Source organism: Glycine max, chromosome 16 (assembly GCF_000004515.6).
Source record: "Glycine max cultivar Williams 82 chromosome 16, Glycine_max_v4.0, whole genome shotgun sequence".
In the NCBI taxonomy this organism is placed as follows: Eukaryota; Viridiplantae; Streptophyta; class Magnoliopsida; order Fabales; family Fabaceae; genus Glycine; species Glycine max.
In genome coordinates, this window is record NC_038252.2 from 34,418,218 (window position 1) to 34,645,545 (window position 227,328).

General features: G+C 31.4%; 18 protein-coding genes, 1 long non-coding RNA gene, 2 other non-coding genes and 2 pseudogenes across 41 annotated transcripts in view; 7 read left to right on the plus strand and 16 right to left on the minus strand.

Annotated features, from left to right (window-relative positions):
- LOC100806934 (uncharacterized) overlaps positions 1–7,690 on the minus strand; it is an 8,915-nt gene extending 1,225 nt beyond the window's left edge. The window contains exons 1-3 of the mRNA XM_014768537.2: positions 7,548–7,690; positions 4,216–4,284; positions 957–1,035 (exon numbers count right to left, since the gene is read on the minus strand). Of these exons, the coding sequence (XP_014624023.1) occupies positions 957–1,035; positions 4,216–4,284; positions 7,548–7,656 (257 nt within the window). The 5' untranslated portion in view covers positions 7,657–7,690. The remainder of the gene's footprint in view (positions 1–956; positions 1,036–4,215; positions 4,285–7,547) is intronic.
- Positions 7,691–14,786: 7,096 nt separating this feature from the next.
- Positions 14,787–20,185, minus strand: LOC100793843 (short-chain dehydrogenase TIC 32, chloroplastic). The gene is made up of 8 exons (XM_003548126.5): positions 19,798–20,185; positions 18,192–18,423; positions 17,893–17,972; positions 17,388–17,544; positions 16,797–16,875; positions 15,881–15,965; positions 15,500–15,555; positions 14,787–15,186 (listed from the first exon to the last, which is right to left on the minus strand). Exons 1-8 carry the CDS (start codon positions 20,048–20,050, stop codon positions 14,980–14,982), a joined length of 1,149 nt encoding a protein of 382 aa, XP_003548174.2. The 5' UTR covers positions 20,051–20,185; the 3' UTR covers positions 14,787–14,979.
- A 3,576-nt stretch (positions 20,186–23,761) lies between these two features.
- On the minus strand, positions 23,762–40,586 carry LOC100794358 (short-chain dehydrogenase TIC 32, chloroplastic). 3 transcript variants are annotated; one of them, XM_006599498.4, is made up of 8 exons: positions 31,582–31,757; positions 28,632–28,863; positions 28,370–28,449; positions 27,649–27,772; positions 27,070–27,148; positions 25,383–25,467; positions 24,593–24,639; positions 23,762–24,089 (listed from the first exon to the last, which is right to left on the minus strand). In XM_006599498.4, the coding sequence occupies exons 1-8, from the start codon at positions 31,688–31,690 to the stop codon at positions 23,931–23,933; spliced, it is 915 nt and encodes a 304-aa protein (XP_006599561.1). In that variant the 5' UTR covers positions 31,691–31,757; the 3' UTR covers positions 23,762–23,930. The 3 variants fall into 3 exon arrangements, with proteins under 3 accessions (XP_006599561.1, XP_003548175.1, XP_006599559.1); XM_003548127.5 differs by having other exon boundaries at positions 27,649–27,802; XM_006599496.4 differs by lacking the exons at positions 23,762–24,089; positions 24,593–24,639; positions 25,383–25,467; ... (3 more) ...; positions 28,632–28,863; positions 31,582–31,757 and adding exons at positions 34,390–34,725; positions 34,880–34,926; positions 35,587–35,680; ... (3 more) ...; positions 38,566–38,797; positions 40,437–40,586.
- A 4,227-nt stretch (positions 40,587–44,813) lies between these two features.
- On the plus strand, positions 44,814–52,290 carry LOC100808004 (SKP1-like protein 21). 7 transcript variants are annotated; one of them, XR_418899.4, is made up of 10 exons: positions 44,815–45,027; positions 48,419–48,640; positions 48,893–49,084; positions 49,159–49,269; positions 49,409–49,487; positions 50,326–50,426; positions 50,589–50,770; positions 51,260–51,390; positions 51,816–51,921; positions 52,006–52,290. XR_418899.4 is itself a non-coding variant. In XM_014769198.3 (10 exons), exons 2-10 carry the CDS (start codon positions 47,127–47,129, stop codon positions 51,854–51,856), a joined length of 1,095 nt encoding a protein of 364 aa, XP_014624684.1. In that variant the 5' UTR covers positions 44,827–45,027; positions 46,710–47,126; the 3' UTR covers positions 51,857–52,290. The 7 variants fall into 7 exon arrangements, 5 of the variants coding, with proteins under 5 accessions (XP_006599566.1, XP_006599562.1, XP_006599565.1 ...); XR_001385561.3 differs by having other exon boundaries at positions 51,825–51,921; XM_014769198.3 differs by adding an exon at positions 46,710–47,162 and having other exon boundaries at positions 44,827–45,027; positions 51,816–52,290.
- Positions 52,291–53,520: 1,230 nt separating this feature from the next.
- Positions 53,521–54,817, minus strand: LOC100808528 (uncharacterized). The gene has a single exon (XM_003548989.5). The coding sequence runs from the start codon at positions 54,403–54,405 to the stop codon at positions 53,650–53,652; it is 756 nt and encodes a 251-aa protein (XP_003549037.1). The 5' UTR covers positions 54,406–54,817; the 3' UTR covers positions 53,521–53,649.
- A 1,944-nt stretch (positions 54,818–56,761) lies between these two features.
- Positions 56,762–65,818, minus strand: LOC100809067 (uncharacterized). The gene is made up of 10 exons (XM_006599504.4): positions 65,617–65,818; positions 61,808–62,041; positions 61,150–61,286; positions 60,947–60,991; positions 60,810–60,863; positions 60,012–60,116; positions 59,705–59,908; positions 59,151–59,236; positions 57,506–58,497; positions 56,762–57,408 (listed from the first exon to the last, which is right to left on the minus strand). Exons 2-10 carry the CDS (start codon positions 61,998–62,000, stop codon positions 57,152–57,154), a joined length of 2,073 nt encoding a protein of 690 aa, XP_006599567.1. The 5' UTR covers positions 62,001–62,041; positions 65,617–65,818; the 3' UTR covers positions 56,762–57,151.
- Positions 65,819–71,982: 6,164 nt separating this feature from the next.
- Positions 71,983–77,497, minus strand: LOC100809612 (kinesin-like protein KIN-10C). Of its 2 annotated transcripts, none has more exons than XM_003548991.5 (18): positions 77,151–77,497; positions 76,337–76,493; positions 75,990–76,190; positions 75,691–75,871; positions 75,208–75,413; positions 74,874–75,115; positions 74,738–74,783; positions 74,176–74,220; positions 73,913–74,095; positions 73,740–73,796; positions 73,579–73,635; positions 73,318–73,408; positions 72,942–73,231; positions 72,811–72,857; positions 72,667–72,688; positions 72,516–72,584; positions 72,354–72,392; positions 71,983–72,232 (listed from the first exon to the last, which is right to left on the minus strand). In XM_003548991.5, exons 1-18 carry the CDS (start codon positions 77,327–77,329, stop codon positions 72,188–72,190), a joined length of 2,157 nt encoding a protein of 718 aa, XP_003549039.2. In that variant the 5' UTR covers positions 77,330–77,497; the 3' UTR covers positions 71,983–72,187. The 2 variants fall into 2 exon arrangements, with proteins under 2 accessions (XP_003549039.2, XP_025982027.1); XM_026126242.2 differs by having other exon boundaries at positions 73,740–73,798; positions 73,957–74,095; positions 77,151–77,455.
- A 2,348-nt stretch (positions 77,498–79,845) lies between these two features.
- Positions 79,846–81,200, plus strand: LOC102664608 (uncharacterized). The gene is made up of 3 exons (XR_418900.3): positions 79,846–80,006; positions 80,096–80,214; positions 80,713–81,200. It is a non-coding gene; the product is annotated as an uncharacterized lncRNA (long non-coding RNA).
- LOC112999833 (small nucleolar RNA snoR60) lies at positions 80,611–80,684 on the plus strand. Its single transcript, XR_003265051.1, has one exon. It is a non-coding gene; the product is annotated as a small nucleolar RNA snoR60 (small nucleolar RNA).
- Positions 81,201–83,188: 1,988 nt separating the features above from the next.
- LOC100795761 (probable prolyl 4-hydroxylase 12) lies at positions 83,189–87,146 on the minus strand. 2 transcript variants are annotated; one of them, XM_006599505.3, is made up of 7 exons: positions 86,912–87,146; positions 85,790–85,903; positions 85,563–85,620; positions 85,397–85,471; positions 84,086–84,143; positions 83,816–83,991; positions 83,189–83,720 (listed from the first exon to the last, which is right to left on the minus strand). In XM_006599505.3, exons 1-7 carry the CDS (start codon positions 86,977–86,979, stop codon positions 83,367–83,369), a joined length of 903 nt encoding a protein of 300 aa, XP_006599568.1. In that variant the 5' UTR covers positions 86,980–87,146; the 3' UTR covers positions 83,189–83,366. The 2 variants fall into 2 exon arrangements, with proteins under 2 accessions (XP_006599568.1, XP_003548177.2); XM_003548129.4 differs by having other exon boundaries at positions 85,790–85,906; positions 86,912–87,135.
- Positions 87,147–88,697: 1,551 nt separating this feature from the next.
- LOC100796283 (uncharacterized) lies at positions 88,698–94,125 on the minus strand. The gene is made up of 5 exons (XM_003548130.5): positions 92,504–94,125; positions 90,857–90,915; positions 90,469–90,597; positions 90,116–90,251; positions 88,698–89,175 (listed from the first exon to the last, which is right to left on the minus strand). The coding sequence occupies exons 1-5, from the start codon at positions 93,206–93,208 to the stop codon at positions 88,870–88,872; spliced, it is 1,335 nt and encodes a 444-aa protein (XP_003548178.1). The 5' UTR covers positions 93,209–94,125; the 3' UTR covers positions 88,698–88,869.
- A 1,776-nt stretch (positions 94,126–95,901) lies between these two features.
- On the minus strand, positions 95,902–102,404 carry LOC100810148 (uncharacterized). Of its 10 annotated transcripts, XM_014768990.3 has the most exons (12): positions 102,038–102,403; positions 100,801–100,902; positions 100,520–100,651; positions 100,083–100,165; positions 99,588–99,893; positions 98,915–99,003; positions 98,715–98,818; positions 98,525–98,624; positions 98,206–98,281; positions 97,987–98,101; positions 97,267–97,798; positions 95,902–96,762 (listed from the first exon to the last, which is right to left on the minus strand). In XM_014768990.3, exons 1-12 carry the CDS (start codon positions 102,276–102,278, stop codon positions 96,258–96,260), a joined length of 2,385 nt encoding a protein of 794 aa, XP_014624476.1. In that variant the 5' UTR covers positions 102,279–102,403; the 3' UTR covers positions 95,902–96,257. The 10 variants fall into 10 exon arrangements, with proteins under 10 accessions (XP_014624476.1, XP_040866504.1, XP_006599571.1 ...); XM_041010570.1 differs by having other exon boundaries at positions 99,588–100,432; positions 100,801–100,887; positions 102,038–102,404; XM_006599508.4 differs by having other exon boundaries at positions 99,588–100,432; positions 102,038–102,404.
- Positions 102,405–105,914: 3,510 nt separating this feature from the next.
- On the plus strand, positions 105,915–121,398 carry LOC100796817 (cleavage and polyadenylation specificity factor subunit 2). Its single transcript, XM_003548131.5, has 18 exons — positions 105,915–106,144; positions 106,657–106,825; positions 107,017–107,113; positions 108,047–108,173; positions 108,255–108,370; positions 108,599–108,693; positions 108,783–108,934; positions 109,255–109,312; positions 109,386–109,493; positions 112,887–113,136; positions 113,805–113,989; positions 114,655–114,744; positions 115,387–115,485; positions 119,717–119,848; positions 119,933–119,977; positions 120,117–120,284; positions 120,536–120,610; positions 120,737–121,398. Exons 1-18 carry the CDS (start codon positions 105,996–105,998, stop codon positions 120,836–120,838), a joined length of 2,217 nt encoding a protein of 738 aa, XP_003548179.1. The 5' UTR covers positions 105,915–105,995; the 3' UTR covers positions 120,839–121,398.
- Positions 121,399–122,296: 898 nt separating this feature from the next.
- Positions 122,297–127,105, minus strand: LOC100797708 (protein NLP7). Its single transcript, XM_003548133.5, has 5 exons — positions 126,521–127,105; positions 125,215–125,786; positions 124,928–124,975; positions 123,855–124,791; positions 122,297–123,567 (listed from the first exon to the last, which is right to left on the minus strand). The coding sequence occupies exons 1-5, from the start codon at positions 126,759–126,761 to the stop codon at positions 122,402–122,404; spliced, it is 2,964 nt and encodes a 987-aa protein (XP_003548181.1). The 5' UTR covers positions 126,762–127,105; the 3' UTR covers positions 122,297–122,401.
- A 2,204-nt stretch (positions 127,106–129,309) lies between these two features.
- On the plus strand, positions 129,310–149,178 carry LOC100798235 (tripeptidyl-peptidase 2). Of its 2 annotated transcripts, none has more exons than XM_006599515.4 (34): positions 129,310–129,653; positions 130,679–130,757; positions 130,860–130,933; positions 131,721–131,830; positions 131,934–132,014; positions 132,580–132,666; positions 133,029–133,171; positions 133,919–134,069; positions 134,152–134,274; positions 134,455–134,538; positions 134,632–134,819; positions 134,940–135,114; positions 135,218–135,339; positions 135,434–135,513; positions 136,567–136,625; positions 138,221–138,375; positions 140,077–140,255; positions 140,690–140,802; positions 140,870–141,040; positions 141,462–141,590; positions 141,675–141,775; positions 141,852–141,969; positions 142,427–142,506; positions 143,389–143,461; positions 143,951–144,036; positions 144,115–144,166; positions 144,242–144,376; positions 144,562–144,633; positions 145,324–145,416; positions 145,628–145,723; positions 146,347–146,445; positions 147,352–147,444; positions 148,302–148,544; positions 148,776–149,178. In XM_006599515.4, the coding sequence occupies exons 1-34, from the start codon at positions 129,443–129,445 to the stop codon at positions 148,932–148,934; spliced, it is 4,014 nt and encodes a 1,337-aa protein (XP_006599578.1). In that variant the 5' UTR covers positions 129,310–129,442; the 3' UTR covers positions 148,935–149,178. The 2 variants fall into 2 exon arrangements, with proteins under 2 accessions (XP_006599578.1, XP_006599577.1); XM_006599514.4 differs by having other exon boundaries at positions 148,335–148,544.
- Positions 149,179–160,408: 11,230 nt separating this feature from the next.
- LOC100810679 (cytokinin hydroxylase) lies at positions 160,409–164,093 on the minus strand. The gene is made up of 4 exons (XM_014768813.2): positions 163,754–164,093; positions 163,275–163,504; positions 162,109–162,723; positions 160,409–160,968 (listed from the first exon to the last, which is right to left on the minus strand). The coding sequence occupies exons 1-4, from the start codon at positions 164,019–164,021 to the stop codon at positions 160,543–160,545; spliced, it is 1,539 nt and encodes a 512-aa protein (XP_014624299.1). The 5' UTR covers positions 164,022–164,093; the 3' UTR covers positions 160,409–160,542.
- Positions 164,094–184,566: 20,473 nt separating this feature from the next.
- Positions 184,567–184,720, plus strand: MIR393J (microRNA MIR393j). The gene has a single exon (NR_126741.1). It is a non-coding gene; the product is annotated as a microRNA MIR393j (primary transcript).
- Positions 184,721–189,448: 4,728 nt separating this feature from the next.
- LOC112999760 (receptor-like protein EIX2) lies at positions 189,449–192,732 on the minus strand. The gene is made up of 2 exons (XM_026126027.2): positions 192,284–192,732; positions 189,449–190,487 (listed from the first exon to the last, which is right to left on the minus strand). The coding sequence occupies exon 2, from the start codon at positions 190,466–190,468 to the stop codon at positions 189,686–189,688; it is 783 nt and encodes a 260-aa protein (XP_025981812.1). The 5' UTR covers positions 190,469–190,487; positions 192,284–192,732; the 3' UTR covers positions 189,449–189,685.
- On the minus strand, positions 190,762–193,012 carry LOC100811219 (receptor-like protein EIX1). The gene is made up of 3 exons (XM_026126128.1): positions 192,010–193,012; positions 191,042–191,760; positions 190,762–190,785 (listed from the first exon to the last, which is right to left on the minus strand). The coding sequence occupies exons 1-3, from the start codon at positions 193,010–193,012 to the stop codon at positions 190,762–190,764; spliced, it is 1,746 nt and encodes a 581-aa protein (XP_025981913.1).
- A 6,610-nt stretch (positions 193,013–199,622) lies between these two features.
- On the minus strand, positions 199,623–205,575 carry LOC106796549 (receptor-like protein EIX2; annotated as a pseudogene).
- Positions 205,571–207,629, plus strand: LOC106796550 (non-specific lipid transfer protein GPI-anchored 14). Its single transcript, XM_014768890.2, has 3 exons — positions 205,571–205,802; positions 206,953–207,054; positions 207,177–207,629. The coding sequence occupies exons 1-3, from the start codon at positions 205,664–205,666 to the stop codon at positions 207,314–207,316; spliced, it is 381 nt and encodes a 126-aa protein (XP_014624376.1). The 5' UTR covers positions 205,571–205,663; the 3' UTR covers positions 207,317–207,629.
- Positions 207,630–207,930: 301 nt separating this feature from the next.
- Positions 207,931–213,582, minus strand: LOC106796464 (uncharacterized; annotated as a pseudogene).
- Positions 213,583–225,521: 11,939 nt separating this feature from the next.
- Positions 225,522–227,174, minus strand: LOC106796465 (LRR receptor-like serine/threonine-protein kinase GSO1). Its single transcript, XM_014768757.2, has one exon. It carries the CDS (start codon positions 227,172–227,174, stop codon positions 225,522–225,524), a length of 1,653 nt encoding a protein of 550 aa, XP_014624243.2.
- Between the last annotated feature and the right edge of the window lie 154 nt (positions 227,175–227,328).

The following is a 227,328-nucleotide window of genomic DNA, read 5'->3' on the forward strand; positions in this document are numbered from 1 at the left end:
TTGAACAAGAGCTGTTTAGTTTGAGAAAACATTTTCTATTGTCATTTTTAATTACAAAAATGTCACATTAATATCTTTAAATTTGTATCTTTTTTTATATAGTTTCTTATACATTTTTTTTAAAAAAGGAAACAAAGTGAAAATAAAGTGGTATTTTTGTAATTAAAATTAAAACTATTTTTTATGCTGTCTCTAAAATAATTCAAATTTTCTGATGATTGTGATTGCTAGAAGTTTCAAGATTAACTATATGACAAGGAATACGTAGTTTAGGCATCTAGCTCCTAAATCCTAATTTGACTACAAACCCTACTCAAACCAAGGACTTGTAAAACTTGGTAGCTACTATAATAATTGTAAAATTTTGCTAAATAATTGTTTGCAATCATCTAGTAAAAAAGATTGGCAATGTCAATAAGTAATATTTTTTTTTTTTGAAAGGTCAAATGAATTTCATAAATTAAGGAAGAAAATATAACTATTACATGAGTTGTGCTAAAGTTCAGTAATCAAATGTCAAGTACAAGAACCAAGGAACATAAACACTAGTAAAATTAGATTGCTAGAAAAAAGCAAATATATTCAAACTCATATATTGTACTTAATTTATGTTTATTCGCAATGAGTGGTTGTTTCAATTAGGTTTTAACCACTTATCTAGCCTACGCTAAATGGCCTTTACTAATTAAACATAGAAGTAGGTCATGCCATAATTTGGAAATATTTATTTAGAAGTACTAGTTCCTTAATTAAATAATGGAAGCATGATAGAGAAAGCAAAGAACAAATGTAAGATAAGGTATATCGACCTCTTAGTAATTAGCCAAAGGTAAGGTTTAGAAAAATCAACAGTGGTGGTAATGTTTATTATAATGGCCTTATGGTAAAAAAAAAAAGTCTAAAATTATTAACCAACTCATAACAATGAAATAATAAATTACTCGTTGTGGGGCAACCTTGAGACGCCTTGCCAGTTCATTGGCATGCAAAATATTAGCAAGCTTTGATTGTCCATATGCACACCAATTGTTGTAACTGTAAATAAGGAAGCAAATAAATTATGCAAAACAATTAGATTTTGCAGACGTGCTATAGTTCTTAATTGTGTATATGTAAAATAAAGATATTTTAAAAATGATAACCATCATAAAATGGGATCTTTTATGTTAAGTCATCAACAAAATATATTTAACAATAAAGTGGAAGTATATTCGATTTCATGAATAATATGATGTTGGAATTTCTAAGTTCTTAATCTTCTAGCTAGTCTTTTATACACAATATATACCGGAGAATAAAGAGACTCTTCTATTTTTTTATGATGAAATATGGAAAAAGAGCATCGTTTATATAACTTGAAGATGACAACCCTTTTATAAAGTACATAATATTTAATGAAAAGTAACGACTTTTGAACTTTTCTTATTTTTATTTTAGTACATCATAAAAATAAGACTTTTTGTGTCTCCCTGTTACAAAACTCATCATCTAATTAATGACAACAATTTCAGTGATAAAAAAATTCCTTATAAGATCATCTCAAAAGGAACAACTTATAATGTTTGATTAATTATATAAGTCTGGTCATTAAATAAATATCAAACAAAATTCCATTTTGCCTAAAAAAATTCCATTTAGGCCACATCTATCATTATTCAATCATGTAGACGCTAAAAAAAATGTCATCATTACTCTAATAATTTGAACACTATCCTCCATACATACACACATATATATATATATATATATATATATATATATATATATATATATATATATATATATATATATATATATATATATATATATATAGTTTAAACTTAGAAAATTGTTCAGAAACAAGATAGTTTAAAATCCAAAAATTATTAATCAAATTAAAGAAAACTCAAGCAATCATAACAATTTTTTTAATGATTTGATAGAAAATGGATTTGGTTGGTACCATTTGTTTAAAATAAAAGGGAGGTATAAAGATGATAACTAAATCTATGAAGAATGTGATGAAATTTGTGAGTTCCATATCTGTTCCCATAGTTTATATGCATAATTCTCTCTTAGAGAATATGAAATCTCTTCTAATGATTGGATGTTAAAAAAGAAAGCTATTCCTATAACTTAGAGTTAATATATAGCTTTTTTATATTAAGTTTTTATTCTCTTGAGAAATATAATAACTTTTAAACTTTTCCTTTTTTATATAGAAATATTACATCTACAAAATGTTTTCACAATTTATTATAAATAATTTTTCTCTGTTTCTCTATATCTCATTTCATCTCACATTCTCTGTTCTTTTCCTATTTGTCTCCCTTTGTTTATAATATATCTTGTGAATTTTTGTTGTATGAATAATACTATCTTTTTATTGATCCATAGTATAAAAATAGAAATAAGACTCTTCCTATTGAATGGAATATAGTTAATTCTTAATACTTTATAAAAAACTTATAATGCATAATTGGTTATATATATATATATATAAAATTTGTTAGTGCATCAGTAACTAATATCATAAATTCAATAACCCACTCAATTTTTTCTATAAGTTAATTTATGAATATTTATTGTACTTTATCATTTACTTTTTAAATAAAAAATAAAAAAATTATTTCTCTCTCTTATTCCACATGTTTTCTCTCCTCTCTCCTTCTATAAGTTACAAAACTTTCTTTCTCTCTCCATGTTATTGATGGGATCCTCCATCTTTATCTCTTTCTCTCCATATCGGTTGGCATGGTGGTGGGAGAGGAGGTGTTGTAACATGATTTTCTGATGCATGAGAAAAAAAAAACCTTGAAAAAAATTTAATGTCGATCAACACGAGGGAGTGTAGTGCTAAAAAAAATCTATTATTTCATTTTTCTCCAACATTGTTTACTGGCCATGGCCACTCATCTTCTAGGTTACCCGTGATCCAACAAAGAAGCCTTATTAACTTTTTTAAAATAGGAAGTCAATGGTGGACATGTCTTTGATCAACGCATTTTTTAAAATAAAACATTCAATTAGTATAATAACCTTAAAATAAATTAATAAAATAAAAGATATGTTGGATTTTTTGTGTTAAAGATATCTAATACTAAATGCAACATACTTTTATATCCAAGTGCATCAGATCTTATCAATTATTTTTTGTATAGATACTTAATTTGACATTCTAATTATGAGTGATAGACCATTTCATACACATTATATTTATGTAAAACCTTATATTACATATATCTATAAATAATATCATAAACTAAAGTTTGACAATAATATTTATCATTTCAAGAGTTGAACAAAAATATTAGAGCCAAATTGTTAGTAAAAAAATTGAAGTCTCTAGCATAATTGTTCTTTTGATAAATTCTTAGAAGAGGGAGGCTTCATAAACATTTTTTCCATGAAAAAGAATATGGTAGAATAATTTACAATCATAGATATTATATTTGGTATATTTTTTACCTTGACTGGTCATTAATTTTGTCAAAAAGGATTCCTTCATGATATGTGAATCGATAACCAATTGATGAGACATTAACAATTCTTCCTTGTTTCTTACTTTCACTTGTTGTTTTCTTCATAGTATCCAACAACGCATTTGTTAAAAGAAAATGACCTGTGGAATTATGTTGTAGAAAAACTAAAAGATTAAAATTATTTTGACATTTTCTTGGCCTATGTTTTAATCTAAATAATAAAAGAAATATTTGACAATTTATGGAAAATCATTAGTGTAAATACTCTGCACATAATTATATGCAACAATTATTTATAACCTTTTCGCACGACTAAGATACATGCATGTACATGCACATGCGTGCACATACACATGTAAAAAGAAAGGTGTCACATGTGTATGTCTCTTCCTAAGACACACACAAACGGACACACATATGAATATGCGCATTACCTACTAAAGATACATCACATGCGTGTAGGTACAACATGTGTACAAATACACACATATAAAAGATAGGTTTTGCATAATTAAGCAACATACATGAGCATGCATGCATCACTAATAGAAAACACACAAATAGAGATTTTAGGTTTCTATGCTACTTCATGAGATGCACCACCCACACATATGCACACACATACCATGAATAAATATGTTTCACATGTGTATGCTACTACATAAGACACTCAAATCCATGAACAAATGCACACACCACCCAACCAAGACATACTTATAAAAAATTGTTATGGAATTAGATAGTTTCAACATACCTATGTAATTTATGGCAAATTGAAGTTCAATGTTATCCTTGGATAGTGCAAAAGGGGCAGCACAAATTCCTGCATTGTTTCTTTGAATTACAAAAAATAAAAAATTACACAACATTATAATTAAATTGTTTGTGAGAATGGTAGAGATAAGATGTGTGCACTTAAAGAGAGAGAGAGAGATGTACAATTATATTGAACACACATAAAAAATTGACAATGTAGCCCATGCATTCTTACATCAAAATATTCAATGAAAGACCATATGAATTGAACTTTGAAGCAAAATTCCGGATAGATGTCATAGAACTAAGATCTAGCTCCATGACATCAACTTTAGCTGTGGGAACCTCCTTAAGTATTGCTTCCTTAACAGTTTTTGCACCAATCATATCTATCACCCCCATAATCACATGGACATCACGCAAAGCAAGAACACGAGCAGTCTCAGCACCAAGACCACTCGATGCTCATGTCAATCAAATATAAGATGCAAGTTTGTAAAAACAAACGGAAAATTTTATAGAGTTTCATATTTGTTTAAAAGTGTGCAAGTATTAGGATAAAGTATAAGTATTTTTTTTAAGAGTTTGAAAACTTTGGGAATTAAAACAAATTAAAGTATAGTTAAGGTTAGTTATGGTTTCCTCTTTTTGCAATCAAGTAAAATGTAACACTGATGGGACGACTAAGGGCTCTCTTGGGGCAACTTACTATGGAGGAATATTAACAGAGAACTTTGTTGCCATTCTTGGATTCTTTGCTATGAATCTTGGTATCAATAATGTAATTTTGGGGAATTGGTTGATGCAGTGAAGGCCATTGATTTTGCTAATGAAAATGGATGGTTAAACTTGCGGCTAGAATGCAATTTCATGTTGGTCACTAAAGCTTTTCAGAATGATAGAAGATTAGTTCCTAGGAAAAATAGAAAAAAAGTAGAAGAAATGCATAGCTTTTACCAAACATATGAATCTTTTTGTCAGTCATATTTATCGTGAGGGCAATACTTATGAAATTAAGCTAGCCTCACATGGTACAACTTAGAATAGAGTGATCACTTGAGAAGTTTTCAAAGAGATTTTCTTGGAAAAGCACCTTCATGAGGACATTTAGAATCACAAGAAGACTGAGTTCTTGGAACTCAAGCATGGAAACATGATTGTGGCCAACTATTTGGTCAACTTTGATGAACTACCCAAAGTGTGTTAAGTTTGTTAATCACTTGCCACATAAGATCATACAATCCATTAACTACCTGTAGATTCACTAGTTTCTTATACTATAAGAGTGTGGGCCCAATGAAGAAGATGTTTGGTGCTCAAAGTCATTGAAAGTCATTATAACATATTTTTTTAATTTATTATTCAAGTGATTTAATTAAATTATAAGAGAAATTAAATTTAGTTTAAGTACTTGAATGAATTAATTAATAAATTTGGTGATTTGATTTTATGTGTGTATGTGGCTAGTGAGTTTTAATATTTTGGGCTTAAGAGGATGGATTTTAGTTTATATTTGGAGGGACAGGTGTGTATAGTAAAGTTTATGTGTGAAAAAGGAGGAATTACAAGAGTCATAAACTCTTCTTCAACTCTAAAAAATCTTAAACGCAAACACAAAAGTTCTCATTCTATTCTCTTATTTCTCTTCAAGAAAACAAATTCTTTGAAGAATTGAGAACTTGGTTTTCTTGCTCAAAGGAGATCTTTTCCTTCTCTATTTAGTGTTCATTGGTTGTTCCTTTTTGTGATAAACACCCTTCCTTCCTCTTTTATATTCCATTTTCGTTTTTCACTAGGGCACCCACGAAGGTTTCATGGAAAAGACTTAGTTTTTAGTTTTGAATCTGACTTTGGGTTGATTTTGGGTATGGATAATGCCCTTATAGTTTGAATTGTTAGTGGAGTTGAAGAAAACTTCCTCCTTGGATCCAAAGTTCCCTCTTTTCTTCCTTTGTTTCATCTCAAAGCAAGTTCCTTGGGTTTTATAGATACGAAAAACTTTATCCTTTTCAATGCTTCGGTTGTTTTGAATTGGTTTCGAGGTTACTTAAAAATGAATCATGTTGTTAAAAATGGAAGTTTGAGCATTTGAGGTTTTAAGTTTTAAAATTTAGGTTGTTGATCATTTGATGAATATTGATTTTTTGTTGTTTAAGTATTTGGAATTGATGGAAAAAAGTTTGAGTTTGTTTTGGGATGATTTGGAAGCCAAGAAAGACAATTCTACAGAAATTTTGAAATTCTAGAAAATTTGCATCTAGTGACCATTTTCACGTCCAATGTCCAGTGAACATTTTCATGTCCAATTTCCAATGACTATTTTTGCATCCAGCGTCCAATGTCACGACTAATAACCATTTTGAGTCCAGTGATCAGTTTTTGAGTCCAATGATCAGTTTTGATATAAATGTGATTAATGTTTGTTTTCCTTGCATAAATGAACTATTTTGAGATCTTAAGGAATTATGATAATATGATATACGGTTGAGATGATGTTATTTTATTATTAGAGTTAACTTTATGTTGAGATAATGAGATTCACATTCAAATGAGTTTTTAGTGAGTTGTTTGCATGAATGTCTTGCTATACTTATTGAACTATATGTGGTCATGAGTGCGATAAATGAATGAAAGGTGAATCTATGATGCTATAACTTCTTATGGTGTTGAGGTTGGTGAATGAATTTGTGATGACATTTGATATTGATTTGAATGATCATAACATATATGCATTGATGAATGACATTGCATGAGAGTAAGCACGTTGGAGTTGCTAAGAAGACCCTTAACCTAGTGTTAGAGATTGTCATGGTGACTAACGTTGAATAGACCTATAAAATGGATAGGTGAACAAATCCCTAGATAGATTAAGGTCTTTGCAAGTCTTATCTAGATAAGTTACTACCTACGCTTATCTATTTTCAATAAAACCATACTTCTTCTATAGGGTTAATTCAAGTCTTTTCGAATGGTCAGATCATAAAATGTGACTATGTTAAAGGATGCATTAGGGTTAATCATTCAAAAGGTGAAATCTTTCATAAGTAAAGAGTTAGCAAGACATAACATGATAGTTAGACATGTTTATTGATAAGTGTGACTTGAGAATGATGTATTACTTAAGGAGTTGTATTAATACATGACTGTTAAAAAAATGAAGAATTTCTATACCTCTTTTAACATACTAATGTTATATATTTTTTTATATGTTGTTTTCTTTCAAAATGAGATTACCCTTAGGTTAGAATATGGGTTGAATAGGTGACCTATAATATATATATATCACCTTTAGAAAAGAAAAACATTGAGAAAGACAAAGAAAAAAGTGACCTGTAACAATAGCAGTGAGACCACTTCCATCGATTCCATGAGTAACTTCCTTGGCAGTAGAATATGATGAAAACCCAGAAGCTCCTATTCTGCTGAATGGCCACCCCATCGTTTGTTTGTTCTTTTCTTTTCTTTTTCTGTGTTCTTCCAACTCAGTTTTTTTGTCTAGTAATAGACTGCAAGAAATCTAGTATTATATAATCAGTGGCTTATCTGGACCACGTTGAATCTTGATATACAACCCCACATCATTTTGACTTAACACTAGGTTGTTATAGTTTTAATTATTTTTCGTTTGTGAGGATAGTTTTTGATATATACTTATTTTTTAAAATCAATATACATAATTAAGTAATTAAAAATGTTAAATTAAAATAGATTATGTAATTATTAAAATTTTAAAAATTATCATTCTTTGTTGAAAATACTTGATTTAAATCTTAAGTAGTATAATTTAAAAAGATAAAGACATGCACTTATTAAATTTTCTTTTAAAATTATTGAAGCTAAATTTTAATTTCTCCAATCCCCCCGCAAAAAAAAAAGGATCATATTAGCGATTAAGATTTAGCAGGTGGAATGAAATTTCAGAGGTTCCTATCTAGGTCATACAAATTGATAATTCATATCATAATAAAAAATTAATGTGATGAGAAACTTTTGTTTGTTCTATTTCTGTATTTCCCTTCAATATTCCAGTTATTTTGTGAGACACGATATAATGCTTGGGGCAGTGCTGGAGCTTGAAACAAAAAATTGGGAGTCAAAAATAAGATTGGAATGAAAAAAATATTCATAGATTTTTCATTTTATAATCTCATCTAAATTTTTTTAATATTTTTTTAAAAAAATCTTAAAATAACTTATCATGCAATAATTTTTTACTAATTAAGTTATTCAACCCATCATATCAATATCAAGTAAAGATAATTATATTTTTAAAAAGTTAAGTGCGAGAATCTAAGAACTAAGAAGAAAAAAAAAGAATAAATCATCAATTTCATATATAAAGTATTACTTTCTCTTTTAAATAATCACTAAAGTAAACCCTTAAGGATTAGAAATCATACTAAATCATTAAATATTAAATATTCACATATGAACTAAATTAATGAATATTCATCATCATTGATTATATGACTCATTTAATTTTTATTTTTCATTCTCTTATAAAATATCTCTTTCATTATATATGTCCATCAATCTTGACATCACAAAAGGAACCTCAAACCCACACATGCATGATCATGAAAGTTCTTGAGTCACTCATCCATGATCTCACACATCATTAATAATGGACGTACTTAACTCATCCTAATAATTAAGCATTTACTCATCATTCACCAGGACTAACGAACCAACCCCACACAGACCCATGTCCTGTACCTAAACATTAAATCTTTCACCATATCTTCCTTCAAATCAAGATTGGCATTTCTCTTGGTCCAGCAAAACACACCTATACATGAATAATTTTTCAAAAGTTTGGGGAGGTCATGGCTTCGCTGCTCCCCAAGTGGCTCCGCCCATAACTGCTGACATCAAATGTGATAAATTACTTTTAGAGTGCATTTAGATATTGGATTTTAACTAAGGAAATTAATTTATTAAAGAATTTGAATTTTTAATCTAAAATTTATTGTTTGAATGTTTTTTTTTGAAGAATTTAAAAATTTGAAATTTTAAAACAGAATTTTAAATAATTAAAAATTAAAAATTTTAATTTCCTTATGAGAAATTAAAATTCTCTTCTTATATTCTTTTTCAAGAAACACCCTCTGAGCTCGTGTAACATCAATCAGGTGTGAGTGTAGAGAAATACGTATAACTAGCACATCAACCACATGTTCTCTCTTTTTTTCATTCATTTTTTTCACCCTCATAATTTTAATTTTTTTTATCCAAACACAAAATTTTAAAAATAAAACAATTTCAATTGAAATATTTGAAATTCTTAAAATTTAAAATTTCTCGAAATTTAAAATTTCCCCATCCAAACACACTCTTAGGCAAATGCTAAAAAATGTTCTTAAAACATTAGTTAAGAAATTAAAAAGAATTGTTTTTATTGAAAAACACAAAATTGCGTTATTCATAATTTTTTTATATTTTTCCATGATTTTTATAATAAATATTTTTTGTTTTATTTTCTTAACCAATAGACTAAAAACATTGGTTAGCAATACCTTAGATTACTTTTATATGCAAATGTTAATTTTTAATTTTTCATATTACATGACTAACAATAAGTAGCTGTTAATACTCTTTAATTTTATCTTCCCAACCACCTTTTTTTGCTGTAACGTTATTACTTAGCCTATTTGACAATATTTTTTTTTCTGCAAGTCAATTTTAATATCACGTGACTAATAATAAGTGGCTGGTAATGCTCTTTTATCTTCTCAATTACCTTTTTTTTTTTTCGGAAATGAGATTAACTAGCCCACTTCACAATATTTTTTTAATGCAAATATCAAATGGGATCTTACTATTGTCATGGCTAATGGTTCCTATCAAGAGGTTGACACATTTTTTTTCTTTCTAATTTTTTTTTCATGAAATACAATTTTTTATACCATCGCACAAGAGAATCGTATTTCTAGTATGTGATAGAATGTGAATAAATCTGAGTTGGGTCCTAAATTAGTTGATGCTTGTAGGAGGATAATGATCCGTAATCCAACCTTTAAGATATAGGTTTTGGTAAGAGAGGCAAGCTAATGGGATACTTCATGAGTTAGTCAGGGTAATTTCATTTCATTTTTATCTTAGTCACTATACGTTTAATCTAGTTATTCCATATATGTGTTGAACAACTTATTTTAAATGAAATAATATGAGAGTATATTCTAGCAAAAGAAATCATTATCATCCAAATTGATGGTTCTTGTCATAATCAGAATAAAATTAATACTATGATGGAAATCGACTTTTTAGTTCAACATTACAGTTACATGCTTGTAGCAATACCATTATTAATTGATCTGGTTCGAGACAAGAAAGTCCCTTCATTTAACCAACGGCCAACTCCTTTCTACCTTCTCAACAACCCTACTAAATTCGTGTCCTTTTCAATTAATATTTTCAAAAATATTTTAATGTTCACATAAAAAATTCTTTTAGTGCAGAAATCAAGAAAAAGTGAATAATTCATATTTTAAACAATAATTAAACTAAAGTAGAAGATAGTTTGTGAGAAAAATATTATATATAAAAATAAATGATACAATGATTTGTTAGACTTCGTCCTTATTTCTTAACATATGAATAAAACACTATCTGACACATCTTTTTCTCGTCTTTTTTTTATATTTTAAAAGACGAGAAAAATAGTTAAAATATAAGAAGTGCTTAAATTTTTAATATATCAAACTATTTACTTTTAATTAAGTATTTCTTTATTTTTAACTAAAATTGAAATACTCAATTAAGGAATTAAAATACTATTATAAAATTAATATACGTATTATTTTAGTGAATAAGTAAAACTATGTTTTTAATTAATGTTTTTAAAAGTAAAATAATCATTAGACGATGTGTGTGTATGGCAAGGTAATAATAGAATAAAGTTTGAGTTTCTATGCTGCTTCGAATAATTTGGAGATTTTGATACTATTAATTTTTTAATCAATTAAATTACATGTTATCTTTTTATTAATTATTTTTTAAAATTATTCCTTGATTATTATTTTTTAAAATTTTAAAGTAGAAAATATTATTACAAATAACTTTCGAAGTCTGAATCCTAAAATTTTTTTAGTTACTTTTAACAGTTTTTATAAAAAAAATATTGATAGTATCGAAATATTTTAGCATTTAGAGTTTTAAAATTATCTTTAGTCATATTTTATAATTTAAAAAGTATAAATTTTAAAAAATAATCAAGAACTAATTTAAAAAATAAAAATAATAAGTAATGAGAAAATGACATAATTTGATTGGTTAAAAAATCAATAGTATCAAAACTCCTCAAATTATGGGGATCACCATAAATGCTCTTATAAAATTTCTTATTTGTATAAAAATAAGACTTAAATAAATGGTTGCTTTTAAAAAAATGGTTAGTCATTGAAAATATATTATACTTTAAAATTAGTCTTTAAGAGATTAAAACTGCATTATTTTTTCAAATTAGGGACTTAAAAATATATAGTTTAAACTTTCAAGTAAATAATTCAAACTATAGAGGTCAATTAATCACTACTCAAAAGCTCATTCATTCAAATTTTAAAAATTTGTATCAACAGTGTTTTTTTTTGGTACAGTACGAAAATAAGCATATCTATGGTTGTTTAATTAAAAGAGTGAAAAACTTTTTCTCCTTTAGAATAAACACTAATTTATAGTAAATTAGCTTATTTCTCGATACTTGGATATTAAATTTATATTTAAGTTTAATATTTATGCACTGACACTATAAAATAGTTTTATATTTTTATTCAATCACAAATCATCATTAATTATTTTATGATAATTAATTATTTTAAAAGTAGAAAAATTTATCGTATATAATAGATTATGATTAGATGATTGTATATAACTTTTAATACTATCAATTTATTATCTTTTTCTATTCATATTTTATAATTTATAGGAGTAATTTTTATATTATTTGAATTTTTAATATATTTTATTTAGTTTAAATTTTAATAAATGTACGTTTATATATATATATATATATATATATATATATATATATATATATATATATATATCAATAAATATTTAAATATATTTTATACACACTTGTGATGAATTTAATTTTTTTTAAATAATAATACAGAATAATTAATGTTGATTTAAATTATTTTATTGGACAATCATTAAAATGGCACACTAGGGTTATTCAATTCGAATCAAATTGAATCGAACTATGTTGAACTACAAATGCAATTCGCGTGAACCAAACTGAACAGTCAAGTAGTTTACATAAACTGAATCGAACTGTTTTAAAAATGTATTAAACTGGAATGAACCGGTTTAAATTGAACTATTATGAACTGTTTTTAACTGTACCAACTTATTTTCAATGGTTTTTTTATATAGAAAATACTTTTTCTTTTGCTTTTAATTAAAAAATACAACATTATTTTAGTTGGCTTCTCATTTTTACATTGATTTGTGTTTGAATAAATAAGTAATGCTTTTTTTTATATGATTGTGAATTTTCAAATTGCTATGAACAAAATATTAAAGATAAGTTTGAGCATTTTTAAATTTAAGATCAACATATTTGAAAATTGCTTATGGAGGCCACACGAGACAATATTTGCTTTTAAGTGTTGCATCTTATTTAGCCAACTAATTGTCATATTTAGGTTGATTTACATGTGGCTAATATATACTAAAAATATGAAGAAACAAATGTTTGGCACGATTTCATTCTCCTAGCCTGATTGGTGGGATGTTAGGAGCCAGAGGAAGAAGATAATGCCTTGGTTTGAGGTCAAGGTCCCTCCTAGACTAAACTAACTTTTTACTTGAATTTTGTTCTCTGCTTTTTATTCATGCATGCGATATCTTTATATACAATTGGGTTTACACTGCTACAACCCGTAATTAACTTTTTGCAGTACCTTCTAACAGTTTAAATGCCATTGCAATTAACTAACAGCTTGTAACTAACTAATAGCCATGCATGCAGCTTTACACGTAATTCTCTAAGTATTTGGAGTGCGTGATGTTCCTTGGTGGCCTTTCCTCACGTGCTTCTGGTATTAACGAAGTGTCTTCCCCTTTCTCTCTGTTGCTGGTGCTATCATGGGATTCTTGCTTTTCTTCATGTAATGGGAGGGTACAGGGGAATATTGTATGTTGGAGTGGAGCGGGATTTATTTTTCCAACACTGATGAGTATAGGTTAGGGAGTTGGGAGTGCACTGAATTGCTTTTTTTAGCAGTTCAATTTTTTAAAACTGAACTTAAAAGATGGTTCGGTTCAATTTTTATTTAAATGGTTCAATTTTTATTAGTTTATTTTGGTTTAGTTATATTATAGTTCAGTCTGTTTTGACCACCTCTTTGGTGCACATGTATCTTTCATAATAGTAAAATATATATGTGTAAATTGATTTAAATTTTATTTGTGTAAATTAAAAAATATTAAAAAAAAAATTATTAGTTGTGTTCAAGTGAAACATGTAGTGTGAATCAAACTCATGTTTGAATTGAAATTGAGATATTGATGTAAGTTTTTCCCTTCTAAATTAGGGATATTTATATATGAAAGAGATTGATAATAAGTTTTTTTAAAATGGACTATTTGTCCCTCTATTAGAGGGGTTTAGAAATGTTTGTAATTGAATAAATAGTTTGACAAACCAATAGATGATATCAAATTAGAAAATAGAAAATTTTGTATAAGTTATATCCTTTGTGGCCATTTTGTAAAAAGTCATTAGGTATTAATATGTTAGATATGTGTGACTTGATTGGTAAAATAATATCTCTTTTAAAAAAAAATTATATTTTTCTACCATTGCAAAAATAGAAGTTTATTACGAATAAGCAAGATGTTGAGGAATTGTCCATATATAAAATCATAATATTATATTTTAAAATATACATGTAATCAAATATTTTTTACATTTTTACTTCGATCAACAAAAAATTATCATATCAATCAACACGGTTCTTAAACATATTATATAAAATAAAAAAAATTGAATATTTCAATTTATATTATTGTTATATAATATAACTGCTTTAAGATTCTATTGGAAATAGAATGAACTAAAATAAAATATAAATATATTAATTAAATTATTTAAAGGAAATGGATACAAGGATTCATGTATTGAATAAATCTTTCTTTTTTATATATACAAGATAGTACTTATAAGATGCAGGGGTAAATTTGAACATTTTTTTAGTCTTGATGATTTTTTTTTCAGGAAATAAGCATAAAATTCACTAAATAATCAGGGATTAAAAAAGTGTCAAAGATAAAAAAAAACAAAATTCTTGTTTTATTAAATACTCAATCTAAAAAGAAATTCATCAAAGAGTAAACATAAATTCATATATTTATTAAGAATAAAAAAATATATTTAACAGCGATTCACTTTAACTTCAAAAAACTAAACTAATAAGGTAATAATACACAAATATCCTATTATTTTAAACATCCTACCAATATATTTCATTTCTCTTTATCTCTTCCTATCAAATTATAAATCCTATCTTACTTATTTTGTCATGTTTCTAGGTGTTGCATAAAGTATTAGGGTGTCAATTAAACTTTTTCCAAACTAAAATAAGTCTTTCACTGCCTTTAAAAAATAAAAATAGTGTTTCATGTAAGTACATGTACACATAACATATAAATGCCGGAACACCACATTGTAAACTTGAAATCCTAGAAAGATAGGAATTATTTAACTAAAAGTAGTAAAATAATGCAATTTTAACTGTCATAATATCATTGATGTTTCTCATTCTCTAAGTATGCCATCAGCATCGACAATTGGCACCAAGTATTCTACTTTGATCAGATTCATGCTGAAATCCCATAGTTTCTTAGCCAAATCAATGTCCCTTCCTAGTGAGTTTGCTTTGGCAATTTTATTATCTGCAAAATACTCACCACTAATTCCTCTCACTTCTGGGTGCAATGCTACATAACATGTCGTTGCCGCTCCCTGAAGTGAAGTTGAAGATAAAAAAGAATCACTTGTAAAGAGCATGCTTGTTTTTTTTTTTTTTGGAAAGGATAAATTTTATTAAAAGATATATATAAAAATTAAAATAATTATTAAATTATTTTAAAAGAAAAATGCAAAACTTATAGAAAAAATTAGTATTTCCCCAATGATGTTAATTAATTGACAATATAATTAAAAATATCTTTACACTCACATTATATTTTTTTTGAAATTTCCTTTTAGATTAATTAAGTAACAAAACCCCTGACGTGGATATTTGGATTTTGATGCTCAAATTGGTTTAACTTACCTGCTGGACATTTTTAATTACAAGATTCAACAACCTCTTAACTACACCTGGAATTCCTGCATAAACCATACAGAAAAATATCCCATCAAACTAAATTACTTGCATAAAAAGAAAAAAAAAGAAGCTAAAGACAACATGAGTTGATGTAGCAACTAAGCTATAAATTGCAAAAGTTGCCACCAGGTGAACATGTGAAATTGTTTTGCAAGGATGCTTAAAGAGTTAATCCTGCGCAATAAGTCTGAATTCAATATTCAGAACAACCAATCTATTTAATTTAACATAAGCATTGATTATATAGAAAGTGTCCAAAATCTTATGATTTACATAATTCCTAGAAAGACCATATATTTACACCAAATAGTGCAATGTTGTAGTTACCAGTCAATATTCTGTTGTAACGATGAATATTGGTGGCAATGGCTCCTGGATGAAGAGAATTAGCAGTAATATTTACCCCTTCTTCCTGATGATCACCATGCAACATCAAACAAGTAATATTCCATATATTAGAGACAACTGATGTGGCAAACCAGAGGGTGTTTTTTACTCACAAACATAAGAAAAGGAAAGTCACCAAAACAAAGAGAGGAAAAAAGAATGTCTTATGATTGTGGTTGATAAGAGTTACAAGACTAGTTGCTAGAAGGGATACAAAGTTTAAGTATTTCCAGAAACCTTAAAGGTAGGCTCTAAACCCAACTGAGAAGGGAGAAATTTGGTACTGGTAATGACAATTCAGATAATGAAGCGACATATCTTAAACAACTATATAACAATATAAAAGGGACTATATAACAAGAGTGTGTAGTTACAGTATGCAGAAGACAAATACCGTTCAAAAACAAGATTGTTTTCCAAACAATAAAATAAAGTATCAAATCATAGCAAGATGGATCTATTATCACATCAGAAAGGACAAGATATGGAATGATTGTATAAAAAATATTGGTATGACACCTATTAAAAAGAAAATGGCAAAAAATCAGTTAAGCAAGTTTGGATTTGTGTAGAGAACATATAGATACCCTTGGGAAGAATAGATCGCATGAATTATATCCTTATGAAAAGGGATAGAATGAAAACAAGGAGTGCACTGGAGAAAATTATTAAAAAAGAATCCTGGATGAATAATATTAATTCCTAATAATTGGTTTTTAATCAATAGTAGCTATCAATAATTAACCAACTACATGCCACATAATAGTAAAAAAACTATGAATTTACTCTTTCACCAGAGTAACATCTAACTCAGGACTAAGTAGTTAGGATACAAAACAATAAAATGTTAGCATACCTTAAGACGTCTTGCTAGTTCATTCGCATGTAAAATGTTAGCAAGCTTTGATTGTCCATACGCGCAGAATTTCTGATAACTATGCACAAGGAAGCAAAAATAGTGATCGAACTATACAAAACACTTATGCTTTGTAACACTACACAGGAATCATGCTTGTATGCTTAACTTTAAGTGCAACATGGTTTGTGCGAGTAAAATTGTATACTTTATCCAGGTGCATCAAATTTTATCAGCAGGTTTTGTGTATTAGACTTTAATCTGACAAGTGATAGGCCTAGGTAACAGCAATCCTTACATAGTAATGTGACACCTAAATGCCACACATATGGGCAACGAAAAAAATCAATATAAAAAAGGAATGATTGATAATAATATTCATCTTCTCTATAGTTAAGCAAATGTTATAGCTGAATTACCAATGCTAATAAAATTAAAGTCTCTATAATAATTGTTCTTTCATTGACAAATTCCTAGAAGAATAAGCCTTGGTAGATTTTGCAGTCTCTGGATAAATCCCACTTCCATAAAATAGAAAGAAACTGGCAGCATAATGTATCTTAATTTGTATTTGGGTCACTTCTTAATTACCTGGATTCATCGTTAATTTTATCAAAAAGGATTCCTCCACGATAGTTGAGCCATTGATGACCACTAGAGGAGATATTAACAATTCTTCCTTCTTTCTTACTTTCATGCGTTGTTCTCTTTATAGTATCCAACAACAGATTTGTTAAAAGAAAATGACCTGTGGAATTATGTTATATATAAGCAAAACGAAAAAGATCATTTCCTCATCTTCTTAGCCTATGATTTTAAATACACATTAGAAGCGTTATTTGATGTTTTATGTAAACTATTTCTCAATTATATGTGCTGAGGCAGATCATAAGTGTTGAAGGACTACACAAAGATCTCATGTATGAATGATACTTAATTTCTTCCCTGGAGAGAGAGAGAGAGAGAGAGAGGTTTCACATTAGATTTCCTACACTCTGGAAACTTCATTGTTATATGTTTGATTTCCCCCTAAACCTAATATTCTTGAGAGCTCAAAAAAATTCATGCTATGGAACATTTGATAGACACTACATACCCATGTGATTTGTGGCAAATTGCAGTTCAATATTGTCCTCAGAAAGCTTGAAAGGGGTTCCAAATATTCCTGCATTGTTTCTTAAATTGCAACAAATTAAATAAACCAGAAAACATTAGCACTCCATTGTTTCCTTGAATGATCTGAATTAAGATGTATGTGTAGAGAGCGCATTTGTCAAATGTATTAAACACAAATACATGTATAGTTCTCATTTTTCAAAATAGAAAGAATTCTCACTTGATATATATGTTTCCTATATATGAATTTTTTTTACTACATAGTTATTATACTCTTACATGAGAATGTTTAATGGAAGACCAGATGAAATGAACTCTAATGCAAATTTTCTAACAGATATCATTGAACTAAGGTCTAACTCCATAGCATCAACTTTAGCGTTGGGAATCTCTTTAAGTATTGCTTCCATAACAACTTTTGCAGCTACCACATTTCTCACACCCATAATTACATGAACACCACGCATGGCAAGAACACGGGTAGTCTCAGCACCAATACCACTGGATGCCCCTGTTGTTACATTGTCCAACAGCAACCAAAAATACACAATTAAGGTGAAGGTACTTACATATAAAAAATTGTAGATTTCATATAGAATTTCCAGTTTGTTTAGAAGTGTTGAAGTGTTATAAGTTTGTATGAAATTAAAGAAAGGAAAAAGAGAGACCATTTCATGTCATTTGGGAAAAAAGTATTTTTAGTAGATCTAATAAAATTAACTACTCACTTTCATATTTATTCTATCAAATAAAAGGTGAAATTTCATATTCTATTCTATTTCTCTTCTTTTTATCCTTGTTTCTACGCAAACAAATAAAGAGTAAGTTTCGTATAATTTACTTCTGCAACCTAATTAACTTTGTCATCCAATTCTTAATAGTAATAACCCATAACATTTCATATCGAAAGAAGATAACACCTATGGGGGAAAAAGTTTTAAACATAAACCAACCTCATCAAACTTATGTGGTATCATACAACTATAAATAGGTGTTAAATATTAAGCTTCCCTTGAAAAAATACGAGTATGTTCAGGTTTCGAGTTTTAATATTATGTCTTCGAATATAAATTTTAAAACAAAATCCTCCGATATCTATAAGAGTTACATTATTTACCTCTATTTCAAATTATTTTATCTAGATTTTAAAAAAAAAAAAAAAGAAGTTGATTGAAAAGTAAGTTTAAGTTTATAAAAAGATAATAAATTATCATTTTAGTCTCTGAATATATAAATTTGATGATAATTTAATCCCTAAAAAACAAAAAAAATTATTTAATTCTTGAATTTAAAAAACAGTAAGAATTACCTACTATGTCAATTTTAATAACAAATTAGTCTTGAATTTTACAATTTAATTTTAAATTAGATTAAAAAAATATAACTTAATAATAATTGATCAATAAACATGACAGTTTAATGATAAAATCATTTCAAAAACTTATTAATTATAGCATTTTTTAACAGATTTAATGGTTAAATTAAAATTTTCATTTTTTTAAATATTAAATTATTACTTATTTACACATTCAAGAATCATAATGATCCTTTATCTTAAAAAAATTAACTTTTAAACCAAAAAGTAATTTTTAGAACAGAAAACACCACTGTGACCATGTTTCTACCAGCACCATAACAATCGTACGTAAGGCTGCACTTGCAGGCATCATCACCACTATGTTTCAGTTGCAACCATGGTCAAGTACTACAATTACTATTATCATCACCAGTTTCATAATCACTAAATTGTTGGTATCACTATCAAAGTCACCAAAGCTGAATAAATATATAATAAATATTACGTGAAGAGGATAAAAAATAGAGAATTTGTCAAAAAGAAGAAAAAACAATAATTTCAGTTATATTTTGGAAAATAAAAAGTGACCTGTAACAATAGCGGTGAGGCCAGTGCCATCGATTCCTTCAGTAACTTGTTCGGCAGTGGAAGAAGATGAAAAGGAAGAACCCCCATTTCTCCCGCACGGCCACCACATGCCGTTTTGATCCGTCTCTGAATGAAAACGACGACAAAACAAAGTGGAAAACGCAAATAGCCTCTTCTCTTCACTATTGCTCTCTCTCTCTCTCTCAGTATATATATATCTTTGAGGATAATCATTGGTCATACTGATAATCATGTTAATTAAGGTATAAAATTTTACACCTTAACTAAACAAAAATTATTATTATTATATGGTTTTGAAGAGAGTTATTATAAAATTTATTAGTTTTAATTTACTGCTGTATATGACGTGATTAAATAAGAGTGCATGCACAGTGTATGTAATGTAGAAGTATATTATATATAGCCGCCTATTGATGACGACGACGACTTTTTAACTAATTTGTTAGATGAGTTATTAATATTGGAAGAGTTCTTGATAGTATGCAATATTCTTTGTAATTTAAAAAGAGTTAATTCCTCTATTTAATTATTAAAAAAACTCTTATGGTATTAAAAAAAGATTAATTATGATTTTGTTCCTTAAATGTTTTTTTTCTTCAAATTTCTCTTGTCTCTAAATAGTTTTTTTTAGCATTTTTGGTCCTTTTATGATTCATCTTAGTTCTTGTTGTCAAATTAAGTAATAATATAATGATCCGTCACATAGATAATTTAGTAATTTCTTACATTATGAAAGAGTTTAATAGGATAATTATATTTTTTTATAAATTATGTTTTTAGTCATTCATCAACTAGACTGACATGCATCATTAATTGATATGAATAAATGAAAATTTTAAAACAGTTTATTAAAAAATTACATATAATTGTAATTATCAAATTCTCTGATAATATGATAAATCTGACAACGTATAAGATTGTTACATTATCAATGTGATTCCTTGATAATAAGAATTAAAATTGTTAGTAGAGAAAAAATATCTAAAATTTTAGCCATTTAGGTATAATCATTGAGCTGACTTTCCCTTTGACAAGTCAATGTCAGGTAATAAGTTAGGATTATAAATTAAAGAAGGTAATTAACATTATATTAAAAAATTAAATAATATTTATTTTATGTCTTACTACTTTTATTTCTTATATGATACTCTTCCATTTCTTTTTAAGTATTGTTTTAGCTAAAATTAAGATAATCAAGAAAGTTATTGGTTTTTATTTTATTTTAAGAGATTTTGTTCAAATTTCCTATTTTATCCCTTTCAAATGATTTGTTTTCACAAAATTATCCAAATTAACTGTCATAAATTTCTTCTCCCACATTTAAAGTTTGTACTAGCAAGTTCTCTTATTGGAACAAAATGTTTTATGAACAGATACAAGGTATTAGAACTTCTCTCAATGTAACAATTCACATTCTTTTGGTCAATAGGTAATAAATACACCCTTGAATTTTTCAATTATTTATTATCTAATTTTATGAAAAATATATAAAATAATTAAAGGTTAGTTGGGTATAATTGAAAAAAAAGTTAATATTACCCTAAAATCTGAAAATGACAGCTAAAAAGGAATAAACTTTTTTAAAAAATGCGACGGTTAAAAAGAAACGAAGGAAATACTTATTAGGCAACAGAAAGAGTAGAATATGAAAATAAAATAATTAATGACACATATTTTCTTTCTTTCTTTTTTAGAAAATAAAATGGTTATATAAATAAAAAAATCTTATTGGGATCACATAACAAAATTTATGGCAAAATTATTAATTTGGTCACTCTATTTATTTAATTAATTTAGTTTAATGTTTCTATTATTAAAAATTTTAATTTCATCTCTTAATTTTCAAAACTAATGCAATGTTGCTCTTTGTCAACATTGTTAAAATTTCTATTTGAAATGCCTTATCTGACGACTGCGTATTAATTTTTATTGTGTTACATGTACAAGAAGTTAATAGCGTTACTTGCAAATGGATGAAAAGGACAAAATTGCACCAATTTTGAAAAACAAATTATCAAAATAAATTTTTTAGAAAAGAATATTTAGCATCTTAAATTTTAATTTTGTCTCGATTGATCTCTATATTTTATCTCTTTTGTAAATAGACACTATACATTTTAATTTCAATCAATCCTTAAATTTTATCTTTTTGGCACATAGAGACCTAATTTCAGTTTCATCTCAATTAATTGTTAAAATTGACTCCTTTCGTAAACAATATCTTATAATGAATTGGAGTTAAATTACTGACAAAAAAATCTAAAGTTTTTATTTATTTAATCTCATCTGTTTTTTTTTTATAAATCACTTTTTCAAACATTAAAACATAATAAATTTAGAATTAAAAAAATTAGATAAATTTTTTTTATTAATGTTATTATTTCCCCTTTTTAAATATATCTTATAAATCTATATTCTTCATTATATTTAAATATGGAAATATGAGTTGTAACAAAAAAAATGAATGATTAACATTTAAGATAAAAAAACTTGAAATAAAAAATATTAGTAAAAAGATAAGTTTTAAAGATCAATTAAAGTTCAAGTTCAAGGTGACTATTTACAAAAGGTTAAAGTTTAAATAGTAATCATAATAAATTTAAAATTTATGGTGTTTATTTATAAAAGAAGTAAAGTTTAAGGATTAATTGAAACAAAATTAAAGTTTAGGGTATTTATTTGTAAAAGAAGAAAAGTTTAAGGCAATTTAATGTTTTTTACTCAATTGTTTAATAATAGAAGGATAGGAAATTGAACTAATAAAGAGAGAGACTAAATTAATAATTTAGCCTGAATTCATTAAATATGCTAGGTAGGTGTTGAGTTCATCAGAAATTAGTAATTGGCTTTGAATAACGACAGTTATACAATAGTACAATAGTAATTTCTAAGGTTGTGATGCCTTTTAGACACTAGAAACTGGTAAGTATGTATTTGCCATTTATGTTTATGTCCCCCTGATTCATTATGACATCCTTATCTACGTACCTAAACCATTACTCAATGTATTTATGTATGCAATAAACCTGACATTGACTTGTCAAAAGAGAAAGTCAAAGAGAATAAGAAGAAAAAACAAAGGGAGAAGAAGTGAGCAACCTGTAACAATAGCAGAGTGAGGCCAGTTCTATCGGCAGTGGTAGAAGTGAAAAGATAGTAGAAAGAGAGGAAAAATAACTTTCATACAATAAAAAAATATAGTATCATTATATGTACCATAAAACGATAATATAGAAAAAAATCATTATCTTAACATAATTTTTATTAAAGATATTTATATTATTTGCATACTTTCTTTTACTTTCGATACAACTAAAAATAAGTAAAAAAATAATAAATTTTTATTTTATTTTTAAAAACAGCTAATAATTAAAAGCATCTCACTTTTTACTTTTTTTCTTTTTCTTTTTTTTTCCTCTTACTTTCTTCCATATATCATAAACGAAAATGATAGGAAAAGAAAATATAAAATGCAAAAAAAAAAAAACTTTCCTTCTTTAACAATTGTGTACTAGGATAATGAAAATAGATTAGAAATAGGATTTAATTTTGACTTGCTTGGTTTGAGACAAAAAGAACAGAAATTGAAAAGGAAAATATTATGAGATTGTTTTTGGATAGAAAAGAAGAGATCGAAAAATTAGATTAAAAATAAAAATACTATTTTCGACACCTCAACGTTCAATAAAGTTAAGTAAATTACAAAGGATGCCTTCCAGGTGAACAAGGAAAATTGTTTCGATAGAATGCTTAAAAGATATAAGGTCTGTTTGGGTAAATTTCTTTGGAAGTATTTCTAGAAAAAAAATAAGAAAAAAAAAGATGAGATAAGTTTTTCCAATCAATAAAAATAAGTTTTCCATGAATTAATTTTTAAAAACCCATCAATATAGTTTTTCTAAAAGATAAAATGATATCTACAAATTAATTAATAAAAAATTTATTTTAACTAATAGAGAATATCATTTCATTTTTTATCTTTTTATTTTTTTCTTCTAAAAGTGCTTCTAAAGAAGCTTACATCCAAACAGACCCTTAACCGACCACTTCATCATTCTGAATTCATTAATTATTTGAAAGGTCCAACCTATTCAACATACTACTTGGGTATTTTACTCAATCAAATTCAAGCTAAAATCCCAAAGCTTCTTGGCCAAATCAATGTCCCTTCCCTTTGAGATTGTTGGGGCAATATTACAATCTGAAAAATATTTGCCACTGATTTCCCTCACTTGTGGATGCAATGCTACATAGCATGTTGTTGCAGCTCCCTACAGTAAGGATGGGGAAGAAAGCAAATATGGAAAGATCAAGTCAATAACATATGAAGGGAAATTATTTCAAAAACTTTTAAACTATTTTCAGGAAAGTGCTTTTTTAATTAAAAGATGTTTAAAAAAATTATGCGTTTTTTAAATAAATAAAGCAAAAAATGCATTAACATTATTGGTTTTTTAGAAGAAGAAAAATTACATGTATTTGTCATTTTAAAAGTCCAAAACAATATTAATTGCTATTTTGTCAATGATATGAGTTGAACTATAAGTTTAAGTTTGTTTGTCCAACTAAACGAACAATCTTGGACAAGCATGCATTTAATGAATAATCAAACTTAAATTGTTTACGAATAACTCATGTCATTTGTATTGATATCTCTGTTCAAATATCATATTTGTTCTAGTTACCAAACATTTAATTTAATGAATAATCTAACTTAAATAGTTTACGAGAACTCGTGTTATTTGGCTTCAAATATCATAGTTGTTTAACTTACCTGTTGGACATTTTTAAACACAAATCTACCCAGCGTATTAATTATACCTGCATAAATCAAACAGAAACGATCCCCTTAATCAGAAACTATCATTAATCTGCATGGAAACTACTTTAATAATAAAAAAACCAAAAAAAAACTATCATTTTTTGTGTGAAAAAGAGTTTTTCATATTTTTGTATATATGTTACTTTCATAAAAAATGGCATAGCTCTATTTGTCTTAATTAAGGTAATATACGCATCTTAAGAAAAATATTAATGACATAAGGTACGGTGACAAAATGATCATTTTGACAAAAATACCTTTATTAAGATCTAAAGAGACATAAAATATACGCCAGAAGGAGTACAAGGTGAAAACACATCCAAAGCCAAGAGTTGATATTGCAATAAAGAACTTTCAATTGCAAATTAAGGTTGCCTCATGTGAAATTGTTTTTGCAAAGATACTTTAAGGATAATTAAGAACGTACATGCTTGAAGGATTACAAAGTCTGAATTTAATATTCAAAAGTCCCAATCTATTTAACATAACTATTGTTTTCTTTTAAAACACTATATATCCATGCACAAAATATAAGATTTGAACACCTAAAAGGCTAAAACTAAGCAGAGGATGGAATTGGGCTTATTTCATTGTGAAAAATCAACTGAAACTTTTCCAAGAGATTGAATTCAAGGAAAATCAACAAAGAATGCTTTATTCAGTATCCAAAATCCAATCATTTACAAAATTCCTAAACAGACCATAAATTCACACGAATAGAGAAATGTGGTAGAGAAATTACCAGCCAGTACACTAGTGTGACGAAAAATATTGGTGACAATAGCTCCCGGATGAAGAGAATTAGCCGTAATATCTACCCCATCTTGCTGATCAAGATGCAAAACAAACAAATAATTTAACTATAACATATTATCACAAACAACTAATGAGGCAACCATTTTTACTGACAAATTACAAGAGAGAAAAAAAAAGCACCAAAACAAAAGGAGAAAAGACTCTCCTCAGACTAAACAAAATTGTCTTCTGATTGTGATTGTTAAGCATTCTCAGAAATCTGATTGGCTAGCTACAAAACCAACTAAAATCTAGGAGTTAGAAAATTTAGTAACTAACCGTCAAAGACTTTTTTCCCCGAGACTTGTTAACAGTTACCTTCTCAAAATTAAAGATATATATAGTTTCAACTTGTAGATATATATTAGATAATGAAGCAACATATCCTATATAATTGGCGAGAAACGCTATTAAAGAACAAGTAATTAACTATAAGTAAATCCATAAATATTTGGCTAGCTAGCTAGTGAATCGTGATAAAATAATTTAATTCCAATGAATAATATGTAGTGAGTGAGACATTAAAACAAACATAGTGCAATATGAATGATAGTGATCTTTGTAAAATACAAAGACTAACAAACCAATATTTCGAAAAGTAGACTGAACATCAAACCAGAAAGGGTACTGGTTCACAGTAATCCCTTCACTGTTTTAAAGCAATAAAATGATCAAACATTACTAAGATATTATATTGAACACATATATAGTACCATTACATAACCTACATTATTTTGAAACTCATAAGTAATAGACATTAGATGTGTGAGCTTATGAATTAAAGGATGTAAGATCAAATTGAACGAGGTCAATGTGGTTTTGCAGTAGTTTAATCCACTCATATCAGATCAACCCAGATTTTAAGGGGTTTCACAAATCTTTGACTTTTTCTGTATGATGTCATACCAAGGTTAATTAAGGATCAAAATGGTCCAATTCACTTTTAAGATATTGTTTGGATAAAATTTTCAATAAGCAATTCTAAGAAAAAAATAAGATAAATTAAATAATTTTTTCCATAAACTAAAAATAACTTGTGCATAGGTTAAAAAATCATTTTATAATAACTAATATGAGAGGTTTTTATCAATTAGCTTATGTATAAGTAAATTTTAGTTTATAAAAAAAATTATTTTATTTTTATATATTATTTTCTTCTTTTAGAAGTGTTTATGAAGAAATTAAAAGTGACAATATTGAAACAAACATTAAAAAAAACTTAGAAACAGGTCTTAACATAGTCCGGATACATTAAGCCACAATGGAAATAACATATAATATAAAAGGAATTTTTTATTTTTTATCTTAAAAAACTCCGATTCATCAAGAAAAAAAGATTTTAACTAATTCAGATTTTAAATGAAAGATAAATAAAATCTAACAAAAAATTATTTTTATTAAGAATCAAATTCAAATATTATCGTAAAAATTTATTTACTTTTTAAGTAATTAGCCAAAAACTTTAGATGAATTAATGAGTTATAATAATACTAACACATAATGGCTATCAATAACTGGTTTTTAAGCTGCATTATGGTTTAGGGGGGAAAACACTACTAATAACAACCTTTTTCTTCAACAGTATTGTCTTACTCAACACTCATGATATGGTACAATAATAACTGTTAGCATACCTTAAGACGTCTGGCAAGTTCATTGGCATGTAAAATGTTAGCAAGCTTTGATTGTCCATATGCAAGCCAATTGTGGTAGCTACACCAAAAGGAAACAAACTTCATGAATTATACAAAACACTTATCCTTTGCATAGATACTACATGAATCACGTTTGCATGCTTGATTCTAAATGCAACAAGGATTTATAAAACTGCAAAACCTATATTTTAGCTAGGTTCATCACATTTATCAGCATGTTTTTTTTAGATTTTAATCTGACACATTCTATTAGTGATGGGCAACACAAATCCATACATAGTCATGTGACACGTAATGCCAAATCTGGACAAGAAAAATAATTTTCACAAGTTAATATTAACGATAATATTTATCTTATCCATGGTCAAGCAAATATTAGAGCTGAATTGCTAATAGTAAGAAAAATGAAGTCTGTATCATAGATAGTCTTCAATGGATAAATTCCTAGAAGAATAAGGCTTCATAGTTTTTGCTATCTCAATAAATCCCTTTTCCATAAATTGAAAAAATAAAATGCCAGCATAGTTTATGGTAGTTTGTACTTGGGGCACTTCTTACCTTGATGGGTCATTAATTTTATCAAAAGGGATTCCTCCACGAAATGTTAACTGATGAAGTATTGAAGAGATATTAACAATTCTTCCTTGCTTCTTGCTTTCTTGTGTTGTTTTCTTCATAGTATCTAACAACAGATTTGTTAATAGGAAATGACCTGTTGAATTATGTTAAATAAAAACAAGAAGGTCAAATTTGTTTCACATCTTTGCAGCCTGCCTGTGCTTTTATATTTTATGTTCTATATAAACTATCACCCTAGTATATAAGCTGAGACAATTAAACCATAACGATAGAAGGGCAAAACAAGAACTTCATATACCAATAATTTATAATTTCTTTCTAATTATCAATGTGTATGTTGCTACAAACTTTCACTATTTATCCCTTTCTTAACCATCTAAATGAGAAGGAAAAAAACTACATCATACGAAACTTTCATTGTCAATAATATTTCTTTCTTTTCCCTAAGCTAAATACATTTGGTTTGACAAAAGATTTTCATTTTACTTTGTTTTCTGTTTTTTAAATTTAAGTAGAAGAGAAAACAGAAAACAATAAATAAAAAAAGAAATTACTGTTTTCTGTTCAAATTTATAAAAAAAAAACAGAAATAAAGTAAAAACTTAAAACATTTTTTCAAACTATACCTAATACTTATAATTTAAAAAGTTAAAAGAATTTCAAGTAATGGAAGATTAGATAGATCTCAACGTGCACGTACCCATATGATTTGTGGCAAATTGTAGTTCAATGGCGTCTGTAGACAGTGTGAAAGGGGTTCCAAAAACTCCTGCATTGTTTCTTAGAATTGCAACAAATAAAGCAAAACACATTACTACTCTATTGTTTCCTTGAATGATCAAAATTCAAAAGTAAGATGTGGGTATATAGATAGTGTGTAACTGTCAATCTATCACACACACACATTCACATTAATAAATGTATGGAAAATTTTGACGATGTAACCTCTAATGTGCTCTTACATGAGAATGTTTAATGGAAGACCAGATGAAATGAACTCTGATGCAAATTTTCGAACAGATGCCATTGAACTAAGATCTAATTCCATAGCATCAACTTTAGCAGCAGGAATCTCCTTAAGTATTGCTCCTTTAACATCTTTTGCGGCATTCATATTTCTCACACCCATAATTACATGGACTCCACGCATGGCAAGTACACGAGTAGTCTCAGCACCAATACCACTGGTAGCCCCTATTGTTGTGTCATCCAATAGCAACAAAAATATACAAATTAAGGTGAACTATGTAAAAAAATTTAAATTTCATAGAGAGAGTTTATGTTTGTTTAGAAGGTGCGGGCACTAATAATTTCTACTAAACCCAAACTCCTTTGATCCAATATTATAAATCTACTCATATATGTTTCATCTTGAATGACAGAATTATGAACTATTTTGGCTTTATTATATTTTTGGTTTCACTATTTATTTTGTTCAATTTTGTCTTGCTATAAATTAAAAATTCAATCAGATTCCATTATTAGCCTCAAATGTAGTCATTTTTTAAACCTTTCTTTAATATTTTTAAACATTCTAGACTCTCTCACTCACAATATATATTATTTTTTCCTTCTTGAACACATAAATACTCAAAAGAAAAAATACACACTTTAAGCACTCTGGACGTGAACACTGATAAGTGTGTGAATCATTACTTTTCATTAATTTTACATAGCACTTCATCTTAATTATCCCTTAATTGATACTTAGCTTGAGCCTTTTGTTAAGATTTATAATTCTTCTTAGTTCTTAACCCATCGTGAATAAAACTTAGGAATAATGTAGTTTTGGTGGTGTACTTTTACAGAGTTTGATGCATCAACAAGAAAACAAGAATTTTTGGATTGAAGTAGTTCGCTTAGCATATTTGCACACACTTATGGAATCTGTAGGCTGTTGGGGGGACATCTGATGGTAGGTATCTGTAGGCTGTTGGGGGGACATCTGAAGCTTGGAGTACGTTGAACAAATTGTTCCCACTACAAAAGATTTTGGTTAAGCGGGCACCTCAGGCTCAATGCATAGTCATTTGAGCAAGTTTTTGTATGCACATTTCCAAAGTTGGATTAAACATGTAAGCCATTATGCATAAATGATAGTGCAATCTTTCTCAAGCTATTTAAACCTTGTTTTCATTAGGATTAAGGGTACATCGACTTTGGGTTTTGTGAGAGTGGAAAACCACTGTGCCATTGACTTTCTTCATTGTTCTTCAGTCTTCCACTTCCTTTTCTTCTAATTCTCCACTTTTCATGCTTCTCATGCTATGTGAGGCTGGTTTTTCTCATAGTTAAAAATTTGGTGTACTAACAACTCTCACGTAGTTATTTTCACTACTTATTTAATGAATGTTCAATGTTATTTTCGTTTCTTTATTTTTAATATTAGTTTGTGGATTGATCAATCATAGACTTATGTTGTAGTTTTTTTTGTCATTGAAAAATATTTTGAGTTTAAGAATGGTAACTAATAAGTGTTTCTTTTGGGAATAGAGTAATATTTATTAGTCTCCAAATGATTTTTGCTTATATCAAATCACTTAATTACAGTTGTTAAAAGATTAGGAATGAAGTTAAGAAATTTAATTTCTATCATTTAAGGGATAAGGTTAGAAGATCACAGTGAATTGAGATGACATTGGAGTTTATTGGATAGAAAAAACATATTTTATTATTAAGATGTTAATCTAGTATTACCATAATTTCCAACTATTCCAATCGATTATTGTTTACAATCTTAGAACTCTACGTGTTTCATTGTTTGTTTGTGTGAAAATCTGATCTGTTTTATTACATTACTTTATAGTTTATATAGATTTTAAATTTTTGCACTTTCACTTTGGAAATCAATCTATTTATTTTATTTAACTGCTTAGAACTTAATTTATATAAATTATTTAGCTCGTTTATATTAATGATATTCAATTTTATTGTTTAATTATTAGTTATACAATTTGATTTGCTTACCAATCGGTTAATAAACACACATATTCTTCATTTATTTTGTTTTTTTTTTCTCACTCAACATTCACATTTATCTTTTCTTACACCCTGTAATTTTTCTTTTATCATCCTTCATAGTAAATAAGGATAAAGATAGATTAGGTGGTCTGTCGGCGCCTATGGCATGACCTGCACAAGACCAATTAGCTAGGTCTACTTTGTTTATTGAAAATGTCATTTAGGTTGTAAAAGGATTAGGGACTTACGTGGACAATTTTGAAAGAAGAAAAAAATACAAGACAAAAAAGGAAAAAGAAAACGATAAATTGCATGATTAAAAAACTTAATTAAGCCATAATGATAAGATTAAATTTATAAATTAATATATTTTGACACACATATATATAAGGAATTTTTATGTATATTTACTAACTTATTGGTCAGTGTAAAAAATTACGACATTTATTACAAGATAGAGAGAAGAATTTCACCATTTTGCGGCAAACTCAACAAAAAAAAAGGTGAAAGTACTCTAAATGACTTCAAGTCATCGTACGTGAATGCAACTTACTACATACTCCTTCCGTTTTACATAGATAACAAAATAATTATATAAAATTAATTTTATTTTATCATTAATTTATTTATATTTGATTGTTTACAGCTAATACTATAAATAATATAAGAGAAAAATATATAATTAAAATTATATTAAAAAATGAAAATGATAATTATTTCTAGATAAATATTTTTTCTTACACAATAATTAATTATAATGAGAAAAAAATACTAATTACTAGTAAAACCAAACACAATTAGACAATTCAATCATCTCTGAAGTGGTAATTAATCTATGACTTGCTCACTTAATAACTAGTAAATCAACACCAAATGTCTTCATATATATTTAAGTGTGCAACCTGAAACACGAATAACAAAACGAGAATCGAATAATTAAGTCTTACTAACCAGTAACAATAGCAGTGAGGCCAGTGCCATCGATTCCTTCTGTAACTTCATCAGCAGTGGAAGAAGATGAAAATGCAGAACCCCCTTTTCTCCAGAAAGGCCACCACATGCTGTTGTTTTGTTCCGTACGTGCTGTACGCTTTCTATAACGGGAAAATGAAAATATTAAAACAAGAGTTATCCCAATATATAATCTACTATCGTGTAGTAGTATTTATGAACACACCTACCATTTATAAAATAAAATAAAAAATGAACACACATACCAATAGGCATGGTCACATTGAAAGTTATCCCAAATATATATAATATATGCCAATGTTAACAAGTGCTTTAAAGATAGTGCTTAAAATAAAAATATTTTTACTTGAGAGATGAAAAATTATATTATTTTTTATTTTTTATATTTTTTATGATTTATACAATAAATATAAATTTTAATTTCTTAATTAATGTATTAAAATATTAGTTAGAAAGACCCATAATATACAATATATGTAATCTAAAGTAGTATTTATGAACACACCTGTCTTGTAATGGAGCCATACACTTAAAAAGTTTCAGTCATTAAATTACACGAATGGCTCAAGTCTTGCTGCATGTCCTCCACATTATCAAAAACACGTTGAAATATAATTCATAATTACAAGTAATGAGGGCATTATCTCCTCCTAGAAAGATGAGCCATGCTCCTCTTTGCCATATGTGTAAGACAATCAATACATCCATATATATCTAGACATTAATTACACGCTTTATCTTCAAAACTATACAACGTACAGAAGACAATAAATAGTCGCAGAAAACACAAACCTTCCACAGATCCACGCCTTTTAGAGAAAGAAATCTACAAGTTCAATGAACCCTTCACACCTCAAAACCTGAAATTGGTATAAGGAGGAAATAAATTAAACTCGGCCAACCATACGTACCCCTCACTGTATGAAATACTAAAAGGGCTACAACTAGCAATGTTACTGTAGCATTCTAGAATAGATACTAAGACCAAAGCAATGAACATAAACTTCTTTTTTAAAAAATAAAAAGAAAAATTCATTAGTGTTAAATAAATTACACTTAGATATATTTTGTGTCTTAAATTTAACTAATTATTTTTATTACTAAAAAATTTATTTTATTAGTTCCTCAAATTTTTTAAAAACTACACATTTATTCTCTCTTTTATTGTATTAATAATATTATAATTTATGAAAATTTTTCTTTTGTCAAAATTTATTTTTAATTTTATTTTAAAAAAATGATTTCTATGTAGTAATAACAACAATAAAAATGATAAGAGTGATACCGGTGACAGTAACAATTATAAGATGTGATAGTAGTGTTGATAAGGATAATAGGAATATAAGTATTTTTATTTGTTTATTTTGAAAGAAAGATAATATAGGAAGCGAATTTGGTAAACAAATAAAAAAAATATTTATTTGAAGAAATCATTAAAAAATTATACATTGACGACGAACTTTTGTTAAAAGTATGTAATTAATTAGTTTTAATCGTGTGCAATATTGCACACATTCGAAAAGTCAAAATTCCCCTGTATTTGTAAATACAGTGAAGCATACGTGTCAAACGTTTGTTATGTCATCTGGAGCCTTGTTCAAGTTTTGAGGGTTATTGCATTGGCCGTTGGACCTATCTGTTTGGACATTATTATTGCTAAAATTTCTCAAGTTTGTTTGTCTTTTTGCTTGAAGTTATGCTCCCCTTTTTGGTACAAAGAAGAATAAGCATAGGAGTTGGTGTCTACACAATTTGAAAATAAGACTAGGTAGTTTAATGAATAAAAAATATTTTCATTCCATAATAAACATTATATAATAAAAAAAATAAGTTTTAAAATAAGTGTATTTTTTTCATTATAATATTAATAATAGGTTAGTTTCATACAATTATTATTCTTTTCTATTTATTCATTGTAACTGAATATTTAAAACTAATTTAAATATATATTTTATCTTCAAATTTCAAACATGCTCCTAAGTCCAACCAAACAATTTCACTTAACATCTTATCTTTTTAAATCTATATTTTTCAACACATTTACTTCTAACTTAAATTTTTATATTTTTAAAGGAAATTATCAATTATTAAAAATAACAACATATCACAACATAAACTATTTATTATAAATATAAAATATAATTCATATGTTAAAAAAATTATTATAGATTTTAATTACAATATAATTTATATATTTAAAAATATTTATTCATTATAAATTATAATTTTTAGTTGTATAAAATAAATACATATTTTGTACAAATGTACAAGCTAAAATACTAATTATATATGTGAGTCATTCTAAAATCAGAAAAAGACTCCAAAAACCTGAACAAGTTTTATTACATATCATCTTGACATAATTGTTGGATATCACACCTATTTATGTTGTATGTCATCTAACGGCCTTATAATCGTTCCCTCCTTTTGTGAGGGTGTATGTGCACATCGTTGCTCTCACATGTGGAAGAAACGATGCTTGTTGCACTCTAATCACATGCTAGAAGGCTCTATAAATTTTCATCTCTTGAACAATTAATTCATAATGTTATGGTTTCTTAAGTTGACATGTCTCACTCTCAGTAGTTATTGTCAACTCAACCTTTACTTTGTGTATCTCAATTGGCCTGACTAATCAGATAATTCTCACCCTCTCAAGCGCTAATTAATTAAATCTGAAAAGGCATGAGAGTTTATCATAGTCATTTGATAATTAGTCTGTCTACCTAATTACAAACCCTCAAATGCTAAAATTGAAAGTTTTGTGGACTCTTAATTATGGTTGACTTGCCTCACCAATCTGTCCATTATAAATAAAAACACTAAGCTATAGAGAGGCATAGGGCACAAAGGATCGATGGAAATTTATTATTAAAAACTACAAATGTTCACAGTAGTTATTATTTAGTCACTAAGGAAGTATATGCCATCAGCATTCACATCTGCTCATGAATCATGGGCATTGTAGTCAATTATTTTCATGCTGAAATCCCAAAGTTTCTTAGCCAAATCAGTGTCTGTTGCCAGTGAGCTTGCTTTAGCCAGATTACTATCTGAAAAATACTCGCCACTAATCCCCTTCACTTGTGGGTGCAATGCTACATAGCATGTTGTTGCTGCTCCCTAAAATGAGAATGAAGAAGGAGTGCATGGAAGATTACAAGGATCCCAAATTAAATATATTGCATCTTTGGATTACTTTTTAGATTAAACAAATAATAAGTAATAACAATGCCCTTAAATTTATATTCAATAGATCAAACTAGGTTTAAATTACCTGCGGGATACTTTTAAGCAGATAATCTCCAAGCATATTCATTAGATCTGCATGAATTAGACAAAAACATAACCATACAACTCAATTTTGTTATCATTTGCATGGAAAAATATTGACCAAGATAAGTTTATCGACAATATATAAGTTGATGTTGCAATTAACTAAATTATAAAGTATACTCCAAGTGAAAATGAGAAATTGGTTCAATCCAATGAGAAATTGTCTGAATTCAATATTTAAAAGGGCCAACCTATTCAACATATAACCATTTGTCTAATCTGGTTAGTTAAAACACCTAGAATTATGAAAAGGACAATTAAAAGAATATGGTGGATGCAAAATACTTTATTCCCTCCATCCTATGATAAATATCGAGTAAGAAGAAAAATAAATTATAAAATAAGTTTATTTTAGCTTTTTATGTAATATTAATTACTATTTTCATTTATATTTTAAATAATATTTTCTAGACTTTATATTACTGTTGTGTTACATCGATTCCCACAAAGAAGATTAATAACAATGTTATTTTTATAAGGTTACGAAATTTTTTCACCTATATAAGTTTTTTTTAATTGTATAGAAAAATTTAGGACCATACTTATTATACGGCAGGAGTATTTAGTATATATAGTATCACAAATTTTGAGATATAATTCCCAGACAAACCATAAATTCATATGAATGATGCAATATATGGTAATTACCAGTTGGCACTGGGCCACTAAGCTCTGGTTTATAAATATTGGTGATAATAGCTCCTGGATGAAGAGAATTTGCAGTAATATCTATCCCATCTTCCTGAACATGATGTAATGATTAATATTAGATATATCATAGACAACTAATGTGGCAAAATCAAAAGGATCATCGCTATTTACAAACAGAAGGAAAGGAAAGTCATCAGACAGGAAAAGAGAGAGAAAACAATGTGAAAAGTAAACGTGGTGATATGAACATATAGTTTGAGCAGTTCAAGGACATGAAGGAAGGACAAATACTAAAATTCAGGACTAACAAAAAATGGTCATTGATAATCAAACAAATATTTCTGAAAAGCTAGTCAACAATCATCTATTCCAAAGAAAAGCTTAGTTTCAACTAATTAATAGGTTATAAGTAACATTTCCTTCGTAAATATAGTAAGATATAAAAAGCATTATTATAGTATTGTGCAGAAGACAAATACTGATAAAAAAAAATAATTCCAAAAAGTTACATAAATAATATGTTAGCTCATGATAACATACTAGATTCCTTTGAGCACAATTAACATAGTAAGATATAAGAACAAAGTTGGTGCAATGCAAATTTCATATACGCAAGCAATCCTTTTTTACTAACAAATATTAATTATTAATTTGTTAATTTTTATTAACAAGCAAGATCAAATCTGCAACCTTTTTCTTCTTCTTAATCATTCAATCAACCTTATATCTTCTCATATGCAATTAACCTAACAATACCAAACCATAAAAAATAACACTAAACATCAAACTAAAACGTTCATCAGTTCACAGTTTAGCTAGTTATGCCAGATTGATCATTGAAACTATCTAAACAAAAAAAAATATAATTTTGTTTTAAAAGTAAAACAATAAAATATAGGATAAAAAAAGTAGTAAACATATATAGTCACACAGAAAGAATATATAGATAGAATCAGAAATAGGAGCTATCAAAACATTTGTGGAAGCCCAAAAGTCATGAAAAGAATAATGTGCAGGTTCGGAATTTGTTTCTCACTAATCAGTCAAAAGTTTAGAGAAATTAATTGTAGATAACGTTGCCAACTCTTAATGGCATCAATAGCATAACCAACTACAAACATAGCATTATGGTAAAAAAAAGAAGTATTACCCACACTTTCTCATAATAGCATATTAATTATTTTAAAATACAACAAATATTAGCATACTTTAAGAAGTCTTGCAAGTTCGTTGGCATGTAAAATGTTAGCAAGCTTTGATTGCCCATATGCACGCCACTTCTGGTAACTGTACAAAAGAAATAATCAAATATATATTTACATTATATTTTTCATCTCCAGAGACACTATAGGAATCATGTCTGCATATGATTAATTCTAATTTCTACATACGCTATATTGTTCACATAAGTCTACCAGACAATAACTATATCCAAGTGCATCAAATTCTAAATCATATTAGCGGGTTTTTGCATGATACCTTCTACAAGTGACAGACCACAAATGTGTGCAAAGCAAGTTAGTAATGTGACATAGGGACACAAGAAATGAATAAACAAACTTGAGATTGAAAATAATATATGTTTTTGGTTCTTTAATAATTGAACGCATAAAATTGAGCTGAATTCCCAATTGCAATAAAATTGAATCTCCAGAATAATATGTCTTCAGGGTACATTACCTTGATTCGTCATTAATTTTATCAAAAAGGATTCCTTCAGGATATGTATATTGGTGACCATCAGAGGAAACATTAATAATTCTTCCTTCTTTCTTGCTTTCACTTGCAGTTTTCTTCATAGTATCCAACAAAAGATTTGTTAAAAAAAAATGACCTGTGGAAAAAGAATAAGTTCACTTCTTTTTATTCTTCCTTGATTGGAAAAACTTATCAATAAAATTTAAAAAAAAATGAATTAAAGTTTTTATAAGTTAAATTAACCAATGCAACTAACTTTTTTTATAAGTTTTCTCATAGAAGTTGAAGCTCACAACCCGATTTTAACTTATGCAAGAAGTTTGATTTATTTTACCGCTATTTGTTAGCTTCTATAAGTGTTTATCAATAAATTTATCAAAACTATATAGGTATTATGTTTCAATAATAATTATAATCCGATCCCTTTCCCTTTCAAGAGATATATATGCTGCAATAGACCAATACTAACAAGCATCTTTCATCCTTAATTTAGTTCTTTGCTTTAGAAAGAAAAAAATCACATTCCCTACACTCCCAATAAACTTCTTTGTAGCATTGTAGTTTTGCCCCGCGTTCCCCCTTTACACTGGAAAGCTCGTAAAAGATTCCATGTTGCCATATATATATAAGACATTTCTTTCGTACCTAAGTGATTTGTAGCAAATAGTAGTTCGATGTTGTCTTTGGACAGCGTGAAAGGGAATGCGCTTATTCCTGCATTGTTTCTAAACAAACCAGAAAAATATTGTTGCTCATGTATTTCTTTGAATGGTCAAAATTAAGGTATATACATGTGTGAGAGGATGTGTAATAACTAATAAGAGAGTGAATTGTATCATAAGAGAGTCTGAAACAACACAAACTTTATTAATATTATATGAAATTCATGTTAGACTTATTAAATGAGGGTCCTACTCTCAATTTAGAGAGTCTCACGTAAATTGGAATCAATAATAAATAAATGTACTATAAATGATCAGCTGTTAAGTTTTAGGGAATGTATGAAGAATAGAGATCGTAACTATGAGTCTTATTGAAAGGATTATTCATTGGTAGAAATTATTAGATGGTATTAATCCACCAGGCATCTTTTATCTCACCCAATCTTTATATAATATACGATTGCGATTTTTAATTTTAAAATAAATCAACAACATTCAATTATGTGTTATATGAAAATTGGTTTGGATCATAGTAGTTCTGGACTAATAATTTCTTGTTAAACAAGCATATGTAAAAACATTAAACATTAATGTAACCTATAAGTACCTTACTTACATCAAGATGTTCAATGGAAGACCAAATGAAATGAACTCCGATGCAAACTTCCTAACGGATGCCATTGAGCTAAGATCTAACTCCATGGCATCAACTTTGGCTGTGGGAATCTCTTCAAGTATTACCTCTTTGATAGTTTTTGCTGCAATCACATCTCTGGCTGCCATAATCACATGTACACCACGCAAAACAAGAACTCTTGCCGTCTCAGTGCCAATACCATGGGTTGTTCCTGTTATTATGATGTCCACCAACAACAAAAATATGCAATTAAGATTTTAAGAGCACGTATGTGCCTGATATATACTACAAGCATGCAGCACATATCACATTAAACCGTAGCACATTAAAACATAGACACATTCCAAGTATTACTTATAATTTTGTATAGATGAAGTAGTCAAGCAGAATATATGAATTTGGTTATAGAAATATAGAAACTTCTATATAAACTTTAACATTTCAGATTTTCATTGTTCTTCTTCCAATGGCCTAGCCAAGTTTTGTGACGGTTGTTTTGCGGCATTAAATGGGGTCGCAACGTGTACAAGGCCCCATGTTCATATTAAAATAAAATAAAGGGTAACATATATTAGCTTTTTTAAGGAAACAAATATAATTTTTCAAAATAAATGAAAGAGTGATTTGAATTCAAATATTACTTTTTTAGTTTAATTTCTAACTTATCTTATATTCCTTGTTAATTTTTATTTTTCGTTGAATTATCTAGGACCTATATCTAAGGGTAATTAAAAATGGGTGTAGAGTAAGATACAGATTTCAATCTCACCAAATCGGATTGGAATGATGATTCATTCGACTATGATTTATTAACTATACCAACGTATTCAAAAAAAAAAAAAAAACTATACCAACGTATACTCAATTTTTACTATCCGAATCTCATTATTTATCATATTTATAATTTATAATTTTTTATTCTCTTTTCTTTCTATCTCTTCTCACTTGGGATGTATGCACCTATATCTGTAAAATAATCATTATTCATTTTAACATCGTTTTTTATTTGTAAATCCATTTAAACATCTTGAAGCGAAGGAGAGTATAATCGCCATAAATTGTATCACTTTTTTACGTATATTGGGAAATTATAAAATAAAAAAAACTTTTGAGATACTGTTTTTTAAAAGTTTGTTTTCAGAAACTACATTTATTAACTTGTAAAACATACTAAACTTACATATAATTAAGGAAAAATTTTCTTGAAGAAAAGCACAAACTCAACATGCCCTTTGATTAGCTTGTTAGCATTAATGTTTTTTTTTATATATATACAAATAGAAATTGAACAAAAAGAAGTTAAGAATAATCTTTATGCCTGCCATAACAAATGATTTTGAAGAGTGTGCAGGGTTTATAATATATGTGTATATATAAGTTTTTACAATGTAATTTTAAAATACAAAAAAAAAATCTAAAAGTAAAGTATTCCCATAATTAAAAATCATAAAATTAACTCTGGAAAAGTAAAAATTACTAAAATAGGCTTTAACTCTAGATTAACCATAAGGGTGGATTTCTTTTTTGAGAGGATATATCGAAAGGTAGATATGAAATGCAAATACTCTAATTTATTTTAGGCTGTGGGCTACCTACAAACAAGCCATCTTATTAATTTATTGGATTATTTATATATAATGCTATATTTATTTTAGGCTGCAAGAGAAGCATCTATGTTTGTGTGGACAAAATGTTCGACCCAAAAATGAAATATTATTTGTCAAACAACATGCATGAATACTGATAAAAGAAAATAAAAAAAATCAACATGCATGATGGAGAGATAGAGTGGAAACAGGAGAATTCTTTGATTTTTTTTTATTTATGTTTTTGGAAAAAGAAAAACTGACCTGTGACAATTGCAGTGAGGCCACTCCCATCGATTCCTTGAGTAACTTCCTCTGCAGTGGAAGATGATGAAAACCCAGAAGAACCCATGACTAACAGCTCACTCTATCTTTACCTGTCTCTTTGTGCGACCGTGTTTTGTGAGGGTTGGTGAGAAGTGTGGGTTCTACTTAAATGTGTAAGTTGCCGTCTTATTGATTCCAAGAATTCAAATTTGGAACACACCTGATTGGTTCACGTGACGATTTTTTTGTCCTTCTTGGATTATTCATCATTAATATTCAAAGAGTATTAAGATTAGTGTGTCAATCAGTTGCACAATGTTGTTTTAAATATTTAACGAGTTGTCTTGAGTCTTGAATTTTAGATATAAAATTACATTAAATATTCAAAAATACATCTGATTTATAAAAAAAAAATAGGATTAATAACCAATTATGATCTTGTATTTTATACTCTTGTCAATTTTAGTTGTTGTATTATGTAAATGATCATTTACAATTAGATAAATATATCGACAATTTAATCTTACTGTTAAGTGATTTTTATTTATGTTAATGTTTTTTATAATGTAACATCTGAAGAATGACATAACGAATCCAAGTGATAAAAATGATCTTCATCCATAATAATTTGTGGACCACATTATTAATTTTTGTTTTAGGCACACAATAGTACTATGTGTCCTCTACTCCAAATTCTTTTCTCAATTTCTCCTACAACCCTCTTCATCCACACATCACCATGTGCTGGATGTTAAAGATGATTTTCAACAGCAACACTTCTTTTTTTTCCTTGTTTCTTCTCTCTCTCCACCCTCTTCTTTATGACACCATTGACATCCTTCACATTCTATCAAAACTCTTAGGTCGCATTATATTAATTTTTTTGGAATTGATTACATCATATTAACATGTTAATGAAAACCATTAACAATATGAACAATTGCAATCCTTTGTAATTTCATAATTGAAAACCTAAAAGCCCTATTAAGGATTCAAAAATCCTTTGTGGTGACTTGTGATGGTGGGAGAAGAAGAAGCAAAGGTAAAACAAGAAACACAAAACAAAACACATTGTTTGGTTGTTGACGTTTGTCCATGTTGATGGTGACAATTCACAACAAGATGATCTTTCGAAGCACTACCTTAAGTTTTGCTCATAGCCTTTGATGATGGAAAAGAAAAAGAGGGGAAACAAGTGGGAGAGAGAAGTTTTCACCGACATTTTGGTCCAAACAATTATGCACTAATATGGAACGTCCCATGTACACATTGGTTTGGCAGTCCCATGTACACACTGGTTTGGCACATAAGCTGGAATGTATCATGTATAAAGTCAACATTAACAGAAACAAATTAGACTTGAATTAAAATGTATCATATATATATATTTACATAATTGTGGATTAAATTGATAATTTTTATAATATATGGATTAAATTGTTAGCGAGTATAAAATATAAAGATAAAATTGCTCATTTAAAAAAATTATTAAGAATATATATTCTAACATTTTTTTGTCATAATTTTTTATTATTGATTAAATTTTATTAAAAATTATAAAATTATGAATGAGAGTTATTAAATAAAAAGTATGACCTCCATTTTTTTTATAAATTGTAATCAGTAATGAAAACATGTGTATTAAAAAAATGTTAGGAAATCTGTTTCTATCATTTGTCTCCATCGTTTTGTTTAGGCTTAGCTTCGGCAATTTGTTTGGTTTATACATGTCCATGTGCCACGGCCGGCTTTATAACACACGGCCACCTGTCTATGTTTTTTTTTCTTACCGGGTAAAATAGTTTTTTTTATAGTTAAACTAGTATTTCAAAGTCAAAATTAATATATATATATATATATATATATATATATATATATATATATATATATATATATTATCCAAGTATTAGTTTTAAAGTTAAAAAGAAAAAAAATTACACTATCATTACATAAACTATTTTCTTTAATTATAAAATTTTAACACTTTTATCTTACATGTATGATCGTTTATATAATTAAATAATAATGTAAATAAATTATCTATTATTAGTATATTTAAATTAAATTATTTTTTTCTATAAGTTGATTTGGAAGTAGAAAATTCCAAAAAAAATTGGTGTTTTGCATTTGGAGAATGTCCCTTAGTAGACGTACAATCTCAAAAAAAGAAACATCATTGATATTGGCTCATGTTATGTTGACTTGCCCATTTTCATGGAACGGATGGAACAAATGGTATCAGTGGATGATGGGATATCCAAATGGCCCAACACTTCCATCAACATTGTTGCTGGATGTCAGGGAAAAAAGCATTGTGGGCTTGGCTCAATTAATGCAAATTAAGCTCAAGGGTCTGAATTTTCTGGGATTCTAGCTGCAACTATTTTTTGCGGTGGTTGTTACATTTAATAAAATTTAGTAGCAAGTTTCTCATTAGATATAAGATTGTTTGAGTGATTAAAATAAAAAGAAAAAAAATTATAAATTTAATTTCTTTTATTAACAAAAATTAATGATTAATATTTATTAATAAAATAAAATATTGTATATGTATAAGTCGATTGGATGAGGATGGTGTATAGGTTCTGACTTTGATGTGGGATTTGCTTTGGGCACGGGTTTCATATGGAGGTGGAAACATCTTATGGGATATGTTGGGAACTGGGATTAGGGGGTATGCATTGTTCTTATTACACAAAAGCTATTGCTGAGACCATGAAATTTATTTGTGTGTTTTGTAATGGTGCTTGGTACTAATGGTACAAATAAATGAAATTTCTTTTTCCTATAATTTCTTGTAATTATTGTGTGATTCTGAAATAATTATTATTTTAATTTTTTAATATAATATTAATTATTTTTTTATTTTATATCTCTCATAATATTAATAATAGATAATAAAATTTATAAATAAATTAATGATGATGTAAGTTTAATTTTATAAAATTATTATTTTTTTATCTATTTATTTTATAAAACAACCTAGTGTCAATTAGACATTTCACACTAAGAATAATAAGTTTGGCCTAACTCACCGTGCATATTTCAAATAATAATAATAAAAAAGAACCCACCTATATATGCCCTTTTAGATATAAATATAAATCAAAATCTTTATTATATTTTTATATACATAAATATAAAATATAGTAAATAACTCACCCCTAACTTGCCAAACAAACAACCAGCATGCTAACCCATAGCCCCATGTGATTGGGGGATTCACACATGACTTGCATCCTTATTTTTTAAAAATTACATATTGAATGTGTATATTTTACCTCCCCTTAATTTTATATATTTAAATTTCTTGTTCTTAATTCTTTCATGATAATAATTATTAATTTTATTTTTAAATAGATTGTTTTCCTAATTTAGGATCCTAAATCTGTTATTGTCTGGGATGATCTAAATGACTCTACAGAGGAAGTTACTATATAAGTTTTTATATCATAAATAAGAAATCAGAAATAAATAAATTACAGAATAATATGCTATCCCAATTAATTTTTTATAACATGCATAGTACTATTGCTGTAATTAGAAAGAAAAAAATGACTCCTATCTATGTTAAATTAGTTTTTTATCTTTATTAATGCACTTTATTTTTTAAATATTTTATTGCTTTCAATTTATCTTTTATTTTAATATATTTTAATCAATAATAAAAAATGCATTAAAATTATATTGCTAACCTTAATAAAAATTAAAATATAATTTATATATTTGAAGACATTTAATTGTTATAAATTTTTATTATAATTTAATTTATACATTAGCAAAATATATATTTATCATAAATTTTAATTATATAATAATAGAAATTATCCGGCAAAATATTAGTTTAATGGAACATCGTTATTTTGTTACTTTTTATTCATATTTTAAAATTTGTGCTGTTGCGTGTTGTTGGTTGAATTTGGTTGTGTCCAATAACTCACACTTAAGTTTGTATCTATCTGCACAGGATCAGGATTACCTGTAGTCAGCTACATGACTGCAGGGTCCAATACTCATAATCTAACGGCTCAAGTTTTTTTGAACTTATGTTTTATTAACCTAAAAATGTATTAACCTAAAAATGTATGAAAAATAATTAACGGCAAAGATTGTTTCTGCATTTATTTATTTTTGATAAATCACATATATGAGAGAATCTGTTGAAGTCGAATAAAACTATTATAAACGATAAAATTTTCATATTTAATCTATTTTGAGATCTTTAATTAATCTAAAATAATTTCTCATCTATTAATTGATTTATTTGCTGGGTGGTTTATGTATTTTTTTTTTCTCCAACTGAAGCAATCTATCTCCATCTAAACAAGTTTCCCTTTCCTTTCCCTTATCCACTCGTAATAATAGGCTAGGCTAGCTGCACGTGCGATGTCTCGTTCAGTTTGGTAGAGTCACGTGCCTATACCCAACGGCACACGAACCGGAGAAACAAAAACACACGCCGAGAAAACGGAAAGCCCTAACCAGTAATAGTAACAGTAACAATCTCCGTTTTCTTCTTCCATCTTCCTCTTTCTCTTCGTGCATGCCTTTCTCCATTTTCTTCTTCTTCTTCTTCTTCTTCTTCAAGGTACCTCTCTCTCTCTATGTGTGTGTGTGTTCATTTCAGTGTTCTGTTTCAACGTTGAATTTGAACTCTGCTGGCTGCGACCATAATTACGGAGTTGAGTTATCGGATGATAGTTGTTTATAGCTGTGCTTCGAGCTTTATTTGACGAGAATTTGCCATGATTTGAGTTTTATTTATTTATTTTTGGTTTCGTGTTGGTGTTGCCTATGGTAGCTACTAGCTAGAGTTTACTTTCTTCGCACCAGGGTTAGCACGAAACTGTGGTTTGAATTTTCCAGTTAGCTCGTTAGCTTAGTTAGGTTTAGTGGCAGAGTATTCTTGGCAATGAAGTTGCTGAAAATGAATGGTTTGAACTTCGATTTGTGGGAATTAGAGTGCTGAATGTGGCATCGCTAGGTGACTCCTTGCGTGTTTGGTCATTTGATTGGCACGGTGGTTTTGGAATGTATTTCACTGTATTTTTTGTGAAATTTAGTGTGCGTTTGATTTTCTTTTTTGTTTTTGTGTGTTCATTTTCCATTGGTATATTTTCATTTAACACTTAACAGTTTTGGTAACCACTTGAGGGATTTGTAGGTATAAATCTTTTATTAGAATTTGGAAATCAAGGTTGGGATGCGCAGATAGACTTTTCAATTGTAAATCTTTTATAGAAATCTTTTCAATTAACACTAAATGTCAAGACTTTTTAATAAAAACTATATACTTTTGATTCCTTAACCATTGATCTAAAACCAGTTAATGGTTGCAGACTGTTTTGATAATAGTTACAGAAATGGAAAATTGTTTGCATTTTATTATATGGTTTTATGATTTTGTGAAGGAAATGTTTAGAACAAGATTGCATTGTTTTCAGCATTTGGTTCAGAAAATCTTGAAAATAGTATACAAAGTAAAAATGATGTGTCATTTTTGTAATTATTATGGCAAAAATAGACTAATCACACTGTAATTATCAATATTTTCCTTGGGTTTTCTAGCAGTAGTATTCATTGATATATAATAGTGTGTTGGTGAGGTCATAAGATATACCAGTAGTTTTTTCTTTTAAATTTTTTTGGTGTTATTGTTTGCAATAATGGTAGAATTTTAAATACCATTGTGATCTTTATGGAAACGGAATTGAGGAATCTGATGCATGGTATACTCATTAATAGACATTCAACATGCTGATTAGATAGAGTAAACTGTTTCAATTTAAGGTCTGATTAAAATCATGATTAGCTTAATTTCATAGACTAGACTGTGTTTTCTTGATTAATATGCCACATGGATCCCAGGGCAAGGGTTTTTGCTTCACCATTTGTAATGGAGAAACTTAGAAAGGGTTTGTGTTGCTATTGTGGAAAGCAGAGAGCGAAATTTATAGTTATGAGTAAGTTCAAAATAAAAATATTTTCCTTTTGCTTTAATCACCTTGAAAAATAAAGAAATTCAGGTTTCTTCTTCATATTGAGTAAAACTATATAACATTTTGAGATCAAACTTCATTCCTTTACTATATTGACTTTAGAATCCGTTTGCCAAAGGATATGATTGGTAACACTCTGGAATTGCAGTTATTGAATATTGAATAATATTGCATTCTCAATTGTTGATTTATGAATATAGTCAATAAATATTTCTCAATCGTATGTTGTTCACCTCTTTGTTTCTTGATTCTCATGTTTTCATGCATGCAGGAGGTGCAATATATCATTATTTTTGCTGAGCAAAAAAAAAAAAATGCATGCACAAAATTTATCAGTGATAAAGAACTGATAAAAGATTTGCAAATGCTTAACGCTGGGACCTTCTTTGGTTATGTTTAGGCAGAACATCACATGGTTTATTGCAATTGCACCTCCTGCTTTATCTTTCAGTACCGGACTTGTGGAAACACTACTCATAAGAATGTTGTTAGACCTGTTATTAGAATCCAGGCCTAACCCACCTCATGAAGAATATTTGAAGCGTCTACCCTTTTCTTGCAAACCAAGGTTTTTGAAGAAGTGCAAAGTTTCCTTTGTGTTGTAATTTCCTTGTTACTGAACTGGGAAAAATAGTAAACTTGTTACACTCGTGCCAAGGTCCTAGTTACAACCTGTGTCTGTTTTCAAATGTCTGATGCTGCTATGGCAGTTGTGAAACCTGAGGTATGGTATTATTATATTCCATGTATTTTTTTTCCAATCCATTTAGGGTTATTTGTTGCCATGGCCTGGTGCATCTTGCTTTGGCCTTGTGTGTTGGTTCAATGCATAGTACACTATTGTATTTGAAATTGCATTCTCATCTCACAACAGCAGGTCTTAATGAGTAGGTATTAGGCCCTCTAATTTTTATTTTTTCTTCTAATTAGCACTATGTGTATGAACCATGATGCATGCTGAAGTACTTACTCTTTCTTTTTATTTGTAGTTAATTTTTTAGATTGTCTTAAGTCTTAATTAAGTAAAGAGATTCCTCAGCTATAAAGCTTGGTCTCCTAAAATTCTTCTAGTACCTCTCTTTAGATGATCAGAGTTTCATTTAACTGTAATTTTATAATGATATCACCCATTATTATTTTTCTTTCACTTCTCCTGCTCCATGCTGCTCGCTATGTAATTAAAGATTTTTTGTTCTATTCAAAATTATTTTCCTACCTCTAATTTTATGGAGACTGTTTTTTGTAGGAGTCCATAAGGGATTATATTTGTTTAGTCCGTCTTTTTTATGTTTTAGGCCCATATGTAGAACTTATGGGCCATTAATTTTCTCAGACAAACCATAAAGGCCCATTGCCCATAGAGTGAGCAAATGAATTGAGGACACAAGAAGGAAAACTACTTGATGATGAGACTGTGCAATATTGGGAAGAAATTGCTTGTATTAGTTCTTTGAATTTGTAGATAAGATCACCTTAAGAATGTTGGATTTTATTAGTATTAGATATTCTGTTACCTCTCTTTAATACAAATGAATGTTAGTTAGGTCTAGAACCAGAAATTTTATTCAGATGGTGCAACTAAATAATATGATATATCACATAAAGAAACTCATTTCCTTTTCTTCTAAAAGTAAAGATATTTTACTATAGTTTAAATGAAGAGACATTTTTCTTCTCCTGATATAGCTGTTATAGTACTAGTTTCCTCCTCTTTTACCTCATATTATGAAAACTCTCTCCACCCCACAAAAAAAAAGTTAAAATAAAAGAAAAATCTAGCAGAATCTAACAATAAATAGTGTGTTTCGCATACTTTCCTTTATTTGCCCCCAACTACATCACCATCACTGAACTCTACTTCTAGATTATAATGAAGAGATTATCGTGTTGTTCTGAAATTTACAACATGGTAAAGTCAAGTTTATTGTTGTTCCCTGGGTAGCTAGTTTGTTGATTTCACTCTACCTTTGGCATGCTTAGATGAAATCCTACATCTGGCTTCAAACTGTGGATGGTTCTATTCAGCAAGTAGAGGAAGAGGTAGCCATGTTTTGCCCCATGATATGCCAGGAAGTACTTCAAACAGGCATGGGATCTTCCAAAAACTATGCTATATCTCTTCCACAACGTGTCAATCCTGCAATCTTGGGATTGATACTTGACTACTGTCGGTTTCACCAAGTACCAGGACATTCTAACAAGGTCAGGAATAATCCTACCTTCATGTGATTCTTTTTACCTTTTTTTTTACCTTGATTTTAGGAATATATATTTTTCAGGACTGCTCCATTATTTGAAGACTTGGTACTTGTTAATTTTAAAGTATATTTGATAATTTTGAAATACTACTTTATAAAATCTGGGACATCTTTAATTTTTCTTTTATCGGCTGAAATACTGGAGAGATAGCAAAATTAATAGATTAATGAATATTTGATTGTGCTACTATTGTAGGAGCGCAAAACTTTTGATGAGAAGTTTATTCGGATGGATACAAAGAAGTTATGTGAGTTGACATCTGCTGCCGACAGCCTCCAACTGAAGCCTTTGGTTGACCTGACCAGCCGAGCACTTGCTCGGATTATAGAAGGAAAAACTCCTGAGGAGATTCGTGAAACATTTCATTTGCCTGATGATCTCACTGAGGTGTGTGATGATAGCTAAAGTGACCCTTAAAATCTGCAATCACGTTTCTTTATTTACATTTGGATCTTTGACAGGAGGAGAAGCTGGAGCCTCTGAGAAACATAACTGATGATCCACGAATTCGACTTCTAAACAGATTATATGCTAGAAAGAGGAAAGAACTAAAAGAGAGGAAGAAACTGAAGGTACTTTATACTATTTTAATTCCATATTTCCATTAGTATTGTTGGACCTTGCATATTGAATGTTAATATTATTATTATTTATGACAAACTTCTGGTCAGACTGTGTTGTGATTACTCTAAAATGTTTCACGTGATTCAGGATGTTGAGGTTGAGGAGGAACCAAAAGATGAGCGTTCAGTTGAAGATCTTCTATCATTTATTAATGGTGCAGATGGAGGTATGTCATGTCTTTCTGCCTGACATCTCTTCTAAATTTCATCTATCATTGCTTTGGTTTCCGTGTTTCTATTTTATCAGATCTTTCATTTTATTTTGGGAGGGAGCAGGTGCAGATAAACAATGGAATTCTTGTCTTTTTTGTTAAAGAAAAGTAGATCACTTGTATTGCATTTTGTTCATCTCTGCAATACTGCATGTGATTTGTTTCCTCAGCTTTGACTTATATTGGTGCATGCTATATTTATACATCATAAATTATTTAAATCTGATGGTAACTAATTATAGTTTTGAAAGTTGCCATGAATATTGGGTTTTTACTTCTCTACTTCTATTATTATTATTATTGTTATTATTATTATTATTATTCTAGAATATCTAAAATTCATCTGATCATATCATTTATTCTAGCATATGATATGATGAGATAATTTTTAGATTTTCTAACAGACTGCATATTTGAGACAAAGATTGGTTGAGCCAGACCAGGTATGGAACAAAAACCAGGGCTAGACCATGTCTGGGACAGGAGATGGGGCTAGACTGGAAGGATTGTGTATGGGACAAAGACCAGCTACTTGTCTGTTACTTCTGTTATTATTATTATTTTTTTTTTGTTTTGTTATTATTGTTTAGATGCTTGGAGTTACTCTCTTGTTTGTGATAGATTCTAGAGCGATTATGTTGATTTCTTGTCATCGATTATCTCATAAAATTTTCTACATTTATTCAATCATATTGCTTGTAGTAAAGTTTGCTTTAGAGTATAATAATTTGAATGCACCCTATCTTGTTTTTGCTTTACATAGCTTACCTTGTCTAAAAATATGATTTGGCAGATATGAAGGGAACTAGAACAAATAAAAATAAAAAGAAGAATAGGAGAAGGAAAGACCATGCAAAGGATCTTTCTTCAAAAAATGAAAATGAAAATGATAAGGTTAGACTCTGACGCCTATTACAACACTTGTCGAGGATATGTTTATGACTTGTATCCTCATTCTCATTGCTTAGATTACCACTACCTGTTGGTGTCAACATTATTTTTCATTTTGAACAAGAGTATTGTCTCTCTTATTGAATATCCTTTTATATATTTTAGGACTTGAATCCTCTCCCTTCTGCATATCACAATGTCTATTTTGACAATGCCTTGGAGGCCTCTGCAAGTAAACACTCAAGGATGCAAAACCTTCCTGCTATTAGTTTTTCTCCAAAATTTGAATTTATTGATGGAGATGTTGACGATGATTTAGATCCTGCAATGAAAGAGGAGCTTGACAGGTTAGATACATGCTTCTGCTAGTTCTTCAATTGATTAGGAATAAGTTCAAAACTATATATGTCAATATACTTTATATGTCTGTTGTCAAACTAATCTTTAATTAATTAACTAATTTGTTTCTATGATTTCCTTATCTTTATGTTACCAGCATCAGTTGGTTATAGAATATCTTTTTCCTCCTCACAAGTAAATTCCGTGGACCCCAGAATCTTCCTGACTGGTTTAGTGCATTTTTCATTGATTGCATTCCATTAAAATTATTATTAATCAAGAGGATTCTTGCTTAATTGAATTCAGTGTTGAGCGTGGTGCATTTGTCTTATGTAGTAGTTCATTCATTTATTTAATTTTAGTTGACAACTTGTGGAATGGTCATATCAAAATATAACCTATGAAAGAGGATAATCTTGTCAGCTAATTATTGAGTGCTTTATTTTATTGTTTTCTCTTTTATCTTGCATTTGATGACTTTGTTTCTTTTCTTGTAGGGAAGTGGAAGATTTTGCACGAAGGTTAAATTCTGATTGGCCTGAAAGGATGCAAATTTTATCTTTGGGCCAAGACAGAAGACTAGTACCAATTTCTATAAATAGCAATGGTTCAACGCACCTGTATACAGGTATGTTCTTTCTATCTTCTCAATATTCTTTTAGAACCCTACTTGCTGCCTTGTTTTCTATGAGAAGCATCTGAAAATTTTGCTCAGAGTCTGTTAGTTCTAAGATATGATTATGGACTGAGGGCTAGACTAGCAGTGACGGTATTATTGCACATGTTAATTATTTTCAAGGACACGTTATTTCATAGTGCTTGATCATTGGGTCTGCTTTTGGTCCCTGCCCTCCCTCTCGTTTTTATTGTTTTTTATATGTATATCACATACTGGCAAGTTCTGAATTTCAAAATGATTTTAATTGGTTACAGATAATTTAGAAGGGCTGGGTTGAGGGAGGAGTTGCAACTTAGGTTTTAATCATGAATGATGTCTCTATCGTTGAGCATATAATGTATGCTACATATAGGTTTTGATAAAAGGTAGTGCAGCACTGGCAGGTAATTCAATTTCCAAGGTGAGTGGAAGTTAAAGTGATCTGAAAGGATGGCAGCTTAGGGTTTGCTGTTGCCTGAATCTTGGAAATGTGAACACCATGTGAGTAATATTTGTTTGTTCCTTATAACTGATAACCAAAGTGTAGCTTTGTTTTTGAAATTTGAACATTTTGAATTCTGCAAGGGGAGAGGGACAAATAAAAGAGAGACAAAGAAGTGTGAGAAGAAAAGAGTAAAAAAACGAGAATCTTGGAAAGCAATTTGAGTGTAATCGGCTCATCTACCTTGACCTTGTTTGTTTCCTTGTATTTATTCCAGTCTCCATAATTTTTGTCAGGTCTTTGAATTTTTTAAAATTAATTTAATTAATATTTGTGGTGGTTAAGCTATAGATGAGTTGTATTTTACCTTTCAGTTGGCATTGTTAACTTGTTATAATTTTTAATGGAGAAGTAAGCAGTTTTTTTAAGGTGAATCTGGTCGACGGATTGTAAAATTGGCATCCAATAATTTTGTTAAAATGATCTCATAGGACCCCTAGACGAGTTTCATGGCGTAGTTTCACCATAGACTTTTTCTATATTTAGACCCTATTATTTGATAGAATCTTGCAGCAGGTGTTTTATATATAAGACGGGGAACACATTTATTTGCGCACTCATTAGAAATTCAATACTAATGTAACAGGTACGAGATGACGAGAATCATTTGGGAATTACGATCTTTGTCTCATATTTTTATTTTGCGATTGTATGATTTTTCCACGTTAAAATACATTAACAATAAAAAAAAATTGTCAGCAGCTTTTAGCAAAATCTCAATATAGGTAATTATAAATTTAGGTAAGTTGTTTTAAATTAGTATAAAATTAATTTTGAATCATTGAATGTAATTAAGATGCGTGTTTGAATTAATTTTATCATAGACTTACATTAGAACTTGTATGTTTATTATGTCTGAATTTTTAACGTTAAAATAAATGGGCATTGAAGTTGGACAGATTTTGCACTATGTCAACTCTACTAGTATGAAGTTTTTTAACATTAAAACAATTAGGCCATTGCCATGAAGATTTTTTATAAGTAAATTATTTTTATTGACATGTTTTCATTTGATGATAATACGGAATATGAATTTTGAAGTTTGAAGTTTTTGTTTGGTTATTTTCAATTATTTTCCACAACCTTGTTGCCTTAGTTGATGTGAGACCTTAGTAAGCTAAAAATTTAATGGTAGTTGCATTTTCCGGAGTTCAATACACTGGGTTGAGGTCATGACACGGCGTTCATCGGCTGTTGCTGAAAACGTTCAGATTTAGTGAATAAATAGGGTAAATGTTCATTTTGCATTTTTAAAGTGTGAAATAGTAACAAATTTATCCTGAAATTTTTAAATTTAAATTTAGTCTTTAAATATACAAAAAGTGTGACAAATTGATCCTGTAATTAAATTTGTAAAATTATTTTATCATTAAATTGTAATATTTAAAATTATATTGACAATAAGTTATATTTTTTAAGGGTTAATTTAATAATAAGATATAAAATTTATAGACTAATTTATTAGATTTTTTACAGTATTAAAAATTAAATTTGATTTTTTTAATCTTTTAAAGATCAATTTATTACATTCTCCAGCGGTCAAAATAGATATTTACCCTAATAAATAATATACATTCACTATGTAAAATTTATATATGTCTACAGTCATCCAATCAAATACATTTCACTGTAAAAAATTAGAGCTAAAAACAGGTCAATTGTGGTTCAAAACCTTATACGTTAAAATCAAATGCATGACTATTCTATCTAAGCATACAAAACTTCCTTCATCGGTTTTTCTCATTGTACTCAGAGGAGTAATACACCTTTAAAACTTTTGGAAGATACACTGGCAATAGGAATCCAAATAGGTTGAAACACCAGTAAGCCATATTAGCCATTGCAAGTGCTTTCCCAACATGAATCCTCCAAGCAGACCCACTGTGCTCGTCATTCATCTTGTAGACCTCACTCCTAAGCCAATCCACAATCGTGAAAATCCTCCTGGCGTTGTAGAATGCCCCCAGAAAAGCTCTAATAGGAGCCGAGAACCTTTGAGATGATGCCACTCCTTCCATGAAAACTTGGCTGGCCAAGAGAAAAACATGGGGTGCTGCTGCTTTGATCCCTTCCTGGTCACCCTCAAAAACACCCTCTAGAATGTAGGCTATTGGAGTGAAAAGGCCAATGGTGGCACCTATGAGGGCATAAAGTTGGAGGAGCTTGTTTTGGGGGTTGAAAACTTGGGGGTCCCTTGATGGCTGAAGAGAAGGGAAAGCCACCTTGGCTATGAAGTACATGTAAATTAGGGAGAAGAACACAAAGGCAAAGTCTTCAGGGCTGACCAAGCCACTGGCTGAGAGGACAATTACCACAGCCAGGGCATTGAGCTGGTTGAAGGAGAGAAAACCCACTTTATCTTGTGGTGTGGTGGGCTTGTTGAGATTCTTGAGTGATTGTTGGTCATGTTGCTCTTTGAAACCTAGTTCTTGTTCTTTTGGGAGGCTAATGTCACACCCTGTTGGCCCAATACCACCTGACATGTTTGTGAAGCTATTGAGAATTAGTTAATGTCTCTGGATAGGCGTGTAGATTGAATGAAGGACTAATGCATGGGGGTGGATTTGTTTCCCTTTGGGTGTGTTTAGAATGAGATGAACAAAATCATAAGAAAGAGAAAATGAAAAAATTCAGTTTTTTTTATTGTAGAGAAATTGTTGGAATTGAGATTTCCTTTTGTGGTGGCAAATGCATATAAAGAAAGAAAGTAAAAGGAAGATTGGGAAATTTTAATGATGGGTAGGTTTCCCGTTAGAGCGGAAAGATGGGACTTTGGGAATGAAAATGAAAATGTGAGATAGGTACGAGAATGAAGGGCGGAAGGAGGAAGAAAAGTTTAATGAATGGTGAAGGTAGTTGACAAATGGCAAGTTCACATGAGTTTAGGGTAAATGTTGACCGATATTGTTGCGACATCTGTCCTGGTTAATTCTAAGTTTTATTACGAGAAAATATGAACATTATATATTGTATATGTTATATTAATGAACATTTATGAGTTACATTATATTAAAAAAACAATTTATAGATTACCTTAAAATAACAAATATAGATTTAAATTTTTTTACATGAAGTCCTGAAATCATATATCCAATTGTGTTTAAAACCCAACTTGTTTTTAATATATAGACTTTATTTTCTTAAACCAAGTAAAAAAAAGGTGTAATCAAATTTAACAATCACAATCTAAATAAATAAATACTTGAAAAACTATAAAACCTTCAATTTTTCAGTTAACATACAATATGAACCTAAAAATAATAGTAATTTTTAATTATTATTTTATCCTAAAGGTGTGCATCTATACAACTTAGTTCTGAAAATTGAATTCCTAATAAATTAATCACACACATAAAATGTTAATAGTTATATAAAATGTACAATGATGGAAAAACGTCATTGTTTCATGCATTATTACATCTTTTCATGATTGTAATTGTCGAAGATGATCGAATATTTTGGGATTCTTGGAGTTAAAAAATATTCATTTTGTGTACATTTGACATGGTCCCTATGTGAAGGAAGAGACTTCTTATTAAATGCATGTCTTTAATGTGATTCCTATTGAGTAATTTGCATTATTCTTGTGTGGTCCATGATTTTGTTGTGTTGAAGTAGAGTATCATTAAGTGGTAGTAGTAAGGGTTTTTCAACATTTTTCAGGGCTCAAAATAGAGTATTAAAACATAGGTTTGATGGTGAATTCAAATAGGAAGGAACTTACTAAAAAAATGGACAACTCCAAAATTTCTTACTCTTTGTATTCAATCACTTGTAACCTCGTCCCTCAATCTCACTATTTCATTACGTTGATTTCATATCGAAATCATATATAAACCCTCTTATGAAAAACACCATTCGTTTCTTCATGATGTTAAGATTAGAGAGATTTGAGAATTTACTTAAATTAGATACGTTCATTAGAGGGAGTGGGTGGATTTCAGATCAAAACAATATACACACAAACTTTTTGGATGCGGAAAAAGATAAATCTACAAAGAAATTCTTTATGAAAATTATATAAATTGATTTGTCAAAATTCTAGCAAAAATAAGTATTAGGCATTCTCTCATCTAATGTGGTCAACAAGAATATAAACAATCAAATGACTACTACTTCATGCGTTTTCGTCAAAATAGTGTTGTTCCTATATGGTTACACTTCAATCATTGACAAAATGGTTAACCTCTATACTTTTTAGAGACCAATTTATATAAACCCATTCTTTCAAAGACCAAAATGAACCTATCTATTACTATATAGTGTTTACTGTATGGTTACACTTCAACCATTAACAAAATGGTTAACTTCTATGCTTTTTAGAGACCAATTTGTATAAACACACTTTCAAACACCATAATAACCCTAGCTACCTCAACACTTTTAAGAACCAGATTATATGTATAACTCCTTAAATTTAACATCGTACAAAACTAACACTTTTATGTATCACAGCTAAAAATTGCGACCATTGAATTTTGCCACTTATATAATAATGCTTATATCAATCCCAACAAAAAGCCTACATAAAATAGTAAAAATAAACGACACAAATGCTAGGTGGCTTACTGGTTGAGATATCCATCCTAATCCTGGTTTTCAAAATATTCCATCACATTAAAAGACATCATATTTTTAAAGTTCAATTCTTTACACTTTTTACAACAGTTCAAATCTGGTGTTCAGTATTCATGCAATTATCATTTTTCATCTGCGCACAACACTACTTCAAGATCAAAATAAACATTCCATGGAGGAACGGAATAAATGCACTTAGATCTAAGAACCAAACATTCTTTACACGCTGCGTTGAGCAGGAGTGCAAGAAAATGGTAAGGCTAAAAAAATAGGGATTTTTGAATTATCCCAAATAATAGAATTACTACAAGCAAAATTTAGACAATTATGCCAAAAAAGAATGGAAGAAAAAATCTTGCCTAATGATGACAAATGCATCATAAAAAGTCAACCTGTACGGAAATCAAACAAGTTTATTACAAAAAAAAAAGGTAATAATTCAACAAGTAAAAAGAATCTAACTAGCCAAAATCCCATATGAAATCTTTCGGACAACAGGGGCGGAATGTAAAGATTTTCCGGCAAAAACCTACTTTCAACATTCTGACAGAAGACCATCCGGTAAAACTTGGACCTCTGCTAACATAAATTGGCAACAAAGTCAAACTCTGTATATCTGTATAACTAACAACTCCAATTTATTCTTTCACACTAGGTATTTGTCTTCTGTTTTGGAATATACTTTATCTTGGTTCCCTTTTCAGACTTCTTCAACCTGGGTTTGGATTTCGCAACTTTGGAGGTTGCAGGCAATCTTTTATCTGCATTTGCCACAATGTCACATCCATCCATATCAGAAGATTGACATGCTGCTGTTTTCAAATCCTGTATCTCCTCGCACCCAGGAGGTTCCGAGTCGGGGCAAATAACCAATGTCACATGTTCTGATGAGATAGCTTCCTTCCACCCTGCATGAAAATAGTTTTGATTAGGCAAATATTAATTGAAGACCCAGCCAAGCATTTGATCAGACTATCAGCAAAGGCATGAAGTGACAAAGCTTACTTTGTGCAAGGAAAGCTTTTGCAGCCTGGATGTCGAACCAGAAGCTTCCTGGATCTGCTTTATCCTCTGTATGGGAGAAATACTTAGCAAAACCAATATCACCACCGGCAGCAGTACACACCCTTAAAGAACTTGGACCTGACAAGTTTTGACCATTTTCATGAACTGCATCAACTTTTGTCCCGCCACTTTGAACTGGAAGTGGATCTTTAGTTTCAAGCCGGCTAACTGGCCTCCAAAACTTGACTGTTGAGCGATTGTTGTCACCCATGGCAAGATCAGTTTTCATTGGCTTATCCCGAGAAATATTCTGCTTTCCCATATTCTCAACAATGAAGTCCTTTTGAGAAGCCACCATATTACCCTCTGATTGGCTGCAATTGCTAAGATTAACAGATATAGATCCTATTAAGACTTCTTGATTCTTAACTTGGTCTGGTTCCTTCTCTTTTATGGTTTTTAAAACCACCTTGTCAATTTCTGTTTTAGACTTCCGAGTCCATACTTTGCTACCATTAACTATAGAAGATGCCTTTTGATCACAGTGGGTTCCATATTTCTGATTGATTTCAAGTTTTGACACTGGAGAATTCTGCTTTGTATGCAAACCATTGGCTACAGCCCATTGTAATTTTGGCAGCCCCTGTTGTCTGGCAACTGCTTGGCGCTTATGTTTATGTCCATGTGCTGACTGTCTCACAATATCCTGATCAGTGATAGTTTCAGACTCTGAATGAATATCCCCATTTATTTCTTCACTGGTGTCAGGACATTGGAAAGGTACAGGTGAAGCTGCGTTATCTGAAAATGTACTTGGATTATGAGCTTCAAAATTGTATGTATCTAAAGATGCTTCTGCCGGTGATAAAGCCTTTACAGTACTGTCAATATCGCCTTTAATTTCTGCCTCAGCTTGGTGTCTTTGTTCCCTAGCTTTCTGCTCTTTTTGTCTAAGCTTCTTCTGGCGTTTCCTCTCCAAAATCTCAGCTTGTCTATAAAATTAGAAAGGATTATTAAATAATGGGTCCTATTATGCATACTTGACCAGTTTTCAAGAGTATATTTTCAGCTGCATCTCTTGTAATTTTTACTAAACAGAAGTATAAAGATTAACTTTAAAATGTGGTACAGGATTTATTTATAATAGTTCATTAGAAGTTACAGAAATCATATAAAATTCAAATAAAATATAAGAAAAATAAATTGAAAATCATAGCAGAAGCATCCTATGTTCATACATTAATTTAAGCACATTCTAGAAGTACTCATAAAGCCAAAGCAGCAGGAACAGCTAAATAATAGCATTGTGCACGAGTTTACACAGATGAACTAACCAAATTTACTGAAACTATGCATGAGAGTTTAGTGCAGGTTGATTATGTCCTTAGCTTTCCTAAAACACTTATTCCTACTGATTTATCAAGGATTTATATCTATCAAGAGCCTATCAACCCAAATAGCACTAGGTTCTTCTTTGGTTTCTTAGTTGTACAGGTTTATTGTGGGAATGGATCTATTATTTCACAAAACAACAACAAAAATGTTTTGTTCAGACTCCATTTTAAATTCTAAATTCTAAATTTCATTCAAGAAGGATGATTAAAAAAAAAACTAGACTTCTATTGTATTGCTCTCAACCAGGTACCTTTTCTGAGCAGCTTCTTCCTCCTCCACCAATTGCTTTTGGCACCTTAGTGCTTCAGCATCCTTGTCAGCAAGCCATGCCTTCACCTAAAAGAGAAAAAAAAAAACTCATATTTCATCATGACTATGACAGAAAGAACTAATTGGGGAAAGTGAGATTATTGGTTTGTTATAAAATACAGATAGGGCTTGACATAATGTATTTTATGTGCAAGGTATACCATGACCTTCTGTTCCACTGCCACCTCCAAAAATTCAAATATTATGACATGACATGAGTTGGATCTATGAGTCAATTATTAAAATAGAAGACATTTGAATTGCATTGGTTTTCAGCAATCCTTGATGCTGAAAAACACACCATTTGAAACCAATTTTGAAGTTAATGGTTTGGTTTGGTTGGAGAGAAGATGAAAGAATGGAAGAGAATTGAGAAGAAATATTTAAATTAAAGTAGAGAGAAAGAGGTGTGGGACCCACACTAAATTTTGAAAATTTCCCTTCATTTCTCTCCTACTTCTCCACAACCAAACATACCATAAGAAAGACAATTACCAATTTCTGTTCTAGCAAGAAACTTGTGCAAGCAACTAGGTTTTTTGGTTCAAGACCAATTTTTCCAGCCTCTCCATCAAATACATATCTTTGCATTGATTCTGCTGTCCCACATAAACAAGTATTTTCACTAGCATCATCAAGGATACTGAACAACTCCTGGGAAGATATAGGAAAGCAGGAAGGTTTAGATTGAACAATATCCTGCAAACAATTTAGACATATTGCATTAATATACCAAAGATACATATTTAAAACAATTTAACAAGAAAAACTAATTAAAAAGCCAGACCATAAAGCTGCTTACCAAAAGGGCAGCACCAGCCATCAGATAATACTGAGGAAAAGAATAAAATCCTTGGTTTTGAATAAAAGTTGTCAGAGATTTTAAAATTGAAGAAGCTGGAACTTCCTAGAAAGCATTGTCAATGAGGGAAAACAAAATATTTAGATTAATTTATGAAAAATAGGATATACGATAAACAATAAAAGATTAAATAAAGAGAAACCAAAAGGGATGAGCTACATCTCTGCATCTGCATTATACAGTTTTATTTCTTATAAGTCTTGCCTAGGACACATATTTTCCCTTTCAGCCAACATAAGCAGGGGTGTTTTGTTCTTAACTTACTCCCCTACTCTTTAAAAGTTCACTATAGAGGAAACAAGGAGAAAAAATTTATGGAAGTTTACAAGCTATGTGATTACCTAACTAAATACACATCTTTTAAGGGGGTTTGTCAGTACCCCTTTTCATACAAAATTGAGCTGTTTATAGCCCTCTTTGGTATTCTGCTCATGGCTGTTTCAAAGGTTTTGCTATTTTGGTGCAGATAGATTCTAGGTGACTATAGTATATTTATGGCAGAATTTCAAAACTTCAGAGAGCCATAAACCATGAAAAGTCACCCGGCTCATGTCTCAAATTAAAATGAGCAAATGAAGAAGTGCATTGGAGATGTGAGGTTTAATTTCACTGATTCATTCTACTCTCTTCCAATTCACAGCCTAATGTTTCATATTTGGCATATCAACAATATTCAACCAAGGTAAAATAACTTTATGTTCAAATAAATAAATCATATAAAGAGCAACAAGATTTTACCTCCAGCAGCACATTTTCGAATGATACAACTTCCTTTGCCTCTTCTACGGAGAGCTATTCAAAACATGAATAAAATCAACAAATCAAAGCAAGTTGTCTTCTTCATATATGTTAGATTCACAATGACGAAATATTACCTTATCCCAATATGCTCCTAAAAGATCCTTAGTTTTTGTAAAATCCTGCAATATGTAAACAACATATGAAAACTTGAGGATGACAAGGAAAAGAAACAAAGAAGCTGCTATCTAGGTACATCATTTAGAAAATACAAAAGGGTAAATGTGTAAAGTAAGAGAAATAATATGATAGATATAATTGATTGAGATCTAAAGAATACCTTATCAAGCTTTTTCAACCGATGATGTACACGTATATGTCTTCTATAGTTAACGGGGGAGCAAAACTCTCGAGAACATTTGTCACACTTCTGCAACTGAACCTTCAGAGGAGAGAACAAAGGCCACCCAGGAAATTCTGTAAAAAGAATGAGAAGTGATATCAGAATAAGGCCCCGTTTGGATAAATTCTCTAATGCACTCGTAGGAGAAGAAAATATGGAGGTAAAATGCATTGAGCTTCTCTATAAGCTAAAATCAACTTAAGCACCTTAGTTTTTGGAGAAGTTAAATGGAGTTTCTATAAAAGTAGATAGCATAAGTTGATTTTAGCTTTTGCGAGAAGCTTAACTATAAGTGTCTATGGAGAAGTTTATCTAAACAAGACCTAAGTGGCTTTACAACTAAATGCACCTGTAGCACCAAAGTTACATATGATATTTTAGACATATAACTCTCTTAAGCTTGACTAGAACAACACAAAGGCAACAGTGGTCTAAACTAAACTCTAAAGATTTTAAACCTCTTCTTTATTTCTTTTTAATTTTACTGTTTCAGGCATGCTATACATATCACGTGATAAATACATGCTTTAATTAAATTAATCATTATCAGCTAAATGCTTTTGAAAATGAACCTCCAAAAATATGATATTCAGACCTGAAAAAGTATTGCTGACACCTTGCGGATCTAAAGCATGGAGTAATTGAATCCACTGTACAGGGCTTTCACTGGCCCTTGGAAAAGGAATGAAAGGTTCTTTGCCAATTGCCTGTCTGATTAAGGTATCTATTCTGTCTTCGGTTTTCATCACATCTGGAGTGCCAGAGGCTTTGAGTTTTGCAATTGGCATCTGTTCACACAAAAGCTTACCAAGCAATTTTACTAGACTACCTGCACAAAGTATAAAGAAATACATGTAAGTTGAACTAAATGTACTACAGTGTTATTAAATGGCGGCCATGGCGGCGCCATGGCGGATTTTCATGGCGGTTTTTCGAAAAAACGCCACCGAATAGCGGTGGCGTGGCGGGTTTGGGATGGCAGCGCCATGGCGGCCGCCATAACCATGGCGGTCGTGGCGGTTATGGCCCCACACGCGCACCCAGCCGCGTCCCTCCCGCACCCCACACGTGCACCCAGCCGCGACACCCGCAGCCGCACGCGCACGCAGCCGCGACGACCTCCGGCAGCGACGCACCAGCACAAACGGCGGCGACAAGCTCCGGCAGCGACGCACCTGTCACAAACGGCGGCCTGCAGCAAGAAGTTCTCGCGGAGAAGACGAAGCTGTCGCAAAGGGTTTTAGTTTTATTTTTGCTGTTTGACACCCCCTGTTTTCTGTCTGCAGCTTTTTTTTTCCTTTTGCTATTTGACACCCCTTTTTACTTTTAACAGTCCCATTTTTTTTTTCGTATTTGACACCACAATTTTTTTTTTTCTGTTCAGTCCTCTTTTAAATGGCTGAGTTTATTTGAACTCTTTAATGAGTTTATTTGGTGTTGGTACTTGATTATTGTATGAACTCATGAAACTTTTTTAGTTTATTTGAATGCAATCCTTTGTTTTTTTCAATTTCAATGAGTTTATATATATGTTTTTTTTTTTTTTTGGTCCGCCATGACATCCGCCATTTTCCGCTACGCCATCCGCCATATTTTTATGGCGGATTTTTTACTTTCCGCCATGAACCGCCATCCGCCATTAACAACATTGATGTACTATCACAAGGAAAGGTGAAACTTTGCTTATTCAATTTATAATGAACATGTATATGTTGTCAAGACAAGCTTAAAGAGGGGAAAAAATACATATCACTTTTCCCAGATGTTTACCAAAGAAAAGACACAGTCCTGGAAATTGATAGATCAATGCCAGAGTAAAAACATTATTGCACTACCTAAACGTATCCTTGGTTGAAATGTTAAAAACTAGTGTCCAGATCAGACTAAATAGCATGTTCCAAGATACCATGCATAATATCAGATCAGACGATCATGTTGGAAGGACAAGTGACATTGGTAACTTCCACCCATGCCCATTAAAGCCATGCAGCAAATTTCTAATAGGTTTTGTGTGCTGTGCTGTGCAGTGCAGTGCAGCAGACAAGTGCCATATTAGATGTATTTATCTTACATAATTAACTTTCCAAAAATAGATTGAACAACACAAGGGTGTAAGAGAAAATCTCATTTGTAAATAGGAAAAATTCTCCTGAATTGTTTGTAGACAATATCTATGTATGAAATAAGAAAATCTGAAGATCTTCTAATGCCCTTGTTAGGCTTCCTAACTTTGGTGTTGTCCTTGTTCTGATGAGCATTTCATTATCAAACTAGGTGTCATATGTATCATCCCCCTTTACCACCACCACCTCCCCACATTGACCCACCACCTGAGCTCATGCCACTGTTATCACAGCCATCGTTATCAATTATTATCCATCGCAGACGGCAGAACATGGTGGAAGGCCAAAATTTCACCATTGCGCCTTACAGCAGGCCTCCCTTCACAAATTGCTTATGGCAGTCGGCAAAAAATTCGCCACGTCATTCCACCATGGTGACACCATGGCCGCTATTTAACAACACTGAGCATCATTGCTGCTGTTGCTGCTTCTATAAACTCTGTAGCAGAGCAATTCATCGTCATGGTTGTAGCAGCAGGAATCATGGTGGCAGTCATGCAATTTTCACCATTTAAAGTTGATCCCCCCCCCCCCCCCCCCTTTCGTTTGACCAGGTTAGAAACCCTTTTCCCCTCCCACTATGACCATTTGCACAACCCTAAGTCTGAAATCCTGATCAAGTGGGTGTGTTTAATCTCACATCAACTAGAGATAAGGCCCAATTAGTGCTTATAAAGTTTGAGCAATACCCTTCTTACAAGCCAAATTCTGAGGTTAAGCCCTAAGCCCAAATTTTAAGTTATATAAATGAAATCGCAGTATTTAATATTGCATATCACAGCACTATAGCACCATCACAGAGCGCCATGGCATGTTGCTGTTTCTATGATCTCTGTAGCAGAGTGATATGTCGTTGTGGCTGTAGCAGCAAGAATCATGGCAACATTCGTGCAATTTCACAGCCATCTTGGCCGCTACTTTCACAGAAGGCACAAAGCCCTTTGTACCCCTGCAAATGTACCATTTAAAGCTGATCCCCACCACTCATTTAACCAGGCCAGAAACCCTTTTGTTAAAGTTAGGTGATACAGCACACAGAAAAAAAAAAACTAAATTACAGCATACATTTAACCTGAAGAAGCACAAGGTGAATATAGGGCCACAATCACCACATCTGCCCAATTGTTAAAGTTGGGTGATACTGCAATGCCGATTTTAGAATATCTTGAGCTTATTCTCATGTTGCGATAACCAAAACAGGCTAAAATACAACAAAAGAGAAACTGAACAAAAACTTTAGCAATTATTAGTTCTTGAATTTGGACTGAATGGAGAAAGAAAAGGGATTAAGTAAAGTGGATCTCATTTTTCCTTCTCTATACATAAATTCCATGTACCCCCATAACAGCAACAATCATGATTTTAAAAAATGGTCCAGGACTGTGATTTCAGCCACAGGCCCACAACATCAACATTTTTGGGCTTACCACAACTGCAATTGTGGCTGCATAACCGGCATTTAACTGCAATTTTCCAAAGCATAATGACAAAACTGCAACCGCAATTTTAAATCTTGGCAACAATTTAGACATTTATATTAGTGCACCAGTTATCTAACACCGGATTCAATTTAGTTTCACATCAGCAATTGTAGATGCAATGAATGAAACCAAAAACTACATCCCGCAGCCAGAACCAACAACACAACAAGAAGGTCACTTCACTTACAAACAAGCCAATCATTTACAAAGTTCAAAACACACACTGGTCAAGTACTACTCACTTCTACATCATTCCATTTACTCATTTTCAAAAAAATTATCCAACATTATTAAATTTAATTTAATTGTTCAAAACTAAACAAAAAATGCCACCATACCACACAAAAATTAAACAGTGAATCCAATTCCAACCAATCAATATCAACACATCACCACAATCTCTGCTGGTTTTTGTTGTTCCTTTTTCTTTTACTCATCAGAAAAAAAAATAAAAAGGAAATGCAAAATGGACAAAACTCGGATTCTTCTCCCTCTCCATTGATCGATACGACCAATGCCCATAACCTAGAGAACCAGACGACGATTACCCGAACCAAACGCATGCATCCACGATCTTTCACAAACCAGCATTATAAGAAAACATTCAAAACAGAAGAACAAATAAAAAAAACAAATTAGTTCACAATTCCAAGCTTCAAATGCATTCCACACTACCAAAATACTGAAAATTCAAAATTAAATTGAAAAAAAATGAAATAGCAGATAAAACGATTTGAATGGAAGTAAAAATTTGTGAGGGAATTAGAGAATGCTGAGTAGAGTGAAAATGGATCACGTACCGAATAGGAATGAGAAACGAGAGAGAGCTCCGAGAATAACGAGGATCGGCGAAGCGGCGGCGAAGGGGAACACGGAGTGTTTGGCGGGAAGGAAAATCGGCGAGAAAAGGCGAGAAAGCGATCAGCAAAGAAGGTTTAGAGAGAGAGGGAAAGAGACAGAGTATATGAAATTCATGAAACATGAAATTGTTGGAATGAAGGCGTTTGGGAGAGTGAGTTGTAAATTTATATGCCAAGCTGGCTTGGCCAATCTAGGAGAAAATCTCAAAATTTTAATTATAACTTAATTCAACAAATTAAACCCTAACCTCAACAAAACAAATTAAACCCTATTTTTCATTGTAATGACTAATAACGAGTTTTTTTATTGTTTGATTTATAAAAAAAATCACTTAATTAATCTTGTTAGTTAAGCATGTGGATTTTATTTAACCTACTAGGGTTAGTACAATGGTAGAAAGTTTAAATAGTTTTATGATGTTTTAAGTTCAAATCTCCTTGTTAGGACGGTAATTTGTAAAAAAGAAAAAAAAAAGAAATAGAAATTTTGTTTTATCATAAATGCTCGATCATATGAAACAAATTTTACATAAAATGAAAAGAAACTACTTGTTCAAGTTTTTATCCAACATTTTATATATTTTCCCTGACTTGGTCTCTTTGGCTACACATATATAACATACTATTCAACAATTTGGGTGTGGATAAAGGTTTTGTTCTAGAAAGTGTTGGGAATTGGCGATATTGATAATTAAAATGGTAGATCGTATTGTAGATCAGGTACAGGGCTTTAAGGAGTAGTTTGTCTTTCTGTTGTTACCCACAAGGAAAATAGATAAGGTGATTGATTGTTGTATGGTGTAGTGGAGTTTACAGAGAGCTCGTAATGAAAGGATATGGGATGATAAGCTGTGGCGGATCCAAGACCTAAGTCAGTGGGGGTGTAAATTATAAAAAATAAATTCAATAGATTTAATTATATAAATATAAATAAAATAAAATATAAAAATATAAGATTTTATTTATAAATTTGATAAATTTTAAAAAATGAGAGGGTGCAAGTGCACACCCTCAAAAGTAATGTAGGTCCGCCACTAATGATAAGGCTGTTATATATTGAGGAACATGCATGTGCTTAGCAGAGCTAAAGAAATTCTTGCCCAGTGGAAGGTTGCACAAGAAGTGAATCATGAACCATATATCAGCCAATAGAGTCTTAACTTGTACTAACTTGATGTGGATGCCACCTCTACATGGGTTCAAGAAATGCAACATAGATGTATCATTTTAATTATGAGGATAAGAGTTGCATGGAAATAGGGATTTGTATTAGGGATGAGACTAGATCCTTGATACATGCATGCATTAGCATAAAAAATTCTCAGCCTTAAGTTCAAGAAGGTTATCTTTGAGGTGGATTGCCAAATAGTAGCTAATAACATTCGTAATAAGAAAGGCTAATTATTTTGAGTATGAGAGTATTATACTGCAATGTAATAATATTATCATATCTTGTCCAGACTTTATAGTCTACTTTGTAAGAAGGCAAGTCAATCTAATAGCTCATGGTTTAACCACGGTAGTTAGAGACTATGCTAGCCCTCATATTCTAGTTGCCCTCCAAGTTGTATTGCCGAGGAGTTGAGATTGGAAATACTATAAGCCTTTTTACACACACACCCAAAAAAAAAAGATTTTGTTCTAGAAAATATCATTTAAAAATAAAGTCTTCGACACCTAGAACCCATTACTAACAAGGGAGAAGAAAGATTATCTTCGATTCAAGTTGTTATGAATTATAAATGTGAGGAATGTTATATAGAAGGTGGAGTCCTTGAAGAACTTTGTTTAACATGGAAAAATGCATTGATCTTAGGAAGAAATATTAGATTTCTAGCCATGTGTGTCAACTTAAAATTAATTGGGCAGCTCATTCTATGCACTAGCCTTGTTTATAAGCCATGACTTCTCATTATCAAATTTGATTTGGAGGAAGACAAAAATGAAATTACTAGTGAGAAACTTGGAAGTTATTTATGTTAGATAATCAAAATACGATTAAAGACTATCCGTGATAATTCGTTTAGTTATATCTTTTAATAGATATTCAATGTAATTGACCCTTTCATTCTCCATGTATATAAACAATCCATTAATCATGTAATTAGATTAATCTTCTTTTGATTCTCTCATAATATAATATAAGAAGAAATATTTCATTATGGCATAAAAAGAATTAATTGTCTCTCCTTTAGTGGTTGCTTACTCAACATTACAATGCAACCAAGATCTTTGAATGATCCAAATCACCACAGTTGTCCCATTCACAAGAGCAAGTGACCCCTCAGGCCAATGCTTGAGGTTAAAAAGTGCAAGATGCTAATAAGGGTGGTAATGAATTAAATCAATTCGAAAATAATTTAAAACTCGAATTGATAATTAGTTTGTTGAATTTGATCCATAAACTAAATGAGTTGAACTTAAACTAAAAAATCTACTCATTATTTATGAATTTTAATTTATTACAATTTTATAGTTTTAATAGTATCATTATTGAATGTTTGACTTTATTAGTTCTTTTAGTATATCAAATAAAAAAATGGAATAAAAAAACTAAAAAGATGAACTTATAATCATTATTTCATATATCATTTGTAATTATTTGTAATGCAACAATTTGATAATATTTAGAAAATTATTAATATGCAATTATAACTAACATCAATTATATAAAAGAATTACACGTGTTTGGCATAATAATATAAAATTTTATAAAAGATTATATTATATATTTACTATCAGAATAAAAACAAAAATTGCATTATATATATAAACAATTCCCTTTTAAGTTACTAGAAAGAGGGGTGTCTTCCTATAATCCTATCACCCTCATGCATGCAGCAATTGTTTCTAAGATCAGAACCTTCTTCTCTCGCTCTTGGAAGTTGTCGATCAAGCACACTTACAGATTATGATAACTCTGATAATGTTATTTCTGTTTGGCCTGCGTGCCCTTCTGGTATAGCTTGTATTATCCAAGAAGCACGAGATGTTTTTTATGTTAGTCATAGATTATGATAATTCGATAAATTATAATTTATAGCTAATTTATATATTTGTATATTATTTTTAAAATAAATGCAATTAACTATTTTTTATGGAAGTTGTAGAAATTATTCTTTAAATTTTTTACATTCTTAAAAATATAAAAAGATTAATTATTTAAATTGACTATCTTCGATTGAGTAAAATAAAAAAATTAGTTAAATATAATTTCCTAATTGATTTATTCATATATATAATATAAATTTTAATTTCATATGATAAATTTATATATATATATATATATATATAATTTGTGGTTTTAATAAAATATTTTACACAATTTTAATTATTATGCAAGATACAAATAATTAGTGGTACTTACATATTAATAATTTTTAAAAACATTACCAATATATATTACAAATAATTACATATGATAAATAAAATGATAGTTATATATTAATACCTTTAATTAATTTTTTATATAATTTTTCATATCTGATATTGTTATTTTTAAAATTAAAATTTAAAAATATAATAAATGAAAACATAATAACCAATAACTTAAGACACTAAGTCAAATATTCAACAAGGACAATATTAAAACCCATTGACTAAACCCTAATTTTTTTTATAAACTGTGCATTAAAACCCACTCTTTAACAAATGTCACCTAACTAATAGTATAATTCATAAAATAAAATAAAAAATAAACATCTAAAAAATGTTCAAAGTGTCCTAATTTGAGCGAGGAAAGGTGCGTGTAAGGGCAATATTAAAATCGTACCATTGTCTAAAACCCTATAAAAAATATATTTTATCAAATGTGCATTAAAAATCCACTCTATTATAGATGTCATATAATTAATACAACTATTTGTTCTTTAAAGGAGTTTTTAGTTTAAATATATTAACAAAACGGGATCCTAAATTCACTCACAATGTAGCTTACTAATATACATTGTACACCCAATTGTTTTTTAGTTAGAGTATATTAATAAATTATAACCAACAATTATCTTAAAATAGTATAAAATTTATTAAGATACATTGAATTATTTTTTAGTTGAATTTCATTAATAATGTACATAAAAAATTATGGATAAAAAACTCAATCATCTATCTCTTCTAATACCTACCTACCTTGATTTAGGATTATGATAGTGATAGTAATTAGTCATTTAATTTTAAAAATTAAATAAAATTAAATGACTAATTACTACCACTCAATTCTCTTTCATTCCTCTCTCTCTCACTCTTTTCTTTTTACATATTCATCTTCTCCTCGCCACCATCATTGAATAATATGTCATCAGCTCCTGCCACCATTATTTCATCAGGATAAAAATAAACAGTTTTTTTTTTTACAGAAAAAATGAACAGTTAAAACACCAACGTACTGTTTGTAGTTTGTAGGTGTGGGTAATGCTAGTGTGAACTGTGGAGTGAAGGCACTCTTGGGCAGCATTGAAAAGTTAATGGTGGGATCCAAATTTTCATCTCAAAATAATGTGCTTGTGATTACAGCAACAGTTAAGCTGTGATTGTTAAAATTGTATAAAATTGCAAGTAACAAATGCTATTAATATTATCTTTTTGTATGTGCATATAAAAATATTATTAAGCAAGTCAAAAAATCTCAACTGACAAAACTCTTATCAGGTTCATATCACCTCAATATTGTTAATCAATCAACTATTAGAGAAATGGGTAATTCTGTCTTTTACTGATATAAGTAGGGGAATAAATGTAATTTCACAATAAGGGGAAGCATTTTTGTTATGAGATAAATACTTTTTCGTTTCAGAAAATATACCTGTGTGCAATTCCGTGCAATTCCGTTATTCTGTTTTTCTTCCATCTCCTTCTTGCTCATCTTCTCCATTCTTCTTGGTGAGTTTCTTGGTGAGTTTGTGTGTGTGATTCAAGTTTCCATTGCTTGATGTGTGCTAGATTAATGTTCTAGATCCAACATCAACAATTTATTTAAATCCTTCTATGATGTGACTAAGTCTCTAAAACATCTATATCTACTTAGCAAAATTCATCAACATTGGAAGGGTAAGTGAGAAAATTTTAAACAATAACCTTCTCACTAGGACCAAAAATAAATTACCCTCTACTCATTCTAGAAGAAAGTGAAAAGTAAAAGGAAAAACACTTTGAGGAGTTGAGGAAACCTAGCGAACTATGTTAAGTCAACAAAATGACCTCGGAACATAAGTTAAGGCAGTGAGAAACTGGAACCTTTGATTGGAAACAATAGGAAATAACGTGTCAATTGATTTGGAGGATCTAGTAAATTGTGAAGTCCAAACAAAAAATTAGCATCCAATCAACCAATAACAGGCTAATTGGAGGGGGATGTTCCGAATATTGGATGACCCAAAAACCTAATATATAGCAACCCAAAATATAAAATAGATGGATTAAGTCCTCTATGCTAAGCAATACATGCATGAAGTACCGAATAATAATCAAGAAATATTTCATAATAATATGCCAAGAATATCACGAGAGAATAGATTGGTGCATCATCCATGCACACGAGGGCAGCACCACGTCACCACCTAAAAAAGCTCATTAGGAGACTTAAGTACAAATTTTAATTTCTTAAGTATTTGCAAGTGACTTGTTTAACCTCACGTGTATGAGTAGTGATCTATATATCCTAGCATAGAAGACCTAAGTATTTGGAGGTTGCACATTGGTGGGTATATATATTTGGATGCCTATAAGCTATCCTATTGTGGCTTTTTATATGATCAGCATATTTGCAGTGCCTTTGAAAACTTAGACCACATTGATCTTAGTTATAAGACTGACTGTTTCATTTTTGTAGACACTTAGATGATTATATATAAAGCGTTTTGAGATGAAAAAGAAAATTCTCTATTACATCCCTCACATACTAATTTCTACATCACCGACAATGCCAGCAAATGGAAAAAATATAATTAAATAAAGGGTTTTGATGGAGAGAAATACAGGCTTTAGGGCTTGTTTGTACTTTAAAAAAAGTAATTTTAAAAAAATGTTTTATTTTTAAAAGATTATTATATTAATAGAAGCTAAATTGTGTTAGTTACTATTATGAAAAAACATTTTTAAACATAGATAAATCTTTTTTTTAAAAACAAAAATGATATTTATCCCATTACTATGTTTAAGGAATATTTTTATTACCAGGTCTATTTTATGAAAAATTTTCATGCATTTAACATTTTTTACTTGAAACCATAATTTGATTTTTTACTTTTCAAAAAAACAATATGACAAGATTAAGCGCAGAATAAAAAAAACTATATGACAAGATTTTCATATCATTTTCTCAAAATACACGTTTTTTTCTTCTTCATATCATTTTCTACACATCTCATAATATTACACTAGTCAAGGAACATCTCATAATATTACACAAGTCAAGGGCAACTTTGGGTTGCCAATAGAGATATTCTCCATGGATATACATTAATACATAAAAAATATTCCAGAAACTTGTATAAATCCCGCAATGCATTTATAACTAACTGAAAAGCTCTCCGACTTCCTTCTTCATTATTCCTTTAACCTGTGTGAGAATTAAAGCAATCATAGTTACATGTCAATAACTATTGAATTTTTTTACATTTATAATGGGTAATCAAACAAAAATTAGAAAGAACGTGACAATACTACGAGGAGAATTATACCTGCTTTGCCGAAAGCCCAATATCCTTCAAATCATCCAGCTGTTAATGAAAAGTTGGTTCACAATCACAAAATTGTCAGATGTATAAACACATTTAACCGGTAAAAAAAATGACAAAGGAAAAACTGTAGTGGGAAAACTTTTATTAAGAATAGGGACATACACTCTTGAAAGGCTCTGGAGATTCTTCTCGGAGTTCAAGTATGAAGGTAGCTCTCTTCTCCCCGATTCCCTGTAGGAAAAAGTTCAATTAGTTATAACCCAAGGTACACTAGAAAAAAATATCATCTTAACAAAGGAGAAGTATTACTGACCTTCAATTTTTTTAATTCCTCCCTGTTCATATTCAAAAGATAAAAGAACAAAAGATAAACCGGTGAGTTTCTCATAGTAGGTATAAAATGCTGACTCATTTAAAGGCTATAATATATTTTATGACAACCACATGAAATGCTTACTTGTTAGCTGTATTTAAAAACCTGAGGTATTCTTGAACAAGAGAACTCTGCAATTCAAATAAATTGTAAGTTAAAAACAATAAAGGACACACCAAATGTAATCATTTGGCAATATTGTGAATGGATCAGACCTTCATTCCAGAACCTCGCATGCTGAATGTCTCCCAGGGACTTTTGGCATTCATTGCATCCCATCTGTTAATGCTCATGTTTTGTTCAATTGTTGGAGTTTTTGGTTCAACAATATCAAGTGGAATGGGTTCCGTTTTTGGTATCTGCATGCATGATGGGGTTGAAGAATATAGCATTTTAAGACTATTAGAAAGATCCTGCAACTGAGAACTGATAGGTGGTGAATTAATAGCCAATGAATCATCTCTGATTGCCCTTGAATTGTTGTTCTCCTTGTTTATGCTATGGTCTGTAAATGACAAAAAAAAAAAATCAATGTAGCTGTGTATCATCTGATCAGTCAAACAATCACTCGAAAGTCATCAATTGACGAACCTTCCTGAACTATTTTTGCCAATACTTCAGAGTAATTACTAGCATAAGGAGTATGCTCCTTTTGATGATCCTCCTCATCCACCGAAATACCCTACATAAACAAACAAGCAGGAACATAATTAAGTGTCTTCTGTACCTAAGTCAAGGCATTCTTGTAACAACCATGCTAACATTTTAGTACCAAGAAGGTTTTGATAGGTTTTAAAAAATGTCTAACTGAAAAAAGAAAAAAGGAAGATGTGTCAGCATTGATAAAACTACCTGATCTGCTAGGGGATTAAGTTCCACTTCAATGTTAGCATTAAAAGATGAATCATCCTGTATAGAGTGTATTTGTCAGTTTCTTTACTAAAAACTATATCAAGTATCAATTGCAAATATTATTGGCTAAGAGACGGTCCAAATCAAGATCAGGTCATTACATTTTGCACCATCAGATCAAGTTTCACGTTCTCTCTAGCTTTTGAAAATGAGTCATCCTGCATAAAACATTTTGGCAATCTCTTATGAAACAAGATGTCTGGGGAAAAAATTGAAAACATTCTTTTTGTGAAGGTTTTAATCATGCTAGGATTTAAGGTAAATTATTTATTACCTTTTCCACTCCAGAGTTGAGTACAACATGATTTCTGGTCTTCTTTTCCATTCCAGAGTTGAGTACAACATGATTTCTGGTCTTCTTTTCCATTCCAGAGTTGAGTACAACATGATTTCCAGTCTTCTTTTCCATTCCAGAGTTGAGTACGACATCACTTCCAGTTTCCAACAATGAATTGTCCTGCATTAGAGACCAATTGATGCATTGAGCTTCCTAATTTAACAACAGCACAAGAAAATAAAATATGAAAGATGTATTACCAATAAAGACTTTGATGCTTGAGTAACTTGGGCAACAGCAATTTCCTGCCAGAAACAAAATCCATTAATGACAACACTTCACATAGTCCCTACAAATGGATAGTTTTATTTATTTATACAATTTTTTCTCCACTTCAAAAATGTCCTAATTTATCAATAAGAAATAAAATTATAATCTGTACTTTTTGAATGGTCGAACATTGAAATGACAATGACCTTGCCTGTATCAAAACCATTTATGCTTGGATAAACTAAGTTCTAATTTTATTTAGTTCTTAGTTCCTTACAAATAAAAAATTACTAAGGGCACACACACATAGAGAGAGTGATATAGATAAGAGTGATGGGGTGAAAAATATTTTATTATCCCTCTCTCTGTCTGAAATTGACTTCTATGTTTTAGTTCAAATTGAGCTAGACTAGTATTTATCCCTCTCTATCTGCATACTTGTTCTTACAACCCCTCCTCTCCTTTGAGCCAAACAAAAAAAATTGTTCATTCTCATGTGATTAAGAAAAAAATAAAAACAATATAAAATATTTAGAAAAGAAAGTCTAATACCTTCTCAGCTTTAGTAACAGAGTGACTGGCTTCATCAAACAATTTCCTTTATAATAAGAAAAGTCAATATCCACAATTTGATAAAAAATACAAATAACGAAAACTAACAAAATATGTAGAGAAATTCAGTACAAACCTTCCTTTTATTGCAGACTTCTTAGCAACAACAACTTTTTTATCAAGTAATTTAGAAGAAACATGTAATTTCTTTGCTGTTCCTGAAACACTTTTGGGTATCTGGTTCTTATGAGAATTCACCATTTGTTTTGCTGAACTTGCATTTCTCTTGGTGGAATCTAAGAATGCCCGATGAATCCAATGACATGACCGTGATGCCAAGCTAACCATGTAAATAGTGTCTTGGCAAAATGATGGGTTCTAAATTCACGGAAAAAAAGACCAAAATCAAAGTTAAATTACTGACACACAATAAGGAAAGAAAACTTGAACTCAAAACCAGTCATAATTACCAAGCATGAAACCAATAAAATTTTGCTAGTCCCCCTCAACGAATCCTGCAGCATGCGTGTAATTTTGCTTTCCCGGTAGGCAACACGACTTTCATTTGTACTCAAAGCATGACAAACATTCAATAAGGCATAAATTGACTTGTTAATTTTGTTAATCTCAGCAAGGTAGGATCCATCACCACTTTTCTTTCTAGCATCTTCATAACCTGAAAAAATGTTAAAAGTATAACACTGCTAGTCAAATTTTAAATGTAATTAACTTCAGTATATATTGTACTGAAGTAGTTAATTGACTAGAGTCACAGTTACATTACATCTGTGTAACTACTGTATAAGATGAGGTGTAACTTTTTTCTCATTGGGTTGAATAATATTTCACTTCACCTCTGATATTTTCTCTCTCTCAGATTTTTATAAATGTCAACATGAGCCAGAAAAATAAAAAGATTATTTAGCATCTTTCACTTGAGCAATGATTATTACCTGCCAAGTCAACAAAATTCACTTTGCTTACAAGACTTCCATTCTGGGAAAAGACATGGACGATTAATCCCATGTGGCTTCTATGAACATGTTCACATCCTCCTTTTTTGGGAGCTCCCTTCAGTGCAAAACATGCAGAGGAGTACAAATTCTGAAATTCAGCAATGGATTTCACAAGAACCTGCCGACAAAAGCATAATGCAAAGCCCCCATTTTACTTGTCTACTGTCCATATTTGAAATCTCCATTTTCTCTAGTCTAGAAAACTGAGCAGCAGAAATAGTTAAAAAGATTTCTACCTGAGTTAGTCCTTTAAACTGAATTCTGCCATGATCTTCAAAAACCAAAATTGGTGGCTTCTCTGGATTTAATAAATCCATGGCCCGCTCCTGATGATCAACCTCATAGAAAGAAACAGCTATGTTTTTCCCATTTTTCTCAGCCACTGAAAGAAACTCAGCGATAGCAAGCACTGCCAAACCTGGTCTCTCAGCAGAGCCCTTGAACACCCAAGGAGTAATTGTTAGCAAAACAATACAATTTCATAGAAATCACCAATCAAAATTCTTCATAAACACTCCCTCGACCACCAACCAAAAGAAAAAAGAAGAAAAGAAAACTAACATGATGACTAAGTGAGTCAAACCTGAATTGCGTGCGTCTTTCCACTACCCCTAGCACCATGTGCAATAACAGTGCTGTTATGACCATCAAAAGCTGCAGACACAAGAGGCTTCACCTCCCTTGAATATATCAATTCATTATCTTCATCTTCCTTATAGCAATAGTCCACCGAATACCGACTACACAACAAAGATTAAATCAAATGAGTGCCATGATTCCACTTTCATCAAATCAAACCCACAAGAAAATTATTCATAATAGTTTGAAGAAAAAAAAAAGAAAATTCAACTTCCCAGACCTAAGAGACATTAAATTTTCAAGATTGTAAGTCCCGCTTTTAATTTGTTTTATCTACTTCATCTAAAAAATATATTTATTATTATTACTGTTACTGTTCCTTTTACTGTTACTGTTACTGTTACTATTACTATTACTATTCAGCTGTACTCATGAAAACTCTAATTCTCCAAACATTACACAATTAAATAACCACACAGCCTCAAGATTTAGGGGATATATTATTATTCAGCTATGACTCATGAAAACTAATTATCCAAAGTCTAAACATTACACAATTCAAGAACCACAAACCCTCAAGATTCAGAGGATGTATTACTAACCAGGTATGATTAATGAAAATTCTAATTCTCCAAACCTTACACAATTCAATAACCACAAACCCTCAAGACTTAGGGAAAATATTATTATTCAGCTATGACTCATGAAAACTGTAATTATCCAAACATCACACAATTCAGGAACCACAAACCCTCAAAACTCAGAATTCAATCAATTTCTTGAACAAAAGTAAAAAGAAAACACTACAATAACAATACCTGGAAGATTGGTCTCCGAAGGAGATGGTGACATCCTCCAAATTTTCGCGGTTCACCGAAACCCACTCCACCGTTCTGGAAGCGGCAGGTTCGGAATTAGCCTCGGGACCCGCAAACCCGCGGATCCTGGTGACGACCCGAACCTTGCGACTCGCGCGATCGAATCGCTTTGAATCCATAGAAGAGAAAGCGAAAGAATCTAAAATTCACGAGAGAGAAGAAAGAGTGTGTTTTGATTTCGAAGAGAGAGAGAGAGAGCGCAGAGAAATGAAAAGGAGAAGAAGTAGAAGCAGAAGCAGAATAGGAAGTAGCCGTTGGATATTGGAACAAATATTTCAAAAATTTTCTCTCACTATCTCTAACGCTCCAAATATAAGGACTCTTTAGTCTTTTCCATTACTACAACACTTCTCGGGCACGCTATGTAGTAAGTAAGCCATGAATTAAGCTGTGCGTTTTGGTGTGGATATTAAATATGGTGTGTTTTTGTTTTGGTTTTTCGATTTTGTAAAAATTCTATTTTGATTTTTTTATAAAATATTTTCTAATGTTTATAATCACAACTACTTTTTTACAATAATTCACGTGTTTTATCAACCAATAACTAGAATAACCATTTGATTTTTATAAATTAATTTTTAAAAGAATTGTTCAATTCTCATCATTAAAAAAGTTATACACTAAAAAATACACATAATACATCAAATTTATGTGTGTAATGTTAATATAAAGGGTTTATCATCGTAAATTAGTAAAATCATCTCATATAATTAAAGTGAATAAATTTATCATATATAATAATTTATGATTTATTTAAATTATTATTGTAAAATTTACATTATTAACTAACAAAAAGAATTATTATTAGAACAACTTTATATATATATATATATATATATATATATATATATATATATATATATATATATATATATATATATATATATATATATATGGTAAGCTTGTATATATGACACTATCTATATGACACTATCTAATTGAATGAAAGTGTATTTTTTTAACTCTATCAGTATATTCTAATTAAATTCTTATTAATGAATAATATATTTCAACACAGTAGTAAAATATTTTTATTTATTAGTTAATTAATATTTTTATGAAAAAATATCAATATATTTTTTCGTATTAATCAATAATATCTTTAAATTTTTATTTATTTATAATTTATAATTTTTTTGAATAACTTCCTGTAATAAACAGATTCGGGAATATCATCGAGTTTAAAAGCTAGTAATTTAGTAAAACAATTGATTTGATTTTTTTTGGTACATAAAATTTTATAATAAGTGTTATAAGATATTGGATTATACTTTTAGGAAAAATAGGTTATACATTAATATGTAAAAAAAAAAAAATTGAAACCAAAATAATTATTTCATTTCCATCAAAATGTAATAAGCAATTTCAACGATTTCCGTGTTGTCTCTTGAAAATCACACAATTTTAAATTAAATCACAAAATTAAATATTAACACAAATTAACGATGGAAACAGATAAAAAAAAGGACAGCAAAAAAAATAATTTCCTTAGAAACCTAATCTTAATATTTGGCAGGAGAGATTTACATTGTTGAACAATGCTTCAAAATTCTAATAAGTCTTCCCTACAACTATTATTAACTACAAAAACTAGACGTTGACAGTGCAGTAGTTCAATATCCACATGATCCAACTGCATGTCCTTCAGCCACTTAATTGCCTCCAATAGAGCTAATTAAAGCTTCGCTCTCAAGTGTAAGAGGCAAAACATTCCTAAAATTTGATCTAGTTGGTGCCATAAATTTACTTCCTCTCCCAGCAGTTGCATGCATGCTCACAGCCAATTAAAATATATATGCCACTCATTCTCCAAATGCACTTCACATATGCCACACAGCTTTTTTAGTAGTATTAGTTCACCCTTTTGGTCTGAAGATTCATTCTTGTTGGCATGATAAAATGAGTTTATCATGCGCTCAATCTCCTCCCTAATGGATTTAGGTAATAAGAATGCACACATTCAATAGCTCGGGATTGCTATATTTACCTTCTCCAAGGGCCTTTGTTACTCCAAGAATAGACGCAACAACATCACGCTGGGGCATATATAGTGACATTCTTGGTGTAGAAAACTTCCGATTTTGCTAAATTAATAGCTTGGCCTGAGGCACATCCTCATAACGTACGTGTTTCAGAATTTTCCTCATAGCCATACGTTCCCTTTCATCTACTCGAAAAAATAAGAAGCTGTCATATGTGAATAATAAATGACTCACAATAGGGGCACCTTTACAAAATTGCACTCCATGAATATCCCCACTAGCTTTTGCTTTTCTGATGAGTGTTGTGAATCATTTGGCACATAAGATAAATAAATAGGGCGATAAGGGTCATCCTGTCACAATCCCACTCTGGCATGACTAAACTACATTTTATGAGTTACCAGAACTGAGTAGGTAATTGATTTTATATTGTTATTTCATCATAAATATGTATATGATAAGTTTATTCATTTTTATAATAATTATCTTAAAAATATATCGATAATAATTTATAATTTATAATTGATTTACCATATAACTCTTTTTCCATCATAGCAATAATAATTTAAGACTTTTCAGTCTTGTAAGTGTTTTTCTTTTATTTTTATAAGTGAGCCTTTCCGTTCTAATTAAGCCGGTCAAGATAGATTTGGATGAGTTATGGGTTTGGATAGCTACCTGTTACGAACAGAAGTGATAATGCTGGGTTCGAGGCCAGCACCTCTAGAAATAAGGGGGGGAGAAGAACAGAGAAAAGCAGAAAGGAGAGGAACTTTGCTATTTTCATTCATGTCTGATTTGGTTATTTACATAGGTATTTATAGAATTCTTGCTAACAGAATAGGATTGGATTACTTGCAAGAATATTCTGCACTAACAGAATTTAATATTCTGCACTAACAGAATTTGTCGTAGTTGTCTAGCTATCGGGAACAATTCCAAATCAAGCTATATACGATATTGGTGGTGCTGCATATGCTGAAGATGAAATCCCCGAGCTGCCCTCAAGCATAGTCTCGAAGGTAAGCTGGTCTTGTGACTCTCCTATTGGGCTTTTCCTTGATCTGCACCCTTGTATGTTCTGCTTGGACCTCTGCTGATTGTTCTGTTTGCACCCTATCACTACCAAAATCAATTTTCAATTTTTTCTGTTTTTGCTATGATGAAATGGTTATTATCAAGGGCTATAATTTATTTCCCCTAAGACAATAAGCACTGGCTGGATTTGACCTAGACGACACTTTATGGCTGTGTGTAGAATTTTCTAGCTTGATTTACTGTTACCGACATGTGTGTTATTATTGAACATAAAATGCTAAATTTAGAGTTCTTGTTTTAGTTTTTCAACATTGCATTTTACAATTTAATGTTTATTTCAAGTTATATTATTTGGTTTAATTTCCTTGAGTATATGGTCTGTTCATGTGATGATGATTTACACGGATTCCCCTTGAAGATATCATAGATTGTGCAAATCTGAGTTTCTGATGCTCATCAAGTTTACAATATTGTGATTCCAGCTAGCTTTGCACGAAGATGCTTGTGATCAGAAATATGGCAAGACTTTTACAATGTGATCAGGAAATGAACAATCCAACTTTGCATGAAGATAGCTTGCTTGCTATATGTTACTGACGATAGCTCAGAATTGGCAGACATGCAGAAAATACTGTAAAATATCTTCTGAGAAGATTTCAGAGATTCCTTATATTGAGAGTTTATTTACAGCAAGAAGTTGCCTCCCTGGAGCATTCCACATTTTTAATAAATATACATATATACATATATACATATATATATATATATATATATATATATATGATCGTCGATGATAATTACCAACAATATATAGAATTAAACTAAACTGTGAATTATTGTATCCTTTATGTGATCTTTGGGGGTTCTGTGATGGTTTGTACACTGTGTTGGTAATTTGTGTTTCTGGTTTTTTTTTGAGGTTTTGCTAGATAGAACCAAAGGGAGGTTGAACTTTGTTCTAGGTATGTTCTACTGTTTTGGCTGCAACTTTTCACGTCTTGTGATTGTTGTTTAATTAGCCTTTTTCTTACAACAACAAATTAAACTAAACTTAATTTATACTAATCAAAGTACATAGCAGGTCTCAACCACCTACAAGTTATACGAATCCAAGAAAATTTGTAAGTTATAAACAAACTACAAGTTCATTCCTCAGCATGCAATTTCAGTTGCAGATCTGAAGTCAAAAAGAAAATTAAGGACAATCCTAAAGCTTCCAAATCTAATTGGCCCACATTTCTCTCTACTTTGAGCTAACGTTGATGTTGATGTGCATGTGGAGTAACATTTGTCTGTGGAAAAGTTTAATGAAAATAATGTCACTATTTCTCTTTATAAAAATATTTTTAAACATGCATGTTTTAAATATTAGTTCCATCAATTCATTTTTATTAAAAGAGAGATTATCCCATACTGAACTGACCAAATACTCATGTAAATAATGTAAGGAAATGAAAATTAAGAAAATAGTAAACATTATAATGAAGAATCTATTCTAGTTCTAGATTATCCCATGACAAAATTTAATCAATACATTGTGGTTGAGGTGGTTGAGAGGAACATAATGATGAATTTATGGGGCCAGTTTTGGATCTACAAATCTAGCTAGCATTATAATTTATAATGGCACTTTTCTTAATTTACAACTCTTTGTCTGCTAGCTCTCAGTTCCATTTACGTGAAACCTGAGAGGCACATGCATTCACTGCACATATTTCATCTACATTCCTTTTTTAAATAACAATCTTAATTTCTCCCACTAACTATCCACTATAATAATTCATTACTCATTTTTACAAGACTTCAATTACTTCTACAGAAATAAATCATGTGATGGGTTACTCGAATTCCTCTTCAAGACATCAAGATGACACGGAGATCCGACTTTTTGTTTTGGATGCACGTGTTACTAAAATAAATAAAAAACATGATTTTATTAAAAAAAAAACTCAAATTATCATAATTTCATGTTACAATAAATTATATCATATCTTCTATATTTTTGAGAATTAATTTGGTGCTTAATAATTAGTTTCTCATGTTGAAATATAAGACAATATCATTAATTTTAATAGCTCTCTTATATTAATTATAACAAGTCAATTTGAAGGATAAATTGCTCTCATATTTGTAATTAAATTGTATATTCAAGTGTAAGAATTCATCAATATGATAGAATTTAAATTTTGGAAAACAGAAATATTATTGGGAGATAATCATATATTACGAAATCATTAAGACATTTAACAACTTGTCCCACGATTTATTAGGAAATCAACAATATTTGGTAAAAATAAGCTTATAAGCTAATTGAAGCTTATGAGTTATAAGTTATTTTGACCGCCTTATAAGTTATTTTCATCAAACTTATTTTGACCAGCTTGTAAGTTGTTACAAACATTAGATGCATATTTATTTTCTTAGTTATTATTAAACTTGAAATTCTATTTTTTATATTGTTTAATGTTAAATTACTTATTTTAATGAATTAATACATTATTTTTTTTATTTAAAATATTTGGTCACTAAACAAAAGTTGATAAAAAATAAAAATTATAAGGAAAACATAATTTTTATTTTTGTTTTAAGATAATATCATTAATAAAAAAATTAAATATTAAAACTTGATTTTAAACAGTGAGTAAAATCACCAAATTTTTACTATTTTTCATGATACAAAATTATTATCCTACTTTTTAAGATGATAAATTATTGAAATAAATTTAAATATTAGAAAAGAATATGTCCTTTCATCAATCAATCTTACCAAGCATTTTCAATCAAATCATCTAGCTTATAAGCTTTTAATTTTTCACTTCTAGCATATATAGCTTATAAGCTTTTAGCTAACTCATAAGTTTTTAACTAATTTTACCCAACGTAATTTAAATAATTTAAATCATTATGTGTCAACACTCAATACATCACTAAAAGAATATTCAAAAAAATTACATCAAATTGAAATCTAAATCGTGTCAAGTTCTAATTTCCTATACACTATTTCCAGCACCTTTTGATGTGCAGCTCAAAAGAACTTGAGGAAATTTTTAAAAAAAGCAATTGATAATTCCACATGTATTTCTCTAGGGAGAATAATTATATAAACAAAAAGTGTAAAAGTAAAATCAACTTGTGATCAGCATGCATTACAACTTTTCCTACATGTACCATAATAATCAGGAGATCCAATCATGAACACAGGGTTTCGTTGACATTCTCCCACGGCTGCCCAAGCGGGACAACTGTCATCTTCATCAGTGCATTCACCACCATCTAATGTGGCTGAGACTTTACCTCTACTAATTGGTTTTGCATAGAAGTATTTAATTGCAGACCACATATCACCCTCAAGGACAGGGCATCTAGCATGGAAGCTACTCTTGTCAGGAGAAGCACTTGGGTGAAGAGAGAAAAACAGAATTGCATTCCCTTTTACTGGTTGGAGAATATTGCTGCTATTACTACAACTTGACCAGCTGCTACTCCCAGGCTGAAAATATACTTGACAAGATTAAATAGTGTAGATACATCCAGAATGAGGTGGAAAGTAAACAGCAAACAGAAGAAAAACTTAAATGGCCTTACCACTGATTCAGGAAAAAGAATTTGACCCCCTTGAGTAACATCATTTGAGAGATATAAAATAATTGTTGCCATTAAAGGTCCACTTAATTCTAATTGGGTTTTGTTTGTAAAATAATCTAAGTTCCGACCATTCTGCTCAGGCCCATAATGCATGACCTGCAAAGGCTTGCTGTACTCTGGTGGAAAAGATTATCAACAAACAAGACAATTATATACTAGGAGTATGTGACATAAGCTGACTATAATGGCCTGAACTGACCAAATAGATACCTTTAGGAAGGAAAGCCCAAACTGAAAGTCTTTCTTCAATCCTTGCAAGAATATCATCCTAACACAATGTAGAACATCATCATAACAATGTCCACAATACCATGTCAATAATAGTAATAGACTGTTCAGGTCAAGCAGCAAGCTTAAAACAACAAGCAGTTGCAGAACTGTGATGGTTGTACCAATCTCTTATTAATGGAAAAAAAAAACAAGACTAAAAATGACTTCAAGCTTTCTATTTCAGTATAATAGAAACATTGATATGTAAAAGATCATAATTCTTTTAAATCAATAAGGATATTTTTATACACTATTAAACTTATAGTTACAAACTGCAGAACTGTGAGCAGTTAGAACCTTGAAGTATATATGAATAGATACACTCTATGGGACATGTTTTATTTTTCTGCAATTTCAGAATAAACTCTTATAGAAAGAGTGTACAGGATTTTACCCAAAGCCCATGCTGAAGCCTGGCAGTTTACTACAAAGAAAGTAAACTGATATTTATTTTTTATGAAAAAGTAAAATTGATATTATTGATGCGAAACCATAATTTAATATATGTTATAAGTTATGATTGATTGAGTTTTGAACCTTATAAATTATTCAAGGAAAATGACAAGATATGCAAGAACAAGTAGCGTGATAAATATCAGACTTTTGAACACTTGATCAAAAAACCTTTTGGTATTCAATTAAATGAAACTAATTTAGAAAAATATCTAAAAAGTGAATAGCTTTTATTGTGTAAGGGATAGTAGTAGTAGTAAAAATAGTTAGAAACATAAAATTAGGGGCTAAAACCAAAAAAAAATGCTTAGTTCCCTGCATTTTTTGGGTCAAATTCCCCACATCATGAATTTTGAGGATTATTAGGTTGACTGACAAACAAATCAACCTAAGACTTAAGCTATTAATCGCTGCAGGCTTAGGAATATATATACCTAACTTACAAAGGAGAAGCTAAAGCTATTAGGTGAAAAAAACAAGAACAGTTTATATCTCTAGCAGAGTGAAAAGACTAATCTATCATTCACAAACCCTTCACATTGGCCTAGTATTAAGTATCCTGCATAAGGAATATCCAGTAAGCAGGATTTTCACAATTCCAGAAACCCACACATAAATAACATTTCACCATTAGTAAAACTCTGAAAACAACAAACAACATGAGAATCAACTGAAACAAAATCCTTTATATGCAAACATCTCTCAAAGCATAGTTCAAACTATAAAGAACCTATAAACAGAACCTAATTAGCTAAATTCTAGTTTCTCCAAGTAGGTACAGAAAAAGTTCAAACTCACTTCCATATCCAAGGAAGTTTCAACCCCCTCTGAAAGGCCACCGTTCCCTGAGGATTTTTCTTTCACAGCATATGCCTAGGTCAGAAAAAAGGGGGTTAAATTAAAAAAACTAGCCCAAATACTAGAAACCAACATAAAAACCATTGCAAACAGAAACACATCTTACCAAAGAAACAAGGTAGTCACACTCCTTGTCCGACAAAAACCCTTTGTATAGAAAAACCCTACAGCAAGAGGGGTAACAATACATCAGAGTTAGAAAAATAAAAAGCAAGAAAAAACCCGGCTAGTAAATAAGAAAACAAATTAAAAGATAATAATAGAAGACTTGCATATCTTCATCAGTAACACAATCACTAACGATATAAAGGAAAATTCTAGAAAGTACCTGACCTTGGTTGCCAAGAGATTTGGACAACACGTGATGGATTAATTCTGTTGGAAAAATGAATTGAGCGCTCTAACATCTGTAATGCAGTTTCCTGCTTGTTCCTTAATTCCTTCCTACTGCTAATGCAAATTAACAATGAGAACAACAATATAAACATTCTGATTAGTAACTAGTAAACAATCAAATACACAACATCAGTCATGATTCATGAATGATGGGAATTAAATCCACCCCCTGGTTCTTTAGTTTTCAAAAAATTAGTCCTCGAGATCTTATTATGTGAGAACTAATGTGAACAAAAACATAAAGGTCTGGTCAGTTAGGTATGAGAAAATATCTTCTCTCATTTTCAATTTTTACAAATAATGACAGAAACACGACTTTATTTTTACTTTGCTTCTGATTTAAACTATCTTTTGGGTGAACCTGGGCAGAGACTAATCACTCAAGCTTACCACATCTATTCGAGGAACTAATTTCTCTCAAAAGATGTTCTTCCATATACACAAACTTTTGAAATCGAACCCCTGACAACATGCTTAAGGGGCATCAAGCATGGTTATTTTTCAACCATACACCATCATTTTGGTTGATTTAAACTATCTGTATAGTGAACCTTAAACCTTAATAGTCATACTAACGATGAATTCTGATTGTTTGACACTTACACTGACACTTGACAGACCATAGAAATTAAACTATTATAAAACTATTACGATTAAAAATAGGGAGACAAACAAAAACAAGGCCGCATTTTCTTAATTATTCGCAAAAACAAAAAACGTTGCTCAAACCAGTCCTTCTTGCACAAGTTTCAGCAACCGTAGGCATAATTTGCACTGTTTATTAGCCCATGTTACTAACTATTACTAATATCAGGACAAATTGCAATCCAATGAGATTCAACAAAATTTCACTCAATGTCCCTCCTTTTTTTTTCACCTCACTCAAACTTTTATTTATTTATATATCAATATCAACAAAACATCGAATAGCCTTTTCTTCACCCAAATCTCTGATTTCTTATTCACATTAAACTTCAAAGCGTGTAAATTGTGCCAAAATTATAGCAAAAATGGTGAAGAGAGAGAGAGAGAGAGACGAATGGCATTTCGGCAATTTACCTTTCGGTAAGAGAAGTGGCAATTAGGAAGAACACGAACAGGGCGAGAAGAAGGGAGATAGAAGCCATTTGAGATTGGTGAGAATACGAAGAAGCGTTGGAAAACAAAATCGGAGATCAATGCAACAAAAGTTCTGTGAAATTGGAAATTTCGAATTGGCAGTGATGTGATTTGACGCGGCTCATGATTTTGCTTCTCTAAGCAGTTTGCTTTGCTTTTCTTATTCCATCATTCTAGTAAGTTTGCTAAGTACGTTGAATTTTATAATAATATCTTAATTAAAAGTAATATTTAAAAATAAATAAATAAAATACACACAACAATATAAAAAATTATTTTATATTATTATTTATTTATAAATAGTCATATACATGATAAGTTATATAAAAAATAATTCCTGATAAGTTAACTACTTAAAAACTTTTATATTAATAATATATGTCAACTAGATTCTTAAAAAATTGAAAGGATTGTTGAAAGGATTTTATAACTACTTATCACATTTTATTAATTTAACTACGATTGGTCTATGCCCTTGTTTTTTATTAAAAAAATTAACTATAGTCACAATAGAAATAATTAAACACATACTTTAATAAATTTGAATATAATTTTAATATTTATAAATTTTATTTTGATTCTCTACGGGTGTTTTATTTTTTTAAAATATAATTTTGCTCAAGATAATGTAAGACACTAAATATAAGTATATCTCTTCAACTAGAGATGCAAACCTTGTTTATATATGTTATGAAGTTTGATTTTGTCTCTAATTTTTTGAAAGATACAATTCAAGTTGTTATAATAACTTTTTTTTTCTTGTACCGTTCCTTTACTAATCTCTTGTTTACATTTTTTAAGTATTTTTTTCTGTTCATGACATAATTACAAGTTTTAAAAGTGAAAGAAGAAAAACTTGCTACATTTAAAGCAAACCCATGTGCAGATTGTTCGGCCAATTTGGATTGTGTATTGGAGTCCCCACTCAACTAATTTCAGCTATGGCTTCCTGCAGTTCCCAGTTGCTTCTTCTGCACACCATTTTTGCCTTTTAGAATATTCATTCTGGAATATAAAATTATATTGTGGAATGGACTTTCTTTTTGGCTTTCAAAATCATCAATCTAAAAAGGTCAAAAAATATATTTCAAAAATAATGCAAGAAGCAACTTTGGAGGTGCAAGAAACAACAACCCTAATTTTAGTTCTCTTTTGTTTTGGGCCTGTGCCCTTTCCTTTCCAAAAATTAAATAAATAAAGATTTTTTTAAAAAAAGTTATTCATTTTAATTTTAAAAATGCATAATTTGATCTTTATGTTTGATGTTGATTATGTGTTTTTCCCTTAACAATGTTTGTTAGTATTTTAAGTTTCAAAATAATTAATGTAAAATAGTAATAGTTTAAGATCTATGACAGATTTGGATCATGTGGAAGGGACCGAGAAGGGAATGTTTGGGTGTTGAAGGATGAGAGAGATTGCGCAGGAACCGCAATTGCCGCCATTGAAGGAAGAAGAAAGAGCAATGATGTTGTTGTTTCATTCAGTTTTGTTTGGTTGTTCTATTTTTTATTTTTAGATCGTAACGATTAATTATCACTACTTTAAATTAATTAATTCAAAATTTAAAAGTTAACCAAATAATAATATTTTTGACGAAAAAATGAAAATAAAAATACTATAAATAAAACTTTCGAAAACATAGAAAACTAAAATTAAACATTGCAAATTTAATGCATCAAACGAAACAAGTGTAAAGTGTAAAATTTAATGGATTGTTAAGCCATTTTTAAATGTTGGATATTTATTTCATTATAGGAATGAATCCTGGTTCCCATTAACATGTAACAATTTATCCTTCCCCATTTCAAGTTCCATCTGGGTTACAATAAGAATGAACGAATTTTGCTTTTTACAATGTATATATATCCTCAAGTCTGCAAAAACTAGTTATTTAATCATTCTTTCTTGAGCACAGTGTGGCCATGCTCGTCCTTATCAAAATGACGCTCAATCAATGCATCCCAGCTTTCATCCACTGAACTTTTATTAGAAGACTCACCCTGAGATCTTGTTGAGTTCTCATCTCCCTCATCATCAAAAGTGCCATACTCTGATGGCGGTGTATAAGCATGTGGAACATCTAATGTTTTGGCCCTTTGTAATGCAGCTTTATATTCGTCATTGTGTCTAGTTAGCGTTTCCTGACGCTCCATCTTTTGCTTGGCAGGGGGTTCCATGGGTTGATCTTTCTCCAGCATCAACTGCAATTGATGTAAAACACAAGAGAAAGATTAACTTTGGTTCATTAAAAAGCATGCCAAATTAGTGGAATCGGATTCCTTATACTTGAACACTTATCTATGTTTTTCTTACATCAAAGAGTGCCAGTAACATGCTCTTTTCAATATACTTCTGAGTTGAAATCCATGCATGAGTCCCACTAGTTTCGAAATTGCATCTACTTATTTAGTGAGACCAACATGAATTTAATCCAATAGGAGAGTGTGTCAAGAAGAGAATATTTGAGTGCGTTGTTAGCATTTCTCAAGGAGGAAAAACAATTAAAAGATATTTGCTTAATTCTTGCTATTCCACGATAGGGAGATATACCGGAGGTGTACAAATTGTTATTGATATCAAATTACAGATCCGTCACAATTTATAAACATGTCTTCCAATCATTTTCTTAAAGTTTGGGCTAAGGCCTCGATCCAAAAAAATTGACTTGTAAAATGAGGATTGTTTAAGTCTATAATGGACTACATAAGTCATATCTCTAGTAAATGTTAGATCTCAACACCCCTCCTCATGCCTGGGACTAGACATCTGGAGTGTAAACCAATGTGGGTGACCCAATAACAACATCCCCTTTCGCCTAGGAATAAACATCTACAACGTAAAAAAATATGGGTGACCCAATAATAGATCTAAGATAGGCTCTTTTAGAATTTGAGCTTAGGGCGTAACTCAACCTCAACCACCTTGTAAGGTAAGGACTGCCCAAGCCTTATACGGTCTACATTAGTCATATCTCTGGCCAATGTGGAATCTCAACACATTTCCAATTTGAGGGGTATTGGATAAACGGGAACTATAACAGAGCACGATATTGCATTCACAACCACAGTAATTATGGAAATCACAAAAAAAAGAAAGACATAGAATAAAACTTAACTTATCCCAATAAACAATTACACTTACATCCAGAGCTCTTTGGGCTTCTTTCTCTATCCAAATGATGGCATGATCAGATGTGGCATTACAAGAAAGGACTATATGCTCAAACCTTCCATCTACTGGCACTGCTGTCCTCACTACTGGGGGAAACCTTCCCATTCTGCATATAAGACGTTTAAATGTTCAGGCGAGGCCTAAAGAAAAGGTTGTATAGACATCCTTTTTACATGACCATGTTAACATATTTTATTGTGCAAGAAACAAGAGAATAAACACGGTCAGACAATTAAGAAGAAAGTAAAGTAAAAATGAAACTTCCCAAACCACTGTTAGAATTCAGCATAAGGCAAGACTCTGTTTTGTTTTCTTAACCATACCTAAAAGGCTTCCGCTCAACAATGTGATAAAGGCGACCGGGTGCATAGAGTCTCCTGGGATCTCTGAGCATCTTCTCCTCTGGAATACATGTATCCCTCATGCACCTCAAGCACAATAGGCATGGCAAACTGCCAGCCACAGCAAAAAACAAATTATATCAACATGAACACATGAAAATTACACAAATATTGGTTTCACTAATTGTTAGCAACCCTTTTTTACAGTATGCCAATTAATGATTGAGTCTTTCCAAGCATAGAACTTTTTCTAAAGGGGAGGGGGGCAGTAATTCATTTTGAAATTTGAAGTGGGGACAAAGAGGACTGAACATTCCATCCTTGTATTGATAGTAAGAATTCCATAATTTCATAAGTCCTTAAGACATACCAGAAAAGAGACTTGAATATATCTTCCAATGGAGTGGCTGTCCTTGGTAAGAAATCATCCTGATCAAGGTAAAGAGTGGTCAACTTCGAAATAACAGATTCAGTGGCATCAAGTAAAACGAAGCATGAAGAAAGACTAGATTTGTAATGCAGCTTATGCTCAAAGCAACTAGGCTACAATTCTAAACTATCATAATGTATACAGTAAGTTTAAGCAATATACTAATTATAAGAATAAATCAACTACTAATTCATTATGTTCCATATGAAACAGTCTTTATCCAAATATTTGACCTCTATTGAGCAGACTAATACTCATGCAAGATCTCCATAAATTATTTCTTTCTTAGCATTTAAATGTGTCCATTCATCTCTCTGACTGAAAAATTGTTACTATGGATATAATGGTTTTCAATATATAGAGACACTAACAAGCACATAACCTCCCACGTGTGAAGTTAGCTGAATGGACGTTAAACTATGAAATCTGAAGGTGAGTCATCATTCAGAAAACCAGATAATTTTATGTACAGAAATCTGTAGCTCTGACTCTGAGATAAACTGAAAAAAAATTCTCCAAAAGAGAAAAATAAGTGCAAGTTATATACTTTAATTAGAGGTTATTGGATTAGAATGGGACACTGTATTCATTTTTCATCCCTTTAACCTGTTTGTAAGTATCACTATAAGGCATTCATAGATTTCTTACAACTCTGCTGAATCTTTGGTCTATAAAATTTCACTACTCTTTACTGAATTTCTATACACAACGCAAAAAATTCATATAAACATACATCAAAAGAAGCTAATTTAAAGCAAACCTGTTAGGTCAGTTAGTTAGTGTATTATTAATCAGTTAGTTGGGATAGTAAGTCCGAGAAATACAAGGGGTTGTGTTGATGGGCCTGCAAATAGTTACCCCCGTAAAAGGTGGGTTTATGTTAGCAAACCAGTAGCTGCCTGTAAATAGGAAGAGAAGTTGAGGAGAAGAAGCTGTAGTGTGGCTAGAAAAGAAGTGGAAGTAGAGAGAGGCCTAGATCTTTTGAATATCCAGGGAATTCTTTGTAAAGATACACATAATCGATAAAGAAATTTTGTTTTTCTTCCATTTCTAATCTAGTTTCTATCAACTGGTATCAGAGCTCCAATCATGGAGATTTGGGGTAGTGAATAGCTGAAAATGATTTCAAAATTTAATGGAAAGATGAATCCAAGATTTGGGCTGTCCTGGCCCCCACTATTCAACTGCTAGACCAAGTTTTTTGCGAGGAGGACAATGGGTATCAAGGGAATAGTTGTCATTATGATACCACGACCCATGATCTGCAATCAGGGGCAGCAATACAAAAATGGTGCTGCTTTGTTCATGGCAAAAAATGCCTCAGAAAATAGAGCAATAGAGAAGAATAGAGGCATTCACATATTTATGTTTGCCTGTGGGGCTGCCACTGGATGGAGTTTGGTTTATAGAATGGGTAGGATACTTACATTGTAATCTAAAGGCCTAATAATTTTTTATTAGTAACTTGTTCCCAGTTATTTTATACATGCTTTAAGTGTTCAAGATTTGTTAAGGAATTAATCAAGGATTTGCACAGGATTTCAACATTCATCATCAACCAAATAAATAGAAAAATCAATAACTTGCCTGCAGCACAACAGAGTTGATGACATCTGCATATCTGACAGCCAGATTCAGTGACATGCACCTAGCAGGTGCAATGGCGTAACACCTAACCCTCTTCCTATCAATATTTCCTAGTCTATCTCGATTCTGCACCACCACCATTGTCAGCATAGCTGCTACACCAGCTCCAAGGGAATGTCCAACAAAAGTCAGAGTGTAATTTGGATGCTTCGCCACCAACTCCCTCAAAACTTCACATTCCGAATCCAAAACCCATCCAGCAGCTTTCAACAACCCATTGTGAACATAGCCCCCATCATACTTTTTCTTCCCCAATTTATTGTCCAACAGAACCGCATAATCACTCTCCTTTGCCAAATTTAGACCCCTGATGGCAAAAACTATATCTTCATGCTCATGGTCAAGATACAGTATATAGGGTGGCGCCCTACCACGGGTATCTTCGTATGTCTTTTTGAGAAGTAACAAATCAGGGCTAATTCCATAGCCGCCAGGAGGTGCCCAAAGGGGGTGGCGAAGATCGTCTTCATACACAGCTAAAATATAGCGACAAAGGCGTGGTATAGGCTCAAATTCTTCCGCCGTGGCAAAGCCCCAATTCTCACTGTCATGGCCTGCAGTATGAAGACATCTTTTCCAAGCCCAACGAGCACAAGCCAGACAGTACACGCACTCCACAAGAGGAAGGCCACACAGGATTGACATTGTGCCTACAGCCTATGCTGCTAAGCAGTATAGGCCGCAAACCAATATGAGTTTTGCACAAATTTCCTCTCAAGGACAATGACTTTCTTATACAGTAGCAACAAATATGAACACAGAGTGGAAAATTGAAGCTTAAACTTAAAAAGGGGTACAATCTCTTCCTTGTACAACAAGCAGATTATCAATATACAGATTGTAAACAATCATGGATCTAGTGTTGACTTATTGTAGCAGCAGATATACAATTTTGGATAGATGACTGCAAATACCCACAATTAACTAACTAGTAACTACCATAACCACGGTGACCAACAAAGAACCTAGTGGAAATAAACAAAAACTGCAACTTCCTAGCTAGAACAGTTGAATCTTCTAGAAAAAACGGAGGCATATCAAGAGGGGATGGTAGAAATTAGTACACAAAATGGAGAATCCAGTGAACTCACAAAAAATTACATGCACTGGAACTAAAAAAAAACATCAAAATTGTGACTGAAAGGTGATCATTGATCAAGATCACAAATTTTGCATTGGTCAAAGGACCCACACGGAACAAGGAAAGAAAGGGGAAAAAGAAAGACACCCAGTACCGAAATTCAACGGGGATTAAGGATTAATGAAGCCAAAACTCCAAAAAAGACATTTTGATTAATGGGACAGAGTCATAGATTGTAATAGTGTGAAAAAGAGTCCTCAAAAGAGCTTCTGAGGTTTATTACTGGATTGGTACTATAATATTATTGCAGAATTGTGGATGTAACTGTTTCGAAGCAAAGGGCCAGAGTCAGAACTACGAGTCGAAGTCTGATAAAGCACGTGGAGATTGGCTTTTACATTTTGCACCATTGGAGGTGGGTGATGGCACTATGGAAAAGTCACAACCTCGGACCATTGGAGGTGGGTCATAGTGATGTCCTAATAACATTAATCACTATGACCCATAAATAAATTCACATTATAAAATTGTCAAATTTTCCGTTAAAAGAATTTGACCAAGCAATAATTATTTCACTTTATATCCTTATGTAAATACTGTTTTCTTATATGGGAGAAATGACATTTACTTCTTTGGATTTCTTTAAAATATTTTTGAAAAAAATAAGTAATTATTTTTCAAAGATTAACCAAACATATTAAAATTACTAGTATCTTGACACTGTATCTAAATGCACGTTTATTTTATATTTTTTTGAAAAGGAATAATCAATTTTTATAAATTTTCTGATAAAAATAACAATAATAATATATACCAAACTTACATTAAGTATCTCACAAAATAACATCATTATTCTTTAACAAAATAAAATTATATTATTAGAGATTGTAATTCGATATTATTATTCTGATTTAAATAATAATCTATCATTTGATTCATGTATTTGAAATTCAAAAATTATTAAATATTGATTTGGATATGTGATTGTATGTAGAATAAATGAAATGTGAGAGATTTAATTGTCTATCAAATGCTAATAAATGAAATGTATTTATTTAATTAGGGATCAAATTTGGTCGTATTTGACAAAAAACTTCTCTGGTGACAGCATTGGCCTTAAGGATGTAGTAGTCATGTAGATGATAACGAAAGGATTAAATATATTGGAATCTTCTGAACTATATCCAAATTTTATAATTAATTTTTGAAAAAATTTATTTTTCCTTGGATATATGAAATTTCAAAAATTTTGTGAAAAATTCCTAATAGAGAGGGATCGGTGCAACAATTTCATAGGGACCTAGAAACAAAAAGGAATTGTTTGTTCATCAATGTTTTGGTCACAAAAGACGCATGAGAAGCGATTGCAATAAGCGAGTTAGGGATTGAGAGGGATAGGGGCGTTGAGGAAGAAGTGAACGCCAAAGAGTTTTCCGCAGAAGTGGGAGAGGGATTTCTTGTGTTTAGCGAAGTACTTGTGGCAGAGACCTTGATCGTGTTTTATACGCTTTGCAGAACTCGAACTCTTCTTTTGCTAGTGTCTCGTGTTGCTCCCCCTAGGAGTCTCCTCCACCGTGCCAAGTTTTCAAGCCATCACGAAAGGCTTTGTAGTCCCTGCGTTCGTCAATGGCAAGCAAGCGTTCAGGTGTGGGTTTTTTTTCAAGTGGACATTCTTCATGTTTTTTTCTTCCTTTTTTCATATTCAATCATTGTTCATGACAATAATTGAATATGAAAAATTAAGAATTAAAAATTACTCAATTTTATTATTCCATATGGGTTTAATTTGTGGTGCATGTCGAACATGTGTGGTAATGACAATAACAACACCATTAAAGTAAGCAAGAAGAATATGTAACTTTTAAATTAAGAATTAAAAATTACTCCAATTTATTATTCTATATGTTACGAAATTGTCTTGTTATTATGAGACTGATGACTTCAAAAGAATTTTTAATAAGACTAATTAAAATTCATGTTTATTGTTACAAAATATCCACCAAATTTATCAATAATTAATATATATAAAAAAACTTAATTGATCACCTGTAGTTAAAATTTTCTTTTCAACTACATATTATTTTCCTCTTGATTCAAACTTAAGACCTTGCATAAAAAACTTATTTAATTCTATTCAGACCAACAATATATTAATAATTCAGCCACAATTTAAAGAGGGTAATAATCAACCACAAACCAATATCTTTATCCAGTTATTTTTTTAAATAAAAAAAAAAAACTTATTATACTAACACCCTTATTGAAATGCTCCTTATTAAAGAGGGTTTGAGAGAGTAATCATCATGACAATTTATAATCAGCATGCTGCCTATCTTTACTCTAGATGTGCTGCAGACATGGCAACATGTTGAATTACAACTGGTTATTCCTTAACTGAATTTCTTACTAGTATCAATTATACAAGCATGCCTTCACATGAATATGTTGTGATCTCCGAAAGGCAGTTATAAGAAGTTAGTAACTGCCAACATCCCTGCGTCGGTGTCTGGTGCACGTCTTTATTGAAGGACTGCAAAAAGAAAATCAAAGCAAACTCCATCTCTGGCCACTCAACAGCCAATAAGCTTGAAAAAATGTTGAGGGTAGAAAAGGTCAGGTCTTGAACTTCTGTGTGAATTTTTGGGTGATTTTCTCAACCCCTTCTCTACAATCACCAGCAACTCGCTTTGCACCTTCTTTGATACCAATTCCAACTTCAAGAGCATTTTGCTGCAACTCACTGACTGACTTGCCTACCTTTGAGATGGCAGCTTCTCCAAATTCTTCAGCCTGTTTTCCTGTTTTGCATGCCCATTCCCTCAATTTTGATATAAATTGGGAAACCACGTGAATGATTTTGTGAAGGGTATCTCTAGATTTTCCTCTGATATCTGCAGCCATTTGTTTGAGCTTGTCCAATAAGCTCTCTGCCCTGTCAACTGTTCCTTGAACCGAGACCTGCTCTGAGGCATTGAGCCATGTCACTCCAGCCGAGGCCTCCTTGCGGAGGTCATCATCAACTACCACTTTGATTCCATGCCTCTCCCAACGATCTCTAGCCTCCTCTAAGGCTATTGCTTGCTCTCTCACTCGTTTGGCCTCGTCCTCTGCCCAAGCCCTGTCCGAGAATCAACATAACCATTTATTAAGGATGTAATACGCTAACAGCTATTATTTTAGGACTGGACAATATATGTGTCAAAAATGACTTTCTCTTAACTGTTTCATTTAACTATGATAAGCAACAATTGTCAATAAGGCATTAGTCTCACAGAAGGACTAGCTATCTCAGTAGTGCCGACCACGTCAGTATAACAAATTCAAGTAGATCTAGATACAATGTGTAGTACAAATACAATTGGAAGTAGTAAAATAACTGTTGCAAAATAAATGAATGCAATGGCAGAAAGTAACAAATGTATGGTGATCATTCGTCTAATTAACATATCAGTGATAGGAAGTTATGTAATTTGTTCGATTTGGACTAAAATAGAAGGACAGGAAAATATATTTGCCAATGCTTCTCACCCCACATCACATCTGCTTTGGCCAATTCTATGAAACCAAAATTGAAAACTGATCAAACATAATTTTGTTGCCTATAAAAGTTTCATGATTTTACCTGGCCATGGACAGGGCTTTTCTTTCAACCTCTAGCTCATATTGTAAACGGCCAATCTCATTGTTTTCAACTTCTGCTTTTTCCCGAAGCTTGCTAATCCTCTCTTTTTCATGTGCTATTTCTACCTTGTCACTCATTAGGCTTTGTAATTGATCCTCAACCTCATGCCTTAACTTTGAAAAAACCTCCATTTCCGATTCAATAGCAGCTCGCTCCTTAGTCAATGCAAGGTTATCTTCTTCTCTCTCAGCTCTTAACCTTTCCAACTCAAGTCTTGCCTCCTCAGCCATTCTTTCAACAGCACTGATCTTTTCCCTCTCTATGAAAAGCTCCTGCTCAAAACTTGCATTGATATCCTTCTCTACTTGAGCTACTAAAGCACTATGCGCAGCAACAGCATTTTCAGCAATAGATTCTGCTTCAATGCGTGCAAGCTCTTCACTAACTATTTCCGAAGCATCTCCAGTAGCAAGAGCCATAGCTGCTTGGGCTTTTGTTACTGGTTTATCTGGCTGGAACAATCTTGTATAACCTTGAATATCCCAACCCCATGCACAACCCCAAAAATATAAGCATAAGTGAAAACCGAAAACCAAAATCAGACTAGAAATAACTAGGATAAAAGAAACAACAAAGAAATTATTATGAATAGAAATGAAAATTCACTAAGAAGCACATGATTAAATATTTTTTTAGAATTACAAAGAGAATATGGCTTACCAAATGCAAGAGCTATTATTCCCTGCTCCCCAGCAGACAGATCAGCTACTAAGGCAGGGCATGCATTAGGATGTATCTTATCAGTGTCTATAAAACCAGAAAGTTGGTACAGCACCTGCTCATCAGTCATTGGATTTGATAAACACATTCATCAGTTCAATGTGGTTGGAATAAAGAAGATAGCTTAAACATATCAGACAAAGAAACAGGTTGAGCAACCTTGCTGTCAGCTTCCGGAAGCTGTCTTTTCTGCAGGGCCATTTTCCAGCTGACAAGATCTTGACGTGATAAAGGACTGCAGAAATTAATATAGGAGAGAAGGGAGGTCACAATTGTAGCCCACGCCATACAAAGTTAAAAGCACATCTCAAACAGAGGGTAGTGCAACTGTGCACTGAGAAAAATGAGATGAAATATTAAGTCTATTTTTCTATATAAAAAAAGGAGAATTGCAAAAATTTTGAACAACAAATGCACAACTGCAGAGGTTAAAAAAATGTAGCCACAAATTAGATATCCAAATTCAGACAAAACATACCTTTCAGGGGAGAAGTAAAATGGGCTATCATCTCCATCACCAAACAACTGTATATCACGTCTTGAAAGCCTGCTTTCAATAAGTCCAGCTTCTGCCAAGCCTGAAAATCAATATTTGATATTATTTAGACAGAATATGAGTATAGCAACAAGTTGTATTGTTAAAAATTATTATGATGTCCTGTACTGACCTTGAATGGAAGAAAAATCAGGGTCCTCGGGAGTGACATCATCAAATGCAAGCTCAGTAGCATTGTCTATATACATGGCAGGATACACTTTTGAAACTGTGCTCCTAACAAGTTACCAGAAAGGCACACGTAATGCCAAATATTACACATGTAACACATTTTGTTATTCACATATGCAGAAGGTAGAAACAAATTACTACCTTGAAAGAGCACTGCTAGCAGAAACCAACCAGCGAGCATATTCACGACGTGTACATAAATCACTAGGTTGAACATCAGGCTCAATGACCTAAGGATGTAATAATGTCCAAGTGAACAATAGCAACCTTTACTTATGATCAGAATAATATATATTAACAAATATCCACACTAAATCAGAGATATGTTTATGAAGAATATGTTTTCATGTGTATCTTTCAGTAGTTCTTTAATTACATATATCTTGCTTTGCAAATAGTTGACCTGGGAACAAGCATAAGGCTACCAGAAATTATTGATTTTAGTTACTTCAACAGTAAGATAGATTGTTCCTTGTAGAAAATCTTTGGCAATAGGTTAGAGTATAGCTTAGTACAAATCACAGTGAATCAAGATGGCTGAAGTTTAAGCTAGTATGCCCACTGGGAGGGGGGGAGCCTTGGTGCAACAGTGACATTGCTATCTTGTGACCTAGAGGTCATGGGTTCAAATCCTGGAAATAGGCTCTACCCTTCCCAGGAACCTTGTACTCCGGGTCATCTTTTTTTATTGTGAGTAATTAAATAGATTTAAGAAATAACCAGTGTAAATATATACGTAAAAACTAGAATTAAACTATAAATGCACATAGCATTATAGTCACCTTGATACATGAGAATAAGAACAAATAACTACCTTTAAAACTTGCAATGCAGCTAGTGCTTGGCCCTGAGCTTGATCAACAGCTGCAGGAACCAAAATCTTTCCCGGAAGCACTTTTACAGCTGTAGAAACTACTAATGGAGCGGGAATGCCGGGAACAGAGAAAAAGGATCCAGAATTTGAAGATTCAGATTTAACTTCATCAACCTCATAATTATCATTTCTAACCTGCTCATCTACCAATGTATTGGCTGATGTTGAAATAGATGATTTTTCAAACAGGTCATTTCCAGGAATGCTCCGCTCTTCAAAGGAAGGCTCATTTCCCTCAGCGGAGACCTGTGGAATTTTGTTCAGGTCAAGGTTTTCATTCTTTAAAGCTGACAGAATATTCTCTTGACCAGCTTCATTGAAAAACTTAGGATCTGAAATCATGTTATTTAGCTCAGAAATGACCACAACACTAACAATTCCAGTCTCATTATCAGCACCCGAACTAGAATAGGTTTCAGGAAAACCAAAACTTACACTTCCACTTGAACTGGTTATTTCATCATGTTGCTCAGTATTAAGGTGTAGTGGCTTAGCATCATCATAGTTGGGCACGTCTCCTGGATCAACATTGAATAGGTTTTCTTTAAGATTGGGAGTAGATTCCACTGTATCTACATTAGGGTTGCTATCAAAATCTCTAAATCCATAAGCATTAAAAGAATCGACAGTATTTTCAGATTCAAGTGGCACTGGGCTTTCACTAGCAAAAACTAACTTGTTATCAAAAGCTGACACATCCTGTAAATCTTCTTGAACAGATATATGTTTAGTGGCATCGTCAACACCATCGGAGGGGTTTTTGCTATCATATATCAACTGGGATCCTATGTCAGAATCATCAACAATGCTATTGTCACTGTAAAAATTACTAGACTCAGCAGAAGAATAATCCCCAGATATATGTATCTGACCTTCCATTTTACCATTTCCTTGTTCCACCGTGTTGTCAACATTCCCTTGTTCAGTTATTTCATTATTATGGTCATCAGAAGACAAAAGTTCCTCCTGCTGTGAAGTCAAGGGCTTCATGTGTTGCTCAGGTCCTGCATTCAGTGACACATTTTCAATTTTCAATACGGAAATTTTGAGGTTAAACAATACAGAAGACAAAATCAATTTACTAAAAAGCAGGAAATCTGTTACATCCAACTTGGTGATTATCACATGAAACAAGAAAATGAAGATTACTTACTGGAACCAGTTTGTTTGCCAAGAGATAAGGCAGCAAAGGTAAGCCCTGAAAGTAGAAGCACTCCAGCCACTCCTACTCCCACAACTCCTGAAAGCAAGCTACCTTCAAAAGTGTTATTAAGTAACGTGGAATTGCTAAAACTTCAAAAAACACAACATTTTCAGTAATTCACATCCCATTATCTCAATTTCCCAACCATGTTTATTAATACTAGCATGCAATCCAAATCCATTAAGTCAATAACCCAATCAAAATCAAGTTCATTCATCAATGAAAAAGCCTATCAAGTTTATTACGTAGCAACAACCAGACCTAGTTTCAAAGTTTCCACACCAACAACTACCAAATAATATATGAGTTTAATTTCTATATACTATCAATGTAACAAAAAAAATTACACTGTAAATCAAACATAAATTATTGTTAATATGACTTTTAAGTTAATTGTTATAAAAAGTCAATAAATTTACTATACATGGTTGGTTTCTCTGTGATTAAATTCATAATTGGGTGACAATATAAAATCCATAAAAAAAAAACCTTTTATATTGTTAGTTCATACACTATCTACTCTAATAATAATAGCTTCAACCTATGTTGAATGGATATGGATACAAGTATTGGATACGAAACAAAAGTTTAATATTGATAATCTACACTGCCAGCCAACCAAATAGAAAATTAGAAACCATCCTAAATATGGATGAGTAGTTATTACAAAATTCAATAATCTTATCATATAAATGACAATTCATGATCGGAATGACACTGTACAAAACTTTTACAGCATCAGTGTATTCTAATTAAATTATATACTTATAAACTATTCATATTCTATTTATTTTTACATGAATTCTTTAATTTCTTCAATATAGCAAATGCTTATATTAGTTTGCCATCATCGTTATCATCGAACTATCACTTCCACTCGTCTTTGATGTCTTGAAAAAATTAAGCACAATAGTAACAAAATTGAATACAAATGTTATATTTAGGTTATCTCAAGAGATTTTAACATAAAGCCGTCAAGACATGCATATCGGTATTTGAAACATCCATGCATCACGAGCTTGAACAGTACATTTTTTACTTAACAATTCTCAATTGGAATACTAAAGCTATTTCACAATTTTCCTTCTTTATTTGTTGCAAAATTGAATAAAACAGAAATATTAATTGAATTGTGAGAAATTATAATAACTAACCAGTAACTAGAATTTTGGAGAACCGCACTCACCTCCATATGACTCCTTCTTTGGGGCGTTGTTGGGCCGCTGCTCGGCGTCGGTGTCGGACCAGCCCGAGAAGCCGTCGAGTTTGGGCCCGGGCCCGGGCCCGCCGTCTTGCGCGGCGCGTAGAGGGCGAACTCGGTTGAGCTTGAAGTTGCGCATTCGCAGTTGCGGGGTGTGTGGGAATTTAGGGGCGGCTAAGGCCAATCGGAGCTGTAGCGAGGTGGGGGAGCACGTGAGGGAAGCCATTTTTCGTTGCAGAGAGAGAGAGAAATGAAGGGGATAAATGGAGGAGGGTATAACGAGGGTGTTGAAACAGAATAACAACGTTGGATTGGATGTTGTCACTTTTTGATTCTCATCCTTTTGCTCTGCTTTGTGTTGTGTCTTTTACTAGTAAATTAGTAATGAATGTGATGGAAAATTTCATTTCTTTGATTAATTAATTTGTTGAGTTTTTTTTTTTACGTATATCACATGTGTTTTTTATTGGATATAATATAATTATAAAATGAATTTATTATGAATAAGAAAATATTTCTTCTAAATTAAACTGAAATAATTCATGTTAGTTAATGCGTGTACCTTTTAGTATTGATTTTCAAGTTTGGAAAGTAATAATAATGGCTTTGAAAAAGTAAGTGTATTTTTTTAATGAGGGGTTCGTTGTTAATAATAAATGGCTTTGAAAAAGTTAATGGTTTTTTAAGGAGGGGTTTGTTGTTTCGAGTGGCCAATGTATCTGGCCCACTGAAAGTATGGCGAGACAACGGGGAAAAATAATAAAATAGGTGAAATTTCTTAAAAGAAAAGGCTCTATGATAAAATCATAACGGTGGAAAAAATATGTATATTTTATTTTATATCTTTTGCAAAATGCTATTTAAAATTAAAGTGGGGTAAAATTGTTGTAATTTATTTTTTTATTTAATACAGTTAAATTTAAACTAAAAAAATTATTAATTAAGGGACTACTATTGATCCTTCTATTTTTACTTTTGATCCTACCAATCTGTGAAAACTTCATTTTATCCCATTTCAAAAATTCAACTTCATCCTATTAAATTGTGATTTGATTGTACATTATACAATAGAATTGTAATTTTGCTGTGTTTTACGGGTGCGAAGATGAATGCATTATAGAATGGTAATTCCATTATGCATTCTATTCAACAAAATCATAATTTCATATGAAGGATAATTTTGGAATAAAAAAAGGATTAGATTCCTATGAAAGGGCCAATGGCTAATGAAATAAGGTCAATAGTCGTCTCCATTAATTATTAGGCATTTAAATCTTACACTCCCTTATTTGAATCTCAAACCTACCATTGCATTCCAAAATACAATGAAAGTGTATGATTCAAATAAGGGGTGCAAGAAATAAATGCATAATTATTACTCCCTCTAGTCCTATATATTGGTCATATTCTAGAATGAATACTTTGTCTTATTTATAAGTCGCCAACTAATATATTAATAATGATTTTCAAATTCTATCATTTATATCATTTAAATTATCACATGCAAGCTTAACTATATTTCTGCACTCCCATATGTGTATCCTATACCCCCATTTTTGTTTGAAAATATCAAACTATCGTTTTCCAACACTAACACCTTCCTCTTGGTATGAACTACTCTCGGGACGACATCTCCTTCACCTATGACGACAACTTCTTCTCCTACGACTTCACCTTCTTCATGACATCCTCACAAGTCACGACGCCACAAAACGTCCTCCCCCCTCCTCTTTCCTTTACATGTCGTCATTGAAGGTAAAAATGCGATCTAGAACATGGTATTTCATCTCCTAAAACGAAAAATTCTATAATGTTTTCTTTAAAACAATTTCAACCATTATTCTAGAGTCACGATTCTAGAGGCTATATAGTAGCCTTAGAGAATAATCATTCTATAACATAAAATTGTTTTATAATAGGCTTTCCAAAATACCTAAAATGTTTTTTTTTATTTTCAACCATTAATTTTTATTATTATGAAACATATATTTTGGAAACTATTTTTTTACTGTTGTTGAACACTTATTCTAGAAGGCAAAAGCTATTTTTTTTACTGAACACCTATTTCGTAAACTATTTTTTATTATTATGGAACATCTATTTTGAAAAGGTAGAAACTTTTGTACTGTTATAGAATACCTATTTTGAAAATTATTTTTTATTGTTATATAATACCTAATATGAAAAGTTATTTTTTAATGTTATGAAACACCTATTTTACGAGATAAAACTATTTTTTATTGTTGTGAAATACCTATTATGAAAACTATTTTTCTACTATTGTGGAGCATCTATTTTAAAAAAATATAATATGAAAAAGATAGTTTGAAATTCTTAAAAGTTTGGAAGGTACAAAATTTGATATAAAAGATTTTGGATTTAAATTTCCATGCATGACTACTGGACCCATACCAATTTGTGAAAACTTTATTTTATTCCATTTCAAAAATTCAACTTCATCCTATAAAATTGTGATTCAATTGTACACTATACAACATAATTGTGATTTTGTTGTGTTGCACGGGTGCAAAGATTAATGCACTAATCGTGATTCCATTTCGCATTCTATTAAGCAAAATCATAATTTCATATGAAGGGTAATTTTGGAATAAAAAAGGATAAGCTCCCTATGAAAGGGCCAATGGCTAATGAAATGAGGCCAATAGCAATCTCCATTAATTACTATGCAATTAAATCTTACCTCCTTTATTTGAATCTTAAACCTCCCATTGCATTCCAAAATACAATGAAAGTGTATGATTGAAATAAGGGGTGCAAGAAATAAATGCCTAATTATTAGTATTAAATTATCACATGCAAGCTTAACTACATTGTTGCACTCCCATATGTGTATCATGCAACCCCCATTTCGGTTTGAAAATATCAAACCATCGTTTTCCAACACTAACACCTTCCTCTTTGTGTGAACTACTCTCGCGATGACATCTCCTTTACTTGTGACGACAACTTTTTCTCCTATGACTCCATCTTCTTCTCGACATCCTCACGAGTCACGATGCCACAAAATGTCCTCCCCCTTCCTCCTTCCTTTACATATAGTCATTGAAGGTAAAAATACGATTTTGAATATGGTATTTCGTCTCCTGAAACGAAAAATTCCATAATGTTTTCTTTAAAAAAAATTCAACCATTATTGTGGAGACACGATTCTAGAAGCTATATAGTAGCCTTATAGAATAATCATTGTAGAACATAGGTTGTTCTAGAATAGGCTTTCCAAAATACGTAAAATGTTTTTTATTTTTTATTCTCAACCATTATTTTTTATTGTTACGAAACACCTATTATATAAACTTTTTTTTCTTCTGTTGTGGAACACTTATTCTAGAAGGCGAAAGTTATTTTTGTACTGGTATGGAACACCTATTTCATAAATAATTTTTTATTGATATGAAACACCTATTTCGAAACGGTGGGAGCTTTTTTACTGTTGTAGCATACCTATTTTGGAAGTTATTTTTTATTGTTATGTAACAACTAATTTGAAAAGTTGTTTTTTAATGTTATGAAACACCTATTATATAAGCTATTTTTTTTTTTTACAGTTGTGAAACACTTATTCTGGAAGGCGAAAATTATTTTTTTACTGTTATGAAACACCTATTTTGAAAAGGTGTAAGCTATTTTTTATTGTTATAGAATACCTATTCCGAAAGTTATTTTTTATTTTTATGTAACATCTAATATGAAATTTTTTTAATGTTATGAAAAATCTATTATATAAGTTATTTTTTAATGTTATGAAACACTTATTCTAAAAAGATAAAAACTATTTTTTTACTGCTGTCAAACAAAGTTAATAATTTACCCTTATTTTTATGTTAGAAAACCATTTTTATTTTCTTTTCCTCTTGTTCCCTCTAAAACTCCATTGTTACTAGGCAGGAGTGTGCGTGGGGAAGAACAATTTCGAGGCAGCAAAATGGGAACATCGGTGCAGGTAACGCCACTGTGTGGAGTGTACAATGAGAACCCTCTCTCGTATTTGGTTTCCATTGATGGCTTCAACTTCCTCGTCGACTGTGGCTGGAACGACCACTTCGACCCTTCCCTCCTTCAACCCCTCGCCAGGTCTCTGTCTCTGTCTGTCTCTCTCTCTCTCTCTCTCTCGCATTTTAGGACCTACCCTTTTTAGGTAGCAAAAATAAAAATTTGAATTTTTGTATGTGGGTATCTTCGTTTCAAACCCCTCCTCGTTTGAGGCATTGGAACTAGAAAGAAGAAGATTTTTTTGTGGGGTGGGGTTATAATTGTGAATAACAATGGAATTGAGGTTCTAGGCATGTTTCTGGTGAACTTTTTTATGTGCGTATCTTTGTTTCACCCCGCCCTTCTTCATTGCTTCATAACAAAATGTGATTTTCAGCACGGGTATTGATTTCTATGAGGTCTTTTCCTAAACTCCCTGTTTGTTGTTGAGGCAGTAGAACTAGAAAGAAGAAGAAAATTATAAATTTGTTTTTGTGGGGTGGAGTTATAAACTTATAATTGTGAATTTCAATGAAGCTTGTGTTTTAGCCTGTTAGGAATGTTTTGTTTTGTTACCTTTGATTTCATATTGAGGTTGTGTGGCTGGCATGTAGGGTAGCATCAACCATAGATGCTGTTTTGCTTTCACATGCGGATACACTTCATCTTGGTGCCCTTCCATATGCCATGAAGCAGCTTGGACTCTCTGCCCCGGTTTATTCAACGGAGCCTGTCTACAGATTGGGCCTTCTCACTATGTATGACCAGTACCTCTCAAGAAAGGTGAAATTCCATGCTGGTTTATTTGGTTTTGTTGTTAGGAGGAATAAATTTTTGTGATTATTGGTTTATAGGATGTTGGATATCCCATATCCTTATCTGTGTGCTTGCCTTTTATTTGGCTAGATAGAATTTGAAAAAAAAGGGTGTTATATAACTGGATGGTTAGGTTGAGGTATCTTGTTCTTTTGTAGCAAGTGTCGGAGTTCGATCTGTTCACGCTGGATGATATTGATTCTTCTTTCCAGAGTGTAACGAGGCTAACATATTCTCAGAATCATCATTTCTCAGGTAGGCCTTTGAACAATTGTTGTAATGTGATGCATTGAAGTGGTGGTACGCATTTTGTTTAACTCCACTCTGTCACCTCCGTATTCTCTCTTCTTTCGTCCCACCGTTCTCTTTTTATATAATATAGGCTAGTTTCTGAACCATAATCCCATTCAAACCTTTATTTGTTGAAATGAAATTAAAGGCCATTAGGAAATCCAAAGTTCCCTGCAAACTGAAACCCTTTAACTGGGCAGCAGCTCACTTTGAAGTTAGGGGTATTTCTCATAAGGGAGCCAAAAATGATCAATGATGAAGCTGTTGTTAGCGTAATCTTTTATGTTTACCTCCGTATTCTCTTATCGCCTTTCATGGTTATTTGGTAAATAGAAAGGGCCCTGAATAATAACAACTTCACATATTATCAGTGTCTAGTGTCTAGAATATTTTGCATGAGCAATAGAAGATTTTTGTTAACGACTAGAAAAAAATGATTTGAAATTTTAGTTGATTTTTGAATGCACCTCAATTTCAAATATTTTGGAGCTTTGAATTGAAATAAATTTTGAATCCACTAATTGATAGTATGCTGTTTAAAATTTTATTTTCAGAAAATGAATACACATTTTTGTAGTAAAAGTTTACTGATTTACACTATGTGAAGTATTTATCCATATTGCAGAAGTTAGAATATACGGTAATTGATGTTACAAAATTAAAGTATGCATTATCAATTCATAAAATTAAAGTTTTGATGTGAGACAAAAAATTGACAACACTTGTATGAAATAGGGCATCGTCACCCCAACCTCCCATGTAATCTTCTCAACCAATGTTGTTTAATTTTTTAGAGTACCTATCTGATTCTGATATGCCTTCATGTTTCACTACTTAATATCCCCTCATTTTGGTTGTGTTATTTTAATTGGAATTTTAATTTTTAACCACTTTTAGGCAAGGGAGAAGGAATCGTGATTGCACCTCATGTTGCTGGACATCTTTTGGGAGGTACTATTTGGAAAATTACAAAGGATGGCGAGGATGTCATATATGCTGTTGATTTTAATCATAGGAAAGAAAGGTAAATTGCCCATGGCTAAATTTATCTTATATATCTTTAGAGACCAAAAAGGAAACTACTTATCAATCTAATTTTTATTAGGCATTTGAATGGAACTGTTCTAGGTTCTTTTGTGCGTCCAGCTGTTCTAATAACTGATGCTTACAATGCTTTGAACAATCAGCCTTACAGACGTCAAAATGACAAAGAATTTGGAGGTAACCATCTTTTTAATCTTGTAATTGCAGCACCGTCACATAACTAAGATGGGTTTTCTCAGTTTTTGCTTCTTAATAGCTGTTAAGAGAAAACTGAAATATTTTATGCTTAGTACATTCACTGATGAGGCAAGCATATACTTTAATCTTAATCAAGAAATGAAAAATAAACTGTTTAGGATTTATGTGCTTTGGCTATTCTGATCATATATTTTGTTGATTATTTAGATATCTTAAAGAAGACTCTAAGGGAAGGTGGCAATGTATTATTACCTGTTGACACTGTTGGACGAGTGTTGGAACTTATTCTGATGTTGGAATCGGTCAGTACAAGAAATATGTTTATATTCTCGTTCTCCCTTTTTTCCGTACAGTATATGCGTGAGTTAATATCAGATCTTGTTTTTTGCAGTATTGGACTGATGAAAACTTGAACTATCCTATATACTTTCTTACATATGTTGCATCCAGCACAATTGATTATGTGAAGAGTTTCCTTGAGTGGATGAGTGATACCATAGCAAAGTCTTTCGAAAAAACTCGTGAAAATATATTTCTTTTGAAGTAAGTGGTCTCATCCTTAACTTACAGTTGGAGTAAGATATTCATATGCCAATTGTTTATTTATATGTTGTTTTGGTTCTCAGGAATGCTATTAACACCTACTTACTGTTGGCATGTTAAACCTATGATTACTTTAGGTTTCTTGAGATATCTATAGTAAAGGTTTTGTTCAATAATGAGTAAAAATTGAAAAATGAGCTTTCAAAGCCTATCGTTTGTCACGGTTTAAGTTAGCAAACAAATCAATAATATCTTGTTATGATTATGATTGCTAATGTTATCTTGTGTCTAAAACTCGACTGCAATGCTTTTACCTGTAGGTATGTCACCCTTCTTATTAACAAGACTGAGCTTGACAATGCTCCAGATGGTCCAAAGGTTGAATAATTTGTATGCTTATTTTTCATCAGACTAACTTCCTTACTGATTCTGACACATGTACCTTTCATAGGTTGTTCTAGCATCTATGGCAAGTTTGGAAGCAGGCTTTTCTCATGAGATATTTGTTGAGTGGGCCAATGATGTAAAAAATCTCGTCCTTTTTACTGAAAGAGGCCAGGTATATTCTTTAGAAAAATTTCTTTTTCCTTTCTGTCTTTCAGTATTCATGTGAATCAGTATAAATTATAGCACACTTCTCTACGTTAATCTGCTAAGTTATTAATGTCTTCTTTTTTAGTGTTGATGCCACAGTTGCATTTGCATTTCGAGTTTCAATATGAACATTGTTTTAGCTTTTCCTGAGGCACCAAAGATTAAATGAGTGAGGGAATGGATGTGCTTATGTTTGCAGTTGCTAGTTACTGTATTCTTCAATAAAATATTCACCTTTGCATTTATTGATGACCTACTTTGATACTGGTCCTTGTGAATATAACGTAATGTTGTTTATAAGTTGTTTCTAAAGTAATGTGGCATGGGCATTGATTTTTCTGTTGTGAAAATAGCACAGCAAATTCAAACTTTTGGAATGGAGCTTCTTCTGTTGGTTATTGGATAGTGCTCGAGTTTTTTTTTTGGTTAGCAAAGATAAATATATATATTAGACAAGAATCTAAGTACCAGAGGTACCGTGATTACAAGGATAGTGCTCGAGTTTAATTCTTAGTCTTACCTACTTGTAAATTGTAATATACCTTGGCTTGTTCTCTCTCGTCTTTGCTAATATAACATTTGTGACTATTGGAGTATTGTAAAGGACCTGCAGTTATTCTACTGTATGTCTATGCTTCCTCTCCACCACTCCATTTTGGTGATGAGTATGTGGACATATCAACCTATGATTTATGCCAAGTTTAGCTAGAAAAGGGGCAATAGGTCTGAACTCTCCTCCCCAATCAGTTTGAAGACTCTTAATTTTGGCATTAAACTGAAGTTCTACCATAGCTTTGAACTGTTGAAAAATACTAAAAGTTTCAGATTTGCTCTTTTAAGAGATAAATCCAAGTGTATTTAGAGAAAGCATCAACAAATGTTATGTAATACAAGTAGCCATTGGTAGAAATAACATGAGAGGGACCCCAAAGGTCACCAAAAATCAACTCTAAAGGAGCAGAATAGACAGTATTGGACAGAGAAGGAAGTCTATGAGACTTATCTACACAGCAAGATGCACAGAAATCCACAGCATTTTGATTGAAAAGAGGTATATTACATTGCTGTAGTACAAGTTTCATTACATAGAAATTTGGATGGCCAAGTCTAGCATGCCATAGGTTGCTGGACTTGGGTTCCATAGATGCAACAGAAATAGAACAATTAGGAAAAACAGAATTAGAATTGCTAGAATTAGAAACAAAACATGAAGCTGAAGACTTGACTGGGAAGCTTTGAAGCTTTAAAGTGGGAAAGGAGTAGAGTCCATCAGGTCCAATAGAGCCTTGAAGCAGGATCTCATTGGAAACCTGAGATTTAACAACACAAAAATGTGAGTGAAACTCGAAGTAAACTTGATTATTTCTTGCAAATTTACTTACACTTGTGAGATTCTTAGTAATAGAGGGCACATGTAAAAGCTGATCAAGAGATAGAGAAACATTAATTAGAATTATGAGGAGAAATGAGATAAGAAGAACCAATAGACTGAAAGTTCAAACATTGACCATTTCCAATGAAAATTTAGTCTGGACTCAAGACCATCAAAAGGGGCTAGTTGCTGGATATTTTGAGATTCTCCTGTAACATGAAAAGATGTTCCAGAGTCAGGAATCCAATTAGAATTGTTGGACCGAGAATCCGTGTTTGTCAACATAGCACTAGGTTGATGAGAATTGGAGGCTTTATAGCTGTTAGGATTTACCCAAACATTTGAGGGATGAGGACTGGTAGTGTTCTGTTTGGAACTAACATTCAAACCAGAATAATTCTGAGATGATGACTAATAACTCTGAGTTGATTGGTTTGGAGGTGGGGTAAAAGGATCATAAGTGTCAGATTAGGGTTTGGTTAATATTTTTGATTATATCGATAGTGGCAATGAGAAACAGTATGTCCATACTTGAAGCAAACCTGACACTGAAAGTTTGCAAAGTGACCGCTACCGCCACGAGCACCACCGTGCCGGCCACCGCGACTGTGGTCACCTCCACGACCAAAACCACCTCGCAATGCAAAATTTTCTGATTCTGGTTGCTGAAACTTGTTTTGAGCAGGGTATGAATCAGCTCCATACGCATGAGTTAAATTGACAGATGGTGGATCAAACCATTCATCAAACTTGTGAAGTTGAGCTTCGTGAGCTAAGAGAAGTGCCTCAACTTCTGCAATAGGAAGCAGTTTGAATTTGCTTTCAATTACAAAGATGACTGAACTGAACCTCAAGGAAGACCTTCGAGCAAAGCATCCATGTGTTCTTGAGGAGAAATCGGGATTCCAACTGATGCTAATGCATTTGCGATCTCTTGAACCTTGAGAAGAAAGGCATGCATCGATCTATCCTTTAGTGAAACAGATCGCAACTCAGTATGTAGTTGCCGTGCTTGAGCTCGTGTTTGTTTGGTGAAATATTTATGAATGTTGTCCCATTCTTGATACGAGTGGACTCTTCCCAAACAACGCGACAGGATTGACTTCGAGAGCATCGATTGTAGCCATGTGAGAAGGATTTGACCTGTTGCTCCCACGGCTCATCTGTCGGATTCTCATGTCTGACTTCATCGATCAACATCAGAGGGGAACCTTGGCGGAATCATCAGATTCACTACGAAACGTTGAAGCTGGTGTGATTTCATCACTGGTTCAATTTGCTGTCGCCACAGCAAAAAATTTGAATCATCAAGTTTTTCCCCAATCGAATTAGGGAATGCAGAAGAGGAGGGAAAAGGATTATGTGAATCTGCCATTGTTGGATCGAACTTTGATACCATAATAGAAAAGATAGAAGGGAAAAGAAAGGGGAGAAGAATTAGTTTCATTAACCCAATGAATCAATGGTTACAATCCTGTATTTATAGACTAGTTAGTTAAAACAGCCAACTAACTTTAACTGACTGACTAACTCTTAACCAACACTAAACTAACCAAGCTAACCTAACTCAGGTCATAAACTACCCAGGACTGCAGTAGAATAACTGCAGGTCCTTTACAATAATCCAATAGTAACCAAAACATCCCTTTCTTTGTACCCGTTTGGATATATCTTTTCATTATAGCATTTAATGCTGCTAATTTTCAATCGTTTGTCTTTTGTTATTGTTGTGTTTTTTAAATTCTAGCTTAGACTGTTGTATCTTCTCTCCTATTAGCCTTACAGAATATTGTTTCAAATTTATTTTCATAAAAATATGCTCTATGTTTGTGCTAATAATGCTTGATTTCTTTTTTGAGCAATGAGAATGGACAAAAGATCATTGGTCATGTAATATTTTTATCTATGGCGTATTTTCTTTAACTGCTTAAATTTGATGTTTGCTATCATTTGTTTCAACTGATCCTCATGTGTTTGGATACGTAGTTTGCCACACTAGCTCGTATGCTTCAAGCTGATCCACCTCCAAAAGCTGTCAAAGTCGTTGTGTCCAAGCGTGTTGCTTTGGTTGGTGAAGAGCTAATAGCCTATGAAGAAGAGCAAAATCGAATAAAAAAAGAAGCTTTAAAAGCTAGTCTTATGAAGGAGGAAGAATTTAAAACATCTCATGGGGCTGATAATAATACTAGTGATTCAATGGTCATTGATTCTGGCAATAATCATGTACCACCTGAAGGTATGAGTTGTATAAATTTAGTACTGTTTTGTTAAATATAATTAGGTAATCAGAATTATCCATTTCAGATTCGTGTTATAAATACCTTTTCTCCATAACTTTCTCATTTTGAGTTGTGTCATGTATATTTGAAAATTTCTAAAATTATAGAAATGGACATTTTGTCTTCAACTGGTTTTGTGTCTTGAGAAGTACTGGACATTTTGAGTTTTAAAATAAAAGACTACCATTTCAACCACATCAAACAACATTGAACTGTCTTTGGAACATCATTCATCTTTTTATGAACTTTCTAATGTGACATTACTATTTAATATAAATCATGTCCTATTTACCTTAAAACATGATGTTTTTTTTTTTCAAGATATGCATATTCACAGACAAAACCATACCCTTATCTGAGTTTTAAAATAAAAGGCTACCATTTCAACCACATCAAACAACATTGGATTGTCTTTGGAACATTATTCATCTTTTGATGAACTTTCTAATATGACATTACTATTTAATTTGTATTTAATATAAATCATGTCATATTTACCTTAAATAAACAGATCAGGAGTATGGGTTTGTCTGTGGATATGCATATCTTAGAATCTTTTTTCCATGTTTTATTAGTTTTTACAATTTTGATAAAGTTCCTTCACTAATTCGACTTGCACTTGCAGTGTCTGGTCCCAGAGGCGGAGGATACCGGGACATATTTATTGATGGATTTGTTCCCCCTTTGACAAGTGTTGCTCCAATGTTTCCCTGTTATGAGAATACATCAGAGTGGGATGATTTTGGAGAGGTCATAAATCCAGATGATTATGTAATTAAGGATGAAGACATGGACCAGACAGCAATGCATGTAAGTTTCTTTTTCTCCAACCTATCACTAGGTTTCTGTACTTAGTTTGGTAGTTTGGGGGATGGTTTTTGTAGCACGGGTTAGGTAGCAGGGTGCTGTGGTGCTAGCTTTGTTCCTACCAATAACCATAGGAACCAGCTGGCCCCTAAAATACTGTAACTTTAGTACCACTGGTACTCATTATTAATATATATTATCTATGTTTGCTGAGCAAAAAAAAAAATACCTTTCTTTTTTCAAAAAATCTACCTTAGTGTTTATATCAGGTTTGCATTCTGAATTAGAACTTATAAGTTTCAATGGATGCAATATAACGAATTTACTTATTCGAAAGTATGTTCATACTTGCCAAACATAAAGTCAATTATATTAATGGATCACAAAACAGAAAGAAACTTTATAAAGGAAAAGCTATGATACAAGAATATTAAGCTTAGTAACTTGTGGTTTATTTTACATTTGGCTTGGTTACTTCTATGTTTTTAACTCTTCTTTCATTAACATTTGGATGGCATGTAACAGATCCTGCTTCTAAGTGAAATATTTTCTTACATGTCATTTAAGAGTTCTGATTTAGAGGAATGGAGAATTTTGCTGGCATCTATACTTCAACTCTATGTTATTAATAATAATCCTTGATTATCATTTTTCCTATTTTCTATCAGGGAGGTGATATAAATGGAAAACTAGATGAAGGTGCTGCAAGTTTGATACTCGATACAAAGCCATCAAAAGTTGTATCTGACGAAAGGACTGTAAGTAGCAGTATTTATTTATTATATTTTAATGTTTCTGCTTCTTCTGAATAGTAAATTTATATAATTGTGTTTCAGAAATTGATTAGAGGAACCAAGGTTAATTTTTTTATTTGTTACCTTTTCCATTTTTGCACGTTGAATGCCATTAAATTTCATGATTTTACCAAAGATTTTAAATCTATCTTTTCTTGAAATTTTACAAAAGATGATATTATGTCTGTTTTTGCTGCAGTCATAGTAATCCTGCTACTGAATTGTTCCTCAAACCTATTATTTATTCCTTAGATACTTGTATGTGTCTTTGTTCTAAGTTTGTCTCACAGGCATCTTATGTTTTTTTTCCTATAATAAATCAAGCAAAATATAGATGTAATTGGTTAGAGTTGGTACCACTTTCTTGTATGCATTTTGAATTTTATCATGCTCTTCAGCTCTTGTGATTCACCCCTCTTAATTTGGCTGTGAAACGCATCAGATAGGGAGCATTATTGTGGATGTGGAATCTTCTTTTAATTACTGATGTACAGATGCATTTCTTGTGTTTCTAAATATCTAGTGTTCATCAGTCTACTTGTATAAATCTTAAATCTGCTGAATTTACATATCATGGTGTAAGGTGTTGACATTATTTTTGTCCAGGTGCAAGTCAGGTGCTCATTGGTTTACATGGATTTTGAAGGACGTTCAGATGGAAGATCCATTAAAAATATTCTATCTCATGTGGCTCCCTTGAAGCTGGTATGGATCTCATTGGTGCTTTTCAGTTAATTGAAGCACATCATTAAATCTTCTGTTAATTATATTTGGATGTTCATCATTTTTCAAATGGAACAGCTTCAATTAGGTAGTTCATCTTGCCACCTTTTAATACCATGGTATCTTAACAAAGCAATACTTTGACCAGGGCTACAATTGAGTTGTGGCAAGGAATTTGGATATTAGCTGGTTAATGTTATGTTGGATAGGTAAAGGAGCTGGAAAATATATATGTAAATTGTGGGCTTACTTGATGGGTTTTTGTGGGTGGGAAAGCTGAATAAACTCAAGGCTGTTGTAATGTTTGGAAGGGTAGGTATCAAAGGCAATTTCATGGTTTGAGGTTGAACCGTTTTGAGACAAGTGTGAAGAACAATCAAATAAGAGTTTATTTCCAACGTAGCCCAGGTTACATTGATTGCCTTCTAAAAACCTTGAATTTGAGTCTCCCTTTTTGGCCATAGGTGAGTCGTCCAACTCCCTTTGTTACACTTAACCTTCAGAACTTCAATCCATAGCCTTCCCCCCCTTAGATGAAATTTGCCGTTAATATTATTAGTATAAATGTTAAAACTTAAAACCACTTCTTAAATGTCTTTGCTTGTTGGTGGTGTCATTTCATACTTGCCTGTTTCTTTCTCTTGTGTATAAAAACATGGGTGAAACAGAGAAAACAGAGTATATTAGGGGTTCAGATGGCTGTGTTCAACTTCAATCATACTATGGCTGTGTACTGTAGATTAAACAGAAGAGGCTTCTCCTTAAGGCATGATTGTGTATTATCATCCCTTGATCATGGGAAACTCATGGCTGTGTGAGAAAATCACGTAGCTGCTTGAGGTTAGCCACATGGCCATCTGAATGCCACAGAAGCAAACCTCACAGACTGCTGCACGATTTTCTGTGGAAGCATTATAACTATTATGGTTGCATTTTTCTAATACAACAACAACAACAACAACGCCTTATCCCACTAGGTGGGGTCGGCTACATGGATCAACTTCCGCCATAATGTTCTATCAAGTACCATACTTCTATCCAAACCATTAATTTCGAGATCCTTTTTTATAACCTCTCTTATAGTCTTTTTGGGTCTTCCTCTGCCTCGAATTGTTTGTCTTCTCTCCATCTGGTCTACTCTCCTCACTACAGAGTCTACCGGTCTTCTCTCTACATGCCCAAACCACCTAAGTCTATTTTCCACCATCTTCTCTACAATAGGCGCTACTCCAACCCTCTCTCTAATAGCTTCGTTTCTAATTTTATCCTGTCGAGTCTTACCACACATCCACCGCAACATCCTCATCTCCGCTACACCGACTTTATTCTCATGTTGGCTCTTGACCGCCCAACATTCTGTTCCGTACAAAATCGCCGGTCTTACCGCAGTCCGATAAAACTTTCTCTTTAGCTTGATCGGTACCTTTGCATCACATAACACCCCCGATGCTTTTCTCCATTTCATCCATCCTGCTTGAATGCGATGATTCACATCCCCTTCAATTTCCCCATCATCCTGTATTACAGACCCAAGATATTTAAACCGTGTGACTTGAGGGATAATATGGTCTCCTATTTTCACCTCTGAGTTAGAAACCCTCCTTCTTTTGTTGAACTTACATTCCATATACTCCGATTTGCTTCTGCTTAGGCGAAAGCCATGTGTTTCTAGAGCTCGTCTCCAAGTTTCCAACCTCTCATTCAATTCCTCCCTCGACTCTCCAAGGAGGACTATGTCATCTGCAAAAAGCATGCATCTCGGCGCTATCTTTTGGATTTGTTCCGTGAGGACATCCAAAATTAAGGTAAAAAGGTAGGGGCTAAGGGTTGACCCTTGATGTAAACCAATTGTGATGGGAAAATCGTCTGACTCTCCACCCTGTGTCCTAACACTAGTCGATACCCTATCATACATATCTTGGATAGCTCGAATATATGCAACCCTAACCCCTTTCTTCTCTAGAGCTTTCCACAAAATCTCTCTAGGCACTCTATCATACGCTTTCTCCAAGTCAATAAAAATCAAGTGCAAGTCTTGTTGGGCCATGCGATATTGCTCCATCACCCGCCGTAATAAATAAATCGCTTCCATGGTCGACCTTCCCGGCATGAAACCAAATTGATTCTCAGTAACTTGAGTCTCCTTTCTTAATCTCCGTTCGATCACTCTTTCCCATAATTTCATGGTATGACTCATGAGCTTGATTCCCCTATAATTTGCACAATTTTGTATATCCCCCTTGTTCTTATAGATTGGCACTAACGTGCTTCTCCTCCATTCCTCCGGCATGCGTTTTGACCTCATAATTTCGTTAAAGAGTTCGGTGAGCCACTCAAGACCTCTATCTCCAAGAGTTTTCCACACTTCAATAGGTATGTTGTCTGGCCCCACCGCCTTACCATTACTCATTCTTTTCAACGCTTCCTTTACTTCCTGTTTTTGAATCCGACGATAGTACTTATAGTTCCGGTCCTCTTCTCTTGTGTCTAGACTGCTAGAGTCATATCCATATCCATCATTAAATAAGTTGTGGAAATACGCCTTCCACCTTTCCTTGATATCTTTTTCATGCACTAAGACTTTGCCTTCTTCATCCTTAACACACTTTACTTGATCCAAATCTCTAGTCTTCCTCTCTCTACCCTTAGCAAGCCTATATATAGATCTTTCTCCGTCCCTGGTTCCTAGAGCTTGGTATAGTCCGTCAAAAGCTTGGGCTCTTGCCTCACTCACCGCCTTCTTGGTTTCATTTCTAGCTATCTTATACTTATCCCAAGTTTCAGAATTTCTACACCTAGACCACTCCTTGAAACACTCCTTTTTTACTCTAACTTTGCTCTGAACATTTTCATTCCACCACCACGATTCTTTACCCCTAGGTCCAAAACCTCTAGATTCACCCAACGTCTCTTTAGCCACTTTAATAATCTCTTGGGACATCTTGTTCCACATATCATTTGCACTTCCTTGTGATTGTCCACACCAACCCTCCCATATCTTTTGTTGGAAGATTCCTTGTTTCTCACCCTTCAAGTGCCACCATTTGATCCTTGGTGCTACCAGAGGACTTCTTCTCTTTGCCCTATCTCTAATTCTTACATCCATAACCAAAACTCTATGTTGGGTAGTCAAGCTCTCTCCCGGGATAACTTTACAGTTCAAGCAATACTTCCTATCAGACTTCCTGATAAGGAAGAAATCTATCTGAGAACATGTCCCTCCACTTTTGTAAGTGATAAGATGTTCCTCTCTTTTCTTAAACCATGTATTGGCTATAGAAAGATCCAAAGCCTCCGAAAACTCCAAGATGGATTTACCCTCCCCATTCATCTCCCCTAGGCCAAAACCCCCATGCACCCCCTCAAAACCTCTAGCCACGCTACCTACATGTCCATTGAGATCCCCTCCTAGGAAAACTTTCTCTCCTTGGGGTATATCCTGAAGTACCCCTTCTAGATCCTCCCAAAATTTTACCTTAAAGTGTTCTGCTAACCCAACCTGAGGTGCGTACCCACTAATAACATTAAAGGTGTCCTGTCCCACTACCAATTTTAAGACTATGATACGATCTCCTACTCTTCTTACATCCACGACATCCTTCTTCCACTCCTTGTCCACAATAATCCCTACCCCATTTCTTGATCTGATTTTTCCCGTATACCACAGCTTAAATCCCGAGTTGTCTAATTCTTTCGCTTTTTCACCTGTCCACTTAGTTTCTTGTAGGCACATAAAATTGATCTTCCTCCTCACCATAACATCCACTATTTCCATAGATTTTCCAGTAAGTGTGCCTATATTCCATGTACCAAAGCGAATCCTCCTGTCATGAACTAGCTTCTTTACCCACACCCGTTCACGAAAATGTGGGAACCCTTGCTTACTTTTCACTACATCCGGGCGGCGATGCAGCGGCTCTTGCTCTTTTGACACTGTACTCGAGCCATACAGCGCGTTGCTTCCGGGCAACGACCTAGCATTCACATTATTACGTAATTGATCCATGTCATAGAGATTCGACAAAGTTTAACGTTGGCTGTCGAAAGCCTAACACAACCCTCTCCTTTTATCCGGACTTGGGACCGGCTAAGAATAGCAAAGCTACCCTAGGCAGGATTTTGCATTTTTCTAATGGCTTCACAGTATTTAGTGTTGTAACTTTTATGGGCCAGCTGACTCTGATAAATGAATACATAATGATTTTTCCGAAAGGTTTTGGTGCATGGATCAGCTGAAGCTACAGAGCATCTGAAGCAGCACTGCCTGAAGCATGTTTGTCCACATGTTTATGCTCCCCAATTGGAAGAGACAATTGATGTCACCTCTGATTTATGTGCTTACAAGGTACAATGTTGTCAAATTTCATACATTTCTGAAAAGGCTTTGCAAGATGTCAAAATTAATCATGTTATGCTTTTCTGAGTATAGGTTCTACTGTCCGAGAAGCTCATGAGTAATGTACTCTTCAAAAAGGTGAAAAATAGATGTCTGAACGAACTGTTCATTCTATATACTTGCATGTTATTTATCATGTTGAATAGCAACAACCAAACTTATCCCACTAGGGTGGGGAATTCATAATTTTGAATAATGAATATAAATTCAACTGCAGCTAGGAGATTATGAATTAGCTTGGGTTGATGCTGTAGTAGGGAAGACAGAAAATGACCCGCTTTCGCTGCTCCCTGTTTCTGGAGCCGCTCCTCCGCATAAATCTGTTCTTGTTGGTGATTTGAAATTGGCGGATATCAAACAGTTTCTCTCCAGCAAGGGTGTTCAGGTACTTGTTCAGTTATAGTCACCATTCTTCCTTGCTCTGATTGTCTGTTGGTACATGAAGTGATTTCCACTTCATTTCCGAAGTAGACAGCTGATCATTGTACTCCTTAACTGATAATGTTGAAGCTGATGAAAATTGTTGAAAATGCTGTTTTCCATGTGTTCTTTAACCAAAACTTGAGTGAAAAAATTAGTGGAATGCTGAATTTCTACTTTATGAGAATATGTATCATAACATAATTAACTTTATAGGTGGAATTTGCTGGTGGGGCTTTGCGTTGTGGTGAATATGTAACTCTACGGAAAGTTGGGGATGCAAGTCAGAAGGTGAGTGCTTCTTCTGAACATTTGTTAATTTTGCACTTGAAATTGTTTTTTTAATCTAGACAAGACTGATTGTCCAGGTTTTGGATCAACATTCTGATCTATTAAGATGATTTCTTTTTCTAATAGGGTGGTGGTTCTGGTGCTCAACAAATAGTTATTGAGGGTCCTCTGTGTGAAGATTACTATAAAATTCGTGACTATCTGTATTCGCAGTTTTATTTGCTTTAGATTTGGTTGGACAGTGCAATGGCTAAACATGAACTTCTTTCCTTCTCTGCACTGTTTTGTGTGACACATCACACTCTGGACCTGGTTTTCTTATAAGGTAGAGAATGCAAAATTGCCTTGGTAAATACATGCTTATAAGGATTCAAGACTAAATAGTTCCGAGTAGCAGTGCTGGGACAGTTGCAAAATGGGTTAATTTGGGTTGCCATTTGAACAAGATTCACAGGGGCTCTCACTTCGATGTTTTCAATGAAGAATCGTGTTGCATCATTTTTGTGGAGTCTTTGTGCCTCTAATTTATATCAACCACCATAGCTTTTGGTGGATGTGAACTTGAAGTGTGTTTAATCTTTGTAGAATTATAGAAAAGGAAATGTAATTTGTTCTTGTGTAGGCTTCAGATTTTGAAAGGGTATTCATGTGTGTCTGTTGTCATCTATCTCCACATGCAGTTTCCACACTAAAGGTGAAATTAGACTGACATAAAATGAATCTCTGTAGGGATTATCCTTTTTAATTTGGCTAATATAATTGAACAGAACAATCTAGTTTAATCAAAACTGTTATATTATTTTTAATGTCTCTACTTTTGTTCTGAACTTTGGTTTATTTGTTCAACGCCATGCTGTGTGACAAGAAAATATACTTGTACAATGTCTAGTGGCACTGACTGAATATTTTTGCTCCTTTGAATTAGTTTGTAGAAATATATTTTGTTGGACCGAGTCAAAGTTTCCTTAGATACTTGCTCTTCAGCCAAATGCCATGACATCTACTCTTTCTTCAGCCAAATGTCTTTAAATTTAGAGTAAATAGTTTTTACTCTAAATTTAAAGAGCAAACTATCCGTAAATTATTATGTATGATAATTTTATCTAATTAGAATTTTGTTATCTAATTAGAAATTATGTATGATAATTTTGTTAAATTTTTTAATGATTATCTTGAAAGGTTATGGAGGGCGAGCCCTGGTGCAGCGGTAAAGTTGTGCCTTGGTGACTTGTTGGTTATGGGTTCGAATCCGGAAACAGTCTCTTTGCATATGCAAGGGTAAGGCTGCGTACAACATCCCTCCCCCATACCTTCGCATAGCGAAGAGCCTCCGGGCAATGGGGTACGAAGTTTTTTTTTTATCTTGAAAGGTTATGAACTTGTGATTTATTATTGGCTAACTGTAAATTTTTTCATGCATACAATTTACACTTTTTTTTTTATATATAAAAAGAACGGTTGACTTGCTGATCTCCGATTGATGTTGAAAAAATTTAACGGTTAGAATCATGTCCTCAATTTGTTAAAATTGATGCTAAATTACACATCCTGGCTGCAAAATAACTATACCTGCAACGCTATCTCTACATTTTTAAACGTCATAAACAACACAGTTTAATGTTGGATGATAGTAATTGTAAAAACTTGGACTTAAAATCCAAAAGTATGTTTCTTGCATTTTGCACATATATGAAACTTTTTTTCTTTTTTTGATAAAAGGTCATTACTTTATCACAATAAAAAGCTATTACTTATAACTACAAGAATCTAAATAATTGAATACAAGCCAAACTATATACAACCTTTCCAATCTCTTGAGCTCTCACAAGAGCTTCCAAGAATGGGCAGTATATCATGCACCACAAGCCTGATTATGTTGCCGCCTGATGATCTTGAGATGTCCATGCACTCCTGCAGGTCTGCATCACAGGCTATCAAAACCCATTCATGATCATCATCCAGATACTTGTTATGAAATGTTCCCACCTCTAGTTTCAATCTTTTGGCAATTTCCTCTTTCAATTCCACAATACCACAGTCCATAGAGACCTTAAACCTGATGATATCTTCTTTATATGTTGCCTTAATGGTCACACTGTTCACCTCTTTTCTAACTGCAAAAGGTGTCATAGTTTTATTAAGGGTATCCATGTGTTGCATTTGAGGCAAATCAGAACATTGAGGATTCATCTTGTAAGCTTCTGGAACCTGATCCTCCAAAACAGCATCTGCTGAAGGGCATAGATTTCTCAAGTCTTTAGAACTACCAGCAACCTCAAGTAGCTGTCCTCCAAATGGTTCTTGAGGTTCTGTTGTTTCCACAATGTGAAGCATAGGGTATGCAGTTGCACGGTTTGGTGTACTAGTTGAGTGCAGTGTTGTTGACCCCAGTGATCCTCTTAACACAAGACATTGCTCACTGTTGCCTGTTACAAATGTATCTTTTGGAGGTGAGATTTCATTTGGGGGACTACCATGGCATGAAGCATGAGTAGGATTTCCACTGCCACTTGAGCCACTCCCAGTTCTAAACTTGTTTGTGCCTTTAGTGCCAATCTCCTGAATGGACACTCCTTTATCATTAATCACTTTCTCAGGACTTCGTGTCCTTGCTTCAAGTCCAAGGAATTGATCTTCCATCGCAACCTGTCTTTTTGTTTCTGATGCTCCAAAAGCATCAAAATCATTTTCGTTGATCTTAGGTTCTGATGGCCTAATGGTCAAGGTGGTTTGGCGGTGGAACTTGTTTGAAGTGAAAGGGTCAGAAAAGGAACCAGCAGCAATGGGAAGTGAACCAGTACTTAGAGAATTCAAACCAAATGCTCCTTCAGCACCATGGACCGATTCAATAACACACTTGAGCTTGGACAGGGAATGGTTAACCTTTTTTATCTTTCGAGATGGCCAACGTGATATCCCATGCTGCCTACAGATGCGCTTCATTGTAGTAGGGCAAACTGTACAGCAAGAATATATCCAAGAATATCATGTATGAGCTGCTACTAATAAAAACGAAAGCTACTAGTAATAGATAATGACCAATTTTGTGTTTTCTGATGATAAATATATTCTTTATAACCATATGTTTCTCAAAAAGTAGCAAACTTAAATATGATAAGAGCAGCATTGTTGGTAGTTATATATTTTATGAACACTTTATTGTAGTAGAGCAAACTAGCACCTTGGTAGAGATAACAAAAAACATTTCATTTAACTGTAAATCAGAGAATGAAACATAGCATACCACCAAGGCTCTTTGCAGCATCCTTAAGGCTTCCTGTGAAGTAATGTTGCAAAACATTAAGACTAATTGATATCTCAGCTTTTCCACGTTTTCTATCTGAGGGTTTCTTTTTGGTTTTGATCTCTAAGGAAGTGTTCTGATCAATGTGTCCGCCTGCATTATCACCAAGACTCCCTCCATCATTTATACCATCAAAGTATGCCATTATTTTCGGTTCTGATGGCTCCAGTGGCAGCCCCTCCCCCATATTTGGTGAGGTATGTCTAGGTGGTGACTTAGAAGATTGTGTAATTGGAATGGACTCAAATCTCAAATGAACTCTTTCATTTCTTGCGTCTATAATTTCAATTGAAGCATTCCCCTCAAGTTCAACACCAGAAGCAATCTTAAGACTCTGAAAATGTGGCTTCATTGTTGCCAATATGGATCCCAGCAATCTTTTTTGTTCATTAAAGTCAGTGATCCCAGGAGGCAGAAAAAACTCTAGTACATAATCATCATTTCCTGTATGAGAGCTTTGTAAGCATACTGCAAAACAGCTGTTTAAATGAAACATGAGAGCATAATGTACTAAGGGATATTCGGTTTTGCAGAACTGGGTATTGTTTCCACAGAAGCACATGTTGTGGGACAAAAATGCCCTCCCAGCAACTCCTTGACCTTGTTGTAGGTGATGCTCAGCACAGGCCTCATGGAAACCCCATTTATGAGCATCTATTACATAGAATGCTACCTCAGTTATAGACATGCAAACTTGCCCCATGCAACAACCATTAAAACTTGAGCAAATTTTCTTAAGACCGCCACCATGTGCCAAGACACTCCGATGCTTACATGGAACCCATGTTTGTGCCAGAGGCAAACTATGAGTTTCACACACAGCTGTCAGTATCTCCAAAATCTCGGCTAATGCGTACTGACGGTATTCATTACAAATCTGGTTTAAAAGAATTGCCAAGTTATATCTGTGACAATAGAGGGGTACGATAGAAGTCACAGAACAACATATATATCTTATCTTTTGAGAAAATAAACAAGATAGGGATGCATCATGCATGATAGTAGAAAACGACCTGATTGTATGGATGCTCCAAAATTTCTGAACTCCTCAACTTTACTGCCTGCAAGGAAACTGACAGCCGGTAACTCAGGAATGTAAAAAAAATGTTTGCAATCAGATACATTTAACCCGAGTCCAATAATCTCATGGCAGTTACCTTTGTCAAGATCAATCTTTAAGGATATATTAATATTAATAGTAGTACATATGATAATAAATACCTTTTAACCATCACACCGAACTCACCAACATGAGCAAAGCATGCAACTTATAATAAATAGTACGGTAAAGAAATCCAACCTCAAGGGCTTTGCAGATTTTATCAACCTCAGGAGCATAGTTAATCTTCTGTGAAGTCATTATCAGCTCCACTACAGCCACACATGACTGTCCTGCAAGCTCAAACACAGGCAGGGCCAAGGTTCCGCGGACATTGTAATGTTGAGCGTGATTTAGGCGCTGATACTCTTTACTAGAATAAAACTGAACATTGGGAGTCCATTCTGGAATTTTATGCTGAAAAACTCGGCCGGGAAGTCCCAGGATCTCATCATTCTCTCCATCCACAGAGAACATATACATCAGGGAAGCTGTTCTATACTGATGGAGTCCATTACTATGTGGATCAAGAACAAATGGTTGGCCTGAAGTTGTAAGTGCATACCGATTTCCATTCCTCACAGGTGCCCAAACCTGAGCAAGAACATTCTGTTCAGTCAACTCTTTGAAGTGGCGAAGCGCTTGTGTCATTCTTTCCTTGATCAGACAATAACCATCTGGATTTTCTGAAGCTGTCATGGCTACAAGGGGTGGCACAGTTTTTTTGTTGTCATCATTTTCAATTGGATTTTCAGTTGTTGTATTTGTATTACCTGAAAGCAGTAACTTCAGTCAGAACAACTGCAGGTCATAAAAAAACATAAAGCTCATGTTTAGCATCAGATGTCATTGGAATAGACTATGAAAATTTGCACAGTTATGTTTCAGCTCAATATCATATTATATCTAACACTTCTAAGTTTATAAACAACTACAAATGCCACAAATACATCTGATGCAGGCAACAGTCAACATCCCAAGAAAGTAGGAATTATTCACAAAACTATGGCCTCTAAATAAGAGATAGCTTGAAAGAAAATGAAAGGTAAAAAGAAATGAGTACACACAAATGAAGCCTTATAGTTTAACTATTTAATTTATACGATGGAGATAAAAAGAAAATTCATCTTTAAACCAAGGTGGCAGATACATGTCGCGAAGTTCATCCACATTTCATTTGCCTTTTAATCAATATTCCCAACAATATAGAGGTTCAAGAACAGTAAGGAAAATAATTATAAAAAAAGTTAAAATTCCTTCAATTTGAATAAACTATATAAGCTAAGAAATAGATAAACAAACTCCAAATGAACACTATTGAATAATCTAAACCCTGTTAAATTTCACAATCAACAACAGTGGCTGCTATTCAAGTTACAGTCAACTTGAAATCAAGCAAGTCCTAAAAGTTGAAGAAAACTCCAAAATCCAATTCAACATGCAAACTGAAACAAACCAAGACATGCAATAACAAAATTGGAAACTGTGGCAATTAACAAAGAGATACCTGAAGCTGCAATCCTGATTTGCCTCTCATCTTCAGCATCAGAAAAAGCCCAGACAGGAGAAAAAGGTTGTTCAGAGATAGTGGAAAAGAGAAAAGGAGGCATGGGGTTAGAGACCAAAGATATATGATCCAAGGGCCACAGACTTTCCAGGCCAATGCCAAAATCCATGACAAACCCATGTTCCTCCTGTGCCTTTGACTTGAGAAGAAGGTCAGGATTTTCTTCCTTGGATTCTGACATTTTTCACAAGGATGCTTTTTTCTTGGAAATTGGTTTGTACAGAGTGATTAAGTTTGGAACCTTGTAATGATGATGAAGAGAGACTTGAGAACTACTATACAATTGAAAATGATGGTTGAGTAAAATTGCAGAAGGTGGAGAATATCAGAATATGTAACAAAATAAAATTTTTACTATGGATATTATGCCACTTGCTTGTTGAGACTAAAGTTGATTGAATGTTGGATAAATAATGTTATAAAAGGACAACAAAAATTCATTGTTGGGACTAAATGCCAGTTGCCAAAAAATAAAAAGATGGCCACTAGGTACTTCTCTTTATCTTTGATATTATTTTCAACACTTTTTTACTACTTATGCACAGGGAATGAGGGAAAACATGCTGGGGTTAAGAAAATAAAAATGGTGTATTGTATCAGATCTAGATATTTATCAATGTGAGGTTAGTTGAAGGTTACATGTGCCAAATTTATTGTTATTTTTTGTCATGTTACAATAAGACAAATTATGTGAGAAAATAACAAAACAAATAATTATGCTACATTACTAAAGAAGATACTGACATAAAAAAAGTTAAGATAATCGTCCTGTGTTGCTGAGTAACTGTGTAACTAGTAATTTTTTTGTCTTGTAGTTGTACTATTGTCGATGAAATAAAATACTTTTCTGTCAAAATCTGCCCCTTTTTAATTTTGTTTTATGAAATAATAAAGGAAAGTGAGATTATGCATATCCAAAATCACCATATTCTAATTCTACTAGTCCTAAAAAAGACTTAGTATTTATAAATGACATTTCAGAACTACCAGGCCAAAATCCAATCAAAATTTAAAACATTTGAATATAAGAAGGGCTTTGATCTTGTCAAAGCCGAACTTGGACAGCTTTTTTCTTTTCTTTTTTATTTTCAGCCATATTGTTTCTCAGCTTTTTTTTTGCCAACCATGCATTATTTATCATGCGGGCATCCAAGGAAGTTGGGGATGCCCACAGTCCGGGAATTTAATAAATTTCATGTGAATGCAAACATTATAAAATCTATATAGGGTATCTGAAATCAAATTTTATGCACCCAAAAAGAAATTAAAGTCTAAATTAAACAATAAATAGTAAGAGACTTTCTTTAGGAATCTCATTCTCCAAGGAGTGGACTTCACCTTGTTGACTGTTGGACTAAAGATATGGAAATTAATAGTTGGACTAAGATATGGATATTAAGGTGGTGATTGATGAATATCAAATGTAACTATGTAGATAAAATTGACTGGAATCTTTCTTCAACAAGAAAGGAATCCTGGTCCACAAATATAAACAGTGATACATCCTCCATTGCTTTTCTGTATGGTGGAGTGGATAACTAACTGTTCCTCTATCATTTGACAGGACATAGCTGAGTGTATGTGATTCATAGATTGTTGCAAGTCAAAGATTAGATTCTGGTTTATGATCAATCATTTATTGGTTGACATATAAAAAGTTATAGCTTTTTTTTTATCACCATAATTAGGATCTAGCTATAGTGAGATCCCTAAGTATATATTTTTACAAGCTTATGAGATTAATTATTGATTCAGTATTTAATTATACTTTAAATTCCTTATCCCTATCAAAAAAGTATTAAGTATTCTGCAAAATCGAAGATAAATCTTTTCCACAGAATTGTTAACTAATTCTCAAGTTACGTGTTATGTCAAAATTAAACATAAAAAAGATGCGTTTCTTTTTTTGGAAAAAAAGAAGAAGATGTTGGAACCTATTTTCCCTTATTGTTCTCCCTTCAGTTTACTTTTAAAAAGTTAATCAAATATTCACAAAGAACGCACTACATGACTACAAAGTTTGGATAGTTTGCATGAGTCTTACGTTCAAATTTCATTGCTATTATTTTATAAACACACACAAAGAAAGATTACTCCCAAAGTTAACTTTACCAATTCACTAAGACAAATTTTTATCCTTTTTTTTATTAAATCATATGTTTTCACAATTTTATGAACTTATATTTCAAATCAAATTAATATTTTTTAAATTAACTATCCAATTGAACAAATTATTGGGAGACAAACTCAACAAAACGATGCTGCTAGAGGTGTTGAGAGCAAAAGCTTCCACCACCATTGAAATGATGCATACAAGGTCCAGTCTATCATGTTGAGGCTCCTAGCAATGATTTGAGTGGTTTTTCATAGGGGATTTTCACGGTGAAGGTGTTGGAACCAAATTTGAGAATGTAAAAAAGTAACACATATAGTGCAATTAAAAATTACCACTATTCATAAACAAAAAAGTCATTGAAATTTACTATTTTAACATCATCAACTTAATTGAACGGAAACAACTAAATTAATAGATTTAAAATAATTTGGAAATTAAATTCAACCTTATAAAAATTTATGAACTAAATCAAACATTTTTAATATTATCCGAGGATGAAATTGATAATTAAGGCCACATGTAAACCCAAAACGTAGTGTCACATCAGCTCCTCCTCTTGAAATTACCAAAACACCCTCCCTTGACTCACCTCTACACAAGGTAACCAAAACCCGACACGCACGTTCCTCTCTTTCATCACTCCCGAGGGTCTCAGACCACAACACAGTGATCGCGCACACACTTTCAAAGAGCTTCCACCTTCCACTGGCATCTCATTAAAACGCCACCGTATTGCTCACAAGCCAATGCCTTGCTCTTCCCTCACTTCCACTGGCGATAACAGCAGCAGCAGCAGCAGCAGCAACAAGAAGAAGGATGGTTCTTCTCTCCGCGAGTTCAAGCTGAACGAATCAACCTTCTTAGCTTCGCTCATGCCTAAGAAAGAGATTGGCGTCGATCGCTTCTTCGACGCTCATCCCGAATACGACGGTCGCGGCGCTCTCATCGCTATCTTCGGTACTCCTGCACCGCTGACTCTCACCTTCAATTTCCTCTTTTTTCTTTATTTTTTAGCTTGTGGAAATGTTCTCAAGTGATAAATTGGAAATGATCTCGATTTCAGGATTGTGTTCGAGTTAATTTGTTGTTTTATTAAGATGTATTTTATTATAATATGGTTTCGAGTGTGGAATTGATCGAAATTAAGACGTTTTTATCTGTCTTTTCAGATTAATTGTGTGTTTCCTTTGCATGCGTTGAATCAGTGGACTGTGTGGAGGTTTGTTGTGGAGTTTGGAGAGTGGAATCAATCAAAATTAAGATGCGTTTTGTTGTCTCTTTGTGTTCGGATTAGTTGTGTGTTTGCTTTGCACGTGCGAATTTAGTGGAGTGTGTGGAGATTTATTGTGAATTTGATGAAAAGAAATTGAAGAAGTGCTGAAATTATTGGAGTTCGGTTGTTGGAATGGAAAGTGATTTAGTCATGTTCATTTGTGTGGTTTGGATTTTGACGTGAACGAATGAGAGATGGAATTAAGAAGACAGAACCTGTTATAGTGACCTTGTTGGATTGGCTTCGCTAATGAAGTGTTTTTTATTGCTTTAGAAAGCTTTTTTGTAAGGAGTGTTGGGGATTAAGTTTTTGTGTTGTGTCTGACTGTCTGTATTCAAATGTTTGGGATTTATTGTTTTTTGAATTTTTAGTTTTTTTTTTGTTTCAATTTAGTGATGAAGATACGAGTGTGCTGTGTTCATTACTAGCTGTTTGCATTTTTAGGCTTCTGTTTTTAATCTGAATCACTTTTTCTTGTAGAAAGTGTGTTTGTTTGTTGTTCTCACTAGAACGTAGAGTAATGATTGTAAGTTGTAACCTTCCCTCTTTTCTTTCATTGGCTATGTGCTAATTTAATTTGCCGCTACTAAAATGTCTTTTAATGATTATGTTGCTTGTGTTCTTAAGTATGTTTTTCTTATACTGTGATTGCATTTGTTAATGGTTCATATGAAAAATTTGTTAAATCATTAGATCGGCATGTTTGCAGATTCTGGTGTAGACCCCGCTGCGGATGGATTACAGATTACCTCAGATGGGAAACCAAAAGTTCTCGATGTCATTGATTGGTAAATAGATTGAAAGGACTTTATTTTGGATATTTAGCTGATATTTCTTTCTGAGTGTGTACTGGTTTCCCAATTAATATATGGTACTTTTCCTTTCCTCAGCACAGGGAGTGGTGATATTGATACCTCAAAGGTGGTGAAGGCCGATTCTGATGGTCGTATTTGTGGTGCATCAGGTTAGTGCTTGGAATGGTATAGCTTGTTGATACAAATAATTATGTTCAGATGTTTTTCAGTATATTGTAGTAATTGCTTGCAACTCAGGAGGTATTTGCAAAAGAAAACTACGTGCACAGCTTAGTGACCTTGTTTAGGGATGAAACTAGACAATTATTACAGTGAGTAGGGCAGTTTGTAAACAAATTGGTACTCCTGATCACATATACATTAAAGAAGTGATTTTTAATATACCCTAATAAAGTGACAAATTAAGAATACAATGGCCTGGTTTGTTTTGATTTTATTTTATTGTTGTAAAAATCATTTCTGTAAAATATAATTCGAAAACAGTTTTGAAGAACAAAAATAATAAAAATCTTAGATAATTTGTTCCCAGAGTAGTTTCAAAATCAACCTGTTCGTTAAATTACAACCCTTCGGTTGATGAGGCTGTGTTTCAATTTTTTATTATTTACAGAATAATAAATTAAAAAAATATATTTGAACTGTTTTTGTTTTCTCGGTTTTAAAACTCCTACCTTGTTGTATTGTTTTGAAAAATTAAGATAAGGAAACACTCTTAAATGAGGTTTCAGTGATTCTTTATTATTAAAAACCAAAAGCTCTTATTGAAAACAGAAACCAAACAGGTAAAATTTCCTCCTCCAACAAGTCTGACAAAGTATTTGTTTTTCTTTTTTTTTTTTTTTCTGTTTTCTGTCTATTAGAGTAATTTATAGTAAATGGAAATTGAATTATTAAGCTTTTGTCTTTGCTTTGGTCTTCCTGAAAAATATTGTACAGGGGCATCACTGGTTATCAATACTTCGTGGAAAAATCCTTCTGGTGAATGGCGTGTTGGTTATAAATTAGTTTATGAGCTATTCACCGAAGGTGTGATATCTCGTTTGAAGGTGGTATTACAGTTTTGTTGAAATATTTTAGTTTCTCTAGGCTTCATACCTCCGGCTATTTGATCTAATTTCTGTTTTCTCCTTTTGAAATGTTCATTGGCAGAAAGAAAGAAAAAAAAAGTGGGATGAGAAAAACCAGGAGGAAATTGCTAGGGCTGTAAAACAACTTGCTGACTTTGATCAGGTTCATAGGAAATTTTATTGATTCATGCATATGCTAGAATGGTAGAACAGTAAATTACATATGATATACTCAACACTTCAACATTTTGTTTAGTAGGCATGGCAGTTTGCAGGGGCAAGCTGTTCACATGTTCTCTTTTTGTTATTGCATTTTCCTATCTTGTGTGTAGTTGATACATTGATTAGTACTGTGTTTGAGACAAGATAAAGAAACTTATCCTTTCATATTTCAGCCTGCTTTTTCTGCTGTATTTTCCTAACATTCTTTCTGGAATTACTCATCAGTAGCGCATTATGCTATTATGAACATATGAGATTTTTTTTAAAGATTCAACATAGCCCATGAATATGTTAGTGTGTAATGTGCTATTTTTCCTTCTGGATGCTCATTTACTGATATGATTGCCTGTTGATTTTTTTAATTTAATTACCAGATCAAATTGCAGATAATACTCTTTATTTTATGAATAGCTATCATGCTTATATAGATATGATGTGGTTTTTTTTTTTTTTTTTTTATTTATCATTCTTGTTCCATATAACTCAAACCATGATACATTTTCTAGCAACAAATCAAGGTAGAGGATGTAAAACTTAAAATGTTCCGGGAAGATCTCCAGAATAGACTTGATATTTTGAGAAGGCAATCTGAGGTGAGTGCTAACTGCTAAGCATAAACCATGTCATCTTCCTTTATTGCTCTTTGCATATTTGTGTATTTTCTTGTCCTTGAAATAGGAAATGAATAATTGATTTGAATTTATATCATTATAGGACACTCATAAGTGGTGGAACAAGGATATTGATAGAATGATTGTCTCTGTATGAAATAATGTTGAAAAAATCTTTTCCACCTGGCCACACATAAACAATTAAATTCTTGTTTTTTCTCCCTCTGACTCGTCTCAAAGATTCAAACTAAAAGAGATATGTATACTTGTGTTTGCGCTCCCTCTGTGAATTTTGTCAACTGAAATTCCTTACTTTTAAAAGGAAATGCTGTTTTATGTTTTAGAGCTATGATGATAAAGGGCCTGTCATAGATGCTGTTGTCTGGCATGATGGAGAGGTTTGGAGGGCTGCCCTTGACACACAGAGTCTGGAAGATGATCCAAATTGTGGGAAGCTTGCTAATTTTATGCCTTTAACTAATTATAGGTACATTTAGTTCCTGGTGTTAATATTTATTATAACTGTTAATCTTAGTTGATAGCCTGTGTCTGGAGATGCATTGTGAAATTGGAAGATACTCTTGTTTTTCTACTGCAATGAACCTTTTGTTTGATTGTCACTGCTTACAGCCTTAGTTTGAAAACCATGTTCTGTTGAGTATTTGATTCCCACCTTGTTTTCCATAGTTATTTCTACCACAACAAAATGCTACTGTAAATGTTGTATATATGAAAATATATGTCATATATTTTAAATATAAAGTAAAATGTGATTGAGTTGAATGGGATTGAATCTTCAGTGTGTTGTTCTTGTGTTTTTGAAAATTTCTTTTGAAACAACTCGGCACTTGATTTTTATGTTATCATATTGTTCATTTTTTTTTGGGTACAACAAAACAGTTTAGTTGACATTCTGCAAACTGTACTTCTCAATATATTTGGTTTCTCCACTCAGGGTTTGTGTTTCTTTCTGGTTTATGTATCACAGAAAAAAAATCAAATATATAACTTTTTTTCCTGGAAAAGGAGCAACTTAATGATTGAGTTAGGAAGAGCTTGGTTCGCACCTTTACTATAGTTGATGTTTCTGAATTAATTTACTTTGCCACGAAGAAAATAATTTATGTGGTTTAGCTATTGAAGCAATTGTTGTTACTTTTTTTTTTCCTTTCTATTAAATTGTATTAAAATCGTGAGTGGTTTCAATGCTAACTGTGACTGCCTGTTCTTTCAGGATAGAGAGGAAGTATGGCATCTTCAGCAAATTAGATGCTTGTACTTTTGTTGTTAATGTCTTCAGTGATGGGAATGTCTTAAGTATTGTAACAGACTGTTCTGCACATGCCACCCATGTTGCTGGTATAGCTACTGCTTTCCACCCAAAGGTACTGATATATAATTTTATCTATACAGTGCAACATTCTTGCGAGGAATAGTATACCTTTTGACATACAATATTGTTGTTAGGAGCCCTTGTTGAATGGAGTTGCACCTGGCGCACAAATAATATCTTGTAAAATTGGGGATTCTCGCTTAGGTTCAATGGAAACAGGAACGGGTTTGATTCGGGCACTCATAGCAGCTGTGGAGGTGCTGCAAATTTTTCTCCTTTTTCCTCCTCTTTAGCTGATTATTCTGGATATTTTGACAAGTGAAATATGATTTGCCTTTGATTTTTGTGTGTTTGATCAACTGAGTTTGTTTTAGGATCTTATAACATCCTGCATAAGTAGGACTTTTAATGATGGGCGTGCAATATTTCTTTTTCAGCATAAGTGTGACCTTATCAACATGAGTTATGGCGAAGCAACGTTACTGCCAGACTATGGGCGCTTTGTTGATCTTGTGAATGAGGTATTTTCTTAGACTTTCATTTTAGCGGAGCACTTATATCATTTATTTGCCATTCTCTATTCTTAGTTGTTATTTTGGTTGGTTTACTTCTAGGTGGTGAACAAACATCGCCTGATATTTGTGAGCAGTGCTGGTAATAGCGGGCCAGGATTGAGCACTGTTGGTGCACCTGGTGGTACATCTTCCAGTATCATAGGTGTTGGCGCATATGTATCTCCTGCTATGGCTGCTGGTGCTCATTGTGTTGTTGAACCTCCATCTGATGGGCTTGAATACACTTGGTATATTCACTTCCCTCATTGGATGACTTTTTATATCCTTGTGTCTTAATTTTGTTACTTCTTTATTCTCTCTTTTTTTGCATCATTATCATTGCATGATTTATGCAAATAATTTTGCAGGTCTAGCCGGGGACCAACAGCTGATGGAGACCTTGGTGTTTGTGTGAGTGCTCCTGGTGGTGCTGTTGCTCCTGTCCCCACATGGACTCTTCAACGGCGTATGCTCATGAATGGGACATCAATGGCATCACCATCAGCTTGTGGAGGAACTGCGTTGCTCATAAGTGCAATGAAGGTTCTTGCATGTGGTTCTTTTGTAGCTTATCTCATTTAGTGGTATTTACTTGCACACATCTCTGATTTTTGTGATGTGTTACGTCTGTATGATCTGCATTCAGGCTGAGGGAATCACTGTGAGTCCATACAGTGTGAGGAAGGCGCTTGAAAATACCGCAATTCCCATAGGTGATTTACCTGAGGATAAATTATCCACTGGACAAGGGCTTATGCAAGTTGACAAGTTAAATAATCTTCCCAGTTTTTACTTTCATGAAAATTTTAGTAAATGGTAGTTTTGTGACATTTATTGACTTAAATCATATACTCGTTGACAGGGCTTTTGAATATATACAGAAGTGCCAAAATGTTCCATGTGTTTGGTATCAAATAAAAATCCAGCAATGCGGAAAAACAAGTGAGTTTACATTCTACCATGTACATTTTACCTTCCCCTTATGTGGACAAAGACACGAAACATGTTATCTTTTGGCTTTCCCTTATATTTGTAACAGTAGAAAGTGTAGAATGTTATTACTATATGTGAGATTAAAATTATGCTCGAGCCTTTACCTAATGGCTTATGATTTTGGGATAGTTGGAAGTTGGCACATTAAATGATATCAAAGCCCAATTTAACAGTTCTAATAAGAGTGTGGGCAATGCAATAGTCCACCCTACCTTGTGCTACTAAGGGCTTTTGCATGAGGGGTGTGTTAGATATAAAATCATTCATGTGACTTCACCTAAAAGATAGTTAGTTCATGACCATATATACAACTAAGTTACTTGGGGGAAATAGGTCGGCAGACATCTTTTATATATAGTGAAGATTTTGTCTAATAATATGAATTTGTATGAAAAAGCTTTTTTCTTGCCTAGAATTGTCTCTCAACTTCCTTGCTCCTGTCTAAAGTTGATGGTGGAGTTACATTGGCATACAAAACATCACAACTTATCTGTGAAAGAAAATTCTAATGGTGGCAAAAAGAATTGCAGTTAGAGATTGAGATTTTGGTAAATTGCTGGAGTGAAAAAGCACTCAGTGACATTTATATTTATACTCATTTCAGAATAAATTACATTTAATAGCAATAAATAAAAATGCAACTCCCTAAGAATAATGGTTAGCACTATACGCAAATGTGACTATTCATCTATCCTAGACAGCAATTCCCAATATATAGAAATTTTTTCCAATGATTAATATACAAGTTTTAACATGTACATAAAATGTTTCATGGCTGAAAAATAGAGTAGCATTGATTTCTGAGGAGGTCAATATTATTTACATCTTTGAAATATTGTTGCTTTGCCCATGGATAAATAATCTAATTAATTAGATGACTTGGTGCACAAATGTTTTTATACATTAAAATTGAAATTAGGAAAGTTTATGTGCAACTTGTCTAGGAGGAAAAGCTAGATTGTAGAGTAATATCTGATGCTTTTGTATGATTGCTAATGACAGGTCCTTCATCAAGGGGCATCTACCTTAGGGAAGCTAGTGCTTGCCAACAATCTACGGAGGTGAGATCATTGATAAATTTGTTGTGCATTGTTGATCACAATGATTGAGTCAGGTCTTTTGAAACTTGTAGAATGAATTTAAGATGGGAAAACCTATTAATGATGACTTGTAATCTTATAAAAATGATGAGAAATTGAAGAGTTAAATATGCTACACTAGTTAACATCCTTAAGGAAAGAACATAAATTAGAGTCCGTAGCTATTCTGTTAGTAATAAATTGGTGAGGAATTGTGGGTCTGTTTGATTCCTGTCTCACTTTTTTGTTTGGAAAACAATTTTCTAAAACAATTCTACAATATGTTGCAATCAATTTCTTATTTAAAATCTATTAAGTTTTGAAAGTTGTCTCGAAAACTAGTGTTTTAAAATAAATAAAGAACAGAAAGAACTGGGAGATGTTTTGTCATTCTCTTTTTCTATTTTCTTCAAATGCTTTGTTCAAGTGCTCAGGGTACAAATTTTTAGAAAATATAAATGGTCTCTAGGGACAAACACTTTCGCATGTAGTAAAGGGACTAACATTTTAGAAAATATTTTTGAAAACAATAATAATGACTTATTAGTATTTACAGTTGTTAATGACACAGTAATTCTAACTCCTAATTCAACCTACATTAATTAGGAAGTCTAATTATTTACATTGAATTGCCTGATTCCTGATATATTCAAGTGTTCAACATATAATTAGGAAACAATGATAATTAGCCTTACTCCCATCAAATGCCCTCTTGAAGATATCAGCTACTTGTTAATTTTGTTTTCCAGTTCTAACATGCAGTAGGCAATGGCATAAGTCTTAGCTAAATCTTTTTCTCAATTTGTATTGCTTTGGCATATTTGGTTGGTGCAAAAAATGCTAAAATCTTTATTGGTGTTGGTTGTCTTGTGGTCATTTAGAATGAAGTAATTTTTCTATGTTCATTGTGGTATTCTTCTCATGGTCTTTTGGGGGTTGATGTCTGGTCTATGGAGAGATTGACATGCTGTTTTGGATGTTTCTTGTTCTCAGTTTTCCTTTTCCCCCTTTTATTTTGGTTTTGATTTTGTTAGTTCTTAGGGATTTCTTATTCTCTTGTGCTTGTACTTTTCTATCATGATAAATTCTTCATTTTTTTCTAACTCTTCTTGAATAAAGTGGCAATTGACTTTTATGTGTGCTGTTCTTTTTTCACAATACTCTGGGTTTGAGGCAATGTGAATGGTAACTTGATTATCACACCAAAGTTTCATACATAGTTGGCCCATGAATCCAATCTCATCAAGTAGGTAGTTGTCAATCTGTGATAGTGGTGCATAGTGGTTGACTCCAAAAATATTTTAGTGGTATAATGCATAGCTGGAAGGAAGATTATACAAAAGTGAATTGTTTTATTGAATTTCAAGTTAACAGCCATATGTCAATTATAACCAATCACCCAATTGATTTGCTTGACTTGTCATGGAATAAGTTTTGACCCATATGGCTTCTCTGGTTGCTTGTACTTTTCAAAATTCTAATCTTTTCATCAGCTACTTCTAAATTTTATTGCGGTCGGGTCCTTTGTGATTTTAGTTAGTAATTCTTTTCTAACTTTTGGTCACACATATTCACAGTGGACAGTGCAAGTTAATCCAAATTTTCATGAAGATGCTGACAACTTCAAGGATTTGGTTCCATTTGAGGAGTGCATTGAATTACATTCTACAGAAGAAACAGTTGTCAAGGCCCCTGACTATCTACTGCTCACTTATAATGGTCGCACCTTCAAGTTAGTGTGCTTTACTTCACCATTATTTTCATTGTTTGCATATATTGCCATAAGTTTACATTGAATGTGTTACCAAAATAGTCTTTGCTTTTATCTAGTTTTTTGTTTGTTTGTGATAAACTGAAATTATTATGCTCCTGATTTTTGTTACTTCAACATTTTTTTTTGGACAGCGAAAGTAGTTTTTATTAGATAAAAGTACCAGAGGTACTAAAGATACATTATAGGTATAAATAGGCTACTGGATATAAGGAGTCAGGCTGTGTAACAGACTGCTCAATCCAGAATTCCCAACAACAAGTACAACAGCTTGCCCCACAGGTTTTTGTTTCCTAATTACAAAAACCATCTATTATGTTGCTAGACCACTGGTTATAGTGCATAGAAAAATCTTTCTCCATAGCTCTAATCCACGTCCAGTGCAAAAACACAGCATCCTCCAGCAACTTGTTACTTCAACATTAATTTGTTAGACATATAGGGATGTTTCTGTTAATCTAATTGTTATAGTTGTGCCTTTTGCTTTGTGTTAATATTTTAATTTTGTACAGCTGTAAAAGCTTGTGAAACCAGGTTTCTGATTTCTGAATAAAATTGATAGCAAACTTTTCTGAACAAGATGCAAACACCTTTTTTCTTCTGAGTTTATCTCTTAATGTTAATAATTAGATGCATGACTTCTATGAGGAATTGAAATGATTGTGTTTGCCTTGCCTGTGTAATGTCAATCCTTCCTGCTTGAGTCAAAAGTCAAAACACTTCCATTGCATTTGTAAACCTTTTCATGGTACACTGTTACTTATATAATAATTTTGAAGTAGACACATTGCAATCTTGCAAGACCTAAATTGTGACTGTCACCTAACCAAGATGACCACAGGCTCATCCAAGTCATGCGAGCCTCAAACTTATCAATAAATAACACCCAACTATCCAGAGAGTGAAAACAAGGGCTAACTTAAAATACAGTCCAAGTGAAATTTCCTAGAATTTCAACAAGATTCCTAGTAACATTGGTTAAAATTTATAAGAAACTACAAAACTATGAGTGGGGACTCATTAAATATGGAGTGAGATGTACACAATTTTGTGATTCTTGATAATAGTGTGTTGCTAGCATTTCCCCTTTCAATGAAGCTTCATTGATTTTTCACCTTGTCTAAAATAATGGTATACTTTAAATTACTAGCTTATCAGACTTCTAAATATTAACAAAACAGAAGTATTGAAATTTCCCCTTCGAGCATTGTATTGGGCTCACCAATAAAACAATATCAGAATTGCTGGAGTAGAACACTAAGACAACTCTTTGCCATCATTAACAAACATATATCCACAATTTGGGTGAGCTTGTGACTGAGTAGTTATGAGTTTCTAACTGCTGTAATTGACACAGGACAAGTGATGTGTAAGCGTTATTGGCAAATAACTAATTCTTCAAGTGAAACGGTCTAAACCAAACCAATAGAAATCCCATTAAACTATAAAATAAACAGTCTAGCAAAAGTAGTTTACAACAACTCCAACAAGACAATATCATGATTACAACTTCATCCTTAAGGAAAATTCACTAGATAGGACTAAAACAGACTTAGCATACAGCTCTTTTTTTATTGGTTATTTTGATCGAGTTTCTGTTAAATAATGTTAATTTGTAGTTTTATTTTATTACTTACACAACTTGTTTTCTTCCACTTGCAGTGTAGTGGTGGATCCTTCCAATCTTTCTGATGGTCTTCATTATTTTGAGGTCTATGGTATTGACTGCAAAGCTCCATGGCGTGGTCCTCTGTTCAGAATTCCAATCACCATAACAAAGCCCAAGGCCATAACTAACCAGCCTCCACAAATTTCATTTTCAAAGATGTTGTTCCAGCCAGGTGTGCGCTAGTTGATTAAATTTATCTTCATACTTCTTTTTGCTGGTGTCCTACTAAGGTTTTAAATCTGGTATCTACATGTAACACATAGCAACCAAAACTTTAAGCTATTGCCCTGTAGTCTTATTCTTTTTGCCTAATACACCTAGTATTGGATTTGTCTTAAATTACTTATTCCATATTCACATTGAATTCACAATTCTTCTGTATTTATGTGTTTGTAGCCCTAAATTCAATGCTTACTTTGAGACTTATGATGGAGATGCTCCAACTTATTTAGTTAGGCTATCTTTATACAGATCTCTTTCATGTTTGTAAGTGCTAGTGTAGCATTGGCCCAGTCCATATACTAATCCTAGCCCAACAAGTGAAGTGGATATACTTAATGAGTTTAACACTTTCAGTTATTTTCTTTTTGTTTGTTGCTTCACTAGGCCATATAGAAAGGAGATACATAGAAGTGCCGCATGGTGCATCTTGGGCTGAAGTAACGATGAAAACATCAGGTTTTGACACAGCACGGAGATTTTATGTGGATGCTGTTCAGGTACGACTTGATGCTTGAAACTTTGTCAGATTGTGGGCAGTCTTGTTGACATGTTTTCTATGCCCAGCTGTGCCCACTGCGAAGACCTTTGAAATGGGAGAGTTCTGTAAATTTTCCTTCTCCTGCTGCCAAAAGCTTTGCCTTTAGGGTAGTAAGCGGCCAGACATTGGAACTAGTCATTTCTCAGTTTTGGTCAAGCGGCATAGGGAGTCATGAGACCGCGAGTGTGGATTTTGAGGTACTTGAATTCTTATTTAGATGAACTTTCCCCCCTCCCAAATATTTGGAAAGATTTTGCCTTTTCTTTTTGTTAAATGCATCTCAATTCCTTTATATCACCTTGCTTGTATTGTGTGATAATTGTTGATAATTTGCTATTTTTATATCTATATAACAGATCAGGAACTTAAATAGCAAATGTTAAAAGGTGAAGGCTGTAGATAAATCTCATGAGGAATAAACATATGATTTTTTTCTTCCGCTTGGTCCAGTAATTTTGTAGTTGTCCTTTCATATATTGCTGCCTCTGAAGCTATAATTGGATCATTTTCTCTGAATTTTTTTTGGCTTAATGTATGATCTCTTTTATGATGTGGGATATGTTGTGTTATTTCATTCTACATTGAATATACAATCCTGCCGTCTACATAAAATTTCAGGTTGTGTTTCACGGGATAAAGGTCAATCAAGAAGAGGTTTTACTTGATGGTAGTGACGCACCAGTCAGGATTGATGCTGAAACTCTACTGGCATCTGAGGAACTTGCACCTGTGGCAATTCTAAACAAGGTTATCTTTTTAAAGCTCCTATTTTCCCCTAATTTGGAAACCAATGAGATTTACCTGTTCTCCTAATGTATATTAAACTTGCAGATTAGGGTCCCATATCGACCAATAGATTCTAAGATTATTGCACTTACAGCAGATCGTGACAAACTTCCTTCTGGAAAACAGATTCTGGCACTGACTCTGACGTGAGTTATAAATTTTATTGTGTCATTTGTCTTTCGATAATTTGGATGGCCTTTTCTCAGTATTCTGATTTTGCAGCTACAAGATCAAATTGGAAGATGGAGCTCAAATAAAACCTCACATACCTTTGCTAAATGACCGGATATATGACACTAAATTTGAGTCTCAATTTTATATGATTTCTGACTCAAATAAGGTATATTAATATTTCATTTCCTTCTACTAAAAATGAATCAAATAGTTTATGTTAGAGATTCGCTTTCTCAATCCTATGAATAATAAGTTGCATGTAAGTTGTGCTCATATATATAAATGCTGAGTTTTATATTTGCTGTTTTTTTTCCAATTTTTCGCCTGACTGATTGTAATGCACTAGTAGTCACAAAGTAGTGGGATTTATAACCTGTTGGGTGAGAATGCACGTGTTAATCAGTAATGGGCATTTGCCAGAAGATATCTGTTTCTTTTGTGTATTCCAACATCTTTTCTATTTTGTTAGCTCTTTGTACATGTTTTTTCCAAGGAAATAATCCCATATTTTTAAAGCTCTGGTAGGAAGCAGGGAAAAAAAATAAAACGACTATCTCTAAAATTAACATGTACTTCGTTTGCTTCATATATTTTATCTCATGCTTTTTCTGTTCTGATTATAGCGCGTATATTCAAGTGGAGATGTCTATCCAAGCTCTTCTAATCTTCCCAAAGGAGAATATATTTTACAGTTATATTTGAGGTATATGTCTCTTTCTGAGCATAAACCCTGGATGAGAGTGCGCATACTTGTTTGTTCCCATTGTAGCTTAGTGTTGTTAAATAGTGGTCATGGCGCTGCCTTCACAGAATGGTGTGGCAGATTTTTTGCCAACTGCCATGGGCAATTTGTGAAGGGAGTCCCGCCATGGTGGCGCCATAAGGCGCAATGATGTGTTTATATGGGGGGATTTTGGCATTCTGCCATGTTCCACCAACTGCCATTAATAACACTGGCAGCTTTCTATAGATCTGATGACATTACGGTGACTTTGCAAATTTTGAATCATATTTCAATTCATAGGTAGTGGTTGAATGCTACTAGTGAACTGATATTGTTAAGAGGACTTGGAAGCTTAATTTAGTTATCTTTACTTGTAATAACAAAGCTAGCATATCACAAGTGGAATATTTCTAGGTTCATAAAATATTTATACATAAAAGTGCATTCATTGTAGTCCCTCATTGATAGAACACCAATTGAGCAGAATTATTAAATCACACAAAATATATAGAATACAGCAGTATTTGTTATCCCACAATCATAGACTCTTACAGATATTAGTCTCTGTCCAAAGTACAAGGAGACAAGACATCATATTCCCCCTTTTACACACATTTAATAATATATGTCTGCCTAAAATTGTCAACACGACAGTTATAGTTGAACATATTCTAATGATAAATAACTGCTATTGACATTTATTATTACAGACTTTCTGATAATAAATTAGCTCCTACTCTACCAAAAACTGCCAACATGATAGTTATTATTACACTTATATCTAATAATACACAACTGCTCATGACAGTTGTTATTGGTTCCCATAATTTGCATTCATAGTTTATATTTTTTTTGTTTCAGGCATGACAATGTGCAGATTTTGGAAAAGATGAGGCATTTGGTGTTATTCATTGAGCGAAATTTGGAAGAGAAGGTAGTTTATCTCATCAATTTTATGTATTCACAATGGTCAATTGCTGCTGAAGTCTAGAAGAGCTTTTCCACTATGATTGAAGGTTTTTGAATTAGCATTGATTATGTGACTCACGATAAAGATGGGGTCATGAGTCACCATAAATCTTAACAAGGGGAGAGTTTTGAAAATATGATTAAATGGTATTTTACTAGTCTACTAGTATAATCACATGGCAGCTACAAAGATCAGATAATGCTGTTGGGTTAGACATGCCCAAATTGAAGAACCTTTTGCCTGGAATTTTCAAAAACCAAAAGTATTTGTAGTTCTCCCGAAAATTGATCATTATGTTTGAAAATAATTTGTAATTGAGTTATACATGCCTCCATCTAGCAGTGCCTCTGCTGTCTAGCTATAAAAATTCTGTACACACTACTAAAATTAGATGATAAGTATTCTTTCTATCTATTTATTCATTTTCTTATTTATGTTTTTGTTTGTTTCGAGGATGTCATTCGGCTAAGCTTTTTCTCTCAACCCGATGGCCCGCTGATGGGAAATGGTTCCTTTAAGTCCTCATCACTAGTTCCAGGGTATGTGAGTATGTTTGTAGTCCTAACATGGTTTAAATGTCTCCTTGTGTTGTTGTGTTGACTTTTACTTATTGGTAGTATAAAAGAAGGAATATATCTCGGTCCACCACCAAAAGAAAAGCTTCCCAAGGTACATTGCTATCCATTGTCAACGTTTCAGATATTTCCACTGACAGTAATGACGACAATTGTAAAATTTCTGCAGAATTCTCCACAAGGATCTGTTTTGCTAGGGGCAATTTCATATGGGAAGCTGTCCTTTGTTGGTCAGGGAGAGAATAAAAGTCCTGAAAAGCACCCTGCATCATATCAGATTTCTTATATAGTTCCCCCAAATAAGGTTACTCTCTGCCTCATAAAGTTACCTGCCTTCATTTCTTGTTGTATGCTTTATGAAATTAATTGCACATCCCATACTCCTAAGTGGCTGTTTTGAGCTAGCTAGCACTGGGCTGTGCTGTAGTTGAATCAACTATCATATAATATATGACTGATGTTAATGTCTAATTATGTATCTTTTGAAAGATTGATGAGGACAAGGGAAAAGGTTCTTCCTTATCTTCCAAGAAGAATGTTTCAGAACGTTTAAAAGAAGAGGTACTATGCTAGTTATACATCAGTAAAAGAGCTTCCTTTTGGTTTTTATCCTATTTCCTGTTTTATTTATGGTTCAATTTATGCTCTTTCTGCATCTTTTTTCTTCTCGAGGCAATTGTATTATTATCCATGTTCACATTGTTATACTTCAAAAATTGCGTTATTTGAAACATTGGTAAATAACTGTGAAGGAGGATGTCTGAAACAAGGTTAATTACGTAGAGGTGAAGTTTGTTAGTACACCTTATAGTGAATTTATTTTATCATTGAAGTTAATTACCTTTCTTGGTTCAAATCAATGGCATTTTATGGAACATTTTCTATCTGTTGATTCTGTATTTCAAAACTTGTCTTCTAGAATATTCCTTTATCTTCAATATTAAATTGTAAATTGGTTATTAGCCATATTTTTTCTTAATAATTATAAAAATGACGAGTCTTTGCTGATACGAGTGAATGGTGTATATTTGTTTTTGGTAAAGTGATTCATGTGTGTTTTAATGCCTTTAACATTTAAACAGAGCATGTATGTATATTGTGTAGTATACAAGTTAGGAAACAAATAATTGTAAATATCTTATGTACTATAATTATGCCTCAAATCTGTCATCATGATGTAGATTCCATTCTATGGATTTTAGAATGTTTCCCTTATGTCTTCCTGGTTCTTTAATTTTACTTGTCCATCAGGTAAGAGATGCAAAAATAAAAGTTCTAGCAAGCCTAAAACAAGAAACTGATGAAGAGCGTTTGGAGTGGAAAGAGCTATCTGCCTTGCTTAAAGTCAGTACAGAAAATTTACTCCGAATTTGTCTTTTGCCTTCATTTTATTTTCTATTACCATAATAATTGATTTATATTCTTTTGCAACATTTTTTTTTGATGTTTTTCATAATTGTAATTGGCTGTATATTTTCTGATAAATGTATTCAGCTGTCTATTCTCCATATTATTATTTATTAATTAAATAAACGTATGCTATATTTCCTTGCAGTCAGAATATCCAAAGTACACTCCATTACTTGCAACGATTTTGGAAGGTTTAGTTTCTTGGAGTAATATCAAAGACAAAATCCATCATGATGAAGAGGTACATTTTTTGGTGGAAGTAAATGTTTTTGATTTTTATACTTTTCACCTCATCTCTGTGATTTTCCATCATTTAACCCCCCCAATATATATCACACATACATGTTCAAAAACTTGAATGCGATTAAGGTTTACTTGTGGAGTTTTGGTGTTTCATTATTCTTTCGGATTCTCAATTTGTGTCATCAATTTCTATTTTTTTTTTACCCTGACAGAGTGGTCACAATTACAGGTTCCTCACTCTATAAAACAAGATAACAAAAAGATAGAAATATTGCAGATCTTCCTGGGTCTGCTTCCTCCCTGCCCTAATAATACCTCAATTTGTTACTAAATAACTGGCTAAACTTTTTCTCACTCCCATGGTCCTGCCCTTTTTATCATTTACCCCAGCAGATATGCACGCCTCAGTTCCAACCTTATTCCTACTTGCCACATATGCAGATTGGTTTCAGCTTGAATTTCCATCTCAATTCTCAGTCGCTTAATAATCCCATCCTTGCTTCCTTAGTTATCTTAGTAATTGTTTGAGTCCTAACAGATTTATATGAAAAGTTTATCCTATAGAAGTTTGTACTAGTTTGGTGTCGATAAAACTATGAATATCATGATTGCAATTTGCAGGTGGTTGGTGCAGCCGGTGAGGTGATTAACAGTATTGACAGAGAAGAGCTAGCAAAATTTTTTGCTCTAAAAAATGATCCAGAAGATGAGGAAGCGGAGGTACTCAATCTTGTCTTCAATACTAGTACTTATTTCCATTGCCCATTCTGAAATGGTTACTAAAGAAACAGAAGATATGCAGGAATCCTGTATGTTACTATATGCATGTAATCTATTAATACAGTTGGTACAGTAAATTAGGGAAGCAACTACAGATATTAATGAACTAATTGTAGCTTATCAACTAATCACAGCTTATGTCTTGAGGACAGTTGTCCTACAGCTACTTAATTAGCATGTTCTAAAACTAAATATTAATGCTAAATCTAACAGTTACACTTCGGTTGTATTTGTGAGATCTGCAAAAGTACCCATGGATACATCTATCATACACTTACCCGTGTTATCTGTTTAATCAAGTATGGATATAAACCATAGGGATCTATTTGCACATTATGAATTATGTGGACACACTTGGAATTTCTCAAATAGTATAGGGAATTTGTTGAAAAGTCTCAAATAGTTACAGTGCTATAGATTAATTTAACCTTTTAACAGTTGTTTAAGTGTAAACATTGTAAAAAGGATTGTGGTGTAAATATTTTTATACACTGACTGTATCAAATGTTAACATTGTTCTTGGCTAAATTTATTATAGAAGTTAATTCTATCTATATGTTGATAAGTTCTGTACTACTTTCACACTGCATTGTGGTACTCCTGAATAAATTTCAAGAGATTTCTGTGAATTACTCAAGTGCATTCAGCATGCTGTTATTTGCATGAGTGAAAAAATAATATAGCTTATATTTACAAGAATAAAAAAGAATTGGACTCTTTTCTATCAGTCTTGTGTTCCCAATGCTTCAAAAATTCCTATGTTTCCAAAGCTATATATTGTTATCATTTCTATCGGTGGTTATTTGTAATTTGTTGGCATTTAATGATCCTTCATTCTCACTGTAGAATATCAGGAAAAAGATGGAGTTAACCCGAGACCAATTGGCAGATGCACTGTACCAAAAGGGGCTTGCGCTGGCAGAGATTGAGTCTTTAAAGGTTTGAGCTTTTATTTTAATTTTTTTCTGATCAGGCTCTTTAAAGCAATTATTGTACATTTTCATCAATTGTTTATAAAGTTAAATGATTATGCACTGACAATGTAAAACACTGTCATTTATTCACAAACCATTGTTTATATGACTTTCAATATAATTATTGTAAAAGTCAACAAACTTATCATGCATGGTAGTTTGTGATTGGATGGATGATTGAATAAAACTATTTTACATCGTTGGTGTATGACCCTTTCTCTCTTATTTAAATACATGCTAAACAAAGTGAAAAATCATGCAGATGATGTTACAAAAGTCTGCTCCCTTTTGTTATATTAGGTTAATAGAGAACTTGTTTTTATCCTAGTAGTGCTTGATCTTGTAAAGTTATAAAAAATATATCCAAGAGTGGGAAATATCCCTGTAAAGTGAGGTGACATTTAAGTGTTTTTCTCTTGTGCACAAACCACAGGTATCATGCTGTAATAATCTTGAGTTTAATTTATAGGTATTGTTAATGTAAAATATTTTGAGAGTCATCCAATAGGAATTTCCCTGTGTTGCCACATCATAATGAATAGGGTGGTGTGGTAAAATGACTAAACCTCATTGAATGTCTATGCAATTTTTTTCACTAACAGTGCATAAAATAAATTAAATTCATAATCTTTTGTGAAACTACAATTCTCACGAGCATGATATTTATGGATTTTGTTACCCGCCTCACTTACAGTCTCCCTTGGTTAGTTGAGTTGAGTCATCTGCATTATTCTTCTGAAGAAAATGCAGAGACCCTCCTTAACTGAGTCACATTTCCATAATGATAGTGGTAACATTTAATTATTTTTTTACCAATAAAAGTTGGCAGACTTGACTTGGTGTATATTGTCAAAGGACGTAGATAAGTCCCCGACTTTGGCTGCCACAGAAGGGGCAAAAGAAGACATAGAAAATAAAAAATCTACGGATGGTCGCAGTCAAGGAGATTTGTTTGAAGAGAATTTTAAAGAACTGAAGAAATGGGTTAATGTGAAGTCAACTAAATATGGGATCCTTTTAGTAACTCGTGAGAGGCGAGCTCAAAGGCTTGGGACTGCGTTGAAGGTATTTTGTTTTACAAGTCTTGCACTGGTTGCTGCATGTAACTCATCTATTTATTTATTACTAATTTACTAATAAAATATCATATGACACTGGAGTCTACTTGAGTATGTGGACTCGATAGTCGATAATATTCTTTGATCCTCAGTGAGATTTGCCTTGAAGTATTCACTCAGCTTATAGTAGATAAACCACCAAACTACTTACTTCTGAACCTCTTCTCACTTGATTCAGGTACTGTGTGACATAATTCAAGATGACGCAGAGCCTGCCAAGAAGAAATTCTATGACCTTAAGCTCTCTTTGCTTGATGAGATTGGATGGACACATTTGGCTGCATATGAGAGACAATGGATGCATGTGCGTTTCCCTCCAAGCTTACCTCTTTTCTAGGACCTGCCCATCGGGAAGATGCTGGACAGCAATGTTAGGACTTTGGAACCATGTCCTTTTCCTCAATATTTATGTAACACTAGACCCTTTACGTGACCTATCCTTTCTTTTTGTGAACATCTTGGCCTTGGTATTTCGAACATGGCATGGGAACTTTGCCATGCCTTCAGTGTGGCTGCCACATCAGTGGCTTCGTCAATCCCATTTATATTAATTTAATAATAACAAAATAAAGAGTTTTTCACTTGTCTTTTGTTGATTTTTGTTCTCTGTACCTTTTTCTTTTATAAAAAAAGAAAATTTAGAGGTCAGTGATTCGAAAGTGATTCTGATAACTATCGAATAGTTTACTTTGATATTCTATCATTCTTCCCTCGAGTAAAATCTGATATCGCCTGTTTGAAATTCGAAAATTGTTTGAATGTCCTCAAAAGTTTCCCAAGAATTTTCATATCTCGGAAGTTTGTCCCACTGAACAAGTACTTCCATGAAGCTGCTGGTGTAGATTGTAGCTCTAAGGAATAGTTGAAACTTTGGAGGTTGTTGGCATGGGTTAATAGTTTGAATAGCTTCATGCTTTATGTAGAAGATCAAGTGAATTTGTGATCTTACAGGTAGGTCTAGCATATGCTTAGTGAATTTACTTTGTATTCGATAGTCGATCATTTTAGTTTTCAATGTAGTGAATTAATTTTTTTACTTATATTTCTTATAAGGTTAATAATGAACAACAAAAATTAAAAATAAAATAATAATGATAAGATTAATTTTATAAGTTGTTATTCTCTTTCATTAATTTATTATTATTTTTGTTTATGAAAAGTAGTATAGGATGACAATTATAATAAGATGGAGGGTATTTAATTTGCACGCCTATATAACTGTTTTGAATATCGGACTCGGGATCCGAGTAAACGACCAGTTTTAGTGTCCGGTTTAAATAAATCATTGAACTGGTCTTGAGAAAAATGGTAAAAGAATAAAAAAATTCATTCATAAATTGTTAAAATACCAGTTTGTTCTTAGAAAAAAATGCTCTTTTTAGTAAAAGAAATGTTTAATATGATATCATTTTGATTTTCAAAAATTCAAAATTTAATTTAGAGTATTTGTCATTTTATTTTTTTATTTTAGATGCAAAATTGTTATAATATTTAATTTGAATTTTATGTGTTTTGAATGTTAACGAATTAAAAAAATGTTATATTTATAGCTTTTAGTATTACAAAAAATATTACATTATAAATTATTAATACTAATTTAATCACTATTGGATGATAAACGGTCGTTTTAATGACCAACTCAATTTTAAAAGCATCCTTATATTCGTTTCAAACCAACTTGCAATTTTATTTTATATGGCTCCCTTTGTTAGTTCTTGAAATCTTAAATGTTGTCTATTGTAATCAACAACAGAGCTTCGACCTCAATTGTTGTAAAAGAGTTTGCATATCCCTAATGGTACGAGGGTCTCTACTAAAAACGGCGTCAGGTTAATGCTAGCTTCGTGAATGGCATTGAACCAGAATAATATATATAGCTGCACACAGAGTCTTATACTTCCCCTATTCCAAAATAATTCCTGTCCCAGATTGTTTTATACATACTGAAATAATAATAATAATAAATAAATAAGAGAATAATAATTTTATAAAATTAATCTTGTATCATCATTAATTTATTTATAAATTTTATTGTCCACGTGAAAAAGATAACTAATATTATATTAAAAATTAAAATAATAATTATTTTAAAATAATATTCTTTTTCTTACACGCAAATTACAATGAGTGAAAGAAATACTATCAAGTTCCATGGTCGGTCCATAAGACTCAAATATAAGGGATGAAACTGCTCTTAGCTCACTCCACCAAGTCTAATATAGTCACAAAATACAATATCTGACACCAATTCATGAAGCAACACTCAACAAAAATCATCAAATTCACATAAATGTTTCCCGTGCCTCAACATGCATGTAAAAATAATTATCACATAACTTTTAGAAAAAAAAATATAAATGGACATAAATATATCAGGTACTCTCTAACTTCTATATTCCTAACATCTTTCCATAAGTACTGACTTGAGCATTGGAGTTACAGTTGGAGTTTGATTCATACGGATCAGAAGAGATTATATTCCAATACTTTTTTCGTCTTTGATTTGTGATGAAAACTTTTTTTTAGATGTTTTGGGAAGTCGACAATTTTTTCTCTTTTATTTATACCGATATGACATTGAATGATGATATATATATATATATATATATATATATATATATATATATATATATTATAAAGACTAAATTTAATTTATGTTGTGTGTACATTTTGATTAATATTTTTATTCTGTCTATCATCTTATGTTTTAGAAAGTCTGCATGCATGTTTACATTGTACATTTTGAAGCATGATGGGAGATATATACAAAGTGGCTGGTTTCCTGTTTCCCACGTGGTAAGCGTAGCAATCTAGTCAGCAAAGTTTTCACGCACTAGATTTTGATCAAATTCAAGCTTTTCATGCATATATATATATGTGCTTTCTTCAACGCCGCAGCAACGTACAAATATTTTTTCTTCTTTTGGAATAGTATTACTGTTTAGATTACAACTGTGATAGCTGTGCAGTACTGAATTTAGAAAGCAACATCACCCTAACCCATACATATTTTTATGTTTTATTAATTATCACTATATACCAACCTCGCTAATAAAAAATGTGATCAGTACGAGATTTCATTTAATAATATAAAATGTATTAAAAAGTCAAAACAATATAAACATTTTTAAAATTAAAATAACAGTGCACGTTGACATTGCAACGCGCAAGGAGTATTGTCCTTGAAGTAGATGACAAATATTAAATAATAAATGAGAAAAATAATGTATTGGATATAAAGATTGTTTCAAATGTCAACGCGCAAGGAATATTGTCCTTGAAGTAGATGACAAATATTAAATAATAAATGAGGAAAATAATGTATTGGTTATAAAGATTGTTTCAAACTTATCATGGGTATGTAAAAAAGAAAAAGAAAAAAGGAAACGGACAAAAAATGATATATGTGGCGTGTAATGCATAGAAAAGATAGAGAGACAAAAATAAGGGTGCAATAATTGAAAAGGATCATATACTAATGCTCTCGTACGGGGGCCATGCAAGAGAAAGACATACAAGTATTTAACTAGAGTTGTGTCTCATTGATACAATTGAATGATATGATAACAAACAAATTTAATTAGCATTCACTTTTTAAAATTGTGTTTGATGTTGATGTTGGAAAATTAATTTTGGATTATGCTACATAACAACATATTAAAAGTATGAACTGTCTTATAATTCAAAAAACGAATTTTGATTTTTGCATACAGGTCAACTTCCTTTTCATAATTTTTTTTAGCCACCAAAGAAAACAAAAGGCTTGGGGTCAATTGCTGCTCAGTCTACGTATATCATATCTTATTCAGATCATTTGGGAAATATAAAGAACAGTTGACTAGGTGAGAGAAACATGGAGAATAAACAAATTTTAAAATTAATCATTATTTTTTTTTTTTTCATATTTTACACTTATCTTGCATTCATGTTTATCTTTTTCCTATTTTTCTAGTAGAAGGCTACATATTACAGGAAATATTTAAGTCGAATACAGTTCTTATGGGCGTTAATTTTATTTTTAGAATATTTAATATAACTATGCATCTAAAACTCTAACTTGATATCAATAGTAATTTAAATTAAACATTATATGTTACTTTTTTCCCTTATTTTTTTTCACAACACTCATTAATTTAGTCATTTTCTTCTAATATGTAAAATTCGTCTTCTGTTTTTTTCTTCTAATTTTCCGGTTATGTTTCTACGGACGGTACCTAAAATTTTCACGTGTCTTCTGAAGATATGATCTCTTCAAACCACAGTTTTCACGATAATGAGAATTACTACTTTACTAGTTAATTTCAATCATTTTGCTAATAAAATAAACCTAGGTGCCGCAAATATAGATCTCTAATATTTCCATTTTATTGTGGTTTTCCTTCATTTCGGCCTTAGGTGTAACCTCGTTTTCATTTATTTCTCCGCGATTAGTATTATTTGGTGAAGGTAAACTTGGAAAGAAGAAAAAGTACACGTGTATCTATGAGATTCAACATAACTTTTTGCCCTATTTTTTATTACTAATATTTCCTCCGTATTAATTTTCTAATTGAATATTGTTGACAAGTCATAAAAAGAAAGATGATTACGATATTGTCATTGATTAAGAAGAGACAAAACTCAACACATGACCACCCATGTATATAAATAAATATGTAAAAGGTGAAAGTAAATATTTTGGGTTATGTCATACTCATCTAATTTTCTTATATCCAAAAACACTTTCTTACAATATTTTTATCCAAATATATTTAAAATGAATAAAAATATTAGAAAATAAAGAAAATAATTATTATGACAAATTAAGACTTATAAAACTAATTTTAAATTAAATGATCAAAATAAAATTAACATAAAATATATAGAGAAATCTTTTTTTTCTTTTTCATTATTATTTAAAACTTTGTACATATATTAAAAAATAGTTTAACGATAGAGATCTTTTAAAAATTTAAATATAAACTTCAGTAATTAAAAAATTTACTTATTAACTATAAAGATTAAAATGAATAAACTTAAAAATTATAAACATTAACTAAGTAATTAAAACATTGAATTATTAGCCTTTGAAGGCTAGCTGTGTGTGCTACACACAATAATCTTTTGTTTTGTTTAGTGAAAGTAAACAAGGTTGGTATAATTGGTAAATAATAAAGTCATATTTTATAAGCATGCGTCGTTTATGCTTTAGATGTGAGAATCTTTATAAATACTTATTGATTCCAATGATATTAACTTCAAATATTCAATTTATCTAAACTTTTAGTTATTAAAAACAAAAACTAAACTGGGAATACTTCTTTGGCTTGGAAAAACTGTTTTTGTAAATGGGTTTGAATTGGTACCTATGATGATATTTTTGCTGATTAAAAAAAGTAAACAAACATGGTTTCTCTGGACATATTCTGTTATAGGAGACGAAAGACTCATCATAAGATCCACGAGTTGCTCACTCCATTGAATGTAGTTTTGAGTTTTGACACGTAAAAGTAGAAAATAATTGACCGATCTGTTTCCTTGGCTGAAGCACCGACTTACATCTAACTTTTTCCCTTTGACCTGTGTGTGTGCAGTGTGCACGCTCTAATCCGTGCGGCTGCTCTCGCTTTAGTGCCGAAAATGTAGACAATGCATTTTTTCTGTACAATGTTTTTATTTAATAAATTAATTTAGTGTTTCGAGATTTATATGGGTATTAAATTTATTTTTATAATTTATATGAGTAATTTTTAACATATTATTAATTATTTAATTAAAATTTTAATAAATATATATTATTAGATATGTCAATAAATATTTAACTATATTTTTATATACACATAGGTTTCAAAAGATTATAACATCTTATAACAAATAATATTTTTTTATCATTATAAGTAATAATGATTAGTTTTTAAATTTATTCAGAGTTAAATATTTTTAAATTTTTTAATTTATTGTTTACTCTATTTATTAGACATGTAAAACACTTAACAACTCATACTAGAAGAATATAAAATCTCAAAATTATAATAGTTTGAAAATACTTCATGTATAATACATAAATTCAAATAAATAAGTTTTTATATGAGTAAAAATATTATCCTCAAAATATGAACATTTAAACTAAATGAACACTAAAAATATAATGAAAGTAATCGCATCCGACAAATTATTCTTAAGTACTAATCAAGTTAAAATAAATATAATAAAAAAATTATGTCTTCAAGTTCCTTCAAACTCATTCATTTATTTATCGTGCTCTAAAAATAACACTTAACAAGAGTTCACAAATAGTATTGTCATCAACTTATGCAGTAATTCAAAAAAATCAACCATAATATCTGTAATAAATTTAAAATAAGATTATATATGTATGTATTTACACACCAATAAAATTCATATTAAAATAATCATAATTCATGAAATTTTGAATAAATGAAATATTTAAATAAACGGAAACACCTCAGTGCATCCAAATAAATATAATAGACACAATTTAGCTATTTTCATAATTATAAGATTCAATTCTTTAGTTCTTCAAATCAGTGTGGATCTCAGATTCTTCATATAAGATTTATGAATTTATATTTCATACAATAATATCTCAGTGTCTTTTCCATCATAAATGAAAGTATTCAAAGTCTTTTCCTCACCTCACATGGAGTATCTACAAACAAGTATCATTCTTATCGTATGGAGATATATAACATTATAATCTCGTAATAAAATATATATTATAATTCCCTCCCAAAAGATGATAACCAACTCACAAAATTACAAGAATATCATTCTTACCAACAGACTCTCTAATTTCATGTATCCAATAATAATTCTCAAAATTACACCACAACAATAATAAAATAAACTAATAAAAATGAAACTACATACATAACACCAATTATGCATGTAATATAATAATTACAAATTGATTGTGATCATAAAGTTAAATTATATATTGATTAATTCAATGATAAAACTTTTAGATAATGTCAACACGCACGCACACACATGTTATTTTCCTCACCTCTTGAAGTAAGAAATTCATATTGTTTGTTATTTATTTTTTTCAACTAATTACGTCGAAAGAATTTCTCCACTTTTTTTTTTCTCAATCGTTGAACAACTTACTAATATCAAAAGAGATCGTTTATGTATGTGATTCTAAGTAAAGAAATTGTCTACCCTTTATATAATAATAATTATACATAATTTAAAATTTGTTTAATTGATTTTTCCTTATCTATTATTTCTATTATCTTTAATTATAATTATCTTTAACCAATCTAATATATTAACATCTTTTAAAAATAGAAATAACAATCTAATATATATATTAAAATAATTTAATCTATCTTTTATCTTTTCTTTTACCAAAAGATGTATTTAGATATTTTTATTTAAATAATTATTGAATTATTTTTGAAATGTTACATTTCTCCCAATAATAAATTTGCATAATTTTTGCAACTTTCAAGTTAATGTGTGATATGTGCATAATATTTGAAACTTACATAAACTCTAAAAAGTTCATAATGACGGTCATGTACATGTAATTTAATTTTTCTAAAACAAAATTATAGAAAATTTTCACACAAAATAAAGTAGAAAATTAAATTATAATAAAATAAAGCTTTTATAAATAATCAGATGTAATTTAAAATTTTGTGTTTGAATTTTTTATACACAATTATCACAAATACACATTTAAGTTTTGTTATTGTTTTTAGTTATATAAATGATATATTAATGTAATAGGCATAAATTGAAAATATTATGTTTCCTTTTTTAAACTTTGAGAAAAAATGGGACATTCTTTTATTAGAATTTGATGTGTTAACATACACAATTAATAACTATGTTTTATATATATATATATATATATATATATATATATATATATATATATATATATATATATATAATATATTTTTGTACTGTCCTTTATATTGACATATAGAATAGATATAGATATAAAATACTAATATAAATTTCTACATTATACTTACTTGTCTAAAGTAAACAAAGTAAGCTATAAACAATGTTATTTTACGACCATTATTCTCATATATTTAATAATAAAAACTAAAAAGCAAAGTTTATACGAAACACCATCATACGATTGTTCTTAGGGTTTGAATGATTGTTTCCATGGTCCAAAAAGGAAACAACCATTTCAAAATTAACTTTCTAAGTTCTTATTATGTGCATCACGTCTTTGAAACACGGTTAACGAAGGTTTGAAGTTAGGGAGAGGGGTTCTTGATTTCTCTTCTTTCTTTATTTTTTACCCCATATATATAAGGATTACTTTAGATAACTTTATATATTGTTTAGCTATATATGACATCAATATGAAACAAAGAAAAAAAAAACATAAATCACGTACGTAGAATGTGTACCCTAGTGTTGCAGTTTCCCTTCCACACATGGACTATATTGCATTCGGCTTTTGAATAGATTACATCCAAGTATCGTGGACCGGATTATTGGACTAACATCATAAAAGTAGAATGCCAGAACCTAATTTCACAAGAAATTACTTAAGTAATCTTGGATTACTAATTGGTTCATGGTCCCAACTAATTTCTACTACACACATAATTAAATATTAACTATTTTTCGTAAATTAAAAACTTAATTCCTTGCAAATGAAATAAAGTTACCTAATGGGTCGAAGGGATTAGATAGCTATTAAGTTACTCAAAAACGAATATAGAGATAGATAAATGTTTATGTTAATAGGATGAGACCATCTATCAGACCATGCAATGTTGTTTTGGTAACAGGCATTGATGATGTTGACAGGATATTAGGTTTCTTTCCGACATCAACGACCACCGCAAAAGCTTCATCACACTAATTCGTGGAATAAACAAAAACTTGTGGGCTGTAAAGCTTGACAATTAGTATATCGGTATGCTATATATGTACCAGTATACCACGTAAGTAACTTGTATAGTTGATCTAAGTAGGGATATGTACTTCAAAATGTTGAGCATATATATATATATATATATATATATATATATATATATATATATACTTATCGTACCCATCTTAGATATATACGATAATTTATCAATTCAAACTCTTGATTCTGAACAAATTCTTTCATGATCAGTGGTACTGTTACTATTCAGTGGACGAGAATTTATAAAATAGTACTTTCTCTTTGTCCCGAATATAAGTAACAATTTTTTTATATTTGTTATATCAAATATAATTAAAGTTCAACTAATTTTGTTTTATATAATAAGATTATCTTTAAAATATAATTTTCATTTAATAAAGTCAAATTTTTATTTTTATATTTGATATCAAATTTCAATAAAAAAATAATATACAAAAAGTTCATTTTTGATTGAAACTCACATGATTTAATTTAATGAAAATAATTATTTTTTTAAATAAGTATAACATTTTTTTTCTTATAATTGAGATGAGGATGAATGCTTATTTAACACTACTGAAGTGAAGGATAATATTTTTTATAGAGTAATTGTAGAGAATAAAAGCATAGTGACCCAATTGAAAGGACTGCACCCTATTATTGATGGGATTAGAATGCGGAATGACTTCCCTTAACCTCCTCTCAAAGTCAATTGGGTGCCCAGAGTTCTAACTTGAATTAGGAAATCAGTGTATGAAAACGCGTAGGGCCAAATATACCCGGTGATTTGTGAGGTTGAGGTAAACAAGGGATGATATAAACTCTTGAGGCTTTCATTTGAGATACAAAAAAAAAATATCAACATTAGGGATCAGGTGGGGCAAATTTTGTGTGAATCTGAAGACTGAAAGATTGAGTTAGGGATTATATATAGAGAGACATTATACAGACATTGTATACATAGGATTGGAGACAGGGATTGCATTTTGTGGGTCCGAATAAACAACCTACCAAAAGAAATTACATTTGTGAATTGAAGATGGGCCAAGTTCCATTTAGAATTGAAATTGAAAATTGAATTGAAGACGAGTTATATATATTTCGGATTTAGGGTTTATTCAATTTTGAGACTGAGTCTGTGCATGGAAAGGCACATGGTAGTAGGGTAATTTGTGTAAATAAAAGGAGGGGAAATATTGGAGCCAATCTTCTTAGAAACATTATTATTGAAATCATAGTATGGATGCACAATGAAACAAGTGTTTGTGAATAAAGCTCGAGACATAAAAAGTCACTAATTAAGAAGAGATTGAGACAAAAAAAAGACCTCAAACATATTTTTTTAATCTATATTTATTTTCATTAGAAATAATTCTATTTGAGTGATTAGGATCACTGCATTTTCTCTATTAGAGATAATTCTGAGTATAGTTGTATATTTTTTACTAAAGTTTAAGACTATTAATTAAACTGAAATAACTCAACATCATTTCATCGGCCTACTCATTGGTATAATTCGATCTCATAAACTCAACACAATGGAAAAACTATTAGAAAGATTGATATCATAATTTTAGTATTATAATTGAAATTATATATATGGGTTTAGGTAGAAACAAATGCTATTGCAAATGCAAGATGCTATATTTATTTATAGTTTCGGGTTATGTAGTGAAAAACATAAAATAACATGAAATTAAAATATAAATTCAGAAATGGGGAAAGATAATTAGATTACAAATAATTTTACCTTTTATGCAATATATAATTAATTACACTTATCATATGTTAACAAAAATATTAATACATCTTGATTTAACTGAAATTAAATTTAAATTTCTTAAATAAAATTTTGAGTTTAAATCTTATAAATAAATAAAAAACACAATTATAAGAAGAGATTTTATTAAAAATGATTAGTTAAATTTCTTAATAAATATTAGTCATCAAAGTGAATGAAAAATTTATATCAATCACATGCTTAAAAAATCTAACAAAACGTGAAAAAGCAAATATAAGTTTTTTTTTGTATAAAATAAGAATTAATTAATAGTATATACCTACCCAGTTATATTCTCTTTAGGTTCCATAATCCTCCACAAATTAAAGAACAAGAAGTTGATGTTATTTGTATAAATGGCCCCTTGTCCTTTCAAGATCTACTTTGGTAATCATTAATTGTTACAGTCATTAAATTTATTTTATTATATATCTTTTGCAAAATTTTCTTCGTAATGATAAATACATTGAAAATGAATGTATAGATCTAATTCTAGGGTGTGCCACTAACAGCAATAGCCATTTTGATAATGGTGTTGAAGATAGCGCAACATTGTCAATATCTCACTCTTGGTTAGCCAAAATTACCCATCACGTGAATGAAGACTAACAATAGGTGAATTACACAGTTCCATTTTGCTTATTCACACTGAATGTTTTACATCTTTTGAAGTTAGATCTTGACAAATGTGACAAAGAAAACCGAAGAGAACTGTTTATTTGGCTTCAAGTTCCACTCATTGCTAGCTAGCTTACTCATTTTGGATATGCAGATTGTCAAATTCAAAATCTTGTATTAGAAAGGTGCAAGATTTTGATTATATATGAGACAACCCATGTGTGAAATAAAGAAATCAAGTCCAAAAGATCATAGGCAATTTCATTCTTACATCAATTGTCCAAGAACAAAAAAGATTGACAAAGTCCCACAAAAATACTTGTATATGATTATTGGATGAATCCAGATATCTTCAAATTTCTCAAAATACTTAAATTTATTTAAGAGAAACTTTTCTTCTAAAAGAGTTATTTCATACATATGGACTTGACTCTTGAGGATAGAATTCCCAAATACATAAAAAATACAAAATACTTTTACAACCAGAGTAATAATACATATATAAACATTTATATTTTTAAAAATTCCTAATCAATATCCATAATTTTTCTTTATCTCTCTAATCATGGCCCATCATAATATTTATAATACCCATGTTATTTATTTATTTATCTTATCTTCTCTCATTAAATGTATAATAGCACATTGGGTGTCCATAATTACTTTTCCTTTCAACTAAAGTGGCTGAACTATGAGATGAAGTCCATAGGTGGGCCTAAGGGAGAGCATGATAGAGGGTGCATGGTTATAACCTGGTGAAACTTTGAAACTAAATCTAGACAGGAGTAGGGTTAACACTATCTTATACTCCATAAAGCTCAAGTTCCTACCAACACACATTCTCCCTCCAAAACCAAAAGGCAAGTACCCCATTTTGTGGTTACATCCACCATTGACGTCATTCATGAATCTCTCTGGTCTAAAGTCGTTGACATCTTTTCCCCACAATGCCGGGTCATGGTGCATCGCCACAACATCGATCCACATGTTGGTCCCATTAGGCACTGTTAAGTTATCAACTTTAATGTCTTCCCTTGCTTGCCTTTGCACATTTGGTGCCGTTGGGTAGAGTCTTAGAACTTCATTCATCACCCACTTCATCTGCATGGCACACGAGCTCATGTTAATTTTTATTACATACAGAAGTAATTAATTAATTACCTAATTTTGGAATATTAAAATTTTTCCCTTGATTTTACAATTTAATTATCGTTTCATGCTTCTCTTTTGTACTTTTTCCTCGTGTTTATGTTTAGTCGGCTAACAAAATTTGATTAGACCTTTGGTTGCTCTTCGCGCTATGATACAAATAAAAGGAATAAAAAGAAACAACGAAGATTCATAGTCAAATCATTGACCAAGTGCCATGTGTAAAGTGATAATTTGTTAATTTCATGCTACATACTCATACGTGCAGCCATAAAGTGGTGGTGCGGGTTTAGTGCTGAAGCATGACATGCACAACAGAACACCGACTTTACGCAAACTTCAAATATAAATGTATTGTGGGCCATTTGATATTTGAATTATTATTTATCTTCTTGAGCGACCAATATACCCCACCTCAGAATCTTATATATGAACATTGACCAAGTAGTTAATGTGTTCTACTAAAGACCAAAAGACGTACTAATTAAATGTAAATGGTAAAACACAAATTCAAATTCTATAGCTATTAATTTGATAGTAATTTTTGTTGAGTAATTTTTAAATAACAACATATCATTTTATTTTTCCATTACTTGTGTTTGAATTTATTTTCATATTTAATATACCAATTAACCTCTAATATATACAAGATTTTGAATTCTACGATCTCATCCTTGCCATTAATGTTTTAAACATAGTCGTACAAAGCAGTAGTATGAATTCTGGAATGTTAAACTTAATTACATCTCTCAAACATATGTGGTCAATAACGGTATATAGTCAAGGTGAGAATCCATATTAAGTCAATTAGACCCTTTCTCATTCTCTGCATGCATAGGTCATCTAACCTAATTAAGGACATATATAATTTATCAGTCTAAATAAACTTAATGGCATAGTAGTATAATTTTGGTGGTCAAAGATCATATATTCATATATATGTGGTAGAAATTTTGCCAAGATATATATCTTAAAACGCAAAACAAATTTAACCAAACAAACGCTATACTTCCCTACCATTAATTATGAACATATATAACGTGTTTAATTATGATCTATGCATATGAGTAAATGAGATTAAGTATGTGTTACCTTTCTAAGCCCCGCAAGCACGTTGATATCAAGTTCTTTATCACCGACCACTTCTCTTATCTCATCTCTTAACTGGATTTGCCAATCTTCATTTATAGCTAGAAGCAACAAAGTCCATGAGATAGCCAATGCCGTTGTTTCATGGCCAGCAAAGAAGAAAGTCTTGCACTCATCCAACAAGTCTCTAGTGGTGAATGTCTTCCCTAACTTGCCATCACCTTGATGATTGTTTCCTTGCAACAACAATCCCAACAAGTCTTCTTGAGTTTGTCTTTTGATTGATTTCATACGAGATGTTATGACGGATAACAAGAGCTTGTCAATCTCTTTGCCAAGCTTCTTGGCCTCTAGGGTTTTCTTGACGTTGAAACACTTGCCAAATGGAACACCCACATATCTTGTTGTCTTAAAAAGTGTCATTTGTAGGGCACGTAGTTTTTCAGACACTTCCTTTGCATTTTTCCCCTTCATGCCAAAGCTTGTTTTTGCAATAATTTCTCCGGCCGTTTCTACAACCTCTCTTTCCACATCGATTTCGGGGTTTCCGGAGTTGATTTGTGCAATCCACCTATCTATCATCTGATTTGTAGACTCAGTCATCATGCTTGCCATTGCCTATATCATATTACACAATAAAAATATACACGTGTCAGAAGAATAAAAAGATAACTAATTTTCTTTTCTTGACAATTGGTGACACTCAAGATAATATCACGAAAACAAATTTGCCCTTAAAATTTTTGATTAAATTAAAGAAGGAAATTTTGTGATGAACTCTCTCAAATGGAATTTGTTTGGAGTGGGCTAGTCATAGTAGGTTCCTACAAGGTGCTGTTACTTAGGTGGCTTTCTTTATTTAACTTTTTTGTGGCAAAGGAGTCTTAAAGTTAAACAACAAATTGGGTAATGTTTCTATATTTAGTATGTAAAGCATGAAGATCGTATCAAGGACAAACAGCATTTAAAATTGTATACAAAACATTTCAAACTTCACCATGATGCCGTGTCGACAATTTTCGCTAGGATGCCACAATGGTCTAAATTGATTGTTGAAAATTAAAGTCATGCAGCGATTGCAAGTTGAAACTAGGTCTTAATTAACATGATTAAATATGTTCTCTAGGTTAGTAGTATATATGTCTAGCTAGAGAGAGAAAGAGATGAACCTTCAAATTAAGAGGAGAAAATGCTGGTGCTATAACATGTCGGTGACGAACCCATTCATTGCCTTCAACCATAACCAAACCATTTCCAAACATAGGATCTCTGTCATGTCTAAACACTCTAGGTTTTCCCCATCTCTTGGCCAAGACCTCTGTGGACATTTTTTTCAAGAATTCTGGATCTGCAATGTACAAAAACGGTTCTGTACCAAGCCAATAGATAAACACCTTTCCTGTAGAAAAAAAATAAGAAAACAAGTCATACATGCATACATACACACTAGTATACATACAAAGTACGTGTGTGTGTATATAAATAGATAAACGTGTATTTGAGTTCTAACAAAACGTTAAACTTTATGCAATAATTTATGGTATTCTTAGTTAAGGTGGGATGCTTTAAAAGAAAATAATCCAATTTATTTTACATATTAGAAACTAATTTACGTTATGTATGTTATGGAAATTAAGCATAAGCATACCGTGAGAGTTTTGCCACCGAAAAAAATAGGGGAACACAGTGGAGTGTATATCATGGGTGAGATTAGAGGAGCCCAATGAAGAACTAACGCTAGTTTTCTTTTTCATCTCTTGAATGTTTCCAAGAGGAAAGCTTGGGGGTGGCCCTCCAAATCCACATCTTTTAAGCTTAAGATGGTTTATGATTGGTGAAACCCACCAAGAAAACGTTAGTTTCAAGAGCAAAAGAAGAGGTAAAATAGAAAAGAGGGCAAGTGCTGAGAACTCCATGATCTCTATCACAGTTTTTGGTTATATATCTCTTATAAGGTTTCAGAATTGGAGCTGTTAATAAATGCTAATAGCTCAAATTCTATGTGTTGGATATGCAAAAGCAAAGTGCAAAATGGGGGTTATTTATAGAGTGACTTGGTTGGGTAGCAGAAGCAAAAAATGCGTGGCTTTTGAGTTTTGACCAATGAAGAAGACCAAACCAATGTTTGAACATTTTCTGAGGTTGCTCGGCCTTTTAGACTGATATTGTGTTTCTCACTCTTTGCCCCTTTCTGGACGCATCTAATTTGGTCGGAGTACAAAATATTTTAGAATAATGTCATTTCATTTCCGTAAAATACTATTTCATTTCCTAGGCATAAATAACTTTTGTTATTAATATAGAGTTGTTTTAATTTTAATTAGTTTGTTAGGACTTTTTTTTACAGCAAAAAAACCTATCTATATATTTTGCTTTAGTTATAAGTCTTTTTCATATTGAAATATTTTTTATTTTAATCTTCAGTTTTTAAGAAATATTATTTTTTCCAATCTTTAATCACATTATCATCACTTAACAAGAATAATAAACAAAATGATACCAAAACAGTTATAAAAACACAAATATAAAAATAATTAAAAAGACAAACAGAAATAGCTCTGCATCATAACAACTAAAACTTTATTTAAATCTTAAATAAAATTTATCCTATAGCTACTTAAATAAAAAATTTAATATTCTTTTCATCTTTTAAGAGAAAATTTTTAAAATATTAAATCCTTAATAATACATTTTATGTAATATTATTCACGTAAAAGAATATTAAATTTAATGTGGTCAATAATCCTTTGCCGTAATTCGATCTTAATAAAATATTATATATTTAAGCCTACAAAATATCATTCAAACCATCAACTTTTTTTTTTGTCAATTTTTCGAAAAACATTAGTCCAAATCAAAATGTATGTATGCATATCTATTTCTTTATCTATCAATGTATTTATCAGGGCTATGTAAAAAAGACCATAAATCAAATGAAACAAAAAATTAAATCGATGAAAATAAAAAAAGTCAAATCATTTAAAATGGTTTTCAAACCAAACATACAATTCATACAATATCAATTTTTGTGTTTATCTCTCTCCATTGTTAATGTGTAATAGAGAAAAAAACACACAAAATAATATTGTAGAAATTATTGTACAAATAATGTTTCTCTTATTTGAATTTGGATATAATGTACCATTTCTATATTAAAATTTAAGATAAAGTGTATTGGTTTTTTAAAATCAACTTTACAATATAAAAAATTGGTTGAAATAAACTTCGTTCAAAACTGGTTTAGAATTGGTTCACCATAAACCAAACCACTTTGTTAAATTGTAAACTAGTTCAGGACCTTTAGATTAAAAACTAATTAATTCATTAAAACTGTTTGGTTTAGTTTTATTTGATTTTCTTTATAAAAAAATGCACAACTCTACTATTTTATCTATCTATATGTGTAAGTGTGAGGAAATTGGTCTAAGATGGTTAAAAAAAATTGGTTTTTCAATAATAAGAAAAAGGTTCAACTTTGAAAACCAATTGAAAATTGGTTTAGAACAGTTTAGAACTTGTTCTCCAAAAACCAAACCATTTTGTCAAAGTTCAAAACATTGATAAACCAAACCAGTCCATTGAAATAATTTGTTTTTTTTAATATATAAGAAAACTTAACCATGCACAACCCTACTATTTATTTGTCTATCAGTATATGTGTATCTGTGTGTGAGAGAAAGTTATTAACCTAGAGAAAGAGAGTCATTTTATACGTGAGAGTTGAGTAAATTTAAGCCATAGAACAATACATTGATAATAAAAATTAAAACTTTCTAAAATCTTATGATCAATTGAAAAGTTACATGATTTTGTTTTAAAATTATATAACTTATGCGTTGTATGTTTTGATTCTAACCATTCATCATGAAATTTAAGAAAAATAATTCTTTAGTTTCATCACTATCACATAAAATAATCTTATTAAAGGAATATTAATGAATATTGTTATACAAAAAGAATGAATATTAACTATTAAATCTTAATAAAAAATGATGTATATTAAAAACGTGTAAGTCATGTGAGTTTATTAAAAAATAAATGATCTCATCACTTGAAAAAGTCTTCTACATTTTATTTTTTTTTCTTGTGTTATTAAAATTATTTAAAAAAAATTTCACCATTCATAAACACTCACACGCACGGGTTAAATGAGTAAAATATATCAATGTAAAATATAGACGCGTCTACAAGATTACATATGCACATGCATGCAGTAGTTCAATTCTACAATATAACTTTAAAATGGAAGATATGCATGAGACGTTAGAATATGCAATTGTCATTTTTCCATCCAAATTGTTTAGCCGGGTGGTCAGTGATTTGCTGGCCTCACAACTTCCAAAGGAATGATATATGATTGGCTTCCATATGTAGGGTTCGGTTTGTTTGTGGCCATCTAATCTTCTCGAGCATATATATGGTCCAATGCTTTGCAATTTGAAGTGTTCAACACCACATAAAGGCTGTACTCAAGTAATTGATCATTATCATTTTACACACACACAAGTTGTCCCAACCTAAAAAAGGTACGACAGATCATGAAATATTCTCCCATTCCTATTGCCCAAACTAAGACTAAATTAATATCACATTTTTTGTAAGCATATAATTCTGTTACCTTATTTTGTATTAAAGAATACGTATCCAAAACAACATATAGATATGAGTTTGATTTGACTCCAAAACTAGTTTGGAATAAAGATGGTTTTAGGTATACCATCATCTCACGTGGTGTAGGATGCACCACTTTTATCCATCATTAGATTCATTTAATCTCACCATTCTTACCATATATATATATATATATATATATATATATATATATATATATATATATATAATATTATATTTCTCCTTCCCCTTCCCATGTTTTTTCCACTCATTGCTAGAAGTAATTTTTGGCTACAACTTCCTCACCACCCATCATTGTCATTCCCCTCTTGTGACAATCTATCATCGTACCACAAGTCATTGTGAGCTATGATCAAAGGTAATTTCTAATGGTGACACTATTTTACTTCTTTTATTATTTATCTTCTTTCTCTCCCTAGATTTGCTCCATAAGTCATTATCGTCGCATGCAACTTTTTAGTGACAATGCTTCTCTCTAAAATATGAAGACATCTCATAGTATTCAGTTAAAATGTCTTCATTTTTCAGAGAGAGAAATGTCGTTGTTAGAAATTATCTTTAGCGACCACTCTTCCAGAGGTGGGTGGTGATGGTGTTGCGAGCTAAAAATCGTTCTAAGAACGAATGTTGGAGGAGATCTAGGAAGGAGGAGGAATTTGATGTGAAAATTCTAGGATAAGATTGGTGAGATTAGATGAATATAATGATAAAAAATGGTGCCCTTACATCACATGTGAGGGTGATACACCCTAGAATGTATCTAGAATAAAATTGAAAAAAATATACTACATCCATTTTTAATTATAAGACTTTTAACTAATTCAAGATTTTTAAGAAAGTTGATTAATTTAGTTAGTAGCCTTAAATTTATTAATAATTTACATTATTTTTTTTAATTACTCTTAAAATTATTAGAACTCAATACTTTCTACATAATTAATATTTAATGTGTTAGTGATTTTTTTTCATTTCTCATAAGAGAGATAATGACTTTATCTTATTAATTTATGATAATTAATCTAAAAGACAACATGAAGAAAACATAAAAAGGGACAAATAAATTTTTTTAGAAGTCTTATATTTAGGAACATAGGTAATAGTATTTTATGTGCATGTGTGAAAGAGAAAGAGAAATATTCATTTATTTTTTTTTCTTTCTATTTCATATATTTCTTATACAAAAACAAATTAACTATATAAATATTTTATAATTATAATTGTCTTCAAATTGAAAAATATATTATCAATATATATAAATTAATAGTCTTTGGGAGCATTTTTAAATTATTTAAAATGTTTGTGCCCATACTTTTTAAATCAATATATATTATCTAATTACGTATTGCCGTGTATAATAAATTAGTTGATTATTTTAATAATTACTTTAAAAATCATATAAAATTAAATTTCTGATTAATTAAAATGTAAAATATTGTAAATTAAGCGTATATGAAAATTAAACTCAATTTTTTTTACTAAAACTTATATATATGATAATCGTAATAATATCATTCAGTAATTTTGTTGTCAATTTAATTTAAGAAGTTCCAAGGAATTATCATATCCTTGACGTAAAAAAAATCATTATGATTCATATATATATATATATATATATATACAACACATGTATATATTATGCTTCAAGGCTAACACAATTAAAAAATGGACTAAAGTATATTTTAAAATAAGTTTTTTTGCTACTTTTAAAAAGTGTTATATTTTATTTATTTATTTTAATATTTTAGCTATAAAATGTAAAATTATTTATCAAATGATTTAAATATATTTTTACTTGCAAATATAATAGTTTTTGTTTTTAATATATATATATATATATATATATATATATATATATGTGTGTGTGTGGGGGGGGGGGGGGGATCCTGCAATATGTTTGTATCCATAGTTTTGTAGAGACTAAAAACATGAATACCATATATTTTTCAAGGACTAAAAAGTAGGAATTAAAAACTAAATTTATTGGACTAGCTACATGTTTCAAATGAAACTAGCTAGAACCTTGAATATTTGTAAGTCTTATCAAATCATTTAATTAATTTCTCATAACATTTGTTTTTAATTGATAACATAATCAACTAATTCAATATTTCATGAAACATTTTGGATAGTTAACTTTTAGTAAAATTTATTAGAAAAACGCAATAAACTAATTCAATATTTCATGAGCACAATAATTGGGGTTGTAAAGGACGTGATAATTTTTTTTAAGGAAATGGTGTGATTAAATTTGCCTTGTGCTTTAATGATTATTGAACTAATACACTTAACATAAACCATTAAAAACTTGAACTACTACAGGATTGAATCATGCACCCTCAGCGGTGACAATGAGAAGGAATTAAGGAGAAGAGTACAACAATGAGTAGAATGAGAAAGAAATGGATGTTGGAAGATTAAGGGTGTTTATGTTAAAAGGTCGTTCTGGTTCAGCTTAACTTAGGTTTAACTCAATTGAGACAAAAGATTTGCTTGTGATTGCCAGTTTGCCATGTTTCAAACAAATTGCATGTAGTCCTACACACACTAAATCACTTGAGCACCTGGTATGGTCTCGCGTATACTCTTTAATGGGATTAATTATCTGGTTATACATCAAGCTTGTTTTTTGCAAGAGCGAAACCAGAGTTTACCCACAAAAAAAATAGAGTTGTTTGCAACATTGTGCTATAGTACTATATATTGTATCAGATTTTAATTGGTCTTTTTGAAGTTTTATTTTTGGTGGGTACATAGTGATGTAATTCATTGAAACTATAGGCTATATATTTTGGGTTGTGGGTGCTGTTATACAGGACAGTACCATGATATGTAACTTTTGGATTGGCTTGGTCACTTCTAGTGGCTATTCTAATGCTTTGTTTGAATGAAATGTTTTGCCTTTTAAAAAAATTATTTTGCCTTGCTAGAATCGTAAAATAAAAAATGTCTATAAATAAAGAGTTAACTCCAGAGTTTTGACAACCATGGTCTCTTTGGTTAGTGAGAAAAAAACATGGTTTTTCCTAGGGAACACATTTGATATATATGCATGAGAGCTGTCCTACATATCTCAACAAACTTAGATCATGGAATTGGTGGCAGATAGCTAAAATGGAGGTTAATTATACAAATGTTATGCTGGGTTTTGATTCAAGTCTACACTTAGGTGGAGCAGTGTCTCTCATATCACAGATCATGGGAGGGGTAGCAATTAATTCTTTATTATTTTGGTACGTACCATAGAGTTTCGTAACAAGCTGCATGCTGTACATGATTGAAATTGGTTCGATGCATTGGTGCAGAGTACTAATTATAAAAGTTACACTTGTAATAGTAAACTGTATATAAGTAAACAAAGATGAGTTACAAAATTACATGTAATTAATTAAATGGAAGGTTAATTTGTTGCGTTCTAGATATTAGATACTACTCAGCTATATAATTAGAGGCTGCGCCCGCGGATGGAATGTCTCTTTTGACGGTGCATTTTTCTCTCTCTTCCTAACAAAGTCATAATTGTTCTGTAATTTTTTCAACTTATTCACTTCATAAAAAAGTGGACCTTAAACATTCTCTGAATTGTTTAATTAAACTTTAAAGTGTGAAATAACTTTATTCTGTCTACAATGCCATCACTGTCGCCTAAAGTTTGTAAAGAAAATCAAGCTAGTTAAAGAACCATTACTTTGATCTGAATTAGAAACCAAATTCATTCTTTCTTTCTTACTTTAATTTACTCATCATTATATCTTCAATTCTTTATAAAATAATTAAAATAATAATTTTATATCGTTACGCGCGATTGCATACATGAATCGAAGAGTATAAGAAAAATTTAATTCAAGCGAAGTAACTAGTGAGATTTGAATATATTGAATTGGGTTTGACAAAACTTTTCAATAACAAAACATAATCAACGAGAATCTTGTTCGCGCGAATCGGTTCAAGTTGTCAGATTAATTCTTTTTTCCCTAGCAAGCTAAAGAATAATATATTTCATGGAGATTTTTTTAAGAAAGACGCCTTATGCAAGGGATAGAATCTATATGTTGCATACGAGTTATTTTGAAATTTAGTAATCCTCAATCTTTTTCCTTTTTTAAGGGTCTATCTAAATGACCCTAGGTAAAAATAGGACTAAAAAAATTTCATTTTAAATAACCAATAGAATTTAGATAATTATCTTATTACTATCATTATCATTAATATTATGATTATCATATTTAATACATCATCTTTAATTTTTCTTTCATATCTTTTATGTGTAAAATTAAAATTTTATATTTGTTAATTAGAAGTTAATAATTAAAATTAAAATAAAATTATAAAATATTAAAATCTTAATAATTAATTTTTTAATTCACTTTAGGTAAATAGTCATTAAAAAATAAACTTTAGATAAATAGTTTTCATTTATATATTTTAAAGCTTCTAAGTATAATACTTTAAATATTTTCTAACATTTTCATTATAATTTTTAATTAAAAATTATAGATAAAGAGTATAGCTTTTAATTATAAATTATAAATAATTAATTGATAAATAATTATTAAAAAATTACAGCCATATATATTTTTCCTAAGGTTAATAAAGAATATAATGATTAATAAATAATTATTAATATTTAATATTTTATAATTTTATTACATATATATTTATGTATTTTAGCATAATTTTAATTACCAATTATAAAATTATAATTTTTCATATATATGATATGAAAGAGAAATTTAAAATAAAACATTAAATGTAATAAACATAACATTAATGATTGAATTCAAAATAAGATAATTATCTAAATTTTATTAATGATTAAAATATTGTTGTTTAACCCCATTTTTAGTTGGGCTTAATTATAAAAAAAATTAATGAGAAAAAAGAAATTACAAACTAAAACCCACAACTGAAAGTTGTGGAAGGAAAATATAGGGAGACTAATAAAATCGGAAATAAATCAATTTTTATGCCTACTTCAATTTACTTGGTTATATCCATTCGCTAACAAGTCTGAAGCTCTCTCTACAATCAGATATACATTTCAAGACTTATATATGGTGGCAAATCAATTGGTGGACACAATCAATGATAAATAAAACTATAAAATCAAAAGGCTTTCGAGTTATGTTGATCACCATCACCTTATATGATGTTAATTTTTTTATTTTTTTATCGAAGTTAAACTTGAGTGACCTATAAATCTAAATATCGATTAGTAAGAATTTGGCACTTAAAGTGAGATGATGTGTAAACTGAGAAACTAAAATTATATCTACCATTGATTTAAAATTTTTAAATCAATGGTAAAAGTATTCTTACTTTCTACGCATTCTCTCACTTTAGGTAAGCTAAATGCAATTAGTAATCATATGGAGGTATGTCCTACAATTTCTTTTCATTTTTTATAACCAATAAAGAAATTATTAAATAAGAATACATGGATGCTGCAGGGCTGATGAGATTTTTTATGTTATGAGAAAATTGAAAAAAATTGTACCTTTGTAATCATTTGAATTTTATCCTTATATTTGTTTTTTTTAAATCATTAATAATTTATTCATAGGTAAGATTTAAAAAAATAAATTCAATAGAAATCAAAGCAAAATTATGGAACCTACTTTGTGACAATAAATTTCAAATAGGATTTTAACAATTTTAAATTTGATAAGTTTCTTTTAGTGTATGCAAAAGTAGAAACAATAATTAATATTATTTTCTAAGTTACATATGCAACAATAAAACAATTAAGTATTTTGAAATAATTTAATATCTTAGAGCTTGATTTCAGTTCAATTGTTAAAGTTTGAATCATAAATATTATAATTTTTTTATCGACATGTTTGTTTACATAGTTATGTTAACACTAATATAAATGAAACAAGATAATATATCATACTTTATCTTTCACATTCTAACGCTATACTTAAATTATCGATTCTTTTTCTTCCCAAAATTGTGGATAGATTTTTGTTAAGTGGAAACGTCATTGTTAGTTGACTAATTACTAGTAATTGTCTCCCTATAAGAAATTTACTAAAAAAATATTTAATTTTTTATAATAAAATAGTTATATAATTTTAAAATTATATAAATTTTTATTTATATAAACTAGATAAAAAAAAAAATGGTATCCATCTAAAAATGAGGCTTTATAGGCGGTCACTCATCTTGACTGTCATGCTGTAAACTATTATCTTTAGGTTTATGTATTAATTTCATCGTTCCCTTTGGTTATTTACCGTGCATGGAAGTGAGCATTGAGTTCTAGCAGCTGAATTCCTTCATGAAGTAGCTACAACCTACAGGTTCTGCAGTTGTGAACTGTGATCACGGGTCCAATTAATGGTGTCTCCAAGAGAAGTGTTAGGTAAAGAATTAGGAACCTCATTCGTGGTAGTGTTAGGCAGAACAGCATCACAAGAAGGAAAACACAAGGAGGTAGGAGTATATGTACGTTAGTGGTAATAATTATAGGTATAAATATAGTAGGAGAGGGATTAGTAGCTATATCAAGAGGAGTTGCTACAGCACAGTCAATGATAGATGCATTAAAATTGGAAGGGGAAGGTCAATTATTTAAATTTAACTTCTCTAGTATACACTTAGTTTTTCATGATTAATTAAGATCTCTCTCTATATATACAATCCATTGCTACCTTTAGATCTAGAGTATCCAAGTATATGCTCCTTACAAGTTACAACTTCTTTCAATGCTTATATTATGATTATGATTATGGTAAGTTTTAAGGCTTCGAACATCCATTAATATTGGTACGGATGTACGATAAAAATTAGCTTAAGTGTTGGAAGACCTAGCAGGGTAGAACCTAAGCATTCGTTAGGTGCTTAACCACTGACCTAGCTTTCTAGGCTTCTAGTGCCTAAGATAGCGCTCTTTTTTTGGCACCTAACCCAAGGTAAGAAAAGGGTTTTAACTACAATTCATTAGCCACAGTTTATAACTCTCAAACTAGTAATTAGTAATAGTGAATAAGTACCAGTGGTTTTATCTTAAAAAAAAGTTCCAGTGGTTTATATATGTTAAACCATAGTAACTAACTACTAGGGATTTTATTTTCAGTTTTTCACTGTTAGTAATGAATGAAACCAACCCCATTAATTAATTTTTTTCCCCTATACCTTATCCTCTCTCTCTATCTACATTTGATCAAATTAGCCTTCAATACGTCTCAAAATGTTTGCCTTTCCCTCTCTCTTAGAACTTAGGTTATCTCAAAGACAGTCTAATAATTGATAGTTATGATAGGTGGGGTGAACAAGCACCAAATAATGTTGTCTAGCTTGGGGTTCTGTTTCTCATATTCTTCTCCTTTTCAATTTTGCTTGCTTCTTTTGTTTAGTGTAGAGGAGATAAAGCTTCTTGTACCAGAACTCAATTATCTTTTAGCAAATTTGAGATCTATAATTAACTTAGCTGCTGCATGTTTAATACGTAACAGCCCGCCATATACGCCATCTATACAAATCCTTGAGATGTCACGAGCTATATTCCTTCTTCCTTGTTACTTATAAAGAAAAAAAAAATTTTGAAGTTTAAATTATATCAATATACAAATTAAATAACGGTAGTAATTAATTCAATAATTACCAATTAATGTAAACTCTAGTTGTTCATAACTCATCCGATATATTCAAATTTTATAATTCTTTGAAGCTTGATAATTTATCCGATATATATGACTTATAAAATTACAAACTAACTTTGTCCCAAATCTAAATATATATTAGTAAAGGAAGTGTCCAATTACATTCTTTAAAAGCCTTTTTTTTTTCTTTCTTTCTACAAGGATAATTAGAATACAAAAGCTTGACAGTGCACTAACAATTAATGTATATATAATACTTTTCTCTGTATCGAGAAATATGACAATTCCTTTCTTTGCCGGTAACTAAGTTACACATTGTGAATCATGGCCTTTTGTAAGTGGGTACTTCTGGTACCGTTTTATGAATATATTAACTTTGTTTATATATAAAAAAAACTTTTCTGTATCAACAAAATTACTTGTAAACATGATGTATTATTTCGATAATATAAATATATAATTTTAATATTAATACTTTATTTTTCATTAACAAAAAGTATACTAATAAAGACAAATTTAAAGTCAAATCATATATATGATATTTTTTTCGTGCTAGTTATAGGCGTGTCTAAATGTCAACGCTTCTATAAATGACACTTTTTATGGCATGTGGTCCTCTTTTCACGTTGCAGGAAACGTGAAAGCACTTTTACGAGACACTTTCTAATATATTTTTTATTATTAATTAATTTCTCTTAAAATTTATATAATTGTATAAATTTTATATCTTATTTTGTAGTTTTTGATAAATTTAATCAACCAAAAATATTAAAAATATGTTAATAAGTATATTGCTAGCTAATATTTTTCAACACATGTTTGTTTTCGGCTGGTCAACACGTAGTTTTAAATGAGTCAAATTGTATTTTTTGAAGAATAAACATTTTCACTCCACTAGTGTTTGTAGAAATTTCAAGGGTTGACGGGTGCTATGGCCCCATTGGTTCTGCCTCTCATTTTATGATACCACATATTATATTATCATTATCAAAGGAAAACAAAATACTACACTCTTGCTCTTGGTTTAAATCCTGTCCAATCAATTTGTTGCCACGTTTCTGTCTAATAACACTAGTAGTTTTCAACTTTCATTACATTTCTGAAAGACTTTGACAAAGATGTATTCTTACTATATTAGTTAAGGAACAAAAAAAATAATATGTAAATAATAAGAGAACACAAATAAAATCATTCAAATATATAAAAAAATTATAAAAATATAACTTTACATGTATATAAAATATATTTTATACTCTTTATTTGTTAATTACTTAGAACATGGATTAACATTTGTCATTAAGAAAATAAGATCTCAGCCTTCAGATTGGTCATTCCCATCGTCAAAGCAAACGTTAAAAGCAAACATAATTTTAAAGAGGTCCTTATTGCGTTTCCGAAAATAAGATCTCAGCATTCACATTTTCTTTTTTTTTTTCCTATTTATCACTTTTGGTGACAACATATACTTGTGAGTGACATCCTGTTCTGAAAATAGATTACATGTTCCGTGCAAGGATTGACATTTAATTTAAATATTGTCGGGTGTGAACATTTCAGAAAGCAGAACAATTAATATAGCAAAGTGCATCCATATTCTATGCTATGCGTAGGTTTTCACACGACACTATTGACTATCCTATCCTGAAATGACACATAAGAAAGTCAGGAGACGCAGTTTCATCATATTTGTCTTTACGCAGTAGCATAACATGGACAAATTCTACTAAGATCTGATGTTAAATAACTATTCTTTAAAAACGGGACTTCCATTTTTTTTCCTCTTGCATTTAGAATATATATATATATATATATATATATGATCAATTGACAGCAAGGTGTCAAATTAAATTTTAACACCAAAATTTCATTTATCTATTTTGGTTCAATCTAATAATAATTCTCATGCATTAATCATGTGTAGTCCCTCACTAAAAATCTCTCGTGACCCTTTCTCATTAATTAGTCCTCTCATTCATCATAATTTCCTTTTGTTCAACAAAATTAATCAACACGTACTCCTCCGTTATATATAAAGTTAAGTGGAAAATCAATAGCTATTAATTGAAATTTTAACTTTACAATAATCATTAGTTTAATTTAATCTAATTTAATAATAATGAATAATTATATGAATCATATTAATATTTTTTATTATATAATTTATGCACATAGTTAAAATATTTTATGATAACATTTTAAATAACTTTATGTTATTATGTAATTTAGATGTTATAATACTTTGATTTAATTTTATTTAGTATACTTAATTTTTAGATGTTACAATTTAGTATGTATACTTTATTTTTTTTAATTTAATTGAATTCAAATTTTAAATGAAATAATAATAATAATAAACTCTTAAGTATACTAAATAAAAATACACTCTAATACTAAGATGATTAAAATGAATGTTTAAGCTAATTTTTAATTAATTTTTGGCTGGAAAGTACTTCTTTTATTGATTAAAAATATATATTTAAGCAAAGCTCTTTATATAAAAAACATGATTCTTGTATAAGAAATGCCACATCAAATGTTCGAACAATAATTTGCAAGGCCGGTCAACATTTCCATAGCAACCATTTAATACTCTGAACAGATATAAAATAAACTACAAAGTCCACAACCACACATAAAACTTTAATATTTTGCATATATGCCAATCATAAATTGGTTTCAGTCAGAACCAACAACCACCATTTTTGGTTAAATTTCACATGTGATACAATGATCAATGATGGAGTAAGGATCTAGGAAGATAAATAACATGTGTCTGGCATATATACTTCACTTAAATCATGAGGAAAATTGTAGAGGCAAACAGAAAAACAACCTAAAAATAATCTCCAACTTTATTCTATTAAAGACTGAGATCACACATGCAGTAATTGTTTCTCAAGTTTTGTCAGTTTCCTAAAACATGATATATACCATACCACTTTCCAAGAACAATGGTAAACGACTTAACGTGGTCACAAGCTCTGCCACAACAATTAAGGATTGCATGGGCTCATCTTGTCATAATTTTAAAGTCCCTTCCACAAATTCTTCAATTTGGTCCCAACTGCCAATGAATCTGAGCAATTACATGCATAAATCACAACAATTTCAGTTGTTGAGATAAGTCTTCACTTATAGCATAAATGATTTTTTTTCCAAGGACTTTTAACGCCATTAGCATAAAAAGCATAGTTTTCAACAGTTATAAATGTCACTGCTGGCTTGTATGTGCACATTTAAGTCGTTAGGATAAGTATTCACTTATGTATTTTTCCCAGCAATTCCAATGTGTACATTCAATTAAATATTTTACTATTATTTGTTTTAAAAATTAAAATTCATAAAAGAAAGTAGAAATAATTTAGATTAAAGGTGAATGACTCTGAAAGTATAGATTGAGACTCCTAATAATAAAAAATCCTTTTTATACTAATATATAATAAAAAATAGATGCTATGTGATATAGTTGATCGAAATTTGACATTTCTTTTCAATGATTATATTGAATGAATTAGGAGAAATATTAGTAAAGTACAGTTAATTAAAACATTTTTACGAACAAATTTATTATTACCGACTGAAATTTATTGAAATAATAATTTTGTTCATTTCATTTTTTATTAATTTAATGAACTTCATTCATGATTTTATAGTTTTGTAAAAAAAAAAAAGGCCTGAAGTTGTTGTTACACCTGTTCCTTAAATCCAAGGCTTAAATACCTTTTTATGCAAACTCCATAAGGTACCCTACAAAACATGCTTGAAAATCATATGCAAACCCCCTAAGGTACCCTACAAAACATGCAATAGATATGAATCATATGGAAAACCCTCCAAGGTACCCAACAAAACTTGCAATAGATACACATGGAAGATATGTAATCCCCACCACCAAGAGAGAGAGAGAGAGAAAGAGAGAGGTGTCGTGAAATTCAATAGCGAGGCTGGCCAAAATTAAGTCTTCCACAATAAATTGTTTATTTTATACATTTTTCTATTGCCTCATTTGTTTTCTTCCTCCTCTTGCTCTTGGTCTTAGTGCACTCTCTTTTTCGTCACGGTCTTCCAATGCCAAAGGCTAATGATGATCCCTTTGCAAAACGTGATCCATCTTGCTTGGATTCAATGCAAATGCTTGTAAATCCTCTCAGCTCCACCACTCTTCACACTAATATTCTAACCTTTGGAAACGTTGTAGTTGGCCATGATCTTGGAATAGGGCAGATGAGGTAGAAAATTGAAAATGTGGAAAGTTTACAGCCAGTAGTGCAGATTATTCCAGTCATAAAAGTAAATGTATTTACCATAAATATTAACAAAGTAATGGTGAAAATTTTACAAATAAAAGATAATTAAACTTAACTGTATTAGTAGTTGTATTAAATATAAACTATATTAAATAATACGTTTGATAGCACATCATCAAATACAAATATAAAATTCATAACATATTTTCAGAATGATATATAGTAAAGCTTTTTGTACAGAATTTAACAATCGTATAAGTATTAACTATAGATTCTGCGTTCAAATGTTTACTTAAAATTACTCTTTATTGAGGAATGAAAAGAGTAGAAGAAAATTTTGCATTAATTTCAGTAGTTTAGCCAAGGAGTTTTACTTTGTTGTCGAATACAAGGCTTTCTCTGTCTCCCTTTCTCAGCTTCTATATCAACTACAGCGACAATGCAAGTTTCAGTTTCGTTCAGTGTTTTCTCTTTGTTTCGTATTTGTTTGGAGAAATTAAACTTCCTCGGATTCAAACGTGTGGATGAGTTTAAAGCAATATCAGCTTTTTTGAGTCTAACAAGCAGCCTCGAGACACTTACTGTAAAAGTTGCGTAGCGGTGGCCACAATGTCTAGGGGACAATGAATATTCTACACAGTGTCACTCGGCATTATCCAATCAGAAGTTTCATGAATTTCGGTGTGCAACAATTAGAATCTGAATTTGATTTGTTTTTGCTTTTTTTGTGTTTTTGGGAGTGAGAGAGGGAGAGTTAAGTCATTGCTGGTTTTTGTTATGCATTTTCAATAAAGTTGGCCTTCTAACAGATGATTTTGTTGTGAACAAGGATGCTCCGGTTTTGATTTGGACCACAGAGATATTATGCAACATGTCGATGAGTGTGATATAGTAAACATTTAAATTAAAGGTAAAATATTATTATGACCATTGACATGTAAATATACAATTTTGCCAAAGTTTTGGAAAGAACGGATAATTGCTAGTTTCTTGTGTTGGGATATTTAACGACTTTTGGTAACCAATTAAGAAACGTGTTCATATGAATGTATACGAATTCAAAATTGAATGTAATAATTGATTAGTTGAATTAATTAGGACAATTTTCAAAAACTATTTTTGAAAAGCAGAGATGAAAATATATATTAATAGAACTTGGTGACAACGTACAAGTAGTGCAAAGACACCTAGCCAAAAGCAAAGAGTGATACTAAGATAAAGCCAGCCAGCAGCATACAGCTACAAAGCTTAAAACTGGTTTAAAACTACTATTGCTTCCTTAAAAAAATTCCCTCAACTATTTATACCATTCAAAAATTAAGCCACAAAAAAGACGTGACCCATAAAAATAAAGCTTAGTAACCAAAACTGAGCTAAGAAAAGTCCAGACAACAGAACCAAATCTGAGACCACGATCAAAATACTCATCATAAAAGAACTCACAACAGAAACAAACTCTGATTATAATTGTTGAATTAATTGATCTTTTAACCTCTGGTGAACTAACAAGCATCTACTCAAATAAAACAAAGCTAGACCACTAACACAAGGACCGTTGTTTTTCTGTTTGTGGTCCATGACCCATTGTTTGCATAACTTAAATAAATATGAAAACCTTGCTTTTTCTTTTTTTTTTTTCCAAACAAAGGCCATATCCATAATTCTTCACACGTTATAAAATGTGGAGTTGTTATTCTAACCCCTAATTTTATGTTGCCATGTGTTTTTTGAAAATTACTTCCAAAATACCCTTTTAGCATAAATAATTTTCTATTGTGTAAAATATACAATAAAATTGTATTTTCCTTGTATATTTTATATAAAGGAAACATATTTTTATTGTTAGTTTTTTATCCTTTATATTACAGTAAATATACAATTCCATTGAATATTATATACATCAGAACCATATTTTCATTGTATTGTCAATCTTCATCACATTATATTTTTATTGACATGTTTTTGTTGACAACATAACAAAATCTTGTTTTTGTTATTTTTACGAACAAAAAATAAATTGTGTTTCCATTTTTTCCTTTAATAATATGAAATCATAATTCCGTTGGATCCAAATTCAAAAAAGCATGTACCTCACTCCATGAATGAACAAAATGATAATCCCCTTGTTGAATCCTTTTCAAAGCATGGAAGTTGGTTGCCGAATGAGGTGTGATGTTAAAGTAGAAAGGGAGAAGGGGGTGGGGTGTCATGAAAGAGCACCTAAGGTGATCAAAGGAGAAGGGAAAGAAAAGGGGATGTAGAAAAAGGTGGGAGGGTAAAATTGTCTATTTATTTTTTGGAAAATCTGGAGGTGAAATAACAAAAAATGGATGAGAGTAGCAATCCCTTAAAATGGACCCATCTAACTAAACTCTAACAATGTGAGCCCACAAAACAAAACAGATCGTACAACAAAGATCCAATTGATATACATGCTTCGAATTTTCGACACCAAAAATAAAATTGTCCATACAAATCATTATTCCTGATATTTACATGAACACTATTTTCAGGCATCTCTCTCAATCCATTTCTTGGTCCTTATATGAATGAACGCAACATTTGATTAACTTTTAAACCACCAAATCAAATAAAGTTAGTCAATAAGAAAAACTTGGAGACCAGTCAGACGCACTTAGCTTCCAACAAGTCTGTGGTGTTAAAATATGTCAATTGGCCACGGGTCTTAAATTTGATGATTTAGAGAATAAAGGAAAAAAAACCGTGTAGTGAATTAAAATGTTAATCATATAGCAATATGTCATCATCGAAAATAGACTATGCCTAACTTCTCCCAAGCAGCATTATATGTTTGATCGCAACCTTCATCTTCCCTCAAAGGCAAATAATCTTCCTTTATCTTGTTGGTCCCCATAATTAATAACAAACTCCACTGCATATTAAAGGACCTATTGTTTATGCGTGTGTATAAGAGATTAACTAGACCTTTCAAAAGTTTACTCTGAATCTGAGATTCTAATTAATATTCTGATATATATATATATATATATATATATATATATATATATATATATATATATATATATATATATATATATATATATATTTCTCATGATGTAACCTTTTGTTGGTGTCATTATGATACACTCTTCTAATGGAGTGTAACAATGAAGTTTTCTAAGATGATCTTATAGCTTTATAAGTATTTTAATGGCTTAATTGGATTGGACTACATATATTATATTTTTGGTAAAATTGTATTTTTAGTTCCCCAGTTTATCTCCAGTTTTGGATTTGGTCATCCAGTAATTTAATTCACGAACTGGGTCTTCCTATTTTGTAAAATTGTACAATGTTGGTCCCCTAAATCACAATTGGGCATTGACCGTTAACAAGTGATGTTGACTGTCACTTATCACGTTCTTATTGGATGATGATTGCCACATGTTCTATTATTGGATGTCAACTCCATGAAAAGATGAAATGCATTGTTGTTTTCATTGACCAATTAGAACATGACACGTGACAGTCATCATCCAATAAGAATGTGACACATGATAGTCAACATCACTTGCTAACGGTCAACGTCCAGTTGTGACTTGTGGGATCAACATTGCACGATTTTACAAAATAAGAGAACTCAATTCGTGAATTAAATTATTGGGGTACCAAATCCGAAACTAGAGATAAACTAGAGGACCAAAAATATAATTTTTTGTCTATATTTTTCTAAAACACATAATCAAATATGTTAGGAATCACACAACCACTAAAGACTTAAAGAATTTGTGTTATCGCTCGTGCAAACATCTTTTAGATTCTATTAATTTGATAGAGAACTAAATACAAATACTTATTAGTAAAGGAAATCTAGCTCAATTAATTTAGTATGATAAGTGAGTTATTTTTAATTTTTTCAATTTTTATGGATAAAAAAATATACATTTATTAATTAGGCTTTAGCCTAATAAACATGTATACATAATAATTTTCACTATAAAAATCACATGATTGCATAAGATTTTTTTAAGAAAATACAAATTTTAAATTATCAACTCAACTGTTTTTTTTATTTACAAATTAAAACTAAATATATCATCAACCAATATATAGAAGCTAGCTTAGAGTTAAGAAAATTAAAAAATTTGAACCGAATCTTAGGTGGGGTTTCCACATCAATCTATGATCTGACTAAACCGAGGTATCCTCAGTAAAACGATTTGTCAGCTAGGTTTAAATAAAATGATAGAGGATTTGGATATCGTGAGTAGAGAGCCAAAAACTTCTTGTCGGCTATGATGAACATTGGTGGGGAAGAGATATATAATTAGGTGGAACCCTAAGCCTTATCATTAATAGATCTGTCTACCTTGGTCAAGAAACGCCAAGTGTTTCAATTGTGTTAGTAAAGCAACAAAGATCTTCGCACTCAATCAAGTGATCGATATTAATAGGAATGAATATATATTTTTTTGTTGGGGTGAAAATAGTATTAGCCAGTAGCCACAAATAGATTTTAAGTAAAGGACAACTTTAATTTAAGATTTAAGTGTAGATTTGGTCCTACAATAAAGGAGTAAGGAATGTTGTAATTTCCTAGTTTAGTCATCGTCACTATATAATAAACTTCCAGCCTCGAGACGTATGTCAACTATATATTTCTGCATTTTCCCCACAATAAAAAAAACTATATATTTGTGCATTGGTTTTTTTTGTTCTTGATTTTTTTTGCGGTATTATTATTGGACCTTGAACCGATAATAAAAAAACTATACATGTTGTTCATTTAAGGGCGCTATTTCTAGTTAAATATTATATTACTAAAAACAAAAACAAAGTATCTTTTATTTTCTATTAATACGTTTAAATAAAAGACTAATGCTTCCCTTCTCTCTCATGCGTACTTATAAATTATTAAAAATATTGTTATATTATCTTTAAAAAAAATAGTTATAATTTTTTTTATTAATTTTTCTATAAATCTTCATTCTTTTTGGTAGATAAAATTTAAAGAGATAGGACGCTATTTCAGTTCAAGAAAAAAATGTCTTGAGAGTTAAAAAAATATATCTATACTTACATTTATCTTATTCTAAATAAACAAATAAAAACTGAACCTACAATGTCAAATACGAAATCATGTCTACAATATCTTAAAAATATAAAACACAACTAATACTTATATATAAAAATAAAGAAAAATATTAGTAGGAGGATATTTTAACCCAAGATTAATATTTTTTTTATTAATTCCCTTAAATAAATTAAATACTACACCTGGCCGGGTCCATACCAGTGTGTACATGTTCTTGTTTTTATTCATAAATCACAAGATTATTCCTTGAAGAATTAATTAAGCCGAATAGACCTTTAGTATGTATTTAATCAGCTGGATGTCATGATTGATGCCTCCACAACTGCTCATAAGAATGCACCACACAAATCAAAAGTTGTTGAATCATTGCCTTAAATACAAGTTTTCTTGAGAAGGTTTTCAGCAAAAGAATATTCTACACTAATGTTAGACTATTGTACACATGATTACACACACAATAAACCAAAAATTAAATAAAATCGAAAGTGTATATATATATATATATTAACACTATTATAATAATAAAGTATAGACGTACGTGTGCGCACTTACTAGGTGTTACTATTTAAGCGCAACTATGAAGAGACAAGATAAAGCGCGCAGTAGAAGAATGTTTGACGTTCACATAATAAATACTAGTGAAAGCTGCTTCAGTAATTTCACAAGGGCAAGCAAGCACACACATTGCGTACTCATCTACGTTTCATCATGTCACACCAAGTGAATGTGAAGTGAAACAAACTTCACAGTGACATAACTTTGGCACCAATAGCCCCTACCCTTTCTCTTTGTTATTCTATAAATCAGAAACCAACCCACAACTACTTTTTGGACCACACCACATACACAATACAAGCTCATCTGGTCCTGAATTTGGAGAAGAAGAAAGTTGTTTAATGGTGGATGAGTAGTGGTGCCTTATTGTGGGTGGAGAGTTCCAAAGGGATCGCATTGATCTAATTCTTGTAGATGCCTGAACTTGCAATCTTGAATCTTGCATGCAATTCCTGGATTTAGGTTTGCTTTAAGGGGTTCAGTTATTGGATCATGCGATCCCTTAGGAACTTTCCATCAATTTTAAATTTTCTTTGATCCATTTAAGGTAAAACTGAATCTTTTAATATATATGTGAAACTCTACTTTGAGTCTTTCATCTTCTTATTTTTTTATTGGTAAATGTTAGTTTGTTAGTTTTGTTAAAAAGTTTTTGGTACTCTATGTAATGATTGTATATATTATCATCTTGCATAAATTAATTGTGTAGATTTTAATTTTCTTGGTATGATTTTTAGACATGCATATAGCTAATTAATGACTCTCATTGAAGTATCAGTTTGTGTCTTAATTAGTCTGCCTGTTGATTTAGTTTTTTAGAATTATGCCTTTTTAAGATTATTACTTTTTTGCTTATAGTAAATTTTTGTTGAAAATAAACTTGTTTGAAAGCAATTATTAGCCCATATACTATACTTTGTTTATATATTATGCTCATGTCGAAATGTTATAGAATGAAATACAACAGCCAAGTTGATTAATCTTTTTTAGAGACATAAAAATATACTCTGTTCCAGTTGTAGTCATGAATGATTAATCCATAGATTGTTGTTGATTGCATCACAGCCAATTACCATAATTTCAATGTCCAGAAGTTTTCACTGCCAGATCTCGATATTTTCCGAGCTCAAGTAAAATAAGACAAATTAACATATTGGAATTGTCCATATTATATTTCACTTTCTTTCTTTAGTTCAGTCCATAACTAAGGAGTAAACTATATCATTTCACAAAAAATATCGTCTCTTCATTCCATTAGAGTCGGGAAGAAGTGGAAAAAGGAATATTCATCTACAATATTTACAAAAGGAGTGTCACCAAACATACTTTATCTGACACACTTTAAAAGTTTACTGAAATTTCTTAAAAAATATGAAATTATCAGTGAAGAAGTTCATTGAATTAAATGTGTAATACTTATATAATTTGATATTTTTAATGTTAGTCAATAATAAAATATGTATTTGAAATATTATGTTGAAAAATATTTTGTGAGCACCAAGAGTATTTCTATACCACTAGCAAACATAAGTAAATTAATAAATGTTTCTAAAACCAATATAGCAAGTAGTTCTGTACATACAAAAGAATTTAATATGAAAAGGATCAATATCATTATATGTTGCAGGCATATAGATATCCCATAAGAAAAATAAATAAAATCCCACGTCTTGAAGGATTGTTTTCATTCTATTTGTTCATTTGAAATCAATGAAAAAAAAATTAATAACAAAAGAAACGAAAAGGATAACATTTTGTTTGATAAACTGTAAAAATTTCGTGTTATTATTTTTTATAAAATTTTAGCAAACATAATTAAATTAAGAATATAATTGTAAGTCATTATAAAAAAATTACATCGTTGACTAATACAAAATTATCATTAGATTAATTTTTAAAATTATAATTATAAAAGTTAATAATTTTATCTTACTTAATTATTTATAATTAGATAATAATGTAAAAAAAAATTATACTATCATTACATACACAAATTATTCTTAGATAATGGTGTCTTATTTAACAGCTAAATGGTAATATTTTCAAAATACAGAATATTGAAATAAGTTTTATCTCTTTTAATAAAGCCTTTCAGTACATACAATTAATAAGGAAATAAAGTGATGAGCATGGTTGGGACCCTACTATTTGGACTTTGTCGATATATTTTCTTTTTCTTTTCGCTTTAACTTCTGAGCTTTAACAATCACACGAAGGACTAACAAGCACCTACGCTTTAAATGTCTTGTATATATATTCATTTTATGTAGAAGAAGATGAAATTCGAAAATTGTGAAATTTAGCTAAAAATATTCATTACTATTGCCAAGTTAATATAAAAATTATTGACCATGCAGTATGAATGTACAGCATTATTTATTTAATTTTTCTAATACAATTTTATTTTATATTAATACAAAAACTCTCACAAAACAACTTCTTAACTACTAGTTAATTACTACTTTTATACATAAAAAAAAACTAGTTAATTACTACTACTACATAGCAGAAATTCCTTAATTCTTCGAGAATTATATTCCTTAGTTTCACCTGGTTTGCCTCAGTTGTTTGCCGCAGGTTTCAGTATATCCTTAATTAGGAATCGTCGATTGTCAAATCGTTGTTAAATAACGGCGCTATATATAATTTTAGTATTTTGACGTTTTTAAATGAATTTCTTATTTATGATTATATATTTACAATTTTTAATTTCACTTAAAAAAATTGAGTTTTTTTCGATTTACAGAAAAAAATAGAGTTTTTAGTTAACACACTGTTACTATATAGTGCGGAGACCATTACCCCACAAGCTTTTCATTAACTTGTCATAATATAATATATGTGAATACAAACTGTCCCTATAATTTAAAATGAAATAAATAAAAAGTCAATAACTTTATAAGTATTGTCTCCACACATATATATTATCCTATAATTTACAATTTTTATATTTATTATTGATATTCTTAATTAACTAAGTAAAAATATTTTTTTATAATTTTTAAGATAATTATTATAACTATTAATAAATTTATTATAAATAACATTTTTATATGTGTAAGTGCATGTATATTATTTATTGAAATATTTTATTTTAATTTTTCATTAAAAATACTAAATTTATTAACATGATATGTGCCTCGTTAGAGCTGTGGTTTAGTTTAATCTGATAATGAGAACTGAATTGACGGCAGATTCCCTTTACTGTGAAAAAAAAATAGTATTTGGAGGGGTCCATATGTGATGAAAGAGTTGTACGAAATCTTTATGGCATCAACCCCCAACATGAGTGGCCCAGTGGACAAGCCCATCAATCTAACATGTCGGTTGATAGCACTTGCATAAACTTTTGTTCCTTGCATCATCTTATGTGTCTCCATTCTCCATTCTCTGCTTCCACTAACGATTAAACCTCATTGATTAGGGTTCAATGATTTTTCAATGAATAAAATTAATTTTAAATTCTTGATTCTAACAGCTCACGTATAGTCTGTTGAATCAAATGGATTAGACTCTTGATATCATAAAGAAAATTAAAATTTGATTCTTTGTGTAAAATAAAGAAATCTAATTAATTATGCTTGTTATGTTACTATATATATCATTTTTCCGGTGTGGAGTAACATCAAAATCAAAGTAACAAAGTTACTTGCCTGTTACTCTAACCATAATTTCAGCTAAGTCGAATATGGTTTCATGTTTTGTAAAACAATTTAGATCCCCTTTATCAAAGTGTATCTGCCTTTTACACAAGTTTTTTCACTTTATTTTATTTCTCCCAGAATCAATTGTTGTGTTATTCATACTATTAAATTAGTCTGATAACTATCATGTCGATCATTGTTAGTTTTATTTCCACCATTGTTGGGAGTACGTATATACTATTACTTTATGATTAAACGTGTTACTTAAATTGCAGATAAAAACTCTTTATAATGAAGTACAATTGTTTATAACTACAACAATTATATTGAGTCAATTTAACACTCATCAAAGGCAGAAAAACTTTACTTTAAGATTAGACAGAGGCTCATACCAATCATGGCGGTGGTTATAATTACACACATCAGCAACTGTAAAAGATCTTGCACAGCCACAGAAAAAAAAATGCTTGATGCACATCTGATAAACTCACTCAAGGTCTATGCCCAAATGTAGATTCAAAGTTCAAACATTTTGGGCCTATAGCTAGACCATCCCTCCTAGTCATAGCCATCTGAATTGGATCGACCCCACCCGAAGGTTTGTGTTGCATCACTTGCATGCATTCACCCACCACAGTTGTTGTTATAGTTTTCTCGTGATTTTTGTATTTGAAAATACTATGGACAAATATAATTGATACAGTCATAATTAATTATTGTCATGTTGCAATTACAAAGACTCCTCAAAGAAAATGTTTAGTAAATCATGATCAAGTAGAAATTGCAATGGCAAACTGTTTTTTAAAATCTTATTAGTCAGTTGTATAAACCCAAATTTAGTTATATCCAGGTATGTAATATTTGCCATTTTAGTGCTCTGTTTGGAAATTTGCGTGTCGAATTGTTTTTTTTATACGTACCTACACAACACTCTTTAGCCAAATACCACTTTTCATGGAGGAATCTGTCCTGAAAGGAGTATAGAACCAGAAACAATATGCGTGGTGGTATCTATCATTCTGAAAAAGAGAAAAAATGGGATACGTACAATAGTAGGACTGTGACACTACTAGAAAAATGTATGCACCTTTCATGTCCCTAAATTTATGAACAAAAGATTCACGTGTCGTTTATTGAATTTGTTTTATGTGGAGTGTAAAGTCATATCCAATACTAATAAGTGTATGTTTATATAATTCTTTTTAAAATAATTACTCTTCTTTATTTACATCTAATAAAAATGTTATAACATTAATTTTTAAAATAAGTTAAATGAAGCATGTTTCATAAGAAATTAACTTTTACTGTAATTGTTACATTTTTTAGTAACAAAGGGAGATGGGTGAAGACGGTGAAGGAAAAAAAAATGAAGATAATGTCTATGTTGTTCAAATAAAAGTATTAATTGTATTAAAATAGTTAATATTAAAAAATATATTAGTAAATATAACATTGTTGTGTTGGTGCAATTTATTGTGCATCAAAATATGTAAAAATAATAATTAACTTGTAATTTGTATAGTTGGTATGGGTTGTTTTATCTATCCTGGATTTTGTTGTATCACACACATAATCATTTATATATATATGGGTTACTATTGTCACTACCAAAAATGCTATTGAGACTACCAAAGCATTTGAAATTACTTGGTTATCCTTAGTTCCATTTCCCCACACCTCCTATCCTTCCCCTCTTTACGTTCAGCTACTCTCCCTCTTTACATCCAAAAACAGAATTTAAATAAGGCTCTCAAATTTGAAAAAAAAAAAGAAGATAGCAATGACTACAAATTTATCAAGCTGCCAATACAATGATAAAACTTCGGAGTATTCTAAGCAACACTAAACAGTGATACTACCTAAGCGAAAAGATTGAAGTTTGAACCACACATGATCAAGGAAATGAAAATAGGCATACCGCCATGATCTACAAATCAGCAAAGGAGCAATCACTATCCAGAATCCCACAATAAATCCAATTGTCATACTGACAAAAAACCAATTCACTCCATGCCCATTACTTCCTTCATAACTATGGGTTTTCCCATTGGAGCTGCAGTTTATGGGCAGTGGTGGACCACATAGATTGTTGCCGATGAAGCTGGAGGCATCAAAGGTTTGCAATTGAGTTCCTGTTGGAATATTTCCCTTCAAATGATTGTAAGACAAGTCTAGCATGCTCAGAAAGCTCAAATTTGCAATGGTTGGAGGGATTTTACCAGAAAGTTGATTCCTCGAAAAATCAATGGACTGTAATGATCTCATATTACCTATACCTTGTGGAATATGACCAATCAATTGGTTGTGGGACATGTTTAAAAAATTCAATCCATTTAGATATGTGATTTCTCTTGGTATTTCCCCTAATAACTTGTTACTTGACAGATCAATGCTTGTTACCAAACCCAGAATGTTTCTGTACTCATCTCCTCTTCCTTTCAGCCATAGTAGCACACTAACTATACTTTCCATCGAAGAGTAAGACGTACCATATTGTGCTTCAGAATAGATACGAGGATCTGTACTTTGGTTCTTTAGTGTCATGGCACTCAAGTTACTGAAACAGCTCGGTATATTGCCAGACAGATTGTTTTGTGCAAGGTCTAAAACCTGAAGATGACTCATCTGACATATTTCATTTGGAATGTGGCCGGCAAAACTGTTTGATCGAAGGCGGAGGATTTTCACATTTAAGAGGTTTTCTCCAACCCATGTTGGAATAGTTCCTGAAAGATTATTTTCCCCAAGGTCCAAGGATATCAATTGGTTATTCTTCTTCAAACTGGTTGGAAATATTCCTGAGAGTGTGTTGTTACGAATTTGTAAAGACTGCAGCTCTGCCAAGGAACCCATGGATTGGGGTAAGTTCCCAACAAAATGGTTGCTTTGTAAATTTACATCCACCAGAAGTGTCCAATTCATCCAGCAATCAGGTATCTCTCCTGACAAATTATTTGATGCAAGATTCAGAAATTCTAAATGCGTTGGCTGTTCCTGATCGTTACATAAAAAGTCATTCATGGATTCAGAGAATGAATTGCTTGAAAGATCTAACTGAATCACATCACTTGAAAGATAGGGTAATTTACCACACAAGTGATTTGAGCTTAGATCAATAGTTGGGATAGATATTGGATTCTTTAATGTAGTCCCAATCTCACCATGGATATGATTACGAGAGAGGTTTAAATACGAAACCTGAGAAAGTGCTTCCCACATCTGTGTGGGAATAGAACCGAAAATCCCCGTGTTAGATAGTCCAACATATTGAAGTTGGTTTTTTGACTGAATCCACAATGGAAAGCTGGGACCTAACTGCCATGATGTCACTTCCAAATAGGTAAGTTGAAAATTAGGAATCCAATTGGGACCCACTTTTAAAGTTAAATTGTTCCCCGATGCGACAAACTCCGTCAAGCTTGTAAGATTTGCAAGATCATCTTCCTTGACAACTCCGTGAAAAAGATTGCCGTCAATATGAAGAGATAACAATTTAGAGAGTGATCGAAGACTTTCAAATGGATTTCCACTGAATTTATTCATAGAGAGATCGAGATATCTTAATGATGAAAGTTTTCCAAATGATCTAGGAAGAGCACCACCAATTGAGTTGTTGTAAAAATCTAGCCGCTCAACATTTTTAAATGCCCCAATATGATCTGTCAGATTGCCTGAAAGTCGTGAACTCTGAACTGCAAGTCTTGTGAGTCCATGGGAAATACAAGGAGCAAGAATTTCTAAAAGTTCATTAACCTGTTGGTTGAGTTTGAGATATGATAAATCTATCACCCTTAAGTTGCAGAGATTACCCAAAGAAGTTGGAATGTTTCCTTCAAGTTGACTATATGACAAATTAAGTACAACAAGAGAAGTCAAATTACCCAAAGAAGTTGGAATGTTTCCTTCAAGTTGAGTACCTGATAAATCAAGTTCAACAAGAGAAGTCAAATTTCCCAAAGAAGTTGGAATGGTTCCTTCAAGTTGATTGTATGACAAAAGAAGTTCAACAAGAGAAGTCAAATTTCCCAAAGAAGTTGGAATGGTTCCTTCAAGTTGATTACCTGATAAATCAAGTTCAACAAGAGAAGTCAAATTTCCCAGGGCATCAGAAATAGTTCCATGTAAGTTGTTGTCCATTAGGTTCAGGAACTTGAGACGATGAAGACCGTATAAGCAATCAGGTATAGAAGATGAGAATGAATTTCCAGACAAGTCAAGATTTTGAAGAAGTGTGAGGTTTCGAATACCACCAGGAATCGGACCTTGGATTTCATTACCCCATAATTGAAGAGAAACAAGTATCTTCAATTTGAATATCCACTTGGGGACAAAAGAAATGGCAGGGGAATAACTAGTACGGGAAAGATCGAGAATTTGCAGAGATGAGAAGTTGAGCAAGGATGGTTCATTATAGTCAGGGAGTTTGCATCCTGACAAATATAGGTGGGTCAAAGAAGGAAGAGATTGGAGAGTGTGTAGCCAATGAAATGCTTTGGATAGGTTTGCATTACTCAAATCAAGATATTCAAGCTTCCACATACTTGATAGCCATTCTACATTTTCAGCAAACAGAGGTTCGACAACAGAATGACCTCCAAGGCCAAGATACACCAAATTGGAGAGATTCCCAATCTGAGATGGAATTGTTCCATCGGCATACGTCAGGTCAAGATACACCAAATTGGAGAGATTCCAAATCTGAGATGGAATCTTCCCCATGAATCCAGTACCAGAGAGGTCGAGGTGAGTCAAGGAAGTCATTGTCCCAAGGAAAGAAGGAATTGACATACCTTCTCCAAGGAATTCATTGCCGCTCAAGTCCAAGTAATTCAAATGCTTTAAATCAGCCAAACAAGGACTGATCTCTCCACCAAACTGGGATTTCTCATAAGCTTCCTCATCGAAGTGATAGAAAGCAGCAGAAAACGTAGTGTTGAGGTGAAGCTGAAGAAGATGGGAAGTGACGTTGTGGCAGAGGACTCCATACCAGTGGCAACAGTTGGTATTATTAGGATTCCAAGACCAAAGCCTATTTGAAGGATCATTCAGATTATTCTTAATCTTCAAAAGTGTCTCACGCTCACTTGGGATGCACACACTCTCTCTGCATGGTAAGCTCAACAACCAAAGCTGGACAAAGACAAGAATATAAATGGAGGAGGAATTCATGATCATGCAACGCAAATATAGAAAACAAGTGTACTTGTTGCTTCTGCATATAAATCATCAAACTTCTATTATTTATACTGCTGCCCTGCCTGTTTTTTTCTCCACTTTCATTATTTTTTACCTTTTTTATTATTGTGCCAAATACTAAAATATTATTCCATTCTTTTTTTTACGGTGGCCTCTTTAAATTATCGATTTAATTATCCAATTCTCCCGAATTAATTCTTAGAATACGATTTTTTTGTATTTACTGTATCTATCTCCCTTTTTAAAATTCCTATATACACTAAATTCATGAAAAATCAAAATGAATAAAAAATTTAATATTAAATTATCAAAATTAATAACATTTTTTTAAGAAAAAAATCAAGTCTTTTATTTCATCAAATTCAATATTAAATTATCAAATTTTCAATATTCAAACTAAAAATAATGTAAAAGAAAATTGTCTTCTAAATCATAGCTTACACCATCAAGTCAATCTCAAGGTTTTCCATTTTTTCATCTTGAACCTTTGGACACTCCACAAAGTCCAGCCATGATGTTAAGATCTGACTTCTTCAACTTGAACCATAGGTCACTGCATTACCTTCATATCAAGTTCCCTGTCATTGACAACAAATGTTGCGAGTTAAGTCAAGCAAGGAAAAAAAATATTATTGATGAATAAATCAATTATAGGAAAAGAGTTTACTTTAAAGACTATTTTGGTTAAAAAAATCTATAAAAAAAATTATTTCATTCCAAGCTAGCTATTTAATTTTGATCAATTTTTCAATTCACAAAATAATATTCTTCTTATATGTGAAAAAGACTAATTAATCTTCATTGTCATTAATGATTGTTGTGTTGTCTATTTCTAATTGTTTTTTTAATCATAATATTATTTTCTTTTTATTAAAAATTAATTAGTGAGATACAAAGAAGTTTAACGTGATCTATCATAATTATTGAGATCATAGTTTTTAAAGTAATTTTGAATTTACTTTATCTATCTCCCTTTTTAAAATTCCTATATACACAAAATTTTATATTGAATTTAACTATTATTTAATCTATCCTTTCGTTAAACTTTTGTTAATTAAACAATAAAAGTCCAACATTTTATTAAAAAAAATCAAGTCTTCTATTTCATGGACTCCATCAAGTCTTTTATTAAAAGTCCAACTTTTGTTAATTCAAGTCTTTTACAAAATTTTTGTTAATTCAACTTTTGTTAATTATTACAAAATTTGGTATTGAATTTAACTATTATTTAATTCAAGCCTTTTATTAAAAGTTCAACTTTTGTTAATTTAAATATTATTTTTTTAATTAAACCATAGCCAACTCCATCAAGTCCATCTCAAGGTCCTGTATTTTTTCATCTTGAACCTTTGGACACTCTACAATTACAAAAATAAGTAAGAATCATTTTATTTTAATTTACCCTATAATACTGCATAAATGAAAATTTAGTGTCATTAAACTTCAAATTTTAACTATTATTTAATCAATCCTTTCGTTAAACTTTTGTTACATACAAAAGTCCAATATTTTTTTAAGAAAAAAATCAAGTCTTCTATTTCATCAAATCCCAACCCATGATTAATATTAAATTATCAAATTTTCAATATTCAAACTAAAAATAATGTAAAAGAAAATTGTCTTCTAAATCATAGCTTACACCATCAAGTCAATCTCAAGGTTTTCCATTTTTTCATCTTGAACCTTTGGACACTCCACAAAGTCCAGCCATGATGTTAAGGTCTGACTTCTTCAACTTGAACCATAGGTCACTGCATTACCTTCATATCAAACAAATGTTGCGAGTTAAGTCAAGCAAGGAAAAAAATATATAATTGATGAATAAATCAATTATAGGAAAAGAGTTTATTTTAAAGACTATTTTGGATAAAAAAATCTATAAAAAAATTATTTCGTTCCAAGCTAGCTATTTAATTTTGATCAATTTTTCAATTCACAAAATAATATTCTTCTTATATGTGAAAAAGACTAATTAATCTTCATTGTCATTAATGATTGTTGTGTTGTCTATTTCTAATTATTTTTTTAATCATAATATTATTTTCTTTTTTATTAAAAATTAATTAGTGAGATACAAAGAAGTTTAAATCGCTTGTTTAGCTTGGTCTATCATAATTATTGAGATCATAGTTTTTCCTTTTATAAGTCTTGTTCCAAATTTTTCCATGTATTGTAGATCATATTTAACTTAAAAAGTAAATTAGAAGATCTACAAAGAAGTGTGGCATGTTTTTAAAATTATAAAATTATGGTCCTAGCTATTTATTGTTAGACCACAAGTCTTCATATATTAAAGTTTTTGTCTAAATTTCATTTATGGTGATAGTTAAGAATAGTGATAGAAGACAAAAATAAATATACAATTTATTGAAATATCTAACTCAATTAATTGATGAATACATCAATTATAGGAAAAGGGTGTACTTTAAAGACTATTTCTATTAAAAAATCAATAAAAAATTATTTCGTTCCAATATAATTATTTGATTTTAATCAATTTTTCAGTTCACAATATAAAATTCTCTTATATAGGAAAAAAAGACTAAATTTAATTATCATCAATTGGAAAAGTTATTATGTCATGTATTTTTAATTGTATTCGAATTTGAATATTATTTTATTTATCATATAAAAACTAATTAGTTATATAAAAGAAGTAAAAAGAATATTAACTTTTTTTCACAAAAAAAAAATCAGTATCATATTTTATGTTTTTTACAAGTTATCAACTTAAATAAGAGGAGAAACATAATTTTAATTTCCATTTTACTTTTTAAATAATTGCAAATGCCAAATTTAAATACTCATGAGAATACTCATGTTTCATATAATATTCTAAAAAAAAATCCATACGATAACTTAAACAATCTACAAAGAAATATAATTTATTCTTGTGTCAAATACTAAAACAAGAAACATTTTTTTTATTTTAGTTTACCGTACAGAATTGTTTAAATCAATGAAATTTTTATTTTAAGAAAATATTAATGATTTTTTTAAAACTTTAAGTAGTTTACATCAAAGGTAATTAAATTTGGCTTAATTAGTCTTCACATTTTAACTATTATTCAAATCAATCCTTTCGTTAAATATGTACGTGTTAAGTAAACAACAAATAGTCTTGCCTTATAAAATTCAAATATTCTATTACATGCGGTTTGAACCCATAATTAATTTTAAACTATCAAATTTTAATTATTCAAAATAAAAGAAATGAAAAAGAAAATTGTCTCCTATACAAACCGCGGGCCACTCCACCAAATCTATATCAAGGTCCCCACTTTTCCAACTTGAACCATAGACTATTCCATCAAGTCCATGTCAAGCTCCTCCATTTTTTCATCTTGAACCTTAGGACACTCCACAAAGTCCAGCCATATTAAGGTCTTTGACTTCTTCAACTTCTGCAACGCATATATGGAAACAACTTAATTGTATAAGTGCTTCTTGCTTCTGCATATAAATCATAAAACTTCTATTATTTATACTGCTGCAAGTGTCTTTCTTTTCTTTTTTCTTTTTTTTATGACGTTTCCTTTTTTAATTATTGACTTTATTATCCAATTCCCCCGAGTTAATTCTTAGAATAGGAAATAATTTTGAATTTACTTTATCTATCTCCCTTTTTAAAATTCCTATATACACAAAATTTTGTATTGAATTTAACTATTATTTAATTTTGATTAATCAATCATTTCGTTAAAATTTTGCTAATTAAACAATAAAAGTCCAACATTTTATTAAAAAAATTCAAGTCTTCTATTTCTAATTGTATTTGAACTTGAATATTATTTTTTTATCATATAAAAATTAATTAGTTATGTAAAAAGAAGTGTGAAAAAGACTATTAACTTTTTTCTCAAAAAATCAGTATCATATTTTGTATTTTTTTACAAGTTATCAACTTAAATAAGAGGAGAAATATTATTTTAATTTCCATTTTACTTTTTAAATAATTTGCAAGTGCCAAATTTAAACAATCATAAAAATACTCACGTTCAATATAATATTCTCAAAAAGAAAAATATTGATACGATAACTTAAAAAATCAACAAAGAAATATAATTTATTCTTGTGCCAAATACTAAAATAGGAAACTTTTTTTATTTTAGTTTACCGTATAGAATTGCTTAAATCAATGAAAGTTTTATTTTAAGAAAATATTAACAATTTTTTAAAACTTTGAGTAGTTTACATCTAAGGTAATTTAATTTAGCTTAATTAGTCTTCAAATTTTAACTATTATTTAAATCAATCCTCTAAGTATATAACAAAAGTCTTGCATTATAAATTCAATATTCTATTACTTGGAATTTGAACCCATAATTAATTTTAAACTATCAAAATTTTATTATTCAAAATTAAAAAAAATGAAAAACAAAATTTTCTCCTAGACAAATTGCTGGCTACTCCACCAAATCCATATCAAGGTCCCCACTTTTTCAACTTGAACCATAGGCTACTCCATCAAGTCCATGTCAAGCTCCTCCATTTTTTCATCTTGAACCTTAGGACACTCCACAAAGTCCAGCCATATTAAGGTCTCTGACTTCTTCAAGTTGATCCATATCCCATAGGCCACTCCACCAATTTCATGACAATGTCCCCCCACTTCTTCAACTTGAACCATAGGTCACTACATTACCTTCATATCAAGTTCTTTATCATTGACAACAAATGTTTAGAATTAAGTAAGGAAGGAAAAAATTATAAATGATAAATACATCAATTATAGGAAAAGAATCTAATTTAGAGACTATTTAGATTAAAAAATCTATATAAAAAAAGATTATTTTGTTCCAATTTAGTTATTTAATTTTGATTTATTTTTAATTCACAAATAATATTCTTCTTATATGTAAAAAAAGACTAATTTTCATTGTTATTAATTGGAAAGATTGTTGTGTCGTTTATTTCTAATCGTATTTTAACCTGAATATTATTTTCTTTTCCATTAGAAGTTAATTAGTGAGATATAAAAAGTGTAAATTGCTTGTTTAACTTGGTCTATCATAATTATTGAGATCATAGTTTTTTCTTTAACAAGTCTTGGTCCAAATTTCTCCATGTATTAAAAAGTAAATTAGAAGATCTACAAATTAAGAAGTGTGGCATGTTTTTTAAATTATAAAATTATGGTCCTAGCTATTTATTGTTAGACCACGAGTCTTCATATATTAAAGTTTTTGTCTAAATTTCATTTACTTATGTGGTGATAGTTTAAGAATAGTGATAGAAGAGAAAAATAAATATACAATTTATTGAAATATTTAACTCCCTTGTGCAATTAGTCAAACTCCCTTGTCACTAGGTCCATCTAGTGATTAAAAATATAATCAAACAATTCAATAAAACACAAGTCTAATTGTCGCTATTGTAATTCAATAATTGTATTATATTTTTAATGTTAATAAATTTTTTAAAAAAGATTGGTGTTTTTAGTAGAATGAAAGCAATTAATACATTGATTTCAATGCATTAATTGAATTCTGATTTGACTTTTAATTAAAAAACTGCATATAAATGTTTTTAAAACTATTGTGTGGTTTCCCTGGAAAAAAAACTATTGTATGGTTCTATTATAATTGACTGAATTTGAGTTTGAAAAGATTTTTTTATGAAATTAAAATTAAAGATAAAAAATATAAAAGCTTAATTGCATTCTTTATTCTTCAGGTACAGTAATTTTTCGATTTTGGTCTATTGTAAGTTCCAATTGGGAGAATTGGATTGGATCCACTAGGCATTGGAATTTCAATCCCTCCATCCATCTTTTTTGAATATTTAACAGATATTTGCTGGCATGACACTAGATGAAAGGTAGATAATATGACAACTACCATGTTGCCTAACACATACTGAACTAAACTTTTGATCCCTTAGAATATTGCAGTTATAAGGAAGCAGAAGTGAATAAGCCACATCTAAGGGACCAAATTAAACTTACAAAATTATAATACCTAATTTACGTAATGCATGGAGATCAAAAGTGAAATTAAACTAAATATAAATTATGAGAGCATTCTAATCTGTCTTCATTGTCTGAGGAGCAAAAGGACTTGACAAGTGTTTTGTATTTTTTTTTTTGTACATGCATATATAGTGTATATGCTATTCTTTTTTTCTATTTTTTTCCCTACATTTATGATCTCGGAACTGAAACAGTGAGAGAAACCGATGTGAAAATAGATAGGGTGGATGAAGAACTAGACATCGGCCAGTGGAAGAAAATGAACAGATGGAAAACCATCTTTTTGGGTATTTCCCTATTTCTTTAATAAAGATACCAGCTCCTCTCTCTAATACACACTGGTGATACAGGTGTGATGGAAACCCTATATCTGATAGCTTGAAACTTTATTTTGTATGAGGGAATTCAATACAACTAGTGACCCTTGTATAAAACGATAGGAACTATTATGAATAAAAAAGTAATATTTCATGATTTTTAAAATTTAATCAATCATGATTTGTCAAATGAACTTGTTAATGAGTATTATAGAATAAATGCATCAATACTCAGGAAATGGGAATGTGGAATGTATCAGAGTAAGGAAAAGCGAGAGAAGGAAGATGTGGAAGAGCTTAGAAACTGCAGAATCCTATGCAAGCTCCAACTTTCTACGCTAATTAAATTCATTCAGGCAAATTCTTAGTTACATGTTGTGTAGAACAATCTTCTTAAGTCCAATCACCGAGTGTGTCATTTCAGTTATTTTAATGCTAATTATTGTTAGTGCACAGATAGTAGAAGACAATAATGCGTCATAAATACAAAACAGAATTTGATACTCAAGTCTCAAGCTCGTCTAGTTCTCTTAACATTAAGAACATTTAATACCAATGAAAGCTCTGATGTTCCAAAGAAATTACCATCACCGTGTCCAACAGAAGCACTCTCCCTCAACCATTCCTTGCTTGTGCAATTTTTTGTTACAGGAGGACCACAAAGCTCAGGATTTCCAGTGTAGCTAAGTTCTTCAAAGCTCTGAAGTTGGGTGCTCGTGGGAATTCTGCCTGATAAGTTGTGGTATGATAGATTCAGGAAACTGAGGAAGGACAAATCAGATAAGCTTTGAGGGATTTGACCTGAAATGTTGTTTAGTGAGAGATCAAGGGATTCTAACAATTTCATTTTTCCCATGTCATTTCGTATCTCTCCAGACAGATGATTTCTAGACAAGTTCAAAAACCGCAAAGCAGATAACTTGAAATTTCAGATGGAATTGCTCCAGACAGCTTATTACTTGAAAGATCAATCATTCTCACCAATATCAGATTGTCTCTGTACTCTAACTCATCTCCTTTGGGAACTAAGACAAGAGTTTCCTTGTAGTGGTTATAACTGAAGTCAGAGCCATATGAATAACTTGAAGGGTTTGCAAAGAAGTCATCTTCACCAGCCATTGTTTTCATGTCATCCAAACAATTTGGAATGGATCCTGACAGGCTGTTATTGCCATGATCCAGCACTATAAGGGAAGAAAGTTGACACATCTTTTGAGTAATGCTGCCATTGAAATTGTTGGATCTTAGACGAAGAACCATTAGATATTGCATTTCCCACATCCAATCTGGTATTGTGTCAGAAAGTTGGTTATTTACCATGTCTATGAATTTCATTGTAGAGCAATTTTGCAGTGTCGAAGGAATATATCCTGAGAAGCGGTTGTCGTCTAACAGCAAAGACTCAAGTTGAGACAGATACCCCAAGGAGTTTGGAATTTCACCAGACATATTGTTACTGCCCAAGTTCACATGCACCAAAGCTTGCCAATGCACCCAACAGTGACCAAGATCACCAGACAAGACATTATTTGAAAAATCAAGCACACTTAACTTATTAGTAGCATTTGGCTTTCCACATAAAAAGGAGAAATTGTTCCGGAAATTGAGTTATTGGCAACATTCAGCACTTCAACATTTGCAGACACACTTGGCAATCTACCCTTGAACAAATTAGAACTCAAATTTATGACACTGGAATTTAGAAAGATGCTAGATAGGTCTCCACTTAACAGATTGTTTGACAGATCCAGGAATTCAATTTGCAAAGTCCAATTCCAAAACCAACTTGGAACCAAGTCTGCAATACCTGCCTTAGACATTGTCAAAACCTTCACAGAACTTGCCTTTTTAGCCATTCTGGAAACTTAGGACCTATTCCAAAGGAGCTCAGTAAAACATATTCAAGCTGAAAAGGAGGAGCCCATCCAGAGTTGACACTGAGGAACAAGTTTGTCCAAGACAAACGTAGTTCCTTTAATGTAAAAGTTTTACAAAATTTGACTCTTTTATAGATCCTTCCTAACAAATTAGATGAAAGGTCTAACGTCACTAAATTTGAGAGAGTTCCAAGAGTTACAGGCACATCACCAGTCAAAGAATTAGCTCCAAGATTTAATACCTGCAGGTTTTTGAGGAACTCAAAACTCTTAGGAATGGTTCCATTCAGTCGGTTGTGAGCCAGGTTTAAAGTTCTCAAGGATGACAAGTTTGCAAATGGTGAGGGAATTGGACAAGTAAAGGTATTATTACTGAGATCTAGAACTTCAAGATGCTTAAGCTGGCCTAATGAATCTGGAAGTGGCCCACTGAGTTGATTGTTCTGCAGGTCTAGATTTTTTATGTTCTGTAGGCTTGATATTATTTGTGGAATTTTTCCCTGTAAAAGGTTACTGTGTAAATCAAGTTGGACAAGAGTTTTGCTGAGATTAAATAGCCATGAAGGGATTTGCTGATTGAGATTGTTATTTGAAAGATCAAGGACTTGGAGATGTGTGAAGTTGGTTTTTCCTTTTGGTAGTCGTAAGTTATCAATTTGACAGCTCTCCAAGTGTAGTTCTGAAAGAGATGGAAGTGCACTCAGTACTTGAAGCCAGTTACCTTGTTTATGAAGGTCTGAACCACTCAAATCAAGGTACTCCAAGGAAGATAGCCTTGATATCCAATTAAGGTTATCTATCTGAAGAGCATAATTGTATCCAAGATTAAGGTGCTGCAGGTTTGAGAGGTTTCCTAGTTGATGAGGGATTAATCCCATGAACCCACTTAAGCTAAGGTCCAAGTATCTCAGACTCTTCAATGAGCCTAGGAAGCTTGGTATTGGAGTAAGAACAAAATAATTTGAACTCAAGTCCAAATGATTCAAATATTTTAGTCCAAGCAAAGAAGGACTAATCTCTCCACTCAACTCCCTATAGGGAGAGCCCACAGGTGTGTCAAGATTGATTTCCATGACTTGACCAGTGTTGTTGCAGTGAACCCCTGGCCATGTACAGCAATCCGATTTGTCAGACCATGATGAAAGCCTGTTTGAAGGGTCTGCTAGTCCATGCTTGAAGCTGAGGAGTGCATTCCTTTCCTTCTCACTGCAAGTCATATTGAGCCTTGCTGGTTTGCTTGCACTGAAGTGGAGAGTTGTTGCAGTGGACAATATCAAGAGAAGAACATGAGTTGCAAATAGCACTGCCGTGAAGAAGAAGGAAGATGAAAAAGGTTGAATCCACAATTTTCTGGTTCACGGTTGGTATTTACTACTAACAATGCCTATGTAGGATATATACCGTAGAAGGGTTAGCATTTAAAATTTTACTCCACTAATGATGGTGGTTGCAAAATGCACACATATGTAGAGGTATATATGTCAACAACGAGACATTTAGGATTAAAAGTGTCTAACCACACCACCATTATTTTGCACTAGTTTATTTTATTTTGATTTAATTACTCTTTTAGTTCTTATAGTTGTGATAATTATTTTTTAGTCCCTATAATTTAAGACATTCATTTTGGTTCCTATATTTACATTTTTTTTACCTTTTTGTCCTCGCGGGGAAGATTCAACTCACACATAAACATGAACAAAATTAATAAAAATAGGGAAGCAAGCTGAGGTACAACTGAAGTGTAATGGAGGTATGAGACAAAGGCACTACACATTCCATTATTCTTGAGTCTGCCACCGACCTCTGAAAGCTTAGCATTTGCCAATTGCCATGATGTAATCTCCTTCTTTACTGTGTCTCATCTAGTTGGAGTGGTATCACAGCATTGAACTAAGTTGATCGTTCCAATGGGATGATGGTTTTGATTGCTGCAGATAAAGTGTGTGATTGTGAGTTTCTGGTTCCATGAGTAACAGAGGTGTGGTAGTTTGTGCCTTCATGGTTGGGATGATGTTGCAGGTGCCGGTTTGTTGTTGAGAGAAAAGATGATCAGCCATGTCTCGTGTGTGCATAGGAGAGTGTCTTTGCCCTCTCCATAACATTAGTTTCAACAATTGACTTTAGTCGAAACTTGATGGTGAGAATCAAAGAGTCAAAAAAAAAATTCAACCGGGACTAAAATAGAATGATTTAAACTATAAGAACTAAAAAGAAATATTGTGGTAACTTTAAGGGTCAAAAGGATAATTAAACCTTTTATTTTTTTGTAAAAACAGGTTTGGAATTTGCAACTTTGAATTCTATCTAATTAAGCTCTCAGTCTTCTGTTTTTGCAACTCTATTTGGGTAGAAAGAGGAGAAATCTAGGCTTAATTCAACCCTAAAACCTAACTCATAGGATTAGGGTTACCCTCACCTTATAAACTCTATCTTGAGACTATCTCTAACCAATGTGGGACTTGGATTTTTTTTTTAATTCATCCCTCACGTCTAGCACTCTTTGGGCATGGTGCATAATCCTTTTGAATGGATTTAGGATACGTTCTGATACCAAGAAGAAATCTGGGCCTAATGGAAAGAAATCAAATTTAAAGATACAACATTTGATACTATAACTGTTTGGTGTTTTGAAAATCTCACTCACATATTTCCAAATGTTACAGAAGACTTTGATTCAGTGGTTATTACGAATTCCTTCCTAGCCTTTTTTACCAAGTCAGGGAATTTGCATTGTTGTGCATGATGGCTGCCACAAGGACCCTTGTACCAACCCATTAGTGCAAGTGGTTTTTTTCTTAGGAGAATTGAGAAACAAATGATGTGTTTTATAAAAGGAATTCTTTTGCTTTGAATTTTGAACTTATAATGTTTTTTGTTTCCCTCACAGAACAAGTGATGAAACTCTTGACGCCATACGTACGCCTACTTTGATGCTCTTTTTTTCACACCACTTTTATCTTAATGGTATCTCAAGTTAATTAGAATGTACGTATAATAAAATAATCAGAATGGCAACTACTAGTAGTACTTAATTAGAAAAAAAACTATCAAAACTAAAACGAAAATAACTTTGATGATGTTAATACATGAGTCTAATTTAGATAGACAGTGTAAAAATTTAAATTGTTAATTAATTAGATATCACCTAATGATTTGTAAAACAATTACTAAAAAAAGTTATAGGAGAATATATATAGTTAATTGCAATTCTAAGTGTATTTAAATTAAATTCTTAATTAACATATCCTTATTGTGATTTTTTGTATATTTTTTATTTATTGAGACAGTGGAATGAGACCGCACTATAATTTTCATCACGGGTGTGGTTGTCAAATATAATAGGGATGGTTAGTGAGGAATTTTGGAATGTTAGTTGGTTTTCGACTATAGCCTCTTGTTCAGTGTTAACATTTTCATTAGAGTTAAGTTGCTTTTAGGGAAGAACAAATGTCTTGAAATTCCCTCTTCTCCAGAAGCAGTTTTATTGTGTCTTTATCGAAGCCATCTTCTCCAGAGACTTAACTTTTAACTTTGAAGATAGGAAGTCAAACATTGTTTCACTTTATTTGGTTTTTTTGCTTCGACAGATATGAAAAATACACTCAGGATCAGGTCCTGTTCACAAGAAGGAAGTCTACTATCCCACACATGTACTGCTTAATTATTTAAGGGGCTTAAATATATTTTTTTATTTTTAATAAATATCTGATTATATATATATATATATTTTTAATAAATTTTTAATTTATGATAAATTTTTAATAAAATGATAATTTTATTTTTTATATTAAACACTTATTTTTAGTCCCTAATAAATTATTTTTTTTGCTTCATTATAAATATTTTTCATTTATTATTAATACATATTAAAATAAAATTTACTAGAAAGTAAACAATTTTTTTTAATTTATCATAGACTAAAATAAAAAATCAAAGATAAAAAATAAAAATATTAATTTATTAGAAATTCAATATAAAATAAAAATTTATCAAAAAACAAAAAAAAAATTAATTATTTATTAAGGATAAGAACATATTTAATTTCATTTAGTGTTTGATAGTGTTTTGGTCTATTAGTGTTATGTTTTTTTATATATTTTTTATAGTTATTTCTTTTCAAATTTGATGACAACATTGTCATTGGGTCTTTCTACCCTTCACATCAGCAAATTGGACACTAAAGAGACTCGGTCAGAAACAAATAACTACTAGGGGTATAATAGCATGAGAGAATTTAACACTTTTGGAATAGGAAAATGTACTTTTTTTAAGAAAATAAAATTATGTTTTTAATCCATGATTTATATTCGACTTTTTATTTGATCTTTTGACAATTTTTTTCTTCAACGAAAATCTCTAATATTTGAAATCTTTTGCTTTAAATCTCTATCATTAGTTAAATAATAATGTATCGGTTAAATATTCGGTAGATTGTTGCAGTGGTCTCACACAAGCCATGAAGACCAACAAGAAGTGTGTCTGCCTTATTCTCAAAGACAGGGATGATCCTGATCTTGGCTTGAAGATTAACATGACAATTGCTGTTGGTCTCCCTTCTCTTTGCAAAACTCCTGATAATCTCTCACAGTGCTCTGGTATGTTCAATTTCAAATTAAGTCTTCCTTTTTTCTTGAAGAACACTACACTACAGTGTTATGTTTCCATTTCCTATGCAATGAGTCTTGTTAGTGGCCATATAACAACTAATGTTTTTATCTTTCATTGTCTGATGATAACATGTTTTTAATAGGAAAAAAAAGAGTCTTTATTTCTATTTTCAAAAACTATTTTTAGTTTTCAAGATACAACTAAACAAGGTTCTTGATAGCAACAACAACATTATGGAAGAACCAGAGGTAGCAGCTAATAGCAGACCAGCAAGGAACCACAACAGACCCACTCACCTCAGGGATTACGTTTAGCCGCGACAGCATTAGTGCACTGCAGTTAGTTAGGGGACAGAGATAGTGCTTTTCCCAAATTCTGTTATCCTCAAATTCTGTTATAACAGAGTTTGTTATTATCTGCTAGAAAACGATAAGCAGTGTAAGCCTATAAATATCAAGAGTAAAGGAATGAAAAAGCACAGAACAGAATTTGAATTTGCTTATCTTCTCTTTATTTCCTTCGTTTTGCTCTTAGCAGATAGCCTCTGCTATCAGTTCTTCAGACTGTTTGGCGGAGAATGATGTGAGACGCAGAATGTGAAATTGAGAGGGAACTTAAATAAGATTAAAACAGAAGAAGCTGAGAAAACATTTCCCCGTTGTTTTTGTTTTTTTGGATTTTAGAACACTTATTTTGGATAGGATTCTCCAAACTTATATATTTTGGATAAGAAATTGATTACTAAGTAGTCTAAAATTATTTTATAAAACAGTTTCTTAACTGAGAATACTCAGGCCCTAAATCATCCAATTTTAGTATATTTCTAAAAAAATCAGAATATTTGTGGTCTAAGTTTTATCATTATCAAGCCTTTCATTTTCCTTAAAGAACAAAAGAGTGTTACATTCCATTTACTATGTAATGAATGGTCAACAAGTCATGTACTTCAAACTTTTCTACTTCTCTCATTCATAACTAGACAATAACACATTTTAAAGGGGAAAAAAAGGGCATCTAAATCTCCCAATTTTACTTTGTTTGTGTATCTGTTATCTCTGAGTTTTCAACTGCGAAAGTTAAAAATATTTGAGGTTTGATTTTTTCTCAAGAAATTCTTGTTTGAAACGATTTGAACAGCACTTCTGCACTTGGATCCTAAATCACCTGAAGCTCAAGCTTTTAATCAAATTGGTCAGAAATCCAATGGTGGTTCTATCAGTCCTTCGCCCACTACTTCTGGTAGTGATCCTTTCAACAAAATATTTCATTTTTAGAATTTATTTTTGACATTGACATTTGAGTTTCAATGGTGTAGTACTAAATTTTGCATTTACTTTTAATGTGTTCTTTTGTGCATTCAGTTGAAGGAAGTTCCCAGAATGGTAGAAAGCAAGGGACAGATGAAACGGCCACAGCTAAGAAGAATAGTGCGTCTTATATCGGGAAGAGATTGTTAGAAAGTTTGGTTGCAGTTGCAGGGCTTCTAATTTGGCTTTCATGAGCTTAACTCAAATACTACCTATATATTACCATTTGCAGGAACCTTGACCAATGATTCCATCATAAATTTCTTTACTGATCCTTCTGCTCCACAAACCATTGACTCCACACATAGTTCTGTAGCATTAGCACTTATGGAGGGTTTGTATCTGAAGAGTTTAGCATATGAATTCAGGAGATGAAACATGTAGTCGTACACGTAGAGGGGTAGAGTCACATGACAGAATGTATTTTTGACTGACTGACCAAGCAGAACCTTCAATGTACACCTTATATCTGCACGATCATGATTGAATTGAAACATTTATTTATTGATAAAACTGAACATATATATCCAATAACAAAAATCGTTTCCATATTTTCAAATTTTACAAATTTGATTCATTAGTTAACTTAATTGATATCAAATTTTACATTTTGGTATCCATATTTACAAAATTAACAAACTAATTTTTTTTTCCTCGTAAATTTTTAGAATTATTTTTGACATTGACATTTGAGTTTCAATGGTGTAGTACTAAATTTTGCATTTACTTTTAATGTGTTCTTTTGTGCATTCAGTTGAAGGAAGTCCCAGAATGGTAGAAAGCAAGGGACAGATGAAACGGCCACAGCTAAGAAGAATAGTGCGTCTTATATCGGGAAGAGATTGTTAGAAAGTTTGGTTGCAGTTGCAGGGCTTCTAATTTGGCTTTCATGAGCTTAACTCAAATACTACCTATATATTACCATTTGCAGGAACCTTGACCAATGATTCCATCATAAATTTCTTTACTGATCCTTCTGCTCCACAAACCATTGACTCCACACATAGTTCTGTAGCATTAGCACTTATGGAGGGTTTGTATCTGAAGAGTTTAGCATATGAATTCAGGAGATGAAACATGTAGTCGTACACGTAGAGTGGTAGAGTCACATGACAGAATGTATTTTTGACTGACTGACCAAGCAGAACCTTCAATGTACACCTTATATCTGCACGATCATGATTGAATTGAAACATTTATTTATTGATAAACTGAACATATATATCCAATAACAAAAATATATTATTACATATAATTACAACTGAAGCATGAATGGACAGTTTTAATGTTATACCTATAAGTGCATTGACTTGGCAAGTCTGATTTGTTGAACCCCTCTTGTGATTCTCGAAACCAATCCTGAAACAAAATTTTCATTTGTCAAGAAGGAAGCTATATATGTGGCTTTATTGTGAGTCAATTAACAGACAAAATATATTGTTCAGAAGGAAAAAATCAGTAATGTTCAATAACAGGTTATTTCCTTTGATTTTGAATGTACTTTTAAGTTGTGTATTAATAAAAGATTAAAAGTTAAAAAAGTGTATAATGTTATATACAATATTGCTGCTGGCCATTGTGTTGCTTGAATTTGCCTGCTATTTCTAGTTTCTGCACACCATGTGCTTAAGCCAATTTTATATAATGAAACTTTTGCTTATAAGAAATATTAGATACAAAATTAATTTTTTCATATCCAAATAATAAAACTACTTTCAATAAGTGTAATCAAACAAAGCTAATAAGAAGTGTGATACCTGGGCAAATAAACGAGCATTCCAATCTTGATTTTCATAAACATTGCATTTCATGAGATCTTGTCTGGTTTGAGCAACAGCTGGATTACCTTTCCAGTAAGCATAAGGCTCTCTGTTCAGCCATGGTATCCTCGTAGTGTCTTCTTTCAACCCTCCCAACAAAATATGCCATGGCTTTATATTAATCTCTGCCCTGTGCTCCACACATACAATACTTTTCAACAACAACAACCACCCAATTATGAAGCAAGTGTAGAGTCTAAATCCATGGGCATTATAAGAATGATCAGGGACTTGTGTTAACTACCCCAATTAGGACAATATTCTAACTATGGTGGTTGTGAATTTTTTTTATAGGACAAAGAAATTAATGGTGCAGATGGCGTCAACAAATTCCAATCAGGGGAAGAAGAGGAAGATAAGGAACAGTGCAGTCCAGTATCTGTTTTAGACCCACCCTTCGATGACGATGATGATGGGCATGATGATGACCATGAAGGGGATGGTTTTGATTTGGACTGTAGCTATGCCAATGTACAAAGTATGTCATAGTTTAAAAATATTTTATTTTATTTTGTAGCATTTTATGTTGTGTGGTCGTCTTCCATCAACATGCCATCGTACACGCTTCTTCAAAGTTGATTGTCTGTTACAAAATACCATAAGCTGAGATGTTTTGTGCTAATGCCACCTATCTTTGGTGGGTTCCATTGGAAGATTGCAATAGCTCATCATCCAACATGCATTTCGCATTCAATGTGAAATTGGACTACTCTTTGTTCAGAGCTATAAATTTCAACATGACCCACAAATTAGTGTGAAAACGGACAATTTCAGTTTCCTGTTATATATGGCACTGTATATAAAAAGGAAATAAAAAAAAGTAGAATTTGATTATGGCTAATTTCACCCATTATATTTATTACAAGAAAACCTTTAGATACAAATTATTTTTTTTGTACTTTTAGCTTGGTCGTAAACATTAACGTTACATCACGCACACACACATAAAAGGCAAATCAAATTATTTTATATCCCTAAATTTTATGAGGAAGGATGCTATAAATATTAACAATACATCTCACACACACAAAGACATCTAAAATTATATCACTAAGTTTTATGATGCGTTACGGTTTGCTTTAAAATATGGTACAAGGTTTATCAGAGACCGGCTTATAAGTAAAAATTAAATTTGTCATAAAGGGAGTAAAATGGAAAATAATTAATTTCTTAATTAGAATTAAATTAGAATAAGCTGTGCAGATCTTATAATTTTTGTTCACTAATTCGCCCACCACATAATGTTTTAATATTTCCAACTTTGTATAATCTAAAAAGTATAAAAATGAAGATTACGACTTTCAGCCTCCAGTTCCTTTTAATGGAAGAAGTGAGTAAATGTTGATGCGATATCGGTAGCTTTCATGGGCAGTGACCTTGTCAAAGAATGCTTGGGCAATGATCATTGGTTATCTATGGATATCTCATCAAAGTTCTTGGAGAGTCAAGTCTTGTATGCAGCCACGAGTCACGACTTTAATTAACACGAAAGAACTAATTATTCACTTCAATGGTTAGTGACTAAAATTAAATATAAGTTTTTTTCCTATAAACCACGTTTTCTTGAACCACTAGTCCCCCATTTTTGGAAACAAGAATGTGATACACAGAATTGAACAACTAGTTGATCTTAATTACAAATATGCTCAATATGCAAATATGTACATCCCAAAACAGAATTTAAATAAGACTCTCAAATTTGAAAAAAGAAAAGAAAGAAAGAAGATAGCAATGACTACAATGCAAATTGAACAACCTGGCAATACAATGATACAACATCGGTTGTAAGCAACACTAAACAGTGATACTATACGAGGAAAAAGATTGAAGTTTGAACCACACATGATCAAGGAAATGAAAATAGACATGCCGCCATGATCTACAAATAAGCAAAGGAGCAATCACTATCCAATATATTAATGATAAATACATCAATTATAGGAAAAGGGTCTAATTTAAAGACTATTTCAGTTAAAAAATATATAAAAAAGATTATTTCGTTCATATCTTTCTATTTAATTTTGATCAATTTTTTAATTCACAAAATAATATTCTCTTATGTATGAAAAAAGACTAGATTTAATCGTCATTAATTGGAATGATTGTTGTGTGATCTATTTCTAATTGTATTTGAACATGAATATTATTTTCTTTATCATATAAAAATTATTTAGTGATATAAAAAGAAGTTTGAAAAAGAATATTAACTTTTTTTCTAAAAAAAAAATTAGTAGAATATTTTGTATTTTTTACACGTCATCAACTTAAATAATAGGAGAAACATAATTTTAATTTTCATTGTAATTTTTAAATAATTTTAATTGCCAAATTTAAGCAATCATAAAATTACTCATGTTCAATATAATATTCTAAAAAAAAAATACATATGATAACTTAAATAATCTACTAAGAAATATTTTAGATCACAATATAGAATTGCTTAAATCAATGAAATTTTATTTTAAGAAAATATTAATAATTTTTTTAATACTTTAAATCAAAGGTAATTAAATTTGGTTTAATTAGTCTTCAAATTTTAACTATTATTTAAATCAATCCTTTCGTTACACCTTTGTTAAGTAAATGATAGCATAGCAAGCAAGGAGGTGCAAGCAGTAACACTCTCACAAAGATAAAGATATGTAAGCCATCATTTTTTTTTTCCTTTTCTTTTCTATGAACTGTCATTTCTTATCTCTATAATGGAATGTCTAGAAGTTGAAAATTACTTGAGCTTTCTTTACCTATACTGCTTTCCATTTTGGCGAACTGCTTTTCTTTCTCATAATGAACTTTCCACTTCCAATGATGGTTGAACATTAATAATTCTTCATCTATTTTGTCTAAAAATTTCCACTCACTTTTTGTTATTGGTGTTAATGTCATGCAGACAAATGATGTCCAAGCTCCACTTTTTCCATTCATTGCAAGTTGTAAGCAGAATGTAGAATGTACGTATAATAAAATAATGAGAATGGCAACTGCTAGTACTACTTAATTAGAACAAAAGTATCAAAATTAAAACGAAAATAACTTTGATGCTGTTAATATATGAGTTTAATTTTGATAGATAGTGTAAAAATTTAAATTATTAATTAATTAGAAATCACCAAATGATTTGTAAAACAATTAGTAAAAAAGTTATAGGAAATATGTATAATTAGTTAATTGCAAATGAAAGTGTATTTAAATTAAATTCTTAATTAACATATCCTTATTGTGATATTTTGTATATTTTTTATTTAATTGAGACAGTGGAATGAGATCGCACTATAATTTTCATCACGGGTGTGGTTGTCCAATATAATAGGGATGGTTGGTGAGGAATTTTGGAATGTTAGTTGGTTTTAGACTATATATCCTCTTGTTCAGTTTTCACATTCTTGTTGGTTAGTTTAAAAATCGAGATGATACTGGATAAATCTGAAGTCGTGTATAACACTTTCAGATTGAATCAAATTTCGGGGTTCAACCAAAATTGTTCAATCAGATAAAATTAGAAGATTATAATTCAAGAGTTTTGTTTTGGTCTTGTATGTTTTGTCACCCGTTATGCTTTCTGAACCAGAATGATTATTTATGATCAAAGAAAATGTGGTTTTTGGCGGTTGATGGAAGTTATTTCTTTTTAAAAATTGTCGTTGATGGAAGTTTTAGTAACTTCCATGTAACTTTCAACATTTGCCTAAACCGAACATCTCGTTATTACATTAAAACAAGCGTGTACTCTTATTTTAACATTAAAGAGATCAATTACACTAAAATGTCCAACAAACCTCCCCCATTTTAGTGTAATTACCGATCAAATCACCAAAGTCATAACATACAACAAACTACTGCATAGATGAAATATCGTGACGATTGAATTTCATCTTAGCAAATTACACGTTTCAAATATTCGAATATCAGGGTGTCACTAAGGATTGAACCCTTTCTATTCATAATGAATACATGAAGATAATCTGCACAATAGTTTATAACATTACTCTTGCTCGACACTAGTTTACTAGCCTGTGTCCCTATCCTTCATAAGCATATCAAAGCCAAGTCCCAGCTTCTTGAAGCGGCTAAACTTCGTGCTTATATAGGTAGTCATTTTCTTTCTTGCACCTGCAAATGCAATTTTTCAAAAGAACCATTGAGAAGTTATACTTCAACCTCCTTAACTTTCAGAACCGAACACATATCTTTTGGGATACTTTCGATGATGTGTTCCAATCTCTACATGTTAAGCTTTCCACATTGAATTCAGCACCTAATGTCATATTAGATGGGAATTGGGTATCTTAACATAAGAGATTTCAAATGGACTTTAATCCTAATCCCACAGCCGACCTTTTCACGAGATCTCTACTTAACCCTTTGGTTAAATGATCGGCCAAATTATGCTGAGTTCTCACAAACTCCACTGATATCACACCATGCATGATTAACTCCCGAACCATGTTGTGTCTAACACCCAAGTGTCTAGACTTCCCATTATACACTTGACTATATGCCTTAGCCAAAGTAGCCTGACTATCACACCTGATAGACATGGGAGGTACAGGTTTGGGCCACAATGGAATCTCATAGATCAGATTTCTTAGCCACTCAGCTTCTTTACCAGCTGCTGCTAAAGCTACAAATTCAGATTCCATTGTTGAATTTGTAATGCAGGTCTATTTCTTGGATGCCCAAGAGATAGCACCTCCTCCAAGGAGGAATACCCAACCACTTGTGGATGAATAATCCTCCATATTGGTTATCCAACTTGCATCAGAGTAACCTTCAATAACCGAAGGAAATCCAGTATATGTCAAACCATAGTCAATGGTTCCCTTTAAGTACTTGAATACTCTATTCATAGCTTGCCAATGATGAGAACTAGGATTACTTGTAAACCTACTAAGTTTAGCAACAGCATAAGCTATATCAGGCCTAGTACTAATCATTGCATACATGAGTGATCCTATCGCCCTTGAGTATTCAAGTTGAGACACTGCTACACCTTTATTAGGTAATAGCTTCAGGTTAGGATCAATGGGAGTACTTACCGAAGAACAATCTTTAAAATTAAATTTCTCCAATATCTTCTCAATATAATGTGATTGAGAGATGGAAATTCCATTGTTTCCACGTTTGATCTTTATTCCTAAGATCACATCCGCCTCCCCCATATCTTTCATATCAAATTTAGAAGACAAAAATGCCTTAGTTTCATCAACTTGATCTTGGTCGATACCAAAGATCAACATGTCATCTACATACAGACAAATGATAACTCCTTTGCCATGAGTATCAAACTTGCTGTATAGACATTTATCTGCTTGGTTTATAACAAAACCACTAGACAACACAACCTCATCAAATTTTTGATGCCATTGCTTAGGCGCTTGTTTCAAGCCATAAAGAGATTTCATCAGTTTACACACCTTATTTTCATTTCCTGGCATAACAAACCCTTCAGGTTGTTTCATGTATATCTCTTCATCCAATTCACCATTTAAGAATGCAGTTTTCACATCCATTTGGTGAATCACCAGATTGTGGATAGCAGCAAGTGCTAACAACAGTCTAATAGTGGATATCCTAGCAACAAGAGCATATGTATCGAAAAAATCAATACCCTCCTTTTGCCTAAAGCCTTGGATAACCAATCTGGCTTTGTACTTGTCAACAGTACCATCCGCTTTCATCTTTCTCCTAAAGATCATCTTACATCCTAATGGCTTACATCCAGGAGGTAAGTCAACCAATTTCCAGGTATTATTTTGCATAATGGAATCCATCTCACTTTGGATTGCTTCTTTCCAGAATACAGCATCCCTTGAAGCCATTGCTTCACTAAAAGTCTTTGGGTCTTCCTCAACATTAAGGCAATATTGATATTGAAATTCAATATCATTCCTTGACCCTTCAACCAAATAGAGTTAAAAGTCATCCCCAAATGACTTAGCCTTTCTTACTCTCGTACTCTTTCTAGTTTCAGTACTAGTTGAAGGTATATCCTCAATATTAACTGAGACTTTCGACATGGAATTCATGTCCTTTGGCCTAGGTATAGATGTAAACCTTTGTTCATCAAAGATAGCATCTCGTGACTCTATAACCGAGTTCACTGCAACAGAATCATTAGATTCCAGCACATAGAATCTATATGCTTTAGAATGTTCAGCATATCCAATAAATATGCAATCTATACCTCTTTCACCTATGGTTTTCCTTTTAGGTTCTGTAAGCCTGACTACAGCCCTACATCCCCAAATTTTGAGATAACTCAAATTTGGTGTATTTTTGTGCCAAAGTTCATATGGGGTAACCTTATTCCTTTTGTTAGGAATTCGGTTCAACAAGTAACAAGCTGTCAACATAGCCTCACCCCAAAATCCTTCACTTAAACCCGAATAGGATAACATGGAATTTACCATTTCTTTCAAGGTTCTATTCTTCCTTTCGGCTACACCATTCTGTTGTGGTGTATAGGGAGCTGTAGTTTGATGTATTATTCCAGTAGATTGAAAATAAACCGGATCATAATACTCACCTCCCCTATCTGTACGAAGAGTTTTGATTAGCCCATTTTGATGAAGTTCTACCTCTTTCTTATAAATTTTAAATTTATCAAGAGCTTCATCTTTTGTATTTAATAAATATACATAACAATACCTTGATGCATCATCAATAAAAGTAACAAGATATTTTTTATGACCTAATGATGGAGTAGCATGCAAATCACATAAATCACTATGAATAAGGTCTGAGACTTTAGTCTCACTTTTAACATCCTTAAAAGGTTTCCTAGTGGTCTTGGTCAACATGCAAGTTTTGCATTTTTCAATGTTCATATCAAAAGGAGGAATCACACTTGTTTTTGACATATCTTTTAATCTTTTGTAATGAACATGTCCTAATCTAGCATGCCAAATTTCTGATTTTGTTATATTAGTTATAGAACTACACGAGGCCATACAAACAGATTCATGAACAAAAGGAACATCAATGTTTAATTTAAACATTCCATTACAACGATAACCAAATCCAACAAACGAACCATATCTTGACAAGATGTACTTGTCACTTTCAAGTACTTGCTTGAAACCACAATTATTTAAAACCATACCAGACAATAAGTTCTTACGAATACCAGGTACAAATAAGACATTATCCAAATACAAACTTTTTCCGGAAGTAAAAACTAAATTCACACAACCTAATCCTAGGATTGGTTCAGTTGCAACATTGCCCATCTTCACAATAGAGCCATCATCGATTGGTCTAAATTCCTTGAACCAACGACGATCTTTGCACACATGGCTTGTTGCTCCCGAATCAAACCACCAAGCAACGCATCATCCTGTACATAGAATGCATCAATTATTAGTGATACATAATTTGAATTCGTATTCGAATTAAAATTATTCACTACAATCTGACCTTGTTGCTTTTCAGGATCATTAGACCCACTTGGACCAGCCTTGTTCTTTCCTTTGAACACCCGGCAATCCCTCTTTAAATGACCAGGTTTCCCACACTTCCAACATGACAATTTTGTCTGTTTGTTTGGACCTTTGTTCTTATTTCCTTGAAATTTTCGTTTGTTACCTTTAGCATTATAATTTTGCTTAACTGTTCCACTTTCCTCTACCATATTAACGGAAGAGGAACCTGCTACGTTTTTATCATTGACTTTGTCAATTTCCTGAGCCCTCAGCGACTCCTCAATCATGAAATGACTACCGAGTTGAACCAGAGTCAACTCTTCCTTCTTATGTTTCAAGGTATGCTTGAAGTCTTTTCAAGAAGAAGACAATTTATCAATTATAGATGAAACTGCAATGGATTCATCCATTTTCAAATCATGTTGAGTAAACTGACCCAAAATCCACAACAATTCATTATATTGTTCCATAACAGGCCTCGAATCAATCATTTTGTAATTAAAGAAATTACTAACTAAGAATTTGTTACTTGAGGCATCTTCTGCCATATACTTGGATTCAAGAGATTCCCATAATTCCTTAGCAGACTCAACATTTTGATAAATATCAAAGAGAGAGTCAGACATACCGTTCAGAATGTGTCCACGATAAATGTAATCGTTGTTCTCCCATTTCGAACGCTTCCTTGTTTGATCCAGAGTTTCGTCTTCCATATACATCGGCATCGGTGTACTCAGCACATACACCACATTCAATGTTGTCAAGAGAAAGTGCATCTTCTTCTGCCATCTTCTGAAATCTTGCCCTTCAAACTTGTCCAACTTCGCAAACTTGCTTGTCATCTTCGAACTATCGTTCGTCATCTCGAAAAATTTGATTCAATCTTTTGTTGGTTAGTTTGAAAATCGAGATGATACTGGATAAATCTGAAGTCGTGTATAACACTTTCAGATTGAATCAAATTTCGGGGTTCAACCAAAATTGTTCAATCGGATAAAATCAGAAGATTATAATTCAAGAGTTTTGTTTTGGTCTTGTATGTTTTGTCACCCGTTATGCTTTCTGAACCAGAATGATTATTTATGATCAAAGAAAATGTGGTTTTTGACGGTTGATGGAAGTTATTTCTTTTTAAAAATTGCCGTTGATGGAAGTTTTAGTAACTTCCATGTAACTTCCAACCGTTGATGGAAGTTTTAGTAACTTCCATGTAACTTTCAACATTTGCCTAAACCGAACATCTCGTTATTACATTAAAACAAGCGTGCACTGTTATTTTAACATAATAAAGAGATCAATTACACTAAAATGTCCAACAATTCTCATTAGAGTTAAGTTGCTTTTGGGGAAGAACCAATGTCTTGAAATTCCCTCTTCACCAGAAGCAGTTTTATTGTGTCTCTATCGAAGTCATCTTCTCCAGGGACTTGCCTTTAACTTTGAAGATAGGAAATAGATCAGTCAAACATTGTTTCAGTTTATTTGGATTTTTTTTGAAGGACATGTGATTTACAAAGACTTCTTACAACTCACAACCTTTGGAATTTCTCTATGCCTGGTTAACCCACAATTTCGGCGCCTGTTGCGGTTAGGAACATAGGCTAGCAAAAACACTAATCATTTCAAGAGAAATGTTAACACACTTTTCTAATATATTATTTTTTTATTTTAAAATTTATTAAAATAAAAAAATTATATGTTTATCCATGAACACTAAGCTCTAGACAAAAAAAAAAAAAAAAACCACGAGAAATAGTATATAACTCTTTAGTGGACAATTGGTGTTGTACAAAATTGAAATGATCCAGACTAAGTCAAGAAACTGGTCTTCTTCATTGAACTCACAGTGAAACCACAGAATTTATTTTCATCTACTAGTTTCCTTCCCAATTCCCATGTTTTCTAAAACATAACACACTACAGAACCTTCTAATAAATTAAAACAAAAAAACCAATATTTTACATGTAGCACCACAACCTAACAATTTCTACCTACAACTTTTTCTATAGACTATAATATAATCTATCTCCACTCATTCATTCATCAAGATTGAGAAATGGATTCAAATGCTTGTCTACCACACTTGCTAGTGTTAGCAATAACATTGGTATTGGTTAGTCATGCAATGGGAGATTCAGCTAAAGACAAACAGAGATGTGCAGAATCCCTGACAGGTGTTGCAACGTGTCTGCCATATTTGGGTGCTGACGCGAAAGCACCCACAGCAGATTGTTGCAGTGGTCTCACACAAGCTAAAAGTACCAAAAAATAACTCAAATACTACCTATATATTACCATTTTCATATCACGTTGAAATGTAAACCATTGATTAGTTGATAGTGTAAAAAATATTTACACTCTTGAGTGTACTAAATCTCTGACAGACTCACAATAGATATTATTGCAAAACCTTTCGGAGATTTATTTTTTGTTTTTAATACTAGCCTAGAGTCTACAGATCAAAGTTAATTAATTGCTGAAAATTATGTTCATTCTCATTCTTGGCGCTGTTAGTCCAGTGTGAAAACGGAAAAATTCAGTTTCATGTTATATATGGCTCTGTATATGAAAAGGAAATTAAAGAAAAAGTAGAATTTGATTATGGCTAATTTCACGCATTATATTTATTACAAGAAAACCTTTAGATAAAAATTATTTTTTGGTACTTTTAGCTTGGTCGTAAGCATTAACATTACATCACGCACACAAACATAAAAGGCAAACCAAATTATTTTACATCCCTAAATTTTATGAGAAAGGATGCTATAAATATTAACAATACATCTCACACACACAAAGACAACTAAAATTATATCACTAAATTGAGGTGGGGATAGTTTTGAAAAAAAAAATAGTAGGTGTGGTTGTGTAGGTGTGTTTTTATGTTTTTCAATTCAGGATATTAAATTTACAAATAATTTTATGCTTTTCAATTATATTTTAACAATAATTAAGAAATAAATCTAAATCATTCTACATTTGTTTATAGGTACTTGGCATATTGGAGATGCTATATGGGAATCTAAATTTTGCTTAACACAAATGTGGTATATGCAAGGAAAAATCAAATTGAAAATTTTTTAACCACCACTTCAAATTTTAAAAGATTCGTTTCCAAATAAGGATATGAAGAACAAATTGTTTTTACAGAACATTCCCTCCATGATGTTTTCCTTTCCTTAAAGTGTTCAATATTTCGTAATCTTCATAATTAATTCAAAATTCTCAAAAGATTAGTATATGACCTTTTTTCTTGTTTGTACTAGGAGAGGAATAAATGAGAAAAATTCAGAAATTTGTGGATTGCAATTTGCTCAAATGATGTGTCTATTAGTTCTTTGAAATTTGTATTGGTCATATTTATTTTTACCTTTTAATAGATATATTGTGCTGTCATCCCAAGAGAAGGATCAAACATTGATGATGCAGAGGTGCTAAGATATTGCAAGAAGAATCTTGCATCTTTCAAAGTCCCTGAAAAGGTCTTCATTACTGATTCTTTGCCCAAGACTGCCACCGGAAAGATTTTGCGTCGTCTTGTGGCAGAACACATTGTCTCTCAAATTTGAGCAACTGATCAAGTCCTACTTTTGAAGCCTCCATACCTGGCCATACATAGTTGGAGTCCACACACCATAAATTTCAACAATAATTTGGCAACTTGGCATTTAAGAGGAGGGTAATTCTGCAAATGGTCTTTCATTCAGGATACAATAGATTGTAGTTTTCAATGATTCACGTGAAATGTTCACGATGTAATGTTTTCAATGTTTTATAGGTCTTAAATACCAATAGCAGACAAGATCATGCTTATGCTTTTTTGCTATCGTGCTCCTGTTCCTTGCCACTGGTCTTGATGAAGCCAAGCATTGTCTCTTTGCCTTTTAAGTTGTACATAGTTGCAAAACGGGTACATGTGAAAGAATAATGCTTATTAAAGGTAAGGTTGATTTTAAAGTGGGCATGCAAGAATGCATTCATTATCTCAAGTAAATAAAATTCAAGCGAATATGTGATTTGGATTAGAGAATAGTATTATCCAGTGCACACTAAATTGGAGAGATTCCCAACATGTGGTTTCAAAACTAAAAGAACTTACCAACTATTTGAATTTTAATCTACGTGATCTAGCTAATGTTTTCTATCAGAGAATTACAACTAGTTGATCTTAAGTACAAAACTATACTAAATATGCAAATCTTTACATCTAAAAACAGAATTTAAATAAGGCTCTCAAATTTGAAGAAAAAAACGAAGATAGCAATGACTACAAATTGATCAATCTGCCAATACAATGATAAAACATCGGTTTATTCTAAGCAACACTAAAAAGTGATACTACATGAGCAAAAAGATTGAAATTATTGACCATGCAGTATGAATGTACAGCATTATTTATTTAATTTTTCTAATACAATTTTATTTTATATTAATACAAAAACTCTCACAAAACAACTTCTTAACTACTAGTTAATTACTACTTTTATACATAAAAAAACTAGTTAATTACTACTGCTACATAGCAGAAATTCCTTAATTTCACGTGGTTTGCCTCAGTTGTTTGCCGCAGGTTTCAGTATATCCTTAGGAATCGTCGATTGTCAAATCGTTGTTAAATAACGGCGCTATATATAATTTTAGTATTTTGACGTTTTTAAATGAATTTCTTATTTATGATTATATATTTACAATTTTTAATTTCACTTAAAAAAAGAGTTTTTTTTCGATTTAGAGAGAAAAAAATAGAGTTTTTAGTTAACACACTGTTACTATATAGTGCGGAGACAATTACCCCACAAGCTTTTCATTAACTTGTCATAATATAATATATGTGAATACAAACTGTCCCTATAATTTAAAATAAAATAAATAAAAAGTCAATAACTTTATAAGTATTGTCTCCACATATATATTATCCTATAATTTACAATTTTTATATTTATTATTGATGATATTCTTAATTAACCAAGTAAAAATATTTTTTTTATAATTTTTAAGATAATTATTATAAAAATTAATAAATTTATTACAATAACATTTTATATGTGTAAGTGCATGTATATTATTTATTGAAATATTTTATTTGAATTTTTCATTAAAAATACTAAATTTATTAACATGATATGTGCCTCGTTAGAGCAGTGATTCAATTTAATCTGATAGTGAGAACAGAATTGACAGCAGATTCCCTTTACTGTGTGATGAAAGAGTTGTACGAAATCTTTATGACATCAACCCCCAACATGAGTGGCCCAGTGGACAAGCCATCAATCTAACATGTCGGTTGATAGCACTTGCATAAAATTTTGTTCCTTGCATCATCTCATGTGTCTCCATTCTCCATTCTCTGCTTCCACTAACGATTAAACCTCATTGATTAGGGTTCAATGATTTTTCAATGAATAAAATTAATTTTAAATTCTTGATTCTAACAGCTCATGTATTGTCTGTTGAATCAAATGGATTAAACTCTTGATATCATAAAGAAAATTAAAAATTGATTCTTTGTGTAAATAAAGAAATCTAATTAATTATGCTTGTTATGTTACTATATCATTTTTCGGGTGTGGAGTAACATCAAAATCAAAGTAACAAAGTTACTTGCATGTTACTCTAACTGTTATGAATCAACCATCAGACAAATCAAATCATGAGGAGGCAAGCATTAACAGAATAGGAGCAGGATTGCTGAGTTGGCATTGCGGGATTGGGCCCTTGGATGATCCTGTCGGGAATATGCTTTTTCTGTTAGGATAATTGTTGCAATTATGTTATTGCTAGCTTTCTCTAGAACCTGCAAAAAGGAACGAATAATTAGTAAATGAAGCTTATAAATTGCCAACCCATGTAATGAATTTGCAAGCAGAAATCAAAGTTTTCTTTCCTTATCTTATCCTTTCTTTGGAGGAATTCTGGGCCCCGAACTCCAGAAACACCAGCACTCATAACACTAACCATAATTCCAGCTAAGTCGAATATGGTTTCATGTTTTGTAAAACAATTTAGATCCCCTTTATCAAAGTGTATCTGTCTTTTACACAAGTTTTTTCACTTTATTTTATTTCCCTCAGAATCAATTGTTGTGTTATTCGTACTATTAAATTAGTCCGATAACTACCATGTCGATCATTGTTAGTTTTATTTCCACCATTGTTCGGAGTAAGTATATACTATTACTTTATGATTAAACGTGTTATTTAAATTGCAAATAAAAACTCTTTATAATGAAGTACAATTGTTTATAACTACAACAATTATATTGAGTCAATTTAACACTCATCAAAGGCAGAAAAGCTTTACTTAAGATTAGACAGAGGTTCATACCAATCATGGCGGTGGTTATAATTACACACATCAGCAACTGTAAAAGATCTTGCACAGCCACAGAAAAAAAAATGCTTGATGCACATCTGATAAACTCACTCAAGGTCTATGTATTAATAGTGTAAAAGAGAGACTGAATATTAAATGATAAAAATATAAAATAATTGTTTTGTATTGGCAGAGTACACATATATATGCCCAAATGTAGATTCAAAGTTCAAACATTTTGGGCCTATAGCTAGACCATCCCTCCTAGTCATAGCCATCTGAATTGGATCGACCCCACCCAAGGTTTGTGTTGCATCACTTGCATGCATTCACCCACCACAGTTGTTATAGTTTTCTCGTGATTTTTGTATTGGAAAATACTATGGACAAATATAATTGATACAGTCATAATTAATTATTGTCAGGTTGCAATTACAAAGACTCCTCAAAGAATATGTTTAGTAAATCATGATCAAGTAGAAATTGCAATGGCAAACTGTTTTTTAAAATCTTATTAGTCAGTTGTATAAACCCAATTTAGATATATTCAGGTATGTAATATTTGCCATTTTAGTGCTCTGTTTGGAAATTTGCGTGTCGAAATGTTTTTTTTTATACGTACCTACACAACACTCTTTAGCCAAATACCACTGTTCATGGAGGAATCTGTCCTGAAAGGAGTATAGAACCAGAAACAATATGCGTGGTGGTATCTATCATTCTGAAGAAGAGAAAAAGTGGGATACGTACAATAGTAGGACTGTGACACTACTAGAAAAATGTATGCACCTTTCATGTCCCTAAATTTATGAACAAAAGATTCAGGTATCGTTTATTGAATTTGTTTTATATGGAGTGTAAAGTCATCATATCCAATACTAATAAGTGTATGTTTATATAATTCTTTTTAAAATAATTACTCTTCCTTATTTACATCTAATAAAAATGTTATCACATTAATTTTTAAATTAAGCTAAATGAAGCATGTTTCATAAGAAATTAACTTTTACTGTAATTGTTACATTTTTTAGTGACAAAGGGAGATGGGTGAAGACGGTGAAGGAAAAAAAATGAAGATAATGTCTATGTTGTTCAAATAACAGTATTAATTGTATTAAAAATAGTTAATATTAAAAAATAAATTAGTAAATATAACAACAAATTGTTGTGTTGGTGCTATTTATTGTGCATCAAAATATGTAAAAATAATAATTAACTTGTAATTTGTATAGTTGGTATGGGTTGTTTTATCTATCCTGGATTTTGTTGTATCACACATATAATCATTTATATATATATGGGCTACTATTGTCACTACCAAAAATGCTATTGAGACTACCAAAGCATTTGAAATTACTTGGTTATCCTTAGTTCCATTTCCCCACACCTCCTATCCTTCCCCTCTTTACGTTCAGCTACTCTCCCTCTTTACATCCAAAAACAGAATTTAAATAAGGCTCTCAAATTTGAAAAAAAAAAAAAAAAGAAGATAACAATGACTACAAATTGATCAACCTGCCAATAATAAAACTTCGGAGTATTCTAAGCAACACTAAACAGTCATACTACCTGAGCGAAAAGATTGAAGTTTGAACCACACATGATCAAGGAAATGAAAATAGGCATACCGCCATGATCTACAAATCAGCAAAGGAGCAATCACTATCCAGAATCCCACAATAAATCCAATTGTCATACTGACAAAAAACCAATTCACTCCATGCCATCACTTCCTTCATAACTATGGTTTTCCCATTGGAGCTGCAGTTTATGGGCAGTGGTGGACCACATAGATTGTTGCCGATGAAGCTGGAGGCATCAAAGGTTTGCAATTGAGTTCCTGTTGGAATATTTCCCTTCAAATGATTATAAGACAAGTCTAGCATGCTCAGAAAGCTCAAATTTGCCATGCTTGGAGGGATTTCACCAGAAAGTTGATTCCTTGAAAAATCAATGGACTGTAATAATCTCATATTACCTATACCTTGTGGAATATGACCAATCAATTGGTTGTGGGACAAGTTTAAAAAATTCAATCCATTTAGATATGTGATTTCTCTTGGTATTTCCCCTAATAACTTGTTACTTGACAGATCAATGCTTGTTACCAAACCAGAAAGTTTCTGTACTCATCTCCTCTTCCTTTCAGCCATAGTAGAGCACTAACTATACTTTGCATCGAAGAGTAAGGCATACTAGATTGTGCTTGAGAATAGATACGAGGATCTGTACTTTGGTTCATTAGTGTCATGGCACTCAAGTTACTGAAACAGCTCCGTATATTGCCAGACAGATTGTTTTGTGCAAGGTCTAAAACCTGAAGATGACTCATCTGACATATTTCACTTGGAATGTGGCCGGCAAAACTGTTTGATCGAAGGCGGAGGATTTTCACATTTAAGAGGTTTTCTCCACCCATGTTGGAATAGTTCCTGAAAGATTATTTTCCCAAGGTCCAAGGATATCAATTGGTTATTCTTCTTCAAACTGGTTGGAAATATTCCAGAGAGTGTGTTGTTACGAATTTGTAAAGACTGCAGCTCTGCAAGGAACCCATGGATTGGGGTAAGTTTCCCAACAAAATGGTTGCTTTGTAAATTTACATCCACCAGAAGTGTCCAATTCATCCAGCAATCAGGTATCTCTCCTGACAAAATTATTTGATGCAAGATTCAGAAATTCTAATGCATTGGCTCGTCCTGATCGTTACATAAAAAGTCATTCATGGATTCAGAGAATGAATTGCTTGAAAGATCTAACCGAAACACATCACTTGAAAGATAGGGTAATTTACCACACAAGTGATTTGAGCTTAGATCAATAGTTGGGATAGATATTGGATTCTTTAATGTAGTCCCAATCTCACCATGGATATGATTACGAGAGGGTTTAAATACAAAACCTGAGAAAGTGCTTCCCACATCTGTGTGGGAATAGAATCGAAAATCCCCGTGTTAGATAGTCCAACATATTGAAGTTGGTTTTGTGACTGAATCCACAATGGAAAGCTGGGACCTAACTGCCATGATGTCACTTCCAAATAGGTAAGTTGAAAATTAGGAATCCAATTGGGACCCACTTTTAAAGTTAAATTGTTCCCCGATGCGACAAACTCCCTCAAGCTTGAAAGATTTGCAAGATCATCTTCCTTGACAACTCCGTGAAAAAGATTGCCGTCAATATCAAGAGATAACAATTTAGAGAGTGATCGAAGACTTTCAAATGGATTTCCACTGAATTTATTCATAGAGAGATCGAGATATCTTAATGATGAAAGTTTTCCAAATGATCTAGGAAGAGCACCACCAATTGAGTTGTTGGAAAAAAGTAACGTGTCAATATTTTTAAATGCCCCAATATGATCTGTCAGATTGCCTGAAAGTCGTGAACTCTGAACTGCAAGTGTTGTGAGTCCATGGGAAATACAAGGAGCAAGAATTTCTAAAAGTTCATTAACCTGTTGGTTGAGTTTGAGATATGATAAATCTATCACCCTTAAGTTGCAGAGATTACCCAAAGAAGTTGGAATGTTTCCTTCAAGTTGACTATATGACAAATCAATTTCAACAAGAGAAGTCAAATTACCCAAAGAAGTTGGAATGTTTCCTTCAAGTTGATTACCTGATAAATCAAGTTCAACAAGAGAAGTCAAATTTCCCAAGGCATCAGGTATAGAAGATGAGAATGAATTGAAAGACAAGTCAAGATTTTGAAGAAGTGTGAGGTTTCGGATACCACCAGGAATCGGACCTTGGATGCCATTATCCAGTAATTGAAGAGAAACAAGTTTCTTCAATTTGAATATCCACTTGGGGACAAAAGAAATGGCAGGGGAATAACGAGTGAAGGAAAGATGGAGAGTTTGCAGAGATGATAAGTTGAGCAAGGATGGTTCATTATAGTGAGGGAGTGTGCATTGATACAAATATAGGTGGGTCAAAGAAGGAAGAGATTGGAGAGTGTGTAGCCAATGAAATGCTTTGGATAGGTTTGCATTACTCAAATCAAGATATTCAAGCTTCCACATACTTGATAGCCATTCTACATTTTCAGCAAACAGAGCTTCGACATCAGAATCACCTCCAAGGCCAAGATACACCAAATTGGAGAGATTCCCAATCTGAGATGGAATTGTTCCATTGGCGGCATACGTCAGGTCAAGATACACCAAATTGGAGAGATTCCAAATCTGAGATAGAATCTTCCCCATGAATCCAGCATTAGAGAGGTCGAGGTGAGTCAAGGAGGTCATTGCACAAAGGAAAGAAGGATTTGCCATACCTTCAAAATAATTGTCGCTCAAGTCAAGATATCGAAGCTTAGAGAGATTCCCGATCTGAGAGGGTACTGATCCGTTGGCAACAACAGAACTCAGGTCAAGATACACCAAATCTGAGAGATTCCCAATCTGAGGAGGAATCTTCCCATAGAATCCAGTATCAGAGAGGTTAAGGTGAGTCAAGGAAGTGATTGTCCCAAGGAAAGAAGGAATTGACATACCTTCTCCAAGAAATCTATTGCCGCTCAAGTCCAAGTAATTCAAATGCTTTAAATCAGCCAAACAAGGACTTATCTCTCCACCAAAGCTCCATCTCCGATAAGCTTCCTCATCGAATCTATGGTAGAATCCATTATAGTAGTCATACTCGATG

Excerpts from the sequence above, each read along its gene's own strand:
- LOC100795761 (XM_003548129.4), bottom strand. The coding sequence starts at position 86,979 with ATGGCTTCTATCTCCCTTCTTCTCGCCCTGTTCGTGTTCTTCCTAATT. Across the intron at positions 85,907-86,911 it reads GCCACTTCTCTTACCGAAAG|CAGTAGGAAGGAATTAAGGA; the intron begins GTAAATTGCCGA and ends AATTTGCATTAG. Across the intron at positions 83,721-83,815 it reads TTCTTTTTCCTGAATCAGTG|CCTGGGAGTAGCAGCTGGTC; the intron begins GTAAGGCCATTT and ends GTATATTTTCAG.
- LOC100809067 (XM_006599504.4), bottom strand. The coding sequence starts at position 62,000 with ATGCCAATTGCAAAACTCAAAGCCTCTGGCACTCCAGATGTGATGAAA. Across the intron at positions 59,237-59,704 it reads TCTTGCTAGAACAGAAATTG|GTGAAGGCATGGCTTGCTGA; the intron begins GTAATTGTCTTT and ends TTTCTCTTTTAG. Across the intron at positions 57,409-57,505 it reads AAAAGCTTTCCTTGCACAAA|GGTGGAAGGAAGCTATCTCA; the intron begins GTAAGCTTTGTC and ends ATTTTCATGCAG.
- LOC100809612 (XM_003548991.5), bottom strand. The coding sequence starts at position 77,329 with ATGGATTCAAAGCGATTCGATCGCGCGAGTCGCAAGGTTCGGGTCGTC. Across the intron at positions 76,494-77,150 it reads TTCGGAGACCAATCTTCCAG|TCGGTATTCGGTGGACTATT; the intron begins GTATTGTTATTG and ends TTTGTTGTGTAG. Across the intron at positions 72,233-72,353 it reads TTGGGCTTTCGGCAAAGCAG|GTTAAAGGAATAATGAAGAA; the intron begins GTATAATTCTCC and ends ATTCTCACACAG.
- LOC112999760 (XM_026126027.2), bottom strand. The coding sequence starts at position 190,468 with ATGAGTCATCTTCAGGTTTTAGACCTTGCACAAAACAATCTGTCTGGC.
- LOC100810148 (XM_006599506.4), bottom strand. The coding sequence starts at position 102,278 with ATGGCTTCCCTCACGTGCTCCCCCACCTCGCTACAGCTCCGATTGGCC. Across the intron at positions 98,282-98,524 it reads TTTTACTTCTCCCCTGAAAG|TCCTTTATCACGTCAAGATC; the intron begins GTATGTTTTGTC and ends TAATTTCTGCAG. Across the intron at positions 96,763-97,266 it reads AAAGCCCTGTCCATGGCCAG|GGCTTGGGCAGAGGACGAGG; the intron begins GTAAAATCATGA and ends ATTCTCGGACAG.
- LOC100796817 (XM_003548131.5), top strand. The coding sequence starts at position 105,996 with ATGGGAACATCGGTGCAGGTAACGCCACTGTGTGGAGTGTACAATGAG. Across the intron at positions 109,313-109,385 it reads ATGCTCCAGATGGTCCAAAG|GTTGTTCTAGCATCTATGGC; the intron begins GTTGAATAATTT and ends TACCTTTCATAG. Across the intron at positions 120,285-120,535 it reads TCTCCAGCAAGGGTGTTCAG|GTGGAATTTGCTGGTGGGGC; the intron begins GTACTTGTTCAG and ends TTAACTTTATAG.
- LOC100796283 (XM_003548130.5), bottom strand. The coding sequence starts at position 93,208 with ATGTCAATCCTGTGTGGCCTTCCTCTTGTGGAGTGCGTGTACTGTCTG. Across the intron at positions 90,916-92,503 it reads TCAACTCTGTTGTGCTGCAG|GATGATTTCTTACCAAGGAC; the intron begins GCAAGTTATTGA and ends TACCTTGATCAG. Across the intron at positions 89,176-90,115 it reads AAGCCCAAAGAGCTCTGGAT|TTGATGCTGGAGAAAGATCA; the intron begins GTAAGTGTAATT and ends CATCAATTGCAG.
- LOC106796550 (XM_014768890.2), top strand. The coding sequence starts at position 205,664 with ATGAAGACCAACAAGAAGTGTGTCTGCCTTATTCTCAAAGACAGGGAT. Across the intron at positions 205,803-206,952 it reads TAATCTCTCACAGTGCTCTG|CACTTCTGCACTTGGATCCT; the intron begins GTATGTTCAATT and ends CGATTTGAACAG. Across the intron at positions 207,055-207,176 it reads TCCTTCGCCCACTACTTCTG|TTGAAGGAAGTTCCCAGAAT; the intron begins GTAGTGATCCTT and ends TTGTGCATTCAG.
- LOC100808528 (XM_003548989.5), bottom strand. The coding sequence starts at position 54,405 with ATGTCAGGTGGTATTGGGCCAACAGGGTGTGACATTAGCCTCCCAAAA.
- LOC100810679 (XM_014768813.2), bottom strand. The coding sequence starts at position 164,021 with ATGGAGTTCTCAGCACTTGCCCTCTTTTCTATTTTACCTCTTCTTTTG. Across the intron at positions 162,724-163,274 it reads TTTCTCCTCTTAATTTGAAG|GCAATGGCAAGCATGATGAC; the intron begins GTTCATCTCTTT and ends AATATGATATAG. Across the intron at positions 160,969-162,108 it reads TGCTTGCGGGGCTTAGAAAG|ATGAAGTGGGTGATGAATGA; the intron begins GTAACACATACT and ends TGTGCCATGCAG.
- LOC100794358 (XM_006599496.4), bottom strand. The coding sequence starts at position 40,524 with ATGGGTTCTTCTGGGTTTTCATCATCTTCCACTGCAGAGGAAGTTACT. Across the intron at positions 38,013-38,565 it reads CTTCCATTGAACATCTTGAT|AAACAATGCAGGAATAAGCG; the intron begins GTAAGTAAGGTA and ends TGGTTTGTTTAG. Across the intron at positions 36,877-37,269 it reads AAAATTAATGACGAATCAAG|TTACCAGAAGTGGCGTGCAT; the intron begins GTAATGTACCCT and ends TCTTTTGTACAG.
- LOC100808004 (XM_006599499.4), top strand. The coding sequence starts at position 44,983 with ATGCCTTTCTCCATTTTCTTCTTCTTCTTCTTCTTCTTCTTCAAG. Across the intron at positions 49,488-50,325 it reads TATTAATGGTGCAGATGGAG|ATATGAAGGGAACTAGAACA; the intron begins GTATGTCATGTC and ends ATGATTTGGCAG. Across the intron at positions 50,427-50,588 it reads ATGAAAATGAAAATGATAAG|GACTTGAATCCTCTCCCTTC; the intron begins GTTAGACTCTGA and ends TATATATTTTAG.
- LOC100797708 (XM_003548133.5), bottom strand. The coding sequence starts at position 126,761 with ATGTCAGAATCCAAGGAAGAAAATCCTGACCTTCTTCTCAAGTCAAAG. Across the intron at positions 124,976-125,214 it reads AAATCTGCAAAGCCCTTGAG|GCAGTAAAGTTGAGGAGTTC; the intron begins GTTGGATTTCTT and ends GTTTCCTTGCAG. Across the intron at positions 124,792-124,927 it reads TGGAGCATCCATACAATCAG|ATTTGTAATGAATACCGTCA; the intron begins GTCGTTTTCTAC and ends CTTTTAAACCAG.
- LOC100793843 (XM_003548126.5), bottom strand. The coding sequence starts at position 20,050 with ATGATTATCAGTATGACCAATGATTATCCTCAAAGATATATATATACT. Across the intron at positions 17,973-18,191 it reads CTTCCATTAAACATTCTCAT|AAACAATGCAGGAATATTTG; the intron begins GTAAGAGTATAA and ends TTGCAATTTAAG. Across the intron at positions 17,545-17,892 it reads ATTTGCCACAAATCACATGG|GTCATTTTCTTTTAACAAAT; the intron begins GTATGTAGTGTC and ends ATAATTCCACAG.
- LOC100798235 (XM_006599515.4), top strand. The coding sequence starts at position 129,443 with ATGCCTTGCTCTTCCCTCACTTCCACTGGCGATAACAGCAGCAGCAGC. Across the intron at positions 129,654-130,678 it reads CGCTCTCATCGCTATCTTCG|ATTCTGGTGTAGACCCCGCT; the intron begins GTACTCCTGCAC and ends GCATGTTTGCAG. Across the intron at positions 130,758-130,859 it reads GTTCTCGATGTCATTGATTG|CACAGGGAGTGGTGATATTG; the intron begins GTAAATAGATTG and ends TCCTTTCCTCAG.
- LOC106796465 (XM_014768757.2), bottom strand. The coding sequence starts at position 227,174 with ATGTCAATTCCTTCTTTCCTTGGGACAATCACTTCCTTGACTCACCTT.
- LOC100811219 (XM_026126128.1), bottom strand. The coding sequence starts at position 193,012 with ATGAATTCCTCCTCCATTTATATTCTTGTCTTTGTCCAGCTTTGGTTG. Across the intron at positions 191,761-192,009 it reads TATACCTGATTGCTTATACG|GTACTCAACTTGAAGGAAAC; the intron begins GTCTTCATCGTC and ends TTGATTTATCAG. Across the intron at positions 190,786-191,041 it reads TGTGGGAAGCACTTTCTCAG|GAGAGATACCTGATTGCTGG; the intron begins GTTTCGTATTTA and ends ATAATTTGTCAG.